Source organism: Podarcis erhardii (genome assembly GCF_964252035.2).
Source record: "Podarcis erhardii genome assembly, chromosome: 2".
Taxonomy (NCBI): Eukaryota; Metazoa; Chordata; class Lepidosauria; order Squamata; family Lacertidae; genus Podarcis; species Podarcis erhardii.
The window spans coordinates 12,790,245-13,043,222 of record NC_138498.1 but is presented as its reverse complement, the minus strand read 5'-3'; the positions used below and the strand labels follow the sequence as shown (position 1 = coordinate 13,043,222).

Below are 252,978 nucleotides of genomic sequence, written 5' to 3'. Positions count from 1 at the left end.
CTATGATGCAACCCCCAGTGGCATTTGGTCGTTCTGGTAACAGGTTCATTGTTGGCTCACACTTGGTTGGAAACAAAGGACAGGTCTGAGGAAGCAGCACAGCCTAGCAGCTGACGCACCAGCTATCTGGATCGTTGGCAGGAGAGGGCTTCCTCCATGGCTGGCCCTGGTACCTCTAGCCTCCACTGGCAAACCGAAGGAGAGCCCTGGTGGCTCAGACCACAGGCCTATCTCAGAGTGAGGGGAACTTCAGGCCCTTGGGGTAGAGCCTTCCAGGACCAGATGGAAGTCTGGAAGTCTTCCTAGGTCATACCCCCTCGGGCAGCCAAACCAATCACCAGCTCTGCTTTGCCCTTGCATTGAATGTTTTTAACGTACAGTGGTACCTCGGGCTAAGTACTTAATTCGTTCCGGAGGTCCGCACTTAACCTGAAACTGTTCTTAACCCGAAGCACCACTTTAGCTAATGGGGCCTCCCGCTGCCGCCGCACCGCCGGGGCATGATTTCTGTTCTCATCCTGAAGCAAAGTTCTTAACCTGAAGGACTATTTCTGGGTTAGTGGAGTCTGTAACCTGAAGCGTATGTAACCCGAGGTACCACTGTACTTGGCTGGAATGCATCCTCTGAAAATGCCCCTTTGTGTGTGTGTGTGTGTGTGTGTGTGTGTGTGTGTGTGTAGAAACTAGCCTACTGCACAAAGGTAACATTTACACCTGTTGTTCTGCCCACTTTTGCCAGTGGCATGTGGGTCCTGGAAGCCTGGGAATGATAGCGTTGGAAGGGGCCCCAACTCTAGGCCAACTCCCCGCGATGGAGGAATCTCAGCTAAAGCATCCCTGACAGATGACCATCCAAACTCTGCTTAAAAGCCTTCCAAAGGAGTCCATTCCACTGCTGAACAGCTCTTACATCCAGAAAGTTCCTCCTAACAAAATCTCCTTTCTTGTAACTTGAAGGCAGTGGTTCAAGTGCTACCCTCCAGAGCAGGAGAAAACAAGTTTGCTCCCTCTTCCATGTGACAGCCCTTGAGATACAGTGGTGCCTCGCAAGACGAAAAGAATCCGTTCCGCGAGTCTCTTCGTCTAGCGGTTTTTTCGTCTTGCGAAGCAAGCCCATTGACGGCTTAGTGGATTAGCGCTATTAGCGGCTTCTAGCAGCTTATTGGCTTAGTGGATAAGCAGATAAGCGGCTTAGAAAAAGGGGGGGGGGGAGGAAAAAAACTCGCAAGACATTTTCGTCTTGCAAAGCAAGCCCATAGGAAATTCGTTTTGCAAAGCGCCTCCAAAATGGAAAACCCTTTCGTCTAGCGGGTTTTCTGTCTTGCGAGGCATTCGTCTTGCGGGGCACCACTGTATTTGAAGATGGCTATCGTATCTCCTCTTTTCCAGGCTAATGAGATCCTTGAAAAAGGTTTCCCACTCCTTGCCGATCTAGTCCTGTATTCTGTTTGCACAGCAACCGACAGGGAGCTGAGGTGAAGGGTAAGATGGCGCCCACCCTCCCATTCATCGTACTGAAGGTCGTTGGACGGGCCGTTGGCTCTAACTTCAACACAAGGTAGCCCCCTCCATCTCACCTGGAGGCAGAGGGCTAGTTTAGGGGGTACATGGCAGACTGGGTGACACACAGTTCTGCCTTCCATCTGAGGGGATTGGCCAGGGAGCTCAGCTCAGGAGGAATAGTGGGGGTGGAGTACTGCCACCTCACAAATACTCCCCAGCACCTGGCCACTTGAGGTGGCTGCCTCACCATAGGGCCACGCCTGGTGGACAAACCAGAGGCCTATAGGCCAGGCATAGGCAAACTCGGCCCTCCAGATGTTTTGGGACTACAATTCCCATCATCTGTGCTGGTCCCGTGGGTTACCCGAGAGGCGAGGTCCAAATCCGGTCTGTGGTCAAAGGTGCAACATGGAGGCAGTCCGTAGTAGCTGAAGCTGGGTGCAGGGCGGGGAGCCAGGTGAAATCAGGAACAGGTTTGCAAGCAGGGAGCCAGGGCAGGTCATGAAAGCAGGACAGGATTCAGGCAGGAACTAGCAACCAACAATGTTGCTCCCACAACTTGGGACTGGGGCTGGCTGGCTTTTATCTGCCCCGATCCTCTGGTGATTTGCCTCTCCTGGCCTGGAGGCGAGCACTGCTCCTGTGGGAACTTAGTTCCCTCCGCCTCTCTGCCCTGAGCCTCTGCAGCTCAGGAGAGGCTGGAGGGTTACCGGACCCAGAGGCAACCTTAGCTTTCTCTGACGGGCTGAGAGTGGAGCACCTGCAGGCAATGGGTCCTCCATCACCTCAGGAGCCAGAGCAGACTCAGCTGGTGCCTGCACCTGAGGATCCAGCACAGGTGAGGACCCTTCAGGCTCATGCCCCAGCCCCAGCTCAGCTGGTTCTGGAGGCAGGGACTCCTGTGCAGGCTGGGATCCCTCAGGTTCAGCCTCCGAGTCAGAATCCCAGGACATCACATCATCCCTGACCACTGGTCCTGTTAGCTAGGGATCATGGCAGTTGTAGGACAAAAAGCAGATGACCACCTCAACAGCCTTCAGCTGGGGATCCCTGAAGATCTCGTTTGGGGTCAAACATTGCTCTTAACGTCTGAAAAAAGGCAGACCTCTATAGCCCCATGTCAGGCCTACAGTCTCTCCCCCCCCAAAGAATTAGACTTGAAAAAGACTCCCTATCTGCTCTAACAGGAAGGTTTTCCAAGAATGAGGGGCATTTCCAGGAGGCAGTGTTGGCAGAGATGCTTTTACAAGGGCCTAGGTTCAATCCCCAGCCACGACCGGACAAAAGCGCAGCAGACAGGACGACCTGTGGGTGGCTGCTTCTGGCGTGACTCGAAGAGGAATAGAAAGACGCACTTGAGAGAAAGCATCCGTTGAGAAAGCAGAATCCTGCCCCATCCTAGCCTTCGGAGGCAGAAGCACTTCGTGTTGCAGAGAGCGAAAGGGAATGCAAACAAACTTGTCCACGTTAATATTTTAATGTTACATTTGCAGCATAAATAAAAAGGCACATTATATGTTTGGTAAGAACAGTGGCTGAAAGAACAAGTTGGTAAGTGCCGGGGTTGGTGGTTTCTTTCGTGTGTGTGTGTTTTTTTTTAATGTACGTAGTTTATTTGTTTTAAAAATAGCAGGATACAAAGATGAAACGCCACAGCTCACCCAGGCCTGTGGTAGCAAAAAACACAGGGCCACGGGAACCACGAGACAGGCAAAAAATGCTAGCTTGTGAGGACCTGCTCACAGGAGCACTTCGGTGAATTATTGGTTGGCTTACCAGTTAAGTAGATGCATCTTTCCGCCTTTCTGCCCCCCCTCCAGCAGCCCCCTGCCCAGTCACGTAGCTATCAAAAGGCAGAAGAGTCTAAGCAAAAGTCTCCGTTGAGAGAGGGAGGGGTTGGGAACCTCAGACCTGCATACATTTCAAGAAGTGACATGTCAACAATGTCATTGCATAAGGAACGGCAGCCATCGAGGAGAAAAGAGCTAATATATGCCTATATATTTCTATATATATATATATTCATAGATACGTATTTCACTTTATGAGATACTAAACCCCCTTTCGTGGTTAAGCATTCAGGGATCTCTCTCCCCCACCCTCCTACCCTCAACTTATTGATCGTAAAAGCTCTCCATATAATATATCTATATTTGAAAACATAACAATTTTTTTTTAATAAAGGAAATAACTGGGCAGATACTTGTGGAAAAGGAAGGCGTCGCATGAACTCCCGCATAGCTTGAAGTTTTGCAACAATGATGGAAGGCTTTGTGAATATGGAGAGAGATGGAAGAGCTGGGATGGGGCTATTTGGAAAATGGAGCCTCTTTTTGGAAACCAGGAGCATTCATACTCTGTGCGTTACCAGTTTGGAAGATTTTAGGACCAAGATAAGGCTTGCAAGTATCTGGGGTGACTCTCATCCACAAAGGCAAGTGTGCTAAGATGTTTGTACATGGAGATCTCCGATAGCAAAGTTTATTTCTCTCTGTCCCAGAAATGTGAAGAAAATGCGAATTTTCTGAGGAGGACACAGAAGAAAGAGGGAGACGAGAACAGATGTGACAAGGTGGGTTCTGCTATAAGGTAGGCTTAAAATAAGGGAAGGGAGGAAAGAGACATGATTCTCCCCCCTTCAGACGCTGCAAGTGGGAGTACTGCTGGCTGGAGTCAAAATTTGAGCACTAGCTTAGCTCAGGTCAAAATATAAGAGAGAAGCAAACAGACTTCCCTCAGTGAGCCTGTGCACGACTGTTTTGTTCTTTACCTCCTTGCTACGCCACCCTGCAATGGGTTTCATTCCAGTATTTTTGTAGAAGCAAGTCTCTCTCCAAGGGAATCTAGCTCAGCTGTGTCACCTGAACATACAGACTCCTTGTCTACTTCAAGTATTGCCAAGTTTTCCTGAGCCATCCTATTGCACTGCAATTTTCCTTACCAACGTGCTTGTTCAGCTTAAGCTGCTGTTCCAAATACATTGGAAGGGCCATAGAATCTTTTATTGCTAAGTGAGGACAACCAGTATGATGCAACTGGTCTCCTCACCTAGGCTCCTTCTCCTCAAAACTCTGATACGGTCCGGACTTCCCAGGACAGTTGTGCAATTTCTGCAACACCACTATCAAACACAGCGCTACTGAGAACAGGGCCTAAGAGTCAGGAAAACCTGCGGCAAGAAGCTTCTTTTCTCCATCTTAAGAGCCCGTTCTGACACTGACACCCACCCACACCGGACGCATCCGTTAGAATGATTTCCCATCCCATTAGAATGGTTTGTCAGAACGGGGGCTCTTGCACCTTGCACAAATAGAATCTGTGATTAATCGTAAAATCAACCTCAAATCATGGACTCATTTCGAAAGGAAGTTGAGGCAACACATTCAGACAACCCCCTTTCTTATGCAGCCTTGGGAGCTATTTGAAAATGCTGTCCTGGTGGGTGAAATAAATGTGACATCATAAAACACTCTTTGGCTGTGCATGTATTTGCAAATATGTATAATATGCACGTACCGAGCTGGAAAATTAACCCAATATCAACAGACTGCAACATAAAAGGCATTCCATTTTGACATAATGCGCTAGGGATTATGCTTACTGCGCCTTCACCTGCTGCAACTTGCCTCCTTCAGAGCACAAATGATGCCTATGCTCTCCCAAGCATGCAGCAAGGACATACAACGTGAGCATGCTGTGAAAATCTGTCCCCCGGACGTCACTTTGCAGGCTGTTAGCAAATTATGAACATTTAAGGGGAAAAAACGAAGGGAGTGTTTGCTCGGCTCAACTTAGCCTTTGCTTTCAGCGTCTGGCTCTTAAGATTCAAAATAAAACAAAATAATAGGCCCAATAAATACGTTCACACTGCTCCCCGTAGCCACTTGAAATGCAAAGGGGTGGAGGTAGGCCCATATGCCACCACTGCTTCCCCAAAGGGCTCTGCACATACTTCTGGTATTTTCCACTATGCCAATGCGTATTTCCCTATGGGAGTTGCAATGACATGATGGAAACACCCTGTAACATAAAGAAGACAAGGTCTTCCACACAAACAGCTCAACATGGGGCCCCACTTCCATGCTGTCGTGCTTCAAGATGCAACCACACTGCTTTGCATGTCGGAGGTCTCGGGTTCAACCCCCAACACCCCTGGGTAGGGCTGCCAGTGTCCCGTCTGGAAATCCTGGACAGCCTCTGCCAATCAGTGTGGACAATACTACGCTAGATGGACCAACAGCCTGACTCAGACTACAGCAGCTTCCCATGCAGTTTTGTACTTGTGAATTAGGCCAGAGGCTCAACACGCAATCTGATGAACCAGCAAGATGCGACAGCTGCGCTAGAGCAGCGGCAAGAAACAAATCTTTAAAAACGAAAAGAAAAACCCATCGAGCTGCACATTCAAAGGCTGATGATGTCTGGCTTCTGCACTGTTGCTGAATGGAGGCCAAGTGGGACAAGGTATTTTACTGTAGAGCAGGGGAATTCTTTGGAAACAAATGCATGTAACAAGGAAGCAAGCGAATGTAGCCCTACTGTTCGCAATCTGCACAGGTTGTCTACATACACGGAAGATAGACCTGCATGTTTTGAAGATGCAGCCTGTTGAAATCAGGTGCAGAAATCCAATGCATTTTGGCTGCAAAACCCTTATTCTGGGTGCAAATGACTTTGTTCAGTCCTTACATAAAGTAGGGGCTGGGTCCCTCAACTTAAGGCAAGCCAATCAAGCCTAGAAAAAACACACACTGTTTTATATCAGCAAAGCATGTACGACGTGGCCTTCCTGAAATGTACCTGGGCTTCAATAGCTTATTCCCATAACCAGTTTGCAAATGTCAGCGTCATCTCTTCCCCAGTTTCTTCTGCCTACTGCTGTTGCATCCTCCATTTTTTTTTCTTCTAGAACAGACAAAGTTACTTTGCCTGCTTTCTGAACAGAGCTGGAAACAGGAGTTCTACCACTTGCTGAGTTCCAGTTCTATCCAAAAAAGGTCTTTCTTGCTTCCCACAGTGGCCAGACAGCATTTACCAGTTTGTATCTGCAGCACCCATTCACGCAGTCCTAATTAGATTCCCAGAAGGACAGTCACGTCAAATCTGTTGCGACAAAAATGAAGCATCCTGCAGCCCCTTAAAGACTAGCAAATTCATAACAGCGTAAGTTTTCGTGGACTAGGGACCAAATTTGTGTCTTTGTGGACTCTTTGTTGGTCTAGCCATGTTGAAAACCTCCGCTTCTCTTTGGTCTACGCATTTCGTACTGAGGGGAAGGGTGGGTTGGGTATAGAAAAACAAGAAAAACTGGAAAAATGCAAAAACGATTCCAGTGCAAACTTTAAAACAAAAACAAAAACACAAAACAGTGGCAGGAGCAGTATCATTCATAGTTTTAGTGGTAAAGTACTAGTGAATGCAACCTAGTATATGTAGCTAGGTATGTATGCAGGGTTTTTTTTGTCTAAAAAGCTTCATGTCAACTTACTGTATTTCTCACTCTATAGGACGCACCGGACCATAGGAAGGGGAGAACAGGGGGGAAAAATTCTCCCCTCTCTGCTCAGCGCCCCTTCACCAAAGCAGCAGGAGAAACGGAGCCCCTTCCATTTCTCCTCCCGCTTCGCTGAAGGGGTGCTGCGCAGAGAGGGAAAACTGTGCAGCGCCTCTCCAGCGAAGCGAAGCCTGGAGAGCAAGAGGGATCGGTGTGCACCGACCCCTCTCGCTCTCCAGGCTTCAGGCGGCTATCCGCAAGCCTTTGGAGCGCAGTGGGAACTCCTGCTGTGCTCGGAAGGCTTGCGGATAGCTGCCTGAAGCCCCCGGAGCGCAGCGGGAGTTCCAAGGAGCCTGCATTCGCGCCATAAGACGCACACACATTTCCCCTTAATTTTTGAAGGGGAGAAGGTGCGTCTTATAGAGCGAAAAATACGGTACATGTCAATCAAAAGATGAAACTTTGTGCTTTCTATCACTGCTGCTCCTCATCCAGCTTTCACCTTTATTAGGCCTCTATGCCTCCCCCTGCTAACGAACTTCCTGTTAACATGCAAAGAGCCCTGCTGGATCAGGCCAAGGGCCCTGTTCTCACGGTGGCCAACTAGATGCCCACAGAACTCCCAGCAACTGGAATTCAGAAAGGCATAATGCACCTGATAGCGGATGGAACATGTTACAAAGGAGCAGGTGAGGAAGAAAAGGCACAGTAAATCCATTCAATGAAGCCTGAGAAATGTGCTAGCCTTATGACAGCTCAGCTTCTGGGGCAGCTATGGAGTTTCCCAACTATTCCTGGCATGTGGATTGTAAGGGTGGGGTGGAACCTCAAGAGGGAAGAAGCACATGGGAAATAGCATTACCTACATTACCAAAAGGCAGAGCCAGGACGGGGCAAGACCCTCTGGTTGGGCACCCCTAAATGGTGAAGGGAAGGAGGATGTTCTTGTTTTGTAGTGGCCACCCCAGAAGGCTGAAGCAGCCGGGCGACTTTCTAGCCGCCTTAATGTTCTTTTCCATCTAAACTATGGAAAGGGCTGCCTGCGAATACCTGGATTCCATTTCTGCTCTTCTGAACATACACAAACACACCCTAGGCTCAGAAGGAACAGCATTCCAAGCCGTAATACATTATTTGCAAGATATAAGCCAGGAAAGCAGAGCCGTTCCCCCACCACTACCTCAATGAAATGCGGATCAAACGCAGGGGCCAAAAATCACACACACCAGCCAAAACATTCCGTATCCTATCAAAGGGCAGGATGGAAAGGGCAGGCACGCCTGTAAATTAGCAAACTGGATATGGCACTAAGAAGGGCCTGGAGTTTCCTCCAACACACTGCACGGTCTGCAATGTGAGAGGGCAACTCTTCCCTCCTGAGGGAAGGGATTCCAACAAGCTGCTCAGATGTGGGTAGTTGGTTAAACGGGATGGAGGTGTGATGGTGAGACAGAATGATTTATTGTTCGAATGGAACCAAAACCATCTGTGTGAATTAAGCAGAGAAAGGGAAGGGAGCAAAGACACTAAGTTGAGAAAAGTACTTTTCACTGAGAGAGAGATGGACAGGGGGTGAAGGAAATCTAAAGAAAAGGAAGACAAAGTCCAAAACTGAGGTAAACGATTGTCTTCAGCTAGAGATTTGGAAAGGAATATCCAGAAGGGTGTCAAACCTCATCCAAAGGCTGTTCTGGGAAGGCAAGCAAGGAGAAATATCTCCAGCTGTGTGCATAGCAGACGAGAACCGAGAAAAGAAAGCATTCTATTTGCAGTTGCCAGCCATTTTTTAAAACCTGTATTTAATAGCGAAATGTCTATAGGAAAGAAGGTCAAGAAAAGGGGCTGACCTCAAAGCTTGCTATGCACACTAGCAAATAAGGTTAATGATGGGGACTAATCCCTACCATGTTAAAGCTATGGTTTTCCCCAGTAGTGATGTATGGAAGTGAGAGCTGGACTATAAAGAAGGCTGATCGCCGAAGAATTGATGCTTTTGAATTATGGTGCTAGAGGAGACTCTTGAGAGTCCCATGGACTGCAAGAAGATCAAACGTATCCATTCTGAAGGAAATCAGCCCTGAGTGCTCACTGGAAGGACAGATCCTGAAGCTGAGGCTCCAATACTTTGGCCACCTCATGAGAAAAGAAGACTCCCTGGAAAAGACCCTGATGTTGAGGGCACAAGGAGTAGGGGACGACAGAGGCTGAGATGGTTGGACAGTGTTCTTGAAGCTACCAGCATGACTTTGACCAAACTGCAGGAGGCAGTGGAAGACAGGAGTGTCTGGCGTGCTCTGGTCCATGGGATCACTAAGAGTCGGACACAACTAAACGACTAAACAACAACAACCCCTACCATGCCAGTCTGTCACAAGCCTAACGGTTTTTACTACTTACTAGCACCACAGGGGTATTGGGAGCGGGCAACTGAGTGAAGGAACGACTAAGTCTGGGTTCTGAAATCTCTCTTCTGTTTTATATTATGCAACTGCAGAAATGGTAATTTCCCCAGTATGCATGAATTGCAAAAAACCAAAAAACTATATAGCAGGTTAGGCCCAGAGCCTAGTGACATAAAAGGCACTTCTTTCACCTTTCTGTTGGCAGGAGAGAAGAGGTAAGAGGAGGTTTCAGCATCAGGTCAGCAAGAAGCCAAAGCAGGCGTGTTGGGGGGGGGCAGGGGACCCACTGATCCATGTCACAGGCAGGGTTGTACCTAGGCATTTCTCCTATGGGACGGCAGGACCCAACTACCAGAAGAATTAGGAGTGTTCCTGATTTAGAAAAAATGGACAGCTCTTCCTACAGAGGAGAAAAATGCCTGTTATCTCTATCTTTTACCATGGAGGGCTGGCGAGGGGGGTTTACAAAGTCACGTCTTTGGGTCAGACAAATTTCCTATAAAGGCCAACTCTGGCAAGGCATTATTTCTGTAAACTTCTTCACACTGAACATCTGCCGGGGGTGTGTGTGTGTGTGTGTGGAGAGAAGAACAAGGCTCACTTTAAGCACTTGATCTTCTATGCTGAGAAAAACATGTCTAGTGGGTGTGTGTGGCTGATTTAAAGCACTAGACACGGAATGGTATATTAGTAGAGGGATGCGCACACATTAACTTTCCATCTTTTAAGACAGGAAGGTGCTCTAAGCATGATTCTTTAAGAAGCAGCCGGAGATATCCAAGATTTACTGGAGCCATCTATAGGGTGGTTGTTGTTTTTTTACTAACACTGTAGTATTTTAAAAGGAAATGTTGAGTAAGTCTTGGGCATGTTGAAAGGCAGGGGCAGCGTCTCTCTGTATGTTGGGACCACCAGCCCCAGTTATCATGTTCAATGCTATGGGATGAAAAGACTTGGGAGTCCAGATACCTCTATGAAAATTCCAGAAAATAGTTCGGTAGAAAATTAGGTTGCTTGAACCAGACTATGTAAATCAGCTGTTGGTTTCCAACATATAATGCACAGCTAATACAGCTCTCATTACTACCATGTTTGCCCTATGCTAGAGACGTTGGCGCAGTTATTTCATGGAATATCTGCTTAGCTCAAAGGAATTACTTTTTGGCGTATACCACCCTGGAGTAAGCGTTATCTGCTAACCTCTTGGTCTGGTAACCAAGGGTGCTGCAAGAGAAACCCTTTGCCACCCGATCCTTGCAAGATTGTCTGAGTTGTAGAAATGAACTTGGCACAAGCTACGCTAATTAGCAGCCGGGGTTAGAAGGGAAAGTATGGCACAGGAGTTCTCCCCTAGCTGCGAAGAATGTCGCTGATACAAGGTCTCCCTGCTCTGGCAAAACCCTTGGACTGGGATGTACCTTACAATGCTGCTTCAGAATTCAACATGGCCACACACCCCCCTGTACCTGCGTGGGTACTCCTTCCCCTTGGTGTTAGATCTCACGCTGCCATGTGGTGCACTCTCTCTCTCTGTGTGTGAGAACACTGTTACAGTGTTTGCAGAGCAAGTTGTGTACACCTTCAGTATTCTTGCCTCCTGGCAGGGTGACAACTGGTTGGCAGAGGCCCATGAAATAGACCCTGCCCTCACAATCAATTCACCCCCACATTCCCCAGAAGCACACGAACAGGAAAGAGGCAGCCACCTTGCGACAGGTGCATGGGAAAGGGAGAAGCCATTTTATAAAAGCAAATAATAAAACTGCCACTTCCCCTTTCTCAGCTCAGGAAATTTGAATTCTGTCTTATCTATGCGTTAAGCTATTAAATAACTGCATTAACGGAGCTAATTAATTAATTAAGCTAATTAAGCTGAGGCTCCAATACTTTGGCCACCTCACGAGAAGAGAAGACTCCCTGGAAAAGACTCTGATGTTGGGAAAGATGGAGGGCACAAGGAGAAGGGGACGGCAGAGGATGAGATGGTTGGACAGTGTTCTCGAAGCTACCAGCATGAGTTTGACCAAACTGTGGGAGGCAGTGGAAGGCAGGAGTGCCTGGCGTGCTCTGGTCCATGGGGTCACAAAGAGTCGGACATGACTAAACAACAAAAACTGAGCTAGGCTGAGTCCCTTCTGTTCAAGATGGGACTGGTGGGATAATATACTTGATACATAAGCGCTATCACAGGGAAACGGTTTGGGTTCATAACTTCTCCTTGCCTCGACATGCAGCTTGTGGACCATTCCAAGTCCATTTAAGGCACTGCAATGCCATCTACAAAGTCTCCCTTTCTCCCTGATGGCTGTTGTCTCTGCGCCTTTTCCTGCTCCTTATCGTGGCTCTCTTTACCTTATGATTCTGCACACATATGCGCACACTGCTAGACTGCCATAAGGAAACATGGCCCGTAGGAAGAAGAAGAAGAAGAAGAAGAAGAAGAAGAAGAAGAGGAGGAGGAGTAGGAGTAGGAGTTTGGATTTGATATCCCGCTTTATCACTACCCAAAGGAGTCTCAAAGCGGCTAATATTCTCCTTTCCCTTCCTCCCCCACAACAAACACTCTGTGAGGTGATTGGGGCTGAAAGACTTCAAAGAAATGTGACTGGCCCAAGGTCACCCAGCAGCTGAATGTGGAGGAGCAGAGACGTGAACCCAGTTCCCCAGATTATGAATCTACCGCTCTTAACCACTACACCACACTGGCTCTGTAGGAAGTAGGGTTGTGGCAGCCACTGGCAGCAGCAGGATGGAGCAGAGGCAAGGAAACCCCGAGAGGCAGGCAGCAAGGGGACAATCTCTTTCCCGTGGCTCCACAGCTGCCATCTCCAATCTTGAGTCCCCAGACATTTTTGGAATACAGGCAACTCTCAATCTGTGCGTGTTCGATGCATGTGCAACTGCGCATGCCATGTTTGGCACCGGAAGAGGGTGGAATGAGCTTATGTACATGATGACCTGGAACATAACCCCTGCATAAATGAGGGGGGGTGCCTATACAGCTACCACCATCCCTGGCCACTGGCCGTGCCGCTTGGGGATGATGGGATTTGTAGTCCAACATCAACTGGAGACCTAAAGTTGGGGAAAGGCTGCTCTAGAGCCAGGCTTAAGGTGACTTTCTATTGAACGCCCAATCAAAATCTGTTTAGCAGATTCTGATGAGGACAGAGGCCATAGTAAAAGGGGCACAGGGCGTGTGCTTTGTATGCATTTCCAGCTAAAGGGATCTCAGGAAGCAGCTCTGAAGAAGGCCTCTTTTGAGGAGCCATCAAGCACCTGAGTCAACAGTACTCAGAAGGACTGGTGGTATGACTAACACTAGAATCAGCTTCAGATATCATCTCCCACAAGAGCACGGCGTCTGTTAATGAGAGATGTGGTACCAATTCGTATTTTGGATTCAACTTTAACTCAATCCCCTTTCCCCTAGAAAGCAGGACCAAGCTGAAGACCTTACCTTCTTATCTTTTCTGGCACGCATTCAACCAGGAAAAGGATTCTGAGATTTTTTTTTTTTAAATGAAAACACAGCATTGTTGGGCTTTGAAAGGGGCCAAAAGAAAAAAAAGTTGCAATCTGTCCTCTAGCCAGCAAGCTCCTTTCCTGTTCTATTATCCTAGAGGATCCTGGCTGCTGCACCTGCTGGGTCTTGTTATCGGAGCTGTCACTAAGGAAACAGATACCCTGTTGGGACAAGTTATATTCAAAGTACTTGCCTCTGTGCATGTTCAACATATCAAATAAGGGGGAAGGCGGGGGGTGGGGGAGAGAAGACAAGTGACCGGATGTCTGAAATGCTTGCTAAAAGGAAGTCTGCAGGCATTGAGAGTAAATTTCTTGCTGATTTTAAACAAAGGGGGAAGGAAAAGGAACCCAAGAGGAGAAAGGAAAAATAAAAGGTCACGGAATAATAGACTAGAACCGAGATCAGGCTAAGGCAAGGAAATGGGTCAAAAAGCAAAGACGTCGAGGCCCTGAGAAGCTAAAAAGACAAGGGAGATCACCTACTGTGGAAAATCTGCACATTGCGCAATTGATACCGAGATTCTTGAATAGGCGAATGTATATTCTAATGGGAAAATTTGCCAAAACTGGGGTTAAAAAAAGTCATTAATGGTGAACCTTACACGGTTTGGCAGCATGGTGTACAAAGCCCATTAAAAAGAACAGAATGTTTTCAAATGAGTTTTTTTTTAAAAAAAACATATTTAAGGAAGACGAAATGAAGGAAATGTTGGCATTGATGGGCTTCTGTTCTAACAGCTGCAGCGTAATTGTCACAGGCTTGCTAGGGATGCAGGCTTGATATCTACAGCTACCCAGTTAGCAAAAGCTCAAGGCCGACTTGAGGAACAGACACACGCAACACACACAAATGCGCTTTGGCAACAAGCAAGAGGCAACAGGAAGAAAGCAACTCCAAGCGCCTTTTTAAAATGCCAAGATTTTCCGTTTCTCGTAATATACCCTTGTGACACCAGTGCTCTAGGAGTCCTGCATTTGAAAGGGGTGGTTGGGAGAAGGCGCGGCGGGAACATCATTACTCAAAGCAGGGGCAAGAAGGGAGAAAAAAAGAAAAGAATGCTCCTCCCAGCCTCTTGCCCTTGAAAGAGACACTCCATGATTTAAGGCCACAGTCTTAGCAAGTTCACAGGGTTAAATGCAACAGGCGATCCTTTGAAATGTGCAGGGGTTAAAGGGGTTTTGAAACCTTTCAAATGTGTGACCTATGGAGAGGCTTCCTGCCTCTCCTTCAAAAACAGGGCAACTCTGACTTCAGCTCAGCTCAACTTAGCTTTGCATGAGGCATCCGCTAGGCAGCAGGTGCCTAGTCAAGTCTGACAAACTTAGGGCGACCCTATCAGGGTGCATCTTCTGCATACATACAGATCCTAATTGTTTCAATTTTATTCAGATTCTGCTAGGTGCAGGAGAGGCGAGGGGGTGCATGGAGTGTCAGAGCTCTGCCTTCTGCCCAGTGGAAGCACTGCTTATTCTTCCTAACAACTGGAACACCAAGTACCGTAACTTGATGGTTACCTCCACAGCCAAACCGGGCTAGGAACTGTACCAGGTGAAAAGGTGACCGATTAATGCACTTGTCTCTGATCTGATGCACAGCTACAGACTCTGCAGTCTGAGATGCCTGCAACAGGTTTTCCATTTCCACTGCGGCGACTACCAACAGCCCTCAACCGCAGCAGCTACGAGTGAGGTTGCTTGCTCGCTTCACAAAACACTTGGGAATGGGGGAAATCAAACCTACAAGGTTATGGAGCTTACCACCTTCAGAGCCTTGAGCTGCAGTCCTGGTGTGAAAGTGCAGAATTGAAAGCCAGCTACAGCGGTGGCGATGGGTACACTGGAAATGTCAGAAAGCAGCGGGGGGTGCTAATTTTTTCATAAAAACGGGCAGCACCAGCAAAACGCCACAGCCTCTCCCAAGAGCTGCTTCCCTTTGCTAAAAAGCGGCCAACTCGAGAAAAGCACCATAAGTAACCAAGCTAAGGGAGGCTTAGTGTTAGTGGAAGTTATACCTGAACATTAACCATTTAAGACCACACTGAGCAAGGCTAAGTGTGCTGTTGACTCCATACGACGGCCGATCATCCCTAAGGGGTGGCGAAGCTGCTCATTTTGAAGCCATCGTTTAGAAACAGGATGGTCATCGTACTACTTTGGGCCAGGATGTGAAAGGGGATATACTTAGTTAGAAGCTCCGTAGCTGCCCTTAACTCACTTTAAGAAAAAAAAAACAAAAAACAAAAACAAAAATGTATCCACCCCATATCGATCGAGGGGCTTAGTTATGATCAGTCTCTCCAGCTGCAAGTTCTTATTGGTTAGTTCTATGTCACACATTTTGCGACATCATCTGCCAGCAGACTGGGAGTGGGGAGCCATGATGACGTGTGACTGTATGGGCATGTTCAGTTCTGTCCTTTGGCTTGCCATCTGAGTGAGGACTGATGTAGCGACAGCTTCGGCTGCAGAGCGGACAGCCAGCCCATTGGGAGAGGCCGTCACAGAACTGTGCTGGATGACAGGAGCCGGGGAACCTGTGGGCTCAGAACTCTCCTTGGGGCTTTCTGTATTTTTTCAAAAAGAGAAAGAGAGAGAGAGAGAGAGAGAGAAGAATTATGAAAAAGGTTGTCTCTTATCATGTGCTAAGTGTTTAAAGAAGCCCATAGGTCTGTAGATTACAACACAGCAGCCATTTTGTCCCTTCCCACCATATGCATTTCATCATGTCGTTTTAGGTCGCTTTCTTTTTCTCAAATATACCCTGTGGGTGGAAAGCAGTAAGACTAGCTACTGACTCAGCAAATGCCACCACCACATTTTAGTGTAGGATAAGTAATTCATCCAGGACTCCATAGCAAATTCAGGTGAGGAGACAGCACAATCCATACCACATGTCACCTGTCACTGTGACAAATCCATCTTCTGGAGATTTTTCCAGAGGAACGCTGACATGGTTTGCCTCCTTCAGGACATACAAGGTAGAGATGAAGGAGGAATCTGCCCTACTAGGATTCCAAAACAGATCATCAAGACGGATCATGACCCAGATTGGACTGGTGGCCGTCTTCAGAATCCACAATTGAGTGTATTCTGATACGAGGCAGCCTGGGGGTTATGCACTGTCTCTGCCCCACAATCAATTTGCTTTAAAAACATTTATAAAATAGGATATCCATTCGCCCATAGCCTGAACAGCATGCACTTGGGGCTTCTTGTGATGGAACATGGTGATATTCTGTCACTCTCAGGGGGAACTGTATAAAAAAAAACCCTGGCTGCCCCCCATATAAACACTGCAGGGACTGAATACTTTATAAGCTTAGAAGAAGGCTGGGAGAACGGAGGTGGCATGCCAACTTTGGGCCATCTTGTAAGTTGTTGTTTTTTACCTGTAAACAGAACGGGCTACGTCCCCTATGAGAACCTGGATGGACCAGACTTTAATCAGTCCTTCAATCACTAGTACAAGGTATGATGAATTTCCAGCAATGTGCCATCCTTAACATTGCCTGCCACCTTCTTTCAGCAGCAGCTAAACATGGCCACTTCACAGTTCCGGAAACTATTTCTCTATATCCGCCACAGGACTCTCCCAGTTTTTCAAGAAGCAGCAACAAAATTATCAGGGCATATATATGTGGCTAGAGGTTCAGCAGCATGATTTCAGCATTCATTATGAGAAGAAGAAGAAGAAACAACCAAGCCTGTGTTGCTTTCTAGAAGACCTATGGCTGAGAGAAGCTCCAGCTTACTCAAAACAGAGCTCACTCTGCCAGGGCAAGACCTCCTGTTTCAAGAAGCAGACACCCCAGTAGCTTTGAACAGAGCTCTTCTCCGTTGACAGCAGCACACCTGCCAACTCAAGAAGGCTCTATTTCAAGTGGGATGCGGGAACCCTTCCAGCTCAAAGATCCAATATTCTATGTGAAGTCTTAGACCATGATGTGGAACATCATGGGGATTCAAGCTTGTTCCTTCTTTAGAGAGAAACTTTTCCTGGAACGAAACCTGAAAATGGAGCCGTGATCAGTGCCTTCACTCGGAATCCACTGTGAATAGCACCATCTGTTCTTGGTATACATCCCAGAAAACAAGCTAGTACAAACACACTTATTGACTTGTGGTCAAGCTCAAAAGCAGCGAAAAACTGCCACGAGCTGCTACTTTTGTCCCAGGAGTGCACCTGTGTATCCAGAAACACAGGAGGAAAATCCAGCCTTACAATAGGTACATGACAGTGCTGTTTCAAACCACTATTCACATGCCATTCAGTATTATTTACTCAAATTTTAAACGAAGTATCCGGCTTTTACTTTCATGTCCTATTGAACAACAATAACAAACCTTTAGCATAGTGTGCTGCAAATCCTGTGTTGTTTTGCCTTGTTGTCTCCTTGCAGTTTATGGTATTTGGGCATTCCCGCCCTAACATAAAAATTACTTGCAAGGTATCACAAATAATATAACCCAACTGTGTATGAGGAAGCTGTAATTCTATCCATGCCCTCTGGCATTTTTGTTTAAGGAATTGCTTAGTCACAAATCTTAATAATAAAAAAAGACTGTGTGTCTGTGTGCATGTGCAAAAGAGAGATAATTTCATTTTTAATATGCAGATGCAAACTGAATTTCTATTCCTGCAGCAAGCAGACAACAAAGACTAATGATACGAATGATAAATTCTAAATGATAACAGGCGTGGTGGTGGAAGAATCATGCTGCCTTCTTGCATTGTACACAAAGGAACAGCCTTGGGAGGCAGAAGAGGGAGTCAGTTTGGTTTCACTGCCACATTTCTCAAACGGTGAGTCATTGCAGTGAATCAAAATAAACAGCATATGCCAAGAGCTCTGCAAGGCGCGAATGTGTGTTCACTGCAGGCAAGTGGCATTTCTCAATACTCACAGCAGTGATGCCTTCTGCAGCGCAAACAGTCTCTTGTCTCATGTATTATTGTTCCTTCCCTCCTACCCTCTTCCACATCTCCAGCAGCCAAGCTAAGCTGTTTTGCCAAAACGGCACTACAAATATTAAGGCAAGGAAGGATCTGGCCCAAAGTCTCTTCTGTCTCCAGCATCAAAGGGTTACACAGATCCCAGATCTTACTGACTGATCTGATGCAGGAGACTTCAAGAACCCAGGCTGTGGAAATGGGGTGGTCGAGTCAGGGGGTAGATAAATAGGTTAGGGGTAAAGAAGCAGTTCAAATGAAAGGAATGGACAGTGGGCAGTAGCAGGAGGAGGAACACCTCCCCTGCATTTTCCTTTAGCCCACAGATAGGATAACCTGCAGCCTGGGTTTTGCACGCCCCTGACATCTTCAGCAGCTGCCCTATTCTTTTACCCCATCAGAGTTCTTTCCTTCCTGATAGCTTCCTCTTTATTTTTCCTGGTTCTTTAAAGTAAAACTGTGGGGCTTTTTTGTAGTCTCAGAACAATTCAGGGGCCATTAAAAAAAATAATAATAACGATTTATTGATTTTTTTTTTAAAAAAGCATCTTTTTCCTGTTGTATGGCATGGGAAAAGATGGCCCCCCGCCCCCCCCCCACAAGCTCCCTTCTCTGTGTACGAGTGAACACACATACTATGGTCACAAAGGATTTGCCTTCACTTTCTTTCCAGAATAGCAGTTGTAATTGTTGTTCTAAATAAATTAAAATAGATAAAATCTGTATTATGTATCCCCAACAAACCCAGTGGGGTTTCTTTCGAGTGCACCTGCACTCAGGATTGGGAATCTTGGAAAATTGGAGCAAGGAAGTCTTCATTCCAGTTTAGCTAATCCAGGACACCTTTGTCTCGGTCTCCATCTGCTATTGCTTCTGACTCCCATCTCCAGCTCCAGCACACAGATACAGATACCAGACAGAGGGCCTTCTCGGTAGTGGCACCTACCCTGTGGAACGCCCTCCCTTCAGATGTGAAGGAAATAAGCAGCTATTTTCTCTTTAAAAGACATCTGAAGGCAGTCCTGTTTAGGGAAGTTTTTAATATTTAATGCTGTATTGCTTTTAACACTCGATTAGAAGCCGCCCAGAGTGGCTGGGGAAACTCAGCCAGATGGGCGGGGTATAAATAATAATTTATTATGATTCTGATTCTGATTCTGATTCTGATTCTGATTCTGATTCTGATTCCCAAGGAAATAGGGCCCTCAACTAAGAAAAAGGTTCCCTGTCCCTGATTTAGCCCCTGCTATTATAGCCCAGCCAAACTCTGAGATTCAGTCAGAGATTTGGGGAGCTAATGTTTGAGCAGCTAACATCTCCACCTCAGACCCCTTTTCTAACCCTATGGCTCTCATCTTCCTGCGTGGCAGATTGATCTAGTTAGTTCTTATGAAATAGTCCTTTAATCTACTCTGGCTTCCTAGTGATGAACCTTTACAGTTGTACCTTGGTTCTGGAACAACTTGCAACTCAATCGTTTTGGCTCCTGAACGCCACAAACCCGGAACTGAGTGTTCTGGTTTGTGAATGTTTTTTGGAACCCGAATGTCTGATGTGGCTTCCGACTGAGTGCAGGAAGCTCCTGCAGCCAATCGGAAGCTGCACACTGGTTTTTGAATGTTTTCGGAAGTCGAACAGACTTTCAGAACGGATTTCGTTCAAGAACCAAGGTACGACTGTATTTGTTTTGTTTCCTTTGCCCCGAGATTTGCCTTGGCTGCTGCTACCTCCTTGGACGTTTCTGTAAGCAGGTGTGAATAATTTGCATATGTGGCTCCTCCTGACATCACCTGGAACCCAAACGTCTGACGCACATTCTGCGGCTTCCGATTGGCTGCAGGAGCTTATTGCAGCCAATCTGAAGTCGCGCTTTGGTTTCTAAATGTTTTGGAAGTTGAACGGACTTCTGGAACGAATTCCGTTCGAATTCCAAGGTACAACTGTACTGAGATTGAAACATCTACACAGCCTACCCTCTTTGGCTCTGCAGGTATGTTCAGAGGCTCCCCACTTACCGAGATAACCTTGTGTTTTCTTCTGTAATGCAGTGACAGGGCAGTCTTTGTGAGCCAACAGAAGCTGTTTGAGTTGAGCAACTTCATTCCGTAATAATGTAACTTCATTCTGCAGGAAAGGAAACATTTATCTTCATTGCATGTGCTCTCATGTCCAGCCTTTCAAACTTTTGTCCTTAATTGTTCGGGATAGGTATTGTATAAAATGGGGGGTGTTGTGAGTCATCATGAATGAGTCTCTTGCTGGTTACCGGAGGCAGGAAATGCTCCATTTTTGGCATTTAAATAACTGATCTGATCTTAGGGTTTTAACTCTGTGCTTAAGCAGTGCTTTTTGCCTCTGAATCTGGGAGCGACAATCAATTGGGGGAGGGGGATCCCTCGAACAACAGTGCATATTTAAACAAAGTAAAATTGCAATATAAAATGCTCTAATTATTACAGAAATAGTTATCCACTTCAAGTTCATGGGATAGGGTGGGCTAAAATTCACACATAAATTCACATGCTAGAATGTTTAAAGGCACACGTTTTCATCACTGAAATACAAGGAAAGCCAAGCCTCCATGCAAGGAACTCGGCCAAAATGCTGTTTGGTCAAGAGGGCAGATTGCAGCTACTGACGAGCCACAGCACCAACTGGACAGGAACCCCTCAATACTTCCAACCTTTAGTAATACAGTTGCATGGAATGTGGCAGCTATTCTTAGGTTCTAGTATGCAGAAGTGGCCTCTGCAGGGGTTACAGGTCACAGCTTGCATTTAAAACATCTGAGCAGAAGCTGCTTGCATTTGTAACCCTGCCATAGCAGTCTTTTTGCGGCACTCCAAAGATAACATTGAAGGCACTTATGAATGGCTGGGGAGATTAATTCAATGAACACAGAGAGAACTCAGAGGAGTCCTTTTGGGTGAAAAGGAAGTCCTTGCTTCCGTTCTTTCACAGGGAGACAGGATGTCCACCGCTGGATTAGGTCCCCTTCCCAGGGACCAGCCTGGCACGGCTAAAAATCTTCTTCCTGGAAGTTGGGAACTTTCCAAAACAGCCAAGTAATATATGTAGTGGGAAGAAAATCCCACAGAAAAACTGCAAACCAAGTGGCCCCTAACGACCTCCAGCAGCAAATCAAATTAGGTCAAAATTCCATAAAATATGGGATAAAACGTGAGAAACTGGCCTTCCAAGGTTCGGTGTGGTGGGAAAAGTGAAAGCAAAAACACGCTGCATGCACTTAGGCAAGGATTCGAGTCACTGCTTACAAGAACAGAAGTCCACCAGGTAGGAGGACATTCGGTGATAAGATATTAAAAAGGAGAGCATCCCAGGGAGGGAACAAAACTCTCACACCTTTGCTGTAATTGAGCCCTAAGGCTTAAGAACTCTGCACCCAAAGGCTGTCTCTGTTGATGTGCAGATGGCACAGAAAGGTATCCTTTTGCGTGGGCTCTCTCCCAGAAGGCTGAAAAGGGAGCCATTCCTTAACCAAGAGAGCTGGAATTAGAGGTAGCATATTCAAAGATAATGCAAGGATAGAGTAGCTATAGGAACCCCTCTGCAGGTCAATAAAGCCTAAAGGAGAACAAGAAGGCTCCTACTGGTTGCATAAGGCGAATGTAAAGAATACTAAGGTTAAGGTCTTGCATGTCAGAACTCAGGACCTTCGAAGATGCTGCAGCTAAGGGCTCAAACTAACTATGGGGAAGTGCACCAATACCACATTCAGGCTCATGGCATGACCAGCGAGAGATTAAATCCATTAACAGCAGTAAAGAACTTCTTGATCTGGGGCAAGAGGCAACCGTCTGTCCCCCTAGGCTTCCAATGATACTGAAAACTGCTAAAACTTTCCTTGTCTATGTATTTGGTCCCATACAAGAAGCTAAACCATCTTGAAGGAAAAATAAAATGTCATTTCCTAAATGTGTTGCACCACGCATTACTGTAGGTGCATATAGTGGAAGAGTTACAGGACAGCAGACGAGTTGAGATGATCCTGGGTTGCCATTGTTCAACTTTCAAGCAGTCAGGTTGAAAAGCTGTGGTTGAGGATAAAGAAGGGCAGTCTTGATATTACCAGTACAGTAACTGCCATGGATCAATATTGGAGAGGACAACTGGATCAGAAATCCTGAGCCTCCTTGAAGGTGGTGGTGATGTCTGCCTTGTATTCTGTGAGCCTCCCAACTGTCTCAGAGATCAAGAGATGGCCAAGTAGTTTGCAGACTTGTAGCAGTCAGCCCAGCTTCTCTCCTTCCCTACTAAGTCTGCTTCTGAAGCAAGCCACCTGACTGTTTCTGTTAGTGGTATGAAGCTGAAGTTTTGGGAACTATCAATCTGGATGCTATCTGCTGAAATACCCTCCAGTATATGTATCCAGACTGATCTACAAATCTTCAATTTAACCAGTCTGAATGAGCATTCAAATTCCCCCAAGATAAGCATGACATTATGGGGAAAAGCTGCTTCTGCTCCCCCATTGAAGGCTGACTGCTTCCTTGAGATGATACAGGGAATGGGCATTGCCCTGTCTGTTCAGATATGCTTTTGCACTGGTGTTGTTGATATGGAAAAGTACATTTCACCTGCACAATCTGGAGATGAAAGCTAAGCAGATTGTATTTTTGTGTGTGATTGAAATGTGGATACCTCTGGTTACGTACTTAATTTGTTCCGGAGGTCCGTTCTTAACCTGAAACCATTCTTAACCTGAAGCACCACTTTAGCTAATGGGGCCTCCCGCTGCTGCCGCGCCGCCACAGTGCGATTTCTGTTTTCATCCTGAAGCAAAGTTCTTAACCTGAGGTATTATTTCTGGGTTAGTGGAGTCTGTAACCTGAAGCGCATGTAACCCGAGGTACCACTGTACAGTGCTACCTCAGGTTACAAATGCTTCAGGTTACAAACTCTGCTAATCTGGAAGAGTTACCTTGAGTTGAGAACTTTGCCCCAGGATAAGAATGGAAATCGTGCTGGCAGTGCAGCGACAGCAAGAGGCCCCATTAGTGAAAGCACGCCTCTAGTTAAGAACAGTTTCAAGTTAAAAACGGACCTCTGGAATGAATTAAGTTCGTAACTAGAGGTACCACTGTATGTGCAATATTGAAAGAAAAGTATTTAATATGTTCCAAGCACTTACACTTAGTTGGATGTTCTGTGTTGTGAGCTCCTCCGCCTTCTTCTCCAAGGATGACACCCAGAGCTTGCGCTTCTGGCGGCAGCGAGAGGCGGCAGCCCGGTTCCGTTCCAGGAAACGCTGCCTGCGTTCATCTGGATCTTCGTCCATTGTGCGTCTCCGTCTGCCTCCTGTACTAGGCGTGGGCTGAGCTGGGGAAACCTGGGGTTGAAGAATGAAAGAATTGCCGAAATTAACGAACAAGATTAATTGGGCAGTTTGTGCACTCTCAGGGCAGCCCATTAAACACTCAGCGGCCAATTAGTAACAACGCAGAACAATTTCCCCGATTCTTGATCTCATATCCTCACTAATTCTCACCAGGACATTTAGGCAAAATAGCAATGTAAGATTTGTGCAAGTGACTCAAATACTGATTGTGTTCATGCTTTCTTTCTTTTAACCCAGTAGGGACTGTGCCATATGGAGTAATAATCCTCTAACCCTTTAACCTATTTGCTTTGCAGTTCTTGTTCTGTGGGACCAACAGGGACACTGAAAACCTTTTCCATTATTTCAAGAGAACAAAGAAAACTAGCTGCCAAGAGCAAAACAGATCTGCAGGTTCCCACCTTAGCTCAGCCCCACCAAATGGGCTTTATAATTATGCAGACCAGTTTACACTTTGCTACTACTCACTGTCAGTCAGGCAGCATATGGATAGTAAACTTCTGGAAGCCTGTCTAGCTGACAGAGCAGGTGGTGATTTTGATGGAAGGCTGGCATTTGGTGAGCTGGCAGGAACAAATGGGGTGCATTTAAACCCAAGTCATTAAAACAGGAAGAGAGAGAGAGAGAAGATCTGAAAACATTGCTTCTATATTCCAGACTGTGTCCCAGTTGCCTGTGATGCCTAACTGGTAACTGTCTGGCAGCAGTGGTGACAGAAGCAACGGGGTGAAAGACGCAGCTTCTCTGAAAGGCAACAGGCTTCCTATACCCGTTCAGGGGATCTGGAACTCAGTGCCAAAACATCTCAGATTCTATAGTTAGAAAAGCCAAATCTGGCAACTGGGGGGAAAGAAACCCCATACAAATGAATTATATGCATATAACATTTCTATGCTTATTTTTACTTGCAGAATCAACAACCTTGGGTGAGTATATTTGGCAAAAGGAAAAAAGGAGGGTTGGGTCTCACTGGTGGTGGTGGTGGCAGAATGTAGAAATACAAGGCATCTACAGCGACATGGGCTATGAACTGGGAGCTGTGTGGAGTGATGTACCATCACTTTCTGGCTACTAAAAGACTGACAATACTTTTTTTTTTGAAGAACTGGTGGTAGAATGCAAGAAGAGGCAACATTGCCTATGGTTACATACACATCACACGACTGTCTGTAGCAGACAGATCAGTCAGGTTTTTACAGTGTTTCAAAAGCCTGCAAAGCACACCTGACTGTGTATGACAATGGGAACCAAAGGTGAGAGGGTAATTGTGCTTTTGTCTTATCAATTTTCAACTCCTTTAAGTTCTCATGTTTCGTTCCGAGCATCTATCTAAAAGCCACCCAAACAATTTCCCCTCATTCCTCCACAGTCATGAATACTCGAAACTTGTTCTTTTTACACAAAGCCTCTGAATTTGATAGCAGCCACTGGATTTCCCATCAGATGTCATACCACAAGCTGGGGGTGTGACTGCAGCCAAATCAAATTCAAATGTCCATGGTAAGCCCCCCTTCCCAGAATATTACAGCTCCCCGGTCCCAAGTTCTGCTTTGATGTGTTCCAGCTTCAAGCAGACCTGTGGTTGGGCTGGAGAAGGTGCATCGGGATGCTGGATGAGTATCTGACCCTGTTCAGGATGAGACGTCACCATTGTGCTTGCTGAACCCACCACCATGCCACTGCCATTTAGTGAGGAAGTAACTCCTTGCGTCAGGCTGGCTTTTAGCCTCTGTAAGGGGACAAAAACAAAACAAAATCAGGAGAGGCCCAACCATTTATTTCTCCTTTAAAATAATATTTATTAAAGTTTTAAAGGTTACAAAAAGAAAAAGAAAACACACCAAGTTAAACACAAACTTGTAAAAAACAGAAAAATAGAAACAATTTAAAAAAGAACAACAACAAAAACCCACAACAAACCTTCCCATAACTTATCTTTCATTTGCTTGTTTCCTTGACCTCCTCACGCCTCCCTTTTTTGTATTCTAGTTCGGTTAACTATTTCAACAAATCCTTTCCATCCTTCCCAATTTTTATCCTATAATTTATCTTAATAAAATGTAACTTTACCTTTCCGCCTTTCATCCATTAACAGTCTATTTTTACTTAGTCCTTTATAATATTTCTGCTAAAGCCACATAACTTCATTCCAGCCTCCTTCTAACATTCCTTAATTTTACAATGTTTCTGTAAGTAAACTTTAAATTTCTTCCAATCTTCTTCCACCGACTCTTCTCCCTGGTCTCGGATTCTGCCAGTCATTTCCGCCAGTTCCATGTAGTCCATCACCTTCATCTGCCATTCCATTTATTTCTCTTTTACCGATGCGCGCGCGCGCGCGCGCACACACACACACACACACACACACACAGACAGTCTCTCTTTACTACAAAGATACAGGCTGTTGAGAATGAAGCCTGGCCAGACTCTTTAGGAAATGCTGCTAATAGCCAGGTTTCTATTTCAAGGCAAGACATCATCATGATGTCAGGACACGAGATAGATGCAAGCAGAGGGAGGGACCATACATGTAGCTACCATTTTCAATGAAGATCACAGGCAACTTGCAACATCTAGTCCCAGCTAAAACTGACAACTGAGCTAATTGAAGACTAAACGTATATCAATGTATTTGCTCATGTTCATTGTCTGACTCTCCAAAATCATCCTTTGTTTTTGTGTGCAACCCGCACACCTCTCTTCGCACCTCTCCCCACCCTTCTGTCGTCTCCCACTCAGTTTCTAAATTTAGACTGCAAAGCTACTTGGAGAACCGATGTGTCTTTTTTCTTTACGATGACAGCATCATCTGAATCTTATAGATCAGTTGGCTCCCTTACTAAAGTACAAAGAGGCCCCTGAGGTTAGAATTCTATTTACTTAAAGCAGCTTTTTGCTTTATATTGAAAATGAAGGGCAGAGATTCATTCATTTTCATGTTTGTTCCCTCTTTTCCTACTCTCCTCCCCAAGGACTGTAGCACAGGGACACCGGTAGAAGCAGGGAAGAGCAGACTGAAAGACTAATCTGTGAATCTAGAAATCATAAGAAACCGCAGGTTACTTCTGTGGACAAGCATTCACCTTGCCAATATTCACAGCTATACTCTTCCCTAGTTTTCATAATGTATTTTGGGCACTGAACCTTCCTGACAGTGTCTAATATCCGCTAGGGAAAAAACTGAGGGAGCTTGATAAATGTACCTAGGTGTCACAAGAATGCCTGGGTTGCCTCCATCTGAATGTTGCTCTCTGTTCTGCCCTTTCCTTATCCTACCCTTTTCTACCCCACTCTACTTTCCCATGGGACACGGGTGGCGCTGTAGGTTAAACCACAGAGCCTAGGACTTGCTGATCAGAAGGTTGGCAGTTTGAATCCCCGCGACGGGGTGAGCTCCCATTGCTCGGTCCCTGCTCCTGCCAACCTAGCAGTTTGAAAGCACATCAAAGTGCAAGTAGATAAATAGGTACCGCTCCGGCAGGAAGGTAAACGGCGTTTCTGTGCATTGCTCTGGTTCGCCAGAAGCGGCTTAGTCATGCTGGCCACATGACCCGGAAGCTGTAAGCTGGCTCCCTTGGCCAATAAAGCGAGATGAGCGCCGCAACCCCAGAGTCGATCACGACTGGACCTAATGGTCAGGGGTCCCTTTACCTTTCCCTACAAGGATATACGCTATCCCATCCAGTTATGCAACTTGCACCGACAGACTACAAACTGCTGTCTTTTAGGCGAGAAGGTAAAGTATACGGCACTCTCTTTTAACTGCTAGTGGTTTCAGTGTTAACAGAAAGTGTTAACAGAAAAACAACAATCTGAATGTGACCACATGCATCGAGTGACCACATGCTTTGAGGTTATCCCCCATGAGAAAACTGTGTTAGGGGGCAATGTCGGGGGGCCAACCACGGCTGCATCTCATTTCCTAAAATCGTACTCTAGGCAAGCTTGCCGATTCTGTTGTTATCTAATGCAACTCACCATTTTAGCTTCTGAGTGCACTGGAAGGCCTGATGGTGAAATGGAGCCGCTGCTGATAATTGGAGGGCCGGGAATACCAGGAATGTTTGGCACCACAGATATAGGCCTTGCCAGCTATAAGTTGGAAGGGGAATGGAAAACACCTTGTATAAGTTAAGCAGTTTTGTTGATTAACTCCTACAGTGAAGGAGAAGGGGTGGGCGAGAAAGCTTGCTTGATAAGCTGTACATGTTAGAAATCTAATCACCAGTGTTTGAGAGATAAAAAGAAACAAACATTGGAGCAGCTTAATAGAGCAGAGGAGTACCAAAGTTAGACATTGCAGGAAAGAGAAAACAACAATGCTTTCTTTCGTTTCCTCTGAACCATTTCACGCATTATGCTGCAGCAAATCTCAGCACTGAGCTACGGCCAATCCTAGATCTAATATTCCCATTTATGCTTGAGATTTTTAGGTGTACAATATCTTAAATGTACACTGCAAAACGGTAATGTGCAATCCAGCCAACAGAAAGCTTTTACCATGAAATTAGGTACTTCTAGCAACAAAAGAGTAGAGTTCTGGATCCAAGCCAGCTTGACTAGTAACCCCACCATATCAATTCAGTAGTATTGTGCTTGGAGAGCAAATGTGGTTTAATGGCTTCAGGGGGGCTTTTTGACTGAAGATGCCCAGGCTTAAAGCCTCATTCAGCAACAAAACTCGCTGGATGATGTTGGGCTTATAATCCTCTCTCAGTCTAATCTATTTAACAGGGTTGCTATTATGGAAATACATAACAACAATATATAAACCTGCCTGAACTCCTCGTACTAAGGGCAAGATAAAAACTGCTACTAATCATTACAATGTGGAGAAAAGCTTCTGGGGACACCCTTGGGATTTATTTTCCTTTCTGCAATTCTTTGTGGGGTGCACCACTCTTTTTGCATTTTTACAATGGGCACACTTAACTTCCATATGAGTAGAAGAGAGAAAGTGACAGGTGGCCAGCTAGAATTCATGCAGTATTTCTGAGATAACCTGGAGAAAAGGCAGTTAAGTGCCCAAACTAGATTTTCAGATTTATAGAGCTTCCCCTCAAACAATTCTAATTTCCAACACATGGCAGAAACTTTCCGAACGCTTAAATAGATGAGAAGAAACAGAAAAGTGGATTTGTATAGCACAGTCAGCAGCAGAACCAGTGCAAACTGCACCAGAAGGTACTTGCATTTGTCAGTCACATACCCCAAGAAAATTCATTTGCAGAAATAAAAGCTAAATAACCATTTCATGCCCCGAAGAGGCCAGAGAGGGAGTTTTTCTGGCCTGGAAAGGCCAACATGTTCTCTGTAAGCTTGAATGATTTCAGCATAGAGCTAGCTAATCAGAGAGCCTGCAGTTCCCAGCGTTGGAACCAACAGTGTCTGCCATCTGCTCAGATGAAGATTCAGTTTTGAGCCCCCCCCCAAGCAATGTGATTGGCAGGTGCTGCTAACTTGCAGGCTGGTGGCTCCCTCAACCCCCACATCCTCCCCGCTAGCCCAGGCTTATCTCACATGGAGGGGCAGAGAGAGATGTCAATTTTGCAAATTAAAGTGATCGCATATGCTCTACAAAGGGGGGAAAACTGTCCCTTCCTTTATCAAAAGTAGCCAGGCTGGAAGCTTCTATTACCGATATGACAGAAGGCATCTGAACGGGAGGGCCTGGAAGGACGGGCATGGTCTGTCCATTCACAAGGTGCATGACAAGTGGTACAGAGCCGGTGGGAGATCTGCGAGAAAACAAAAGACAAACACAAAACATAATGCAGTCCAGTTTGTGAGTACTATCAGAAATCCCCTGCCCAACACATCTGAGACACAGGTGATCCCATGTGACACACAGAGCCCCCTTCCGCTTCCTAAACTCTTCACTGAAAAGCTGAGCATCTCTGCTCTGGCAATAGCAGAGTTAGCGAACGTAATATTTTTCAAACATTAATTTTTTTGAATTGATAATAATTGGCTTCCATGCCAGAATATACATGGGTTACAAAAGCACAGGTGCTCCCAGCTTACATAGATCTGCTCAGGTTTAGACAGAATGTGCAAAGATATTCAAATTTCCTGATATTTGGCTTGATAATTACAACTTTTGAACCAGCGTCCATCACCTAAGCCTATTATGGATTAGAGAGATGTGCAACACAGAGAGAGATGCTTTCCGGCAGAGAGCCCTCTCGTCAGGTGTAAAGTTCACTGGCCTTTCAACCCCAGTGCATGTGCAATTACAAGAGTAGATGGTCCAAGGGCCATGTAGGGTTGGCAGTAGTATTTTAAATAGGAGCCATACTTACTGAGGTCTCAAGCTGCAGAGAGATAGCTCTCCAGATGTACCTGAACTGCTAGCTGAAGGAGGCATTTTGAGATTGTAACATTGGGCCTACTGTGAAGGTCCATTTCGTGCAGGGAATGGAGGGGGATCCTTGGAGGGCCAACCCATCCAAATATCCCCTCCTCCTTGCAGGAAAAGAAGTCATTACCTAGAGAGAGGATCCATTTCAGGGCCAAACTAGTCTTCATATGGCAGAGACGTGAAGCAACCTCCTAATGGATCTCATATATGGAAGAAAAGCCATGGAAGGTCACACAGAAGTTGTGGAATAGCCAAGAGGGGGGCTGCTTGACGCTTCCAGCATAAAAAAATACAGTGGTACCTCTGGTTGCGAACGGGATCCATTACGGAGGCCCGTTCACAACATGAAAAGAGCGCAACCCGCAACGGTGCGTCTGTGCATGCGTGGGTTGCGATTCGCCGCTTCTGTGCATGCGCAAGAGGTGAAACCCAAAAATAACCCTTTCTGGTACTTCCGGGTTGCTGCAGGACGTAACCTGAAAGGACGTAACATGAGGTATGACTGTAGCTGAGAGGGGAATAATTAAGTAGCTACCATTTCTTCACTCAAAAGTCTTAAATCCTGTGGCTCTTTTTCATTTTTAAAAATACATCTATCGTGTATGTATTATATCTATTACATCTACATGTATTTGCTGTAGTTTGGCTCTTGGCCTCTGGGAAGGAGAGGTTTTAACTCCCTCATGACAAGAGCTGTTCCCTGGATCCCAGTCTTAGTCAGGAGATGGTTCTAGCTAGATCTGGAAACCTGAACAAGCCACAAATTCAAGTAAGAAGGTTTTCTAAAGTTAAAGAGAGGGAGCAATAACAGTTCAAGGGTCCAAGAAGCTGGAGCCTTTTACAGAAGAAGACTACTCAGCCTTCCTCTATTCAAGGGAAGGAAACTGCAGGAGTGACACTGGAGACTTTTTAAGTAGACAGATATGAGGCTGAAGCCTTAACTTGCGGCAAAAGTGTTATGCATGAGACATAGTTTAAGTTTGATGGTTCTCCCTGTCCCTTCTCAATCTTTAATTTGCTGTCTCTCTGTGTCAATTCTTCATGTACTAAATGATTTAACAGTTCCTAGGATCCTATTTCCCCCTTCGTGTCTGCTCTTGTGCAGGTTCATACACAACTGGCAAATTCTACAAAATCTAAAATCATGAGATTTGCAGGAGAAACTCCTGGCCATTCACTGTTTGCCCAATATGAGGCCTCTTAAGGTCCCTACACCTCCCCCCACTCCCGATCTCCTTACTTACCCAAGCTGTCTGTTGGAAGGTGGAGCTTGGGTGATGACAGAAGTTGGAGAAGGGAGAGTGGGATGCAGAGGATCATATCCTAAGTGCAGTGGAAGTGACCCAGGGCGTACAATGGTTGGAGTAGGCGTAGAAATGATAACAGGCTTTGAAGCACTCTCCTAAGAAACATGCACATACTCAATGAATGCCAGGCATTATCATTTTGTGGGACTAATAATGCATCCCTCCTACCAACCCTCATTAATCCTAGGACTACCACTCCAGGGAAATCTGAAGCACAGAAACTTAACTTCAGCTTTACCCACAGAAACCAAAAGTGCTAAATCCTGTGTCGAGCATGAGATAACAATCGCACACTCAATAGGCTGAAATCTGCAAGAAGCAAACAAGCTTCGTAAATATACATTAAATTCAACAGTAAAAAAAAGGGGGGAGACACACAAAGGAAGGAACCCAAACCATTCACATCCTTGCAACTAGATATAAATTATGCAAGTATTACTTAAGAACATCACTTGGCCTCAAAAAGCACACCCAGTTGTTTTAAAATCATGTGCCATCATACCAGATAATTTGTTCTAATTGCAAAATAATAGAGAAGTGCGGATGGATGAGATTTGCAGGACGTCGGCAGGATACATTCCAGGGGAGAAATGAAGGCCATTAAAAGTTACAAAGCTCTTCCATTTCACCAAACAACAACTCAACAACTCTCAGAACTTTGAGCAGAAACTCCCTTTATCTTTTTCAAGTGTCTAGGTTGGGACACTAAATCCTGATGAATGCACCAGGACTGTAAATCTTCAGCATGCTCCTAACGTAGGGAGTAATCTGGGGTGGCTTCAGATAACAGTCTGCACCATGGCATCTTCTTACCAGGCCTCGCCGAACTCACATTTTCTGTATGTTTGTTTCTGTCTACTCTGCTCACAGTAAAGCCAGAAGATGCAGATTGCCACCTCTCAGGTACTAAGTTTGCAGGGAGCCAGAATAGTGAAAATGGTTCTCTGAATCCAAGCCCAATGCCTCTATCAAGGGAGGCAAGAGCTTTAAAAATAGTTAACACCAATCAAGCTTCTACAAACTTCATTCTGTCAAAGCTTTTTCTTACTCTATGGGCCTGCTTCAGGTGCATCTTGCAGCCACCCCCAGCCCATGTTGCTTGTTGGAGCATGTGGGGGAGACACATAGCTGGCCATCATTTGCATGATCAACACACCTTTCATGTGTCCACTCACGAAATGGAGAAGCTGGTTCTTACAACTGGCACTCTCATGTCATTACAGAAGTCTAGCAGTGGCCCTTTGTGTGCAGGGGCCAAAGGGCACATTCTACTGAATCTCCTACAACTACGCCAGTATAACCATAAAAGATAATGAACACATATCTGCCATTTCTGATAGAAGCGGGTTTGTTTGTTTTAATATAAATTTTACAAGTGGGCGAATGCCATTAAAAACAGATGAAAAGACGACTCACGAAAGCTCACCTTCTCCTTGGCCTGCGGTGACTGTGGACTCGCTACCGGACTATCAGGAGGGGAAGAGTCCACTTCAACTGGTTCTTCCTCTTTTATTTTGATGTCTGGGGTAGAAGGTAGAGACATATCGAGGGGTCCAGAACACTATGGAAAAGCAGAATACATACTTTAGGGCTTTGCCATCAGGCTGCCTTGCTGATCTGTTCACCTTCCCCAGCTCCAGGCATTTGCACGCTAAGAGAGGCAGCACTCAGAATACTGAGTCTGCATGTCAATATGGAGAAGCAAAGATACCATGTATGCTGCAGGAGCAGCTCTGCCCTTCACTAAGGCGTATTCCTTTTCCTCCCAGGTGAAGGCCAGACTGCATGGCTTTTCTAGCAACTCATATCAAAGATGGATATTTTTTTAAAAGCAACACATTGTTTTTGAGATTCTGCAAGCTAATTCTCACCCAAGCAACTTCCCCTGACTTTTTTCTTCCGCCAAGCCTTGGCAATATGAAAAGAAAGCTAAAATGCCTGTCGGTCACAAAAGGCACTTTCATTCGCAGAAGCGCTGCAACCCACTATATAAGTCATTTTTGAATTATTGCTTGATTTATCAAAAGCCAACAAGAGAGCCATACGAGTTATTGCAAATCTATGACCAGCCCATTGTAATAAAACCTCACCATATGCCTGAACCTGGAACCATGCCACCACACCTATTTTCAACAGCGCTACATGGCCCTTTCCAATTTTATTAACAGCAGCTTGTTGCCTTCGTAGATCAATGGGTCAAAGCAATAGCAAAAGGAAATGGCAAAGCTAGGGACTTGGGAGTGTGCGGCAAAGCAGGAAAGAGTCTAAGCACATCAAGTAGTCCTCAAGAAATCAAAAACAGCACAATGCTTCCTCCGGTTCTTGGATGGAGCTCCTCTGGAACACGCCAAGAAGATAAAAACAAGGTATAATGAGCGCTGGGGAGAAACAGGCAAAAGAGCATGAGGAGCAAGCCATCATTTAGTGTATTCAAGTCAGGGAACTGCTTTTAGTGGCTACCTAGAAAAAACATGGATCTTTTCTTGTTGCTTCTCATTCCTTTGTCTGGCTGCTAATTTCTCCCCCCCCTCCCCCAAAAAAGCTAAATTCCTCTGCTTTCTACTGTGCTATACTTTGAGGGTGGGTTATCCTCCTTTAATCTCCTACCTCCATTGCTTACTATAAATTTCCCCTTAAGCCCCCACTTCTATTACCAGCTTCTTCCGAGCCAACATAATACCAACTATGAGCTGTGTGGCACTTCCTGGAACCATTGTTGCTCTTCCTTTATCCCTTTGCTTCTTTAGCACAGGCTCAGGGTTATCTATCCTGACTGGCAAAGGTTCTCCAAATCACAGGCAGGGAGTAACCTCAATGCTTTTATTTCTTTTGTTTAAACTATGGATGCCAGGGAATGAGCCTCTTGGGGCTTCCTCCTTGAAAAGCATGGAGATAAACCATAGTTTATCTTATGAATGCTACAATTCTGAATATATATATATATATATTTTGTAGAAATAAAATGCCACTGATTTTGGAGAGAGCAATTTCCAAGTGAGTATGCCGAGGAAAAGGTCCTGAAAGCCACTCCAGATTCTGGAGCAAATATATTTGCGTAGGGTTATAGGCTTGTTAATTTCTTGACAGTTTAACACCCGTACACTTGAGAGGAAAGTCATGAGAGTTGTGCACTGTAAATTTAGGGAGCCTGAAGGAGGCCTTTGCAACTGAAGCCCCCTTGGCTAAACATAGCCCACTGAGAAATGTTGCCTCTCCTCCCCCCCCCGCCCCCCGTTGCCAACCTAGAGCAGTATGGGAAAAGTGGCCTGTGTGGAAAATGAACTTGAAAGCAGACCATTTTATGAGAAGCTACTTAAAGTGTGGGCCGCAACCCTTCTCTTAGAGAACTGGTGTGCCTTAGATAATATGGACATGAGTTTTCAGGAAGTTCTGTGAAAATTAAGACTAGAAATATTGTTTAAAAAATAAGGTAGACTACGATGTGATAGTAGTGCAATATTAATTAGGGAATGTGTAAGAAGTGATTAAGACGGAGAATTAGCAGACGAGTTGATGGAAGTTGAAAAAAAGATGATGTTGGTGATAAACTGGAATGATATGTTTTGTAGAATGTTATATTGGAAAATTATATATATATATATATATATGATAATCTGGACATGGTCACATCATTTCTACAGTTCTGTACAATACACACTACAACAGATTCTTCTAGTCCCCGGTGGAGTACCAAGTGGATGGTCACTAGCCAGGAGACAACTCATTGGGAAAGTTGTGAACCACAGATCACTCCACTGATTCTGCTGTGACAGGCCAGCTCCATCAGGCCTCCTCTCCCCTCAATGGTCATTTGGGGGCAGCCATTCCAGCTGCCTCAGTGGGCGGGTTAAGAAACAGGTCTCATTTCATGAGCTTTGCTGAAGGCCCAGCTCCATCAGGTACCTCCTTCCCCCCAACTGTGCCAGCTGGCCATCATAGGAACGTCTGGTGTAGGAAACTGGTGCCCAAGCTTTGGTTTTGACTTTTTCCGTTTTTCTCACTGTCCTTGTCCCTTGCATGTCATGTTTTTGTTTTAGATCATATTGGATTGTATGTAAGCTGCTCTAAAGGCTTTTTTGGCTGAAGAGTAGGGTACAAATGCTCTAACTACATAAAGTAAATACAGTCGTACCTTGGATCCTGAATGCCTTGTGAGTCAAACGTTTTGGCTCCTGAACGCCGCAAACCTAGAAGTGTTCCGGTCTGCAAACGTTCTTTGGAACCCGAACATCTGACACAACTTCTGCAGCCAGGGCCCGATTTAGGTTTGATGAGGCCGTAAGCTACTAAAGGTAATGGGGCCCTTTATATGTCCAGCTGTCCTTTGTCACTGTTTTTTGTGTTGAATATATGCTATATGGTAATTTATGGACCTAATAGGAATCTAAAGCCATTTGCACATAACAAATAGGAGCCTACACAACACAAAACACTGTTGCTGTATGTAGGTTTCATTTTATTTGTTTTTTATCTTATATTTTTGGAAATATACATCCAGGTTTTTTTCCTTGAATTTTTTGGGGGGTCCCCAAGCGAGTGGGGCCCTAAGCTATAGCTTGTTTGGCTTATACATAAATTCGGCACTGTCCGCGGTTTCCGATTGGCTGCAGGAGCTTCCTTGGTTTCCGAACGTTTTGGAAGTCGAACGGATTTCCAGAACGGATTCCGTTCGATTTCCGAGGTACTGCTGTACGTTAAAATGCAGACAGGAGAGGAAGCATAAACTATGATGAGAGGAGCTGCTCCAACAAAGACTCATGTCTTCTCATGTCTTTGAATAACCTGCACTAACTACCACTACAGACATTTTAAAATTAAGGAAAAAGTTTAGAGCTCCCAGAGAGAACTAACATATGCCAGTTAGGAATGCTGGCCTAGGGATGGAGGGGGGGATTTCTGTTTCAATGCCTATTTCATCAAGGAGCTCAACGGCCAGTTATTTTTCAGATTAAACTACCTCACGGGCTTGTTATGAGGACAAAATTTAGGTGAAGGGGAGGAGACAGCAATATCACCAACCTGAGCAACTGGGAGGATGGAATAAACACAAACAGCTGCCTCCCTTGCTACATGTGCTTCCAGATGTCATGCCCATTTTGCTTCCTGCTGCGTGCAAAGGAAGTGCCTCAGAATCTAGGAGCGAAGGCACAACGGTTGGCATCCCAAATGCATGGATTACACATGACTAGCGCAGTGACTGGGAAGACCAATCACCCACAAAGCAGCGTGTCTGGAAATACCCTCTCTGCATTTAATTACCACAAAAAAACTCTGTGGCTGGAGCTATCCAGGACAAAAAATAAATAAAAATAAAATCCCACACGAACTAAAATGAGCTCCAGCAACTGGACTCAACTCAGCCAAATGTTCAAAGCATCTCATGAATGTGCCCAGCAGCCCCTGCCAAGTTTTCTGAATAGCAAACCAGCTGGATCTAACAATCCAAGTCAGTACTAGAAGGGGTAATTCCTTCGGCCTGCTGACACCGAGCCAAGCTGTGAACTGCGGCAGTCTCTTGTTGGAGGTCAGAAATATTAAGCCTGAGCCCTATTAAACAAGAAACAAACTTCCAGCAATCTAAGAATTCATAATGGTAGCTATTAAAAACAGTACAACACCAGGATTATGGGTGGTCTTAACATATAAAATATCTGGCTAGACTGTGGGTTGTCTACCATTTCATTAAAAAAACAACCCTCAAAATAAATGCTAAGATTAAGATTCGACGCTGATATAATAAAAAATGTAACAGGGAAGGACCACCTCGCTGTGAAATGACACTGCTCCGAAAGGTGAGACTATTGCAGCAATACATGGCTGAGAGATCCATGGTACTTCTTTGATTTACATAGAAAATATCTAAGTGAGAGGGATAAAAGCCCAGCTGGTCATAATTTCTTTAATTTTTGGCTGCTAAATGGATTTGTTTTGTTTTACTGTTTTGTTTTAATTTTTTGCCACGTAATTGTAACTATGTAAGCTGCTTTGGGGGCCTCTTCAAAAGAAAGAAAAGCAAGAGGTATTTTATATCTATATATCTGAATTCCCAAAGACACAGTCTTTGGAAAGACATTAATGTAATTTGATTTACACAGCTGAGAAACAAGATGATTGAATACAGAGGTCTACTCGTTTAGCAAGCAGAATTCAGTCTGGAGAAAAACAAAACAAAAGGAGTTGCACTAAAGATGTGTTACCCAAGTTTTCTTTTCAGAATGCTTTGAAACACAAAAGAAACCCTGAACAATTTTTAAATGTAGTTTCATGAAAACTGATATTCAAAGAATTCTGGGAATAAACTTGGATAGTGTATATATTTTGTTTTGGCTTTGCAATTTCATTCATTCCTTACATGGCTGCTCTGAAACCTAACTTCAGCAATGGCTGGGATGGGCTCCAAAGTTTGCAAATATAATAATAATAATAATAATCATCATCATCATCATCATCATCATCATCATCATCATCATCATCCCTCCTATAGGTTTCTTTTAAAGCCCTGTAAAGAATGCAAGAAAATCTCTCTACTTAGTCAACATGGTAAATATTCTGCTCTCTACTGGAAATCTAGTGGTAGGCAATTTAGTTCACAGATAAATTGGAAAAAGAGTTTTGCCTGAAGACTTAATTCAAGCTTCCAGATCACTATAGCCATTCAAACAGCTGTTGTTGTTGTTGTTGTTGTTGTTGTTGTTAATAATAATTAGATATAATTACATTTAATATAACAATTATGCAATTATATATACACATATATTTAATTATGCTGATAATAAGAATGGTAGCTTCTACATTCCAAAAGTGGTACCCTTTTCATTTCAAGTAGGACAAAGACATTTCAATGTACTCCGAATGCCATGCTTGTTCACCGGCAGACAGGTGGGCTGCTGTTCCTTACTCCAGGGTGAAAAATAGCCTATAGAAGTGATCCCTCTCCCTTCTTGCCTCAATGGTCGTAGCTGGAACCAGTGTTTGGATAAAGGTCAGATCTCAACACTGGGGGTAAGGAAGTTTCCCTGTGTTTCATCCTCTCACAGCAACCCACTAACTTCAGTTTAGTTACAATGCAATTACTCTGGGCAGAAAACATAGTATCTGTGGTACTTACCGTGCCTGTCATTATTGATGCCAATCAAGCATTTAAATGCTAGCTGGAATTCACAAAACAGAAAGGTGATGTGGCTGTTGTTGTTATTGTTTTTACTCAAAGTGCCCTTAACCATCTGACTGCTATAAGCAATGAATGAACCACTGTATGCAAAACACAAGCAAAAAGGACCAAAGGCATGGGGCTACAAATAAGAACTTTGCACACAGCTATTGTCCCCAGCTTGGGAAGCAAGATGAAGACAAAACTATGGCAGATCTGGGAAAGTAGCTGGAAGTGAGCGCAGATAGTACCAAACTAGATTGCCTATTGATGTGACTCAATATAATGCCATGATTTCAGGACTACCATGTGGCATCATATGATGCATTCAGTGCAGGCCACTGTTACAGCAAAATGCGACAGTAGATGAACCCTCTTGGCTCATAATGTTTGCTGATGCATGCATCTTAAAATCCCAAGATGAACATAATTTAAGGACACTATGGAACAACAAATTCCCTTACAGCTCTCAAAATTTTAGCTCAATGAAAACCCTTAGCCTCTTGCCTTTTTCTCATCATCTTCTGTGGCTTTCTTGAAGTCATGTTCAAATGAACTTGCCAACTCATTGAAGAGGCCAACTTCCTCACAGTTCTTCAAAAACCGAGTTGGTGTCGGCGTTTGATCTGTTTAGAGAGCAAGAGAAAAAGACAATGAAAAACAAGTTCAAATCAAAATATTCACTTCACAGAATGAGAAGCCTGGGATTATTTATTCATCATAGAATTTCATGAATGTTGTTTTCAGCCTGTATTTAGGTGGCTAAAATTATACATTTTACACACACATTTCAGGGATCATATATTTGAAATTTTTTATAATAAAAGAATAGGAACAGCCAGTTGCAGATCACTTCAATTCAGATAGTCGGCACATCTCTGATTTGTCAGTTATTGCCATCTAATCCAAGAACACGGGAAATAAGAGAAAGCTTCTGGGTGTATGGTTCTGATACCTTAACGCTACATGGGCTCAACCCAAATGATAACACCTGACACCACTCATCTACACAAATGCCACATTTCTGAATATTCGTGCTTCGGTATTCTGTAACTGTCACCTTGACTACAGTATTAATTCATATTAGAGCAGCTGAAGAAGAAAGAAGCTGTGATGGTTTGTTTTAAAACTTTAATATCTCTCTTAAATTACACACACAAATCTGATCATAAGAAATCCTTCTGCTGGTGCCATGGGCAGAATATGGAATTCACTATGGAAGAGGCAGGTGAACATTGTATTGTCACGGGGTTGGGGAGAATAAATGTCCACTTTGGTGGTTGACAGTTTGGGCTGGGCAAAAAGCTGGACGCAGGGGCAATTTTAGAAGATACAACTGTGAGAAGAACAGAGTCAAAGGGCATTGCCACATGACCTAAAAGATATGCTCCAGGATCCTTTAAGCATGGGGCATATCTCTTGGATAACAAGTACTGCTTGACAACCCTAAAAAGACTGTTCCTCTAAAACAGCAGTGGGAAAGTTCTGGCACAGGTCCCAATTTGACCTGCAAGGCTGTTTTCCCCAAACCAACCCACTATACTTTACCCACCCTGGAAGATTGGCAGATGCAAGTAATAGACTATATGGAATTGGCAGAAATGACCGGCCGAATCCGAGATCAAGGAGAAGAGCAGGTGGAAGAGGATTGGAAGAAGTTTAAAGTCTACCTACAAAAAACATTGTAAAATATATGAATGTTGAGGACATTGAAAATGAAACGAAGGGGTTCTAGTGATTAAGATAAATAAGAGTACAAAGGGAGGGATAAAGGATGAAAATGAATAACGAATGATCTTGCTGAAGTAATTTTTAAGTGGGATACAAGAAAGGGAGGCGGGTGGAAGTAAGGGAAATAAGGTCTTGAAGGTTACAAATTTGAAAGAGAGTTTTTTTTATGCTAAATTTGCTTTTTTATGTGTTTTTTCTTTTTTGTTTCTTTTGTGATATTTGTTGATTTTTGCTGGTTTGTTAACTTATTTTTCTTTAGTAAAACTTAATAAAATATTATATATATATATATATAAAAAAAACCAACCCACTATACAGCTAACATTGTATGCGATGTCAGATATGGGGCAGGCAGACATGGCTGGATCAGCTGAGCAACTAAATTCCCCATGGGGAACACCATTGGCCAACTGATCCCTGCACTGTAGGAATTAAATGCTGATCAGGTCACCTCAGTGTCTCTTAAAGGGCTCACAGCCTTGGTTAACTCATATAAAAGTATTCTGGCCCATTCCATCTGGCCCAGCCTAAATATCATTGAGAAAACATATCTGTCACTTGTGAAGGGTTTCACCCTTTTGTCAATGGTCTCACTAATATCTTTTGAGTGCAAATTTAAGGCAATCTACAATTTAAGAGGGACATGGGTGGTGCTGTGGTCTAAACCACAGAGCCTAAGGCTTGCTGATCGGAAGGTCGGCGGTTTGAATCCCCGCGACGGGGTGAGCTCCTGCTGCTCGGTCCTGCTCCTGCCAACCTAGCAGTTTGAAAGCATGTCAAGTGCAAGTAGATAAATAGGTACCGCTCTGATGGGAAGGTAAACAGCCTTTCTGTGCACTGCTCTGGTTCACCAGCAGTGGCTTAGTCATGCTGGCCACATGACCCGGAAGCTGTCTGCTGACGAACGCCAGCTCCCTCGGCCTATAGAACGAGATGAGCGTGCAACCCCAGAGTCGTCTGCGACTGGACCTAATGGTCAGGGGTAGCTTTACCTTTACAATTCTTTTTATACCTTTTTATTTTTACTTTTTTATTTTTACTATTAGCTCCTCCGTATCTAAGAACATTTATGGCACATCAGTGGCCTAAACCACCAATTCTCTTCCAATTTACAAAAATCTTAATGAATTGAAATTAATTGCTTTACCAACACCCCCGCCCCCTGAAAAACCCACCTATTCTTAATTGCCTAGAGATGAATCTTACTTGCCATAGAGAAACTGGAAGAGTGACTATTTAGAAAGCACCAGTTGCTTCACTTCTGCTCCTGAATGCCTACTTCCAACTACTACATGAACTTGTTTCTGCTTTGTACATTCTGCACTAAGATAAAATTGATTTATTTTTTTTTTACTATGTCTGCATCAAGTAAAACAGTGCTCTGAATTATGTATATTTGGATAGATGTGCTAATTATGCATAACTCGTTTTGCTGCTGTTAGCTATGGGAAAGGGAAGCAATTACATAGTTAGTTATACATAGTCACAATAAATTGCTCACAGCTTATTTTCAAATCCATGAAGGCTAAAGCCATACCCCACCCCATCCCACAAAGGAACCTGATGCAGTATAGCTGCAGAAAGATGGGATACAGACTGCCTTGGTGAAAATCTAGGTCCACATAACTCGGATTTTGCTGGACTTTTTACTAGGTTGGCAAGCTCAGAATCTCAAGGGAACCTTCTGTTTGCAAATTACATTATATGGTCTCACAGAGAGAAAAGTCTGATTTGTTCTTGCTGGGAGAGACAAGCTGTGTGGGCTGATATTTTCAGGATGTTTGCAAGGACTGGAGAGGAGTTCTGAGTGACTCATCTATTTTACTGCATAACTGCCGCAAGAGGAATAAATGACTTGCATCTCCTACCCTTGAAATGGTCGCTATCAGCACCACAATGCACAACTGGAGATGATGGCAGTTGTCAACACTGGAGCACCGTGGATAATTTTGTGCTTGACAAAAGGACTAAAAAAACAACGTGAAAAAGCGATTTGCTCTGTCCTAGCTCCAGCTGTTCATACCCACAATACTCCTACTATGCACAATTCTTCCAGCAGTTCCTTTGTGTCAGGAAGAAAAAGTTCCAAGAGGAAGAAGGATTCTGCTTGTAATACATTAGCACCTGGTGAGAAGAGAGTGGCTACACAGAACCAAATGGTGACTTCTGAACTTTTTATATAGCAAGAGTAAAAAAAAAGAAAAAAAGTACTGTATCAATAAGTGCACCTAAGAGGTATTTCCTGCTGAGGGAATGAAATAAACCACACCTGCCAAAATTCTACAAGTTTTATAACTGTCAGAAGGCTCAAAAGCTCTTTCCTACATCCATCCTGTGGAATACAGGCAACAATCGTTTTAAGCGCTTCCAGTTGATGAGTGATCATGCATATGGGCATTGGGCTGCCCCCTGGAAGTGTTCGGGAAAGGGGGCATAACGGGCATGGGCAGGTTTACATATGTTCCACCAATGAGCGGGGAGGGGTGGTCAGGAACGCAACCCCTGCACAAAACAGTCGTTGCCTGTATACGGCAAGCAAACGGAAACATGCATGTTAATTCACAAAGAATTTTTGGGCAGATGAAGATGTTGGGACTTTTTGGAGCTGGCCGACCTGACTGGAAAAATCCGCGACCAGAAAGAAGAGGAGACACAAGAGGATTGGAAGAAATTCAAAGAATATTTAGCTAAATACTGTAATATAAGATAAATAGAAAATCCTTGGAAGTAACAAATAGGCCTAGGGGTAGAATAAGGATATGTGGTAGTAAACATTAAGGATTAGAAGATTAGTAAATGAAGATATTAGTAAATGAAAGAATATTATTAGAAATATGAACTTGGAGAACTGTTATAAATGTGATATAATGAAATTCAGTTAGAGGGGATTTGAGGAAGTCAGCTATCAATGTTATGAGAATTATGTATTAGAAGGAATAATCTTTTTTGTGCTTTATTTTATTGTATTGTAGAGTATTTTTCTTTGTTGTGTGTTTTGTGTTTCTTTGTTATGTCATTCTGTGATAAATGTGGAAAATCAATAAAAAATGTTGTGGGAAAAAATTCACAAAGAATTTTTTTTATTCCACCTTTTGGGGTGTTCACCCTCCCAAGGTAGCTTACAGCACAATCAGTAAAAACAATAAAATTATAAAATATTAAAACAATAAAGCAACCAACAACACTCAAATAACAGTAATTGATAAATACATTATTAAAACACAGTGCCATGTGAATCAGGTGTTGCCAGCAGCATCTTTACATATCTGGTTGTTAAGACATGATGGTTAGAAGACTATATGTCCCCCTGCTTATCTGCTACACTCTCCCTTATGTTTGATTGGCCTCTAACCAAACATAATGGTATCAAACATACCAGCATTCACTGATGAACTGTTAACAGTGTGGGTGGGTCAGGTTGGGTAGGATATTTTTTACTTGACTTTTTTCACCTTTGTTTTCCATGTTGCATATCTAAATAAAAGCCTTATAAACAAACAAACAGCCACCATGCCATAAAAATCACCGAAAACAGGCTGGAATAAAAAGTTTTTAGGAGGTAGATATGTAGTTTCTTGGCAAGATATTCCTCAGACTGGATCAGCAGAAAAGGTCCTGTGCTAAGTAGGTCTGGGCAATATCTGGTTTTCAACATTATCATATATCACAATGTTTGAAAGAAGAAACTATGTAGTGGCTAACGGGGTATTGTCCAGGCAACTGCTACTTCTCAGAAGCCTGAAACTTACCATATTTTTCGCCCTATAGGGTGCACCAGCCCATAGGGCGCACTTATTTTTGGGGGGGAGGGGGGGAGGGAAAAAATTATATTCCTCCCCAAGCCCCAAAGAGCAAAGAAGCCATGACAGCGAGCGGGGTGGATCCTGCTAGCTGTCCTGGCTTCATTTTTAGCCTCGGGGCTGGGGGTCCGGAAGAGACGGCGAGGTTGCGTTCCACCTCGCCATCGCTCCCGGAGCTTGCCGGGCTGGGAGTGGGGGAAGCCCGAGCTGCCCCCAGAACGGGTCCGGGAGTGACGGCGAGGTTGCGTTCCACCTCGCCATTGATCCCGGAGCTTGCCGGGCTGGGGGTGGAGGAAGCCCGAGCTTCCCCCAACCCCAGCCCCCAGAACAGGTCCGGGAGCGGCGGCGAGGTTGCGCTCAACCTCGCCATCGCTCCCAGAGCTTGCGGAGCCTTGGGAGCCCGGTGGGAAGTCGCGCCGGGCTCCCAAGGCTTGCGGAGAGCTGCCCGAAGCCCGGGGTGCGCCCCGCTGCGCTCCCCGGGTTTCGGGCTGCAGGCTGCTGTCCACAAGCCTTGGGAGCCCGGCCGGAACTCCCGCCGGGCTCGCAAGGCTTGCGGATAGCTTCCTGAAGCCTGCATTCACCCCATAGCATGCACACACATTTCCCCTATAGGGCGAAAAATACGGGATACATTTTTAATTACCTTTTAATATTTTAGGTATTGTTACAGTGGTACCCGGGTTCTCAAATGCCTTGGTTCCCAAACGCCGAAAACCCGGAAGTAAGTGTTCCGGTTTTCGAACATTTTTCGGAAGCCAAACGTCTGATGCAGCTGTCTGCTATTGATTCCGGGGCACCTGCACCAATCAGAAGCTGCGCCTTGGTTTTCAAACATTTCAGAAGTCAAACAGACTTCTGGAATGGATTAAGTTTGGTGCTTTTGTTTTTGCTATTTATTTTGTGTTTTTGTTTTTGAGGCTTTTCGATTAATTTGTTTTTGTGACTGTATGGAACCCAGTTCAGCTACTGATTGATTGATTGATTGATTGATTGTATGAATGCGGAAATGGATAAAAAACCCCCATCCAAACAATGATTATCATCAGTGCAGGTAAGATTTTTTTTTTAATTTTAATTTTTATCATCTACATTGTTGTTGTTTAGTCGTTTAGTCGTGTCCGACTCTTCGTGACCCCATGGACCATGGACAATACTCTCTTATTTATTTTATAGTACAGTTGCTTACATTTTATGAATCAATGGTCTTGTTAGATAGTAAAATTCATGTCAAATTGCTGTTTCAGGGGTTGTTTGTAAAAGTCTGGAATGGATTAATTTTGCATTACTTTCTATGGGAAAGTGAACCTTGGTTTTGGAATGCTTTGGCTTTGGACCGGACCTCCGGAACGGATTAAGTTTGAGAACCAAGGTACTACTGTACCACTGTTATTTTATAGAACAGAGCAGCAAGGGGCGGCAGGAATCATGAGAGAAGTGATGACCACCTTCACAGTTTTCCGCACATCGTGATTTTTTACATAGCGCACACAAACATCGTGATTCACAGTATATTGCCAAGTCAATGGAAGTGGATATAGGCTGTAGGGTTAGAAGTAGACGATAGTGTATTTTAAAATAGTATTATTTGTAAGTGAAATGTGAAGATTTTTAAGTGTGATAAAAATATATTAAAAAATGGTTAGAAATTATGATATGTGTAAACTGCTAAAGATGAGGTAAAATGAAAATCAGATAGGGGGGACTTGGGGAAGCCCATCTAACAATGTTTAGAAAAAATAGGGATAAGACAAGAATCTGTTTGTATTGTTTGCTTTTCTGTCTGTGTTGTTTATTTGTGTTATAAAATGAATAAAAAAATTTTTTTGGGGGGAAAAAGGAGTATATTGCCAAGTCAGTATTATGAAACGGTTATCACGATGTTGACTACAAACCGGTTTCGGACGATATATCGACCAGCCCTAGTACCAAGCCCTGTCCCTGGTACTCGCTAACTTCAGTCCCTGGTACTCGCTAACTTCATAGCTCTCACCGCTGGACTAGAGAGCAGGGTCTCTGATGCTGATCTTAAGGCTCACACACACACACACACACACACACACACACACACACACACACGTGTACTTGGTGGTCCTTCAGACAGTGTGGTCCCAAACCATTTGTGGCTTTAAAAGTTAAAACCAGGCTCTTAAATTGGTTGCCTATCTGTTTCCAGGCACAGTGTAATAAACCATTCCAGGCATGGAACGGTGTATTATGTCTGGAGGACAAAACTCTTAAAAGTGTTCTCGCTGCTGCATTCTGCACCTACTGATGCTTCAGGGCTGCCCTTCAGGGCAGCCCCACATAGAGGACATTAACAGTAATCAAACACGGCACAGACTAATTCTCAAGTAGAAACTCCTGCATATAACAGAATATTTTTCTTCTTTCACTAATCAATAGAGAAAAAGCCATTTCATTCAATGATTGCAACCCTGTCACTTCCTTTTAAGGATTCACAAATGAAGGATAATTGACAGGGTGCGGGGACATTCCTGCAACAGCCTACAGTTTACGGCAATAGCCTACTGTTGAGACAGCCAGGTATATTTTCCTGAAATCTTGTATAAAGGGTTGCATTGACTGTGCCTGTTGAGAGAGACTCATCTGGACTCGGCAAATGCACTCCCAGCAACAGCCAATGCATGAGATGGAGTTTCAAATTTATTAAGTGACAGCCTAAAAGCTTCAGAAAATTGACACCTGGGAGGAGGGAAGGAAGCAGAGCTCGTCAGCTTTTGTTTATCACCCTGAAAAAAAGTATGAAGAAACGTGAAAAGCCTTTTGTCTGTACATTTTTCACTCTTAAACACAAAACCTGGTATTGCCACAATACATAAAGAAGCAGAGTTCTAGAAGCCTCTTGCTTTCTTTTTTTCTTCCTTCCTCCCACCTATTTCTAAATAAATGAAGGTCACAATTTGAGTAGAGACAATAATATTCAGTGCATCTGGTCTCTGGTATTGATCTTACAATTGGACTGTATTAAACGTGCCATTTTCCAAACTGACCTAGATTGTAACACATACCTGCTATGATGACTGAATCCGTTCTGGCAGGACCGAATTTCAGTGTCATTTCATGCTTGAGTTTATGAACAGCCAGGTGGTCCTCATTTGTAAACCTCTAAAATGAAAAATGGCAGGGAGGAGGGGAGAGGAAAGAGAGAACAATAAGTGCACAAACACACTTAATATTATAACTGTACATTCCACACCAGGATTTGGGGTGGGGTGGGACTGCCCCAGGACAGCGGCTATAATATAATCACTACAAAGTGTAAAGCAAAAACAGAACAGGCCAGATTGTGGGAGAAGTGCTGCATGAACACATTTTCTCTAAATGGAAGGGGGAAAGCCATTACACGTTGAGCTCCTGGCTAATAGAGAGAAATGGGTTTAATAATCAAAATTTAAAAAGGGAAGAAAAAAGGCAACAGCGTGTAGTTACTGCACTAGACTAGGAAACATGAAATATTCTCTCTGCAGTGCTCTGCAAAATGTGCCACTTTATTATTGACTAATGGAGAGGGAAATTATTTACTATTGGCAATGGAGGGGTAGGAGTAGGATGAGTTAATGGCCTGAATTGTGCCAAACAGAGCTGGCATATACAAGGCGATTTGGTCCTCAGTTTATGAAACATGACTGAGCTAGGCTGGCTCAAGATCAGTGGCCAATGGCTACAAATACAGAAATGCAAGAGCTCAATCATCACTCCCAATGAACAAGGGCCTTTACATCTCGTGTGCCAAAATACGCTATGTTCCACCTGCAATATTATTATAGGAAGGAACAAAGTACAGCTGGTCCTGGTCTCTAGGACTCTACTGGTAATACTGGATTTCCCACACGAGAGCTCAAGGTGAAGACAGCCAAGCATGATTAATCTCATAAAAGGCAGGTGATAAAATAAAATTGGGCAATATTTGCATGTCACCAAAACATCCATAAAGACCTTTTGCAATATTGATGGAAGTGAACAAATAAAAGCTACTACATTTTCAGAAAGAAATAGTTTTAAACATTTTTTTGTTTTTATTCCATAATATAGTAAACACAAATGAATCAAAATAGTTTTCTTCAAATGGGAAGTGTGCTCTTTACTCTAAATGTCATATTAAACTTAGACCAAACTCCGAACTGAACACCAAACTGAATATATCAAGGCTTCATTTATCAGAATTATTACTACTTCATTTCCCCCACTGAACAACAATTTGCTCCAGTGAATTGCCTGCCAATACTGACAGCCTCTTCAAAACAGAACCAAATCCTTTTAAAGCAGACAGGTGCTTTATACGATAGTGAAGACTATGTCCCATGACCATAATCTACAATCAGTTCCAGAAAAATGTTGCAAAAGATGCACATTCCTGAGCATTGTTATCCCCCCCCCCATTGACTGAGTGGGTCTTCTCAGTTGGATATCACCCATAGGCAGCTGAGACCACCTTAGCCTTCCAGCTTTAGAAGACTAATATTTTTTACTACTCTTTGGAACTGACCCTGCAGGTACGATCAGAACCACCATAAAACAGTGCCCCCAACACCCATCCAGCAGAGCCAGTCCAATCAAAAAGATTAACACCCCCCCCCCCACTATCAGACCACTTATTGTGCCATCAGGAGTAAAACTAAGTTGAAGGTATGTCCCACTCCATGTCCTGGACCAATGACAACTTGAGACAGCCCCATGGTTATCATGCAGGCCATGAAGTTCTGAGTCAGATCACAAGCAGCCATAGTGTGAATGTTGAGGTCACTAAACAAGATAGTCCTTGGCTCCTACAACATCACATTTGAGACCACCTTGGCCAGCAATCAGGGAGACTGCCTCTCTGGCCCAAAAGCAGATACGGGTCCTCCAATTCAGCTACTAAGAGATGTGGTTCCTTGGTGATGGTCACAGAAGTCTGATGGACCATGGCGACCTTCTCTACCCCTCTGGTCTGCCATAGTGTTGCACTGAGTACCTGGTTGGGCAGAGCTGGGTGAGATCAAGCCCACCTTCCTCAACCACCCAGGTCTTGGTGATACATGCCAGATTTTTTTCCCCACACTATGCATCTAATGAATGTTGTTGCAAACTATACTTTCCAGATCACTCCTTTGCCTTTTATGACTTCAACTCAATACTTCAAAAAGCACTAAGAATTTTGAAAGTAGTTAGGATGAGCAAAAGCAGCGTGAAAGCAATTTATTCTCTCTGGAAGGTATGGAATGAAGATAGCAAGTAAACCATTTACCAGCAAATCTGCCACTATTTCAAAAGCAGCTTAAAAAACAAAACATTCAAGGAAGAAAATAAAATTAAAACCCACATCTACAACTCCTATTTCTTTGACACCACAATCTGGTACGGAACTAGCGGATGGAGTTTTTACTTTGGCAGAATGGCAAGCAGTGGCAGCAGGACCATAAAACACTGTAATAGGGAGTCAAAACTCATTTATTTGCCACCATTGAAGGATTTGTGGCATCAAGTTTTTTCCCCCTTCAAGTGCTGTAACACTGTGCCATATTTCAGTAGGGATTGGTAATCAAAGCAGTGTCACTGCCATATAATCATGGCATTTGAAGAAATAATCCATGTTGCTCAGTAAAGCTCAGTCATGGAGACTGTGGCTTCTACTCTGATCTTCAGCTACATTTTGCTTAATCTTAGAAATTCTCTTTATGCCCTTATGTCCCAGAATACAGAAACCACATACTGTACAGAAGTTCTAATGCAGAGGAGATGTCTATGGAGATGTGTGTGCAGTAGGACTTTGGCTGAGTGATCCAACAAAGACCCACAAGCTGGTCTGAGGTCCACTCAGAGTAAAATGCTCTGCAAGCCACCCAGGGGAGAAGGTGCTCTTTTGAAGCCCAGTATTCAGATTCTTCAAAATGAGGATGAACCAGGATTTATAGGTCCATAAAGTTATGAAAAGTCATAAAAAAGCAGAGACATCACCTTGCCAACCAAGGTCCGTATAGTTAAAGCTATGGTTTTCCCAGTAGTGATGTATGGAAGTGAGAGCTGGACCATAAAGAAGGCTGATCGCCAAAGAATTGATGCTTTTGAATTATGGTGCTGGAGGAGACTCTTGAGAGTCCCATGGACTGCAAGAAAAACAAACCTATCCATTCTGAAGGAAATCAGCCCTGAATGCTCACTGGAAGGACAGATCCTGAAGCTGAGGCTCCAATACTTTGGCCACCTCATGAGAAGAGAAGACTCCCTGGAAAAGACCCTGATGTTGGGAAAGATGGAGGGCACAAGGAGAAGGGGACGACAGAGGATGAGATGGTTGGACAGTGTTCTCGAAGCTACCAGCATGAGTTTGACCAAACTGCGGGAGGCAGTGGAAGACAGGAGTGCCTGGCGTGCTCTGGTCCATGGGGTCACAAAGAGTCAGACAAGACTAAACGACTAAAGAACAACAACAACAAAAGTCACGAACTGCCTACAGCCCCATGGTCTACCCTAAGCTTCCAGCAGAGAAGGCAGAGGGATAGGTGGAGGCCATCTGGCCAAGTAGGAATGTCAGCCTCCAAGACAAGATGCTGCCCCTTAAATTATACCTAACTGAGAAGGGCATGCAGAATGACTGCTTCACTATTTTGGCATGCAGCTGAGCTCAGACTGTTGTTGAAACAGTTTCCATTGCTCCTGGGATTTACATTGGGAGCTGGCTCAGGTCTTGTCCTGTCTGACCCAGCCTTAGCTACCTGGAATTCGGATACCTGTTATCAGACTCATGGAACAGATCCAACTGCTACCAGCCTTGCCAGGACAAGATACATGCCTCTGTTCTAAGCCACATTTGTTTACAAGCCTACAAAGGATTTTAACTGCTCTGCAATGTTTATCGTGTGCAAACTGAAACAGATTCTGCTGCTTTCTAATGAATGCCAGAACCTGGAGACTAACCATGGCACTTCAGTCCTAAACCATGCCTCTCCACACAGAAGGGAAAGCGATGGAACGTGAGATGAAAGGATAACAGCCTGAACCACAGTACTAGCATTTTAATCTCTTCCCCCAACTGACAAGTTCAGACTCTGGAAGGACTCCCTTCAGACACTTAAAAAGTGGAGAATGGCTCTGGGAGCTGTAGGCATGTGGTCTTCTCTTCCACACCAGAAAGACCGATTTCAAATATTTAGAGAGAGAAAATGATAACATGCTAACTGCACCTGTTATAAGGATAATGGGGGATTCATTCAGTCCTGGGCTTTGTGAACACAGAGTCCATTTGAATCCTGTTTTAATAACCCCCCAAACCCATACATACTCCTTGAAAGAGAACATTTGATCAGAGGCACAGATGATGATGATTTACAGTATATATATACCCCATTCTTTTACAGAAAAGGTTCTCAGAGCACCATACAAAAACAAGTACTAAAACAAGTACTGTCCTCAGGCTCACAAGATATGACACACAAGGGAAAAGGAATGGGATGGAGTTGGGAAAAATACGCTCACGTTATTAAAAGTTAACAATTATTAAAGTTGCATATGCAAACCAGAATAACTGTTTTGGGTACCGCACACACAACAGAACACACAAGCACATTCCACAGCATATTCTACTGAATACACAGTATCACATAATTGGAAGGGATCATGAGGGTCATCTAGTCCAACCCCCTGCAATGCAGGAATCTTGCACCCAACATGGGGCTCGAACCCATAACCCTGAGATTAAGTGCCTCATGCTCTATCAGTTGAGCTATCCTTAATCTACAGAATGCTTCTTTCAAGCCTAATTTGTATGTTTATGTATACAGTGGTACCTTGGGTTACAGATGATTCATGTTACAGACGCTTCAGGTTACAGACTCTGCTAACCCAGAAATAGTACCTCGGGTTAAGAACTTTGCTTCAGGATGAGAACAGAAATCGTGCCGTGGAGGCATGAGGCCCCATTAGCTAAAGTGGTGCTTCAGCTTAAGACAGTTTCAGGTTAAGAATGGACCTCCGGAACGAATTAAGTTCTTAACCCGAGGTACCCCTGTACACTCTGTAGCTGCCAAGGAAAGCCTTTGCAAGCACATGTTTCCCTCTAGGTGCCTGTTGGGAGACTCTTAAGACAGTATAGATCCCAGGAACAGCACTCACATCCTGGGTCAGGAGCTAATAGGTTGACCTGAGGATCATTGTGAAAAGCTGGGGAAGGCAATGAGAGGAGAAAGAAGGAACAGAAGCAGGGTGGACCGAATTTTCAACTGCAAGTGTTTGGAATAATACAAGTGCCAAATATCATTTCTGCAACAACACGTTTTATAAATGTACCATATTTTGCACTCTATAAGATGCACCAGACCACAAGACGCACCTAGTTTTTGGAGGAGGAAAACAAGAAAAAAAATATTCTGAATCTCAGAAGCCAGAACAGCAAGAGGGATCGCCGCGCAGTGAAAGCAGCAATCCCTCTCGCTGTTCTGGCTTCTGGGATAGCTGCGCAGCCTGCATTCGCTCCATAAGACGCACATACATTTCCCCTTACTTTTTAGGAGGGAAAAAGTGAGTCTTATAGAGCAAAAAATACAGTACATTAATATGTTTTGCAACTAGTTTTTGTGTTCCTGCTCTTCAAAAAAAGAGAGGACTAATAATAGCTTTCTTGGGCATCAGGAAGAAAAGAGAGTATGGCCATATTCAGAAAGGGAAGATTTTATCTCAGCTTGTTTTATGTAATTGTCTTGTAAGTTGGGCTGTAATGTTTTTCTCAGCTAGTATTCACATTAAAACAGTAAAATCACTCATAAAGTCACTCAAATCAACATAATCATAACATTAAGCTAATTTCATATCAGCAGCAAGAACAAAACAGTTTCATCCACTTTACACCTCAGCTTAATTTCCTCCAGAAAAAATGGATGAAGAAATCAGTTTTAAGGTGGCACTGAAACTCCACCCCAGCCATTGGCCATGCTGCCTAGGCCTGATGGTGGTTGAACAACATTGTGGAGGGCCACAGTTTGCCCATTCTAGAGGGTCAATCTGCCCTGTCCGTTTGTTGGCTTACTGTTGCTGACTTGTTACAGATAGGTAGCCATGTTGGTCTGCCATAGTCAAAACAAAACAAATTCCTTCCAGTAGCACCTTAAAGACCAACTAAGTCAGTTCTTGGTATGAGCTTTCGTGTGCATGCACACTTCTTCAGATACACACTGACTTGCTGACTTGACTGATACACACTGACTTGACTGATACACACTGACTTGCTGACTTGACTGATACACACTGTTGCTGACTTGTATCTGTTGTCAGTGAGATCATGCTAAAAGCTGTAATGCAAAGGAACTTCAGCATAATGCCAGCACCGATCATAATCATGTTATCCTGCTTTTATAAAATCTCATAGAAAGCAACAGGTCATAAAATGACTGGCTTATCTGCCCTGCAAAGTACCTTCAGGGTATATTGCCAGGAAGCTTGCAGAACAAATCCTGGCAGGCTGCTACAAACCTGGAGGCGAGAACAAGAGTTGAAACAAAAACAAATTTGTGCTGTCTCAACCTTTGGGAAAGGGTTGACTGTCTTGGAATTCAACTGATGTTTTGCGTGTCATAGATTTTAACAACGTTACAAAGCTTTGTCCTTAATTATCCCAAAGCCCCTATTATGGCTCTTTCTTCTTTGGTCCATGGGTAATGTATAATAGCAGCACAAGACAACTGAAGCCCAGCCAATTTGCATTATGTGAACAGCGGGCTCATGAAATATTTCTACAATATTTTTAAAAGGATTTAGAACTCAGCCACAAATTAAACAAATCTACCTGAAACATAGGTGTGGCCAGGGCTCCAAAAAACCCAGTCCTCCAAGTTATCAAGCAGCTGACAAAAAGCTAAGAAAGGAGTCTCAACTTGCTGATCAGAAGAGACTCCTGCTGTGGCTTACCTTCTTCAAATCCCTGCACAAATGAGAAAATATTCTGCCTCTCTACCAAGCCATCTGATATGGCTATGACAGGGCTGCAGTTGGATAGGGTTCCAGTTTCTTATGAATTTGCAAAAAAAAGTTCAACAACTTTTATGTCTGGATTTTCACTGTTTGAAATATGGCAACCCTACGCTGTGAGGACTCTGTATGGAGGGAGAGGGCTGAAAGCAACCTAAAATAATGGGTAGAAAGTCAAGCAATGTTTGTGAACCTCTGGGCTAAGGACAGAAGGCTTCTTTTCTTGGCCTTATCTTTTATATATATATATATCTAAATATTTATTAAAGTTTTTGAATACAAATGCACAAATAATAAACAACCTTACTTATATCATAACGTGATTTCATCACTTCTTTGGACTCCCTCACGTCTCCCGCTCCCATTTACATCGTTAAAAGGTTTTTCCAAGCAAATTATCAACTTGTTTACGATCTTATATCCACTCATTTAAATATAATCTAGCAATTCTCCAAAAAATTTATGTTTTCTTTAATCTCACTTATCATCAAATTCAAATCTGATTTAGTGGTGGCCAATTTTTTATAATCTAGCATCCTTCTTAACATTCAACCAAATTACAATGTTTTTGTAAATACGTCTTAAATTTCTTCCAGTCTTCCTCAATCCTCTCTTCTCCCAGGTCTCGGATTCTGCCAGTCATCTCAGCCAGTTGCATATAGTCCATCAGCTGCATCTGCCACTCTTCCAGTGTGGGCTTTTCTTGGCCTTATCACTAACCTATTACAACGTGTTGTTTAAGTGGTTAATGCATTGTGCTTGAAAAATTACTGAGCAGCTGCCACAGCAGCAGGGGGCACCAAACCATAGTGGGCACATTTTAATTAAAGCACCTATTTCCATTTAACAAGCTTGCTAGATGGTGAGCACCCAAGAATACTTAATGAACAATCTTGGTTGGAAAAAGACTGGGCTGTGGCAATACACTGAAACAACTTTCTTTTGTTCCTTTGCAAACCCACCATTTCCATCTTGCAACAGGATGTCTGTATCAAAAAATAAATAAATAAAAATGAGGGTATAAAACACACAGTGCCTTTTAGAAATTTCAAATGAACATTACTGAAAAAAGTGAATTACTTTTCCTTCAATTTTACTGGCAGCTTGCTGAAATCAAGAAACCCACAACGAGACGTGTTCCTTTGGGAAACAGAGTGCTCAATGCATTTATGTGCACTACAGCCCCAGAAAGTTGCCTCATGCTTAAATTCTAAAATGTTATTTTTGGCTCTGACAGTTCCAGGGACCCATGTGGATATATGCCTTTTACTTGAAAAAATGTGCTTACATCCTGAAGTATGATTAATCCATGTTCTTTTGTTTTCATAAACTATATCAGAAATACAAGCTACATTCCTGGGCAACACTTATTTATATTACGAGCAAGCCAAGTCGTGCTTGCTTTGGCAGCACATATACATTATGAGCAAGCCTAATTTCACTATCTGAAAATGTATGCCCGTTGCTTAACCCTGAGCCAGGAATAACAAAATTAAAAATAGCGAGTTTTTGCTCCCCCCCCCTTTAAGCTGCAAGTTGGAAAAATACACTCAATGCATGCCTGCCATACGCCTCCTCGCTCACATGAGGTAGGTTTAAAATACTTGACTTAATGTTTAGGTTTCATTGTTTGAGCTACAGGAATCCTCTTTAAGTCACCCAGTAGAAAAGACCATCGTGTTTATCACATAGTAATGGCTTCACATGAAAAGCTTTAATAATAATGAAAAGCTTTAATAATAGGAGTGTTCCTGAACAAGCCAACTTTGGCTCGGTTATTCTGAGTCACTTGGATTTTCTTTTTCTGCACTTCTCTGTGAAAACCTATGTATAAAGCAGAAAGCAGCACTTCATTGTTGTGGAGTAGGACTGTCTTATTAAAGACCGGGAGCAAAGTGTATACAGCTAGAATAGGTTACGTTGGACAGATGCATCTTATTCTGCAATACTTCCTGGTAAGCAATTATGCACACAGTAGTCCCATGCCAAACAGAATCTGTGGACCTCATAAAAGGTAAAGGGGACGCCTGACCATTAGGTCCAGTCGTGACTGACTCTGGGGTTGCGGCGCTCATCTCGCTTTATTGGCCGATGGAGCTGGCGTGCAGCTTCCGGGTCATGTGGCCAGCATGACTAAGCCGCTTCTGGCGAGCCAGAGCAGCGCACGGAAACGCCGTTTACCTTCCCACTAGAGCGGTACCTATTTATCTACTTGCACTATGACGTGCTTTCGAACTGCTAGGTTGGAAGGAGAAGGGACCGAGCAACGGGAGCTCACCCCGTCGCAGGGATTCGAACCACCGACCTTCTGATTGGCAAGTCCTAGGCTCTGTGGTTTAACCCACAGCGCCACCCGCGTCTCGTGGACTTCATAGGCACACAAAAATAATGCATTGGAGCTTTCCTTCCATTTATGTGCTCCCACCCAACAGAAAATGAATGAGTTACATATAGCCTGTGCTCTAAAACCAAGCAGTTAGAGGATACTTCCTCTATCCTCCACACTCTCCTCTCCCTGCCACAAAGACACAGGCCATTCAGATTAACAGAAGTAGATTTGCTTGCTTGGAGGAGAGAGCAGCAAAACCTATATGAGCGCTGCTTCAGGATGGGTGCCTGAAACAAGAATCCTGACCCTTCTATTCAGTTGCCCACTTAATACTGAAGATGTAAAGCCATGACTTCATTTTCAACAGAAATACATCTGAAAATGCGGTGTTTTGAATGAGACAAAAACGTTACCCAGTGGAAGTGACTAATGGTGACTAACACTTTTGCAAACACAGCTGAGCCATAGAATTCTCACATAACCTCAAACAAGCCAACTGTATCAGAGCATTTATAAACCTGCTTGCATCCTATCATCTCAGTTCTGCACTCAGAAATAAAGATTCTGTCGGTCTATTACTAAAGCACATTGCAAACCTATTTGTTGTTGTTGTTTAGTCGTTTAGTCGTGTCCGACTCTTCGTGACCCCATGGACCAGAGCATGCCAGGCATTTCTGTCTTCCACTGCCCCCCTCAGTTTGGTCAAACTCATGCTGGTAGCTTCGAGAACACTATCCAACCATCTCGTCCTCTGTCGTCCCCTTCTCCTTGTGCCCTCCATCTTTCCCAACATCTGGGTCTATTCCAGGGAGTCTTCTCTTCTCATGAGGTGGCCAAAGTATTGGAGCCTCAGCTTCACGATCTGTCCTTCCAGTGAGCACTCGGGGCTGATTTCCTTCAGAATGGATAGGTTTGATCTTCTTGCAGTCCATGGGACTCTCAAGAGTCTCCTCCAGCACCATAATTCAAAAGCATGAATTCTTCTGCGATCAGCCTTCTTTATGGTCCAGCTCTTACTTCCATACATCACTACTGGGAAAACCATAGCTTTAACTATACGGACCTTTGTTGGCAAGGTGATGTCTCTACTTTTTAAAATGCAAACCTATTTAACAGATGCCAAATTGAGGTACGACAGAGGACAGCTTCACATCTTCACAATCATATCTACTACAAAATATTTGCCCCTCCCCAATATCCTTGAATGGATATAATCATTAGGTTTTAATATCCTGCCTACTCTTACATCATAGAAGCGCTTATGAAAGCAATAAGTAGCATATGTTTCATGACTATATATCAATGACGCCCCTTGCACAGACCAATGTAACCCACCCAATCTGCCATGTTAGACGACAGGTTGACATGCACAAGTATTTAGTTTCTGAAATTCATAAACTATGACGCCATACAAAATTGTCCTACATAGAAACTTAAAACCTGTTACATTAAAATATTAAACCCAAATACAATACAATACAAGCATGGAGTGACTACCAAACTATGGTTAGAGGTAATAAAACACAGAAATCAAGAACTAGGCAATCTTTCTGCTGCAACATTCCCTCTCTACATGTTTTCGGCACAAGTTAAGAAAATAAGCCTTTCTTTCTTTTTTTAAGGTAGTTATGAATTCAGCAGCTTTTATGACTCAGAACCTGGGAAGTGGAGTCATGGTCAGGAGGCCAAAAATAGCATTACTTCTTGAGCTTGAGAGTGGATTTTTATTTATTCATTTTTACAAGACACTGTGATTAGAATGCTGGTCTTTCATTTGAAAGATCTGAACTCACCATGTTGTCACCTTGTGTAAATCAGAAGTACCAGGGCCAAAATGATGTGGGAGCAGTCGTGTTTGTTAGTCACCCACTTTTCAGGGCTAAGGTGGACTGAGGAGTTTTATAACCCCTAAAGAAGAATGTGGATGAAATGGGTTGAATTATCCCACAGCTGTACCACCTTTTTTATATTTTATCATTTCTGCAAATTTATATTATTCACCATTTTGAACTACCATATTTTTTTACCAGTAGGAAAGCCCAAACAACACATGATGCTAACTGAACAAACTATTTACAGGATTAAAGGTAAGTGTGCATAGGATTATAGTCTTAAATTATATTTATTAGTGAAAATATGCCACTGACATCAGCACAATATTTTAAATTTGTAGCTTTTGTTAATCAGGTGTAGTACAGTGGTATCTCGCAAGACGAATGCCTCGTAAAACGAAAAACTCGCAAAACGAAAGAGTTTTTCGTTATTTGAGTTGCTTCACAAGATGGATTTCCCTATGGGCTTGCTTCGCAAGACGAAAACGTCTTGCAAGTTTGTTTCCTTTGTCTTGCAAGTTGGTTTTCTTTTTCTTAAAACCGTGCATTCACTTTGAGGAGCAACTCATAGCATGCGGTGTGGTCGCCTTTTTTGAGGTTTTTGAAGACTTTGGTGATTTTCGAAGCTTTTCCAAAGTCTTCCAAAGTCTTCACAAGACGAAAAAATCGCAAGACGAAAAAACTCGCGGAACGAATTAATTTCGTCTTGCGAGGCACCACTGTATCTGTACTTTTCCCGACAATGATAATTGTGGATAGTTCAATACTAATTGCAAATAAGCAGATAGAGGTACAGTCATCTGAAAGTCCCTCTTTGTAAAAGCTATGTTTTCTGATTTTTGACCACTAACTGGTGAAGTATTTATAAATCATATTAAAGCATTCCACCCAAATGGTAATTTTAAAGTTAAATGGTTGAAGATTTTTAAACTGATATAGTCCATATGACTTTATCAAAAGTCTCTTCCACAATATGATTCCCCCTTGTGATTATTATTATTATTATTATTATTATTATTCCGCCCTATACCTACAGGTCTCAGGGCGGTTCTCAGGATAAAAGCACAACAAAAAGCACAAAATACACAATCAAAATAAAAACAAAAACAACCCAATAACCCCCTCACCCATAATTAGCAATTATGTTCAATGTCCATCCAATGATTTATGATTTTTTTTAAAAAAGAAAACATTTCTCCAATCAAATCCAGATAGTCACCAAACAATTTCCTACCACTTTATCGATTCTGCCAAATGTGCTAAGATTTTTATAATAATCCTCACTCAGCAGAAAATTTGGCCTGTATCAATTGGTTAATCTCAGGCATTTCCTTTTTTTGAGGATTTATTCATATCATGAGTTGTTCCTAGCATTTTGTATGGAGTATGGTATTAACTACAAGTTTTAATTAATGAATACCTCATAATTTTTGGTTCAGAACCTATCTAATCATAGAATATTATTTGATTTTTTCTGCATCTGCTTTGTTTATTTTATCTCTTGAAAAATTATGAGACTTTAAAAAAATACGGTATGATTTTCAATTAAATTTAGGAATGTCTGTATTGGCAAAGAACTCATTGAAGCCTTTGTCCTGTGGATGCCTCAAACTACACATAAATTTATAAAATGCAATAAATTCTGCTAATCTCTCTTAACATTGTTGTTTGGTTATTGAGGGATAATTTTCTTCCTTTTATCTCCTTTTATCTCTCTCAAAACACTTTTAAGGCTTTTACAGCTTATTATCTACTACATTTTTTTTTTACTTCCTCCAGCTTCATTATCTCGATTATTTTTATTATGTTGTTCTAATCCTCTGATCTTTCAAATTAAACTCATCTTGTTTTTGTTTCTCAGTTTATTTACATAGGAAGACACGCTTATATAAAGCAACACCGCTTACATAAACCTTACTTGCATCCCTGGTCATTAAAGATGGTATACTAGTAGTGTTAATACTAAAATCCTGTAATAACTGCAGCAATCTACTAAATTGAAATTTATCGCCACATTTTTCTTCTTTGTAACTCTAAAATATAGGTCAACCACCTTTAAAATAAAAAGAGTCCATAGACCTTGCTAGTACAGAACATTTTTACTGATTTGTCTGCCTAAATATACTTACGTTAAGCATTTGGGACACATCTGTTGTTTGAAGAAAGAACAAACAAACCAAACATTTATTTACAAAAGCTGCATTGCTTGGTTTCTGCAGGCAATTTTATTTTTTTATTATTTTTTTAATTTCTCTTTATTAATTTTCATACACACATATACACACGTGTACAGAAAATAAATTCTTCACGGAAAAAAAACAATAATAAGAACAACATAACTTAATTATAAGGGAAAAAAAAGACAAATATGTAAGTTATTGACCTCCCTCCACCTCAGTTTTGGGTTATGTAATACATTTTTCCCCGCAGTTTTTATTTAAAACTTTTGTATGTCGAAGGGTTATATTAAGCCTACTGTGATCTTTGGATTTTTAAAATCTACTTCAATATAGGTTATGAATTTATTCCATTCTTTAATAAACTTTGTTTCTTTCTGGTCTCTAATTTTTTGTGTTAATTTTGCCAATTCTGAATATTCAAATAATTTACTTTGCCAATCTCTTACTATTGGGATATTGGTTGATTTCCAATTTTGGGCGATTAAAATTCTAGCAGCTGTTGTTGCGTACTGGAATAAGCTCTTTCTTAATTTCATTGCCAATCATTCCCAGAAGAAAATTTTCAGGTTCTTTAACAAAAGTATATTTAAACACTTTTTTAGTTCATTATAAATGAGCTCCCAGAAGTTCTTGATTTTTTCACAAGTCCACCACATGTGGTAAAAACTACCTTCCTTGTTTTTACACCTCCAGCACATTTTATCTCCATTCTTAATAGATTTTTAACTTGTCACTGGCAACCAGTGGAGTGGTTGTTTATAGACTGAAACAGCAGGTTACATCCAAAGAAGCCGTCCTTTTAGTGCAAAGATTTCCACCTCAACTATGGGACTTCCCCTCCCTCACCTTGCCCCAACCCATCTGCTCTGGAGGGATAAGCAGGAAGGGGAGAGAGGAGAGAGGAAGTCCTATGTATATGCAAAGTATACCTGTTATAAGGTGCCCACTGATCTCTCTTTTTTACCTTCAAATTATCTATGTACAGCTGGTATGATACTTGTTACGGAAAAATCTAGGTGTGAGGCTGCTCAGTCACCCAGCTCGTCGGGCAGAGCCCGCGGGTCCCTGCGGAATAAAGGAAGGAGTCCAGCCACCACCCGGAGCAAATAGTTGTAGATCAGTTTATTGCGCAACAGGTTCAAAGAGGAATTTTTGAACCCCAAGGATGGGGTGACAAAGACTTTTAAAACTTTCCCACCATATCCCAGAATACAGTTCGTACAGCACCATTGCTACATCACTGACATGTCACAAAAGGGGAGGGGTTAACCTTGGCAAACAGGTCCAGACAAGTCCTTGGCACAAGGTTAGCATAAGCAGACATGGCAGGGCAAGACTCAGGTATAAGATTAACATAGACAAATATGTCTCAAGTACCCACCACCCAAAAGTACAATAGAACTTCCTTTGCATGTCTGGAGCCTGAGGCAAGTCAGGTGATGAGATTTGGCTTCCCTTGGCTAACAATGAGCCCAGCAATTGTCACCTCTGGGCACTTCCTGGAGTCCTTTTTCAAGGGGAAAATAGCTTTGGAATGGAGGAAACTGGCAAAGGAGTTGATTTTATATATTATTTTTAAAGCTAGGTAACTTACCTGAGCTGTCAAGTTGAAAGGATACATTCAGGCATAATATTTGCAACATTTAACTTTAAAGATGTGCCCCCCGTAATTTCCGTAACAATACTGTAGGTAAGCAGGTTCAAGCAGCAAAGTGCAGCATGCAGTTTTTGTTGCAAAATTTTAAAGTTAAAGGGACCCCTAACCATTAGGTCCAGTCGTGACCGACTCTGGGGTTGCGGCACTCATCTCGCTTTATTGGCCGAGGGAGCCGGCGTACAGCTTCCGGGTCATGTGGCCAGCATGACTAAGCTGCTTTTGGTGAACCAGAGCAGTGCACGGAAACGCCGTTTACCTTCCCGCTGGAGCAGTACCTCTTTATCTACTTGCACTTTGACATGCTTTTGAACTGCTAGGTTGGCAAGAGCAGCGGGGATTCGAACCGCCGACTGTCTGATCAGCAAGTCCTAGGCTCTGTGGTTTAACCCACAGCGCCACCCACGTCCCCCTGTTGCAAAATTAGACATGCACTTTATACGCAGGGAAGACGTGTGAATATGCAAACATGCCTCCAGCCAAGTCACATCTAGTTTAGCCACAATGTGAAGCGACTCTTACAGCACATAAAGAGAAGGAACAGCACCAAGCTGACCAGCCATATGCAGACCCAGACTGCAATTCATGAGACTGCCTGCATTAAATTACAAGGGTGCCCTCCAGGTGCTGATGGGCTCTCATCACTCCTGACAATTGGCCATGGCGGGTGAATCTGATAGGAGTTGTAGACTGAAACATCTAGAGGACACCACTTTGACCACCCCTGGAACAGATTGTGTGTGTTGGGGGCAATGGGGGAAGAAGAGATGCAGAATGGTATTTTATATTCACGAAAAGAAAACAAGACTGGATTCTAGCCCTCTTGCAAAATCCTACTGTTTATTACATGAACCACAAATTGCAAAGGCTTCACAGTTCCTGAATCCCCGACTCCGTGATCCTTCTCAAGCAAGCTTCACGTTTATAGACAACTGGATGTTAAAGTGAAAAAAAGGATAAGTCAAAAGCAGCTCAGTCTTTTGCAAGATGCCCAGAATTATTAAAACATGGAAATCAATTAATTTGTCTACAGCTCTGAGCACGTGTGCAGTGCGAGGCTATATGGGTCTCTTAAAATATCTCTGGCATCCAGCCTGGCCTTGTCAATTAAACACAAGCAAGAAAAGTTTTGCCAGCAGGTGCTAACACGAGCAGTTAGGACTGGTGCAAACCATTCTGATATTCGGATTTCTCTGGCAAACACTGTACGTAATTCACACACACCTTCCTTATGCAAGACCTTGAACAATGGACAACAATGGAAGTGTGTGCGGTATCTGTATACAGACATTCATGGTAGAAGTGCACATATTACATTTGCAGAATATTACCTTTAGCTGCAAGATCATAGCAGGCTAGCCATAACTAGTGGTAGGCATCCTGTCACTGTATTTCAGGCAACACAGTAAGCTAAAAATCATACTGTGAACAAGTTTACAAGATTTGTCTCTCTCAACAAATTGTGAACAAAAGGCCAAGAACAAATCTTGGCTTCCTAACAAACCACAAGCACTGAGATTCTATGATAAGCCAAAGCTTGTGCCCGGGTAGGACTGCAACGGGGCTGATCTTAAAAAGCAGAGACATCACCTTGCCAACAAAGGTCCGTATAGTAAAAGCTATGGTTTCCCCAGTAGTGATGTATGGAAGTGAGAGCTGGACCATAAAGAAGGCTGATCGCCGAAGAATTGATGCTTTTGAATTATGGTGCTGGAGAAGACTCTTGAGAGTCCCATGGACTGCAAGAAAAACAAACCTATCCATTCTGAAGGAAATCAGCCCCGAGTGCTCACTGGAAGGCAAGATCGTGAAACTGAGGCTCCAATACTTTGGCCACCTCATGGAAAAGACCCTGATGTTGGGAAAGATGGAGGGCACAAGGAGAAGGGGACGACAGAGGACGAGATGGTTGGACAGTGTTCTTGAAGCTACCAGCATGAGTTTGATCAAACTGCGGGAGGCAGTGGAAGACAGGAGTGCCTGGCGTGCTCTGGTCCAGGGGGTCACGAAGAGGCGGACATGACTAAACGACTAAACAACAACAAGTGGTCTGCTGCTAGTTCACAGTAGATGGTTTATGGCTCACCATGTCTTCTGAATGGCAGTGTGGGGGCAGGTGTATGAGCCATAGTCAACTGCTGCACCTTCCAAGGCTGACAAACTCAATTGTTCCTGTAACCATGCAAGCTTAGTGCACACAATTTCTTGTGTGTGTGACCTGGCAAAGTCAAAATTTGATTACACTCCCCATCAGAAGCCCTGATAAGTAAGTAACTGCTTTTCAAAAATGTTATGTGGCAGGGAAAATTAAATAAATGAGGTCACAGATGATGAATCTGAACACTTTTCTCACCCGTAAGTAGTCAACTCTTTCACATCAAGGCTATGCAAGGGAGACGATAGCATGCCACGACAAGATTTATTTTCAGAGTTCTGGATCACTTGGTTAAGCTGCAAGTGCTCAGCCTGCTTGCATACGACTGACAAATCATTGTTAAAGTTACTTATACTTCATGGACTCTGGTTAACCGAAGAGCAGCTTATGGCTTCTACACACATCACAGCACTTGAACATTCCTCTACTAGGAGATAGTTTCTGCAATTATGTCTATGCTGCTTGTACATCTCCTTTGGATGTATTTTACTAGGGAGAAATGGCATAGATTAAAAAATAAACCCACTGCACCAACAATCCATCATTCTTCGATACAAATATCTCTACCCTGCGATTCACAAATGTAAATCCAATGTTGTCTGCAGAATATAAGGCATTTTAAATATTTGCATTCAATTAACATTCCACATTAAAGGTTAATCTAAAGCTATTTTTATACTGTCGGGAGTTAGGGAATACATAGTCAATTTAAGTATTTTACTTGCTTCATTTGTGAAAATTTTATTGAGTAGCCGTTTTACATTTGCAAACCTTGTTACCTTTAGCTTTTAGTTATTGCTAAAGGTTACCCTACAGGTAAGTGTGCACTGGATCGCAACCTTCATAGTCAACAATATCACTTAAAACTTCCCAAAGACAGTACTGTGGTAGCAAGGGTAAAATTAACAGAAGCAAAGAAAGGATATAAAATGGCAACCTTTTATGCAGAGAGGAACATTCAGCAACTTTGTTAGGTTAACTTGCAGTCCTTAATAACCTGAAAAAGTAAAACTTAATTCAACACTCCGCCCTATCCTCCCAAAGAAATGCACATTTCAAAACCCAAGGATTTCTGTACCCTGGATTGAATGAGAAACATGAGGTGACATACTTCAGTTTGCTTAGTTTCTCTGCAAACTCAGCATTTGCTTCTTATTCATAAAGTAAAGTAGCTTTTCAAAATAATTCCTTCTACACTAATTGAGGACAAGCTTATGTTGCAAAATTTTGGAAGTCCCACCACCCCATGAGCCAGGCCTTAGGTAGAAGACTTGCACTGTTATGTTCTTGAGCAAGAACAATTATTAACTTCTTTGGTTGGTATGGCGCCTACTGCACTTAATTTTTTAAGTAGCAGCAGCAAAGATGATGATGCCCACATTTAACAACCACTGTAGAATTCCTGGAAGTCAGGCAGTGATGAAATACTGGTATGTGGAAATGCGCCCAAAGCGTTCTTCAAGCTCACCATCTCTCCGCTTAACAAAGGTATCTACAGAAAACGTAAAAGTTACAACTCGCAGGACGACTTTCCATTTCAACCGCAATGACCACAACTTACTACTAACCATCTGCAAGTGTGTTATGCAACCCTGTCAACTTTTCACAACGAAAAGGTTAATGATTGCTTCACTACAAATCCAGACAAGACTAAGTGAGTGCTTAACTACTTCCTCGTTCTCCTCCTAAATTCTTGCATTTTGTAATGCTCATGATTCACAACAGGAGGAGGGGGAGCAGAGAGAGATTTCAGCTGGAAGAGAATTAAGTCTGGCAAGTCCATTAGCAAACTCCCAGTACACCCATACTAACTGCACACTGAGTGTGTTGATGAAGTCCACTCCAGAAAGTCTTCCCATGCTCATTGCTTCATAATTCCCAAATGCAATTCTGCGCCTGGTGCTTCTCTAATTTGCAGTTCTAATTGCTTTTTTAAACTAGTCCTGAGCAGTAGCCAAGGCTTTTAAGCATTTTACTTTCCAGATGCAGCCTCTTAATAAAAAGGCAGAGTAGCGACAAGATCAGTATTGATAGTCACAATGCGAATGAGCTTTGTGGAAGCTTTTCTCCATGTCATTTTGCCAATGCACCTATATTTTGATCTTGAAGTAACCTCTTTCCTTTCCACGCTTCTGTAGCTGTCCGAAGCTGAAACGTACCATCTGATGTGGCAAATGAATTATGGGAATAAAAAAAAAGTCAAGATGTAGAAAGGGCTCAGAACACAAACAGGCTATTCATCTGTTTCAAATGGGAATAATAAAATAGGTTAAAGACAAAAAAAATCTCTATTTGTAGAAAGAGATAAATTCCTTTAAGTTTTATGCTGCTTGAAGTTTTATGGACATTAAAATGGATGCCAATCCTTTAAAAATACAAAACTGGTGCAATAATCTTAGCTTGGTCTTTGTTTTTCTAAAATATTGACAAATGTGAAATAAGCAGCTCATTGTAGAGAGCTCATTGGTGACCAGGGAGATTTCCTCTGGGTTAAAAATGACCAATGCTCTGAAGCACTCATTTAAGGTAACAGAAACTTCCATAATTCAAAAGGTACCTCTGTATCTCCAAAACCATGAAATATCTAATGGATTGGCTAGTAATTGCCATTAAGGCTGCAATCCTATACACAATCACCTGGATTTAAGTCCCACTGAACTCGGTAGACCTTAATTCTGTACAGGCATGCATAAATAGTTGCCCTGTTAACCAATATCTAGGATGTGAGATGAAGAAGGGCCCATAGGCATGGGTCTATGGCAGCTTCACAGTGGTCTCATGAAGAAAGTCAGATACTTTAAGGAAAACTGTCTAGCTGTCATCAGGCTTAAGTAAACTACTTCAAGGTAGTTTAGCAGATGAACCATTGTGGTAACTAGTGACCCACTGTGGTCTCAATCTGTGATAAAGGGAACAAGTAAGTTTATGGGCAGGGCTTCTTTTCCTTTGTGCAATACCCTGAATCAGGCCTTGTTAGAAAAAGCAGATTTCTTTAAAAAGGCAATGCTTTGGTTACATTACTGAGAACAAAAGCAAGCAGAGAAATATATTTACTAGCAATGCAATGGCTATTAGTACAGTGGTACCTTGGTTTACTGTACAATACTGTTTACTGTTACCTCGGCCAATAAAGTGAGATGAGCGCCGCAACCCCAGAGTCGGCCATTACTGGACCTAATTGTTGGGGTCCCTTTATCTTAACTTTACCTTGGTTTACAACCATAATCCGTTCTGGAGGTCCATTTGTAAACCAAAACAGGTTGTAACCCAAGGTGCGCTTTTGCCAATGGGGCCTCCAAAAATATTTTGTTCGTAATCCAAAAAAATAAAAATAAAAATGGGTTGTAATCCCAAAAAAGGTTGCAAACCGGGACACGCACTTCCGGGTTTGACATGTTTGTAATCCAAAATGTATGCAAACCAAGACGTATGCTAACCAAGGTACCACTGTATTCCAAATTATTATGCCACAGAACTATTTCTAATACAAGTAGGACCTGCAGCCCTCTAGGAGTGCTTTTGTTCAGGGCTCCAATCAGGTTCTGATTCCTTTAAAGCAGGAATGGGGAACTTGTGGCCTTCCAGATGCTGGACTCCAAATGTCAGCCAGCATAGCCAACGGCCAATAGCCAAGGGTGATGGATATTATGGTCCCAGATGGAAGGTCACAGGAGTCTCAGCCCAGCATTAAACCTTTTTCAAGTGTGAAAACTCTGGGAGGTCCTTGTTAGGGTTGGAAGATACCTGGTTTCCAACATCACAATATATCACCAGCTAAACATCACAATATATTACAATGTCTGAAATAAGGATGGAACTATGTAGAGGTGAACGCTCCTTGTTAATCAATTCTGGGTGAAAATTACCTGCCTTTAATTCACAAATGTGTGTACTTCGGCATTCTCTTAGTATGCTTATCCTGGGGTGACTGTTTTGCTTCCAAATGAATAGGCACACAACCCAAGCTCAATTTTAGAGGGAATGACTTTTATTATGCAAGCACCACCTTGCTTGGATGAACGTCATCTACTGATGCTATCAGATCGGGAAGAAGGCTGAGAGGCATAGCTGTCAAGTGTCCCCTATTTGAAGGGACAGTCCCTTATTCCAGCGCCATGTCCCGCTGCTGTCCCTTATTGATGGATGTCCCTTAAATGTCCCTTAAATGATGTCCCTTAAATTTCAAAGGAAGCAGCTCCTCTCCCTCCCTGCCAGCCAGGGAGGAGGGAGGCTCCAACTGTGTTGCTCACCCAATAAGAAGTCTAAGAACGACTGGGGGGTGGAGCTTGCATGCCTTGTGTGTGGCTAGTTAATGCAAACTGAGGGGTTTTTTGAATGCTGGACGCCATTTTGTTGCACGTGCTGCTGCAAAGTGCAAAGCCAGGCCGGGGAGCCATCTTAAGTTGAGGCTGCATAGGCCTTGTGGTGCATGTGATTCAGATTCTATTTTGTTGAACCTCTGGTTACAAAGTTGGACAGTGTTCTCGAAGCTACCAGCATGAGTTTGACCAGACTGCAGGAGGACAGGAAGACTGGAGTGCCTGGAACAGGTGAGGCTGCAGGTCCCTTATTCTGGCTGCTGGTCCCTTATTTTCAAGGCTGCTGGTCCCTTATTTTCAAATCTGTAAGTTGACAGCTATGCTGAGAGGTAAAGACTAATCAAAAGCCTCTAGTCACTTCCCAACTGGGCAAGAATCTGAGGTCTTTGAGGTCAAAGTCCAGCACTGTCCATACACTTGCTCCATACCCAAGTCATCCGTATATCTGTTGGTGTACACAGTTCTCCTTGTTACTTCCTTCGCATTGGACAAAAAAAATCACAAAACAGCAGTGACCATTTTTAAGAATAAGATTGCAATTATGCTCATGCTGCTTCTTTAAACTTACCATTGCTGTACAGTTATTGTTCTTCCTTTCTAGTTGGGCTAAATCCTTAAAATTCTCACCTCCAAACATAAAGCCACCCCTTGCCAGGTGGCCTTGTTGGCACGGTTGAAGTCCCATGTTTCTTCTTAAGATCTGCGTCTCAAGATTTGTTGGGGAGGCTCTTCTGCACAACGTGACAGTGGCCAAGACATGCCCTGAGGCATGGGAGAAGGCTTCCCCAAGAGATCTTAAGAAGAAACGCCCAAGTGTTAGCAAGTGAACTAAGCATTTCTGAACAACCACAGACATCCAAGCCTTTGGAAATACAACCGTCTTAAAAAGCACCAACTTATTTACATGCTTTGCCCTAGCTCCACATCACACAGTGGTTTTATTTAACAAGGTTTTACTACAGCGGGTTAAATTATAGCTCTGTTTTGCTGGGCTTTCAGAGTCCCCTATACCCTATTCCTTTTGCACAAACAATTCTTAATTTGTAAATGTTTACTCTCAAGGGAATCTTAGAACCATGATTTTTTATAAAACACATGCTGCTTTTTTTTTTCTTTTTGCCAGACTATAAAAATTATTCCAGAGAAACAGCTGGGAGCTCTAAAACACAGTGGCTTGGTTTGTCAGCATGTATCATTAAGACTGTATTAGAGGCAAACAAGATGCCACATTTCTCAAGAGATTAACCTTCAAGCAGTCCTCGGGGGTTCCCTTCAGAACAGCAAGATCTATGAAATCCCACTTGCCCGATTTTCTACATGTCCCTGCCAGACTCCCAATATTTTGTTTACTGTTAGAAGGTGTGCCCTCACTTGCTTAGCCACCAGCTTCTAGAACAGGCAAGATAGTTGTTTCAAGTCAGTGACTCCCCTGTGGTTCTGGTCAGGGGTGCCAACTTGAATAAAATATTGAAGGGGGCGGGAGTAAGCCCTGCCCTGCACATTCGATCACATGACAAGGTGCACAGACACCATTTGAATGGCAATGCCCATCAATGGGGGGGGAGAGGACTCCTGAAATATTTTATTGTGGGGGCCGAATACCTCTCGGCCCCTAGGAGTTGCCTCCTGTGTTTCTGGTGCACATGTGGGGCTCACAGTGTGCAAACATGAGCGCTGCATTGGGGGCTTTGCACCTTTAACCATGCACAGCTTTTTGAACATTAACAGAGAGGCACAAGATTTCTCCCATGTTTTCACATGGGAGTGCTATGCACTGCCTCCACAGTTGGCGGCAGTAATGCTTATGAAAATCAGCTGCTGGAAGCCACCGGAGGGGGGGGGGGAGTGTTCTTGTGCCCAAATTCTGCTTGGCTACTGTGATAACAGGAAGCTGGGCTTGATGGGCAAAGGCCTGATCCAGGAGGCTCTCCCAGTGAGGTAGCGTGGGGGGTGCAGGGGGGGCCGGCCGCACCGGCTGCAACATCGGGGGGGGGGCGCTCGCCGCCTCCGGAGTCGCCGAAGAGCCTCGGGCGCAGGCTGTAGCAGAGCCCCATGTCTTGCGGAACCGACGAGCTGTGCGCGCGTCCGGGCTGAAGGCGTCCGGCAGGCAGCAGCTCTCAGCGGTCCCCGCGTGCCAGGCAGCCCCTCCTCACAGCCCCGCCACCGGCGCCGCTGCTGCTGCAGCAGCTGGGCCATGTTGCATTTTCCTCGCCTCTCTGCCCTCCTCCTCCTCCGGGCAAGCGGCGTCGTTTGGGCAGCAGCGCCAGCGGCAACTCGCCTCAGATCACCTGACACGGATCCGCTGCTGCCGCCGTGGCTACCTTACCATAAATACCCCAGCCCAGGCAGCAGCAAGAAGAACCTGGCAGCGGCGGCAGGTTAGGGGCGCAAATTACTTGCCTTGCCCCGGGTGCTGACAACCCACGCTATGCCGCTGGGCTCTCCTCATGTTCTTAAATACATTACAGATTGGTAAGCCTGTGGGCAATTAGAGAGAGAGAGAGAGAGAGAGAGAGATGTGTGTGTGTGTGTGTGTGTGTGCGCGCAACACCATTTTCTGCAGTCTGTGAATATGGCTGCAATCTGGTCAGTCCAAGTGTCAACTCCCCCCCCCCCCTTCTCAATGGTATTACCTTTGCCATTATCCCTTTTGTTCATAAACATAGGCTCTCAAACCCCACACTAGTCAGAAGTCATAAATCATGCTCCCAAAAGGCAGATCATAAGGCTTAAAGAGATTCCAACTATTCTTTTTCTCTTTCAGAAAAGCTCTTGTTCATGCTTTCTGAACATTTGCACGCTTTGATCAAGATCAAGAAGCAAAAAAGAACATGAATAAGCTCTTGAATATATGTTAGCTTTGCAAAGTCTCGTGACTGTAGACTAAATTGTAGGCTAAATCACAAGGTATGTCATGTTTGAATTCATGTAAAATTGAAAGAAAATCTAACCTTTCCATATTAACAAAGAATATCCTAATGTCTTCTTCCCATGGTCTGGAAGACACAAATGCAGGTGACCCACAATCTATGGACCCAGAGGGCAAATTCCTGTGGTCAAGGTCAGTTAATGGGCCAGCACTGTCCCAACTCCACTCCACAGAACACCTTATCCTGCTTCTTTTTTTGGGAGATTTTTCAGGGAAGGATACATCACATGCTTCACAAAACTGTCTGGTTACCCCAAAACCCACTCAGCTGTTAGGATCCCCTTAACAGCTCTTGCTTGAGAAAGTTGGTAACTGCCAACTCCAAAGCAAATAGGAATAGTTCCAAGTATTTTTTTTCCTTAAGCCAACAGCTGAGTTTAGCACTCTTTCCTATACAGAAGATGGAAAATGGAAATGAAGTCAGAATTCACAAGCAGACAATTAACACATTTCCTTTGCTCAGTGAGTTATGGAGAACAGGTTAAAAGCAACATGTACACACTTTTATTTGTAAATAAAATGGGAATCAAGAAGAAAACGCACCCAGAGACCATCTCCAGACTCCACACCCAGGTTGCAGGCATGCATGAGAAGAAAACTAAACACTACAACAGCATGTTAATGGCCACATCACACAAGAAACAAGATCCTCAAGATGTACAATATGCATAGAAGTTATGTGGGTTGGAAGTGGGAATACTTCTTGGCTGTGAGTCTTGGGGGACCTGCTCCCTGCCTTGCAGGCCTTTTCCCACCTGGGGCCTTGACTGACTCCATCTACAAAAAGCTGAAGCTGCTGAGGACAGAGACCATCTTGGCCATCTTAGTAGATAGCCAGGTCATCGAGCCTGAACTTCCACAACCACCGACTGATCGCCATGAACCGCCACTGGTAGAATTGGCAGCAGCAGCCATCTATGCTTTTTATAATATTTTATTCTCTTGTTAATTATGCTGTTTTAAATGTGCATTTTATATTTTGTTTTGAAATGTTTGAGTTTTTTGTTGTTGTTGTTGCAAACTTTGCTGCATTAAATGTGCATTCTGTAGTTGACCTCTTTTGCAATGTTTTATTTTGAAATCTTTAAGATAATATTTTAGTTTCCTGTCAATTTTGTTGCCTTGGACGTGTACTTTATATTTGAATTTCTTTTGTAATGCTTTATTCTGAGTTGTTTCATTTGATGTTTTCATGTTTCGTGTCTTTGACCTTTTTTTCTTAAAAGTATAAAGTGGTATAGAAAAGAAATTAACAACAACAACAAAAAACTGTGGAAAAGGAAAGCAGGCAGAAGGGCACAAAACAATTCCTTTCTGAAAATTCCTAGTGAAACCGTATAATAAAGAGTGCGCATAGAAAAATACACAGCTTTAAAATGAAATAAAGTCACAGGTTTGTGGGCGTGATGCACTCAGAGCAAGGTACTCTCTTGATTCATTTGATATGACAGTAAACGTAGTAGTTTAATTTTGAGATAATAATAAAAAAACTTGGCAAAAATCTGTGAGAAATCCAACCTTTCAATCTATTAGGCACTTTAGCCCTACAGAGAACCCTTATGTTGGGGAAACGTTAGTACAGTATATTCTTTAAAATGTTACATCCCAACTAAAGAACACCTAACCGATACAGCTTCAAAGAATGCATCCCAGTTTAGAAAAACCAGTTAGAGTTGGGGAAGAGCGATACAAAGCAGCCGATTCCTACAGCTAAAATTATTACTATATTTATCCACACTTCTTTCCCCAGTGAATGTTAATATGGAATTAGAAAGGTCTCACATATGAGCTCAGAGAGAAGCAGTTCTAGCCAGCACATACATTACAGAAGCATAACCCCAACAGCCTGAACATACAGGAACACATTTATTTGTATTAAAAATAAAGCAAATTACAGGAGGGGGCTGCACTCCAAAAATGGGAAAGGAATGTTTAAGCAGCTCATATTCAGATGCCTACAGGAAACAAAAGGCATTTCAGAACCCCCAATCTGCACTGACCTACGTACCAAATTCTCCCTCATCCCTGTACAAATAAAGATCTCATTGAACTTTTCACTCATGGGTTTTTTTGACTTGGTATGCATAGCCAAAAATATCTCAGAGGCCCTACCATGTTGTTACATGCTTTACAGCAGTTGGCTGCATTTCCGAGGTCTTGTGCAGATGGAGCTGGTGAAAGGTTTCTGAATCCTTTCATACACGAAGAGGGAATGAAAAGGTATACGAACTGCTGGTTATGCTCTGCTGCTCCCATATATGATGATATAACCCTCTCTCACAAGAAGAGCCAGATTCACAAACCTATTAAGCAGGAGTATTTTTATTTAAACTATTTTTCTCAAGTCAGAATGCATTCACTTTGAAAGAGCCCCACTGTTCGGAGTAAGCTCTTTCTAGACAGCTGCTTTCACCACTAGTAAATAGTAGTGCAGTAGGTATATTGCGATTCTGCTGTTCACACACAGATTTTGGTAACAGAATGCAGATTGCAGCATCCTAAAAAAAAATAAAAAAATGAGGCCCTAAGAAAAATGTTTTTTAGTGACTAGTCCTTAAGGCTGCCTAAACCAGTTTAAAAATATCTTTAGCTAGTACCCAGGGAAGTCTCAGAATCTCTTGAAGAGAGCAAAGAAGACAGAAAGCATAAAAGGATTTGCAGCAGTCAGAAATAAGACTTCTCCCCTAGTAGAGGGACTAGTAGAAGAGCAAAAGAAGCTATGCAAAGTGTGTATTTCATTTGCCTCAACTGCAATCTGTATCAGATCACAAATAATCTCTTCTTAGTGCTGCTGGCAGCTAGAGTTGGGCAACCAGAACAGAACCCATCCTCCTAAATTTAAGTACAGAATACATAGAGCAATGGCCAATGATGTATGGGGTAGAATACTGAATACAGTGGTACCTTGGTTTAGAACTTAATCCGTTCCGGAAGTCCGTTCTTAAACTGAAACCATTCTTAAACCGGGAAGTGCTTTCCCTAATGAGACCTCCCGCCGCCAGTGCCCTTCCACCGTTCGGCTTCCATTCTTAGACCGAGGTAAAGGTAGCAAACCAGGATACTACTTCTGGTTTTGTGGAGTTCATAAACCGAATAGTTCGTTAACAGGGCTGTTCTTAAACCGAGGTACCACTGTAGTAGAGGAATGAGACTGGAGACAATGAGACAGGGGAATTAAACTCTCTAACATTATTTTAATATCATACCTGAAAGGGATTCGGAAATGTTCATCAATTAATGGAGGCCAATGTGTTGATCCGGGGGCGTGGGGGGGGGGTAGATAAGTCACGTGCTCTTACGAGTGCTACTAAAAAAACATATGAACATGCATTCACACACAGAAGGATTGTCAACCACTTGACAGGCCACAGGGCGACCTTAATTGTCTTCAAAAAGCAAGTAGTCCCTATGAATGCAGAGATGCATTTATGAAAACCAGGAATGTCCGTGTAAACAAATCTAGCATTCAGGAGCTGACGCTTCTGTACACTGAATAATTCTGTTCCCCTTACTCACGGTCTCTAGTCACAAATAACTCAGCCGTTCACTAGTATGTTCCATCACTTCCAAATTTCCTCCTTCTTCTTGCCACTACACTGACACTTGAAAGCAAAATATAGATTCTTAAACCATGGTCTGTGTACCACTCAGGGGGTCTACAGAAAAGCTGCGGTCAATAATATCTGTATTTGGCTCAGCATTTGGTTTATTTTTCTGATTGTGATGATCCAAGACCATCTGCCAAGGCCAGATTATTACAGAAGCTTACAAGGCTCTGCCTCAAATCCAATAATGATCATAACATGTCACTTGTGCAGCCTACCAACTTTCCCCTAAAAACAAACAAGTTAAAATGGCCCTTTTTGGTGGCCTAGCCTAGGGCCTGTGATTTTCATAATATGGCACAGGATTGATGATAATGATGGTGCCAGTGCTGAAGAAAAGTAAGTTATTTTTCTTCATATTTAATCCACAAACACATCCATCACATTGAAAAGGCAATGTTATGGATATTAAAAACATGAGTTATGTGAGTTTTGAGTTGATTCATAGAACAAAAGAAGTTTATTATATGGTCCACCAAGATATCCTCCACCGATTTTCAAGTTCTCCACAGGGAGAAAATGCTTGAGACCTGCTAATAGGAAAGATTCCAAATTCTACCCCCCATAAACAAATTCAGGATAAAGCATGCAAATCATGTTCATATGCAAGATATGCAAAAAATTCTATGATTCTATTCATTTTTCAATAGCTTATTTGAAAGAAATCTGCTTTATTTAAACTTGAGTTTAATGTGTAATACAACTGAAAAATGTTGGTCACAACTGAAAAATGTTGCTACCACAGAATGCAACAAAGGAAAAAGATATAAATGGTTGCAGGAAGATTTTGCAGGAATAGGTTCAATAAAAACTAAGATTTGAAAACTTTTGTGAGCTAGAGGTTCTTAATCTGGATATTATTTATTCAGAGTCTGTTGGGGCGAAAGCTGCTTTTTTATAGGAGATAGACTGGCGAGGATTTCCTTTGGGAATGAAGGGAGGGAGAAAGGTTGTTTGAATGACTAATATATTAGCAAACATGGGTTGATAATTTAGTATTTTACAGTGTATTAGTATTTTAGTATTTTGGCATCCATAAAGAGGTGCAATGCATCTCATTAGGACTAGGACGTTAGCTGCCTCAGAAAAAGTCATCACTGTGACATTATACTTGTTTTAACAGGCAACAATCAGACTTTTATAAGCTAGTTATATCATTTTACATCCTTTCATTGGTTCAGTTTAAAGCCAGTATTTGCGGTTTCCAGTTTGGAAAATGGTAAGTGTACAAAACCAGCATGTTATTGACGGTACCAAGAATGGAGATCCCTGGAACTCTTCGAATACACAGACCTAATTACGCTGCTCTCAAAGCAGCTTGCATCAGTCAACAGAACTAGAGGTTCCCACTGTTCTGTTGTTAAATGGGATTGATTTAAAATGGCAGTTCACAAGAATGGATGGCTATTTCGTAAAATAAAAACTGCACTATTGTCGCAGTCGTCAGTCACCTTCACAGTCTTGCCTCTGCAGTGAAAAAACTGGTAATGAGATTACATCCCATTTAGACATTTCTGAGAATATTCTCTGCACCAATAACCTAGAGAGGAATCCAAAGTGCTTTTCTTAGCAACAACAAAATTAAATTCATGTGCTATTAATCATTCATACTGGCAGTAGAAGAGGTGGCTACAAAATTGACTTCTACTTCAAAATGGGGCTGCTTTGATTAACTGCATTTCCTTCCCTTTTTAAAATTGTGGTTCTAGAATGACTGAACTCTTTATCAGGAACTTGACTGAAGCAGGCAACAACAGCTCATGTTTGGAACCAGCAAGAATTAGGCACTGGGTATTCAAGAAATTAAAGGAAATTGGAATATATGATAATAATAATAATAATAATAATAATAATAATAATAATAATAATTTTTATTTATACCCCGCCCTCCCCAGCCAAGGCCGGGCTCAGAGCGGCTTACAAGCAATAATAAAAACAACATGAATGATTACAACTTAAAAACAAAATAAAATACAACATTAAAATAATGGAACATTAAAATATTAAAATGTAGCCTCATCGCAGGAGGAGAAGAAAAAAAAGAGAGGGAGGGAGGGAATCAAATACAGATTTTTTTGCAAAGCTATCCTCTTGAGGACGAGGATAACGTTATTTGCAAACAGAAGTTACAATTGAAACAGAATGACAACTTTTTAGTATCTGAGGATTCCTGACAATCTCCAAGCCTACAAGGTTTCAAACGTCATTTAAATAAGTGTTCCTCAGCACACAGCAGCAGAATTGTCAGACTCTTTCTGCACTATCCTTTGATAGTACCCAGCAGATGTACCTCTGCTGAGAAACTTCTGCATATCTAAGATGGAACCCCTGCAAGTTACATTTTGGTAGTTTCTATGGAACGAAGCCTGAAAAACAATCAAGGCAGGTCCAACCATTAAGCTTATGCTAGAGCTGGAAAACTGAGGTTCATGGCAAGTTTCCTGGGGCCAGTCTCCCAACCTCAGCTTTATTACTCTATTTGAGTTTGAATGCTGCCAGATCTGGTTGCTTATTGTTTCCCAAATAAGTTGTCTTTGATAGTGTTACCAAAACCAAAGCACCAAAATGCTATTAAAAAGAATGTGCACGTCCTGTTAATTGCTATCCACTACATGTTTTGGAAAACAGTTTTGTCTTTTTCTCTGTGCACTTGAACTCGTCTTAATATATCCTCATCAAATTTTGCATGATGGTTCCTGAGATCAAGGAGGATGATTCTGTCCATGTCTGCATAAAATCTGATGCTATTTTGAACAAAAGGGGCTGAACCTTTCAAAAATTTAACCACTTATTTCAAAACTCTGCTGGTTATTTCTTGTTTGTTTTAGAATTCCCTAGCATTGCTGGGCACTTTCCATTTGTCCTTGATAATCTTAATCTATAAATAGTATGACATCTGTTACTGTGATGTGCCACTTCATTGCCTGACTAATTCTGATGGCTTCAGGTTGGAGACTCAAGCATCACTATCCAGGGGAGATGAATTTAGTGTTCAAACTACATGTGTAAGTGTGCACACATGCAGAGGGTTCCCAGCCTCCCTGTATTTTGTTTTGGTCCTCTTACTCTACAAGGAGGGGGGTACACCGTATTTTTCGCTCTATAAGACACACTTTTTCCCTCCTAAAAAGTAAGGGGAAATGTGTGTGCGTCTTATGGAGCGAATGCAGACTGCGCAGCTTTCGCTGAAGCCAGAACAGCAAGAGGGATTGCTGCACAGCTGTTCAGCTCTTGCTGTTCTGGCTTAGGGATAGCCGTGCAAAGCAACATTTGATTCAGAATAATTTTTTTCTTGTTTTCCTCCGCTAAAAACAAGGTGCGTCTTATGGTCGGGTGCATCTTATAGAGCGAAAAATACGGTAATTTGAGTAAAACTGGAGCAGGGGATTAGAGGGTGGGGTTTGTTGATTTTAGGAATTCAAACATTGGACTAAATAATTCATATTACTGATGTGTGTGCATGTACATGTTCAGAAGAATGTGCATGAAGAAGAAAGTGATTTCTAGGTTTCACATTTTTGTTTGGGTTAAAAGGTGCATCCCAGAAGACTGATGACCCCTGCTTATAGTGCATCAGTTTCAATACCAAACTTAGAATTACAAATACAGTAAGCCTGCAACTTACGTTTCAGGGATCGCACCTAAAGCCAAAATCTCATATAATCAAAACACATTGGGTTCAATGGCAGGAAGGATTGCCAAAGTCCACCCCCCCCCCAGTGTGTCAAGTTGAATGAGCACAATTTAAATGTATGTAGGTTATGGGTTTACTGTATATATATTTAGAATGCAGAAAATTTAAGACATTCCAAAGTACTCTGAAATTGGGGGTGGAGACAGAAGTGCTAAATTTGGTGTTTTGATTAAACACACAGATGGCAGTGCCTTGCCTAAGGAGCAATGCAAATCAAACACTCACTGCTTGATCTCCTTCAACTGAATAGTTGCCCCAAGCCAGGGATAATCACTCATAAATACAAAACATTTGACTTCATGGCCTTTTTGTGGCTTCCAGCTTGATAAACAGCAGTCAGCTACAGAATTTGAAGACATGAAAATGATCATTGAGGTATCTCCCCGTCCCCCTACGCATTCTTGGTCTACTGTGCTTCAGAAAGCAAGTAGTATAGCCACCTCAAACTGATGAGTCAAGACACCCAGCTGTCAAGGTGAACACAGGCAGACACCCCCCCCCCCAAGATCTTCAATGCCTTGGTTCCCCAAATATTCCTGACTAAGCTGGCTGACCGCAACTTCCATTGGCAGAAGCTCGAAATTGTTACTGTTCCATCCAAACAACAGCACAGTGGTACCTCGGGTTACAGATGCTTCAGGTTACAGGCGCTTCAGGTTAAAGCCTCTGCTAACCCAGAAATAGTACCTTGGGTTAAGAACTTTGCTTCAGGATGAGAACAGAAATCATGTGGCGGCGGCGCAGCGGCAGTGGGAGGCCCCATTAGCTAAAGTGGTACCTCAGGTTAAGAACAGTTTCAGGTTAAGAATGCACCTCCAGAACGAATTAAGTTCTTAACCCGAGGTACCACTGTACCTCACTCTCCACCCCAGCTTTGTGACATTATTCTCAAAGTAGTCTGCATGAAAACTGATTCAAACTTAATACAGAGGAACAGTGTGATATGGGTTTAGAGATGAAGCTGGTTATCAGAAGATTGCACTCCCCTTGGGTTATCAGGCTCGCAGTTTGGAATATCGCTTGATCTAGTGCAGCTATTGGTTTGTTGTTGTTGTTGTTTTTGCAAAGCTGGCATTGATTTGGCATATTATGGTTCATAGAGGATTTATTTGATAAAGAAAAGCAGGGCATCCTTTATTTGATTAAATGCATTTGTAGGACTGAAGAGAAAGTGCATTGTGTAAGATTGTCAGTTACTCGCTAGCCTGTGGAGTACAGCAAAACTGTACCATTGCAGTAATCCTCAGAGCTAACCACAAACCACACAGCGCTCAAATCACTATTGCCAGGATACTCAAGAGTCTATAAAGAAAAGACATGCAAGCACACCTCCTTTTTTACTAAGGGAGGCAATTTTATTAAACCACCAGCCATTAATACATTTAGATGTGAACACAAGTTGCCCGTCAAGTTCTCACCAAGTCCTAGTAACTGAACTTAGTGATCCTGAATATCAGGTGCTGAAGATGCACCACTTGCCTATGGCACTTAAAATGTGTTATTTTAGGACCCAGCTTATTCCGATGATTGAAGTTGTTTTAAACTGTTTTTAATATTGTGTTTTAATTATTGTAACCTGTACCAGGACCTTGGGGGCGAAGGGCAATTAATTAATAATAATAATAACAACAATTATATTAATAAAAGGACCCTGATGACACAAGCCCAAGATACAGGCCCAAGATACAAAATTTAAAAGGTGTGCCATCCAGAACCTTTGTACCAGGAATCCTACATGGAAGTGCCTTCTGCGTAGAGCAGTGATTCACAGATTTAACTTATGCAAGTATTTTGCAAAGATCACAGCAGAATTTTCAGCCTCCTTGAGGAAAATGGAGGACTGAAGCTGATGGTTTAAGATTGTGTATCAAACCTATTGCTTGAGTACATCTCTCAACATGGAAAAGGTTTTCAACTGGGTGGCCATGTACCCTATGCTACAGAGGACAATCCTCTATTTGAAGGATGATTCAGTCAAAATGTAATCTAAATATAAAGAAGGGAGAATGGAAGGTGTTTTGAAGCTCCCCATTAACAGTAAACACCTGGACAGTAGACTGAACAGTAGACTGGTCACAGTTTGCTCACTCTGTTGAGAAGCACTGTATTTCTATTTAAAGTGTGAAAGTTATTTCTAAATCTGCATATTTTTCTCTGTATACCAGCATATGCAAATGTGTATCCTCTTTCCCCCCCCCCCCCATACGTTTCCTCTTTTTTTGGTGATGTGATAGTGGCCATCCAACTTTTTCAAAAGGCAACAATGGGCAATCTGTTTTTTTAACACTGCAGTGTGCAAGTTCCTCTCCACATCCCCAGATCATGGCCTAAAGGATTACATTTCATGACACCTCCAAAGCAGAATGTAATCAAATGGACTGGCTCTTATTTAGAAGAGGAAAGGATCTGGAGAGATGTCCAGAGTAATTTTCATTTGACAGACAAGTGCTTGCATGTGGGGCTCAACTGGTTCTTAGGTCTGCAATGAATCCTCACAGTAAGAATGATTAAGCTTTCAGGTTACTGGAAGTGCTGCTATTAAACAATATTTAAGCCTTTCATTATATTTTAGAGCACAGAACATGTTATAATGCTCTTGTAGTTAAAGGTCTGTCAACATTTCCATTTTAGCCCCTCATTTTTAAGAGGTTTATAATTTGGTAATAAAAATTCATTCTAGGCTGGAACTTGGCATACAGGAGCTCAGCCCAGGAGCTTTTTCTTTATTATCCAATTTGGTTTAAATTGGTTTGGCCATTTTTAAGTTATAGGCATGTTAAAAAATAAATGTTCACTGGCTTCAGATGACTTTTCAAACTTATTATTTAAAAATTAGCTCAGCACTCCCAGTTAGAAAGCGATCCCTTTTTGAGCAAAATACAAAAAGGGGGGGGAACCCCTCTTTGTTGCTAATATGGAGTAATAACCCTTACTAGCAAGATGCTTGAAGCCTTAGGCATTAAGCCAGCGAGTTTTGTTACTATGGTTCCAGATTAAGTGTATTGTGCAACAAAATCCACATTCTAAATAGGGCCTGCTGGATCAGACCAATGGCACCCCTGGTCCAGCATCCTGTTCTCAATGGCCAACCAGATGCGTATGGCACTCCAGCAAGAAGGACTTGTGTGAGAGAGCGCTCTGCCCTCCTGCACTTTCCAGCAGCTGATGTTCAGAAGCCTATCGCCTCTGACCATGGAGGAAGAGCAGAGCCATCGTGTCTTGTGGCCATTGATAGCCTTTACCTCCATAGGTAAAAGGTAAAGGGACCCCTGACCGTTAGGTCCAGTCGTGATCGACTCTGGGGCTGCGGCGCTCATCTCGCTTTACTGGCTGAGGGAGCCGGCGTACAGCTTCCGGGTCATGTGGCCAGCATGACTAAGCCGCTTCTGGCGAACCAGAGCAGCACACGGAAATGCCATTTACCTTCCCGCTGGGAAGCACTTTGACGTGCTTTCGAACTGCTAGGTTGGCAGGAGCTGGGACCGAGCAATCGGAGCTCACCCCATCGAGGGGATTCGAACCGCTGACCTTCTGATCAGCAAGTCCTAGGCTCTGTGGTTTAACCGACAGCGCCACCCGTGTCCCCTTTACCTCCATGGATTTGTCTAATTCTGTTTTAAAGACATCCAAAACGATGGCCGTCACCACCTTCTGTGGGAGCATTCCATAGCTTAACTATGCACTATGAAACATGAAAAGGTACTTTCTTTTGTCTGACCTGAATCTTCCCAATATTCAGATTCTTTGGGTGTCCATGAATTCTAGTGTTGTGAGAGAGGGAGAAAAACTTTTCTCTACCCATTTTCTCCACCCTATGTCTAATTTTATGTGTCTTTATTATATCTCCTTTTTTGATCTGGGGAATAATAGCACATCACCAACACTCAATCACTCTCGGGGCCCAGTATCACTATGAACAATTTAGCGGATGAGTCTGGCCCTTTTAAGGTTTCTAGCTTGCTGGAGCTGATGCCCTCTTTGACATACAGAGTGACACCACCTCCAGTATGTCCTTCCATGTCCTTTCTATAGGGTTAGGATATAGATAATCATGCCCAACTGGTACTCTCCATTCCACCAGGTTTCCATTATGACCACTCTATCAATGCTATCCTCTAAGGCCAAAGCACTCCAGGTCTCCCATCTTGGATCATAGGCTTCTAGCATTTGTACATTAACACGTACATTCAGTGTCTCTCTTTATGTTCCTTTGACATTTGTGCTTTGTCCTAGATTTGGCATGTAGGGGCCTTTTTGATGGGCCAAAGCAAATCTATTTAGACCACACTGATTATTCCGACATGACAAAGATACATGTCTTTGGCCACTTTTCTATCAACCCTGTATTGGAGCCATTAAAACGAGAGCAATGCAATTATCAGAACCGGCCCTTATGGTGTCTCTGCACAGCTGGTTCTCGGCTGCAGATTCTGGTTTTGCACCAGATGAGTCTTACTGAGAAAGGAATGCCCCAGATGGGATACTGAAAATATTCTCTTACCAGTTATTAGCTACCTCATCTCAGATGGCAGGGACAGCCTCTGGTCAATTATCTCAACATACAAGAAGGTTGACATGGGAATAGGCAGTTTTTCAAGTGCCTATGCCTCAAGCTATGGCCATTTTAAAGTGCCAGAACTTTGAATTGTGTGTGGAAACAGATTGGCAATCACTGCACTTCTCTACGTAGGATATTATGTGACCAGTACTTGATCCCAGCTAGTAGCCTGGAAGCTGTATTCTGATCAAACTGAAGCTTTCTGCCAGTCTTCAAAAAGGTAGCTTCATATATAAAACACACTGCAGTAGTCAATCCTGGATATTACCAGAACATGGATAATGCCCCCAACCGAGAAAAAGCACTCCATGCTGTAAATGCTACTTGAGGAACCCGCGGACTGTGAACCTAATGCTTTAGGGAAGGGATGAAGAGTTCCTTTTGGCTGGCGGGCCAAATTAAATTGTGGCCAATTCTTTCTAGGCCATATTAGACAGGTGGGCAGGTTTGCTCACCTGCCAATTATCTGACATCATATGACATTAGTTGGATCTAACTCCCTGCCTGTGCTGCTGATTGTTCCTTTGCAAGCATTGCTTGCATTTGGCACCATTTAAATGTGTCACGAATTTGGCCTGTGAGGTGGAGGTTTCCTATGCTTTCTTGACAGGGAGCGCAATCCTGTCTAAAAGAAGTGGAACACTATTTCCCAAAGGAGATAAATCGCCTGTTCACAGCACCTCCATATTTCCAGGATTATGTTTCTTTCTTTTTTTGGTCTCTCATCCGGGCCACTACCAACAGCAGTCACTGGCTCAGAACTTTCTCTCATTTTCACCTAAGCCAATTAAATAGAGCTGGGTGTTATAAAAGTACTGCCAACACTTCCCACTAAATCTCTGGATGATCTTTCCCTGAAGTTCCATGTAGATGCTAAGAAGTATGGGGGCAAGGTAGAATCCTGCAAAATCCTTAAGATCTCCTGAACCCAGCTGGAGAACTCCTCCTCCCAATGTTATTGGACATGAAGGGAAAGTATGTAGTTTGGCCTAACTGGTCCACATATCCTGCAGTTATTTCACAAGACCAGGCAATGCTGTTGTCTAAAAGCAGATCAAAAGGAATGGGGGAAATGTAGGGAAGTATGGACCTTTAGGAGAGGGATTCTGGCAAAGAGCTAACTAACACAAGAGTAAAATTCAGGGATTTAAAAGTTAAAGGGAGATGCTTCCCTTTCATATTTACTAGCAGAGATACACTCATCGCGCATTAGTTTGGATTTAGGCTATGTGATCAACTCTCAGTAACCAACTACCAACCCAGTTATCCAAGTAGAGGAAGGAAGAAACTACTCTCAAAATGGATGCAAGGTTTTGTGTTCAAAAGCATCAATGTACTTATATGAGATCTTTTCTACAATCACGTGATTCGCCACTAAAAAGTCAAAGAAAGCAAGGGCAGCCTGTCACTGGAAATCTTCTTGAAAGAAAAAGAGGGCACCTTCTCTCTTCCCCCCTCCTTCTTTCTAATACAAGAGCTTGTATAACAGGAATAATCTATATTGGTTTGTATTATACCAGCTATAAAACACACCTTGGCTTCAGTGCCATGTTTAACCAATCACAGAAGCCATTTGTTGGCTCGTATATTACAAAGCAATAGAGATTTAAGGGATAATGGTTATAGTGGCAGAGTATACAAAGCAATAAACTACTTTTGGAGGTTGGTTAAATGCCAAGTGGTGCTGAGGCTTCAGTGCCATAAACATTATTTCTATTATATGACAAGATAAGAGGATACAATAAAGCACAAAGAGGGGGAGTCATTTTCTGGCCTCATGCAGGTTCTGAGCTTTTGATTTCTTGGATGTTCTGCAGATGACACCCTTAGAAGCATAGGCTTAAGGGGAATAAATTCTCCGGGAGGTGGGTTTAAAAAGCAGACAATTGTTTGAGGAAATGGCTTGTATAAAAGTAGTGATGCGATCAGACTCTAAGTGGTGATTTGTGGTAAGTATTAAAAAGTGAAATGTTCCAATTTTTTTCCTTGGTAGCTGTCTAAATTCTCTGCCTTCCAGAATACAGCCAGTGTTACTGCACTACTCATAAAAAAAAAAAATCTATACTACAAGGCAGTTGTACTGGATAAAGCACACTAATGACAGCCTTCTATTTTAAATACTTTATAACACCATCTACAAATTTCATATGTTTGGGATTTTAAAAAGTGAGTGGAAAGGGAATTCATAGCAATAACATTGAGCTGCTATATTTTGTGACAGCCAGACGACGAGTGAATTGCACCTTTCAGTTGAGTTGTGGTTTTTTTTAAGCTAGAAAAGGGAGGGTTGATTTGTTTTTAGTTTTATGGTACTGCAACATGCTCAGTATGTCCTGTGGCAGATCTTGGGTATCTTGTCTATTCAAGGGATATGGGTTGTGTGTACCCTGCTTAGAGTTGTATTGATGGCACAGATGTTGCGGAAGCACCCTACTATGTGACCAGTTATATTTAATTTTGCCGGCCACTAAAATACACTAATCCAAAAAGCATCTACAAGCAGATGGTGGTGAGCTGAGCTGTGAATTTGAACATGGGGTGCTTCGCCGTGAGCAAAAAGCAAACTGATCCCACTCCATCTGCATCCCTGATGTGGCAATTTTATTGTGTGAAATGGCCATCAGCTCCTTTCTCTACTGACGGCAATTTTATGTCTCTAAGACAGTTAATACAAGAGTGTATTTCAGTAGGTCTAATGAGAAGGTTGCATCATTATACCTTTTTCAGTCAATACCTTTCTGCTTTAATGACATCGCTAAAGTTTATTGCTCACATTCAGCTCCACTGAGGATGTGTTTTATTATCTCAGAGTATTTTAAATAGCTTTAGAAGATTATTTTAAGTAGCCATTGGGGATGCCCAGTATCTCTGCCAACTATTTGGATCTATTTCACTTGACACTTTTGGCTAAAACACAGAGCTGCTTCTTACAACAAGTTTTCTTCTCTGCATAGATATCACAGTACTGTCAAAACGTCTATGTTAAACTGACACTTTCCCCTTCAAACATTATGTACAGGAAGCTCGCTATTACAGTCTGTACAGAGGGGCAATTTTATTAGTCTTGTGTGAAAAAGTAAAATTTATGTAAATAACGGAACTTTATCCATTAGGTTGGATTACTATATTACTGTGAATATACAGAAATAAATAGCCTGGGGGAAAGGCATTTAAGCCCTCAATATAGCTATTTGGGTACACTTTGATTGTATCTGTTTCTCTTGAATATCAGTATATCAATAAGCAGAAAACCTGATGTTCAGAAACTCATCCGAGTTTGTATATTATGGCAACTAAGAGCAGGAAAGGCCAACAGACCACCGATTTCCCCAAAACGAAAACACCTCCCTAACTCTCAAATAAGGTAAAGATAAAGGTAAAGGTACCCCTGCCCGTACGGGCCAGTCTTGATAGACTCTAGGATTGTGCGCTCATCTCACTTAATAGGCCGGGAGCCAGCGCTATCTGAAGACACTTCCGGGTCACGTGGCCAGCGTGACAAAGCTGCTCTGGCGAGCCAGCACCAGCGCAGCACACGGAAACGCCGTTTACCTTCCCGCTAGAAAGCGGTACCTATTTATCTACTTGCACTTAGGGGTGCTTTCGAACTGCTAGGTGGGCAGGAGCTGGGACCGAACAACGGGAGCTAACCCCGCCGCGGGGATTCGAACCGCTGACCATACGATCGGCAAGTCCTAGGCACTGAGGTTTTACCCACAGCGCCACCCGCGTCCCAACTCTCAAATACATGTATGTAAATATAAAGTATTCTACAATATTCTTACTCCATAAATTGCAACTCTGGGATTAAAATTATAGGGCAACAGGTTTAATTTAAACAATAGCTTTCAAACTACCAGTCCAAAACAGCCAAGAACCTTCCAGAGATAAGACTATGGAATAGCTTTCCTTGGAGGTTTCCAAGGCAAGGCTGGTCAAACATCTATCAAAGTGACTTTATGCTGTGGACATCTTATCTCAGGGCAGGAACTGCCAATGGGCACCTGGGTTCATTTAAATGTGATTATACTATCCTACACATGAAGTGCTTAGGTAGCGCCTGAAAAACAAACACACACCACAAACCAAAGGACAAAAGTCTTAGACTTGTTTCTCTTCAACTACATTTAAACAACTCAATTTGAGAGCATAGTCTGTGTGCCAATGTGATGTAGTGGTAAGTGTTGGAATTAAACAGAGGAGAACTGAGATTAAGCCACTGTTCAACCACAGAGCTTATTGGGTGATCTTGGGCTAATCGTTATCTCCCAGCCTAATTTACCTCAGAAGATTATTAAAAGCATAAAAGATATGGATCACAACCACAACCCCTGAAGCACTTTGGAGGAAGAATTAAAATAAAAAGAATCTGTCTCCACTCCAGCAGATATTAGACATTTGTTGTCAGTGACTAGGGGCAATCAACTAGTAACAGGATGGGTGCAGTATGTACTACCACAACCGCCATCGACACCCCATTTTCAAACTAGGTTTCCTGAAGACCTTATAAGGCCTGTTCATATACCCAACAGTAGGTGCTGGAAAAACTCTGGATCCAATCTGGATTTATGTAGGGTTTACTCCTTAGCCTTTTAGCAATGCAACAGAGGTTTAGGATCAAAGATTTCCTTCTCCTAGATAGGCTACTTTCCCAGGTTGATGACCCCCTCTGCCCCTCACTCCCCTCTACAGTATATGCAGAAACCTCCTTCTTGACCACTGGACCCAGTTTTGGTCTTGTCCACCTAATCTGCTAGAGCCTGTCTTTGAATGCAGGGGAAGTCCCTAACTCATCAAGGGTTTGAGATCCATCAGCTACCCTGACCTAGTTTAGACGGCCAGCCAAAGCCATTTCTGGGGTGTGGCCGCTGTTCCATACTGACAGCTTCTAGCAGCTACAGGTGAGAGCTGACTGCAGGGTGGGGACCAAATGTGGACAAACTATCCCAGGAGCACAAGCTGTCCCCCACCAGATTTACTACCCCGCCCCTAACCCCCCCATACACCCCAATATTTGACTAGATGGCCAAGTAGGAGGGCTTATGAGAGCTTCAAACTGGAATTGGAAGTCAGTTAAAAAAACCTTCTTTAAATTAAAATATATCTATCTACAAAGGATTTCAGATGGTACATTCTAGGTGAAAACTGAAAGGTTTCAAAACTGTTCAGAGGGCAGCACTTGATTTTTTCCCCCCTTTGCAACCATGAGGGCTAGACACATACCCTAAAAAAAATAAAGCTGATGTGACTTAGGACTGTATACAGTCTCAGGCACAGGAAGTTTTCGATCCCCCTGCCTCCACTCCCTCTAAGAGACACATTCTTGTAAAGCAACCACTTTAGGGCAGGGGCTGGAATGGAAAGATTGTCACCTGTCCTCTTAGAAAAGAAACTAGATAAACGACCTTCAGCTGAATCTTTTTAAAAGAAGTATATGCAGCACATTTAGAACTCAGCTGTGTCACATCAAGCTTACTGCTGGGAAGTGATCATGTACAGAATCCAAAAATAACAGCCATTAAAGACCTAGCAACCAAAAACATGTTTACAGGCCCATTAAAAGCCCAGTAGCTTGGATTATAGGGTGGAAGGGATAGCAAGCTCATCAAAATCAGTTTTAGGTCACCGTCCCTTCACCACAACAGCACTTTCCAAAAAACAATAGAATGGAAGAAATTGGGAATCAAGTTAATTGGTGCCACAAATGCTGCAATAATGAATGAACATTTCATATTGTTAACGTGCTTTCAAGACAGAAGCGGAAAGGCTTCACAGCAATACTTTTCAGCTTGTATTTCAAATTTATTTCACTTGCTCTTACTTGTTCCTGCTCTTCCCTGACCCCACCAAACACTCCAGTAAAGAGAAGGGATGGCAGAAAATTTTGTTTGGTTCACATTTTTTTAGCATACTGATCCAATATGTACCCCCAATAACATATTGGGCAGTATTCTACTAACAAGTCCTATCAATGTAAGGGTCTGCTCTTGAGTAATGGGTCTCCCCGCCCCCCTTGTGCCCTTCCCAAATCTGCACCAGAGGGTTAGGGGAACTCCTAGGACAGCTTGGGGCGTGGAGAGGTGAGGAAGATTCCAATGGACAAGCAGAAATCCTTGAACTGGTGGAATGACTACCTTGGTGCTATGCTGGAGTTGATCCAATTATTCTGTGGATTTAGCAGCTCTTCCAGTTTTGTGATACTTTTATCTACTTATACAAAAATGTGTAAAAACTGTATTTTTATCAAAGAATTGTTGTATTTTAGGGTAAAGTATATTTAGAAATGTGTACTTTGAGAGAAAATACGAATTTAGATATGGTCATAAATAGAAATTTTTCATACATGTGTTAAAAGAAATCAGATTAACATGGAAACAGGGATTTATGAAAATATGTAATAATAATAGTAATAATAGTACTACTACTACTACTACTACTACTACTACTACTAATAATAATAATAATTACTTATACCCCGTCAATCTGGCCGGGCCTCTCCAGCTACTCTGGGTGGCTCCCAACAGAATATTAAAAATATGATAAAACATCAAACTTTAAAAACTTCCCTAAACAGGGCTGTCTTCAGATGTCTTCTAAAAGTCAGATAGTTATTTATTTCCCTGACATCTTATGGGAGGGCATTCCACAGGGCGGGCGTCACTGCCGAGAAGGCCCTCTGCCTAGTTCCCTGTAACCTCACTTCTCGCAGTGAGGGAACCGCCAGAAGGCCCTCGGAGCTGGACCTCAGTGTCTGGGATGAATGTTGAGGGTGGAGACGCTCCTTCAGGTATACTGGGCTGAAGCCCACATAAATGACATTAGCACATGTAATTGATAAGCACTGGGAACAGACTGATCTACCCATCCCTACTAAGAGACAGACAGAGACAACTAAGAGTTGAAGGCAGTAATGCTTTTGAATGCCAGTTGCTGGAAACCATAAGAGGGCTCCTGTGCTCAAAATCCTTCTTGTGGGTTTCTCACAGGTATCTGCTTGGCCACGTAAGAACAGGCTGCTGGATTAGATGGGCCACTGGCCTGATCCAGCAGCCTGGTTTTACGTAAGAACCACTAAGTATATAGGAGGGTGTACTTTTTAGCATCTACAAACTACAAACCAAGATTTCATTTCATTATGACACATTATAAGCTGAAGTGGCAGAATAAGACATTCTGTTCCTCTCAGTCTACATAAAAAGCATATTGATGGATGTGATGAAACCATTCCATCTTTCAAAGTATTATGTACATTCCTGAGCCCCATCCCATATGCATCATATTATGCAAAATAAATTAGTTCCCAATTGGAGAAAATAAAAGGGTATGCATTAATTGTATGAGAACGATTTTCTCTCCCCCCCACCTTCTGAATGGAAGGCAGAAGGAAAAGAAAAGGGGCAAATTGAAGACAGTTTCTCTAAATGTAGGCAGATAAACCCACCTTCGAGCACACCATTCTGAAGGATGATAGAAAGCTCATTGAAGATCCCCACATCAGATTAGAAAGACTTTTTTTTTGTCGGCAAGTACAAGGAACATGCGGTGGACGACAGTAGTGAGCATTGACTGGTCACATCTCTCAGACATACAGACAACTGCATGGTCTTGACATGCGTATAATATTTCCCTCCTATGTATTTACAGATTGATATCTCCGCTACCGCTCACAGAATCACAGAGTTGGAAGGGACCACAAGGGTCATGAAATGCATGAATCTTGTGTCCATTGTGGGGCTCAAACCCACAATCCTGAGATTATGCTCTACTGAACATATACAATAGACTTGCTACAAATGAACCTGCAAAACCTTGCAAGAGAAAGAGGCTATGCAATCCTGGGCTGCATCAATAGGAGTATAGCATCTAGATCAAGGGAAGTAATAGTGTCACTGTATTCTGCTCTGGTCAGACCTCACCTGGAGTACTGTGTCCAGTTCTGGGCACCACAGTTCAAGAAGGACACTGACAAACTGGAACGTGTCCAGAGGAGGGCAACCAAAATGGCCAAAGGCCTGGAAACGATGCCTTATGAGGAACGGCTAAGGGAGCTGGGCATGTTTAGCCTGGCGAAGAGGAGGTTAAGGGGTGATATGATAGCCATGTTCAAATATATAAAAGGATGTCACATAGAGGAGGGAGAAAGGTTGTTTTCTGCTGCTCCAGAGAAGCGGACATGGAGCAATGGCTCCAAACTACAAGAAAGAAGATTCCACCTAAACATTAGGAAGAACTTCCTGACAGTAAGAGCTGTTCAACAGTGGAATTTGCTGCCAAGGAGTGTGGTGGAGTCTCCTTCTTTGGAGGTCTTTAAGCAGAGGCTTGACAACCATATGTCAGGAGTGCTCTGATGGTGTTTCCTGCTTGGCAGGGGGTTGGACTCGATGGCCCTTGTGGTCTCTTCCAACTCTATGATTCTATGATTCTACTCCATCAAGCCACAGTGCTAACTGTTTGCTGTATTAGTTAAGTCTTAGTACACTTCCAGTCACTGAGTTTCTTAGGCTGGAGTGTGTCCTTGAGCTGTAATAATGCTGCTTGCTTACCTGGATGGAGGACAGTTATGCATAAAAGCCTTCAGCGTTGGCATGGCTGGAATGTAACCTCCCTTTTAAAGACAAGTCACGCCCATTGCTCTGCCCCCCCCCTTGCCTCTCTAGCATGCGGCCCCCACTGAGTAGTTCTGCTCTCCTTGAATACATCAGAGAAATAACAACTTCAAAAGGCTCTCCTTAATAACCTATCGCACTCTCGCCACTAATGAGGTAGGGAGACTGTGTGCAGGACAGAGTGAGCGAGTTTGGGTTGCCAATGGCCATTTCAGCCATGCTTACTGCTGGCACGAGGCCTTTGCAGGTTTAGCCAACAGTGAATGTGCCCCTTGGACCAAAGAAAAGACTGACCCAACACTTCAAAGTGTAATATAGTGAATAGAGATTACAGGGTGACCAGTTCATGAAAATGCTGAAGTGTGCCACATTGGTGCAGCCTTCTCTGTGGCACCAGTGTGGAGAACAGAATCCTTCCAAACCTAATGCAACCCTGGGAGCCGGATGCTTTTGCAGAATGCTTCTGTACTCATGACTGGCTGGAATGTTTTGCAGAACGAGAGGAAAAGAAAAAGGGTGCATTGGGCATTTTTGCTTTGTTAAAAGGAAGAGAAAGTGTATTAATGCAGATTTGGAATGAGTGAGTCATTGGGGTGCTTCAATCTTCCATCAATTGCTTTCATCGGTCACAGGTAAAGTAAACCATGCTGCCTGTATGAATAAAATGTCAAAGCTGCTACACATTTTATTACATACATGTATACTGCATGAAGACTTCATTGTCTAATATGCATCAAACCAGCATAATCTGTTTTGCTACCATGCTAGTAGCCCAATCCAACACATACATTTAATAAACAGATACATTATAAGCTGCTTTTCAAAAATATCCTAAAGTAGCTAACAAATTAGATTGTGTGTTTTCTTTTTCAGGCTTATTTGACCAAAGAAGAGAACATTAACTGGAGATCAGAATAGGGTTTTCCTTTTCCAGGCTCCATGGATATTATTGGGCTATTGGTTGGTATACCAAAAGAACACCAATACGGCACAAAAGCCAGGCAAATTTCATTACTTTGGAGCCCTTGCACTTGGTCGTAACCTGGATTTACGCACTGCAAATCCTCCGATCTGATTACCTCCAGTGATCACGTAAAACACTGGCTTTAAACTCTTTGCCTTAGTGATAAAACAGCCACTTTGATTCACAACGATACACTCGTAATAAAGTATACTGTAAACGTACCTGTCCGCAGCCCGGGGCATTGCACACAAATGGCCTGTCGTCTCCCATATTTTTTCACAGCTGAGCTACACAAGACACACACAAAAAAGCAAGGGGCGGGAAAGAGGAGAGAGAAAAATAATTAAATAAAGTGAATACCTCCAATTGTGTCACAATTTTCAGGAATACAGTTCATCTGCAGTAATAATAAAGGGGGTGGGGGTGGTGGTAATACAAAATGGACCATTGCTTTAAGGAGCAGGGAACACCAAGAAAATTCCCAGGGCTACTGTCCATTCTATTGTCGGCAAGCAGGGGTGACTACAAAGAAACAGTTCCTAGATTGCACCCTGAGTTACAGTCCTACAAACAGGACCTGCTGCAAGCATAACTCCATTCTGCCAAGCAAAAAGGATGGGAGGTGGCAATGGGAGAGTAGAGTTTTTCTCCAAGTTTTTCCTGGAGAGATCTAGCTCAAATATATGCCAACACAGGATTCACACAAAATTACCACACCCTAAATGTTTTCTTAAAGGGACCCGGGTGGCGCTGTGGGTTAAATCACAGAGCCTAGGACTTGCCAATCAGAAGGTCAGTGGTTTGAATCCCCGCGACGGGGCGAACTCCCGTTGCTCGGTCCCTGCTCCTGCCAACCCAGCAGTTCGAAAGCACGTCAAAGTGCAAGTAGATCAATAGGTACCGCTCCGGTGGGAAGGTAAAACGGCGTTTCCATGCGCTGCTCTGGCTCGCCAGAAGCGGCTTAGTCATGCTGGAAGCTGTACGCCGGCTCCCTCGGCCAATAGAGCAAGATGAGTGCCGCAACCCCAGAGTTGGTCACGACTGGACCTAATGGTCAGGGGTCCCTTTACCTTTACCTTTAAATGTTTTCTTATGCCACTCTAGCACATGCACGGAAATGCACAAAGTAGCCTTTTCTCGTGAGATGCTTCGGGGCAAGTCATGAGGGTGATACAAGTCACAAGTGCAAGAGTTGCCTCCAGACACCACCTGAATGCCAATGGACCAGGCAAAAGTCCCACAACACACTTAGACCAGACCATTTGGATACATCTCATTAATGGACTTGATCCCTAAAATAAGCGCTATTCGTACACACACAGATATTCCATTAGCCAATTGATCAAAGAAATCCAGGCATCCATCCCATTTGGGAAGGGGGGATGTCATTTAGCAGTCACAGAAAGAGTCAATGGTCCAGGCAACAGAAAAGGTGTGGAAGCCAAGAACAGTCTAATCACTCTTCCATTTCATCCCCTCCATGTTTGTTTTGCAGTTCCCAGCCCCTAATTCTGATTTGCTGGATGAAGAGGGTTTTTTTAATGCCATATACTTTTTGATCATCCTTATTCTTGATTCCCCTATTCTTGATGTACCACAAAGAGAGGTGCACTTTTCTAAAGAGGCTCTACAAACAGACATGTGCAAATAAGTAGCAAGGAGATAAATCCAAGGCCTCTTGATGCACAAGCAATATATTCAGTGGGAGAGAGCAAGAAATTGTAATTAATTAAGGGATTTTAGGAACGGCACTCCATTTTACAAGGCTATAATCTGGCTCCCTGGTGGATAAACTACAAGACTGATGGCAAGAGTAGTTTGTCACCGACAATAGCGGAGGATAACAAAGCATCCGTCCTGTTATGCTGTAAGTGGAGCGATTCTTATTAATAAAAAAGAAAGAGTAAATAAAAAAAACCTTACCATGTAAATTCTAGAAATTATGGTTCCATCCCCCATTGTTTTTTAATAGCAGGATTTAAAAAGCCGTAATAAAGCAAACTTTATCCCTTCAGGGAATTTGCTACCCTGACATATTGCAGCTGTTTACATTTCTTCCAATCATCTCCAAACGCAAGTTGAGGAGCTAGCAGTCTGTCAGGAGCTGACAAATATTAGCCACTGAGGCATAATTGCAGCCATTGTGGAATAAAAATGTATTCAGAATCACAAGTTCTCCTAAGTCCGCTTCGCATATGCAAATTCCAAGGCTAGACTGCCAATGTGTATCCAGTTAGCTGCAAGGTGGATTAGATGCGCCTTTATAGACGACTTCCTGGTTTCCTCTAAATTACAGTTCCCTGCAACATCTGAACTGGTAAACGGTGGTTTGAGCAATCCCTTCAAATAAGGATCAAACCATGATTTACAATTCTGGTTTGGAGGATTATTCAAAACTACAGTTAACAAGTTTGAACATCACAGCAAACTGGGATTTGCAATGTAATGACTGAATAATAATAATAATAATAATAATAATAATAATAATAATTTATTATTTATACTCTGCCCATCTGGCTGGGTTTTGCCAGCCACTCTGGACGGCTCCCAACAGAATATTAAAAACACGACAAAACATCAAACATAAAAATCTTCCCTAAACAGCCTTCAGATGTCTTCTAAAAGTCAGATGGTTGTTTATATCCTTGACATCTGATGGGAGGACATTCCACAGGGTGGGTGCCACTGCTGAGAAGGCCCTCTGCCTGGTTCCCTGTAACCTCACTTCTCGCAGGGAGGGAACAACCAGAAGGCCCTTGGAGCTGGACCTCAGGCTGAATGATAGGAGTGGAGACGCTCCTTCAGGTATACTGGGCTGAGGCCATTTAGGGCTTTAAGATCAGCACAAACACTTTGAATTGTGCTCGGAAACATACTGGGAGCCAATGTAGGTATTTCAGGACCAGTGTTATATTGTCTCGGTGGCCACTCCCAGTCACCAGTCTAGCTGCCGCATTCTGGATTAATTGTAGTTTCCGGGTCACCTTCAAAGGTAGCCCCACATAGAGCACATTGCGGTAGTCCAAGCGGGAGATAACCAGAGCATGCACCACTCTGGCGAGACAGTCTGTGGGCTGGAAGGGTCTCAGCAGGCGTACCAGATGGGAGCTGGTAGACTGCTGCCTGGGAACTGAGCACAAATATACACCTCCCATGTTACAAATGGGTACCTGTTACATTTTCAATACGTACCTGCAGCAAGCATAATGTATTATTTGCTTGGCATTTCAGAAAATTATTTGTTCAAAAGCAGTGTCAATATCGGGGCAAGCTTTTATCTTGAGGGTGAGAAATGTACCGGTACTTTATAGCAGTAGCCTTCAACATTTTCAGACCCTGAACACAGCTTTAGTTCAAACAAGCATTTGGGAATGTTAAGCACATATTCGTATGGTGGTAATGCTGTTGCTGCAACCCACCTTAAGTCAGGCTGCAACCCTGTTATGGGTCCTGATCCACTAGTTGAGGACCAATGCTTTTCAGCAGGGATTAGGCCAGGGGTAGGCAACCTAAGGCCCGGGGGCCAGATGCGGCCCAATCTCCTTCTCAATCCGGCCAGCGGACAGTCCGGGAATCAGGGTGTTTTTACATGAGTAGAATGTGTCCTTTTATTTAAAATGCACCTCTGGGTTATTTGTGGGGCATAGGAATTTGTTCATTATTTTTTTTCAAAATATCGTCTGGCCCACCACATGGTCTGAGGGACGGTGGACCGGCCCATGGCTGAAAAAGGTTGCTGACCCCTGGATTAGGCAGTTTTGTGATTTACTAGGGGACCATTGATAAATTGTCAATGGATCAACAAGTGGTTTCTGGCTGCTGGAAGTAATGCAATAAGTAACGTATAAGCAAGAGTAGATCATCTCAAGAAATCCTAACTATGCATTCTTGCTTTGCCAATATAAAAGATATCACTGAGCTATATGGATACGAGTATTCTATTTTTTAAAAAAAGGCCATGAGGTCTGAGTTCAGTCTTCCCCATATCCTGGAAGTGTTGTATCTACAGAGGCAATGAGAAGTAAAGAAAGATCACTGTGGTACTTATTAGAATGGACTAGGGTATTAAAAATCTGTACACACACTGAAACTGAAGAAGAAAGTAAACCAAGAGAATGTTGAGAATCTCTCAAACTCTAGAGTGAAAACTACCAGGTAAGATCCCAGTCTTATGTTGCTGAAATTCAGGGAGCCCTCAATAGTTGGCTTCCTTGCCTTGGAGAGGCTGACTCAGATAGCAGTTTGAAAATCTGTTTTATATCACAATATAAATTAAGCAAGGGGTAGTTTATAAAATGTGTGGAAATAATAATAATTTCACATACATGCCCATGGGCTCTGAGCTGGCAACTGACAGGAGTGAGACCTTGGGGTTATAGTAGGGAGCTCAAGGAAGATATCAACCTAGTGTGCAGCAAATTCCATGCTACGGTTCATTAGGAAAAGATATGAAAATAAAACTGCTGACATGATAATGCTGTTACACAAATCTATGGTGTCACTGCATTTGGAATACTGTGTACAGTTCTGGTTGCCTCACCTCAAAAAGGATATTGTGTAGCTGGAACAGGTAACCAAAATGGGCAACCAAAATGTTCAAGGGGATGGATTGACCTTCCTATGAAGAAAGGTTGCAGCACTTTGGATTATTATTTTTTTAGTTTAGAGAAAAAGCGGGTAAGAAGGAACATGATAGAAGTTTATAAAATTATGTGTGGCATGGAGAAAGCGGATAGAGGAATTTTTTGTTCCTCTTACGTAACATTAGAACTCGTGGGCATCCAATTAAGTTGAAATGTTAAGGTTCAGGACAGAAAAAGGAAAGCACTTCTTCATGCAGCTCATAGTTGAACTATGGAACTCGCTCCCACAGGAGGCAGTGATGGCCACGAACCCAGATGGCTTTAAAAGAGGATGAGAAAAACTCATGGAGAAAAGGTCTATCGATGGCTACTAGCCATGATAGCTATTGCTCAGCCTCCACAGTTGAAGGCAGTCGTGTTTATGAATGCCAGTTGGTGGAAACCATATGAGGAGAGATTGCTCTTGTGCTCAAATCTTCCCTGCCTGTCTGTCACAGGCATCTGGTTGGCAAATGTGAGAACAGGATGCTGGACTAAATGGACAATTGGTCTGATTCAGCAGACCCTTTTAAAGTTCTTTTGTGAAGTATTTAAATTGTTAAATATGGAGAGGTGGCGAAGAGACCCCCTAGAAGGTAATGGTTTTAGTGTCTGTGCTATTTTATAAAGAGTTCTCCTACTCTGGCAAGCAAAGCACACTGTCTCATTAGCAGCATGCTTCTGCTACTGAAAGTGTAGAATGACCCTATTCCTTTAATTTTAAACCTAACCTTAACCTGAACTTAGTACGCACAGCAGTATGAAAGAAGTGGTTATCAAAGGTGTAACTCTTTAGGTATAACTCTTCGGAGGCCAGTGCAGAGCCAATGCTCATAAGTCATAGGGATTAAGAAGGGCTGTGGGATTGTTCAAGTTGCCCAATGTGTTTTTCAAGAAATGTGTATTATATTCCCCTTGTTTTGCAAGCCCTGAGGGCACCTGGATTTTCAAAGGTTTTACATGACAACACATGCCCCTGTGTAAGGCAGCCCTGTTCAGGGATGTTTTTAATATGTAATGCTGTATTGTTTTTAATACTGATTGGGAGCCGCCCAGAGTGGCTGGGGAAACTCAGCCAGATGGGCGGGGTATAAATAATAAATTATTATTATTATTATTATTATTATTATTATTATTATTATTATTATGTGTAAAAGGGAATAAACTCAAGAGTGGTTTCGAAACATCACACAGTATGTGTATCACATGCAGTCACTAGTGCATTTAGCTTACAGCATTTATGTATCTGGTAGTGGCTGAAAAGGGAGGCTTGTAGGAGCCTGAGTAGCAGTGATGCATGCATCTTGCAAACTTAAGATTGCTTCAAAAAGGGGTTTAGATACATTCCAGGCAGATGAGATGATCAGTGGCTTCTAGTCATGTAGTCCCTTTCAGTGCTAGAGGCAGGATGCCTAAATACAGTGGTACCTCTGGATGCGAACGGGATCCGTTCCGGAGCCCCGTTCGCACCCTGAAGCGAACGCAACCCGCGTCTGCGCGTGGCATCATTTGGAGCGTCTGCACATGCACGGTCAGCAAAACCCTGAAGTAACGTGTTCCGTTACTTCCAGGTCGTCGCAGAGCGCAACCCGAAAATGCTCAACCTGAAGCAACTTCAACCCGAGGTATGACTGTACCAGTTCCTGGGAATCAGAGGTGGGTAGAGTACTGTGGCACTCAGCTTTCCATAGGCATCTGGGTGGCCATTGTGAGAGCAGGATGCTGGACCGGATGGGCCCTTGACCCAATCCTTCAAGGCTCTCCTTACATTTTTGTGCACATCCCAATGTGGCAAAATTCCTGCAGGAGTTACCAAGCAGCATTTTGTTGAAGGTACTTTGTAACGCCCAAAGCTGCTTCCTCTTATGGAGGGAGGAAGCGAGCATCTGATTACATCCATACTCTATTTTAGGAGACCCAGTGTGGTGCAGTGGTTAAGAGCGGTAGACTTGTATTCTGCTGAACCAGGTTCGCGTCTCCGCTCCTCCACCTGCAGCTGCTGGGTGACCTTGGGCTAGTCACACTTCTCTGAAGACTCTCAGCCTCACTCACCTCACAGAGTGTTTGTTGTGCGGGAAGAAGGGAAAGGAGAATGTGAGCCACTTTGAGACTCCTTCGGGTAGTGATAAAGCGGGATATCAAATCCAAACTCTCCTTCTTCTCGCCTCCACCCCAAGACCATCACACATGGCTCTGGTATGAATGAAAGTACTGGAACCACATGACCCAACAATATTAAGGCTTGCATCCTTGAGGCAGAAGAAACTATCCACATTTCAGCCTGCTTCCTCAAAATAACTCTATTGGCTGTTGCATTTTTGGCAAAGCTGTCAACTTAAGTTCACACACACACACACACACACCACTCCTCTCTCACCATGTTAGAAGTTTCACATACTAAACTTATGAAACATGACCTGTATGCGCTCATTTGAGCATGCCGTCAGATTATATCAAATTTAATCTGATCAAATTGCTTCAATGAAGTCTAATTTTAGTAACAGACAAGACAAGACTATGACTAGATACTTGGGAATATAATGTCTTTACTCCTGCACCAAACAGGTTTGTTTGTCTTATTGCTTTCATGTTGAAACTGCAAGAACTAGACAAATGTTAAGATATTTCTGGTAGGTTTTGGAATATAGCCATCACCTTTACTAAGGTAAAGCTTCTACTTCCAAGCACATGCGACTTTTCCCATCTATTTTGTAATTTGTTGCTACTATTACATCAGCCCCTTTTGTGTCAACCGCTAAAATGTTAGAACCTGGGGTGCCAACTTGAATAAAATATTGTGGGGGCCCAGGTAAGCCGTGCCCTGCATAATTGATCACATGATGCAGTGCACACACACCATTTGAATGAGAAAGCCCATCAACTTCAGCACTCAAATATTTTATTGTGGGAGCCAAAGCCCCCGTAGCCCCTAGGAGTTGGCTCCTCTGGTTAGAACAAAACCAATCTCTTAATTGTATTATCAAGACAGCAGATTTAATATATATTGGCCAACCTGACCATCCACCCAAAAAGCCCTTCTTGAGTAAAGCTGGTCATCAAGTGAGCAATAGTAACAACAGCTTAACCCAATGGAGATATACAAATAGAGGGAGGGGAGACGAAATATTTAGCATACTCTTCCCATACCCATCAGTGCAACTCCCTAATAACTTACATAAACTGTAATGCTTTTCTTAGGCTTCCTAGGAACTCAGTGAGTTTTCTTTAAGTGCAGTATTGTAGAGTCCCACACAAGGCTGATCTACACTTGCACAGAGGTCAGAGAGGGTGCATGTGTCATGCAGGGACAGCCTCCTAGAACTGTATCACTTCAAATTTCAGCAGTGGTACCACATGCATGAAGGCGCCTTCATGCTGAAATAAAAATCTCTTTCTACATAGAAAGTAGCAAGTCAGGTACAATGGCTTTATTCTCACTTTCTATTTTTATATAACAAGGGAGGGTATCTTCCCAGTCTCTCCAAATCAAAGAGAGCATTTCAGAATACAGTACCTCACCTGCAATCTGAACTGGTACAGTCTCAGGAAGGCTATCTCCACAGAACTTCTCTGCATGTGCAGATCACCCCACAGAAAAACCCACATTACTATTTTTAGGGGCAGGATTCAACGAATGAGCCCCATCAGTGGAAGCCTTGCACAAGGACTTCTGTTTGCACAAGGGGGCTCTCCCCACCCTTGAAACTCGCTTGGAGGGAGTCTGGAGAACCCCCAGAACAATGCATGGGGAAAGGAAAGTGGGATTGTTCTTTCTAGCAAGCATAAATGTTTGACCTGTGGAACAGCCACTTTAGTGCAACACTGAACTACTCCACAATTCTTTTGTTTAAAGTCTTGTACTTGTGTGGCTCAGGGCCTTGGGAAACATTAATTTAATGTTAATTTAACAGAGAAATTCCCACTGAGCCTAGGAGATGGTCCATGAGGGTTTACTCTCAATGGGGATGGCGCCCCATCTTCAAACAGCTGCAGTAACTTTTTGTTAACCCTGGAAGCTAGGACCCAAACCAATGGATTTAAGGTATAAGAAAGGACTAAGTATCCGGAAGAACTTTCTGATTGTAAGAGCTGTTCCATAGAGGACTTATTTGTGTTTTTTTAAAAAATAATATTTATTAAAGTTTCAACAATTACAGAAAGAAAAAATAAACATACCACATTAAACAAAAACAAAACAACACAACACAATATAAAAAAGAGGGGGGAAAAAATAAAACCCATTAAACAAAAACAAAAACGCAAAAAAGAAAATGCATCAGATCTCCTCATTACCATTCTTTCATTAGCTTATTTCCTTGACCTCCTCACACCTCCTTTTTTTGTATTCTAGGTCTATTATCTATTTCAGCAAATCCTTTCCCTCTTTTAAAATTTTTGTCCTGTAAATTGTCTTAATTAATGTAGCTTTGCTTTTCCTCCTTTCACCAATTAACAGTCAGTTATTCCCAAATCCTTTATATCCTTCCTGCTAAAATCATATAATATTGTTCCAACATCCTTCTAACAGATATTAATTTTACAGTGTTTCTGTAAATAGTCTTTAAATTTCCTCCAATCTTCCTCCACCGACTCTTCTCCCGGGTCTCGGATTCTGCCAGTCATTTCCGCCAGTTCCATATAGTCCATCACATAGAGGACTTGGAAGGTGGTGGACTCTCCTTCCTTAGAGGTTTTTAAGCAGAGACTGGATGGCCACCTGCCATGTATGATCCAGTTGAGATTTCTACATTGCAGTGACTTGGACTAGATGACCCTCAGGGTCCCTTCCAACTTTACAATTCTATGAAAAGGGATGAGAAACTGTGCATGCAAAGTTTCAAGATACCTGGTGCTTATGAGCTTAATTTGGCTTTTATAGCTGTTATCTCACTTTTTGAATGGTGTATGCCTAAAACAGCTCATAACATTCATAAAGGGGGGGGGGGAGCCTTTAAAAGATTAACAGTTGAAGACAATAAACAATAAAAAATGGGCCTATAAGAAGAGGTGACTGGGGGGCGGGGAGATTTTAAGACAAACTAGAAAAAAACAACATGAAGAATTTATCAACTACAGTGGTCTAGACAAAAAGGTGAATCCTGCTGCTCTGTTGAGTCAGTACATTGGAAGAAGGTATGCAAACTCTTAGTTTCTCCAGCAGTGTCTATTAACTGGTTCACAAGGCTGCAACCAGAAACACTGTCACCTCATAAATCCACACTGAAATAGCCTTTTTCATTACGGCTTCTTAAAATATCCAGTTTTTCCAAGAATGTGAACTTTCAAGTAAATCTGTCTTCTATAAATTCTACAGCATATGAAACTGTACTTGCATTGTTTGGGATCATACCTACAGCATGCTATTTAACAGCAAGGTTAATCTATTGCCAGATGCCAACTTCTAAATATTACATTGTCAGCAAAGGAAGCTAAGAACAGGAACGGAAAATACTTTAGGTTCACAGCTAAGAATTCATTTTACCAAGGTCAACTTAATTATACCAGGAAACCTAGCCAGAGGGGGAAATGTCTCTTGCAGACTTTTAGAAGCTACCTGGAGGCAATTGAAACCCACCCAATTGAACCAGGGCAGGATCTTATTTCAAATTAGAAGACATATTTAGATTAACCAAAATGTAAAGTAGGAATGCGCTAGGTCTGCTAAACTAGAAGTGTCTTCAAGGAACATACTAGCTGATAAAATACAATAAGTTGGCTCAAGACAAGTGAGCTAGGACAGGTCAGATCAAGGGAAAACACCTCAAGTTTAAAAATCTTATTGTAGCCGTCTCTGATTCTTTACAGGAAGAAGATATTTGAAGGGAAAGAAACAAAGATCTGTTCTTACCATGTATAGTGGTGCCCCGCAAGACGAACGCCTCGCAAGACGGAAAACCCGCTAGACGAAAGGGTTTTCTGTTTTGGAGACGCTTCGCAAAACGAATTTCCCTATGGGCTTGCTTTGCAAGACGAAAATGTCTTGCGAGTTCCTGCGAGTTTCCCCCCCTTCCCCCCCTTTTTCTAAGCTGCTAAGCCGCTTATCAGCTGATCCACTAAGCGGATAAGCCGCTAAAAGCCGCTAAGAGCGCTAATCCGCTAAGCCGTCAATGGGCTTGCTTCGCAAGACGAAAAAACTGCTAGACGAAGAGACTCGCGGAACGGATTAATTTCATCTTGCGAGGCACCACTGTATAGGCAACTATGGAAATACCAGGCTAAGCAACAGTTTTAAAGATCCTGTACACTTCATAAGAAAGCATAGTTGATTTATCAGTACCAGAGTTCCAGAATCCACATGCTCAGTCAGCACTGACAATGTCATGGGGCAGTCTCATTCCAATTAGCATCTTGTGTTGCCCCTCCAATAACAATTAGATCCCTGGGTCAGAGGACAGCAATAACCAAAGGCACAGGCAGCAAGCAGGGAGTACACAGTACCGGACAAACATATTCTTTACCCGCTTCCTTTGAAAAGGCAACTTTCTTCCTGAAACAATGACCCCTGCCTAAAGGTAAAGGGGTAAAGGGGACCCCTGACCATTAGGTCCAGTCGTGACCGACTCTGGGGTTGCGGCGCTCATCTCACTTTATTGGCTGAGGGAGCCGGCGTACAGCTTCCGGGTCATGTGGCCAGCATGACTAAGCCGCTTCTGGTGAACCAGAACAGCGTACGGAAACGCCGTTTATCTTCCCGCCAGAGTGGTACCTATTTATCTACTGGCACTTTGACGTGCTTTTGAACTGCAGGGACTGAGCAATGGGAGTTCACCCCATCACAGGGATTTGAACTGCCAACCTTCTGATCGGCAAATCCTAGGCGCTGTGGTTTAACCCACAGCGCCACCCGTATCCCCGATCCCTGCCTAGGAATGCCTAAAAACAGAGAAGCTTCTGCAACAAACAAACATGACGCTGAGAGTAGTCAAATAGGGGTGCTCCTGCGACCATCTTTGTTACTCAAGGCCCAGGTGACTTTGGAAGCTAGGAGTGCCACTGCCTGGTTTCAGCTGGTGCAATCTCCAAGATAGAATACCACAATGAGCTCTGTATGTGGAGATCCTCTTTAAAACTGTCTAGAAATTGCAGCAAGCGTAATATGTTGTAGCAAGAATGCTGGTAGGGCCAGCAAGCCACAAACATATTACAAGTATTTTAAAACAGCTAAACTGGTTGCCAATTGCTTTCCAGGCCCAATGCAAGGTGCCTACTTTGCCATATACAGCCCTCAACTAATTGGGACTCAAGTACCTGTAAGCAGTGTTTGAAACTCCCATTGTTCTATGTGATTTTGAAACAGGGAATTTCATTAGCGCAAGCAGTTTCTGAGCTCTGGGCACAGTACTGCGCCAAAGATTTCAGATTAAAACAGCAGAGTGGAAGGAAAGGAGGACCTTTTTCTGCCTCCCCACTTCTAGCTACTCTAGATTGGAGAAGAGACCCTCTTAAGAATGTTAGGGGGGTGGGCAGAGGAAGGACTAGACCATGTGAAAAATGAATATAGTATTTTAGCTGCAGTTCATTCATTTTCTGCTTTGTATTCTTGTTATTTAAAAAGTGCACCATTGTTGCATTGTGTTGCTGTGCCCATAACCTAGGTTTAAAGTGCCATTTAGCTCCTAGCTTTCATATCTCAGTTTCTTACACTGCCTGTAAGCATGCCCTTTCCTATATTGACCTGCCCATGCTTTAACATCAGCCAATGAGGCTCTCCTGGTGGTCCCCTCCTTGGTATGAGGTAAGTGGTGGCAGCTCCTTGTATCTGGAACGCCCTCCCTACTGAGGTGTGTCTGGTATCCTCTCTCAATAGTTTCAGGTGGTTAATTAAGACACATCTTTTTCAGCAGGCATTTGGAGCAACAGAGACCAGATTGTTGTAGCTGCTGCTATTAGTAATTGCTCTTTAGTGAGCAGTTACCTGTTTTTAAAGAATTTCACTACTTTATCAATATTTCTGTTGTAACCTGCCTTGCGGCGTGTGCAAAGAGTGGTATAGGAGTCATATAAATAATTAAACTAGCTTAGGTTATGGGAGGGCCTTCTTGGTAGTGGTGCCCGCCCTGTGGAACACCCTCCCATCACATGTCAAGGAAATAAACAACTATCCGACTTTTAGAAGACATCTAAAGGCAGCCCTCTTTAAGGCAGCCCTTTTTAATGTTTGAAGTTTTATTGTGTTTTTAATGTTCTGTTGAAGGCTGTCCAGAGTGGCTGGGGAAACCCAGCCAGATGGGCAGGGTAGAAATGATAAATTACTACTACTACTACTACTACTACTTTGACAGATGGGCAAACAGCAGAACTCCTTCATGGCCCTCAAATCCCTACACAAAAGAGGAAGAACTGAATAATTTGGTTTCTGGGGTGTATGTTCCTGCAGGAATCACAATAATGTTTTATTCCAGAAGATAGTGCCAATAGCAGCCAGCCACCCATAGCAAAAGGGGCACAAATATCATATTGGATCAAAGACAAGAGCAACTGCAACATGACTGATATTCTGCAAGTGTAATTCATATAACCTTCCACAAGGGCATAGTCTGAAGGTATGTGACCACCTTGCTAAAGCTAAACAGCAAATGTGATGACAGAAGAGCAAAAGCAATGGCATGGAAAATCTAAAGGAGCGACCACAGAATAATTTATTTCTTTTGCCCTGCAAAGCCTCCCAGGTAATACCATTTTGGAGAAACAGATAAAGTCCAACAATGAATACCAAAAGTGCTTTTATTTAAGTACACTTTCAAATAGGATTTTCAAACTGACATCAAATCACATTTTGCAGTAAGAAAGGCCAGGTTTTCATTCCAACGAAAACAATTGTGAAAATAAGCAAAACTCCCTACTTCAAAGATTTGCACACAATGCTCTCCTCAGAAATTTCAACTGTTGTCTCTGATTGGGCCAAGACATGACCTAGGGATCCCTCACAAACCCCGTCCTTCGTAGAACTGCTTTTCAGCTAGCTAGGAGCAAATGGTGGACACAGCAGAAAATCCCACTACATGAGACATCAGAATGCACTCAAAAATTTATTGCCATTTACAACTTCAAAGCGAATGTGTTTTCTTTCATTTGATTCCTTCATTTAGCATAGGCTTTATAAACAGTTATTGGTAACTTTATAATGTTTCTTTCAAGTATCTTTCTTTCAAGCAATTTCAGATTCTGGTATATAGTCAAAACCTTGAGAAACCATACTAGCTATCACATTTGCTTTGCTCACCAAACACACGTAATATTATCTCACGAAGAAAGATACTAAAACACAAATCAAAGGAATGGGGGGGAGGCAGAGAAGCATAGAGCCACAGAATTGTAGTTTGTCCACTTTTGGCCCCCACCCTGCATTTAACTCTAGTCAAATATTGGGGTGTGTGGGGTGTTAGGGGAAGGGTAGGGCCTCTGGTGGGGGACACGTTGTGCTCCTGGGATAGTTTGCCACCTTTGGTCCCCAACCTGCAGTCAGCTCTCGCCTGTGGCTCCTAGAAGCTGTCAGCATGTGACAGCAGCCATACCCTGGAATGCCTCTGACTGGCTGGCTAAACCAGATGAGGGTAGCTGACGGGTCTCAAACCCTTGGTGAGTTAGGGACTTCCCCTGCATGTGAAGGCGGGCTCTGGCAGATTGAGAGGATGAGACCAATAGCAGGTCCAACAGTCAAGAAGGTGGTTTCTGCACATGCTGTAGAGGGCAGGCGGGGCTGGTCAACCTGGGAAGGTAGCCCATCTAGGAGATGGAAAACTCTCATCCTAAACCTCTGCTGCCTTGTGGGATATCTTCAGGAGAAGAAACCCTGCATAAATTCAGAGTGGAGTCCCTAAGATGATTGGATGGTGCTTTGAACTCCTCCTTCCAGCAACTCCTACAGCCAGGCTGGTGCCAAACGTATTGCTCCTGTTTCCTCTGAACATCAGCAAGGCCGAGAGTGGGGGCCTTGTCATCTCAGCAGCCAAGACCTACACACACGCTGCCCTGGCTTGCACCCCAGATGGATGCCAACAATAACAAGACACCACCTCAGTAAAAGCTTTGTTCGACATCCCTGGTACTTGAATCTCTAAAGTGGAAGGTACACCAACAGATTCTAGATCTCAGGAGAAAGCATTTAAGGCCTTTTTGGACATAAATCACAAGCACCTTGAATTGGGGCAAAAATAAACCCATGCAAACAAACAAGAACTGGAGTCTCTTTTTGTGAGCAAATCAAAACCAGAGTTACACAATGAGTGCTGCTGTTTATGTAAGGTCTTCAAGGAAGCTCCTCTTAGGGCACATTGCTGTAATGTAGTATGGAAGTTACAGGTGCTACTGGCCAGATTGGGAGGCAGAAACCATCCGTATAATCCAGTCAAAATGCAGGGCCCATTGATTTCAGTGCTTAAATACACAAGCGTACAATCTTCCCTGTTGAAAGCAATGCTATGTAAGAGCTCAGCTATGGCTGGCTGTCATCCCACTTTTTAAAAGAGATGAATATGAACCGACTCATTTGCCTCAAGTTTATGCACACTAGCTAATTTTATTGGCACTACTCCCTCACATTTATCTTTGCACACCACACCATTAGTACTCAGACCTATGATAATAAATAAACCTAGGTTAAACCTTTAAAAGACAAAACACAGATAAAGCCTGGTGAGGTTACTAGACCAGGTTTCCTCAACCTCAGCCCTCCAGATGTTTTTGGCCTACAACTCCCATGATCCCTAGGTAAGAGGACCAGTAGTCAGGGATGATGGGAATTGTAGTCTCAAAACATCTGGAGGGCTATGGTGAAAAGTTGAAACTACAGAGCTTTGAGAAATTGAAACCTAAAGTCCGAGACTGGTTACATTATTACCAGATTAATGAGACCTTTAAGCAGGACAGGAAACTAGGATTCCAGAAGGAGAGGTCAAAGTTAGAAACAGAATTGTTAGAACCCAATACTAAGAATTTGTCTAGAATGTATAATTTGCTGCTAAAATGGAACACACAGGATAAAACGGTTAAATCAGCCATGATTAAGTGGGCACAAGATATTGGTCATGATATTATGTTTGCTGACTGGGAGCAGTTATGGACCACAGGTATTAAATTTACGGCATGTAGTGCCCTAAAAGAGAATATAATGAAAATGATCTATAGGTGGTACATGACCCCAGTCAAGCTTGCAAAGATATATCATTTGCCCAATAACAACTGTTGGAAGTGTAATGAATGCGAAGGAACTTTTTATCATCTTTGGTGGACCTGCCCGAAGATTAAGGCCTACTGGGAAATGATCTACAATGAAATTAAGAAAATCCTTAAGTGGACATTTGTAAAGAAACCGGAGGCTTTTCTCTTGGGCATGGTAGGCCAAATGGTTCCAAAGAAAGATAGAACATTTTTTATGTACGCAACAACAGCAGCAAGAATTCTTTTGGCAAAGTATTGGAAGACTAAAGAATTACCTACTCTGGAAGAATGGCAGACCAAGGTGACTGAATTTATGGGACTGGCAGAGATGACCGGCAGAATCCGTGACCAGAGGAGAGAGACAGTGGAAGAAGACTGGAAAAAATTCAAAATCTATCTTAAAAATTGTTGTAAAATTTCGGAATGTTAAGATGTCAAGGGATTGGATATAAAGAATTACAGCTGTAAAAACTTAAGCTTAAGAAAATTTTAAAGAGAATTAAATATAACAATGGATGAAGGATTGCTAAAAAAAATTTAAAACAAGAATGCAGTGAAGGGGAGGTATGGGGAAGTCGTGTTATGTTTGTTTGTTTTTTGTTTATGTTGTAAAATTAATAAAAATTATTTTAAAAAAAAATCAAAACATCTGGAGGGCTGAGGTTGAGGAAGCCTGTACAGTGGTGCCCCGCAAGACGGAAAACCCGCTAGACGAAAGGGTTTTCCGTTTTGCAGGCACTTCGCTAAACGAATTTCTCTATGGGGTTGCTTCGCAAGACGAAAGAATCTTGCGAGTTCCCGCAGGTTTTTTTCGCTTTTCCCCCTGCTTTTCCTAAGCCGCTAAGCCGCTTAACAGCTGATCTGCTGATAAGCCGCTTCTCAGCTGATCGCTAAAAGCCGCTAGACCGCTAATAGCGCTAATCCGCTAAGCTGTCAATGGGCTTGCTTCGCAAGACGAAAAAACCGCTATACGAAGAGAATCGCGGAACGGATTAATTTCGTCTTGCGAGGCACCACTGTACTAGACTATGGATGGGATTCAACTAATGAGTTCCATCAGCTGAAACCCTTGTGCAGTGCCTTACAATGATGCTGAATTCCTCCCTTAAGTGGCAAACGTGTCGTTTCAGCAGACAACTTCTTACTTTTGACATGTGGTAAGAGAACATGTTCTTGCCAGAAAGAAAAATTGTGAGTTCGTAGTATAGGAAAAGTTACAGTTCCCTGTAAGCTAAGAACACTTTGATTACAGTAAGCCATAAAATGACTCCTTCCTACTTTGCTGTCAAAAGTGTAAGAACACGCAGGCGTAAGCTTGCCTTGCAAAAGCAGTAAAATCTCTCCCAGTAAAAATGCAAGGAAGGAAGTATGTGCTTTGAAATAGGCTCCAAAAAGAGTATCACTCCTTAACAATGTTTCAGAGGAAACACAATTCAGCAGAATGTTCACTGAACCTTCTGAAGTACATAGGGAAAAATATTGGCCAGAAGGAGCTGATCTATGGAAAGAGCCAAGTGCAAGTACTTGTAACTTTTGAAATCTACCTGCAGCTTTCCTACAGGAGAGTCCCCAAATTTGCATTTCTCCTTTGCCCCAAAGAACATACAAATCTTACACATTCAAAAGCTGTTGGTTGGCACCCTTGTCTGTCTCAAGAGACAATGGAGTACACCTCTGGGGTGCAGTCAAACCTCTGCATTAGCAGCACCAAAGTGACCTCCCCAGGGCACAAGCTCTGAGCAGTGTGTATGCATGTATCCTATCCTCTGCCATGCATCTTCTGTTTTATAATAAAGGAGAAGATTCCAAATTACCCCTCAAATCCCACACCCTGCAACTAGAAAATCTACTTAGCAAAATGAGGGCATTTTTGGAAGCCTGTGACACTGCATGCCCACTGTCCACCTTTTGTCTAAACTTTGAAAGCTATAAACTTTGCTTTTACAGCCAGAACACAATATTCTTAGAACTCAAAACACTGGTACCAGATTCTAAGTACAGTGGTACCTCGGGAAGTACTTAATTCGTTCCGGAGGTCTGTACTTAACCTGAAACTGTTCTTAACCTGAAGCACCACTTTAGCTAATGGGGCCTCCTGCTGCCGCCGCGCCGCCAAAACACAATTTCTGTTCTCATCGTGAAGCAAAGTTATTAACCTGAAGCACTATTTCTGGGTTAGCGGAGTCTGTAACCTGAAGCGTATGTGACCTGAAGCATATGTAACCCAAGGTACCACTGTACTACTTTTGGCACCATGTCATGCAACCAGATATATACTTTTCAGTTAAGGAAGAGGTCTGATAGTTTATTAAGTATTTCCAATTAGGAGACTTTTCATTATTCCATCTCAAAAAGCTGCTTACACCACTCAAACAGAAACGAACATGCAAACCACAGCAGCAGAACATGGCTTGGATGCCAGGAACCGTGAGTAGAAGGAAGTTTGCTTTATCCTCTCTGCCCTCAAAAAGCATCTTGAGTGGATCAAGGAATCCCTTCTTTGAACAGCATGAAATAGGGTGCTGTGGGAAGGGAGAATTGTCCAAAATTGAGCAGGCCTAAAACTGCATTAAAATTGTACTCCTAAAAGTTATTAAACTGATGGGCTCGTTTATAGAAGGCAATCCTTTTTGTACATGTAAGCATTTATTTATTCAAAATTTTTATATCCCACTCTTTAGCTGAGAAAGCTCCCACAGTAGCTTACAAAAGCAATGCAACACAGTCCCATCCCACAGGCTTACAAAAGACATGACAGAAAAAAGGAAAAAGGGGTGGAAAGTGAAGAGGAAACAAGCAAACTTGGGTACCTTCTTCATGTTCTTTTAATGACTGGCATAGATGGAAGGGAGCTGCTGCTCACAGTTCAAAAACAGGGCTTTGTAAGCAAAATCTTGCACCCCTCAGCAAAGGGAGACAAGACTGTTGGTCCATATTTATTTTTAAAATATTATTATTATTTATTAAATTCAGACCTATAGCAATATACGTATATGTGTAAAGGTAAAGGGGCCCCTGACTGTTAGGTCCAGTCGCGGACGACTCTGGGGATGCGGTGCTCATCTTGCTTTACTGGCTGAGGGAGCCGGCGTACAGCTTCCGGGTCATGTGGCCAGCATGACTAAGCCGCTTTTGGCGAACCAGAGCAGTGCACAGAAACGCCGTTTACCTTCCTGCCAGAGTGGTACCTATTTATCTACTTGCACTCTGATGTGCTTTCGAACTGCTAGGTTCGAACTGCTAAGAGCAGGGACCGAGCAACAGGAGCTCACCCCGTCGTGGGGAATCAAACCACCAACCTTCTGATTGGCAAGCCCTAGGCTCTGTGGTTTAGACCACAGTGCCACCTGCATCCTTCAGTGTATGTATACATACCAAAATAACCCACCCAACCCATAAGCTGGTGAAATAATAACAAAATACCATAAACTCTTATCCTAGACTACTATTTATATAGGTAATAAACAGTTTACATCAACTGAAAAGTTTTATAATGTGAGGAGTCCTCTATTTTCGTTTTTAGCCATATACGTAGCCCATATTTGATTATTATTTTTTACTGTGCATGCAGCATCTTGTTGTAAAGTCTTTGTGATACCATTTGTGTTCACACAAACAGGTTTTGAAAACATTCCATCTCAATATTGTTTCCTCAATATAAATATTTCCCCCTGTTATATTTAGCAAGTTCCTTTTCTGTTACAAAATGCTTGCTAACTTTCACTGCATGAAAGCACAACACTGGTAGGAAACCAATGCATTTTCCTAAAATCCCCATATGCCAAATTTGTCAATGGATTTCCCTGTACAATACATAATTATATTTCCCAGAAGCATTTTAATATACTTCATAAAGAAAATTAAAACAATTTTAAGGCAGGAGCTAATGACAAGCAACAGAAGTGCCCAGATACAGTAATAGGAATCAGAATCGTGGTTGGAGTTTCAAAGATCTTTAGTCAGAAGAAACTTTGTAACAGCTTATCCCAGACTGCAGACTTTGGGGGAAGACATCCTCAAGACTCCTTAAAGAATTTTTAATTGCAGATAATCTTCATTGTCAACTCAATTAGAGTAGCTATAGTGTAAGAGGCCTGACACTTTTCAGTGACTGCTTATAGGGAAAACAAGAACTATAATCACCTGTAGTTTACAGTATTATGGAACCCAGTAAATATTCTGGGTTAATGCAGATTTAATTCAGGCATCAAGCCAAACCATGGCTTGCCCCACCATGCTTTAGTATCTGAAGACAAACCACAGTTTAGAGCTCCTTGCCTGCTTTTCTATTTCATTTGTTCAACACTCCAGGTTCAGTGACCTCTGGAAGGGAGCAATGCCCATAGGTATCATGATGCCAAACCATAATTAACAGAAACCACAGTTTACAAACCCACTTCAAACATCATTTCAGATTCTTGTTTTGCCAGACAACTGCAACCATCTTTTGTCAATTCAGACATACTGTCAAAACATAGTTAAGCCTTCCTAACCATAGTTTGGCATGATGTCTGAACTGAGCCACATATTCCAAGCTTACATATCTAATGCCTGACTCACAATACTGTTTCTTTAGGACAATTTTGCTAGCCAAACAACTGTTCCCAAAAAACAACTTTTTGCAGCTACGTTCAAAGCGGTAAATCATCTTTGTTTCTTTCCCACTTAAAGATTTTAACATAAAACGGTGGAATGTTACATTTTGTTGAAAAGCAAAGTTTCAGATACAGTAGCAAAGTCTCATGTACTGTTTTAATTATCCTGCTGCTACAATGTCACAATGTCACAATGTACCCGAGGTACCACTGTACAGTAGTTGAGGTTTTGGATGACTGGGGGAAATTATGTTGTTACAAACATGCGAAGCACGTTACACAAATTGATTGCTTTTCTTATTTTTTTGTCAATTATTTAAAGTCTTTGAAAGGAAAGGTTTTTGTTGTTGTGTCATTTTTGTTTATGCTTTGTTGATGTGGAATGTTATCAGTAAGTAAGTACCGTATTTTTTGCTCCATAACACTCACTTTTTTCCTCCTAGAAAGTAAGGGGAAATGTCTGTGCGTGTTATGGAGTGAATGCCTACAGATGGCGGGGGGATCCCCTTCCTTCCCTCCTCCGTGGCTCGCTTTGAAACAGCAAAGCAGGAGAAGAGCCGCTGAGTGGGGAGAAGAGAGGAACAGAGAGCCTGGTTACAAAGCACGGATCCACATGGATCCTCAGGATTTTTGCACTGGGTCACCCCAAATTCACCATCAGATCACATAGCATGTCCATGGCTATAGCTTGCACCAAAAAAATCACGCACCCACTGTTGCCTGGGGCCGCAGTGGTGCAAAAACGTGGTTACAAAGCACAGATCCACATGGATCCTCAGGATTTTTGCATTGGCTACCCCAAACTCACTGTCAGATCACATGTCTGTGGCCACAGCATGAACCACAAAAATCATACATCCACTGTTTCGTTTAAAATATTTTTATTCTTGTTTTCCTCCTCTAAAAACTATGTGTGTGTTATGGTCGGGTGCGTGTTATAGAGCGAAAAATACAGTAAGTAAGTAAGTAAGTAAGTAAGTAAATAGCAAATTGACTAGTTCTGCTGCTCTGGATTATTTTTCCTATAAACAAAGACGAGATTCTCTGTCACCACATGCTGCCACAAGTCACACTCCAAGGCCATGCCACAATTTGTTAAACTGAGCTTCTGAAGGTTGCAACATGAAATATTATATTTCCCAAAGTCTCATATGCCTTGGAGGGCCAGAAACGAACTTTTAACATGAGAAAAGTTGCGGTCCCCAAGGTTCTAAGAGCTAATAGAACTGACCATGCCCTCCTTGATTCTCAATGGCACTTCTGAGCTAAATTTTATCCTGGTGCAACCCCACTAGAGTTTAAAAGAAGGAAGCCAATGTTTGATCAGATATAATTTAGTGCTTTCTCATACATTGCTTTCTCCAACTAGAATTTCATGGAGGATGGGACAAGGAAAACAGAAGTTACTGTGCTCTTTTCATATCACTTTGGGCTGACTATGCATTGGTTTAAAGCTACTAGATCAGACATCAGACTACTAAAGAAGATACAAGTAGAAAACAACAGACACTGAATCAGCAGGACCAAGGAGTTTCTCCCTCCAGGCTTTGGGTGATACCAGTGAGGCCATGCTCAGTAACTTAGTCATTGATTTCAGTAGCTCTGCTCCCAAAATGACCCTCTGATATCTCCCAACTGCCTTAATTAAATATAATCCACTTATATTACCCAACAGTTACCAATTGCTTTGCTTTAGCTTCGTAAGTAGGGAAAGTCACCAGGCGAAGAAACTGACAAGGCTTTAAGAAGTTGAGCTAGAGTCAGGAAAGTGCAGCACTCCCCAAATATGGGAACAGGTATCTTGTTAAGTGTCAAATACCACATTACAGAGATATAACAGGACATATGGGCGGCAGGTAACTTACATACCTTAGTTGCATGTCAAACTATTGCCATATTCTCACTACATGAAGGACTGCTGGGTTATTACACATAATCAAATGTTTCTCAAACCTTTTAAATTCCCTGTTAATGTATCTTCTGGGACTAACCCAGATAACCCCACACTTGCTGGTGATTTGATATGCAAGTGTACAGCCATTTTCCTTGCAATGTCTTTCCCGCATCCTACAGCTCTGTGCAAGAGTCATGGATGGGGCAAACTGATATCAAGGATGCCTTCAGAAAGCCCTGACTGTAGGGAGCTCCGAAAAATCAATAATTATAATTTGGATTATAATTTGGTCTTTTTATTTTAGTTTTTTTTATTTTAATTGGATTATTATGATTGGATATATTAATTGGATGTTTTTATTGGAAAATTAATAAAAATGATTTTAAAAAGAAAGACAGCCCTGAGTTAAAGGACAGATGCTGAGCAACTCCCTTCTCGAGCTAATGCTTGCACAATTTATGTTGAATGCCTGTCTGAAGAACTTCTCAGCCACTGAAAGTCTTCCAGCAGCTCCTGTTCATTCCCTCAAAGTTCCAGAATTCAGAGTCCTCTGCAGTTCTCTCCTAGTCCCCTGCCTTGCCGGAAAGTCCTAACTCCTAATTCACCACAAGACAACCTAGGATTTAAACTGAAATAGTTTACTCTTCAGACTGAGCATACTCACACATGGAAAAATCATGATATATTGATTTGGAACTCATGAGTTTTCAACAGTGAAAGCAGATGTCTTTCTTGCTTCTTGTTGATCCCTGAACATCCCACCACTGCATTTTGAAACATATTTGTACCTAAGAGGGCCAGCAAAACCTAAAGAAATTAAAGTAGGAATCCTGACCACAACATAAAGAAGATCCTGACCACAACATAAGCAAGCATCTTCAAGGCAAGCATGAAGGCCCCATATTCTTCCCCAAATGCCCTCCAATACAGATACACACACTCTTCTTAAAGTTGCCAAACACAAACTGCACACAACGCAATGGAAAACTAAACGGGGGGGGGGGGGAGAGGCAGGAACAGAATAATTCCATATAGATTTGATTACCCAAGGTCTTAGCAACACCTAAGAAATATTGAAACCTGAGGCTAGTAATTAATTCAAATGGGAAGGACAGACTTCAAATTCAGCTCTAATTGTTCCCTAAAGGCAGCTTCCTGAACAAATCCACCCTGAATAATTGCCGCTTTCAAATGGGAGACTAGTACCTTTGTTTACAACAGTGTTATCGTTCAATGTGTCAAAGTATCTCCAAATCCAAGGGGGTGGGGAATCAAATTGTTCCTAGACAAAACTCAACCGAAGCATAAACTAGGCCCACTAGGCAACAACACCAGGAGAGTTCAATGACTACCCACTGCAACTTTCAATAAGTGATCGTCTCTACTAGGAGTAGTTAACCTGTGGGCCAGATCCAGCTTGGGAAGGAAGACATGAAAAGTGGCCTACCAAGTCCCCACAGCTTTATCACCCAAATTCAGCACTCAGATTAGGCGATACAGCACTCTGCTGGGGTGAAGACTGGAACCACTGCATTTTGACCTTCAGTTTGTCTCACACAGACACAAACCACTCTCTCCAAGTTGGGGGCAGAGGGATAATGCCTTTTCCTCTTCACAAAGAGAATTCATTATTGTTGTTGTTGTTACTCGCCCTTCACCAGCAGGTCCCAGAGCAGGTTACCATAATTTAAAATTCAGAAATAAAAACAGCTATACAGTCACAGGTTGATTCCTGAAAACACACGTCTCAGGTGTCAGAGGCCAGGGTAAATAGGTCTTCAGCATTCATCAAAAGCTGGCTAATGAAGGAGCCAGATGTCTGTACTGTATGCACTGGCCATGCCCACCACTGGCATGTGGCCTTTAGGGGTGTTAATGTGGCAATCAAGCTGAAAATGGTTAGCCACCTTTAAGCTATGCAATCTATAGCCTCCTGGTTCCATTGTTTCTGCTGAGAAGCACCTAAGGACCTAAGAAGTCACGCCTAGAGAGGAACAGCTATCAGGAGTGAGGAATTTCTGGCCAGAAAGGAAAGTTAATTTTGCTGCTTGCAATCACTTCCTGGTTGGAGAAGTGAGGCATACTGCAGTGGTAAATAACCCCCACCAAGGAGGGGGGGACACTGCTTCACAGAGCAGTGATGGCCACCTCCATTTCAGCCTACTGTCTATCTGTTTTGAGAGAGGGCCAGCTTTGAGGATTCTGATGTTTTTTGCCTGCTTTCCTGAGGGCCAGGGAAGAGCCTACAGGGAGAAGACGGATCCTGCCTTGGAGGCAGCATATCTTCCGAATTACCCAGGACACTGAAATTTCTACAGGATGGATATGAGTATTGTCCGGGGTTCAGAAGGAGAGACACAGGAGGGGGAGCAAATGGAGAGTGAGGAGGAGGAGTCCGAGGGGGGCGCAGGCAGTGACAGTGGAAAGAGTTATTCCACAAGCCTCTCCAGCGAAATCGGAGGACTCACAGAAGGGAGCGCCGATGGCCAGAGCGAGGGGGGTTCCAGGGGGGAAGCCCCAGGAGGAAGGGGCCAGCGGGGAGTCCCTGAGCAGCAGTTGGAAATCAGGACCAGCTTCCCCACCAGAGCGCAGTGGGGAGGGGGAGTCCCAGGAATCGGGACCAGTGCTCTCACCACCAGCGGGAGGAGAGGAGTCAGGTTTGGTCACGCCCACATCAGGAAGCGGGGAAACGGTCAGGAGGAAGGTTACCGGCTGGGCGCGCGCGCCAAGTTCAAATGTACAGGCGAGCGGCACAGCAGGGAGCCTGGGTAGGGAGCCAGGTCCTAAAGCCCGCCGAAAGGAAGGGGAAGACCAAGGGGGGTCAGCGTCAGAGGAGTCCAGGAAGGAGGAAACCCCAGAGGGCAGAAGGACCCAGCGAAGGAAAGAACAGCGTAGGAGGTGGAGCCGGGCTAGGATCTTAAACTGGTGTGGGAGGAGCAGTGAGTCAGAGGGGACTTAGCCGGTCTAGCGTCGAGACGTGGGTCTGCGCGCCCAGAGCTTTGAAATGGAAACTAAACTTCAATAAAGACTTTTGTATATTATATCCACCGGGCGTTGGTCCTCTGTGAGCTGGGATCTAGAGGCAGACCTGACAAGTATGATCATGGATTTTTTACTTACAGTAAAATGCTATTTGTATTTTGTGTTTGCTCATCTATACTTACATGAATTGATCATATTATTATGGGCAGTTTTCTATATTATTACATTTTCTATATTATTCTCCCCCTGTTCTCTCTGCTTACATTGTTGTTATGCTGATTCTATTTTGACAGCAAACTGACAATTTTAGCTTGAGTTACTAATCACTTTGGATAAAAAACCCAGGCTACCAAGACAGTTCTAAATGATAACCATAATAAACAATACTGGAGGCATGACTGAAACAACCAGCTACGTTAGATGTACAATCAGTAAAAGTGCATCTGAGAAAATGCAGTTTTTTTCAGCCTAGCGGCTAGCCCATAACAACAATGATCATGCAACTTGTCAGTCAGTGCAATCCATTTTTTCCAGCTATATCCATACCAAGTAAAGATAAAACTTTTGATGACAGGGATCACCTACATTCCCCCTGCCTCCATTTCTTTGCTGTGGTAATCTAATATGTGTTTATAAATCCAAGATGTTTGTTGCAAAACCTATATTGATGACAGACCAAAAATGCAGCTAGTGTCTGTTGACCAACCACAGTGATTACTTTTGGTTGATCAGTATAATGGTTCACCAGTGGTTGCTATGATTATAGTGTTCATATGACTAAATAACAGAAGTTCAAATAAGGCTACAAAAGGGAGACATCATTCTAGTAGGTGAACAACCATGTTCAGGTGCCTAATTCAGCAGTCCATTGCTACAAAAAGCTCACCTTTGCTCAATAAGCTGGAAAACCCATAGCCCAATCCTAAATATGGTCCCCAGAGGTCCCACTACATTTAGTGGAAGTTACTCTATAATAAGCAGTCCAATTGCACCTTGTGGTTTGTGTGCAAATATGAGTGAGAACATAATGTAGAGATGGAGAATCTGCAGAGTCAGAAAGGCATTTTAAATAAAGATGGACCAATAGTAATATTTAGGGTGGTATTCAATTAAGTTTGGCTTAGAGTAGACCCACCAAAATTAATTGACACTAACATAATAATAGTTATTCATTTCAGTGGGTCTACTCCAAGCCAAATTTAGTTGAATACCACCCTTCACATTAGCATACATCATTGCAAGTGTTCCAGGGTACTTTATGTACACTTTCCTAGTCATTCCTATACTAATTATGTAAGATAAACTAGCATTACTATTCTCATATTACAAATGGGGAACCGTAGGCAAGAGAATAGCCGCCTGCCCAAATCCATGGGTAAGAAGAACTGGGGGACTTCCTGGTTCATAGCTCACTTTTGGCCACTATTCTTGAGTAGCTCTGAACTCTTACGTTCAGTCTTTTTGGCACCCAGCTTTTTAATTGCATTTTTACAGACACACCACAGACCACCCAAATGAAGCCACTTAGGGACCACAGCAACATAAAGACCCCCACCAGTTGCTAGAATGCCTCAGAACATCTGAGTAGTAGAACCACAGAGTAAACAGGAATTAAGAACATTTTGCCAATCCTGAGTAGATTGACAGAATCAAGGAATCAAAACTTCTTCAAACACTTAGGCACATAACGGACAAGGCAGCTGGGATTTTTCTAACTCCAATAAAATATAATAAGCAACAACTGTAGAGGCAAGTCCTTTCAGTCCCTCACAAATCACAATTTTCAAATTACAAGTAAAACTGAACAAGCAATTCCTGGGAAACAGATATGCTCTTTGCTGCCCCATGACTGCTCAGTTTGGATAGAGACAAAGGGACAGATAATCGAGTCACTACTGAACCTCATATTTTGAGTAGATCAGAGAAACCATGAAAATATTAGCCAGAGGGGTGGGGAACAATATTTCTAAAAGCTGGCTTGTTGCTTTAGCGTGGATGGCACTGCTCCATTTTTCATGGATCTGCCCTAGATCTGACAGAACCACTTTCTTTGAACCTCAGAGGCAATGTCTTTTTGACTTGGCAAAGTCTAAGAACCTGGGCAGTAGATCCATTTATAACACTGGTAGCCAACACAGTGCCCTCCAGATGTTGTTGATAATGGACTACAGCTCCCATCACTCCAGACCACTGTCCGTGCTGGCTGATAATGATGGGAACTATAGTCCAACATTATCTGAAGGGCACTTCTGGTTTATATTATATATGGACATGAAGCTCAAAATGCAGGCAGTAGCAGCTGGATGCCCCAAAATATAGCTACTTGGTAAGGGCTAGTCTAGTTTTTTTGCTAACCGAACATGCATGAAATAGCTTCACTACTTTGTTTTACAGAGGGTGGGGGGAGAAACAGGTTTCAGAACTCTACTCTTATTTAGCAGTGCACACAGTTTCATAGCTCATATCCATCACTGGTTATCAACTTACTTTTCCATATGGATAAGTAATTAGTAAATGCAGAGTGTAACATAACCAATAGCATAGAGGAAATATTTTTACTTTAACCCTTGAAGGTGATGTAGCAATTGTTTGCACACAATTCTAAGCCATAGTTTGGTTTGGCAAAGCAGCAATGCAACAGAGGAGAAGCAAAGTGGTGACAATCTCCTCTCCAGGTGCCACATGTCTTCTCATGCAAACTAAGTGATGGCTTGGCTAAACTTTACATGTGAATGAGGTCAATGACTAAGAGGGAACCTGCAAGTCCATAGCTTAAAGCTCATCTCAGTCGTGAGCCACTGTTCATCGACCCCATCTGCTACCTGTGATAGTTAAGACATTACAGAGCCGTTTTTACAAGAGATCATGCATGAAGTGTTTGGAATAATCAAAATGAACTGTATAAATGCTAAGTTATTAGAACACAGAGTGTAACTATGTAACTAACAGTACCGTCACTAAAATTAGAGCACTTCCAATCAAGTTGGTTGAGCCAGTGTGTGTACTGCAAGAGCCCATATCATTTTTATATAACTAACTCTCGTAACATTAGAGGAATCACAAAATGTTGCCAAGTAAATTATGCACATTAAACAGTTTGTCAGTAAAACAGAAGAGAACTTTTTCCATTCAATACTGAAACTTTATTTTATTTATTTGTTTGAGAGAGAATAGAGAGAACAGATAGGCTGTCTTAAGTTGGCAATTAAGTGCTGCCTGACCCTCAAAATATTGAGATAAACAAGCCAATCAAGATCCCACTTCAAAGCACTGTGAATATGAAAGAAACCAAGCAAATAAAATGTTAGCTGTGAACAGTTATCAGCAAAACCAGCCAGGCAAAATAATCTATTCCCTCCACTCCTGAAATGTAGTTGAAGACTGCTGCATTAACATTTACATCCAACTCACAGGGACTGCAAGGGTAGGATCAATATTCATGTTCCTTCCATTGACACCATGTTGTTCACTAAATTTGACAGTGGGGCAATTCATTCATTTTCCTTCCACACACTATATTCCTGTACTGAGACATTCTATATCAAAGTCATTCTGACAAACCCACTAGCCTCTACATGAAATTCCTCAAATCACCCCTCACTATATTCAGAAATCAAGAGCCTGACATCAGAGACCAGTACCATTGGGCAGTGCTGAGTCCACAGCAACTTGAGAGACCTCCCAAGCTTAACTAGCTGTCACTTTGGGCATTAACATCACACTGTTATCTATGCTCCAAGTAGGCATGGTTGTGGCATTTTAAATGAGCAGTCACCCTCCACTCACTCAGCTGAATCCTCCTTGTAAGCAACAGCAGGAGCTGAGGATAGCACCACCTCACAGCTGTAGTAGGCAAGCAACTGGAGGTAGCTGTTCCACGTGTGTGCAAACAATGGTGGCAAGAAACAAATGTCATCTCCATTTCAATGTATCTGAAGAAGTGTGCATGCACACGAAAGCTTATACCAAGAACAAACTTAGTTGGTCTCTAAGGTGCTACTGGACAATTTTTGTATCTCCATTCACTATTATCCTTTGGGTGTACGGCCTGGAGGACTGGGCCACCCAACTTCCATGCTGTACAGAGACAGAGATGGCAGCAAGGCGCAGCTTTAATATCTGATTGCCAACTGAAGCAAGCAAGCATAATGTCTCTGCACACATACACCATCCCCAACTGTTTGATGTGGTGGCTGCAACAACCATACTGCAGCCACTTTTAACTGCTCTGCCGCTCACTCGAGAAGCAGCAGAGGTAGAGACCAAGAACGGCAGCAGACCCACCCCCTTTCTCTCTCTCAAGGGGGGTAGCTTGGAGAACCAACTAACAAAGACCCCCAACTTGTTACCATCTCAGTAGCCAGCACTGCTGCTTGGAGGGCACCTTCTTCCGTGCTACGCAAAGCAGGTAAGCACATGGCATTCCCCCTATCTGTACACTCGCCTGCCCTCTTAACTCTGGGCAGCACTGAGAATTGGATCAATCACCACCCACCGGAGGGAGTGGACAAACCAGTGGAGAGAGACAAGCCAGTGCGAGAGCCAGTGTGGTGTAGTGGTTAAGAGCGGTAGTCTCGTAATCTGGGGAACCGGGTTCGCGTCTCCGCTCCTCCACATGCAGCTGCTGGGCGACCTTGGGCCAGTCACACTTCTCTGAAGTCTCTCAGCCCCACTCACCTCACAGAGTGTTTGTTGTGGGGGAGGAAGGGAAAGGAGAATGTGAGCCGCTTTGAGACTCCTGAAGGGGAGTGAAAGGCGGGATATCAAATCCAAACTCCTCTTCTTCTTCTGGAAGCAGCTGCTTCATCGGAGGCGTGACTGAGAGTGGCAAGGAGCTGTTGTTGCTAGTCACTCACCTGCTCACTCTTGGGTGGTGCAACGGGCTGCATCCTACCTACCATACCACCCAGAAAGAAACAGCAGAGCGGGGCAATGACTGCTTGTAGCTGACAAGAGGTGGTCCTGGGAGGCAACTGCAAAAGTAGCCCCTGCTTGCTCACCCTCGTACCCCTGGGCAGTACAAATGGGAGGCTTGCCACTGCAGTGGTGAGGAGCAGAAAAGAGGGTGCAAGGATGAGCAGCAGAGGTTGCCAAGCGCTCTCCAAATGGGAAAGCAATCTTGAGGAAGCCACACCACCTTTACCAAGTGGCTGGGAGCATATACTTATGTAACAGCTTCCACGAGTTACTCAGATTTTTTTCTTGCTGGGGCATCGCTTCGCTTATGTGTTCTCACCCACTTCTGCAAAGGCCACAACCGCCTAGTTCTCCCTTCCTATTGCTCTTATCCCCTGGAATTCCCCACCCAGCAGCCTCCTCCTCCCTTGGCATTTTTTTTTTTTTTTAAATCCTCACTCCTCTCGTGCAGGCACCAAAAACTCTACTCAGGACCCTTGGAGCATTTCGAGCCCAGCTTCTCCACACGTCACCGGGGCTTCTGGGCGCCCCCTCCCCCTCCCGGCCACCGCCCGGGCCCCCTTCTTAGAGCTTCCTCGCAGCCCCTTAAGTCCCTCCCACCCCCGGGAGACGGGGAGGGGTCTCGGTCCAACCCCGCGCCCGCACTGGCCGCGCCGCCCGCCACTCGCTTCCGAGAGCGGCGCCGATTGGCGCGGCCGCGCTGCCAATCACGACAAGGCGGAACCCACCCTCTCTCAAGCCTTGGAAAGAGTTGGGTTTTTCTTGAGGGGAGGAGAAGGGGGAGGTGCGGGGTGAGAGGAGCGGAGGCAACGGCCAAACTCACCTCGGGACCGGAGAAGGAAGGGAAGGAGGGGGTGGAATTGAGAGGACCGGGCGTTTTTGTCCCCTCCCTCCGCGCTTTAAGGTCCCGTGTCCCTCCGCCTGGCGCCGCCACTAACGGGGCTCTTCCCCACACAGCCCCGAGCTGCGGCCCCCAAGTCTTGCTGTGGTGAAGTGTGGGGGCCCCCCCGCCTCCTCGTTTTCTGCGCGCTCGAGATCCTCGCGAGACTTGGCGGAGAGGCGGGGGCGAGGAGCCGGGGAGCCAATGGGGGCAGGAGGGGCGGGGTTAGGGCAAGGAGCGGGGCGGGGCCGAGACTTCGAAGAGACGACGGAGCGGACGGTGTCCGGGTGTCCTGAGGGGGGAGAAGGGAGAGGAGCCGCCGCCCGAGGGCGACGGGTTCCCGACGGAGAGGGGCGGGAAGAAGCGGCACCACGGGTACCAGGCAGTGGGCGACCTCCTTGCCTCCTTGACGTCGTGTGTGGCCGAGTTAGGTCTTGGTGTGATTCGGGCAGGTTTCCACAGGGCCGACCCATGACATTTTGGCACCTGAGGCGCACCGCAAAATGGCGCCCCCTCCCGCCCCACCGGGGAAGAAGGGCTGTGCGAAGGTCTACATCAGGAACAAGGGCAGGGAGAAGATAAAGATCTGCCTCAGGATCTTCTGCTGCCCCTGTGGATCCTGCCGCCTCAGGCTGTCACCTCCCCTTACCTCATGGCTGGGCCGGTCCTGGGTTTCCAGTACAGTGGTACCTCGGGTTAAGTACTTAATTCGTTCCGGAGGTCCGTTCTTAACCTGAAACTGTTCTTAACCTGAAGCACCATTTTAACTAATGGGGCCTCCCACCGCCGCCGGAGCACGATTTCTGTTCTCATCCTGAAGCAAAGTTCTTAACCCGAGGTACTATTTCTGGGTTAGCGGAGTCTGTAACCTGAAGCGTATGTAACCGGAGGAGGTGCCACTGTATACGAATGTGCCCCCCCCCCCCGCCGCTCAACCCATGTGCATCTGGAGTCTCCGACACAGCACAGCTCAAAAGAGCCTTGTGCTGCTCCACTGTGCGGGTCACACCCCGGAAACCTCACTTTGGTGCCCTCAGGGAAATTGCTTTGGCGCAGAAGTCCAGGGTCCCCACCCAGCAGAATCATGAGTGGAAGGGCACCGAAACAAATGCAGTAGGGCTTCTGGCCTACCACATATTGAAGGAAGTGGGAAGGCATTTAGGTAAAGTAAAGGGACCCCTGACCGTTAGGTCCAATCATGAACGACTCTGGGGTTGCAGTGCTCATCTCGCTTTATTGGCCGAGGGAGCCGGCATACAGCTTCCGGGTCATGTGGCCAGCATGACTAAGCCGCTTCTGGTGAACCAGAGCAGCGCATGGAAACGCCGTTTACCTTCCTGCTGGAGTGGTACCTATTTATCTACTTGCACTTTGCCGTGCTTTCAAACTGCTAGGTTGGCACTTATTGCCATCTAAAGGAGTGGGTAAGGGGATACCTGATAACACTGTTGCTTCCAGAGGTTGAAATGAGCCAAATTGTACCGCTGTCTTGAGAACCCTTTGGGGTTTTGACGGTGCTGATTCAACAGGAAAAAAGCTAGATGGGGTAAAAATCTCTCATAAAGGTGAAGCCTCTGTCTATCATAGTCGGACCTTTGTTTATTTCCATCAGGGGTCAAGCAGGGCTCTCCTCGACTCCTGACATAGCCAAATTAGTGTAGCATTTGCCATCTGCCTCTGCCTGTTTGGCAGCAATATTCTAGAAGACTCTGCGTCAGCTCGAACTTCCCATCCCAGTAGTTTGGAGATGTTTCTGCTGCCTCATCTGTGCCCTAACCTCAGTCCCCACCCAGCTCACTGTAACCCATGTTAGCAAGATGCCAGCCGGCTGATAGAGGCAAGCATGGACCCACAGCCTAACCTGTGTGGATTCTTCCACAACAAGCACAGTGTTTTCATTTGTCCCAAACCTCTGAGAATATTATCCTGCTCCCCCTAGGAGTTCACCAGAACTCTTAAGTTGGATGCTAAGCAAAGGAGGTTGGGGGGGGGGGATGGCTTGTTTTTAAGACATGCCTGCATTGATCAAAAATTCATTTTTGTTCTTTAGTTTTCAGAGAATAATGACCATAGGGGTTGTCTTGAAAAGTGCCTGTACATCAAAATTTACAATAAGTAAAAGGTTCCAGATTCCTCAGAGTGTATTATAGCACTGCACCAAGTTTAAATGAGATTTGATTTTCATTGGGAGAGTTGCCATTTAGAGGCACAAAAGAATGCCTGCTTTTCACTGTTTTGCACATTTTTTCATGCCAGTTTGCAAACATTGTCCCTCTCCCACATATGAACCAGGCTAAGAGTGAGCCTTTAAATCAACAGAGCAAAGTGGTTCAGGAAGAGAAGGTACAGACAGGTAGATTGTGCCTTATTTCAGATACATGAGATATTAGAAGATTGGCTTAAATGACAAGTAATGGTAATTTAACCATAGATTACCAAAACAATGCCTTATTCGTTTTAACAGTCAGGTGGAATTTTGCTTCACGTTTACATAGTAGGAACTGGGCTCTTATTTGTGAGATTGGCTGGCTGGCAGTGCTTTAAATGCTTTATACTGATGTTTAATTTTTCATGTTAACTGAGTTATTGGAGAGTCATGGCTTGTTTTGTGCTAGATTGAAATGACTGGCATGATTCATACTGGCTTACTTCTCGTTAATTATTGTGCAATTTGCTATGCCCTCTGGCTTAAGCAATAAACTTGACCTGCTACTGCTTCATTGGTCATGGGGATACAGAACCCAAGGAACAGGCATCATTTATACTTACTCAGAGTAATGGCGATATAAATTTATTGTTACAACTTCCAACAGATTCACTGTTGGGGGTAAAAGAGAAATAACACATCTAAGTGTGTTATTTTCTCAAGCAAATACCCGTATCTTACTACATTTTTTGTATTATTTTACTATCCAGTTTCCTCTGTCATCCCTTTGTTTAAGCTAGACTGGTTTACCCATGAATGTCTCACTCAATGATTGCAAGTTGAAGCAATTATTGGATGGTACAAACAAAAAGCTTCTCCACCGTTTCAGTGTATGCTTTCAAGTACCTGTCATCCAGTATAGAGAAGTAAAAGGAGGTATGTGCATGTATGAAACAGAAAATTTTCATCCCTTTGGGACACACTTTCTTTTGAGGTTTGTTCATAGCACAGATAATCACTGGGACTTAATAAATGCAAGTAATATAATAAAAATGGGAGGTGAAAAATAAAATTTAGTGCTTTCTCTCTTCTACTCTGTTATCCCTTCTGCCCCAGCTTCCAACTGAGTTGATGCTTCTCCAATTTTAAGATCCAACTTGTGGCCAATGATTTGTTCTAGAATGCTCAACAGTGGAATAAGTTTGGGCGCGGGGGGGCGGGGGGCTAGGAACTGTCAGCGCTGCTGTGGCTGGCTGCTAGTACAATTCAGCCTGCCTGCATCACTGCTGACATTCACGCTACCATATTCAAAATTCTTGCTCAACCAAACGATTTCTCCTTCTGGTGGTTGTGATAGAGGAGATGGAAATCTCTAAAATGTGAGCCAAGGAAGAGGAACTGCAGAATGGAGAAGTGGCAAAGGAAGAGTTAAGTGAGGTAAAGAGATAAGAATGCAGAAAAAGGGGATCTTAGCAAGACAAGAGTTTCTATAAAAAGTAGAAATGTAAGTCTCCTCTTACTGTTTGCTCACCAAAAACCTTCCTAGTAATTCTCATCCATTTCAGTTGTGGTTAGTTTCTAATATGAGTGCTTAGGATCACAGTCTTCAGAGTAACACATTCTGTATTCTGATTCCAATTAAACACTCTTGGTGATGTTTGCAAACATCAAAAAATGGCAAACAACTGCATACAGGAAGAAAGTATCGGCAGACTAGGGGTAACTTTGAAGTTTGCAGAAGTACAAAAAAGATTTAGGCAGAAATCCTTTAATCTTGGAGAAACCTCAAGATTGTAATGTCGCTGGGATTAGAGAACCTTGTGTCTGTCCCAGCCCACTGAGGACTTTTACCTTTAAAAGGTGGGATTTAAATACAGCAAATATATGACGAAAAGGATTCAAATAATGTTGTACCCCGCAAACTAGCTGAGCTGATGGGCAGTGCAGCTTCTCTGAGGAAAGGTTAGTTTTGATAGAAAGCAGCTGTTACTGAGCTTGGGGAGAGTAGGAGCTGGGTGTAAAAGACACAGGAAGGCATGTCGCTGGATACATCGATCTTAGGCAAGTTGAAAGGGAGGCCAGAGAAAAAATGGCATGGACCAGAACTATAGATGGTCAAGAGAGAAGGGCTCAGTTATGGCGTAATGTATGTAATTGATGACGTTCACTTGCCCTCTTCGGGGAAGGGGGTGCTATTCTTACTCTTCTGTTAAATTCATATTGAAATTCAGTAAAATGAACTTTCCAAAAAGGAGAGATTAAAGGGAAATTGTGGTAGAGGTGTCCAGGAAACGATGGAACACTGAGAAGGGAGGGCATGGGGAAAATTTTCACACAGGGCAGGAGTGGGTGGGTGCTGTAGATAGCTGACAAGCAGAGGCACACTTGGTCAGGGAGTTGTGGGGGGAAATGAAAATACAAGTTGAAATCATTGTGATTGTAGCTGATTTATTAATTCTGTTTGACTCATGTTGTAACTGTCACCTTAGTCATCCAAGCGCTCTATTCACTTTTCTGCAACCAAGCTATGGCCCATCTCAAGAGGCTGGCAAGAAACTTTCCTACTCAAATTAGCACCCATCTCTCTATCCTTGCCAGATACTGCCACCCTCAAACCTTATGAGCCTAAAGCTCTCTTCAAGTGCTGAAAAGACTTAGTGGCAACAAAGGGAGAAAGGCATGAGAGGTTCCAGTTAACCAGGCACTCGATCTAAAAGAGCGCATTAACAGCCTTGTTAACAATAATGTGTCATTGGAAGTAATATACTTGAGATTAAGCAAATGATATGTAAGTGAGCAAGATACTATTTGATGCAATTTCCATTAATTAAATTTATGACCCTTACTGCAATTTAAACCATGGTAACGCTCCCTGCATGCTGGCGAATGAGCTGTCAAAATACCTCCGAGTCTAGCCAGCTTGAGAGAAATTGATTAAAAAATGAGGGGAGGGGCAGAATGGACCTTAAAATGGGCCTGGTCCTCTTGCTTAAAATGGAACAGATCCACTTTTGCTTGCCAGGATTAGATGTCATCTTTGTAGAACAAGTGTCCTCAAAGAACAAAACATAATTTCCCGTAAAAGCACAGATGGCAGCTAGAGGTGGCAAAAGCTTCTTCCTTCACTTCCTTTCACATCTCCAACCTCTAACTATCTCTAGCAATGGCACTGGGGAGCCTACAGCCCTCCAAATATTGGTGGACTGTAGCTCCCATCATCCCTGGCCATTGGCCATACTGCCTAGGGCTGATGGGAACTGGAGTCTAACAACATGTGGAGGGTCACAGCTTCCCCAACCCGGCTCAGAATCCAAAAATAAGTCTTGTCATGTGTACCCATCTCGCTACACACTGCATTCTACAGCTGCAATAGCCACTGATGCAAGGGAAGAAAGGCACTGATTGGAACCCCCCCCCCCCAAAGTGGGAACTAAAGTACTGTTTTCATTAGAGTAAATCCTCCTTTTCTGGAAATGCTTGTTCCTTTAACAGGCTGTGTGGCAACCTTTTGCAGGTCAGAGATGCACCTGTTGAAATTGCCCGTCACACAGCTATTAATGGCACAGGAGCTCTGCCAGGGAAAAAAACACACAGGCAAGAACTATAGTTTGTCATCATTGTAGGCAGATCATAAGGCTAATAGGACATGGCTGAACAATGCAGCATGGAATTTTGTTTTTGTGTGATGGGCCGCTGTTAAAGGCAAAGGAGACTGCATAGTTATCTTATCTATTGTGGTATCTGCCTTAAAGCCGTTCAGCTTTCACTTCTGATTTTGATTAGCTATGGTTTAGTGTGCCATCCCAACAGCAAACTGTAATTCTTCTATAATCTATGGTTTGTTTAAAGAAGCCAACTTTACATATACATTTAGTATATCTGAATCAGGCTAGAATGTCCATATTCCTTTTGAAAAGCTATTTTAAGACAGAGGTGAGGAACACCTTTCTGCCCTTGGCCCATGTGCCAAAAGTGGGCAGGGCCTAACCCAAAAAGGTGTTAAAAGTGAGTGACAAGTCCCACCTCCAGTTCTTAACTAATAGCAACTTTAAAATTGGCAACCCATGTTGTAGGCAGTAACTTCTTAAAACTCCCTTTAAACTGTTTAGTGCTGATGGCAAAATTTAGATATATACCATGGCATCAGAACAAGAAATCTCATAGCAGAAACCTATTCCAATCTTCAGTGCCACCCCTTATGAAGTTCTTAATCTGGCAGAGCAGGAATATTACGATCTAGCTGAAGATCTAAGCAAGGGCTTAACTTGAGGCATTTGCTTTTTCTGTGCTGGTTGGAGAGAGACCACCATGGATCTGTGCCCAAATTCTCTTTACTAGCTTGTGCTCGAAAGTGGGCCAGCTTGCAGCTTTGGCCAAGCAGAGAGGGAAGCTTTCTTTGTTCCCAGCTCTCCCTTCTAAAAAAAAGACACAAGTCTATTGAAAACTCAGCTCTAGGAGCTTGTAAGGTGCATTCCTGTCTTCAAAATTATTGGCTACCTCCTTACTTGTACTGGCCCTGAAAACGAAGATCTAGGGAGACTGCATCGCAAACATACCCTCCCACCACCAAAACTTTTCTCTAGAGCCTTAGCACAGCTCCACGAGTCTGGGCAGCAAAACTGCTTACATTACTCTCAGTTTATTTACACAGTCTTCAACACCACGGCACTTTCTTTACTGAAGTGGGTGGGGGAAACCAAGTGAGTTAAACGTAACATACCTGCTTCAATGCCAGGCTTATGGCACACCCATGACTATTGTTTACAAAGTCTAGCAGTGCTGGCGACCTGTGGCCTCCCAGACGTTGTTAGATCCCACCTCCCATCAGCTGTAGCCAGCATGGCCGATGGTCAGGGGTGGCAGAAGTGGGGTGTCTAACATCTGGAGGGTCACAGATTCCCCACCGCTGTGCTACATTTCAGAAGTAATTGCTTTACAATGATAGGTTAGGAGCAGGGGGCAGAAATCAACTTGAGAGTCCTGCTACTGTAACGGGGCTTCCACCCCCTTCCTCGTGCCCCCCAAAATTGGCCCAAGTGTGTCGCTGTCAGGAAAATTGCCAGAATGGGGTGGGGGGGGGATTGTTTCATCTGGCAAACTGCTGGAATGAATTTCTTAGCATCCACAACAGCCTCCAGTTCTGTTTCTCCTCCTTTGAATTCAGGATACTGATTTATGGTAGAAGTATTACGCTTTAAGTGATTTGTTGGCATGAACTATGCCTCCTCTGCAGCCCAAGACAGTCTCTCTTAGACGTGATGTTTGCATGATTCAAATATACAGACTTGTTAGCATTCCCTTGATCATTTAACACCGCTCACTTAGCTACTTTTTATCACTGGGCTAGCTAGCCTGGCATCATCAGCAGGTTTCCAAAACACAGGCACAACTGTAATGAACACCCAAGCTCAGCTGGTTGCCTAGCAACCCCAACAGCAGATTGCCAGGACCAGCTGTGGGTCTTTCAACAAGCAGCAGCTCTGACTGATACAGGTCAGGCTCCTTAGAACTTCTAAAATAGTTTCCAGCCATTTGCTCACCCAGCGCAGGCATATTTGGGTCATGCGTGTCAGATGGATGATTTTAGAATGCAGCCCTTGCTAATCATAGAACTGGAAAATGTACAGAAAGGGGCAACTAAAAATGATCAATGGGTTGGGGAAAGAAGGCATTTAGGGCTTTTTAATACAGGAAAGAGCAGCTTTTTGCAGGGAGGGAGGAAGAGAGAGGAGTTTTCTATATTATGAACGGTTTGAACAGGGGAAGTTCTTGCTTTTTTATAAATCTTTAAAACTTGGGCATATGAAAGTCTATTTGCAGCAGATTCACAGCCAATGGAAGGAAGCGCTTTTTACATGTGTATTAAGAAACTCACTACTGAAAAGGTGGCGGTGGACACCAGCTTATATGGCCTTTAAAAAAGGAATTAGCTCTGTAATTGTATTAGATCTGAATTTGTAAAATAGAACATTGTGTTAGTTTTATGTAGTTGGGTTTTATGCTTTTTTTTTTGAGGTTGTGGATGTTATTCAACTTGTTTTAGGAGGAGTGACCAACAGATTGGGAGCTGAATAGAAACTTCATGTTGAAAAAGAAACTGCCTGTGAGCTTCCAAAAGCATCTGGGCTGGCCTCTGTAGGAGCCGCTGAACCTTGGCCTGAGCCACCAACACACTTCAAATGTTCACTTTCTTGAAAACAGTTCTACTGAGCTGATACTGTATAGAAGGGCCACAATGCAGACTCCTAGAGGCACAATGGGAGCTAAGCACCATTTATGAAGATGAGAATGGTTCACCACATTGTAATACTGTGGAGTGGAAGCCTGTCTGTGCCTTCCTTAGGATCTACATTGGCTCCCAGTATGTTTCCAAGCACAATTCAAATGTTGGTGTTGACCTTTAAAGCCCTAAACTGCCTTGGCCCTGTATACCTGAAGGAGCATCTCCCCCACCCCCATCATCCAGCCCAGACACTGAGGCCCAGCTCTTTCTGGCAGTTCCCCCACTATGAGAAGTGAAGTTACAGGCAACCAGGCAGAGGGCCTTCTCAGAAGTGGCGCCTGCCCTGTGGAATGCCCTCCCATCAGATGTCAAACAGATAAATAACTATATGACTTTTAGAAGACGTCCAAAGGCAGCCCTTTTAATGGTTGGTGATTAACATTTTGTTGGGAGCCACCCAGAGTGGCTGGGGCAACTCAGTCATATGGGCGGCATACAAATATTAAATTATTCTTATTATTCTTTAATAAATGGGGAACCTGTGCCCTCCTTTTGTTGCTGGATTGCAGGCCCCACCATACTTGCTTCCAGGCCATGCTGGCTGGATCTGATAGGAGTTTGAGTCCAACAACATCTAGAGGGCCAGAGGTCCCCATCCCTGCTTTCGCCTTTCTGGGCTTCAGTTTCCTTGTATTTTAAAAACAGCTTAAAAAAAAGTTACAAGCACAGAAGCAACATAAGCACAGTGTTGCCTTAAATTACTAGGGAGCATAAAGGATGTGCTCTGTGACCTTAGCAGAACAGTGCTTTTAAAAGGGAGAGAAAAGATTCAAAGGTTGATTCTAGGTCATGTTTTAATTTACTAAAACACAAGGAGCCAAAAAGCTCACCAAAAGCTGAACAACACAAGCTGTATTTATGCAAAACTCTCTGTAATTTGCTAAGATAATGACCTCCTCCATTCAGCATCATCAGAAGCAGTAATAGGTATTCCAGGGCTGCATTTCTTCCCAAGAGGAAGCCTGATTAAATTCACTGAGATACTGTTAGGTAAACCATTCTAATTAGAAAATAGCAAAAAGAAAACCTCACCAACGCCAGATTTATGGTAGGACTTGGGTTTTTCAGGAATCAATTGGATGTGCTGAATACAAGTTAAATGCATTCCATGATACTGTTCGATTCACTGACTAATGATGCAGAAAGGATTGGGGGCCAGTTACCCATAAAACAAAAACAGAAAAAAATCAAGAAAATGTATACCAATACAGTATTTATTGACTTGCCCCCTCTGAGCTGGACAGATTTGGTTAACAGACGGGCTTCCCCTATCTGCCACAGAACAATCAGGTTGTCGTACACACTGGACTAAACACGGGGGAAAGAGAGGAGAGCACATGACAGGCAGCACATCCGGCTCCTTCACATTGCAAAGAGAATGAGGAATGCCACCATCAAGCAGAACAGCCCCATGGCCTCAGAGAGTGCAAAACCCAGGATGGCATAGGAGAAGAGCTGCTGCTTCAGGGAAGGGTTTCTGCAAGGGAAGGAGACAGACAGACAGACAGACAGGATAACCATCAATGGAAAAATGTGAAGAAGCCACACAAAAAAAGCTAATGTCATTCTAGCTTGCATCAACAAAAGTATAGTGTCCCGATCAAGGGAAGTAACAGGTCTGCTCTATTCTGTCTTGGAGAGGACACACCTAGATGATGGGAGTTGTAGTCCCAAAACGTCTGGAAGGCCGAGTTTACCTATGCCTGCAGTATAGTATCAGCTCAGCCAGTCAGCTAGCTTTATAATTTTGTCCTGTGCTTTTTTCCAGTGGGTATTCAAGGGTACACGGTACCAACACTTCTTTCAGTATTATTGAAAAGTGTGGCATTTACTATAATAACTTCATGGTGAGTACTGACACCTATTTTTCTAGGAAAAAAGCACTGATTAAGTCTACAAAATTTACTAGCCCACAAAATGTTTACTAGGGTTGCTGCCACACTAGTGCCCTTTAGCACTGTGAAGGCATTGTTCTTCTGGATTCAGCTGGAAATGGAATTAACAGTGATTCAGTACAGCATGTAATATAGTGCTGTATTAATCTGGCAATACCCACCCCAAAGGCCAAGATCCTTCAATTTACTTAACACAACTGAATTAAATTTCCATTCAGCACAGGGCCCCGCCATTCTCAATTCATAGCTTCCCCTTGTGGCTTTTGCCTATTAGTGTTTCCTTTTCAGAACATACATGGCATTACTGATAAATAGTCCTGTAAATCAGTTCCCTGTAGTGGGCTTAATTACGGGATTCCTCTCTTTTTTCTTTGTGAAATAGCACTATTTTGCATTTTTAGGGAAAAGGAAAGCAATGAAGAGGAAGTACTACTCCCCCTATTACTAGTCCCTACAAAAGGAACTGAATAATCACAAGCCAATTTATCAATAATGCCACAGCAACAGGAAAGCAATCAGAAGCAGAACCTACAAGGAGGAAGCTTCTAACTAAAGGCATAGCAACCCTGAAAAATCCCAACAGAACTTTGCCAGTTTATAATGCACTGCGAACATGTTTTACATAAGAGGCCCAAATCAGGTCTGAAGAAACAGGAAGACAACAATACTGAGTGCAAGCAGCTGGCAGCAGCATTGCCTGGCTTCTCTGTAAGCAGCAAGGGAATGAAGAACGTAACTCCAGACTTAAAAGCGTGGTGCTCAAAAATCCAAACATACCTGGCGTAGCCAATGATAAGACTGCCAAATACGGTCCCGATGCCAGCACCAGAGCCAGCTACGCCTACGGTGGCAGCGCCAGCACCAATAAACTTGGCGGCAGTATCAATGTCCCTGGAAACAGTGCTGGTTTGGAACTCCCGGCGCAACACTGGCAAGAGCTCATTGTGAGCACCTGAGAGACAACAAGGCTGAGAGGAGCAAAAAGAAGAAGAAATGGAGAATAAGATACTGTTTTGAAGCTGCTTGTAACCTAAAGGGCAGGATTCTAGTTCCAAGTAAATGAAACTTCTATTTTAACCCTGATTCTTTTCAAACACTGCCCCAGAAAACTGGGAGTGGGGATTCTGAATTGGATAAATAATGGCCAACAAGTCAGGGGCGGGGGCTGCTTATGGTGCAATACTTGTCTCAGTAGACACAAGTCCTACTGAGTTAAAAGTAGCTTACTCCAAGGCCGAAGCAGCCTATAGTTTTGGGAATCCAGGTCAGCAATGCGGCCACATCTGCACTGCTGATTCTAGGAAAGTGGTGCCTCGTTGTTGTCAATTAATCTACAGGGGACTTGTGTGTGCTATGGAGTCCCCACAGTTCATGCAGAGAATTACTGAAGTTCAGCACCCTGCATGAGAGGCTCCTCAAATCTGCAATTTTAGTTTATAATGTTGGGTTTATCTATTCTATGGTTTGTGTGTGCTTTAAATGTTTTTAACTTTTACTGACAATTTTAATATATACAGTGGTGCCTCGCAAGACGAAATTAATCCGTTCCGCGAGTCACTTCGTCTTGCGGTTTTTTCGTCTTGCGAAGCACGGTTATTAGCGGCTTAGCCGCTATTAGCGGCTTTAAGAAAAAGGAAAAAAACTCGCAAGAACTCGCAAGACGTTTCATCTTGCGAAGCAAGCCCATAGGGAAATTCGTCTTGCGGAACGACTCAAAAAACGGAAAACTCTTTCGTCTAGCGAGTTTTTCGTCTTGCGAGGCATTCGTCTTGCGGGGCACCACTGTATGTTATAGTCTTTGTAAATTTGCAGTTTAGTGGTATACAAATTCTGTTAAATAATAAAGTAAGTAAATAAAAGGCCATTGTCATGTAGTGGTTAGCTTGTCAGACTAGGATCAGAGAGACGTGGGTTTAAATCCCTGCTCGGCTATGAAGCTTAGTGGGTGAGCTTGGGCCAGCCATCATCTCTTAGCCAAATCTACCTTAGGAGGAGTAATGGGTGAGAGGGCACACAGCAGGATAAAAATGGAATAAATAAATGAGGAGTTGATCTGGAAAGTGTTCCTTGAAGCCAGAAAAAGGTGAGGCAGATCCCCACCAACTTAGAAATTTTGTAAACTGGTCATCTGTTCACTACAACCCCAAGAGCTTGGTTTAAGTTAGACTTATGGTTGTGAGGATACAATGGGATAGCCCAACACAAGCCACCCTGCACTCCCCAGAGGAAAGGTAGTCTAGAAGAATGATAAATACTAGAGTATCAAAAAGTGTCCCTTAGTTACCAGGCAGACACCTTAATTGTACAGCTTAAGAAAAAAACAGCCCTGTAGTATCATGCCTCCTAGTGACTGAGATCTAAAATAATAAATTGTAGGTCAGGTATACAGTTGAGCACTGCTGCTGCACACACAGTCCAAAAGGCCCAGCAGTTCTAGAAAGGATCTCCCTCTTATTTCCTTTTTCTACTCGGCCACTGAGTATTGCCCTAGACAACCTTTGCTGGTTACATCAGCATTATGTTTTTGAGATCCAAGGGTCTCTTTCCCCTTGGATGTAGCTGGAAGCCGTACCACACCAAATTTACCTCCTTCGTCCTGACCTCAGGCCTGTTCAGCACAGAGGCAGAGATGGGCCTACAGAGCAGCCGGGAACTGTTCTTTATCTGCAAGAAGGGAAATATACAAGCTGTGAATACATGCAATGAAGAAAAATTCTCAGTGACAACAAGGACTTTCTTGCAAACGCATTCTAGTCTGAGACAGTCTCTAACTAGAAGAAGTGATAGTGAAACTATAACTTGAGCACGCCTTCGTTGGTCAGCACAGCAACAATTCTCCCTGGTAAAGAACATATTCTGAAATGGGGCCTGTATCTCATGGATTTAAATTTCAGAACAAAATCAGGTAGCCAGTGGCAGCAGATAATTGATCGTGTGATTGACTGATTATTTATTTATTTTGTACACCATCCTTCACCCATAGATGTCAGGGTGGTTTATAACATAAAAATACAAGATAAAAAACACAAAATTCGTAATAAAAATAAGAACAAAAACACTCTCCACCCTCACACATTTAAAAGGATATCGGATGTTAATCAGCCTAAAGGAGTATAATGAAGGCGGGGTCAGCCACTGCAGAAAAGGCACTAGTCTAAGCCGTAGTCAACTGGTGGTCTATTAGCCACATGTGACTCCCACCCCAGTTCTACCTTGCCCTCCACCATGTAAAACATGTTGTTGCTTTCCACATGGCAGGTACCCTGTCCCGTTCCCATGCATCATCCATGAAGTGCATATTCTGCATGCTTTAAAAAAATTAAAAGTCTTGAGCCTGGCAAGCTGGATCACTTTTACATATACTAAGTAAGTTTTCTCAGATTGCCTTAATTTGTTCTGCTTTGGCTAGACACGAGAAGGGGAAGCAACATATGCAAGACAGTGGGGAGCATCAGGCCCAAGATACAAATGTGGCCCTCTGTCTGTCCCTTGGGAGTCTCTCTAAGGCCACACCTCTCCCCTAGGCCACTCCCCTTTACCAGCCCTGCTTCACACCCTTGAGTGTTTTTGCCTAGTTGAAATGTGTTCCTTGACCACTGATCATCCTTGCACAGGTGGAGAACAGAGGGGTGTGTGCGTGTGAGTGTGTGTAGAAACTAGCCTATTGTACAAATTGTTCCCCTGCTCCCTTTTACCTCTGACCGTGCCCACCATGAGCATGCGGCCCTCAAAAGGTTGCCCAGTGGCCCTTAGGCTGAAAAGCGTTCCTTAACCCTGCACTAAAACCTTGGCCACCAGAAATCCTTCTGAGCCCCTACTGGTTTTGGCAAACATTCCCCGGCACTGAACACTTTACTGAAATGCACATCAGCAATTAATGCTGGAATTCTGTTCTATTTGTAAATGAAAGCCAAGCTCCTGGCAGCCATTTCTATAAATGGCTGTACATCAAGCCTCTTACAGCTTCAGGAACCAGCAGAAGACAGAGGCTGGGCTGAAACTCAGCTCTTACAACTACTTGGGAGCCACTGTAGAGTGGAAGAGACAGCACCTGGGGATGGGACATATTCGCCCCCCCCCACCAAGTGTTAAGGTAAAGGTAAAGGGACCCCTGACCATTAGGTCCAGTCGTGGCCGACTCTGGGGTTGCAGTGCTCATCTTGCTTTATTGGCCGAGGGAGCTTCCGGGTCATGTGGCCAGCATGACTAAGCCACTTCTGGCGAACCAGAGCAGCGCACAGAAACGCCGTTTACCTTCCTGCCGGAGCGGTACCTATTTATCTACTTGCACTTTGACGTGCTTTCGAATTGCTAGGTTGGCAGGAGCAGGGACCGAGCAACGGGAGCTCACCCCATTGTGGGGATTCGAACCGCTGACCTTCTGATCAGCAAGTCCTAGGCTCTGTGGTTTAACCCACAGCACCACCCACATCCCTACTAAGTGTGAATCAGGTGGAATTTCCTGGTGGCCATTTGGAGGAAGCCAATGGAGTGGAATAGACACCATATTTCCCTGCTTGGGCACCCATTTTTGAAGGAGGTTTCAGTGTGGAGGAGGAAATGTCATCATCTTGAATGATTTCATGAAAACCACTCGACGTTTGCCTGAAGTAAGATTCTCAGAAAGTTGTATTCTTCAGCAAACACCTCAGATTCAAGGGTGGTTTCGACAGGACATTTGGCCTTGTGTTGCCCAGCATCTGGACAGGATGTTTGTACTCCAACGATATTTTTAACATGTTTGTATTTTTACTCTGCTTGAAAATTGCTTCAGGAATTTTTGTAATGGGAAGCGGTATATAATTATAAAGCACTGAGGTTTTTTCAGTGGGGAGACTCAGACAGATGGGTGGGATATAAATAATAAATTATTATTATTATATAATCAAGCATTATATAAATCTTATGAAATAGATCAATAAACTATGTTGTGTGGCCCAATAGCTTGGACTTTGTCCTCTGCCTGCCAATGCTGCAGTTAATAATATGAGAGGAAGGCACCTTACCCTTTCTCCACCCATTTCACACCTGGGATGTGATGCTACCTGGTCATTCTGTATTTGCCAAATGTGTAGGACTCAAAATATGATCTTCAGTAAAGTGATGAGGGAACAGCCCCCATGATTCAGACACCAACCAAGGGAGCAGATTAAGGCCTTTCAGCCTTAGCATGACCTCCAGCCACCAATTACTTTCTGGGTCAAGCCCCAAATAAAAGGATGCTTAAGAACTCCTGCAAGTAAGAAGCGGGTGGGGAGAATCTCTTGATCCCACTCCACTCTTGATAGCAACTCTCACAGACAGGGCTGGGGAAAAGTGAATGGAACACAGCAGTGCATCCCAATATCACAGAAGGAATGGTTGGAGTATTGCTTAAGGGATTTTGGTGTGTGTGTGTTATTGATATTACATTTTTGTATCTTTATTAGGATTCATGTGTAAGTTGTTCAATTTGGTTGTGTACGTTTTGGATGTTTTATTTATTGTTTGACATTTGTTGTGCTTGAATCATGTATTTTTCATGTCGTAAGCCACCTTGAGAATGGTTTTAACTGCGGAAAGGCGGCATACAACTAAAATGATGTTTGCATGGTATTGCTATTTTCAGTTTTGCCCACCTCTCGTTATGTGTAGCAACTTCCAGTGGTCTGCTAGGGAGGGAGGGGGGAAAGGACCCCTTACTTCTGCTGCATTCTGTCGCTTACAGTGGTGCTGGGAATGTGACATGACAATGGCAGTGAAAGCCATATTCTGAGCTGGGCTGCTGGGGGGCAGCAGGGGGCAGCAGGGGGAGAGAGAGACAGGAGCAGAGCAGAACAGACAGGAGTGGCGTGATTTCATTTTAGAATTGCAAGGTCCAGCATGCAACTTAAAAAATGAGTGCTGATGTGTGTTCATGCCGTGTTTTGCTTTTAATTCACAAAAGAACAAGGAAGGAGGGAAAACCAGCTGTCTTAAGAACAGAGGGACAGGAACTAAGAGCTCTGCCAAGCTCCATCCATCATTAAATGCCTCTCCAACACACTTGGATTTATAGTTCTACGGCAAAAGCTGTCATGATGTTTTCAGATGTTTTTCTTTGCAATCATGAGAACTAGTAATATGCTCCTCCTTTTTCAAATGAAAGATAAAATGGCAAAAGAAATTAAAAGAACCTGTGGGAGCTACTGCATTACAGATCTGTCTATTTTCCATACATGATGGCAAAGTTACAGTTATGCAGGTTATTAATCCTTTTTAACCTACTTGCCAACATAGGCAAATACTTGACTTGTGATTTGAAACAATGCATTATTGAAAAATACAAGACACATCTTAAGTTACTCACAAGGGCGGGAGCAGAGACGAACTTTGCACAGGTATACATATTCAGGGATGTTGGGGGTGGCCACACTCAACAGCTGGAAAAGAACCAAACAACATGGCATTAGTGTGCCTACAATTTCTATTACTTGCTACCAATAGAAGCCCAGAAGGCTTTTAAGATGTGTGGCAGTTAATTAGCGGAGGACTACAAAAACTGATGCACAGCCATATTAAGTGGAAGAGAGGCCATTAATTCAGGCAACCATGCAAAAACATATCGTGAGTAATATGGCCCCTACACAGCACAATAATTTAGTTCTTCAGCACAAGCATGGCTGGACAAAGAATTGTTTGGCTGACCAAACGTTTGGGGCACCCAAATTGGGAAGGAAAGACTGGCGGAAATGACTGGCAGAATCCGAGACCAGGGAGAAGAGTCGGTGGAGGAAGATTGGAAGAAATTTAAAGACTATTTACAGAAACATTGTAAAATTAATAACTGTTAGAAGGATGTTGGAATAATATTATATGGTTTTAGCAGGAATGATATAAAGGATTTGGGAATAACTGACAGTTAATTGGTGAAAGGAGGAAAAGTAAAGTTACATTATATTAAGATAAATTACAGGACTAAAATTTTAAAAGAGGGAAAGGATTTGCTGAAATGGATAATTGATCTAGAATACAAAAAAGGGAGGTGTGAGGTCAAGGAAATAAGCTAATGAAAGATAAGTAATGAGAAGATTTGCTGTATTTTTCTTTGCTTTTTCGTTTCTGTTTAATGGATTTTATTTCTCTGTTTTTTCATATTGTGATGTGTTGCTTTGTTTTTTTTTAATGTGGTATTTTTACTTTTTCTTTCTGTAACCTTTAAAACTTTAATAAATATTATTTTAAAAAAAACAAATTGGGAAGGAAAGATATGCTAAACATTTGGTGCTGGCTCTTCTAGATTTGATCCTGGTGCCCTAAACTCCCCATTTAACACACTTAAGAGGCCTATGTTTTATTTTGCATTTATATCATACCCTGTCCCCAAAGGGCTCAGAATAGACAGTACTGTGATATTTATAAAATAGGACCAGTGCAATTCTTAAAAAAGAAAGAAAATATACTACTAGAATAAACTTTGCATAAATATTATTTGCCTAAGCAAGGTGTGCTGTATATCACCTCTGGAAGATGCCAAAATATTTAGAGGCCCTTGAAGAGAGAACTACAAAAGAATTGCCATAAAAGGCTCTCTGTGTTCCTGTTAATCAAAGCTAGCACACAAATAGTATAGTTCAGGTGTTGTCTGATAAACCTGGACTGCATCCATCAGATCAGCTGCACATAAGCAATTGATCCATGCAATCTGCCTTGCATATGACTATCCTGGCATGATTTTCAGTATCTGTACCCTCAGGATCAACATTTGCACTGTGCAAGGCCTGACATCTTCCTTAAAGTATATGCAATCCCCCAGACTGCTCCAAGGGTGGATGCAACCTGAGGGCAAGGCCACACAACTGGAAGCACATTTGCTTCCCACAGTATTACCTGTAATGGGTTGTTGTTCAGCTTAAGGTGGTTTCAATCGCTCATCTATACACAAGCTACTATTATGAACCAGTACAATTAATAGCATGGGGCATTCACTAAAACAGCTACTGAACAAGGCAGCTTGTTTTTTTCTTTATTCAAAAGGGATTAGGCATCAATAGACATTAGCTAGCATAGCTAAAATGAGTCTGCATGGGGAACCTGTGGCCCTCCAATGTTGCTGGACCCCTCCAACTTCCATCAGACCAAGTCAGGATGGCCAATGCTCAGAAATTATGGGAGCTGTAGCCAAACAATCCCTATGTGGAGGGACAATATACTTCCCAGTAACACAAAACTGGGGTCAAACCAATAGCATGGTTATCTTCATAACCGGTTTATGAACTGGTCACCATCAGAAGCAATGCTGGGCTGGATCTGATTCACCACTGAAAAAAGGAATCAGAAACCTTTGCCAATTTACTGCAAATAACTACCTTCTGACCACCTCCAATCTTGTACTTAGAGACAGCTCAGGGGAGGATTTTTTCCTATTTGCACAGAGAAACAAAAGATAAGGACCAAAAAGAGTTTCTCTGTATCTTCTCCAAGCCACCGTACAAATGGGCTTCAAAACACATGTATGTGTTGTGAAGAGGCAGAGAGATCTGGCAGCAAGAACATATAGCTCTGGGTTAAACCACAGAGCCTAGGACATGGTGATCAGAAGGTCGGTGTTTTGAATCCCCGCGACGGGGTGAGCTCCCGTTGTTTGGTCCCTGCTCCTGCCCACCTAGCAATTCGAAAGCACGTCAACTGCAAGTAGATAAATAGGTACCGCTCCGGCGGGAAGGTAAACGCCGTTTCTGTGCGCTGCTCTGGTTCGCCAGAAGCGGCTTAGTCATGCTGGCCACATGACCCGGAAGCTGTACACCGGCTCCCTCGGCCAATAAAGCGAGATGAGCGCTGCAACCCCAGAGTCGGCCACAACTGGACCTAATGGTCAGGGGTCCCTTTACCTTTTACTAAGCCAAACGTATATCTGCGGCTGCCTAGTTAGCAAATTCTACAACTTGATACGTAGTGGTTAAGAGTGTTGGACCAGGGCCTGGGGGGCGAGGGTTCAAATTCCCACTCAGCCATGACGCTTACTGAGTGACTTTGGGCCAATCGCTGCCTCTCGGCCTATCCTACTCCACAGGGCTGTTGTGGGGATTAAATCAGGAGAGAGAGTGCTACGTCCACCACCTTGAGCTTTTTGAGGAATAAAGGCAGGATATAAATGCAACAAATTGATAAAAAGTTGTAAAATCTTGCGGGGGGTGGGGGGAAATGGTATGTTGTTGTTGTTTAGTCATTTAGTCGTGTCCGACTCTTCGTGACCCCCTGGACCAGAGCACGCCAGGCACTCCTGTTTTCCACTGCCTCCCGCAGTTTGGTCAAACTCATGTTAGTAGCTTTGAGAACACTGTCCAACCATCTCGTCCTCTGTTGTCCCCTTCTCCTTGTGCCCTCCATCTTTCCCAACATCAGGGTCATTTCCTGTGTCCCCTTCATGGATCACTGCCTTGCCGTGCAGGGCACCCAAGATGGACAGGTCATAGTGGAAAGTTTAGACCAAACGTGATCCACCTGGAGCAGGAACCGGCAAGCCACTGCAGTATCCCTGCCAAGAAAACTCCATGGACACAGAAAATGGTATATTTACATTAAATGCCTGCCCCACAACACTTGGATCAGCGACCACCACTTTGGCTAGTCAACAATTTCGACCCTCCTGTCTGTACAGTGGTACCTCGGGTTAAGTACTTAATTCGTTCCGGAGGTCCGTACTTAACCTGAAACTGTTCTTAACCTGAAGCACCACTTTAGCTAATGGGGCCTCCCGCTGCTGTCGTGCCACCGGAGCACGATTTCTGTTCTCACCCTGAAGCAAAGTTCTTAACCCGAAGCACTATTTCTGGGTTAGTGGAGTCTGAAACCTGAAGCTTATGTAACCCGAGGTACCGCTGTAAAGTGCATCGGATTTATTTCCATTCTCTTAATAGGGGCGGCAGCCTTAGAACCAGCACCTTGAGGACTAGCACCTTTCCTGGAGCTAAGCTTTTAGGCGGTCGAGGGTCTGCTTCCCCGGATGCACGACCTTTGCAATGCATCTACGGCTAGGGCACAGGCGGCCCCAGCTGCGGACCCTCCCCCGGCTGCCGTGGGAAGGAAGCTCCTGGAACTCCACGCCCCGCCCAAGAACGTTCCCAAGGGTGGCTCCGCCCCCCGCAGGCTCCTCCCCCTCGAACCCCGCCAATAGGGCGCACGTCCCGGTCAAACCCCCTTATAACTCCTCCGAAGGCCTCGAAGCATGAGGGGGGGAGGGAAAGGGAAAGGCCCGGGAAGGGGGAGGCCGAGGCCGGGCGAACCCGGCGAAGGGAGAACCTTCCTAGGCCGCCCCGGCCGGGACTCCGCGACCCTACCTGCTGCTCAGGGGAAGACCGCGAGAGAAGGGCCCCCTTTCGCGCATGCGCCAGAGGAAGGCGGAATGACGCCACATCCGCCCGGCAAAGATTGGTAGTTGAACGAGCGCGGCGGCTAGAGCGCCCAATAACGGGTTGTTTTTTTAAAAGGGGTGTGTTTCTCCCGTCGCGCCATCTGCTGGTCCGGGGTGGTACTGCATCGGCTTCCTCGCTGCTTTCTCCCTTTACTCGGGGGCGATGCTGTCGGGAGCGGGTTTGTGTGTATATGGAGCTCTTGGCCGGGACGCTGCCCAATTTTAAGCACGGTTACTTAAGCCCGACCGACGGCCACCTTGGGCGGTGCTTGCATGGAGAGACTGGGGGACGGATCATAGCTGTCAACGTTTCCCCCCTTTTAAGGGAAATTCATAGGATTCCTCGCAAGAAAAGGGAAACGTTGACAGCTATGGGACAGGTGTACCCTAGTTTGTTATTGCGGTGCAATGCTACCTGCAAACTTGGGCAGCTTTTAATCATAGCTGTCAACGTTTCCCCCTTTTTTAAGGGAAATTCCCTTATTCTGAATAGGATTCCTCGCAAGAAAAGGAAAAAGTTGACAGCTATGCTTTTAATACAGGCGCGGTGGCATCATCGTGGACGTCCCCCAGTCGTACTTTAATTTGAGACGCGCAGATGCTCAAAATGACGTTACACGCATGCGCGGAAGTGGCAAAACACGACCCGAGCATGTGCAGACGTGCCGTCGCGTCTTACGTTCTGTTCAGGATGCGAATGGGGCTCCGGAATGGATCCCGTTCGCATCCTGAGGTACTACTGTATTTCTCTTCTGCGTTTCCTTTAAGGCAGCACACACGGTTCTGCACCCCACCCCCTTTCTCCTCCCAACAGCCTTGCAAGGGAGGCCAGACTGAGCGAGACCAGCCCAGTGCTAGCCACCCCACGAACCTCGTGGCCGAGTGGAGATTTGAACAGGGGTCTCCCCAGTCCCAGCCTGACAGCTTCTACTGGTGCCGGAGCTCGTCATGAACTCCTCCCTTCTTCAATTATAATGGCACTGGCGCCCATCTGAGAAGTGCCAGAACTGGGGGAGAGAGAGCCCTGGGCACCCCTATTTTCATCGGAGGAATGTTGGAGAGTATGCCCTCTCCACTGCTCAGAGGGAGCAAAGACACCCAATGAAGGCTTTCTGATCTAGTGAAAGTGTGATGCCAACGCTCCCTGCCCTCCCCACCCCTGATGCTGTTTGCAAATCAGGAGCATCGGTGGGTCTCTCCAGTTGCCTGTGTTTTGCACCCCTCTGCCCTCCGCCTGCTGCCAGTCCTGACAAAACCCTGCCTGTAATCGGCTTGGGGAAGAAGGGGCGATTGTAAATCAAGCAGGCAGCTTTAGTGTCTCTCAGGAAGGAGCCAACTCCTCCGCAAGGCAGGCAGGCAGGCCCAGGTGGGCGATAAAACGCCGCGGTCGGCCCGGGGAGCAATTTGCTGGGCCCCGAGCCGAGGTGCACCATCCGCCGCACCGGCAAGCCCCTGCAAGGCCATAATTCAGCGCCTGGACCTGCACGCTTTAATTATCACTGCAGCGGAATTTCAATGGGGGCCGATCCATCTTGCAGCTTGCTGGAGAGCGATTTATACACCCGCGTGCTATTTCATCTGCGGAGCCCAAATCTGCATTTTTATGGGCCGGCTTGGAGCTTCTTCCCTCGCCAGTCTTGGCGGCGGAGGGGAGCATGTTTGTGTGCGTGTATAAAGCAGTGTCTGGGTTTTTTTGGCCGTGCAGTAAAGTTCAGGAGATATGCGCCTGTACTCTGAACCGAAGTGGAAATGCCTTGCCTTCCATTCCACATTAGGGCTGGTGCCATGGCGGCAGGAGGAGTGCGTTTTCATGTATAAGAGTGCCATACCCTCTAGCATTTCCCCGGTGAAAATAGGGACGTCCTATTCCATAATAATAATAATAATAATAATTTTATTATGTATGCCCACACAGCAGGCGGTGGCACTGTGGGTTAAACCACAGAGCCTACGACTTGCCGATCAGAAGGTAGGCGGTTCAAATCCCCATGACAGGGTGAGCTCTCTGCTCCTGCCAATCTAGCAGTTCGAAAGCGCATCAAAGTGCAAGTAGATAAATAGGTACCGCTCCGGCGGGAATGTAAACGGCGTTTCCGTGCGCTGCTCTGGTTCGCCAGAAGCGGCTTAGTCATGCTGGCCACATGACCCGGAAGCTGTACACCGGCTCCCTCAGCCAATAAAGCAAGATGAGCGCCGCAACTCCAGAGTCAGTCACGACTGGACCCTAATGGTCAGGGGTCCCTTTGCCTTTGCCTTATGTATGCCCCACTCATCTGACCGGGTTGCCCCAGCCACTTTGGGGGGTTTCCAACATATATAAAAACATAACAAAGCATTAAACATGGAAAAACTTCCCTATACAGGACTGCCTTCAGATATCTTCTAAAGGTTGTATAGTTCGTTATCTCCTTGGCTTGGGGGATGCTTAACTCTATACGCTCCAACATTTCTCTGATGAAAACAGGGATGTCCAGGATCAAATCAGAAACTGGGACAGCTTCTGTAGATCCGGGACTAACCCTGGAAAATATGGACATTTGGAGGGTATGGAGTGATGGGAGGAAATGCTTCACACACAGAGAGACATGGCAATCCATAATATTTTGTGCATGGGACAGGGGAAATCTATGGAATCCATGGCTCTATAAAAGCCGTTTGCTGAGCGCATGGGAAGGCAAACTAAGGCCCAGGGGCTGGATCCGGCCCAATCGCCTTCTAAATCCGGCCCGCGGACGGTCCGGGAATCAGTGTGTTTTTACATGAGTAGAATGTGTCCTTTTATTTAAAATGCATCTATGAGTTATTTGTGGGGCATAGGAATTCGTTCAGCCCCCTCCCAAATATAGTCTGGCCCCCCACAAGATCTGAGGGACAGTGGACCAGCCCCCTGCTGAAAAAGTTTGCTGACCCCTGCACTAGAGCATGACCAAGAAATGGAATCCAGGACTGAGATGTGGAAATGGGGTGCTGCGGAATTCGATTTCTGTGAATTCTGATGCGGACTGATCTGACCTGTGCTTCTCAGACCGGGAATGGGGAAGCTTTTGCAACCCAAGGGCTGCATTCCCTTCTGACTAACCTTCCAGGTGCAATATTCCAATAGAGGCAAAATGGGCAGAGCAACAAACACACATTTTGCCTTTCTACCATAGATAACAAATGCACCCGTCTCTTTATCCTTCATCCAAACAAGCAGGTGGCATTGTCAGAGTTCAAGGCCACAGACCAGACATGCAAAAATGCACAGGTGCAAAGCAAATTGAGGGGCGTGGCCTGTGGTGAGGGGTGTGTGGTTTGTTTGTATTTCAAATTTTTTTATTCATTTATAACACAAATAAATAGCACAAACAGGAAAACAAACAATAGAAACAGATTCTTGTCTTATCCTTATTTTTTTCTAAAAATTGTTAGGTGGGCTTCCCCAAATCCCCCCTATCTGATTTTCATTTTACTTCATCTTTAGCAGTATCATAATTTCTAACAATTTTTTGTCACACTTACTTTAACCATAAAAATATTCATATTTTATCACTTGCAAATAATACTATTTTAAAATACACTATCTTCTACTTCCAACCCTACAGCCTATATCCATTTCCAAAGCTATTCTAAGATTTAAATATTAACATATTTTTTCAAATATTGCTTAAACTTCTTCCAATCTTCTTCCGCCGTCTCTTCTCTCTGGTCTCAGAGTCTCCCAGTCAGTTCGGCAAGTTCCATATAATCAATCATCTTCATCTGCCATTCTTCTATAGTTGGTAAATCTTGTTTCTTCCAGTTCTTCGCTAGCAATATTCTTGCAGCTGTTGTGGCATACAGAAAAAAAGTAACATCCTTTTTGGGGATTTCACCCCCCACTATACCAAGTAAAAAGGCTTCTGGTTTTTTAATAAATGTGTTTTTCAACAGTTTTTTCAGTTCATTATAAATCCTTTCCCAGAAGTCTTTTACCTTGGGGCACGAGGGGGTGTGGTTTGCGGAGCTCTCCAAGGCCCAGACAAAGGCATGGAGGGCTGCATTTAACCCCCGGTCCTGAAGTTTCCCACCCCTGTCCTAGACTGATAAGTGGATTATAACATAGGTATCCTTCAAATTTCACACCTCTAAATTTTATAAAACAATTCAAACATGTATCAAAAATTGTTAAAACATGCATTTTAGGATAAAATCATATTTAGGAATGTATAGATTGGTATAGATTTTTTATTTAATTAATTAATTAATTATCTGCCCTTTACCCTAAAGTCCCAGGGCAGCTGACAGCATTAAAGCACAATATTAAAAGCTGTTTAACATGACTTATAATCACAAAATTAATACGTGATAAAAATATGAATTTAAATACAAATTTTATTGTGATTTTTTTTAAAAAAAAATAAAGTTGCCAATTAATGCAGAAATGGGATGCAACAGAGTTATGAATGTGCATGTGTGAAATAGACATGGACCAAAAATGGATTGATCCATCCATCTCTGGATATGAAGTTTTGAGTGTGGGACAAAGAAAACAGACCGGAGTTGAGCTTAGCACAAAGTAAACCTCTCTCTTGCCCAAGACTTTGGAGACACCGCTGCAATGTTACTTGGCCCGAGAATCTGCCCACTGGCCTGATCATGGAATGTTTTGAAGGTTTCAGCTCATCATTCATCCTGCAGAACAAGCAAACTGCTTTCCTCTCATAAGCCATCTTGCTGGTCCATCCAGCACAGGGCGACCGGTCCCAGCAAAAATCTTTAAAGTGCTTTCAGATGCCATTTATCTACATTCATTCAGTCGTGGTTTTTTTATATTGCCCTTCCTCCAAATGGAGCGCAGGGCGTCTGACAACAGAAATTGAAGGAAAGAAAACAATACAATGATATAACCACCGTTAAAACCCACAAGGTACCAATAAAAGTTTAACAGAGATCAGCGGCGACACCTTCTGTAGCGCCACCTGCTAAAAGCCAATTTCCTTATATGATCCGTAAACCTGGACAAGTAAAAATGGCTGTAGCCTTTGCTCCACTGTTTCTACCACAAGGGCTAACCTGGCTGTTCATCAACAGAACAAAACAGTCTTATTGTTGTTGTTTTGCAGTAGCATATACGTGGTCTTTAAAAAAGAATGAGAGGGCAGGTCCCCGCCCCAAAGAGCTTCCCATCGAGAGCAGGGGTGGGAATGCTTAGGAGGTGATGGTTGCTGAATTCCAACTCCTATCAGCCCCAGAAAACATGGCCAATGGTCCAGGGATGATGGGAGTTGTAGTTCAACAACACTGGTGGGTGGGTGTGCAAAGGCTCCCCATATCTAGACTAGAGATAGACAGAAGGGATACACCAGAGGAAATGGAGGGGAGTGGTGTAGCCATTTCAGTTATGCACTACAGCAGAATATGGGGAGTAATGGGTGTGGGTGCCATAGGCTTCACAGACAAATTGGGTTTTGAGGAGAGATCTGAAGTTAGTCACGAAATTAAAAGACGCCTTCTCCTTGGGAGAAAGGTGATGGCAAACCTAGACAGCATCTTAAAAAGCAGAGACATCACCATGCCAACAAAGGTCCATATAGTTAAAGCTATGGTTTTCCCAGTAGTGATGTATGGAAGTGAGAGCTGGACCATAAAGAAGGCTGATCGCCGAAGAATTGATGCTTTTGAATTCTGGTGCTGGAGGAGACTCTTGAGAGTCCCATGGACTGCAAGAAGATCAAACCTATCCATTCTGAAGGAAATCAGCCCTGAGTGCTCACTGGAAGGACAGATCGTGAAGCTGAGGCTCCAATACTCTGGCCACCTCATAAGAAGAGAGGACTTCCTGGAAAAGACCCTGATGTTGGGAAAGATGGAGGGCACAAGGAGAAGAGGACGACAGAGGACAAGATGGTTGGACAGTGTTCTCGAAGCTACCAGCATGAGTTTGACCAAACTGCGGGAGGCAGTGGAAGACAGGAGTGCCTGGCGTGCTCTGGTCCATGGGGGCACGAAGAGTCAGACACGACTAAACGACTAAACAACAACAACTGAAGTTAGTAAGAGAGATGGGTTCATATGGGTGTTCTGGGAGGAAGTTCTGAGCCAAAGAGGGAGCAAGCAGGTAAGGACAGAGTCGCTTGAGGGAGCAATAAGTGATAGCATATGGAGTTTTTATGCATCGGCAGAAGCCTGAACTGTGCACCAAAATACCTCAGAGGATCATGATTACCTTTGGAAGCAATCACACTGAGACTCTTAGTACGGAAAATGAGGAAGTTAAGTTTATTATAGGAAATACATGCCTGTTCGTGAAGGGTTCCTAGTTCTGCCTAAGCTGGAGTTGTGAGGCACCATATTTGGTCCTTGACCTCAGCAGAGACACACAATGTGTCTCCTCTTCTGTGTCCCAACACAAGAGAAGGAGCAGGAAATGAGGTCAGCAAGCTGAAGAGGCATCAGCTGAGGAATCTCAACTAAAGCATCCATGACCATCCAACCTCTGCTTAAAAACCTCAAATGAAGGAGAGTCTAAACTATGGGTAGGCAAACTAAGGTCCGGGGGCTGGATCCGGCCCAACCACCTTCTAAATCTGGCCTGTGGACAGTCCGGGAATCAGCAGGTTTTTACATGAGAAGAATGTGTGCTTTTATTTAAAATGCATCTCGGGATTATTTGTGGGGCATAGGAATTCATTCATTCAGCTCCCCAAAAATATATAGTCAGGCCCCCCACAAGGTCTGAGGGACAGTGGACCGGCCCCCTGCTGAAAAAGTTCCTCCAGCTGTTTCTCATAAGGCTTGGTTTCCAGACCCTGGATCATCTTGGTTGCCCTCCTCTGAAACATGATCTAGCTTGTTAATATCCTTCCAAGAACTGGACACAGTACTCCAGGTAAGGTCTGACCAAGGCAGAATAGAATGGTACTATTACTTCCCTTGATCTGGACGCTACTGAAGCAGCCTAGAATAGCATTAGTTGTTTGTTTGTTTGTTTGTTTGTTTGTTTGTTTGTTTGTTTGCTGGTGCATCACACCATTGGCTCATGTTAAGCTTGTGGTCCACTAAGACCCCTAGATCCTTTTCACTTGTACTACTTCCAAGCCATCTTATATTTATGCAGCTGGTTATTCCTGCCTAAGTGTAGAACCTTTGTTCCTGTTGAAATTCATTCTGTTAGTTTTGGTGCAGTTCTCCAATCTGCTAAGGTCATCCTGAATCCCGATTCTGTCTTCTGCAGCATTGGCTACCCCTTGCAGTTTGGTGTCATCTGAAAATTTGGTGAGCATTCCCTCAGTTCAGGGGTGTCTTACCCATAGAGGCTGGTGGCACGGGGCACCAGGGCGCCAAGTTCTGGAGGGCGCCAGGGAAGAGGTGGAGGCTGGACGCAGTGCCTTTCCACATCAGCTTGCCACCCTCGCCCGCCTCCGCCATGCCGCGCCGAAGCAGCACCGCGCCGCGTCTGGAGCCTCCGTCTGCCGTGGCCACCGTGACACAAAGCGGCCAGCTGAGCCGGGAGGTGCCGCGTCCAGTCTCTGCCTCTTCCCCACCAGAGGAGCTGCCCTCCAGCCGCTGCCTGCCTCCTCCAGCCCCGCCGGCAGCACTGTCCTCCCTAAGAAACTCTGGGAAACGGGGGAACGGGGGCACCGGAGGGAGCTTTGCACCATGGCACTGGATATGCTTAAGACGGCCCTGCCTCAATTCCTTCATCCAGGTTATTTACAAAAATATTGAACAATGATGGGCCCAAGACAGAACCCCGTGGCACTCCACTCATCACCTAGGATGATAAGGAACCATTACGAACCACTCTTTGGGTTTGGTCAGTCAATTAACTATTTATCCACCCCCATCGTTCTGCCCGGACGCTGAGGTCCAGCGCCGAGGGCCTTCTGGCGGTTCCCTCATTGTGAGAAGCAAAGCTACAGGGAACCAGGCAGAGGGCCTTCTCGGTAGTGGCGCCCACCCTGTGGAACGCCCTCCCATCAGATGTCAAAGCGATAAATAACTACCTGACATTCAGAAGACATCTTAAGGCAGCCCTGTTCAGGGAAGTTTTTAATCTGTGATATTTTAGTGTATTTCTGGTTTCTATGGAAGCTGCCCAGAGTGGCTGGGGAAACCCAGCCAGATGGGCGGGGTACAAATAATAAATTATTATTATTATTATCCAACCCACATTTTACCAGCTTCTCCACAAGAATATTATGGGGGACTTTGTCAAAATCAATGTACACTATGTCTATAGGTAAAAGGTAAAGGACTCCTGGACGGTTAAGTCCAGTCAAAGGCGACTATGGGGTTGCAGCGCTCATCTCGCTTTCAGGCCGAGAGAGCTGGCATTTGTTCACAGACAGCTTTCTGGGTCATGTGGCCAGCAGGACTAAAGCACTACTGGCGCAGCAAGGACCGTGAAGCACGGAAATGCTGTTTACCTTCCAGCCGCAGTGGTACCTATTTATCTACTTGCACTGGCACGCTTTCGAAGTGTTAGGTTGGCAGGAGCTGGGACATAGCAACAAGAGCTCACCCTGTTGCAGGGATTCGAACCACCGACCTTCCAATCAGCAAGCCCAAGAGGCTCATCTATAGCATTCCCCTGATCCACCAAGCTTGTAACTCTGATGAAAAAAAGAAATGAGCTTCATCGGGCATGACTGTTTTTGAGAAACCCATCCTGGGTATTAGCAATCACAGGATCCTTTTCTGACCAACTTTAATGGTCTGTTCTAGGACCTTCCCTGGTATGGATGTCAAGCTGATGGGTTGGTAGTTACCTGAGCGAGATGGGCCAATGCTTTGACTCAGTATAAGGTACTTTCCTATGTTCCTAAGCCTAGGACCAAAGGCAACATTTAATACAGACTCCCACTGCAATAAATGAGAAACCAGTGGGGTACACACCAGCGTAAACATGCATAAATTTATATGAAGAGCATACAATGGCACTTTTAAATGGGGGAAGGTTTCACAGCCTTTCTTGTGCTTGCCCCATCACCACCATCCTAAGCGGGTAGGTCAACCACCGTTCTACAGATGGGGAATTTGACACCAAGAAATGGTTCAAACTGATGCAATCAGCCGGTAGCATCAGGGGGCATTTGAACTCAGGCCTTCCAGAATCAGCAGAAGCTGGGCTTTTAAACCCCTGTGAGACCTCTGCGAAAGTACCCATCGCTGTTCACCTCCGGGAGTGCTATCCAAATCTGCAGAGGAATTCTTATTCAAATATACTCTCTTGGCACGTATGGACAGTAAATCCTCCCTAAATGCAGGCAGGCAGGCACGCTGTGCACACATGCCCACCCCCCGCAAGCACATATATTTCTAATAAACATTCATTCTTTCTCCAAGCACACCTCCCATTAACTTTTCAACACTCCCCCCCCCCGCCTTCCCCTTCCTCCTTGTAGTGGCCTGCTAGTCTCAACTCCCCAGGGAGAAACTGGGAGCCAGGCTCCATATCAAGTTGTCTTTGCTTAACCCAAGGTTTCGGCGGTTGTAATTTATACACCTGCTCTTTGGGCCAAGAAAAGCCGTTAACTCATCTTTATTGCTGAGGGGGAAAACCTAGGATGCAGCTTAAAGTATTTCATCCCTTGCGGGGTCAAGTTTCCTGGGATAATTGGTTTGCGATCAGGTGCAATGTGTGTGTGTGTGTGTCTCAGAGCAAGGGGTGGGCATGGCAGGTGGTGGCCCTGGTAGTGTGCTGTTGGCTGCTGTGCTCCTTCTGTGACATTGAGATGAGACAAATGACTCCCCCACAAGCGCTGTGTGGTTTAATCAGCATGCAGACCACCCCAATAGCCTCTCTCAGTGCTATTTTTATGGAAAAAGAGATGCCGGAACTCACCATGAACGGCTCCTCCTTTGTCTTAGAACAGCAATGGCACCCACCTCTGGGGGTGAAGACAAACTACTGCATTAGTAGCACCAAAGTGACCTCCCTGGGGTACAAGCCTGGACAGTGTGTATGGAGATCCTGGGCTGCCCAGATGACAAGACTGCCCAGATGACTGATGTGGTCCAAGGGAGAGCAGAGCAATGGCTTTGGCACTAACATGGCTGCAGGAGTTGCTGGAAGGAGGCGTAAAGCACTGCCCAATCATCCTAGAGACTCCATTCCTGATTTGTGTAGGGTTTACTCCTTAGCCTTTTCTTCTCCCGAATATATCCTGCAAGGCTGCGGGCTCACATGCTGAATAAGCAAACAGGAGAGCTCATAAGAGAGCCAGTGTGGTGTAGTGTTAAGAGCGATGGACTCGTAATCTGGTGAACCGGGTTCGATTCCCTGCTTCTCCATATGCAGCTGCTGGGTGACCTTCGGCTAGTCACACTTCTCTGAAGTCTCTCAGCCTCACTCACCTCACAGAGTGTTTGTTGTGGGGGAGGAAGGGAAAGGAGAATGTTAGCCGCTTTGAGACTCCTTCGGGTAGTGATAAAGCGGGATATCAAATCCAAACTCTTCTCTTCTTCTTCTTCATAAGAAGACCTCTGCTGGATCAAGCCAGTTGCCCATCTACTCCAGTATCCTAGAATCATAGAATCATAGAGTTGGAAGAGACCACAAGGGCCATCGAGTCCAACCCCCTGCCAAGCAGGAAACATCCTGTTCTCACAATGTCCAACCAGATGCCTATGGGAAGCCCACAACCAGCATCTGAGAGCAATGGCCTTCTCCTTCCTTGTGGTTTCTGGCAACTGGTATTAAGAGGCATACTGCCTCTGACAACACAGGCATAGCCATTGTGGCTAATAGCCACTGATAGCTTTATCCTCCATGCATTCCTCTAATCCTCTTTGAAAACCATCCATTTTAAAGAGAGGGGACTTAGCAGGAGAGGGAAGACTTTGAACTTGCTGGGTCAGTCTAGGGGGGTGACATGCTTTAAACACACATTATTATGCCCTTTTCACTGATGAGGCTAGGTGGAGTATCTATTTTGTGCACCAAACGTGACATGAGAGTGAGGGGAGCTCCCCTCTCTGCTGCCTTACCTCATTGTACTGTGGGCCTTGAAATATGTCTTTCAAGTGAGCTGCTTTGATGTTGTTTTTAAGTGCTGCATGTACGTTTGGCCACCCGTTTGTCACCTTTTTCACGTTTGAAAAAAGGAAACCAAAACTGCTCTGGAGATGGCAAGGAAATTTTCCTGCTGACATCCCAGGTGCTAGCCAATCATTGCTGTGCTTCCAGCAAGTTTCTGCATGAGACTTGCAGAACCAATTTGTTTTACCACCACCACCACAATATGAACACTTGAGAAGAAACATACACTAGAGAAGAAACATGCAGCGAGAGCCTGTTCCCAACGCAGCTTGGTCGCACTAAAATGTCAAGTCCGTCTTGCTCCCACCAATCTACTCACCTTTTGTTCTTGTTGCCAGCTCCCTCCTTCCAGCACATCTAGATATGTCTCCCAATTAAACAACAACAACAACAACACTCATAAGCAAACCAACCAACCACACAAAGGGAGAAGAAGAAAGCATTTTCCATCCAGCTTGAGGAATCACACCGATGATGGATCGGCTCCAGCAACAAGTACTAAGAACAAAATCATTTTTAATCATCTGGAAAAATCTCCCAGGCAAGCAGTCTGTCCACCTAAACAAGATAATGAACACCCATCAGACCATTCAAATGAAAGAGCCGCATTCCTGGAGACGATTAGAGAATGGTGATTTGTGTGCATGTGTGAGTTTCTGCCACACCAATAATATTTACATGCTTTAAAAAGAGAGAGTTGAAGACAAAAAGATGCTCTTAGTATCTCTTGTGAAACCACCCTTTCCCCATGCTTCTTCTTGAGCTGGCTGCCTACCTACCACTCCTAGTGCGCCCCCATATTTACCCATCCATCCATCCATCCATCCATCCATCCATCCATCCATCCTCCCCCAGGCAGATTTTATCACCTGCCACAAACCTCTCACTCTGAGAGGCTTCATCATGTACCGATTAGAGGGCACGGTGTCCCTTCTTCTTGGATGATTACAGATTTTGCCCATGTCTGCTTCCCAGAGCAAAACTGAAGTGGAGCTGTGATTACAGGGAGGGGAGGGGAGCGGAGCACCCAGCCACACAGAAATGCCCTCAGCGATCCATCTCGCCTCGTCGGCAGGGGAATGGCGTCTGATCGTTATGATGTGTTCAGCTCCCGGGGCCTGCTCTTCTTTGAGTTATGAGGATCATAGTAAAAATCAGTTTGAATTAGCCTCAGCTGATAAACAGCATCTCTTCTCTCAGAGGCAGAAAGACCTCGTTTGGAGAGGAGAATGGGGCTCAGTGGTTAGAGCTGCTGCCCCTTCTCAGAATTTACTTCTCCCCCTTATTCCTTCATATGACCTTGGGAGTCTGATTTTTAATCGCTCATTCTATTCAAGCAATGTTGGGTAAATTAGCTGCTGAGCTTAAAGGAAGGCAAGTTTAAGGCAGGGTTGGGGAATCTGTAACTGGACTACAACTCCCATCTTCCCCAGCCAGCATGGCCAGTGGTCAGAGATGGTGGGAGTTTTAGTCCTACAAGATGTGGACGGCTGCAGCTTTAAGCTCAGAGGCCACATTTAGGTGCCCCTCTGTTGCATAGGGAGGCAGGGGCTTGGACAAAGGGCTGTAGGATGGGAAAGTGGAGAGCCAGTGATAAAGATGCTCTCTCTTTCTTTTCCCCACTCCTCATCCAAGCTGTGGCAGATAGGGTCAGCTGTGGGGTGACAGATTTCAATCTGTCTCTGTGGCCAGCCCAAAGTGCACCGGAATGAAGGAGAGAGAGAGAGACGGAGAGAGGAAGCTGAGAGTGGAGAAGAGGGAACCATAGAAGATCAGGAGGAAGGGAGGAGCAAGGGAAATCTCCTTCCCAGACATGGGCTACTTGATATTTGAAGGCAACCAAGATGATGAAGGGCCTGGAAACAAAGCCTTATGAGGAACGGTTGAGAGAGCTATGTTAGCTTGGAAAAGAGGAGACTGATATGATAGCCATCTTCAAATATCTCAAGGGCTTTCACGTGGAAGATGGAGCAAGCTTATTTTCTCCTGGTCTGGAATGTAGGACTCAAATCAATGGATTCCAGTTACAAGGAAGGAGATTCCGACTATACATCAGGAAGAACTTTCTGACCCTAAGAGCTGTTTCACTGTGGAACGGTCTCCCTCGGGAGACTGGACTCTCCTTCCTTGGAAGCTTTTAAGCAGAGGTCGGAAGGCCACCTGCCGTGGGTGCTTTAGCTGAGATTCCTGCATTGCAAGGGGACTGGACTAGATGATCCTCATGGTTTCTTTTAACTCTACAATTCTATGATTCTATTCTGTGACCCCCAGATCCGTCCATTAAAATGGGCAGGCGCTTTGCTTTTAAACTGCACATCCTTCTTTTCCCAGTCTAGGTGTGTGAACATATTAAGGAATCATGGTTATGCAGCTGTTTTGAGAACAAAGCTGAGTCTCAGGCCAGAGTGAATCAGATTACAGCTGCTAATGCTTGGTCCAGAGTTACTTCAGCCCCTACAGCAGGGATGGGGGAACCTGTGGCCCTTCATATCTTGTTGGACTCCATTTCCCATCATCCTTGGCCATTGGCCATGTTGACTACAGCTGACGGGACCTGGAGTCCCAAAAACATCTGGCAGAGCTGCAGCTTCACCACCTCTGCCCTATGGCTTAAGGACTAGCTACCAAGCACCCTTCTGCCTTTTTAATTTTTATTTTTTACTACTTATATGCTGCTTTTCAACTGGATGCCCCTCAAGCAGCTGACAATGGTTAGAACAAAAGCAATCCTCAAGCACACTGCTTTGAAATCTGCAGCCATAAAAGCAACAGGCAAAAGACACACACATACACTAATGCAACAAACAGTAAAACAACAGGAGTTAAAACATAAAAACAGCAGCATCAAATTGAAAAGTCCCAGCATAATAAAAATGGTCTCTGCTGCTTTTCTAGAATGACCCATTCCATGAACCTGGCAAGCTTCCCTTGGGAAAAAATTCTATCCGAAAGGTGCCATTCATGAAAAAGTGGCCTTTCTGTCCTCCTCTACATCCCGTTCCATCCTCTGTTCTGATCCAGGCTCTCTCTTCCGGATGAGCGAATCTGACAATTTTGGTTTCTCTCAGTTTCTCATTTCCCCAGCCTTAAGTTCAGTTCTCCACATTCCCACTTCAGTTTGCATTGTTTTAAAAAGAAAGCACAACATAATGAAAATTCACCAACATTGTAGTGTTAATCTCTCCCAACAGACACATTTTTTGCACGCCATTTTGCCATCTACACTTGCTTGCAAAGCAACATATTTGCATATGCAACATATGCATTTTTTGTATGTTACTTTAAGTATGTCGAAAGCACGTCAAAGTGCAAGTAGATAAATAGGTACCACTCCGGCGGGAAGGTAAACGGCATTTCTGTGCACTGCTCTGGTTCGCCAGAAGCGGCTTAGTCATGCTGGCCACATGACCTGGAAGCTGTACGCCGGCTCCCCTGGCCAATAAAGCGAGATGAGTGCCGCAACCCCAGAGTCTTTCACGACTGGACCTAATGGTCAAGGGTCCTTTACCTGTAAGTATGTCAGCCTGGATAGCTCAGTTGGTTAGAGCACAGCGCTGATAACACCAAGGTTTCAGGTCCAGTCCTCAGACGGGACAGCATATTCCTGCATTGAAGGGGGTTGGGCTAGATGATCCTCAGGTTCCCTCCCAACTTTATGATTTCAGTACATTTTACCCTAGCATATGCTTTTTTTATTACAATACTTGGCTGGAGAACAGCCTTGCAAAAATATTAAGAACTGCAAATTTCAAAGGATGCTTCAGTTCCCATACCATTTTGGAAAGGGCAGGTTTTTTAGACCCGTCTTCAAATGCAAACTGAATCAAACTCCCGCACCCCTGCTCCCTCTTCCAGTCCATCCCAGAACTCTCACCACTCATGTTTTTGTCAGTATCCTTCTATTACAACAAGGCAGGTCTGGGGACCCTGCGGCCTTCCAGCTGTTGCTGAACTTCAGCAACTCACACCATCCCTTGACTGCTGGTCATACTGGTTGAGGCTGATAGTAACTGGAATATATATAACTGGAGGTCCACAGGTCTGACAAAAGGATAAGGCGGTCTGACAAAAGATTAAAAAGGTAAAGGGACCCCTGACCATTAAGTCCAGTCGTGGCTGACTCTGGGGTTGCAGCGCTCATCTTGCTTTATTGGCCGAGGCAGCCGGCGTACAGCTTCCGGGTCATGTGGCCAGCATGACCTAAGCCGCTTCTGCTGAACCAGAGCAGCACACGGAAACGCCGTTTATCTTCCCACCGGAGCAGTACCTATTTATCTACTTGCACTTTGACATGCTTTTGAACTGCTAGGTGGGCAGGAGCTGGGGCCGAACAATGGGAGCTCACCCCGTCGCGGGGATTCAAACCGCTGACCTTCTGATCGGCAAGTCCTAGGCTCTGTGGTTTAACCCACAGCGCCACCCGCGTCCCTGACAAAAGATTAGGGTCCTGGAATTACAGAAGCAATCCCTGCTTCTGAATGGATCCTGCGATGTTCTGTTTTGGTTCCCACGAGAGCGCAGCCCTGAAAGACATGTGTCTCAACTGTCCTCTGTGGCATGTTGGAGGGCATGACGGGTGTGTGTGTGTGTGTGTGCAGGGGGAATCTTGGGAAGCCCTGAAATCCCTGACTTAATAAATGGCAATGGGGTGGGGAATTGAGATATGGCGGTTCCATCTTTCGCCAGCTGTTCTGGCTGCCATTGCAGCTGTCGATTCCTTGTGTGTGGGGAAAACGCAGAAGAAACCTGGGAGGCTGGCCAGTGCTCTCAGAGGGTCCAGTGTCTCCCTGCTGCTTCCAGGTCTACACAGCCACCATCTGCCTTGAGAGAGCAGGGTGTGGGGAGGCAGCTGTAAATCCAGACAGCGCCTAATCGCTGTCATAAATAACCATCTGAAATAGCCATTAAGAGGGTCGGAGTTCAGGTTGGCATGACAACAGCCGGCTGGTGGTGACTCAGATGTTGCAGCAGCCAAGGGGGTGGGACTGGCAAAGATGGAGAAGGGGACAGTGTGGGCCAGGCAGGACTTGGGAGAGTCCTGGCACTGGGGTGTGTGTCAGCAGGAGGTCAACCACTCCCAGGCTGGCATCCAAGAAAGGAAGGCTTGAGTTCATGCTGGTGCTTCCCCTCCAGCATCAAATAGAGGAAGAGAGTTACTCGATTCATATTCAAGCACAGAGAAGGTTCTAGTACAGTAGCAAACTAGCCTAATGAGCGAAACTGTTATGTACTGAGTTGAATAGGATCCAAAAAGCAGCAGTCTGATTGGTCCTAGAACAATAGGGTTCAGAACGCAGCAGTCTGATTGGTCCTAGAACAATGCAGCAGTATGATTGGCCCGCAGGAGCCACCCAATCCAGCTCCAGGTGGAAGTGAATCCACAACCTGATTGGCCTACAGGAGAATCCCAGAATTAGCCAATCACGTGCGACCCATTGTGTAAATAATGTATATATAGCAGATATTTTGGGGAAACTTTCATTCCTCACTACTATGAGCTGAATAAAGAGCATGAAATCCACACTCGACTCCGAGTATATTTCAAAAATACTTCTACGAGGACAGCTAGCACCATCGGCCAAAGGATCTCAACAGGTCTCAACAGACATTTCCATTGCGAGGCAGAATACAGATTTAAATAGATCACTATTTAATTTTTATTTTGGTAGTGCCATCTCCTAACTATTAAATCATTCTCTGTGGGTGGAGATTGGAACTGAGTACCGGCACCCCTCAGGTGTGCACAATTGCCATTATAAGAGAAAAGGGGAGGCATTCATTGTGAGTTCTGGCACCTCTTTTTCTAGAAAAATACATATGCTCACACACTCATGCATACATACTGTTCAGCTCACACATCACACTTACTACCTGTATGTGGGACTGTTGTGCACAAGACTCGTGCCCTGCAGTGTATAGGAAATTGCTAGATCAGGGTGCAAGAAAATTAATTAAAAATTAACACAACATAGGGTGCAAAGAGCCATGAATAAGTATAAAACAGGGGAGGGGGACTGACTTGAGGCTCTCTGGATGACATTGGACTTTAACTCCCAGCAGCCCCAGTCAGCATGGCCAATGATTAGGGATGGTGGGAGCCACAGGTTTCCTACCCCTGGTAGATTCAGCAGCCTGTGATTTGACCAAGAGGCCCGGATCATGAAAAATAAGCATACAAACATGCCATTGTATGCGCACACACCTAGAATTGCATATTACGTTTTTGTGGGGAGATGGGTGGCAAAAGCAGCCCACTACCCCACCACTTGTATGGCATGTTATCCGTTCCATGTACCGGTACCGTATTTTTCGCTCTATAAGACGCACCAGACCACAAAACGCACCTAGTTTTTGGAGGAGGAAAACAAGAAAAAAATATCTGAATCTCAGAAGCCAGAACAGCAAGCGGGATCGCTGCGCAGTGAAAGCAGTGATCCCTCTTGCTGTTCTGGCTTCTGGGATAGCTGTGCAGCCTGCATTTGATCCATAAGATGCACACACATTTCCCCTTACTTTTTAGAAGGGAAAAAGTGAGTCTTATAAATCAAAAAATACGGTATGTCCCTCTCTTCTTCCAAGGAGTTTGGGGTAGCAGCAAGGTTTTCCCCCTGCTCCCATTCCCTCCCCTCGCAATAACCCTATGAGGTAGGTCAGACTGAGTGAGCAGTCCAAAGTCATTTTGCTTTGTGGCTGAGCGGGGATCTGAACCCACTCTAACAGCTGAATCCCATTGTGGCTCCCTATTTAGATGTATGAGGGACGCGGGTGGCGCTGTGGGTTAGACCACAGAGCCTAGGACTTGTCAATCAGAAGGTCGGCGGTTCGAATCCCCGTGATGGGGTGAGCTCCCGTTGCTGGGTCCCTGCTCCTGCCAACCTAGCAGTTTGAAAGCACGTCAAAGTGCAAGTAGATACAGTAAATAGGTACCGCTCCAGTGGGAAGGTAAAAGGCATCTCCGTGCACTGCTCTGGTTCGCCAGAAGCGGCTTGATAATGCTGGCTATATGACCCGGAAGCTGTACGCCGGCTCCCTCAGCCAATAAAGCAAGATGAGCGCCGCAACCCCCAGAGTCTGTCACGACTGGACCTAATGGTCAGGGGTCCCTTTACCCTTTACCTTTATTTATGTGTATGGCTGTCCGTGTACCAAGGCTGAGACATATATAAGCAGTACAAATGAAGGATTGTTCAGTGGGCAGAACCTTGCTCTTGGGTTCAAACGCCAGCTCAGCCACAGACTCCTTGAAGGCTTCGGAATCCAACCACTCCCAACCCAACCTTATCTGTAAAATCAGGAAAGCAAAAGTCTGCTTGACAGCAGTTACTGCTACAATGAGCCAGACAATGTAATGTTCTCGCTCCCCTCTAGCCTTAGGAATAAGGCTCAGAGAGGAGAGAGGGCAACTTCTCCTTTTAGATTTCATGACCAGCCTCTTGGGCACACTCAACCTGTTATGCTCTCGCTCCCCCTAGTGGGGGGCACCTTTTTGTATGTGTTGGTTGGCATTTGTGTTTCTTTCCAAAGGTCTCATATGCACACACCCCTGGGGGCCACTGACCTCCGACCGGGATCTATTTCTAAGCAACCAAGCTGAGCTGTCTCTTTTGGCTAGGAGATGCAATGGCTTCTCCTGCAGTTTTAATCGCAGCAGCCTGCGGTGCATTCTTCCAGCCTTCCGAGGCTCAGGGGGTTGCCTTTATGGTTCAGAACAAAGCATGTGTAAAGACTGTAATTGAATCAAAGATGGCAGGGGGCTCCGGCTAAGTTGCTGAAGAGGCAGCGGGAGCACTTGCTTCTGCCCGGTGAAGGGTGCCATCACATTTCGCCTCCCACAGAGCATAAATACAGCAAGTCATTTAGCGTGAGACGCCAGCCTCATCAGCTCTGGGGCAAAAGGTACTGCAGTGGTAACTATCACACTTAAGGCGCTATGTCAGAAAAGGTTGCTATATTTCAAAAAGTAAAAACCAGGACACCCTGAAAGCTTTTTTGGAAGACCCCAAAATTGTTGGGAATTCCCCCCGGACATCAATTCCGCCTTTGAAATCTGGAGGTATGCCAGCCGTACGGTAATATCTTTCCCAACACTGTGCACTTTTCCCCATCCACGGTTGGGTGCCAGCGATACCCTGCCAGTGTTTCTCAAATTTGGGTCCCCAGTTGTTGTTGGACTACAACTCCCATCATCCCTGACAGCTGGTCCTGCAAGCTAAGGATCATGGGAGTTGCAGTCCAACAACCCAAGTTTGAGAAACACTGCTAGTCACTACAATGCCTATGGCAGACTCTCAATTATAGCTTAGCATACCCTTCTCCCTTCCGATTCAGCATCACACCAAATAAAGATTATTCATTTGGGGAGATTATACAGTAGGCATGGGGAGCAAGTGTGCTGGCTTGCCCCTGCAGTTGAGGGGGCCAGCGCCATGCCAGCATCACTTGTGCATGCTGCTTGCTATGCCGATGTGTCATGCACACACTGTGCGACTTCTGCAAGTGGTATGACCACATCACACGGCGCGTGCACAGTCACTACAAAATATTGAGGGCCCCTGGTTCCCACAGGTGCTTGCTTCCAGGAAGTTGCATTGATTTTAATGGATTTTACTTCTGAAGTTGTTTGAATTTCATACGAGAACCCTTTAGGCATTGCAGTTCCAAAGTCGGCTGGAAGCTGAATCATAGCTGCAGTTTCACACAACACAATATAAGTGCGCTCAGAATTACATCCTTAGTGCACATTAAGCATTGCGTACAAGTAACAAAATGCTGCCTTTCTTTGCCCACAAGGAAGAACTTCTATAATTATTCCCACAGAGGTGTACATAGATGAAAATGTTACACTGGAGTTAGTCGTTCATGTATGTCTTGTTTTTTTTCCAAGTCCTGTTTGTGATTTCCCCCTGAAATATCTGCCATGTCAGTCTGTTGAAGCAGAGCTCTGTAGCACCTTGTATTCCATCAGATTTATTTTTCTTGAAATATACAAACCAGCGGACAGTCCTGATGCAACGTTTTCCAAAAGCACTCCTATATGTCATGTGAGAAACAGATGCACTGCTGTTATAGCCAATTCTTCATCAAGGTGTTCTGTCTCTTAAAAGAAAAAAGTGGGTGTAGGTTGTTTAGGGTGACATGAGCTACCCCATCAAAGAGCTGGAAGGGACCTTGATCTAGTCCAACTTACTGCAATGCAGTGCAGGAATATGCAGCTGTCCCATATGGGGACTGAACCTGCAATCCTGGTGTTATCAGCACCATGCTCTAACCAACTGAGCTATCCATTTAGGCACACCCTTCCTTCAAGTATCAGGGATGCTGATTCCTGGAGTCATTTAGAGGAGGGATGGGGAACCTGTAGCCCTGTAGATGTGCTCCCATCACCCCTGACCACTGACCATGCTGGCTGGGGCTGATGGGAATTGGAGTCCCAACGACACGTGGAGGACCACAGGTCTCCTGCCCTTTGATCTAGAGGGCCACAGGTTTCCCTGGTGTATTTTAACATCTAGCATGTGACTGCAAGAGCCTGGGAGGAACTCCTGCTTCCCACCAACCGGCTACCTCTTGCTATCTGTCTCCGATAATCGCTTGATGTCCTTTCAAATCCAATTACTAGATTAATTGATTCAGGGAAAAGATGTGGCTGAGGGCTGGAGCTGCCCAGATTTATTTTCTAATAGGCCGCAGCGGACATGGCTTGTGCCAGGGGAGATTTACCTTCCCCCTAATTCACCGACAGTTCAAATCTGTGATTAATAAGGTTTTTCTACCAGGCTCATAATTTACCTCCACTATTTTTTTTTAATCAGCGGAACAAGCAACCGGCCCCTCATCATCCTCAATTACAAAAATATTAAAGCTGCAGGTGTGGTTGCGTGGTCGCTGCCCAGCTGGGGAGTGTTTCCTTTAAATCACAGCCAAATTACCATAACAATAAGTGGTATTTGCATCTGAACGGCAGCAGCTGAGAGTTGTTTGGAGATTGTAATGCATCAAAGCCCTGGTTTGGGGCTTATTCCTACGGCTGCCTCCAGGGGCAGCAAGCCTCAATAGATGGATCCCCTCTGGAAGGTGCCTAAAGATCATCTTGCTTCTCTGAAGGAAGATCTGACCTTTGCTCTCCTACACTGACCTACTATACTGACGCTGATGACCGTCCTCTTCAACCTGGGAACCTGGACTCTCTGCAGTAACACTCACCAGCTATGATATCACTGCAGCTTCTGAGGTGTGCATTAGGGAGCATTTGAGATCTCAACCTGAAAGGTCAGGTCCACCTTCCAGAATGAAATTAGAAGAAAACATAATCTATGGGTCTTTTCTTTTTGCCTGCCAGATTGGAAGTGATGGGTAGGTCTGTCACTATGCCTTTCAACCGATGTGTAGTGTCTGGGCTCAATAACTGGTTCTGTCCTGACTGGGCTAGGTGATTGGAGCACTTTCAGAGATCTTCCAGTCCTGGAAAGCAGGTCCCAGTGCACTGGACCCACAGCTGTCCATTGTGAGCACCAGTGTGATGGCCTGGGAATCCGATTCAGAGGCTGAACCAGAGGAATCCCAGCCTGCACAGGAATCCCCGCCTCCAGGGCCGGCTGAACTGGGGCAGGGCCTTGATTCTGAAGTGCTTGCACCTGTGCCGGATCCTCAGGAGCAGGCACCAGGTGAATCCACTCTGGCTCCGGAGGTGGTTGAGGACTCAGTGCCTACAGGTGAATCTCCCCCTGGGTCCAGTAACCTTTCAGCCTCTCCTGAACTGCAGAGGCTCAGGGCAGAGAGGCAAAGGGAACTGGTTTCTCCCAGGAGGAGTGCTCGCCTTAAGGCCAGGAGAGGCAGGTCTCCTGGGGGCCGGGACCGCCCCTGGCCTCAGAGAAGATGAAGGCCAGTCAGCCCGGTCCCAGGTTGCGGGAGCAACATCGTTGAAGAGCTGTTTCGGCCAGCACCCAGTCCGGTTCCCCCAGAGTTCCTGTCCTTGCCCGGCTCCTCGCTGTGGACCTCACTTTGCCCGTGGAGGACTGTCTGCCGACCCTCGACTCAGGTCCTGGTCCTCGCCCCACGGTAACCTCCCCCCTGGACCAGCACAACCAGACTCAGCAGAGTATAAATAACGCGGGAGCTAGCTGTGAAGCATAACTTCTTTTATTTCTAGTAGCTACTACAAACTAAAGAACTACTGGCTTGCATGAGCGTTACAGCTCCCACTCAGCCATCTAGTCACTACATAGATAAGACTCTCTCCACACACAGAGTCAGGAGCGGAAGAGTAGAAGAGCAGTTTCAGCCCCCTCCTTTCTCAAAACATCAGATCAGGAGATTCTTGCAATGGGAGGGGGTGAAAAGATCAACAAGGTCTTCCGTGTACCACTTTTGTTCAGGTGAATTCAGTCCTCAAGCAAAATTGCTCAGAGTTACAGCTCCCATCAACCTCAGCCAGCATGGTCAATGATAAGGGACGATGGGAGTCAGGAGCCCAGGAACATCTGGAGGGCTTCAGTTTGGGGAAGACTGGTCTACAATGACTGGAAGCCCCTCTCAAGTCTTCCCCAACTTTGGAGACCCCTGGGTTCAGGCCTTTCCAGAGCAGCCCTGGCCATACCAAAAGCACTGTGGAGGAGACACATGCTTTGCTTCCAATCAGGAGCAAGTAGGGATAAAGGGCCAGAAATTTCAGGAGGACCTGATGTTGTGCCCCATACTTGGCAAGCTTCACAAACCGTTTCGCTAGAAAAACACATAAGCAGAAGTCGGGAATATCTTGGTTGACCTTGTTTATAATTCTAGTGCAGGGGTGTCAAACTCAAATTCATCGGGGGCTGCATCAGCAGTTTGGTCACCCTCAAAGGGCCGGTTGTATCTGTGTCCACTCTTTATTTAAGCAGAATAATAAGCAGACCCCCCCTAATAAGCAGACCCCCCTCCCCCCCCCCACATACATCATATGTACTTACAGTACAGGAGAGAAGGGTTCAGGCAGCTGTTGGATCTGTCACATCACAGGATGGCATGCGCTCAATATAAAAACAAGTGGAGGTTTCCTGAATGCATGTAAAGTGGAGGTTTCCTGTGTAGAATGGCCGGCGCCGCTAGAGGGCAGACGTTCTCTGGCTTGTAGGCTGCTGCGCATGCGCCGAAGAGGCGGCTTTCTTGTGTCAAAAAAAAAAAAAGCGAGAATAAAAGGTGAAGGCTGGCGGCCGGCGGCGGCTACACGGGCCACATTACGAGGTCTGGCGGGCTGGATTCGGCCCGCGGGCCTTGTGTTTGACACCCGTGTTCTAGTGTATGGGGCTTCTTGATATCGCTAGACTACAACTCCCATCATCCCTCACAATTGGATTATGCTGGCTGGGTCTGATGAACTGGAATGGTTGGACCTCATTGGGACTGGCAGAGGCAGTCTTTGCAAACACAACAGTACTTTATTGCTTCATCATACATTTGGAATGAAGTCTACCTATAAGCCCCTGGTACAAGAGGAACTAGAGGAGTTCGAGAGAGCCCCAAGGCACTAATATGAACTACAGCACTTCCTGCTGACATACGAAATTAACAACCACGAAAATGTCATTTGAAAGACCCATGGTTAATTTAAAAACCATTGCCCATGGAGCTTAGAACTAAACTTATCTTACTTAGGGCTGATTTATAAGTTTAGCAAGGCACATGGCAACACATACACAGAAAGCCCTCCTGGATGTAATCCAACAGAGTCGTTGTTTTGCTAGCCTGCTAATTTTCTACATGCTGGCTCACCTTTTGGTGACATGCCATTAACGTGACCCTTCCCTAACTGCTTGAAGTGTGAAGATTCAGAAGATTCTAACCTTGGGAGTCTGCTGAAAGTGTATTTATTCATTTACTGAGAGAGTTCTATTCTGCCTTGCACAGATTACAAAAAGAGGCTAATATAGAACATAATAAGCAAGAACATTAAATATTATCATAAATTAAGTAATTAATAGCATCATAAAAATGACTCAAAGCATCAGCCTCTAAAAGCCTAAAGAAGAAGAAGACATGACTTTATATTCACAAGAATATAAAGCTGGGGAGAGAAATGAGACATGACTTTATATTCACAAGAATATAAAGCTGGGGTGCCACCACACAAAAGGCTCTTCCTCAGACGAGCTCTCCTCTATGCACCTCATTTAATTCAGGACCCACTAGGAGACCCTATTCTGCAAATATTTCAGTATGTTATTTTGGGCCCAGATTTCATTCCTGGGTTTCAAGCCCACATGGAATTCAGTGGGAATTACTTCTGAGTAGGCATGTATAGACATGCACTGTAAATCTCCCTTAGCATATAACTGCTTTGCTCTCGACTGTCCAGGCTGCAATATGACGTCAGAGCAGAAAAGCCTGCTTCTTGGCCCTTCTGATTATTTGGTGGGGTCCTGCATTTGGGGAGCTGGTAGTACATAAGGCAGAACCTTTTTCAGACCCCCTTGGATGAAACCCTGCCAGATTTATGACACCATTTGTCTTCTGGTGACTAGTGAAAACATTTCTGTTTATCAAAACCTTGGGGGTGGTGGGGGAAACACGCAGCCCCAAAATCCATTCTGCCTGCTGCTGCTTTCTCAGTACGTTTTATTCCTTTGTCTTTTGTGGGTTTAATGGTTTTATGCTTTTTATGGTTATTTTACCTCCTTTGTATGCGGCCTTGAGCAATTTCAGTGGGAAAGGCAGGAGATAAATGCTGTAAATAAATAGATGTACAATAAAATAAGGAAATGAATAAATAGACATGAGTTTCTCGCTGACTCTGGTGTATGGGCTGGTGTATTTGTTTGCTGCTCCTTACTTCTGTTCCACACACCCATGCACACCCAAAGCCTTTTTATTCTCTGCCTTTTGCATAGAATAGATCAAGTGTAGGGCAACTCAGGCCTGGGAGCCTAGTCTGACTTTCTAGGCTTTTCATAGAATTGCAGAGTTGGAAGGGGCCACAAGGGCCATCTAGTCCACCCCCCCTGCAATGCCGAAATCCACATTTTGCCCAGTGTGGGGCTTGAACCCACAACCCTAAGATTAAGCCTCATGCTCTACAGACTGAGCTATCCCAGCTGATGAGTCCCCTTCACTGGTCCCATTCGGTGCCTTCCTGTTGCCTGGCTCCAAGCAGCAACAGAGGAAGGGGGTGAGGTGGGTGCGGTCCGCCCTGGGTGTCACCACTGAGGGGGGTGACAAAATGCCGGGTGGCACTCACCGCGGGGCCTGCAGTGTGCCCGAGCCACACATCTCTCCTGGGAGTGATGCAGCGGCTTGGACGCCCGCAGGCTCTGTGCTGCCCCAAACGGTCCGCCAGCCACCTCCCCCTCAGATATAGGATGGCTGAGTGGGAGGAGGCAGGCAGACTCCTCAGAGGCCCTGCGGAGCATCCTGTCCCAGCTCGGCCCACCCTGCGGGCGGCTGGCCCTGTCCTTGGGTGCAGGGCACACGTGCCAACCCAGGCACCCGATCAGTTTGCTCTGACGCTGGCTTCAAGGTGTCCTAGAACTGGGATCATGCCTCTTCCTTGCCTGGATGAAGATTGTGCATAGAAACCTCTGGCTATCGCATGGCTGGAATGTAGCCTACTGTGCAAAGGTCAAAGCCACATTTTATTGCTCCACCTATTTCTCACCTCTGGCCCCACCCACCACTGACACGAGTCCCCCACCCCCTGCCCACCGCTAGAAGGTTACCTTGCAGCCAGTGGGCTGTAGAAAGTTCCCCACTCCCAGAATAGATCATTCAGCAGTTTCTATTGCTTGTGGGCATCCTTTCCCAAACTGGTGTCTTCAAGATGCTTTGAATCACAGCTCCCAAACACCCCTGCTCTGGTTAGATGTGTTGTATTTCTCTTTACCTTTATGTCTAAATTTGTACCCATGCATATGCAAATGTGTCTTATTGGTGGGAGGATGCATTTCCTTTTTCTTGGCAACATGTTAAGCAGCCACCCTAGGGACTCTGCAGTAGGGATGAATGGATCAGTCCATTTCAGTTCTCTCAGTTTCTTATTTTATCCAATCTTACATTCAGTTCATTGCATTTCTGCAGCAACTTGCAATTTACTTATTTGTTTTTAAAATCCTCATGAAACTCCATCAGCATTTTAGCGCAAATTTCTCAACATAAACACCTTTTGGCATGCCGTTTTGTCTACACATTTTTGCAAGCAGTTTCCCCCGATATAATGCTCCGGTGCTTTCCCTTGCTCATAACAATATATACAACATATCCATCCCAGATGGCTGTCAACGTCTTATGTTCCCTTAGAGCACCACCATTGTCATCTTCAGGCCTGTTCCCCTGGCTTGCCTACAGGGGCAGCTGCAGCTCCCGCTCCCATCAGTACCAGCGTAAAAATTGGAGAAACTCCTACCACTTCCTACTGACACAGCTCTTTCCAGATTGGGAAAGGTGATGCTGTCAGATCAACCCACCATGTTTTGCAGAAGTGGAAGAAATTATGCAAAGCCATGTAAACTACATTAATTTGTGTACTATATAAAGGTCATTTGGCCACCTTGGCACATAACTGTGTAAGTTTGTTAAATTATTGAAAGCGCAGAGTGTGCCCAGTCCTCATCGTTAAGTCTGATGTGCTTCTTCTTCCCATGAAAACCGATCCTGAAATGCTCCTTCCCACATTTTTATTATTTTGGGGAGGAAGGGAAGAAGGGACCCATCAGCAGGAGGGACTTGAGCTAGTTAAGAGCAAAGCGCTGCCGTTCTACTCATGGGGAAACGGGATGCAAGAGTTCAGCAAGGCTCCCACACAGCTGGCGGATTAGAGTGTCCGTTGAGGGAGAGCAGCTCAGTACGGCTCAGTTCACTGCCTCCCCATTCAGCCCTTCATCGAAGAGCAGAGTTGGCATTTATAGACCAATAAAAATCCACTGGAATCTGGCCAGCTCCACTCACCCAGAAACATCGTCAGGAGAAATGGCTGGGAGCCAAACCCTGGACTGCCAGAGTCCTTCCCTACTGAAGCTGAGATGGACAACAGTCCTTCGCCACTGCTTTCTTGCACATGAAAAACAAAAACACACAAACACTTATTATTTGTAAAGCTGCCTTTATGCCATCAGCATGTGGGTGTGGCCATACTGCCTCAGCTGCCTTTATGACATCAGCATATGAAGGGGGTGATACCTCCCCAACTGTGTTTATGACATCAGCTTGTGGGTGTGGCCATGCCCTCCTAGTTACCTTTATGATATCAGCAGGTGGGCATGGCTACGTATTCAAGCCAGGAGTACCTAGCAGTAGAGCTGCTGCAAGTACAAGACTCAGACTTGCTATTTCAGTCCTGTGGAAGAGGCAGACCAGCTTCATGGGCCTTGATCCCGAGGTGATCAGGCTGGCCCAATATATTTTGACACCTGAGGCAAGCCACAAAATGTACCACCACCTCCTCCAAGGAAGAAGTAGCGAGTGGAGATCTACATTAGGTACAAGGGTGGGAGGAGACCACCAGTGCCCTCTATTTGAGAAGAGGTCTCTGTAGAGGCTGTACTGGGGGGAGGGCTGCTGAGAATGCAGCAAATTCGACATCTAAGGAGTGCGCCACAGCTGTAGCAGGCAATGTATTCATTCGAGGCTGGATCTGCTGCCCCTATGGATCCTGCTGCCAGAGACAGTCACTTCACCTTGTCTCATGGGTCGGCCGGCCCAGTACGTGACGGTAGGTTCATGCCCCCATTCAGAAAGGGGCAAATGGCTATGCATGCTTGTGAGAGGTCTTGCTCTCCCAGCCTCCTCATGAAGGTTCAGGACTTTCAAGGGAGAGATATGGAGGACCTGGATCTTCTCAAGGTTGGGCTTTTCCCAGCGGGATGATTGGGCCAGGACAAAACCACAGATTGGGGAGGTAAGATGAGATCAGTTCTGGAAGGGAGCTTGGGTAGATATAGAGAGAAAGAAGCAGGTTGGGCTGGGGGTTTTGTGGCACCAGAGTGCGCCTGGATCAGGAAGTGAGCAAAGAGCAGATTCTTGGAGGCCCATGGTTTCCAAGAAACAAGCAATGGATCAGGTAGCTGCTAGCTGAAAATATATGGCTTGAGTCAGCTGTCTGTGGCTGTCAGCCTTGACGCAGGTTTTCTTTCCCAGCCACGCCAACTGGCTCCAGTTTTTAACTTCATCCCCAGTGACAATATTTATATGCAGGGCCAATTGACTGTCATGAACTGATGCCGTAATCCCGGTAATTATAACTGTATTATTATTAATATTATAGCGGATAAAATGGGATGAGACCAATGCCGGAATGAATCATGCTTCCCCGATGCACAAATGAAATTCAAGAGATTTCTTTCCAAGAATAAATCTTCAGATCCAATTGAATACAAATGAAGAGCGCTTGTGTAGGCTGAACGCTGGTTCCCACCGGCGCGTCACATCCTAATGAACTTGGAGCTTGGTGAGTTTCGTAAAACCCAAATTGGCAATCCAGGTTTGTTTTACAATTAAATTGAAATGGGTTGGTTTCAAAGGGTGCTCCATGACGCAGACTTTAGATGGGTTAAGGAAGGTGCATTTAACGTTTGCTATGCAGTGCTGACTAAATGTGATCCACCTGGAGAAGGAACTGACAAACAACTCCAGTATTTTGCCAAGAAAACTCCATGGACATAAAAAAGGAAAAGCTTTGAGAAGAAAGTGAGAGTTTCCAAGGCATGCTCTGGTTCAAGGGGTCACAGAGAGTCAAACACGACGAAGACGACTAAACAACAATAACAATGCAGTGCTGCAGTTTGGTAATTTTATGAATTGGACTTAATGGTCTTATGCCCCTCCCCTCTTTAGATGCTAATATGTGTACTCTCTCTCTTTGGAGGCCCTTCTGTTCATTCCATTGAACAGGGTCCTGTATTTTTGCCCCCCTCCCCAATCCTGCCCTGATAGCTCCTCTGTTGCCAAAGGCCATTGTGGGTTGCATAGTCTGATTGCAGGTGTGTGCGTGCACACACAAAACACACTCTATATGAATAGTTCCGCCTTGCTGCAAGACATGAGAACATTTCATACAAATCGTCCATTATCTAGCCTTTTCTATTACTGTTTCCTCTTCCCTCCATGTCCCTTTCCCCTTTTGCACCATGTCTTTTTAAATTGTAAGCCTGAGGGCAGGGATTGTATTCTTTTTAATTGACTCTATGTAAACTTCTCTGCAAGCCTTTTTAGCTGAGGAGTGATGTGCAAATGCTGATAATGATAATCAGGGCCAGCCCAATACATTTTGGCATCTGAGGTGAACCACACAATGACATCCCTCTCCCCCCACTAGGGAAGAAGGGCTGAGTAAAGATCTACTGTATATCAGAACAAGGGGGTAATAAAGATCTACATTGGATCTACTGCCCCATAGATATGCAACCTGAGGTGGTAGACTCACCTTGCCTCATGGATGGGTTGGCCCTGATGATAATGAGGATAATGTCTAGGGACATCAATCATTTTCCGAAATGGAATGGGCTCCTGGAGTCAGCTGAGGACACATGTCATGCTTTACAGTCCTCTGTCTGAAGGGCTACCAAAGGACCATCCTATATTTGAAAGTGCTCTCTTTGGACAGCATGCTATGCCAAACCATGGCTTGGTTGGTGGTAGTGCAGCAGCAGGAGGGTGTTGGCATCATGAGATCTCTGGAGGAAGGGTGGGATTAAAATGCAAATAATAAAACCACATTGGCCAGGATGCCCATTGATACTACACAACTCTGTACTCTGCGTTAGGTTCTGCATTAGCAACAATCAGGGCTGTACACTCACAGCATGTGAGAGACTCAAAGCTGATCTAAACCTCACAGGTGAAAACACACACATTGTTGCTCATGTGGGAAAGGATGGGGGCGGGGAAACCACTTGTAACACCAATGACCATTATGGGCAATATTGTTGTGACATTCACACTGCAAACCTGATCGAAGGTCCGATTGCAGAACACGCTTCCAGTGTGGATGTGTTTTAGCTCATTCTGTGTGATGACAGATAACCGAAGCCCAGCGACATGATTATTGAGTTGGTGAGCTTGGAATATTGACTTGTGTGAGCATTGACTTGACGACTGTGGAATAGTTTATGGCTGTTAATATCCAACAGGCTCATGGGCGAAGAAGCAAGAAAGGGTTGTTCATCAGGGTCAGGATCTCACAGAGATACATGGACACCGTGGATTGTGGCAGGATGGGGCCCTGGGCTTCCTTTATTCTGCATTGAGAGAGATGGCAGAGACCTGAATGACTTCCCTCTGAGTTTCTGGCTGGGTGCATTGCCCAAGCAGAAGTTTATAATGGGGAGCAGGAAGGAGAGGTAGCAGATTGAGCTTGAGGGCCATATTCCCTTCTGGGCCACCTTCCAGGGGCCAGTGGTGGGCGGAGCTGGAGGCAAAAGTGGGTGGAGTAACAATGGGACATTTAACCTTTGTTCAGAAGGCTACTTTCTACACAGGTTTTCCCCACACCCCTTCCTATCCTCCGCTCTGGACCTGAGGTTTCTCAGCCCTGCCTGAAACTCTCCCATGGGCAGCAAACGGAAGCTCCTGGAAGCCCGGCTGGGCACGAATGCTCTCTTTGCCCCTCACCCCGCCAGCCCCCCACCTCCTGCAGCCAGACCTGCCTGTGAAAACTATCCAGACTTAAAGCCAATCAATTTCCAACGAGTAGCAGAGTTTGACGGGAAATTCATTCCAACTGGGGGCCTTGATTTATCTTTCAAATATACGGACAAGCGTGCGCATGATGGAGCCCATTAAAATGTTGGAAGATTGTTTTTATGATTGAAGTCTGTATTACACTCGCCATAAAGAAAGGCAGCGCGGAGTCATTAGCATTTCCATGATGTTATATTTCTGCCTGTCGCGGGCCGATAACTCATCTTTACGGCTTGTCCCACCGCTAGCTCTTTGCTACAATGAGTATAGAGTTAAGCAAAACTACAGCAGGGAAGGAGAATCCGGCGAGCCGCCTGCCCTTCACGCCGCGATCGCCTCCTCTGCTAGAGACATTTTTCAGCGCGCTGAAAGAGCACATATGCAGAGAGTCACTCTTCCCCCGCTGCTATTCTTCATCGGTCCCTCTCTCTGTCTCTCTCCTCTCTCTCTGTGCCCTCCTTTCTTCTGCTCACCCATCCGGCTAAATGAAACTTATCTTGCATTTCGCCACCTCCTCCTCCTCCTCCTCCTCCTCCCAGACTTCCTGGTTTGCTATCACCAAGTCAAAGAGACAGGGGGATTTTTTATATTATTATTAAGCAATGACCTTCTTTTCCCTTCCTCCCTCCCATTTTTAGCAGAAGACTGTGGCCTGGTCTGCCCTATGTTGGCTGCCCATCAGCTCTGGCCAGCAAGGGCAATGAGGAAGGGATAGAATCATAGAATCATAGAATCCTAGAGTTGGAAGAGACCACAAGGGCCATCGAGTCCAACCCCCTGCCAAGCAGGAAACACCATCAGAGCACTCCTGACATATGGTTGTCAAGCCTCTGCTTAAAGACCTCCAAAGAAGGAGACTCCACCACACTCCTTGGCAGCAAATTCCACTGTCGAACAGCTCTTACTGTCAGGAAGTTCTTCCTAATGTTTAGGTGGAATCTTCTTTCTTGTAGTTTGGAACCATTGCTCCGTGTCCGCTTCTCTGGAGCAGCAGAAAACAACCTTTCTCCTTCCTCTATGTGACATCCTTTTATATATTTGAACATGGCTATCATATCATGGATGATGGGAGTTGTAGCCCATCTTGTGGAGGGCCCAAGGTCCCCCAACCCTAGTATACACGTTATGATGCGACTATTTCTGTCCTTTGACTCCCCACCTACAAAATAATAGGCTTTATTTCCAATGTATAGTTACAATATCTAATTGAACCATTGAACTGTAGAGGTGAAAATGACCACAAGGGTCATCTAGTCCAACCCCCTCCAATGTGGAAATCTTTTGCCCAACATCAATCCTGAAATTAAGATGCTCTACCAACTTATGCTCTATCAACTGAGCCATGATCCAGGTTCCTTTCGTGACTCTGGGCACAGTGTTTAGGAATGGCTGATGGCTCGTGATACTCGCCATCACAAGCTTTTGTCTGCTGCTCTTGTTATATTTGGTTTTTAGTATATTGCAGATGATAATATTTAATTGTTGAGCAGTGCCTGGATGTGTTTTATGTGGCAGGTTGCATGTAAATATTGTTAAACAAATGAATAATGTACGGAGTGATTGTTTTTGTCTTTCCCCCCCCACCAAAAAACCCCCAGAGCTATGCAACATGCACTCGTTTTTGTTCTTTTTAGTGACCTAGAAACTCTTATAAACATGCTTTTGAAAATCCACTTTTAATTTCCAAAGCTAAGTTTCTGGTCCTCATGGCCCAGAGATACAGTTGATAATAAGATGGCTCCAAAATTTCATTTTTTAAAATTAACTGAAATAAGTGGGAGAAGTTATGTAACAAGGATGCATTCCTGCAGCCAATCCGAAGCCGTAGTAGCGTTGCAGAAGTCAGTCCCCTATTCCATTATTATTATTATTATTATTATTATTATTATTATTATTATTATTACCACCTGGTCATCTTATTGGGTTGCTGCATCCACTCTGGGCAACTTCCAACATATATAAAAACATAATAAAACCCCCTTGGCTCAGGGGTCACATAACTCCATGCCCTCCAACATTTCTCCGATGAAAATAGGGATGTCCTACCATCCCCTCCAACATGGGACACTTGGGGGGTCTGGAATGAGTGTACCTCTTTGCCTGGGCATGCGCTCTTCTTTGCAAAAGAAAACAGGATTGGCAGCAAGGTATGTTGGGCCCATGCAATGTTGCAAAAGCCATGGTGGTGTTGAAGTGCAGCAAAACACCCAGGAAGTTGCATGGGTGCAGCCCTGTTGTGCATTGCACCATGCAAAGCCTTGTGGGAATCAATGCAGATGGAGAGCAGATGCAACAGGGGCATTGAGGAAAATTTGTGAGCACAACCCCATCTCCATCAACTTGCCCAGTAATAATAATAATAATAATAATGGAAGCACACTGAACAAAGAGCCCAGATGCCAAATATTTGGCTGAGCTGATTGTCTGTTCCCATTGCAAAAACACATAGTAATAGTCTGACTATCTATAGGAAATATGTGTCAGGTGAGACACACACATTTTTGTACTTATCAGTGAGGGTGTGTGTAAGTAGTTCATGTTGCAGCGCAGGTGAGTACTGATGTCTAGGAATAAATCCTAAGAGAGTCAGAAAATTATGACAGTTACCACAAATGTCATTGCCAACTGAATGCCTTCAGGAAATATCAAACTTATCGCAGTCATTTTCATCATTTACTAAGAAAGGACATACTCCATATCAAGCCAGTGTAAAATATATCAACCTCATGACACAAAGTTTTGTGACATTTCCCACTGACCTCTGGAAAGTTACCTGTGAATGTTAATATTCACCAAGTTTGTGACATTACCTGGCACATGTTGCAGTGAATGTCCCAAATCTGGTGGATGTTGACAATCCTATATAAATGTTTTCGAATGTCTCCACTTGTCCAACATACAATGGCGAAAAATGATCATTCATAATAATAATAATAATAATAATAATAATAATAATAATAATAATTTATTTGTACCCCGCCTATCTGGCTGGGTTTCCCCAGCCACTCTGGGCGGCTTCCATAGAAACCAAAAATACACTAAAATATCACAGATTAAAAACTTCCCTGAACAGGGCTGCCTTAAGATGTCTTCTGAATGTCAGGTGGTTATTTATCGCTTTGACATCTGATGGGAGGGCGTTCCACAGGGAAGGTGCCACTACCGAGAAGGCCCTCTGCCTGGTTCCCTGTAGCTTTGCTTCTCTCAATGAGGGAACCGCCAGAAGACCCTCGGAGCTGGACCTCAGCGTCCGGGCAGAACAATGGGGGTGGAGAAGCTCCTTTAGGTACACTGGGCCGAGGCCGTTTAGGGCTTTAAAGGTCAACACCAGCACTTTGAATTGTGCTCGGAAACGTACTGGGAGCCAATGTAGGTCTTTCAAGACTGGTGTTATGTGGTCTCGGCGGCCGTCCCCAGTCACCAGTCTGGCTGCCGCATTCTGGATTAGTTGTAGTTTCCGAGTCACCTTCAAAGGTAGCCCCACGTAGAGCGCATTGCAGTAGTCCAAGTGGGAGATAACTAGAGCATGCACCACTCTGGCGAGACAGTCCGCAGGCAGATAGGGTCTCAGCCTGCGTACCAGGTAGAGCTGGCAAACAGCCGCCCTGGACACAGAATTAACCTGCACCTCCATGGACAGCTGTGAGTCCAAAATGACTCCCAGGCTGCACACCTGGTCCTTCAGGGGCACAGTTACCCCATTCAGGACCAGGGAGTCCTCCACACCCGCCCGCCCCCTGTCCCCCAAAAACAGTCCTTCTGTCTTGTCAGGATTCAACCTCAATCCATTAGCCGCCATCCATCCTCCAACCGCCTCCAGGCACTCACACAGGACCTTCACCGCCTTCACTGGTTCTGATTTGAAAGAGAGGTAGAGCTGGGTATCATCTGCATATTGATGGACACCCAGCCCAAACCCCCTGATGATCTCTCCCAGCGGTTGCATGTAAATGTTGAAAAGCATGGGGGAGAGGACGGAACCCTGAGGCACCCCACAAGTGAGCGGCCAGGGGTCTGAACACTCATCCCCCAACACCACTTTCTGAACATTCACCCTGAACATTCACTGATGCACCTCAGTTTTTTGACTTCTACAAAACTAATTTGTAGTACTTACTTCACATTCTATGCCCACACAAGGACTGTCTCCCAAGACTCAGTAAATTGAGGACGAATGTGAAATGGCCTCACCCCCAACATTGTTTCTCAAAATAAATTTCAACTTAACCTCTCTGATCCTTGCTTATTTCAGATTATTTTGCTGAACTCTGAGCACACACACTGCCTTCTCATACAAAATCAGGATCGTGGTGCAGCAATATAAAAGTATACCCCCTCCCTCTTAAAAGTAGTACAAAACAATCACTCAAATGACTCAAGAAAATTGTAAACAACTGCATAGGCACGAAAAAGTCTTCAAGAAGACAGCTGAAAGTCAAATGCGAGGATGCCTGAGGAGAGATTGTTCCACAAATGCCAGGCTTCTGGTTGAGCCCAACTAGGCCTCTGTAATATTAATATTATTTCTGATAACAAATGCCTAATCTCTGAGCCTCGCCCCCCCAACCCCACTCTGGTCTGGGGGCAACTTTAAACTTTTGCTTTTTAAACGACACATTTCTGAGGTGGATTTTGCTTCTTTGTTTCTTTTTCTGAAAGACATTCTCGTTCCATTTTATTTTTAAACATCTAAATGTAAAAATAAAATAAAAAATGTTTCCCTAGTACTTCAGGATTAAAAATAAGATGGTATGGAACACTCTTTTTTTAAAAACGAGACTGCTTCAACCACAGCTTTTTCTCTGGAGGAATACTTAATATTGCACCGCTCAAAGAAAGCAAGTGGCTGGAGGAACAATCCACCGATTTAGTAAAAGTGTGCGCTTTTTCTGTAGATAGCCAACCGTCTAGCAGTATGGTTGTGGCCCTCAGGGAGCAGCAAAAGAGGAAGCCATTTTTCAAAACGATGGCAGCCATTTTGTTTCCTCCAAAATTCCAAAACAAAATGGCGGCCACTCTTATTCTCTTTCCACCTCCACCCCTCAAATTTCACATCACGTCAGTATATAGGCGAAACTGTTGGAGAAAATAATAATTTCATGAAACTGTATTTGGATTATTCCATTTTCTTTTAAGCCTATGGGCCACCTTTCACGGTACAGAACTAGCCGCTTTTAGGTACTGTACGTGGTGAATGACCGTTCCAGAAAACCAAAAAGAATAAACTGTTAGAATCTATGGTGGCCACTGTATACCTGAAAAGAGAATCAGATGGGCATGGCTATTGTGATGAATCTTGAATTGTTTTGTAGATAGATGAAAGGGGATATTGGGAGATATTTAATGAATAGGAAAATTAGCCAACGTCTTAATAAAGAAAGATGCTGAAAAATGGTTATAATGGTAATTAATTACATGATATTATGATGAGGGCTGATCTGAAGAGCCAAATGATTTTGATTGGTTCAGAATGATGGCATTGGGTTACAACTATTAAGTTTGCTGTGATCCTTTGGTGAAATGAAATGACCTGTGTGATCCACAAGTGTGTAAAATTTTTTTCTTGCAGCCGCCTCCTTAATTTTAAGGCTGTCCCTATGCGCATTTGAGAATGACCTGTTTGCTGAGCTTTCATCCTCAGTTGTTTGCACAAAAGTTTTCAGGGTGGTTATATGACCTTGGTTGTTTGTTGAGCTTTCCTCCTGATTTGTTTGCAGGGAGGCTAGGCGACCTTGTGTCAGGCAAATGTTATCCAACACTTTCCAGTGCATTTTCTTGTCACTTTCCTGGTTTTTTTTTTACAAGGAAGTTGGTTTGCTGCTCTAGAGTGCCAGATTCACTTTAACTGTGTGCTCTGAATTTGTGGTACGTGGCTGGATCCCATCTGAAACTAGTGACAACCTGGAAGTGCCCTGTATCCTGATAGGTTCAGGAATGGCAATAAATTCTGAAAGCAGAGCAATAGCAACAGCAATATAGCTAAGAAATGAAACTGTATCAAACAGCAAAAATAACAAACAAAAATTCTAAAATATATTCAAAATTAGCCTGCCATTAAAATACATGTGTGCCATTTACGTGTCTTATCTGTGTCCCTATTTTCCAGGGACATCCCTGATTTAGAGACGGCATCCTGGTTTCTGATTTGATCCTGCAATGTCCCGCTTTTCCTTAGGCTGTCCCTATTTTCATTGGAGAAATGTTGGAGGGTATGGAGTTATCCACCCGCCGAGCCATTTGAAGGCAATCCTGAATAGGGAAGTTATTAAAAAAATAATAATGTTTTGTTACGTTTTTATATATGTTGGAAGCTGCCCAGAGTGGCTGGGGCAACCCAATAAGATGTGTGGGGTATAAATACAGTGCTACCTCAGGTTACATACGCTTCAGGTTACATACGCTTCAGGTTACAGACTCCGCTAACCCAGAAATAGTGCTTCAGGTTAAGAACTTTGCTTCAGGATGAGAGCAGAAATTGTGCTCCAGTGGCACGGCAGCAGCAGGAGGCCCCATTAGCTAAAGTGGTGCTTCAGGTTAAGAACAGTTTCAGGTTAAGAACGGACCTCCGGAACGAATTAAGTACTTAACCCGAGGTTCCACTGTAGTAAAATTTTCATTATGGAATGGGACACCCCTGTTTCCATTGGAGAAATGTTGGAGGGTATGCCATTGTGCACTTGTGTCAGACCCAGAGAAAGATAGGGAGCATGAGGGCTACATCAGCATGCTGCTGCATGCATCCATTCTGCTATCATATGTGCCTGGGCATGTATGGCTGTGCGCTCGATCACTCCATCACTGCCTCGTTCAGGCTTTGCCTTTGTAGGGCTTTAAACCTGCCAATGACATGCGGACGTGCTGTGAAATCTGAGTGGGCTTGGTCCGTTCCTTGCCGGTGGTGTGCGCAACCAGAATGCTAAACAGCCCTTGGGAGACAGGCCTCACTTAGTGTCCGCATTGGTTGCTTCTCTTAAGGGTGTGTGTGTGTGTGTGTGTGTGTGTGTGTGTGTGTGTGTGTAGAGCATGACAAGACCTTTCAGCAGTCAGCCCTAACTGGGATTTCTTCTTGACCGTGTGTGTGTGTGTGTGTGTGTGTGTGTGTGTGTGCTGCTTTCTCATAAATGCGATGCTCATTTCTCCTTCCCAGGCTGGGAGCAACAACCTGCTCGATTTATGGGCCCTGCACTATGCATTTGCCACCTTGCTTGGTACTGCTTTCCCTCCGAAGTGACAAGACGCAGGTTGTTTAGACAGACACACACAGATAAAAGAGCAATCTGCTGCTATCTCGTACTGGGGCAGGTGGGATCTGCTTTCTATCCATGGCAAAAGTCCTAATGTTCATGGAAGCCATAAACTGAGGAGAAAAGAGGGTAGGGTTTTGGGGTGTGTGTGTGTGTGTGTGTGAGAGAGAGAGAGAGAGAGAGAGCGCGCAGGCAGCGGAAGGCCTGAAGGTTTTATTATCTCTCCCCAGGGAAAGTTTAATGCAAGGTGCTAAAATAGATAAGTTGTTGTTTGCATGCATTTGTATTGGACATAAATTAGACATCCTGTTAGATAAACTGGCTGCAGCTGTGGGGAGAAGAAGGTCAGAGAGAGGAGTGTGGGGACAGGCATGGTTGGGCTGAACAATCAGCAACTCACTCTCAGCCTCTCTGAAGCCCAGGGAGCAACATTTATTGTGGAGGGAGAGGTCTGGGACACTGCCGGATGAGTCACTACTACGCTCCCCTCCCATACTTTTTACTGTGTGCTGATGATGAGTTGGGCTGATGATGGTACAGGGACAGTTTATACACTTTGTGCCTGCAGAAGTTTTGGGGCTGACATCCTGCTTTATCTCTGGTGAGCGCATGTCCCGTAGCTTCCTGCTGAAACCCTGTAACTTTTAAATGCCACACATATTCAGGTTTAATATTTGTCCCACTTTTGTTGCGCTACAGACGGCAAGATTGCTTTCACCCTCCAGATGGCAAGAATGCATTAGTGTTGGGGAAGCATTGGAAAACAACTAATAAAGTGACATGATGGGTGGATGGTCCAGTATAAATCCACTACTAAAGGTAAAACTAAAGGGACCCCTGACTGTTTGGTCCAGTGGCGAACGAATCTGGGGTTGCGGCTCTCATCTCGCTTTACTGGCAGAGGGAGCCGGCGTACAGCTTCCGGGTCATGTGGCCAGCATGACTAAGCCGCTTCTGGTGAACCAGAGCAGCGCACGGAAACACCGTTTACCTTCCCGCCAGAGTGGTACCTATTTATCTACTTGCACCTTGATATGCTTTCGAACTGCTAGGTTGGCAGGAGCTGGGACCGAGCAACGGGAGCTCACCCCGTCGTGGGGATTCGAACCGCGCCCTTCTGATCAGCAAGCCCTAGGCTCTGTGGTTTAACCCACAGCGCCACCCGCGTCCCATAAATCCACTACTAAGGCACTGTTATTGCTTCAATGACATACAGTCACACATTGGAAGTCGAACGGAATCCGTTCCGGATGTCCATTCGACTTCCAAAACATTTGGAAACCAAAGTGTGGCTTCTGATTGGCTGCAGGAAGGTCCTGCAGCCAATTGGAAGCCATGGAAGTGCCATCGGACATTTGGCTTCCAAAAATAGTTTGCAAATAGAAACAGTCACGTCTGGAGACTTCCGGGTTGGCGCCATCGCCGAATGGCGGACTCCCTCTGAGCTCCGGAGGGAGCCTGCTCGGCAGGGGCTGGGTTCTACCGCGTCGGCGTCGCGGGGACCCTCAAAAACCATGGGCGCTGAAACCCATGGGCATGGTGACTCGGCGGGCACCGTTTGCGCCCCCCCCGACCTGCGAAGGAGCCTTTTTAAAGGCTACGGAGCGGGTGCCGGGGGGGTGTGGTGCTATGAGTCCTCCGCTTCCCCTACCGAGTGAAGCTGCATGCCATTTGGCGGAGAGCGCTGACTTCTTCCATTGAAAATTCGGATTAAAAAGAACAACCCGTGAGTAATTGGAAACTGGACTTAAAAAGGGAAAAAAATTTAAATTCGGAGCGAGCGGGGGAGGTGCAAAAAGGAAGTCAGTCTCCCCCCTGTCGTACAGGATTTAAAGCAAAGGATTTAACAACTAAGATCGAGTGCTACCTTATTTTGATAAAGTCACTAATTTCACGATGGAAAATTATAAGACTGGGCTGGAGGAGAAAAGTAGAACGTGAGCTAAAATGCAACCCCCCCCCCGGGAATCGGGAGCGATCCACGAGAGCGCCGGGAGAGGAGAAACAGAGGCTTTGACAGCTGTCAAAGGAGCTGTCAAAGCTGAAGAATAAAAAGAGAACTTTGTTATGAGGACTTTGCCGGTTACATTTGTTACAAATTAGATATAAATTGTTTAAAACAAGGAATAACAAGTTACTTTGACTGTTGGGTGCGATCTGGAAGGAAACTGAGTTACTATAATCCCTCTTGAGGGGCTGTGGGACACTACAAGTATTGCTGGCATGGAATTTGAATTGGACTTTTTATCTCCTGGGAAACTGCAGAAATGGAACACTATTTTGTCTACAGAGATCTCTACACTAAAGGAGACAATAGATTTATCTATTGAAGAATGGAAGGGACTTGACGTAAAGTTTTGTTCCTGAATAACAAAGCCTCTGTAGGGGATTTAGAAGCTTTTGGAATTGGAACATTTTTGCAGGAGAGCAGGAAAAGAAACTAGAGGAAAGTGAGGAGAGAGAATAATAAGAACAACATGAACAACAAGAATTGGACAAAGCTGGAAGTGGGAACATTTGGGACATCCAGATTTGAAAGCTCTAAAGAAACAAAATTGGAGTTTTTACTCTTAAATACAGAGATCTGGATGGAAAAAATGGACCTTTTTGAGATAAAGCTTTTCCAAGATTGGACGCTTGAAACTAAAGATGATCAAAAAGACGGCAAAGACTATTAAAAAGACGGCAAAGTGGACTTGTGAAGGATTTCGGCCTAGATGTGGGATCTCCAGGATGACAACAGGCATTGATGGACATTGGGGAACGCAACCGGGAAAGGGGGGAGGGAAATTTGGAATCCAAAGGGTGTTAAATTATATTTTATTCTTTGTTTTATTTTCTTTTATTTTAATCTGTTCTGCATATTAAAGAGGGGAACTCGTGGAAGGGAGCGGGGTCGATTTTAGGGGATGGAAAAACAGTCTTAACATTGGGTTAACTATAATAAGTTTAAAATTTGGGGTAAGAACTTGCTAAATCTATTTGAAGGAATTGGAATACAAGAGGGGGTGGGGTGGGGAAGTCCTGGCAAGATGCTAATGAAAATAAGGTTATAAAATGGATGTTTTATTTCTTTTCTTTTTTCTGTTATATTTGAAAATGTTCAATAAATATTATTAAAAAAAGAAAGAAAAGAAACAGTCACGTCTGGGTTTGCGGCGTTCGGGAGCCAAAACCTTTGAGAATTAAGCGGTTCAAAACCCAGGTGCAACTGTATTACATAATACACCTGCAGAAAAAAATCCTACCCATCTGGAAAGGCCATAGGTTTTTTTGTCCTTTTGAACTGCTTTCCTGTTGTGGATGGCAGACATGCTGAGGCACATAGAATGTTTGTGTGTGCATGCACATGCTTACACGAAATTCACAATCTTTCACCTGGGTAAGAGCCTCTCAAATGACATCCCAATGCCTTTGTGACATCAGCAGCTTTTGAACCAATCACCATCCTCCTCTCAGACCAATCTGTATCCCTAGCAACCACCACATCTTTCCCACTAAGAAAAATGTTTAATAATCCTAGAAACACCCTCGTTCTCATCCTCCTAATGGGGAGCTGGGACTCTGCTCAGGCACCCATTACTCGAAATATCATCTCCATATAATCTGTTACTTCATAACTGATATCTGAGTGTGTGAAGTGTCGCCACTGAGGTGATAAAATGGTTTTGTTTGTGGGGCTTTACCTGTGATGGCTGCTCCAGAGCTTCTAAGAGGACCATAGCTTAGGGGCGCAGTCCAAGCTTTCCAGGCAGCAGTGGGTCCAGGCGCAGTCTCTGACATCTTCCTTGAGAACAGGAGCAGGCAAACCCTTTTTTACTCTGACGCTGTTTTCATTCATGGGACATTCATGCATGCACAGAGCAACATATATGATTTTGACCTTTGTACAATAGGGTACATTCCACCTATGCCAAAATCAAAGGTTTCTACACCCAGACCCCCACAGTGGCACTGGCAGGACACCTACTGCACATGCAGAAGAACCCAGGTTCACTCGCCAGCATCTCCAGGTACACCTGGGAAACAACCCTGTCTGAAACTATAGTATGTTTCCGAGCACAAATCAAAGTGTTGGTGCTGACCTTTAAAGCCCTAAACCGCCTCGGTCCAGTATACCTGAAGGAGCGTCTCCACCTCCATCATTTTGCCCGGACACTGAGGTCCAGCGCCGAGGGCCTTCTGGCGGTTCCCTCACTGTGAGAAGCGAAGTTACAGGGAACCAGGCAGAGGGCCTTCTTGGTAGTGGCGCCCACCCTGTGGAACACCCTCCCATCAGATATCAAAGAAATAAACAACGATTTGCCATTTAGAAGACATCTGTGAAGGTTTAGGGAAGTTTTTAATGTTTGATGTTTTAATGCAGGCACGTCCAACAGGTAGATTGTGACCTACCGGTAGATCACTAGACGTCTGTGGTAGATCACTGGTAGATCACTGGCTCCACCCAAAGAAGCTCAACAACTTTGACCTGAACCCCCCAAAAGGGGGTAGATCACCGCCAGTCTTTAACTCTGTGAGTAGATTGCAGTCTCTTGGGAGTTGGCCACCCCTGTTGTAATGTATTTAAAATCTTTTGTTGGAAGCCGCGCAGAGTGGCTGGGGAAACCCAGCCAGATGGGTGGGGTATAAATAATAATAATAATAATAATAATAATAATTTTATTTTATTTTATTGACAGTTAGTATAGACCACTGTTGGGGAAAACTACAACTCCTACCATCCCTGAACACTGGCTAACTTGGCTGGGGGCTGTTGGGACTCAAAGCCAAACAACCTCAGGAAGGCATCAGTTACCTACCTAACTGTGTAGATGGGACCAGAATGATCACCATTTCTCCACAGCAATGATGGTTGCCAGTGTTAGGGCTCCTCCCTGGGAAAACCGTCTCTCTGCCGCTGAATTGGAGCAAACTGCAATTTGGTTTTCCATGGACTGACATTTGCTCCAAATCAGCGGTAATAGCTTGTCTACAAATATTAGCCTCCTTCATTACAACCGAGCAGTAGATACATTCTTAAAATAAATAAATACTCAATAGATACTTTAAAGTCTGCATACATTTAATTTCATTCACAGCTGTAAAAGATTAATAGCTATTACTTTCTTTGATCGTTATAAGAACTTTGTAACTTTAATAATGTGTTTGGGATTACTTGTTGCTGCGCCTCCCTCCCTATTCCTTTTTCTTTTTTGTATCATAACTTCTAGATTGTAAACCTCAGGGCAGGGATTGCCTTCTTTTTTATGGCTCTGTAAATTGCTGTTGGCTAAAGAACACCCCCAATTCTTCACCCCCATTTCCATGCCTCCTCCTCCCTCCTTTTTTCAACTTCTTCCTACTTTCAACTCCTCCCTGCTCACAGACCACCCTGTTGGTAAGCTTGTTCAGTTAGAGAGCTCAGTAAGTAAGTTCAGTTGATGGACGGTGTACATATTTTGTTGTTAATGAAATATCTGTTTTAAATCACTACATTGAATTTGGAACTTGAAAGCAACACACGGTGCCAGGAATGAAATATACTGTGGGAAGGCACTATGGAATATTTGAGGGCTCTGCATCCTTTATCTCTCTCATATGAGGCGGCTGAGAAATGGGAAACAGAGATGTTTGAGTACAGCAAGATGGAAGGGACACTGAAGCATTCTCCTTCTTTCTCCCAGCCCCCCCTTGCTCTTCCACAGCACTGCAAATGCCCCTTTCAACCCCCATCCACTCCCATCTGCCCCTCCTGAATCATCCTCCTCTCCAGCTTGCTTCCATCATGTCACCAGAGCCCTTAACCTCCCCTCTCTCACACTTGTATCTAGCTTTCTCCCCTTCCTTCCTCCAAATGCCATTTTCATCCTCACCCAATTCCACCTGCCCCTTCACTAATTCCTCCTCTCGCTTTTCCCCTGCCAACAGAGGACTAAAACTGTCAAACACAAAAAGCCACTTCTTCCCTAAGCCCCCACTAGCCACTTACCATACACACATCCCCTTTATTTTTCTTCCTGCTCTCTCCTTCCCCCATCACTGCCTTTTGAACCTAAGGGGAAAACCAATGAAAACAGCATGATGACGGACTAGTGTGACTATAGTATAGAGATAAATAATATTTAATATTAATGGTTGTCAAGTGTGATGGCCTTTTCTTAAATATACAGTGGTACCTCGGGTTAAGAACTTAATTCGTTTTGGAGGTCCGTTCTTAACCTGAAACCATTCTTAACCTGAGGTACCACTTTAGCTAATGGGGCTTCCCGCTGCTGCCACGCCACCAGCACATGATTTCTGTTCTCATCCTGAAGCAAAGTTCTTTACCCGAGGTACTATTTCTGGGTTAGCAAAGTCTGTAACCTGAAGTGTCTGTAACCTGAAGTGTCTGTAACCCGAGGTACCACTGTATATATGAACAGCTATCGAAAACAATTGGAGAAATATCTTGTCATTCATGCCCATGTTTTTGATGGCTGTTCACTGCTGGCTATACCTTCTAGCCACAGTACCAAATGGTGGCTGAGAGACTAATGTGTCCTTGTGTTTGTGTGTGCCTAGAGAGAAAAACAGTGTGAGAACTGTCAAGTAGGCAGTGAAGAACATAAGAAAAGCCCTGAAAGGCCTCCCTGGTCCAGCATCCTACTCTCAGGATGGGCAACCAGGTCAAATCCTGCAAACTGTACCTGACTGTAACAGCGATATTCTCAGGCAACTGGTACTCAGAGGCATGCTGCCTCCTGCAGTGAAGCCGTTGACAGCTTTATCCTCCATGAATTAGTCTAATCTTCAAAAGCCATCAGAGTTGGTGGCCATCACCACCTCTTGTGGGAACAAATTCCATAGTTCACCTACATGCTGCGTGAATAATAACTTTATTTTGCCTGTTCTGAATCTGCCAACATTCCTCTTTATTAAATGTCCCTGGGTTCCAGCATTAGGAGTGGGAGGTGGGGATAAAGGAAAACAGGCTAAGATGAAAAAAATGTTGAAATATACTTTTATAAAGAAACCAGAAGCATTTCTCTTGGGTATATAAATAGAAAGGAAAGTAAGCTTTTTTCATATGCAGTAACAGCAGCAAGAATACTATTGGCCCAAAAATGGAAGCAAGAAGAATTACCAACGGTGGAAGAATGGAGGATGAAATTAATGGACTACGCAGAACTTGACAAACAAACAGGAAGGATCCAAAACCGGCGGGACCAGAAGTTCACTGAAGACTGGAGTAAATTTACGGACTATTTCAAGAGTATTTGTGATGACCAGATGACGTTTGTAGGTTGGAAGAAGTTCTGTGAGGAGTATTAATGGAAATATTGTTAAAACGGAAAAGGAGAGAAGATAGGATAAGAGATATAAAGACAGTATTAAGTTAGGAAATGCATAAGAAGTGATGTAAGACGGAGGATTATCAGAGGTACTGATGGAAGTCCAGTAAGATTGTATTTGTGATAATTTTGTGTGGTACGTTTTATAATTTTGTATGTTAAAATTAATAATTTTTTTTTTAAAAAAAGTTTTGCAGCTGGCTTGCTGGCTCCAAAGTCATAGCATTGGGAGGCAGAAGGGGGACTGATGACAATTTTGATGCTTGCCTGCTTTTCCCCTGCACAAACTGATATTCCAAAAACACAAGTCTTTAGAGATCTTTTCTCAGACTACCCTCCACAAGGCTGTCTCCCCGAAACTTCCTGCTATTCTGGCTAACAGAAAGCATTAATACTACCATTAATAAATAGCCACAACTGCCATGGACGTTGGCTGCAACTTAAAGAACTTGTGCTTGCTTCCCCCTCCTCCTTTCTGTTACTTCTTCCTCGCGTGTGATTGTGAGCCTGTCTTAGTGACTGTCTTAGAGCTGATTTTTGTAAGCTGCTCTGAGAGCCTTTTTTTTTTTGGCTACGAGGCGGGCTGTTGTTGTTTAGTTGTTTAGTCTTGTCTGACTCTTTGTGACCCCATGGACCAGAGCACACCAGGCACTCCTGTCTTCCACTGCCTCCCGCAGTTTGGTCAAACTCATGCTGGTAGCTTCGAGAACACTGTCCAACCATCTCATCCTCTGTCATCCCCTTCTCCTTGCACCCTCCATCTTTCCCAACATCAGGGTATTTTCCAGGGAGTCTTCTCTTCTCATGAGGTGGCCAAAGTATTGGAGCCTCAGCTTCACGATCTGTCCTTCCAGTGAGCACTCAGGGCTGATTTCCTTCAGAATGGAGAGGTTTGATCTTCCTGCAGTCCATGGGACTCTCAAGAGTCTCCTCCAGCACCGTAATTCAAAAGCATCAATTCTTCGGTGATCAGCCTTCTTTATGGTCCAGCTTTCACTTTCACAAGGGGGGCTATAAATGCAATAAACAAGTAACAAAGTAAACAAATAATGAAATGTATTAGTGTCCCACGGCATGCTCGAGAGGCCGATGCTGGGATTTAACACTGGGGCAAGGGTATGGGGAGAGTCTGAGTGCTGGAGGAAGGAGGAAGAGGAAGATGCTGCAGTGACTGCCAGTAGACAAGGCTTCTGCATTGCTGCTTTCCCAGTGAAAGTTGGATGGATGGTTGGCGTCAGTTTATGTTTATGACTCAGAGAAAGCAAAGCTGGGAGATAGGTCAACATTCTCTCCCTTCCCCATCCAATCCTGGCTGGTTCCCAAGCGAAATCACGGTGCTGGAGAGAACGTTGCTTGACTGGGCCTGGTCAAGATACATTCCCCAACTGCTGCCACAGGAATCCGTCTAATGACATTCCCGGCTGTTCTTTGAAGCCAAGAGCTCAGACTGCTTATGACGAGCCACAAAAAACAGCCCAAGTCTCCTTCTTTGCAATGTGATGGTGGGTAGACGCAAGAAAAGGTATTTACACAGCACAGACAGGATGTGCTAGATTATACGGCTTCAGTTCTGCTCCTATGTGCTGGGCGAGAGACATTTGAGAAAGCTACATTTGAGAAAGAAATATAGATTTGTGTGTCGTGGGAGGGAGCACAATTTGGGAATGAGCATGCCAAATCCTTTTTTCATAGGGTCCAGTTTTGTGATGTGCATTGCAAAATAGATTTCCCGGCAGTCCAGAAGGAAGGAAGGAAGGAAGGAAGGAAGGAAGGAAGGAAGGAGGGAAGGAAGGAGGGAAGAAGATGAGTTTTTGCCAGCAAGAAGCAGCCTTGGGAAGACTTCTGGGGGACGGATGCTATCTCAAGATTAGTACTGCTTTGTCTAGATGCTTTGTCTACTTCCTGCTCCTTAAAGTTGTATATTGGAACATATACACACTCATTCACACTTGAAACAAGACACGAACCAGAACATACCCATCTTTTAAAACTTGCACTTCTCTGAATTTTGCAATGCAATTTTCCAGCGAAGTGATATGTAAAGGTAAAGGTAAAGGTACCCCTGCCTGGACGGGCCAGTCGTGTCCGACTCTAGGGTTGCGCGCTCATCTTGCTCAAGAGGCCTGGAGCCAGCGCTGTCCGGAGACACTTCCGGGTCACGTGGCCAGCGTGACTAAGCGGCATCTGGCGAGCCAGCACCAGCGCCACACACGGAAACACCGTTTACCTTCCCACTATAAAGCGGTACCTATTTATCTACTTGCACTTAGGGGTGCTTTCGAACTGCGAGGTGGGCAGGAGCTGGGACCGAACTACAGGAGCTCACCCCGCCGCGGGGATTTGAACCGTCGACCTTGCGATCAGCAAGTCCTAGGCGCTGAGGTTTTACCCACAGCGCCACCTGCGTCCCTAAGTGATATGTACAAGGCTCCATATATTAGGACAAAGCCTTCATAAAAATACAAACATTGGTGGAAATGATGTACAAAAATGCATTATATTAGGCAAAATCACATACAAAAAGGTATATCAGGAGAAATTTGCACTAAAATGCTGATGAATTTTCATGAGGATTAGAATTTTTTCACAAACTGATGTGGAAATCTGGAGAGCTGAATTTATGATGGGAACAAATGAGAAAAAGACATTGACAAATTCGTCTCTCCCTAGTCAGGAGTCTTTGGAAGGAAAGGGCTAGTGTTCCAAGTGCTTCAAGGTCAGGCTAATGAACTGTATCTGGTTTGTTATCTCCGCATGGAGATGAATCTGGACATTGTCAAAATGAGGGCTGTGTACATTTACAAAGGCGTCTGTACAATGTCACCCAGAAAGCTGTTGGGGTCAAAGTGGATCAAAGCATTGGAGAAAGAAGTAGAAGGGAGCTGGATTCCCTCCTCCCTCTCAGCCATGAAGTTGGCCACCTTAATGATTTACGGGAAGAGCAGACCCTTCTGATAGGCTCCTCTTAGGAGCAAAGACATTTTATCAAAGTCCAATCTCCCTCTCCTCCCGATTTAAAAAAAGGGGCCAACCAGTCTTGGTTCAGGCATGGCTGATCTTTCCAGAGCCCCAGCAAATAGTAATGACGGATCCCTCAATAGATCATTTTCTTTGTGAATTAATGTAGTGACCAATGTAACATTGCTCTAGCACTGCGTCTCACTTCCTGCCCAGACTACTAGCCCCAGTCCAGCCCTGTTAACAGGATAAGTAGCTAAATGCAAATAAAGTAAGTTGGAGCCTTGGTTCAGGGGTCCGCCCACCATCTTCCATTTGCACATTACTCCCTCATCTCCAATTCCATAAACACGAGGATAGGAAGCAATGTCTTCCCCACCCTTGAGTGGGTTTTGTGATACCATGGAAAGTAGACAATTAGAATAATTACTGACAATTGCCTTTAAAGGTAAAGGGTAAAGGGACCCCTGACCATTAGGTCCAGTCGTGACCGACTCTGGGGTTGTGGCACTCATCTCACTTTATTGGCCCAGGGAGCCGGCGTACAGCTTCCAGGTCATGTGGCCAGAATGACTAAGCCGCTTCTGGTGAACCAGAGCAGCGCACAGAAACACCGTTTACCTTCCCACCGGCGTGGTACCTATTTATCTACTTGCACTTTGACGTGCTTTCAAACTGCTAGGTTGGGAGGAGCCAGGACCGAGCAACGGGAGCTCACCCCATTGCGGGGATTCGAACCACCGACCTTCTGATCGGCAAGTCCTAGGCTCTGTGGTTTAACCCACAGTGCCACCCGTGTCCCAACAGGATAAGTAGCTAAATACAAATACAAATAAAGTAAGTTGGAGCCTTGGTTCAGGGGTCCGTCCACCATCTTCCATTTGCACGTTAGTCCCTCATCTCCAATTCCATGAACACGAGGGTAGGAAGCAATGTCTTCCCCACCCTTGAGCGGGTTTTGTGATACCATGGAAAGTAGACAATTAGAATAATTACTGACAATTGCTTTTTCCTGGTTGTAAATGTCCTCTGTTCTTGCATTCACTATTATCCAGACCCCATCCTCTTCTGAAGCAAAGGCTCAGTGGGAGAGCATCTGCTTTGCATTCACAAGGTCCCAGGTTCCGTCCCCAGCATCTCCAGGTAGAACTGGGAATGTCTCCAATCTAAAACTCTGGAAGCTTACTGCAAGTCATGCTGTAGACAGACTGTACTGATCTAGACGGAGTTATGGTCTGACTTGATATGTCAGCTTCCTGTGTTCCTAAAGGGATTTGTGTCTTTGGCATACAGACCTAATGCATAGACATATTTATTTGTCACAAGCGACAGTCAATTAGGATATAGAAGTTATGAGATAGCCAAGAAGACAGAATAATGCAGTTTTGAAGGAAATGCCAAGCCGTCCTTCCTAAATGGCACTCCTACTAGGAAGATACAATGATTGCTGGTTCTCATCTACCTCAAAATCTCTCTCTCTCTCTCTCTCTCTCTCTCTCTCTCTCTGATTTATTGCAGGCTTGGTCCCTGGTGCTATAAAACGAAATGATTCTTCTCACCACTAATTTCTGTGTAATTAGATCACTGCTGGTGTGGAAAATGGGCAGCACTGGAACGACCCCACAGCCACACTCTGACATGTGTGATACGGAGTCAGAAAGATTCTGGCACCTGTACAGGCTGGGGAGCTGGTACCTGTGTGTAGATTTCACAAAATCTGTCTATCTCAGCTCTACACACACACACACACACACACACACACACACACACACACGACTGTATTTCCACTCCACCCCCCTTGAAGTTCCCAGTGGTCTCCCATCTAAGACACTCATCAAGTCCATACAAAATATGGCAGTTCTGCAGTTTCCCGTGTTCCTAAACCAACCAGCATGGTGAGATCTGATGGAAACTGTTGACAAGCAACATCTGGAGGTCCACAGGTCTCCCAAGCCTGTCCTAGACCAGTCACTGGGGCCCATAGAAGTGCTAATTTACACCTAGGTATAAAAAAGGTAAAGGACCCCTGACAGTTAAGTCCAGTCGCAGATGACTCTGGGGTTGTGGTGCTCATCTCACTTTACAGGTTGAGGGAGCTGGCAATTGTCCGCAGACAGTTTTTCCGGGTCATGTGGCCAGCATGACTAAGCGGCTTCTGGCAAAACCAGAGCAGTGCATGGAAACACCATTTACCTTCCTGCCGGAAGTATTTATCTACTTGCACCTTTTTTGGGTGTGCTTTTGAACGGCTAGGTTGGCAGGAGCTGGGACCGAGGAACGGGAGCTCACCCCATCATGGGGATTCGAACCGCCGACCTTCTGATCAGCAAGCCCAAGATGCTCAGTGGTTTAGGCCACAGCGCCACCCGTGTCCCTACACCTAGGTATAAACACATGAATATTCTTGTTTAGAGGCTTTTAAAAAAAGTTTTATTTTTATCAATAAATCAGTAAATTGCTTGTGTTTCAGAGGATCAGAAGATCCTGCATAAGGAACACTCCTGCAAGGTAGCACATAGTTCATTTCCGCCCAGTGCTTAGAGACATTCTCTCTCACACATTGAGAGTACTTGTTCTCAAGCACGCACTAACCAACCATGTTCTGGAGTGGCAGAAAACTCCAAAAGCAGCTTTCTTCCAAGGAAATTACAAAGTATAAGGTCAGTTGCCTTGTAAGGAAAAGTACCCAGGAGGAGATCTAAGGTGCCATTTGGAATTTATTTGCAAAGATAGAGGTTTCCACCGTTGCAAAAAGTTTAGGAATGACTCCTGCAGACAATATAAAATCCTTTAGCAGAGGAAACAGAGCCGATTCCCTCAAGGAGAAGAGCAGGTGGAAGAAGATTGGAAGAAGTTTAAAAACTACTTACAAAAACATTGTAAAATTTTTGAATGTTGAGGACACTGAAATGAAACAAAGAGGTTCAAGTGAATAAGATAAATAAGAGTATGAAAGAAGGGATAAATATTGGATGAAAATTTGAATAATATAATATTAGAAGGAATTTTTAAAGGATAAAATTAATAAAAATGAATTTGCTGAATTAAATTTGAAGTGGAATACAAGAAAGGAGGGCGGGTGGAAGTCAAGAAAACAACGTTATGAAGGATATGAATTTGAAAAAAAAAAAAATTTTCTTTGTCATCTCTTTTTTCTTTTTTTCTTTTTTGTATTTTTGTGGTTTTGTATTTTTCTTGTGTTTTTTCTATTTACTGTTTTATAATTTCTTTATTGTGAAAACTTAATAAAATATCATTTAAAAATAAATAATAATAATAAAAAGAAACAGAGCCGATTCCCCTGTTGATTGCAGCGCATGTTGAGCACAACTGCCAACCTGATTCTGGCTCTGCTTTGACTCCACTGAGTCACACAGCTGAAGGAGCGACTTTGGGCAGAGTTCACTGCTGATTTGTTTGTGGATTTAAAAATAAATAAAAATGTAAGGCCAAATACCAGTAGCTACGACTCATTTACAAAGGTATTTTCCAGATAATCAGTAGCTCAACATGTATTTCAGCAAATCTACTGAGATTTTATAATAATAATATAATAAATTTTTATTTATACCTCACCCTTCCCGGTTTAAAAACCGTCCTCAGTGTGGCTAACAGCAAATTTAAAACATTGATTAAATTGCGACTTGAAAACAGCACAACATAGAATACAACATAAAATGCAGCATCAATATCAATAAAATTCAAAAATTCAGGGTCATTTTTTGGGGGGGAAATCCCCAGTCAGTAGACATCGAATAATCGCCAGGCTAACTGGCCAAGTTGGTCCTACTAGGGCCAGCAAGGAGGTGTGTGAATAAGAATTAAAATATGGGGTCCCAGAAAGGGTTTCTTCATAGAAGAGGAAAGGGGAAAAGGCAATAGAGGATCAGGCTAAGTGAAACCGAAGGCCAGGCAGAATAGCTCTGTCTTATAGGCTCTGCAGAAGGAGATCAAGTCCTACAGGGCCCTAGCCGTTCCCTAGTGAGCATTCCACCAGGTTGGAGCCGTCACTGAAAAAGCCCTGGCCCTGGTGGAGGATAATCTGGCTTCCTTAGGGCCCGGGACCTTTAAGCTATTATTATTCATGGCTCTTAGGGTCCTTAGGTAGATGTGGCAATATTGGAATGGGTTCAGGGCGCAAACTTATATCTCACTAAGCTTCAGCTTGTTGAGATGCCTTGTGTTTAACATTGTTGTGCCCAGTGGCGTAGCATGAGTTGCCAGTGCCCGGGGCCATGCGGACAAAGGGGTTGGGAGGGAAACAGATGGAGTCCGTATGCACATTCATTTTTTTTTAATAATTTTTTATTGATTTTCCACTAAACAATACATACAACAACAGACACACCCACACCCACACACACACACACCCCATAAATCCTACTTTCTTAACCTCCTTTTCGTAAGCCTCTTTTCTCGGACTTCCCCATACCTTCCCCTTTTTGCATCCTAGTTTCACAATTTTTCAGCAACTCTTTTAGCCAATTAAAATTTAAACTTATTCTCCTTTTCAATATTACATTAAGTCAAAAAGAATAAATATAGCTGTAATTATACATCTTCCTTTCCCTTCACACTTTAACGCCCAGTGGCGTAGCATGAGTTGCCAGTGCCCGGGGCTATGCGGACAAAGGGGTTGGGAGGGAAACAGATGGAGTCCGCATGCACATTCAACTGCCTAACTGTGTCCGCGTCACCCAGGAGATTGCAGCTGCAGAGATAAGAAAAGAAGAGTCGTTCTGTTGTCTGGAGAGGTCACTTCCTGGTTCTCATGGCGAAGCCGTTTTCAATGGAGACCAGTGATGTGTGCAGCTGTATAGAGGTAGCACCAGGTGTTGAAATTTTGCGTTCCTAAAAGCTTTGCGCCTGGGGCAATCACCCATGTGGCCTCCCCCCACGCTATGCCACTGTTTGGGCCTACCTAGTAGGTAGCTTTCAGTCTGGGAGCCTCTCTGAGCTTGTGATGCTGATGCAACAAACTGAGAGAAGAAGGGTTGGAGAAGGAGGGATGAGGAACCCACAGGTCCTCAAGAAAGAGTTGGAGCCTAGGAACCCACAGAAAGAGTTGATTCCCACAGAAAGAGTTGATTCCTGTCCTGCACTATTTTTCCTGAACTAACAGTGAAGCATCTCTTATAAGAAAAAAAATGCTCCTTTCCCTTCATGGGGTATCTAAGAGTCCTTAAGTGGGTTCCCTATGGGTCAGAGAAAATAACAGGAGGCCAACCAGAGTATATTGAGAAGCAAAGCGGCTAGTAAGCCTGATCTTTATTAACTGTTGTAACAGGGTCCTCACTCACCACATGCAGGAGGGAGGAGAGAACCCAGACCAATGGTGCACAAGCCCTTATATAGACTTCTGAAATTGCCCACCCTGTAGCTCAAAACCACCCCCAACAACATCATATATACATCACAAAAGGAGGCGGGTCTACAGCAGAAATACATTACAGGAGGCTGTCTACAGCAGAAATCCTTTCTGCCAGGATACCTCACAATGGTCACTGATTGCTTTACCTGGGCAGCCTGGCCATTCTTTTGTGATGGTAAATACTTTAATTCCTGAATCCAGGTCACCCTATTCATACACAAACACGCTCTTAAGACAGGTAAGCAAAAGACAGTGAAGAGGCTTTCCCATTTCCTTCCTCCTTGCAGAGAAATATTTGAGGTCAGTTTGGGAGAGTCAGAATGGCTTCAGGACTGCTCTCCTGTACTATTTAAGACATGTGGTTTATATACTTACATATGTGTTTGCCTTGTACATTTATGAACGTTTATTTTATATTTGGGACCTTAGAATTCTTATAACACATCACTGTAAGAACTTAGCAGAACCAGGGCTAAGTTCTGCAGAAATGTGGAGACACTCAAGGGCAGAGGAGAACTGTAGATGCTGGAGATGGTTTTTGAGGTTCATTTTCTGGCTAGGATAAGCACAAGCCGTGGTCTGTGTCTGACACTGTACAGGGATGTTTTTAGTCAGGAACAGGGGAGGGGACTGGTTATATTGCATTCATTGTTTTTTACCCATTATTTTTACCTCATAGTCCACAAACACTCAAACAATATTAGCAAATGGTGTCAGGAGTTGTCCCATTTGCTCTGTGAGCTAAGAGTGGTTGGTACAGAAAGTCTGAGAAATATTTGCCTGGGGGAGCCAGTGCGAGCCCTACTAACGTACGTTTCCGAGCACAATTCAAAGTGTTGGTGCTGACCTTTAAAGCCCTAAAGGGCCTCAGTCCAGTATATCTGAAGGAGCGTCTCCACCCCCACCTGGACACTGAGGTCCAACGCCAAGGGCCTTCTGGTGGTTCCCTCACTGCGAGAAGCCAAGTTACAGGGAACCAGGCAGAGGGTCTTTTCGGTGGTGGCACCCGCCCTGTGGAACGCCCTCCCACCAGATGTCAAAGAGAACAACAACTACCAGACTTCTAGAAGACATCTGAAGGCAGCCCTGTTTAGGGAATCTTTTAATGTTTGATGTGTTACTGTATTTTAAAATTTTGTTGGAAGCCACCCAGAGTGGCTGGGGAAGCCCAGCCAGATGGGCGGGGTATAAATAATAAATTACTACTACTACTACTACTACTAATGCTTTCCCCTTTCTGTCCCCTACATCCACTACACACTCCCCACAACAATTGGCTATGAGGGGTTAGAGAACCCCCCAGAATAACGCATGGAGGGAGGAGTGGGGAGATCGTTCTACCACATAAGCAGAAATACTTGTTACGACAGAGCAATCTCTCTTGTGCTACTTTGAATTCCACCCATTGACTGCTATGTAAAACAGGCCAGTTTAAGCCAACAGCTTAACAGGTAATTTTGGTGAAAACCAGATGAAAGATTCCAGTATAAGTAGCACAAGTTTAATGAGGCAGCAGGAATAGACAGACAACTTTCGGGACAACAGATCTTTCAGGCCATTGGATTGTGCTGTTCGATACTATATTATAGATAAGAGCTATTGACTTCTATGGTGAGTATGGCCACTGAAATGGAATGTAAGCATGGAGCAAAGCATGCTTTGTGCTATTTGGATTTTCTTCTTTAAGTGTGGGATGTCTGATGGAGATTTTATACAGCTGCAAAATCTGCTTTAAAAAAACCACCGCATCCATTTTTTTAAAAACAAGAGTTAGTTCCATCTCCAGCCTTAATTTAGAACTCGCAGGTCCCTTAGGAGGCAGAGAGCAGAAATAAAGATAAGCACAGCAGCCTTTATATTGGCATAGCTGGATATTAACTTCAAAGTGGTACATGAGGGAGAGGGCAGGCTTTCACCAAAGCCTTTGCAGCCCATATTATTATCATCCCCATTTTACAGACAGTGGGTTATAGGGGTGGATTTTTGCTTAGAGAAAGCAGCCTTGAATCAGGCATCTCCCCAGACTCTTAGCTCACCCTTAATGTATCAGATCAAATGTAACCAGCCATTAATGTCCTTGTGCAGCTATTAACCCAAGCCACAATCCAGCGAAGAGTTTTGTGTAGTAGGTACGTTGTACTGAAATCAATGGAGCTTATCTGTTTTACTCAAGTATAAAGCAGCACATGAGTGGCTGCCTGTGGTCTGTTATTGCCAAAAGGTAGCAGGGGAAACCGAGGCAATTGTGTACATGTGTGCGTGTGTGCATACGTAACCCTGGTTAAAGGAGGCCAGCGCCTTTGTTCAGTCTTCTGGTCGTTTTCCTTCCCCTCCCTCCGACCTGGATTTGACAGGCTGTACTGCACAAGCTGTATAGAAGGACCCTCTAGTACTTTTACAACCTCGGTCATAAAAAAGGCCATCAACTCAAACTAAGTAAATATACATATACTGTACATATGCATTAAAAAAGTGGATAGGAATTATACAGCTGCCAAGGGTTTATGCTTGGAGGGGAGTGAAGCTCTCTGGGTAGGTAATTGGTTGGAGCAGAAGTAATGGCGGAGAATTCATCTCCATAAACTTTCCCCAGCTAATTTATCGGGAGAGGCCAAGCACATTTCTCGAACTACAGTGCATCAAGCTCGTCAGGCGCCCAAACCAAAGGGTGGCCAGGTTGACAAAACGCACAAGTGGCCGTTCTATTTATTTATTTAGGAAACACTATAAACCACTTGATCCAAAAGGGAGCTGGAAGGCAGGCAGAAATGTCAGCCCGTGCACCAGTCCATCTGGACGGTTGACTTGGGGGAGTGTCCCTTAGCAACATTGCCCAGAAGTATTCTGGCGTATGGTTTCGGCTTCTTGTTTTTAGGGTTGCAGGCAGGGAACTAGGAGTGCAGAGTTCAGTTCTTTGCTGAGTGCCCATCTGCCCTGGGCAGTCTGGAGCTGGTGAAAATGGGGTCGGGGGGCGGAGCATGGTAAGCACAAGAACGTCAAGAGTAAAGGATGCCTCTTCTTGAAAGTTCCCTCTTTGGTTCTTTTTAGTGTATAATTGTTTAATGTGTATTGCAGTGGGAAATCTATAATGTGTCTGTATTGTAATGCTGTTAACCATGGTTGGTAATTTCCATGAAGTTAGAGAAGAGCCTACCAGGTTCATTATTAATGGGGCTGTCTCATGGGACTGTATCTGTGTGGATCAGTCACAAGGTGATTAGCTCACAGTCACATGAAACATAGTATTTCAGGTCTATGTATGGTAAGCTGGTAGTCATCCATGTTGGGTGCAGTGTCTCTTTGTTCTAAGCCAGGCATCCCCAACCGTTGGCCCTCCAGATGTTTTGGACTACAATTCCCACCATCCCTGACCCACTGGTCCTGTTAGCTAGGGATCATGGGAGTTGTAGGCCAAAACATCTGGAGGGCCGCAGGTTGGGGATGCCTGTTCTAAGCTGTTGAAGAGAATGTATGTCATTCTCTGTCTCCAGAAAAAAAAAGCTGCAATGGAGAAGAGATGGAGTTTTGATTTTCACTCAGAATGCAAGATATTTATGATCTACATTATTATAACTTATGCTGGAACCAGTGTAAGAGATACACAACTAAGTGAATGTGTTTTTTTATTGTTTCAAGTTGTTTTGAAGTTATGTTCTCTGAGTATCTGAACCACATTTTTGGACTGGATAATTTTTATTTCAATACAAGGGCCAGTTTTTGTTTATCCAGCAGCTTCGACCTGTGGAATAGTAATGATCTCATTAAAGTCATAATAGAACCATTTGCACGTTCCACGTGCTGAAAACCTGGGTAAGCAGTTGGCCTTCAGAGAGGGGGTGTGTGGCTCAGTAGCAGTAGCACCTGCCTTTCATGGAAATGGTCCCTGCTTCAGTCCCCAGCAACTCTGCCCAGTGATGGGAAGCTTCCATGTCTGAAATCCCAGAGAGCCACTGCCAGTGAGTGTAGACCAACTTGTGTCTCTAGTTGTTTTGGACTACAGTTCCCATCATCCCTGACCACTGGTCCTGCTAGCTTGGGATGATGGGAGTTGTAGTCCAACAACAGCTGGAGACCCAAGATTGGGAAACGCTGCTGTAGACAGTACAGTGGTTCCCCGCAAGACGAATGCCTCGCAAGACAAAAAACCCGCTAGATGAAAGGGTTTTCTGTTTTTCGAGGCGCTTCGCAAGACGAATTTCCCTATGGGCTTGCTTCGCAAGACGAAAACGTCTTGCGAGTCTTGCGAGTTTTTTCCCTTCCCCCCCTTTTTCTAAGCCGCTAATAGCCGCTAATAGCCGCTTAGCCGCTAAGCCGCTAATAGGGATGCTTCGCAAGACGAAAAAACCGCAAGACGAAGAGACTCGCGGAACAGATTATTTTCGTCTTGCGAGGCACCACTGTACTGCCCTAAATGGTCCAGTGGTCAAACTCAATAATAAGGCAGCTTCCCATGTCCCCCCCCCCACTGTTGCTTTCTCCCCCTTTTTAGTGCCACATTTCATTTATACATACAGTGGTACCTCAGGTTAAGAACTTAATTCGTTCTGGAGGTCCGTTCTTAACCTGAAACTGTTCTTAACCTGAAGTACCACTTTAGCTAATGGTGCCTCCCACTGCCACCGCACCGCCAGAGCATGATTTCTGTTCTCATCCTGAAGCAAGGTTCTTAACCCGAGGTACTGTTTCTGGGTTAGCGGAGTCTGTAACCTGAAGCGTATGTAACCTGAAGTGTATGTAACCTGAGGTACCACTGTATCCATATCTACACCTCTGTCTATCTCCAGATAAATATCTAGATATGCACACGTATGCACACAATAAATTATTATTACAGAGAGGGGGCGGAGTGGGAGATACAGATACGGTTAGACACGCATATGGGAAGAGGGGAATATTTCTGGGTTAGTAGCATATGTAACCTGAAGCGTATGTAACCCAAGGTACCACTGTACTTACTTTCCTTTGTTTTGGGGGAAAAGGAGAAACACTTAAAAAATATAATTGGAAATACAGTGGTGCCTCAGGTTACAAATGCTTCAGGTTACAAACGCTTCAGGTTACAGACTCCGCTAACCCGGTAGTACCTCGGGTTAAGAACTTTACCTGAGGATGAGAACAGAAATCGCGCGGCGGCAGCAGAGAGAGGCCCCATTAGCTAAAGTGGTACCTCAGGTTAAGAATAGTTTCAGGTTAAGAACAGACCTCCAGAACAAATTAAGCTCTTAACCTGAGGTACCACTGTATTTCCTAGGATTGTGAATAATATAATTGGAAATATTTCCTAGGATTGGAGAGATGGGGAGAGATCTGTGTAGAAATGTTTACTCAATGGGAACAAAATGTCACCAAATGGTGCCAGCAAGATCATAGCTGGCTTTTGCTACAATTTCCCAGAACTGTTTTATTCAGAGCTCAGTCTTGGATGAAGACTTTTATAAGGAATGCAACAAAGGTGCTTTCCAAATTGGTCCTGCTGCTTTGCAAATGCTATTCTCCTTTACGGGGGGGGGGGGGAGAAACTTAGACCCGGGTGGCAAATGGGGTTCACCAGGCTTCACAATCTGGCCCTCATCATGACTCTCCCTAGGAAACACCCGTCCCCTCACAAGCCCTGCACCTCACTTTCTGACCATGCCTCTTGCTGCCCTGGATGTAGAACAGACACAGGTGTGGAAGTATGGATGCAAACTTGGCTGCTGTAGAAAGGCATCAGCCACCTTTGTTTAGGGGTGCCTGTCTGGTACAATATTGGATTATCCTGTATTTCAATGAAAAACGCCACTTCCTGTATTGATACAGTTTTGTCCTGTATTTCAGGTCTTCTCTCTCTCTCTCTCTCTCTCTCTCTCTCTCTCTCTCTGTGTGCCCTCTTCAAATGCATGTTTGAAAGGGTGTGTGAATGTGTTATGTACTGAAGTTCTCACCCTGGGCCAGCAGGGGGATACTGTAGATAGTTTTCACTCAGGTCCACGTCAGTTATTTTAGGCGGGAAACCCTGGGTAGTTGTTGCTATAATGTTGACAGCCAGCTGCCTATAAAAGCAGGCCAGCTGAGCTGTTTGCAGTCAGTTCTATTCCAGCTTACAAAATAAAGAGCTGCTTTGGAGAAATCGCTGTGTCGTCTGCTATGTCAACCCACAACTTAACAGAATGGTTCTGTATTTAAGCTCTGGGTAGCCAAGCACAGAGGGACGTGGGTGGCACTGTGGGTTAAACCACAGAGCTTAGGACTTGCCAATCAATAGGTTGGTGGTTCGAATCCTTGCGACGGGGTGAGCTCCCATTGCTTGGTCTCAGCTCCTGCCAACCTAGCAGTTTGAAAGCATGTCAAAGTGCGAGTAGATAAATAGGTACCGCTCCGGCAGGAAGGTAAACGGCATTTCCATTTGCTGCTCTGGTTCGCCAGAAGCGGCTTAGTCATGCTGGCCACATGACCCGGAAGCTGTACGCCGGCTCCCTCGGCCAGTAAAGCGAGATGAGCGCCGCAACCCCAGAGTCGGTCACGATTGGACCTAATGGTCAGGGGTCCCTTTACCTTTTTAGCCAAGCACAGACAGATTTACAAATTCATGTGTTTGTTTGTTTGTGTGTGTGCACATGTGTGTGTGACAAATTCCAAAGGGGCCATCCTGCTAGGCTGGAGTAGATTGCAATGGATTGCCTTGAAGTCACTGAAATTGAACTGAATTTGTTAAATTGTATGAAAACCAACAAAAAAACTGGAGGAAAAAGAAGTCACTTCAGCACCAAATGAAGAAAAAAATTGTCCCCAAACCACCCTGCCCCACCCTGTATTTTGCCAGAACAAATGTGGCAGGCCTACCCTGTTTTTCCATCCACTTTTGCCTCTGATCGCAGCCCCCCCTGGCAAGTGGCCTCCCTGAGGGCAGTCCAGAAAGGAATGCAGCCTTGCATCCTCTTGTTGGCATTAACACTCTCTGCACACTCATCCTTGAGTTGGCTTCTTGGAGGTCACAATGAGCCTGCCAGTTTGGGGCTGCGCTCTCTCATCCCCATAAATCAGTCTTGCTTCCTTTCTTTTTTTTTGTACTCTCATTTCACTGCCATCTCAAGCCACTGCTCCCTCATCAGTGACTCTGGGAACTAAACTCTGCAGATGTGGATTAAGCTGCTTCTCTGCAGGTGAGGTCCCCTTGGAGCTCTGATCCAGAGAGGCCCACTGTGGGAGTTCGCAGCCTCAAGAAACGTGAGGCTCAATACACCACCTGGAGGCAGCTCAGATGCCCCATAGCTGGGCAGAGCCCGGCACTGAGAAGCCTTAAAGGACAGAAGGTGAAAAGTAACCAGAGAAATGATGCACAACAGATGGGCCAGGCCCCTACTGGGCAGAAACCAGCTGGGAAGATTTCTGTGGCTCAGGAATATTAGTTCTAACATCTGCAGCCCATATTCTTGGAATGGAGACCTGGGCTAGAGGAATAAGCCCTAAGTGGGTTAAGACTTCCCTGCAGGGGCTGTTAAATTTAGTCACAGTGATTTACTTAGTTACCCTCAGAGGAATTATTTCACTGGGTTTGGGGGATCACTTCTTGAACTTGTGTAATTCTACGGTTGCTGCCCTTTCTTTCTTAAAGTGAATTGATCATGCCAGGGTGACGGAGCCCTTTAATCCACTTTAACTGCCCAAAGCTAAAGTTACAGTATGTGCTTTAATCCCATCTGCAAAACCTTGGCAGTCTGGATGCACCTTTAAAATATTCCCGTGTCCAGAAGCACTGGTGGGCATATAAGTGAACTTTCAAAGAGAAAGAAAAATAAATTGGCAGGCTGGTGATGCTGACAGGGCTTCTCCACTTTCCAAGCTGTTTCTTGCTCTCTTCTTTACCACCACCCTGAGATGAGAGCTGGGTTGCAGTGCAGCCCAATGGCAAATGTCCTGGCAACTGCAGCGGCATTAAAATGGTGAGAGGGGGTTTGACTATACTCTCTCGTTGCACACACCAAAAGGAGTAGGTCCTTTTGCTCTTCCCCTCAGCATCCTCCTCCTTCTCCCCACTTCTGCACCCTGTAGTCATGCCACTGTACTAGTTAGTCTCTCTGTTTCATTAACTCCCTGCGTTAAGAATTGCTTTTATCCTGGTGGTTTACTGCTCCTTTACGATGCTTTACAAGATGTTCTATTGAAGCTGCCCTCAATGTTTTTGTGGAAACACGCGAGCCTGTATGTGGATATTGATATACGAGCATTCATGCAAGTATGCCATAATTGCTGTGCTTTTGTTTGCCTGCAGTGGAAGGCGTCAGAGGGGGGTGACAATAGAAGCCAAGATGGGAAGACGAGGACTCCAGTATCTCCTGCAGCTTTGTCCAATTGCTTCTGTCGTCGGTCCCTGTTGGAGCACCAAGGAGTTCTCTGTGGCTGTCTTGCAGCTTAGGGAAATCATATAATGCTAACACTCAAAAGATGCTGTAAGCATCTCTTTTCTTTTAATGTACAAGGCATGGCTGTTCCAAAACATAGGCTAGTTTTGTGTGTTAGTCCTGCTTCAGGGGGTAGACTGATGATGCTCCAAGGCTGCTTTCAGACAGGTGGCTCCTAGCGCTATCCAATCATTGATCTTCCATTGTAGGCAGAATTGCAATTGACTTGCAACACCATCGGGAGCATTGTGATTTTCCTGTGTGTATATCCTGCTTTGTTCTGTCCAAAATGGTAGGCATGGCATAGCTGCTGTGGGTAGAGAATTTGAAACTCAGCACACATTCAGTAACCTTCGTGGTTTTATATTCCCAGTTTATTTTTTAAAAAATTATCTTTTAATTATCACCAAGACATATTCAATGAAGGAGCGGTATAGTGCTGTAACACTATTCTGATATAATGCTGATTTTTATTATGGTGCTATAATGCTTTAACACCATACTACAATAATGCTATAACGCTATACCAGCTTATCATAAAAAACCAAAATCAGAACCCAGAACTTCTTGACAATGAATAAACGAACTATCAAATACAAAAACAGGACTGCACAATATTGCCCAGCACATACAAATGTTATATCACATAAGCGCTGCATTGCAATAGGATTACTTTCGTGAAATGGCATTGCTCACATCAAAATCCTGCCATTTTGACTGGTCCTTTCTATATGTGCAATTTTTCACTTTTATTACAGTCTTTCTGCATGTGTCACTTTCTTGCAAACCTACTTTGTCATGAGTTCTGCAGCCCGAAGAATGCATACAGCCCATTTTTCCATGGAAGAACGAGAGGGAGAAAGAATGCCCATAGAAATCCTGCAAACAGGGAAGCAGTCACTGATGACGAATGGGATCTACTCACACAATTCTGCGGCTTGCAGTTAGTACAAAAGAAGAGCCTTTCTGGATCCCAGCAAGGGGTGATCTACTCCAGCACCCTCTTCTCACCGTTGGCCAAACAGATGGCAGGGGGAAACCTCTAAGCATGCAGGACACAACCACAACAGGACAACTTACAGTCTATATTTGGTAGCACAGTTTACCTTCTACATTTGGACCAGGCAGAGGGAAGACAGCACAGAGAGGAAAAGAAAGGGGAATATGAGCAACTACTGTTCTGTGTGCTTTGAGTTTCTTTCAACTGAGGATTAGCACTGAAAGGCTAAGGCAAAAGTTTCACAGAACAGGTGATGGTTGGAATCTGCTGGGGAAATGAAGATGTAAGACTGGCTTTGGCATTTGGGCAAACCCGGCTAAAGACAAAAATGAAAAGGAGACTCCCCAGGATTATGTTAAATAAAGAGATAGCCTTTAAGCATGCACAGAGTGTCTCTGCCTCACAACTGGATAAATACAGCCAGCTCCCATGGTTTCAAGGAAGAGTTCAAAGGTTAAAAAAAGATACAAATTGTTATGCATCAGGCTTGACCCCCCCAGCACCTCTCTTTCTGGAAACTGACCACTAACAGCAATTCTCTGGGTGCCTACTCAGAAGTAAGCCCCACTGAAAGCAAAAGGGCTTATTCTCAAGTATGAAAGGGGATGGGGGAGGAAATCGATTTCTTAAATGAGAAAGTGCCTAATGTACATTTCTTGGACCAATACGTGAACCAAAATTCAATTAGCCTTAGAAATGTACGCTTTTCTGAATTTTGCGATGCAGTTCTCCAACTAAACATCTGAGAATGGGGAGGGAAGCGTGTAGCATCTTCCCCATCTTTCACCAGAGCCAGGTGCTGTGAGAGTGGCCACCTAGTGAGGAAGTCCTGGCTTGTGTGGGACTAATATCTAGCTGCTTCAGCAGACACTCCTAGGCCAGGAGACCAAGGTGGAGAAACATATATACACTTTCGCCCCTCTGTGATGACTATTGACTCATTGTCTGTTCTATTGTGTTTTAAATATACTGTAAGCCACCTCGAGAACTTCCCTTAGTGATCAGGGTATATGCTCCTAAACAAACCATGTATACAAAAATGTGCAGTTTAGGTGAAACTATTTATAAAATGCACACATTTCGGCAAATAAGATGCAGAAATGCATTCTCTCGGGGGGAAATCTCTTTGCGAAAGTGTGTCTATTAGCCAAAACGGCATACAAAAACGCCCGTGTTAGGAGGAAGAATTCACACCAAAGTGCTGACCAATTTTCACGAGGATTTAAAACAAATAAATCGCAAATTGCCGTGAAAATGGGGAGAACGGAATGGGAGCAACGAGAACCCGAGAGAAGCAGAAATTGGCAGATTCTTCCATCCTTACTCCTACGTAAGTGAATGCAGGATTGCAGCCTATGGGTTAGTTATGTCCATTAATTTCCGTGGCTCTGCTCTGAGTCTAACTAACGTCGGATCCAACCCCTTGTTGCCAAACTCCTCCTGTATGTCATTCAAGTAAATAATTTGTTGACTTGTGTAGCCTGTTGGCTGGTTGTCAGCCAGCACCTCATGGCTGAATTTCCCAGCTGGCCTTGCTTTGGATTATCACCCACATGGTAGCAGAGCCACAAGCTGAACTAGATCACCCTTTCCGTTTTGATCCTGTCTTTGGAAAATGGGAGTGTGACTAACGAACCCCACCAGCAGCAGGAAGTCTCTCCCCCCCCCCCCAGGACAAACTCAGGACATATCCATGGAAAATGGTGGATTCTGCAGCCGTGAAAAGAGCAGGCTTTTTTCTTTTTTCAGCTTCTCCTGAATGCATTGTCTATGCTCCATTTAACTGACAGCACCTCTCTTTTTGTTGGACAACATAAATAAGGAGCTGCTGTAGCACTGCTTTCTATGAACCCTCCACACAAAACCCTCCAGGGCCTCCAGATTCCTCTCAGAGAGAAGGAGGATTTTGTTTGTCATTTATAGGGAATGCGAACCAGGGAGCCGGGTGGGGTGGGGAGTTTTTGCTCCTCGTGGCCAGCAGGGGTCTCTAGCACATCAAGAATTGCGGCAAAAAACAGCCGAGGGAGACAAGGTTGGAAAAATCCACTTATTTTTCTCTGCTTCTGCCACATACAACGGGTCGGCAGCAAATTGGAGGTGGAAGCTTCAAATCTCCTCCCTTCATGTGTGAAGGAGAGGGGAGCCTTGAGGTTTGCCATGACTTGTTCACAATCTACGGACGGCTAAAAGGACCCCCACGACCACCCCCAAAAACCTGCTGGTGTCTGAGCAACCTGACCTTGGCTGAGGGTGCTTCCTGACAGGGGTTTATTGTGGGATCCTGGCTTCTCATGCAGGCAAGTTCCCCCCGCCCCCAGTATCCACATGATGCCCTTGCCATCAAAATGCTAGCCTGTATCCCCACCCCTTTCTAATTTAATCTAGATTTTCCCTCTCCTTCCAGGGAAAATCTGATTGGTTAATGAAACAAACATCCAAACCTATTGCCAATGGCCCATTTGCAACACCTTAACAACCTGTGTTCAACTATTAACCCCCTGGTCTGGAAGCTGCCTAAATTAGCTGACGATTGTGCTGCACAGACCCATGATCCTAAGCCACCATCCCCAATGCCTTTTTAATGGTGCTGTAGTCTAAACCACTGAGCCTCTTGGGCTTGCCAATCAGAAGGTCGGCGGTTCGAATCCCCGTGACGGGGCGAGCTCCCGTTGCTTGGTCCCGGCTCCTGCCAACCTAGCAGTTCGAAGGCACATCAAAGTGCTAGTAGATAAATAGGTACCACTCCGGCGGGAAGGTAAACGGCGTCTCTGTGCACTGCTCTGGTTCCACCAGAAGCGGTTTAGTCATGCTGGCCACATGACCCGGAAAAACTGTCTGTGGACAAACGCTGGTACCCTCGGCCTGTAAAGCGAGATGAGCACCACAACCCCAGAGTCGTCTAAGACTGGACTTAACTGTCAGGGGTCCTTTACCTTGTACCTTTTTAACAAGGCACCTAGCTGACACGAGGCATTCTGCAAAAACAAACAAACATGATGATTTTTAGAACACCAAAAGAGTTGTCAACAGACTTATCAACCTAAAAAGGCAAATGTGAAAAGCAAATACAACACAGAGAGAAAAGAGGGACAGTGGAAGATGATCAAGGGTAGAAATTGATGTTGCAGAAGCCACGGAGAGCTCCTGCAGCTGCTCTGTGCCCCTTTCACACTGCTTTCTTATAGTGGCTCAGTCCAGACAATCCTGTAAATGATTGTTTGGAGCCATGGCAGGCCACACGTTTGCACATCCTTTCCTTTGCAATCGAGGGGACAAGTCGGAAGCTCCCACTTGAAATCTGTGGCAAACCATTGCTTGCTGCTTCGTCCAAATGCTGTGTCTTGTGCAGGATCATGGTTTGCGATGTGTTGCTTTCACAGTGCAATGTTTGCTGCCTTCGGTCAAGTTGGCCAAATGGAAATGGGAAGTGGAAGCTTCTAATCTCTTCCCCACACATTCATGGGGTGGGGGTGGAGAGGAGGGGTCCCGTGAGGCCCGTGATCTCTGTGGCCCATTCTCATGCCTAACATCAGCATACAGCATCCTTGGGCAGCTGATGGGGCTGTTACCGATACCTGCTTTGGCATTCCTTTAAAAAACAAGCAAACAGCTGATTCTGGGAACTGCAGTTGGAGAGGCTGTAGCTCAGGGATAACACACACGTTTTTCAGTCAGAATGTCCAGATTTCAATCCCTGGTATCTCTAGGCCAGGCTGGGAGAGAACTTCATCTGCAATTCTGGAGAACAGTCTGTGTTGACAATACTGTCAGGAGCTTGTCCTACACTCGAGTAGGACCCTGGCAGAGACACATGCCCGACTGGCATGTTCTCTCCCTCCTGGTCGCTCGTTCGGGAGCTTCAAAAGCTTTCTTCTGCCCGAACATCACAGCGACCAATGACAACAAACATTGGCACACTTAGGGATCCGCAGAGTCTTCGCAGCTTGCGTAACAGACCTCAGCAACTCAGCATTTTGGCTAATCTACTTTATTTACATATAAACACACACGGAGCACTGCAACATGGCTCCCTCTCTCTCTAGCATCAGACAGCAAAGAGAAAAAGATCAAAGGACAATAGTCCCACAATAGTCCCACTTCACGGAACACAGTAACACAAACATCCTGTCTCTGTCACTTCCCACTTTGTCGAGTCAAAACATACACCGTCATGTGATAGACAACAATCCCATGACTGCAATCACGGAGCAGGAATTCTAACAAATACTGACTACTGATATAATTTGTTATAAAGCAGTTTCCTATGCTCCTAAATGTTTGGCAATGCTCCAGAATTATGGGATATCATAGGGGTAATTGTGGAAAATTAACATGGTGGTTCTCCTCTGCCCGGTCCTGATTCAGAGCATTCCTACTCTGCTCAGGCCACACAAATGTAGGAGACAATCCACTAGAGATCCCTTTGCTGGGGCCACCTCAAAACTAAAGCTGGCCCTCCGCATTTCACACAACAGTAAACCATGGTTGGTCACAGTTAGGGATGGGAGGATCGATCAATTTTGGTTTTCTCAGTTTTGTCATTTTTTCTGACTCTTAAATTCAGTTCTCCATATTTCTGCAGCAATTTGGGATTTTCATTTTTAAAAGAACACCCTCATGGAAATCTTTCCTCATTTAAGTGCAGATTTCTCCTGAAGAACACATTTTTGTATGCAGTTTCATCTAATGTACACATTTTTGTAAACTATAATGTTTCCCCCCCTTGTCCTTTTCACTAGTGTGCTCATTTTTATTTCCCCCAGATATATGCATTTTTGTAAGCATAGGTTGGTTAGAGAAGTACATCACAAATTTCAGATACGTGTGAATTTTTAAGGATGGTTGAGTTTCAGTTTTCACATTGCTTCAGAAGGTGCAAATTTGATAAATTTGACTTTAAATGCAGACCGAATGGAACCTCTCCCCCACCTGTAGTTATGGGGGGCTGATCCATTAGGGCAAAATGGGGCACTGCCCCAGCAACCTCTGTCTACCCTCGACCAGTCACTACCAACCTGCCTTCTTAAACCAAATCAGAGGGGTGGCTCTGGCTGTCACCTTCCTCCTCCTCCTTAGTCTCACTGTTGCCTTTGTGCAACTCAGGAAGGAGGAAGCTGGGAACACAACTAGAAGGAATTAGTCCTCTTGTCACTGGCTCTGGCTACACCTACTGGTGGCCTCCTACCTTCCGCCCTGCCAGTTTCAACAGGCACCAGCCAACACTGTTTGTCATTATGTCCAAATGCAGCCAACACCTAGTGTGTGATGTCGTTTGTCACTGCACTGTGCATTTTTGAAACGGTGTCTTGCTGTTGATGTTAACTGCTGCTGCAGGGTCCTTGATGGATAGGAAGTTTTGCCGCAGATATTTTAAATACTGTATTTTTCGCTCCATAAGACGCACCAGTCCACAAGACGCACCTAGTTTTTGGAGGAGGAAAACAAGAGAAAAATATTCTGAATCTCAGAAGCCAGAACAGCAAGAGGGATCGCTGCGCAGCCTGCATTCGCTCCATAAGATGCACACACATTTCCTCTTACTTTTTAGGAGGGAAAAGGTGAGTCTTATAGAGCAAAAAATACGGTAAGTACACCCCATGCTAGATGTATGATAAAGAGACAAAGAACAGGATCATGCCACATTGACTGCCGCTGGTCTATAGAGCTATGGAAACAATCTCAGATCTGTAACTTTGATGCAGTACATATTACAGGGAAAAACCATGAATCTTCGTACTTACATAACAGATACAGTACAGCCACAGTGCTGTGGAAGAGGATTAGGAGGAACTGTCTTTTGTACAATATGCGAAATGGCCCTCTGGGGTAAATTGGATATGACAGCAGCCGACCCTGCTCCTGTGTGTGTGTGTGTGTGTGTGTGTGTGAAGTTCACTGCCAATTAATCCCAGCAAAGTGGAAGAAGGGGATGGAGTGAGATGGGAAACTTCAAGCACAACACGAAACATAGAAAACTGTCTTGTACAGAGCCAACTCATTGTTCTATCTACCTCAGCATTGTCTACACTGACTAGAAGTGGCTCTCCAGGGTTTCGTTTTTTAAAAATAATAATAATTTGTATTGAATTTTACAATTTTATATTCCACACAATCACCATTATCACAAAAAACATGTATAAGCCCCAGTCCCCTGACTGACTTCCCTCAACTTCCCCTTCTGGTTCATTAAATATTTATTTCTCCTGCCTGTTTTATTCTACTTTGATTTTATAATATTTTACCTGAATATTATTACATTCTTATCATTTTTGTACCATACTTCCCAAATCACATCTTACGTTTTATTGTTTCCCCAAATGTTGCATCTTAGCTTTTGTCTTGTTTTCTTGATTGTAAATGTTTATTCAAATCCTGCTAGTGAGTCCACTTCTTTACAATATTTCTGTAAATACAACATGTACAATTCCCAGTACAGTGGTGCCCCGCAAGATGAATGCCTCGCAAGACGGAAAACCCGCTAGACGAAAGGGTTTTCCGTTTTGGAGGTGCTTCGCAAAACAAATTTCCCTATGGGCTTGCTTCGCAAGACGAAATGTATTGCGAGTTTTTCTGACTTTTTTTTCCTCCTGCCCTTTTTCTAAGCCGCTAAGCCGCTTATCCGCTTATCCGCTAAGCCGCTAAAAGCCGCTAAGCCGCTAATAGCGCTAATCCGCTAAGCTGTCAATGGGCTTGTTTCTCAAAACGAAAAAACCGCTAGACGAAGAGAATCGCGGAACGGATTCTTTTCGTCTTGCGAGGCACCACTGTACTTTTAAAAGTCTCTGTTGTCCTAATCTCTTAGTTTTCCAGTTAGTTTCGCCATTTCGGCATATTCCGCCAGCTTTTCTTGCCATTCTTCTTTTGTTGGTGTCTTGTCATCTTTTCATCTTTGGGCCAGGGCTCTCCAGGATTTCAGAGCAAGTTCTATCCCAGCCCTGCCTGGAGTTGCCAGGGACTGAACCTGGGACCATGCAAAGCAGGTACTCTACCAATGAACTACAGCCCTTCTCAGATGGGCTGGCTTTTTATGGTTTTGGGTTTCTCCCCTAGTAGGGTTCATAGAATTGTAGAGTTGGAAGGGACCCTGAGGATCATCTAGTCCAGGGGTCAGCAACCCTTTTCAGCTGTGGGCTGGTCCACCGTCCCTCAGACCGTGTGGTGGGCCAGAAGCTTAACATGAGTCAATGGTGTGATTCACCAACAAAAAAAGAGAAGTTAATGCTATTCTAGGCTGCATCAGTAGCGTCCAGATCAAGGGAAGTAATAGTACCACTCTATTCTGCCTTGATCAGGCCTTACCTGGAATACTGTGTCCAGTTCTTGGAAGGATATTAACAACCTGGATCATGTTTCAGAGGAGGGCGAGCAAGTTGATCCAGGGTCTGGAAGCCAAGTCTTATGAGGAACAGTTGAAGGATTTTTTTCAGCAGGGGGCCGGCTGGTCCACTGTCCCTCAGACCTTGTGGGGGGTTGGACTATATCTTTTTTTTGGGGGGGGGCGCGATGAATGAATTCCTATGCTCCACAAATAACCCAGAGATGCATTTTAAATAAAAGCGCACATTCTACTCATGTATAAACACACTGATTTCCTGGACCGTCTGTGGGCCAGATTGAGAAGGCAATTGAGCCACATCCGGACCCTGGGCCTTAGGTTGCCTACCCCTGATCTAGTCCAGCCCCCTGCAATGCAGGAATATGCAGCTGTCCTATACAGGGATCGAACCTGCCAAGTTGGTGTTATCGGCACCACGCTCTAACCAACTGAGCTGTCCAGGCTCCTGCTACCTTTCTGTAATCAATCAATCAATCAATCAATCAATCAATCAGTGACTTTAAAATGGTTCTAGGGAAGGGCAGAAAGCATAGACATGAGGAAGGGTCCACCTGCCCCCTCCTACCCACCCATACTGTGCATTGTATCTCCCCTTCAACTCCCAGCTTTGCCGAGATTTGTTATGGCCCAGGTTGGATCAGGCTGTGTGGTGCCTAGTTGCTGCCTTGCGGTGAAGTCATATGCCTGTTTATTCAGATGTTACTCCCACTGTCTTCATTCTTGCTTTATCCTTAACTGAGTGTTTTCTGAGTGGCTGTGGTTCTCTGCCCATTCGACATAAGTCAGTAGACACTTCTCTGAGGAGGCATGTATCCTTATACTAGGCATTTAAAAACTAGGACAATTTAAATGGTGATAGGTGTGAAATTATTAAAATAGTTTAACAGTGCAGATTTTATAAAAATACATGATCCTTGTGGTGGATCCATCAGAAAGAACTGTGGTGGGTTTTGGAGTTACAGAACTAATCAGGAATTTAAGAAAAAACAATGGGCAGTAATCTTCTTCTTCTTTGGCGATCACGCGTAGCTGAGTAAGATTGACTTCCATAAACACAGTTTTAACAATGAGTCCGTAAGTGACTGTAGAGGCCAATTCTGGATCCACACGTCCTTCCACAGCGGGGACATCGGTTTCCGGGAAGGAGTTGAACATGGTGTGGATTTGCCAAGCATGCCTTCCTTGTAGCACATTTCTCCCTTGTGTCCTGAATTTGAGTGTCTTCAAAGCCCATGACACCTTTGGTAATGGCTGTTCTCCAACTGGAGCACTCGCAGGCCAGCGTTTCTCAGTTGTCAGTGTTTATACCACATTTTTAAAGATTTGCCCTGAGACAGTCTTTAAACCTCTTTTGTTGACCACCAGCATTACGCTTTCGGTTTTTAAGTTTGGAGTAGAGTGGTTGCTTTGGAGAAGGGATGCGGTTGGTGCTGTGGGTTAAACCACAGAGCCTAGGATTTGCTGATCAGAAGGTCAGCAGTTCGAATCCCTGTGACGGGGTGAGCTCCCGTTGCTTGGTCCCTGCTCCTGCCAACCTAGCAGTTTGAAAGCCCGTCAAAGTGCAAGTAGATAAATAGGTACCGCTCCAGCGGGAAGGTAAATGGCGTTTCCGTGTGCTGCTCTGGTTCACCAGAAGCGGCTTAGTCATGCTGGCCACATGACCCGAAGCTGTACGCCGGCTCCCTCGGCCAATAAAGCAAGATGAGCGCTGCAACCCCAGAGTCGGTCACGACTGGACCTAATGGTCAGGGGTCCCTTTACCTTTACTTTTTAGTTGCTTTGGAAGACGACCATCAGGCATCCGCACAATGGCATAACTGTGGGCTTGTTCAAATTTTTACTTGTCCCATTCCTAGAAAGCATGGGGTCAAATGGTTTTCCACTTGTCCTGTGCTTTCTAGACATGGGTCCAAGTCGTTTTGCCTTTGCCCCTCTGGGATTCCCTGGAAAACCCACACTTTAGTGCTAAATCGGAACAAATGGCAATCCTCAAAAAAACCCAATTGCTGTTCCTTCTGATTTCTTTTGATTCCGTTGGCTTCCCCAGAGGAAAGTGACAGGCCAAACAGAAGTGTGTGGGAGCTTAATATTTTATCTGAACTCTGAGAATTTTGATTACACCAGCACTATGGGGTGTGAGTGGCTCCACAGTTTAGAGGAGGACCTCAAGCATATGTTGCTTTTGGGTCAACAGTTCTAGTGGAGCCTTCACTCTAGTCAGCAGATTGGATGCTGCCAGGTCCAGGTCGTATTTAAGATCAAAAGGTTTAATCATGAGAAGAAAACAAAAGGATAGCAGGAAATGGAACAGTTAGATTCAGCCCTATTCCTTTCTTTCCCATCCCTGATTACTCATCACTGGATGAAGGTCAAGATAGTCCCAGTGGGTTGGTATTTAGGCCAGGGATGGGGAACCTGTGGCCCCCCAGATATTGCTGGACTACAACCCCCATCATCCCTCACCATTGGCTATTGGCCATGTTGGTTGGAGCTGATGAGGATTGGAGAACAACAATATATGGAGGCTTACAGGTTCCCCACTTTGACTTTGAACAGTTACCTGCTTCCCAGTAGTGATGTATGGAAGTGAGAGCTGGTCCATAAAGACGGCTGATCGCCGAAGAATTGATGCTTTTGAATTGTGGTGCTGGAGGAGACTCTTGAGAGTCCCATGGACTGCAAGAAGAACAAACCTCTCCATTCTGAAGGAAATCAGCCCTGAGTGCTCACTGGAAGGACAGATCCTGAAGCTGAGGCTCCAATACTTTGGCCACCTCATAAGAAGAGAAGACTCCCTGGAAAAGACCCTGATGTTGGGAAAGATGGAGGGCACAAGGAGAAGGGGACAACAGAGGACAAGATGGTTGGACACCAGCATGAGTTTGACCAAACTGTGGGAGGCAGTGGAAGACAGGAGTGCCTGGCGTGCTCTGGTCCATGGGGTCCATGGGGTCCATGGGGTCACGAAGAGTCAGACACGACTAAACAACTAAACAACAACAACATATACTGCCTTTTCTCCATGAAGATGAAGGTGGAAATTCAACAATTGCATCAGAAGATCTATAAGGGCAGGGAAATTTGTTTGTTATTACTGAACTACTTATTGTGGAATGCCTGATAAGTTTCTGAGAAGTCTCAGGGTTCATAAGAGCACAGTTTTGACAACCGCCACCCTAAGACCTATCCAGATGAGGGCATTTTCCAGGAAGAGGATTGTGATTCAATATGCCTGTTTTTCCTTCCTCAGAGCTACCACACAGGCATCTCCATTAGCTCACCCTGTTCTTGTTGAGAATCTCATCCAAATTCTCGAGTTACAGCAGGCGCGATCTTCCTGCCTTCTCCAGCATCGGTCTTCCTTCCCATGTAAATAAAAAAGTAATCTGAGAAGGAGCTTGTAGATGGAGGTTGCCTCTCTATGATAAACAAGCATGACCTTATGCACTTACCGTAAGTCAGTGCCAGGCTATTAGTTTGCCCTGAGCTCACCTTTAGGTTGTGAAAGGCCAGTGGGTAAGACCTAGCCTTTTCTTCCTTTACCTGCTAAAATCAGGGTTAAATTATATATGACATTAAATGTATTATTTGACATTTCATATAGCTTTTTTAGTAAAAAAAATAAAAAACCCTAAACACTGACATCTGCTGGGGGCAGGGGACAATAAGGACTAGCTATGCCACAGACCTGACAAAAGTCACATACAGTGGTACTTCAGGTTACAGACTCCGCTAACCCAGAAATAGTACCTCAGGTTAAGAACTTTGCTTCAGGATGAGAACAGAAATCACGCGGTGGCAGTGGGAGGCCCCATTAGCTAAAGTGGTGCTTCAGGTTAAGAACAGTTTCAGTTTAAGAACATACCTCCTGAACAAATTAAGTTCTTAACCTGAGGTACTTTGCTCTGTCCCGAGAGGGAAGCTCCAGTGGCCATGAATGGAATCTTCCCACACCCAGTAGTACTCTTATGAGTTTGGGGTGTTAACCTGGGTACCAGACACCTCTCATTCCTGGATCCAGTGAGTTTTAGAATTTAATTGGGGCATCTAATTCTTGCAATAGCCAGGCTAGCCTCCTGGTGAGGTGATAGCCTGGGTGATGAGCCATTAAGGGACATTAAGAGCCTTAGTACAAGACAACAGATGGGTGGGGTCCCCCTCCCTCAACAAATAAAGCCAGAGTTGTGAGTTTGCAGTGATGTGACCTAGGAAGGAAAGCAGTAAGCTGGAAAAAGAGGGGGAGAGCAACATTTGAGAGCAAAGTTTGATTTCTGTTGGAGGCTGCAGCTATGGGAGAAACCCCTTTGGGGGTCGATGTGAACCCCACCACTGTGGGCTCAGGTTGTATATAGAAACCATGCATCATAAAGACACCACAGTCTCTGCTGTGCCTCATTCTCAAAAGGAAACACGAACCCTGTGTACGTGCCTGGAACCCCAGGAAACTTGAACCATCTGCAGATTGGTGTGGCATGCTACAGTATGTTTGGACCAAGGTTGCTGGAAAACTCAGCTTGTAATGGACATGGAAGTAGAAATTGCTGCAGTATGCATTATCATTAGAAATGAAATTCCAAGGTTGTGTTTGTTTGTTTTTTAAAAAATGAACTCTCACAAACTATGTCTTTAATAACATTGTTTTTAGAATAGTTTTGATGTTTCCTTTACATTGCATTCACATGCAACCCACTATGTGGGATGAGCTGATGGGTGGGGAGTCCAGTCCTGATTTCTGCATTGTTGAGCTGCATCAGTGCCAAGAAACACAACAGAAATATGGCAGAAATGACAAAAAATGCTGCTACAGTAGACAGCGAGACATAAAAGGTGGTATTTAGTGGAAACAGCGAGACATAAAAGGTGGTATTTAGTGGAAACAGCGAGACATAAAAGGTGGTATTTGGTGGAAACGGAACTGCATCAGAATGGAAACAGCGCTGATTACACGGGTTGGAGTGGAAATTGCTGTCTACTTACATCCCTAGATAAGAGTGAGGGTTCATTTCTCGTGGACTCTTCAGTGCTGGAGGAAAGAGTTAACTCTACCATACTGTACACTGTGCTTCCAGTCCTACTGGAGGTCCTGGCAGCATGTGATATCAGATTGTGTCACACATAATCTGGGCCTTCATCCTGGAGGCAAATGGTGGCTCTTGTACTGTAATCATGTTATGCTGGGTCTACTGTGGGCTGAGTTCATGGTACATGGTGTTGCTGTTCTCCAGTAGGAACCCACTTGGTGAGAAGGAATCTACCCTGGAGGGGAGGCCTACCCAGTGGCAGCATGGGAAAATTAATTTGTGCAAAGCAAGATGGCAGGAAACTAGAAGGGCCCAGAGCAGCAACTACTGGGCTCAGGAAGGAACTGAAGGGGAGATTTTAGAAGGAGCCCCAGATTCAAGGCAAACTCTGGAAGAAGACGGAGTAGCAGTTAGTGGCTGGCTTGACAGGATACGTTTCCTGACCCAGCAGAAGCTGGCTGTTTGGAAGAGTTATCCTTCTAGTGGCAGCACTGTATCAGGATCGTATTACAATGCACTCAGTGTGTTACATGTGGGGAAATCGCTTTGCAAAAATGTTTATATTAGGCAAAACGGCATACAAAAATGTGTGTATCAGCAGAAATTCACACTGTGTACTGATGAATTTTCAGGAGGACTCTCAAAACAAAATCCACAAATTGATGCGGAAATGTAGAGAAGTGAATTTAGGACTAGAAAAATAAGACACTGAAGCCAACATGTTTGCGTATCCCTGGTGAGTGCTGAAGCACATCATTAGTAGCATATATATCTTTGGAACCTGTTAATTTATTTTAGAAATACTTTATTGATTTTATTTTAGGCATTTAACTATTGCCCTCCAAAATATCCCAAGGGCAGTTTACACTGTCAAAGGAATGAGCTAATCAAACAATGAAAAATACAAAATAGATAAACAGCAGACATAGAAAAACACTCTGTGCTGTAGATAGCCTCTAACACTCCAGAGCGAGTCCATGCTTTCTCTCTCTCTCTCTGTATATATATATAATTGATTGAAAAAAACTATCTTGACTAGAATGTGCTTTTCGATTTAAAAATGACTCTCCCACTTTTCTGTATTGCGACAACAACATTCACAAGTGACACACGGAAGAATAAAAGGTGCTCTCAGACAAGCAAACGAGGCTATTCGAGATACTTCATCATCTTCAAGGGTGCCAGCAGCTTCCATCCCATTTTCGATCCCAGAGGCGGGGGCTCGCCAAGTTCACAAGCTACACCAAGTTGCAACAGCCACGCTCCCAGCAGATCCAACCTCATCTTTCAAAGGGCACATGATTTGCAACTTTAAACTTGCAGGATGCGGATAGCTACAGGCTCAGTGCCTTGCTCACCACTTCCATTTGGCCAGCAAGAGTGGAGTTCTCAAATGGGCGCAGCACTTCTCAGCTTCCTCCTGTTTTTAAAAAGCCCTTCTATGGGCAGCCAAGGCAGAGAAGGTGGAATGGCATTGGCACTTTCCACCCCACCAATATCTTCCAAAAACCAAAATGTGGGGCAACTATCCTACCTCTCCTCTCCTCTCCTCTCCTCTCCATCTTTGTCCCACACCAGCCACCCAGGCAAATCCTTCCCTCCAGAAAGGAGCAGAGGAATTAACATCATAGCTAAATGAAGTTGCAAGTGGGTGAGCCCTTCCACCTCCAACAATGGCTCTGTGCTGCAGCACCCAAAAAACCACATTATACCCATCCCTCTGCCATAGCTGTCAACCTTCCCTTTTTTTTGGGGGGGGGAAATTCCCTTATTCCAGTGCCGTTTCCCGCTGCTATCCCAGATTGTTAGATATCCTGTAGACTATCCCCGGGACAGGTGAGGCTGCTGATCCCTTATTTTCGAGGCTGCTTATCCCTTATTTTCAAATCTGAAAGTTGACAGCTATGCCCTCTGCTTGCTTCGGGTTGGCGATCCCTGGCTTAGAAGATTGCCTGCATATTATGCAATCTTAATAGAAGATGTAGAGCAGTGTTTCCCAAACTGGGTGATACTGCCGTGGGTGGGGGGCTGGCTGGAATAATCTAGGGTGGTGGTAGTAGCCTTGGGTACAATTGGGGGGCATTGAATAAAAATAAGGGGGCAGTGGAAGCATAAAGAAAGAGAAGAAAAGAAGATATATTTTTTTGAAAAACCGTCCGTACATGTTCCATCTGTTGTGTAATGACCCTTATGCTGCCAGGCCGGGAGCAGTTGCAGGATGGTGACAATGCCTCCCTGGGATCCAGCGGTGGTCGTGCTGAAGGTGAGGAGTTTCCCCAGGCTTGGTGTGAACCCTTTCCAGCTTCAACCAGGCCTGGGAAGTGGATTGCAACTAGCCTGCCTATTTGGCCAATGACAGGCAGGCTGCAGCACTGGCACTACCCATGGGGTGGATCGGACTGAGCCGGCCGGCTTAAAGAAGATAGATTTCAGGGGAGCACTGAATAATTTTTTCCTGAAAAGGAGGCAGTAGGCCAAATAAGTTTGGGAACCTTTTGGAACCTAGAGATTTCCTTTTTTGAAAGGAAAGCTCAGAGTTTGGGGTCCCTGCTGGCGTGGGTCCTGGTGTAATCACTACATCATGAATCTGGCCCTGGTAGGACCGCAGGAATTCCTATTGCCTGGTGTCCGAACAACTCACTTATCAATCAAAGTTCTGATTTCACTCATTGGCTAAAACCACAGACAGGCGGGAGCAGCCAGGCAGACATTATGTGACAGAAATTATTTAGAAGGGCATCTTCACACTGTGCTTCATAACTTTCATTCTAGAAGGGCTACAGACTTACTCTTTATATTAAAAACATGAAATCTGGTGCCTCTGTTCAGGGGCATCAATGAAGGCCTTCACAGGCGCTGGATTGACAGTGCCTCCACTGACTTTAACTGGGGTATAGGAGAAATGAAGGGTGGAAACAGTGCAACAAACTAAAATACTAGAATTCAGCTGTGGCAATTCATTGTTTGTAGCCATGTTTCAAAAATATCTTCTGTGCTAACAATGTATATTAAAACCTCAGCTGCAGGGGCCTCTAATTCTGGGCATACTGTGGGTGGTTTTGCCACCAGGACCATTGCAGGCATGGGAGACCTCAGGTGCCAGCGCAGTGGCGTAGCATGGGCAGGATCACAGGGGTGGTTGTCCCGGGCATGAAATTCTTTGGGGTACAAAAATTCAAAACAAAAGAAGAAAGTAGTAGTAATAAATTTAAAAAATAGTGCGCCTTCCCCATCACATAGAAAATCTTGCAGTGTTCACATGGGCAGACTAAGGAGCTGATTTGGGCAATGGTTGGTTGCGAGGGCTTTAGAAAGATACCCACTCCTGATCAATCCACCATCCCACTCTCCACCATGCACAATGCTCATGGGGCACCACTGCTGCCACTCGCGTAGGACACTGAGTTATTGCTGCTTCATTCCAGCCTATTGGCGGGCAGTGCTGAGGATACTAGCTTTGCCCTGGGTGCTGGAAACCCACGCTACACCACTGCATCAGAATCATAGAATCATAGAATAATAGAATCATAGAATCATAGAGTTGGAAGAGACCACAAGGGCCATCGAGTCCAACCCCCTGCCAAGCAGGAAACACCATCAGAGCACTCCTGACATATGGTTGTCAAGCCTCTGCTTAAAGACCTCCAAAGAAGGAGACTCCACCACACTGCTTGGCAGCAAATTCCACTGTCGAACAGCTCTTACTGTCAGGAAGTTCTTCCTAATGTTTAGGTGGAATCTTCTTCCTTGTAGTTTGGAACCATTGCTCCGTGTCCGCTTCTCCGGAGCAGCAGAAAAAAACCTTTCTGGATGTGTCCCGCCAAGTCTCTGGATCTTGCCCTTGGGATTGTCCCCAGGCCACACCCCAGCCCAGCCCAACTTCATACCCACCTTGAGCGCTTCTGCTTTGCCAGGATGTATCCTTGAACTCTGAGAATGCCTCTTGGGGGGCTGGATAGATAGAAACAGGCGTGTGTGTGTGTCCGGCCCCATCCACCGCTGCCAGGTGGCCTCCAGAAGGTTGCCCAGATGGGAATGTGGCCCTCAGTCTGACAAAAATTCCCACTCAGCTAATGAACTGGGGGTGATATGGCACGGTTGTGCCTGGTTTGTGTTTAATGATCCAGTGGTGTGTGCATCCCTGTCATTGTGAGTTCATTTGCACCCTGGATGGCATGTGGGTGTCATCTCTGACACGGTCTCTGATTGGTGGGACCTGGAAGAGTTTCCATTGTGACACTGAGAGGGTGTCTGTCATTTTTCATCCTGTTCCCACCCCCTGTTTGTATGTTCTGCTCCTCCCAGCATGAGCAAGCACTCGATCCACCACCACATGCTGATGCAATGTGATTGTTTTGTCTTATATTATGGCATTTTTCTCCTTCTGTTTTTGAATGCTACTCTGCAGAAGAGCAAGATTCTCCCCCTCTTCATCATCACCTCCTTTGGTAGTAGCTTGCTGGTGGAGAACAGCTTAAATCCCCTGTGAAATCGAGAGGCTCAGGACTTCCTGTGGGTTTAATTCATGATGACAGACGGAGTAAAATTCTATGCACGTTTCTTCAGAAGTAAGTCCCAGTAAGTTCAATGGAGAGTACTCCCTGGAAAGGGTGTAGTATAAGAGATGTAATGAGCAAATCAATGCGACAGAGTGCAAATCCACTGCGGTCTCTCTATGTGACCATGGCAAAGACAGTGGCATCTTCAAGCCAGTTATTTACAACACTCATTTCTAAGGTGCTTAGCAATTATATATTATAAAAGAGTGGTTTGTAGAAGTGTTCACACACACACACACACACACACACACACACACACACACACACTCTTCAAATAGAAAACCAGGCTTTGATGGGAACTACCCAGAGGAGGTCTTAGCAAATGACAGATCCTTTTTGTGTTAACAGAGCAACCTTTTAATTCATGTCTATGATCTTTTCAATCAGGTGAGATTTCTTACACACACACACACACACACAAACTCTGGCCTCCCTGCCTGGCTATCCCAGATGCCATTAGACATAACTCAACAGACGATTTCATAAACCTACTTAAGAATGTAAAAGTTTGATAATAATTCCCGTATTATTAACCCTCCCACCCTTGTAAATTTTATGGGCTGGGAGCTACAGGGGGGGATGGAGGCACGGCCATCGGACGGGGCTCCACGGCTGTGATTCATTCTGCTGTCAGTCTGGGTCATATTTATTAATAGTCCTAATGCGGGAAGCAATAAAGGAAGAGAGAAATTCTATTAATTAAATCATTGTTATAATTAACTTTCATTAAAGGAAAATCAATAAAGAGGAGCCGCGATTGAAATAGTGCCCATCCATTATGGCTGATTTTACTGGAATGCATTCAGGGCCTGCTATATATTATAGCTCTGGCGGGGGCGGGGTGGTGGTGGGGAGAGGTAGCAGGCCTGCGAAGGGGGGGGGGCTGTGTCACAGCCGACTGATTTAAAGAGCCCTGCTCCATTTCTCCCTCTCTCTCCCTGCCCCCCTCTGTGCATGTTCATGTATAGATTCGAGGCAGGTATACGGAAGATCTATGTCCTTCTGTAATAGAGACTAGTGTGTAAATATAAGTGTGGGTATTTTGGGGAGGGATGGGTATGCCAGTGTGCACTGAAGCAGATTACTGGAGTGGACGCATTTATTGGAACTGGTTATGTGAAGAAGAAGGAGGAGGAGGAGGAGGAGAAGGAGAAGAAGAAGAAGACGCCTACCTGCACCACTGATATCAGGAGGGGATTAGGAAGCACATGTTTTATGTGCATTGCCTGAGAGAGTACACATTTGTGGAGTCCTGTCCCAGAGATGTCAACCTGTGACGTATAAATGCACGCTGCCCTGTTTTAGCCAAGCCCACAAGGTGCTGATCTAGAGATGAGGCTCTTCAGATACTTCTAGACTACCCATCCTACCTGGTATTATGGCTGTGCTGGCTGGGGCTGATGAGAGTTGAAGTCCAACAACATCTGGAGGGCCACAGGTTCTCCACAGAGATGGAAAGCCTAGAAGGGATGCAGAGTCAGTGGGAATCATTTAGCAATCAAAGGTAGCAATCAAAGGTAGATAGCAAGGCTCAGATCAGGGTTTCAGGACCTGGGAGAGCTCCTAGGGAAGGCAGGTGTTGACCTGAAAAAAAGTCCAAAGTACAGCAGGGTTCTTACATTCTCATGGAACTAATAGAATCATACTCCTCAGGCAAGTTGCTGGGGATGTAAAAGGGCAGCACTTTGGCCTGCAGCCACCCCCTGTGATGACACTAGATGGCCTTGGAGCATGCTCTCCACTCTCTCCAATGAGCCCCACAGGGGGAGCAAAAGTCTTGGGGTACTGCAGCAATTCCATTATTTGACCCTGTCCACCAAAAGCTCTTTGGGGATTTCATCCCCATGCTGCCCTTCAGATGTTCTATTGGACTCCAACTTCCATCAGCCCTAGCCAGCATGGCCACTGGCCAATGATGGACACTGTAGTCCAACAATATCTAGAGGATACAAAGTTGTCTACTCTTGCTCTGAACCCAGAAGCTTCTGGGGCTTTGAAGCTTCCTGGGCAGGAAATCCTGGGTTATCATATATGAAGCCACTGTCAAAAAGGTCTAGGGGCTGGAACAGGTATTCAAAGTGTTACAGCCACCACCAGATTGGACTGAGACTCAAATTAGTTAACCAGGGCAGGTTTAGGTTAGATTTTGATAAAAGGTAAATGTAAAGGACCCTTGACAGTTAAGTCCAGTCGCAGATGACTCTGGGTTTGTGGTGCTCATCTTGCTTTACAGGCTGAGGGAGCCGGTGTTTGTCCGCAGACAGTTTTTCCGGGTCATGTGGCCAGCATGACTAAGCCGCTTCTGGCACAATGGAACACTGAAACCAGAGCAGTGCACGGAAACGCCGTTTAGCTTCCTGCTGGAGTGGTACCTATTTATCTACTTGCACTTTTTTGGATGTGCTTTGAAACTGCTAGGTTGTCAGGAGCAGGGACCGACCAACGGGAGCTCACCCCGTCGCGGGGATTCAAACTGCCGACCTTCTGATCGGCAAGCCCAAGAGGCTCAGTGGTTTAGACCACAGCGCCACCCGTATCCTTTAGATTTTGATAAATGCATACTATTGCATGTCCAGAATATGTTAAACTATACCCTAGCAGTATAAGCCAGGACTGGACCAAGTTCCCAACATTGATATTTCATTGCTGTTTTCTCTCTGTGTGTGTTTTAATGTTGTTTATTGCAAAGAGAAGAGAAGACTGAGGTGGGACATGAATGGTAACACCTGGAAGGCTGCCACAGAAAACAGGGCAAAGACTTGTTCTCTCCTGCCCCAAATATAATGGGCCTCAGTCAGTGGCGTAGCGTGGGGGGTGCAGGGGGGGCCGGCCGCACCGGGCGCAACATCTGGGGTTAGGGCAAATCCACGGGTTAGGGGGCGCAAATTACTTGCCTTGCCCCGGGTGCTGACAACCCACGCTACGCCACTGGCCTCAGTCGGCAGATTTTGCCTGAACATCAGCATAAATGCTTTGACTGTTGGACAATGGAACCCATTGCTTAGGGCAGGGGTGGTTAAATTAGTGCCTTCTATATATTGTTTGACTCCAATCAGTCCCAGCCAGCAGGGCCAGTCAACAGGGATGATGGGAATTGTAGTCCCGCAAACATCTGGAACGTACCCCCTTGGCTACCCTTGACCTGGGGGGGGGTGATGAGTTCTCCTTCACTGGATGTCTTCCAGCAGAGGGTGGACACCTGAGACTCTGTTGCCAACATACTGGATTCCCTACACCCCACCAAGCTCTATGATTCCACATACATTGTAAGGTGAGATTATGACAACAAATTTTGGAGTACTTGTATTGCTTGGATGTTGTGCATAGGCACGGTCCCCACCACTGGGCTGACAATCTAAGAAACTGGACAGGCAAGGGGAAATTAATGGAGAGAAAAGGGCCGAGAAGGGAGATCTGTTCAAGAGTGCCAGAATGAAATGATGTGTTTGTAACCGGTGTTAAAAGCCATGATAGGCCACCCCTGATCTTCTATTGGTGGTACTCTTGCCAGGCAGGAAGGGTGCAACATCTCAGCCCCTTGACCAGTGATATGGGCCAGATTCTATATATAAAGCCCTTGTGTGTACTGCTTATTGTTCTGCAAGGTGCTGTACTGCAATGGGTTGTTAAGAAGAAATGGGGAACCTGTGTCTCTCCAGATGTTGTGGATTACAGCTCCCATCACCCCGACCACTGGCCATGCTGGTTGGGATTGAAAGGAACAGGAGTTGTTTTTTTTTAAATTAGGGCCACAGGCTCCCACGGAAGTAGGATGGTCTGACAAGAGATTAAGGTCCCGGTGTCATGAGCAACAGGAGAGCAGTGCAGTGCAACTAATTCTGGAGGGACACAGATTCCCCTACCCTTGTCTTTTTTTAAAAAATGGAGGTGGCAGTGAACACACACATAATCACACACGTGTGTGGATTTGAGAAGTCTTTGTCCTGAAGAGAAGGTTGTTCAATGTCCTAAAATCATAGCCTGGTCTTGGCAGTGTGGAGTCACCCCAGTTCCAGTTCAGACCCGGACAGGGCAATGTCTTCTTTGCAAAATGCGCTGTGCTGCTTCTGGATGGAATTTTTCGTTTCTTTTTTTTCTTGTTGCTACAATGATCCATTATTAATGTTGCTTGGTGGTTTCTCTCCAATACCCAGCATGCTCAGAAACCTTGGCACGTGGCTGAGATTGAATAGGCCCGGCGGGGCAGTTGGGAAGGGATTGGCACAGCCGTTAGAAATGGTCTCAGGTGCCAAATGTGTCTTGTACCCCTTGGCAAAATGGTGGCCGGGGGAATTGCTCGTGGTACCAGGACTGGAGGAAGGTGATTGTAAAGCTGCTGTAATTCATCGCAATGGCCCCCTGCTGCATGCAGATAAATTTGGAGGAATACAGTAGATCACCTGAGCCCTGTCAAACTCTGACAGCCTCCTTCTTCTCTCGCCCCCCCCCCCCATTTCTTCCTTTCAATGCTGACTTCCAAGGTGCTCTGCCCTGGTCAAAGTATTCAGCTAGCCCGTTTGCTATTGTGCCTCTCTATTGATCCAGAAAGTCCTGGATGCAACAGGGAGGGCTGAAATAATATTGGCTACCTTCACCTTAAGGGACGCGGGTGGCACTGTGGGTTAAACCACAGAGCCTAGGACTCGCTGATCAGAAAGTCGGCGGTTCAAATCCCCGTGACGGGGTGAGCTCCTGTTGCTCGGTCCCTGCTCCTGCCAACCTAGCAGTTTGAAAGCACATCAAAGTGCAAGTAGATAAATAGGTATCGCTCCGGCGGGAAGGTAAACGGCGTTTCCGTGCACTGCTCTGGTTCTCCAGAAGTGGCTTAGTCATGCTGGCCACATGACCCGGAAGCTGTATGCTGGCTCCCTTGGCCAATAAAGCGAGATGAGCGCCGCAACCCCAGAGTCGGCCACAACTGGACCTAATGGTCAGGGGTCTATTTACCTTTACCTTTACCTTTACCTTTACCTTTACCTTTACCTTTACCTGCATAAGCCATGCTTGTCATTACTGGGGCTGGGACCATTATTTAGCATCCATTTTGCCTCCAGCAATGTCTCATAAGGAAAATGGCAGGAGTCTGAGCTGAAATCTGCCAGTAAGACTGAAGATGGACCGCCACATGGAATACTGAAAGTGGCATGTGTGAGGCATCATTGCTTATGGTATTTACATTTGTCCCACCCCCTTGCTCCAATCCCACCACTGTTCTTGGTCAAACAGGTTGGGGAGGTTTTTGTAGAGCCTCGTAAACCTGCAAAACCTGTTTGACTAGAGATGATAGGATAAAAGAAAGAAATTATGAGCAGTGATGGCACTATCATACCGTTAATACTCTTAAAAATAGTTGTCTGGCTACTTCCTTACAGGCAGTTTTCAGCAGAGCCAAATGGATGTTCAGGAATAGAAGTGGCAACCCCAGCAGAGGTCTCAGCTGTCTGGAGGCTGGTTCTGATCACTTAGCAAATGAAGGGCATTTCAAACATGCTCAACTTTTTTTTATTGTTTACACCTGGGTATCCCAAACCAGCTGTTGTTAGACTACAATTCCCATCATCCCTTGTTAGCAGGACCAGTGGTCAGGGATGATGGGAATTGTAGTCCAAAACAGAGACCCGAGTTTGGGAAACCCTGGTTTGGATTCTGGCTTGAAAAGAGGTCCAGGGCTGGGCTCTGCTCTGTTGTACTCCTGCTGCTTTACTGGTCCAGTGACAGCCAGGGTGATATAGCAGTTAGGGTGTCAGACTAAGACCTGGGAGATGAGGGTTCAAATCCCCACTCAGTCATGAAGCTCACTGGGTCACTTCAGGCCAGTAGCTTCCTCTCAGACTGACCTACCTCACGGGGTTGTGGTGGGGATTAAATGAGGAGGGGGTAGAACAATGTATGCCACCTTGCGCTCCTTGGAGAAAAAGCTGGGACACAAATGTGATAAAGGAATAAATTAGGCTGGTCCATTAGGGGCAAATAGGGCACTGCCCCACCAAGCTTAGTTTGCCTTCAGCCAGCCAGCCTCCACCTGCCTGTCTTCTTCCTCATGTCCAGTCCAGGGCAGGGCCCCTCTGCTTATCAGCTTGCTTCTCCTGTAGACCTCAGGAGGGAACAGCAGGACGACCACACTAGAATACAGTGGTACCTTGGGTTAAGTACTTAATTCGTTCTGGAGGTCCGTTCTTAACCTGAAACTGTTCTTAACCTGAAGCACCACTTTAGCCAATGGGGCTTCCTGCTGCTGCCGTGCCGCTGGAGCACGATTTGTGTTCTCATCCTGAAGCAAAGTTCTTAACCCGAGGTACTATTTCTGGGTTAGCGGAGTCTGTAACCTGAAGCGTCTGTAACCTGAAGTGTCTGTAACCCGAGGTACCACTGTAAAATGGCTGCCCCTGTCACTACCTGTTGTTCCTCCTTCATCAACTCTGGCTCTGCCCACTTCTCAGCCTCTTCTGCCCTAACCACCATTGGAAGAGAGAAGGGGTATCAGAAAGAGAGAGAGGGAGAGAGAGAGAGAGAGAGAGAGAGAGAGAGAGAGAGAGAGGTGCCTCCATAGGCTGCAGTTCTTCCTTTCTTCAGCATGCAGTCCCAGATTGATGACTCCTAAGGGAAGGCAGCACTTGACAGAGAAAAGATTCCCCACCCCTGATTTAAACCCCGCAGAAATCTCTTTACATTCCAAGTGTGGCTTGCCATCGTGAGGCTTGGAGGTGTCCTTGACTCTATGAAACGGCCACTTCATTAACTTGAATTGTGCCTATAAATCACAGAGTCCCACCCTGAAGAGCAGAATCCCGGCAAGCAGACTGTGGCCCTGTGGAAGAACGGCCCTGGCCACAATCATATTTTATGAAACAAGAAAACCCTGGACGTTTGTCAGTCATCATTAAACCTAGGTTATACCTTGCCAAGGCATTGTAAGAGGAAGCCAATTCATTAAAATCAGGTGGAATCAAGCGGAAATCATCAGAGATACAAAAGAAAGGGGCTGGTGGTGAGAGAATAATATCGAAGCCATGCGCAGAGCAGGAGGCAAACAAGGGCTGTCTTAGAACAGGACTGTGTGCATTTCACCGCTGTATACAAGAGACAGCAAGTGATTTGGTAAGGAGTATGAAACTCAGCAAGTTGAGTACTTCAGCTTAGCAAGTGTCTAGTCCTTCTGACTGCAAAGTAGATTTGAAGGTGCCAGAGCATCCTTCAAATCTTTGTTGTTGTTTAGTCATTTAGTCATGTCCGACTCTTCGTGACCCCATGGACCAGAGCATTCCAGGCACTCCTGTCTTCCACTGCCTCCCGCAGTTTGGTCAAACTCATGTTAGTAGTTTCAAGAACACTGTCCAACCATCTCATCCTCTGTCGTCCCCTTCTCCTTGTGCCCTCCATCTTTCCCAACATCAGGGTCTTTTCCAGGGAGTCTTCTCTTCTCATGAGGTGGCCAAAGTATTGGAGCCTCAGCTTCAGGATCTGTCCTTCCAGTGAGCACTCAGGGCTGATTTCCTTCAGAATGGAGAGGTTTGATCTTCTTGCAGTCCATGGGGCTCTCAAGAGTCTCCTCCAGCACCATAATTCAAAAGCATCAATTCTTTGGCAATCAGCCTTCTTTATGGTCCAGCTCTCACTTCCATACATCACTACTGGGAAAACCATAGCTTTAACTATAGGGACCTTTGTGTAACCTTCCAACAGTTTGACTTCACCCCCAAAGGCGCACTGCTCCATTTTCTTCTGAGACAAACGGATGGCAACAACAGGTTGTTGACTGAGCTTTTATACAGTATAGCCCTTTAGCCTTAGGCACCACCCTGTTCCTGGAGAATGGAGATTCTTAAAGGAGCTGGTCTGAAGCCTCCATCGCCTCTCTGCTAATGAACATCAGGCAGGCTGCTTGTGATCGTGTATTGACTCTGTAGTACACAAGGTCCTTGAAGGCAAGGGCGCTAGTCTTTTGGTGTCTGGCTCAGGGACTGTTGTCATTTGGGGGTCTTGGGTTTGGAAGGTCCCTGGCTATAGGATTCAGCCTCAGTGTCATCAGTGCCTCTGTGGGTCATGGGTCTGGCCCCTCGGATGCTACTATTGCCTCCCCCTCCCACTGAGAATTCAGGTCATTGCTGGACTGGTGACAGTTCCATACACGAGAGATGTATGCAGTGACGACTGTACCATAGACTGTACCACAGTCTACACGTGTGGTTCAGATATATTCAAGGTTAACAGGAAGTCTGGTGAGAAGTAGGATTTGCTGTTAAACTGCAGTTTCCCCAGAAAGAGAACAGAAAGAGGTGAAGCCTGGGCAGCTTTAGTTACAAACCATCCCCGCAAACTAGAACGTTTGGAATACCTTTTCACTGTTGCTGCACCTCTTCCAAAGTACTAATGGAAATATACAGGCCATAGTGAACCCCAGATGTGTGATACAACCCCCCACACCAGTTTGCATATGGTTTGCCCTAGTAAACAGCAGCAGCTGCTTCTGTATCTCACACCTAATATATCTTTACTTAATTTGTGCCCCACTTCTGGTTTTTTTAAAGCATAAAATTGAAAAGGTAAAGGTACCCCTGACAGTTAAGTCCAGTCGCAAACAACTTAGGGGTTGTGCGCTCATCTCGCTCTAAAGGCCGAGGGAGCCAGCGTTTGTCCACAGACAGCTTCCAGGTCATGTGGCCAGGAGGACTAAGCCGCTTCTGGCAAACCAGAGCGGCGCATGGAAACGCCGTTTACCTTCCCGCTGGAGTGGTACCTATTTATCTACTTGCACTTTGACGTGCTTTCGAACTGCTAGGTGGGCAGGAACAGGGACCAAACAATGGGAGCTCATCCTGTCGCAGGGATTTGAACCGCCAACCTTCTGATCGGCAAGCCCTAGGCTCTGTGGTTTAGACCACAGCACCACCTGAAACAGCTATTAACCTTACCACGATGCCCTAGCAACTGATCTCTGGATAAAAGTCTTGCAGTATCTTTAATCTAGCATGCACTCTTATTTAATACTGTGTTGTTGTTGTTGTTGTTCCTAATCCAGTTTATTTTCACAGCAGACTGTTTTTTCCTTAAAGCTCCCAGTAGCCCCACATCCAAGGACAGATCTAGTTTTAGCAGTGCTACAGTATTAAGTGCTCCCAGAACATTCACTGGGCAGTGAACAAGACTGTGCAAATCTGACAATTTTGTCTGCTCTTAGTTTCTCACTTTTCCAATCTTAAATTCAGTTCTCCGCATTTTCACATAAGTTTGCATTTTTTTAAAAAAATGTCCTCATGGAAACTCACCAGCATTTTAGCATATAAATTTCTCACAATATAATATTTTTGCAAAGCAATTTGCCAAAGCTAGTCCCCATCTGTATTATCGTACCACTTTGAACAGTCACCGCATTCCTCAAAGAATCAGGGAATATGTCGTTTGTTACGGGTGCTGATACAAACGACAGTTCTCAGATTCTTTGGGGAATGCGGTGACTGTTTAAAGTGGCATGATCCTGCTTTAAATGGGGATGCAGATGAGGCCCTAGAGTGAGTCTACCCAATAGACAGGCTCACAACCATGTAACTCAGCCTTCACTTCATGGGGAAAGTGAATTGCCCAAGTTAAACTCTCACAAACTTTATGACGTTTGAAATTCACGTCAATCCTTCTCTTGTAACGACTGTGTTGTTCTGTGCATTTGGCCACCACAGGGTCAATTTTTGAGGTGCTGGTGGTCACTGATGTGGCAGTGAATTGCCCTAGATTTGTACCAGATGTGCAGCCACTACTGTGCCAGCTGAGGTTTATACAATCCAAAGGGAAGCGAGATGTCTAACAGGCTCATTGCAATGCAAAAGAGGTGGCCTGCTGCTTATTGATTATGTTATTAGGTTTTTATGGGGACTACAGTATTTTGTTTTAAAATGGATTTGGATTGTGCTTGTAATGCTATACATCACCCTGGGTGCCTCCAGGCAGAGGGACAAACCCTAAATGCAATCAGGGAAGGAAGGCAGGGAAAGAGAACTGGAAGGTGATCTCCAGACTGGAACATTAATGGGGGCATTAACTGCTAGGGCTGGGGAAGAAATTTGATTCAGTTTGCATTTAAAGGCGAACCTACCTATGCTGCACCTCCCGAAACAATACATGAACTGAAGCACAGCCATCTTGTGCAGTGCAGTTTTCCAGCCAGGTCATGTGTACAGAAAATGCACTTAGAGGGGTAAAGTCTACATAGAAAATGCATATATTCGTGAAAAGAGCATACAAAAATGCATTGCCTTCTGGGAACTGGTGCTGGAGAGGCCACATGAGAAATTAAAAACTCTCCAAACAGCTTTCCTCATGAACTGCTCCTGGCAATCGCCTCAAGGTGGGTGCAGTGTTTGCTCACCATCCCAGAAATAATCCAGTCTGAGTTTTGCTTCCTGGTTTTCTAAAGCAAAAGGGGTTGTTATAAGAATTTTAAGGTCATATATTAAAAAATTAAATGTTCCTAACTGTATATATAAGCCACACGTCTGAAACCCCACAGATTAGGTCCTGAACAAATTGACCTCAAATATTTCTCTGCAAGGTCAAAAGCAGGAAACCTCCCCATTGTCTCTTTCCTCACAAATTCTGTCTTAAGGGCACATTCAAGATATGAACAGGGTGTGAGCCTGTGACCTGTGACCTAGATTCAGGAATTAAGTAGTTATAATAACAAAAGAGTGGCCAAAACCCAGATAATGCAATCAGGTAACTTGCCAGACAGGAGATAAACAACGCACTCAGATTTCTGTTGTACACCGCTTTTTCTGTGATGTAGGTATGATGTATCTGGGGGGTGGTCTTGGGCTACACCCTTTCTGTGATGTATGTATGATGTTTCTGGGGGTGGTCTTGGACTCCAGGGCGGGCAATTTAAAATGTCTATATAAGGGCGGGCACACCTTTGTTCTGGGTCCTCCTCCTCTCTCCTGCGTGTGGGGGAGCACCCTGTTGAAAAAAGTTAATAAAGATCAGGCTTACTAGCTGCTTTGCTTCTCAATATTCTCTGGTTGGCCTCTTGCTATTTTCTCCTACCGACAGAGAACCTACAAAAGGACTCTATATGGGCTCTTGGATACCCCATAAGGGAAAAGGAGCAGTTTTTTTCTTATACTGTATCAGGGCCATTTCTGTTTTGTGTGCTTGGTGCATTCAATTAAACCTGCATCAGGACCTTTCCTTGTCACTGCAGCACATATACCAGCTTAAAAAGGTAAAGGGACCCCTGACCATTAGGTCCAGTCGTGAGCGACTCTGGGGTTGCGGCACTCACCCCATCGCGGGGATTCGAACAGCCGACCTTCTGATCAGCAAGTCCTAGGCTCTGTGGTTTAACCCACAGCACCACCCACATCCCTATACCAGCTTACCTTCCCATTATAATGAATGCTAGGGGGGAAATGCTTCAGAAACTATTGTGTTTGGGCCTGGAAAGGAACAAGGAAGATGAAGGGGTGAGAAAGTGAAATTAGGAGGTAATGACAGTACTGACAATATGCACATCTTTAAGTGTTTTGAGGCAAAGCATCAACATTCTCTCCATCACCTCTTGTTGGCACCTGTCTGTCTCAAGACAGAATGGAGGAGTGCGTCTTTGGGGTCTATTGGGTAGCCTCACTCTAGGGCCCCATCTGCATCCCCATTTAAAGCAGGATTATGCCACTTTTAAAAGCCACCGCATTCCCCAAAGAATATGAGAACTGTCGTTTGTATCAGCACTTGTAACAAACTACAGATCCCCATATTCTTTGAGGAATGCTGTGACTGTTTAAAGTGCTATGACAGTGCAGATGGCACAAGGAGAAGGGGACGACAGAGGACGAGATGGTTGGATAGTGTTCTCGAAGCTACCAGCATGAGTTTGACCAAACTGCGGGAGGCAGTGGAAGACAGGAGTGCCTGGCGTGCTCTGCTCCATCGGGTCATGAAGAGTCGGACATGACTAAACGACTAAACAACAACAAACTAATACAGGAGAGATATCAGACCCTCCAAGTGTCCCTACTTTCCAGGGATAGTCCCAGATTTACAGAAGCCGTCCAAGTTTCTGATTTGATTCCGGAATGTCCTGCTTTTCCTTTGTTGTTGTTGTTTAGTCATTTAGTCGTGTCCGACTAAATTGAAGCATCACTCCTGGTGGGTGTAAGTTGCCCATGACTCACTTCCATAAAGCAGCATGCTGAACACAAAAACCTGGTTGACCTTCATCTTGGTAGTACTGTTCACCACCTAATGAGCTTTCATTTCAGCCTGCTTCACACATTACTGCATGGGTAGGCAAACTAAGGCCCGGGGGCCGGATCCGGCCCAATCGCCTTTTCAATTCAGCCCCCCGGACAGTCCGGAAATCAGCGTGTTTTTACATGAGTAGAATGTGTCCTTTTATTTAAAATGCATCTCTGGGTTATTTGAGGGGCATAGGAATTCGTTCATTCCCCCCCCCCCAAAATATAGTTCAGCCCACCCCATGGTATGAGGGATGGTGGACCGGCCCACAGCTGAAAAAGGTTGCTAACCCCTGCTGTAACCCATGGGTAGACAAACTAAGGCCCAGGGGCTGGATCCGGCCCAATCGCCTTCTAAATCCGGCCTGCGGATGGTCCAGGAATCAGCATGTTTTTACATGAGTAGAATGGGTCCTTTTATTTAAAATGCATCTCTGGGTTATTTGTGGGGCATAGGAATTTGTTCATTCCCCCCCCCCAATAGTCCAGCCCCCCCCAAGGTCTGAGGGACAGTGGACCAGCCCCCTGCTGAAAAAGTTTGCTGACCCCTGCATTACTGCAACGACATGGGAGCTGCATCCCTGTGTCTTGATCCAAGCAAAGCCTGCCTGGGTTTTGCTGGCATAGGAAGACAATCACCTCATCATCCTAGCCCACATACTTATTCCATCTAGATAGCCAGGGTCAGCCCAATACATTTTGGCATCTGAGGCGGAAAATTCAAATGGTGCCCCCTGTTCACAGTAAAAAAGGCAGCGGTCAATTAAATAGCGGATAACTCGCTGCCCTCTAATGTCACTTGAAAACTGCTGTGTGAGGCATGTACTTCATTTTGCCTAAGTTTGCAGCATGCAGCCTCTCTGGGGCACTCTATTAATCGGACCTTCCTTGCCTTTGAGCCCATAGTATGCCATCACCGTACAAACCAAATCCTGGCAAATCTAACAAGCTCAGCCACCACCATGCTGCGATGGCTCTGCACCTTCTCTGATTCTTTGAGTTTGAGCCACTGATGACCACATGCTGGTCAACCTCTGCAGCAGTGGATGTTTCCTCCCATGGCCATCTCTGCTGTGTCACTGTTATCTGTTGGAGACTGGAAGCTCTCTAGGCAGAAATGATGGATATACTCTGCCTTATACAGCACCTAGCACAGAATCAGCATTCAATAAATGCTAGGTGGTGGCATTTCACTTGTGGCATTTTCGCTCAGCTGCTGAGTTTCAGTGGTTTCGGCAAAACATATACTTTAGCAATGCAATGCACAGTTGCCACAAAGACCTTTACTCTGGGCTTATCCCCGCTTCCTCTTGTCCTGCCACTTCCTCCCAGGGAATACTGTTCTTTAGCACTCATTCAGAGCAAACAGCAATAGGGTTTTTCACAGATAGCCATTTGTTCCGATTTAGAGCTAAAGAACAGGTTTTCCCTGGGAAAGAAACAGGGCAAGGGGAAAACCGCTTGTACCCATGACTCCTAGAAACTTGTTCCCTGCCTTGCAGGCCCTGAGTGACTCCAGCTGCAAAAAGCTGGAGCTGCTGAGCAAGCTAGAGACCACTTTGGCTGTCTCTTAGTGCAGACTCAGGTCACTGAGCCTGAGCTTCCATAGCTGCCACCTACCACGAACCTGAGGCATCTCTGGGGGTGTTCCATTGCTGTAACTGCCATGGCAGCTACTACTGGTATAGTGGAGCTTCTGTTGAATCCGATAACCCAGTCTTCCCCAACCTCTCCAGGTGTTTTTGGACTGCTGTGGGAGTTGTAGTCCAGCCTCTTCTAGAGAGGTCACCAGCCAGTAGGTCTTTACCCCCTAAAATGTTTGTAACTGCATGTATCTGTTATAAACATTTATACCCCGCCTTTCCAGAGTGCATGGACAAGGTGGCCAACAACCAATAATACAATAAACAGACACACACTAAGATCGTAAGAAGAGTCCTGATGGATCAGGTCAGCCAGATTCCTCTATGAGAAACCCTAAAGCAGAACCTGAGCAACAGTAAATCAGGGTCACAGCAAGTACAAAGGTGTGGATAGAAAACAGCACCCAGTTATAAGCTAAAAGCAGTGCCACTGAATAAATATAAGCCAACCCAGGTATAATGTTCACTTCCTGTTGGAACAGGAAGGTCTTTTGCTCACATCCGTCCTTTGCTTGTTTCTTGTACCATGTGTTTGGTTTTTTGACCCCTCCTTTCCCTTTTGTTGCCTGTCTCACTGTTGGAAGTTTAGATTGTATGCTCCTTGGGGCAGAGACTTGTCGTTTTTTGGTTTGCTTGTGTTACTCCGTAAAGTGCCTTGCACACGGATAATCCTGTTGTGTCGTATGAGCTGGGAAGTCCCAGATTCAAATATTACCCCGTCATGAGCGCAGCAAGTGGCTTTACGTAAACCTCTCCCTGTCTGCCAACCTTCTCTCTGCAGTACAGTGGTATCTCAGGTTACAGACACTTCAGATTACAGACACTTCAGGTTACAGACTCTGCTAACCCAGAAATAGTACTTCTGGTTAAGAACTTTGCTTCAGGATGAGAACAGAAATCGTGCTCTGGCGGTGCGGCGGCAGCAGGAGGCCCCATTAGCTAAAGCAGTGCTTCAGGTTAAGAACAGTTTCAGGTTAGGAATGGACCTCCAGAATGAATTAAGTTCTTAACCCGAGGTACCACTGTACGAGGATAAAAACACTGCACTACCTTACAGGTTTGTTGTATGGATTATTTAGATCATGGAGGGAACTAGTGTGATTTAGCAGGTGGTCGTGTTTATTTCCGAGCCGTGGAAAGCTGCTCTTGCTGATTTCTATAAAGTGAGATGCGAGTTAAAGCACAAGAGCAATCTTGGCCGTGTTACTCCCCCTGATCAGTTGGCAGCCCCCTCCAAAGCTCTATGCAGGTGCATTCATATGGATGATGCGTGCCAAGACACACATGATTTGTGTCAGATGCAACCCTGGGCAGCTTTCATCCTGCGGCTTCTGCCAGTGGTGTCCTGACTCAGCAAAATGGGGGCAGTGGTGCAACTGGGAGGGCCTGGGCTTGGCTGACAATTGCAGCAGCAAGACTGCAGCAGCTCCCTGCTGCTGCTGCTTCTTCCTTGCCTTTTCTCCTCGCACGTCGTGCCCCCCCCCCCGCCGCCGCTTTTCCTTGGCAGGCAGGAGCTGCAGTGCATTGCCACGCGGCCCATAACTCTTGGCAATATTGTGTGTCTTTTGTGGAGGGGGGCTGACAAATTGTGAAGAAATATTTAATTGATTTGTTTATAAATTTATTTTGTATCTTGTGAGAAATCCCAGGCTGTGAATAAAGGGTCAGGGAAGGAATAAACAAAATTTATAAGGTAATAGAAAAGCACCATCAAACAGTGAATCATGTAATTCAATCTAACAAGGAGGACTCCGCCAGGCCTGTAATAAAAAGGACTCACCACCAGCCTATAAGGCAGAAGACAAATGGGATCTGGAGAGACCAAAGAGAAGGAGAAGGGAGGGAGGGAACGGAGGGCATCTGCTTGGGCTCTTAAAATGAGAATGGCTGGCTGGTGTGTGTGTTTGTGTGTGTGTGTGTGTGTGTGTGTGTGTGTGTGTGTGTGTGTGGAGGGGCACCCAAGGTTCACGCTTTGCAAAAAAATACAGGGTTGGATGCTGCAGAAGATGCAATTTTGCAAAGCTGGGGAGGGCGGAGGTGGTGTACGTGTGTTTTAAACCAGTCGCATGCTTGATGAGTGGGTAGTGGGCAGTTCTGCTGGCTGGGAAATAAAACCTTTGCTTAGGAGTGGTGGGGGGGAAGCCTCGGGTTACCGCTGGCTCAAAAAATAATAATTTCTTTTATTAAAAAAAAAGGGGGGAGGGAGGGAGGGGGGAGTGCCATTGCCTTATTACTGCTGCTGAGTTTCTCATAAAAGTCACAGCCGTAACTACCGGATGTTCCATCTCGGGAACAAATAAAGTCTCCCTCATTAAAAGGGGCTCGTTTGTGCCGCACCTCCCCTGGTCTCTATATATTCCTGGTGTGATGAATGCGCTGAGGGGGGTGGCCTGGCCTGGAATTCCCCTCTTCCCATATGTGTGCCTAACCGTATCTGATTCTCCCACTCCGCCCCCTCTCTGTAATAATAATTTATTGTGTGTGTACACACACACACATCCAACATACATGTGCATATCTAGATATTTATCTGGAGATAGACAGAGTTGGCGCTGTGGGTTAAACCACAGAGCCTAGGACTTGCTGATCAGAAGGTTAGTGGTTCAAATCCCCACGGCGGGGTGAGCTCCCGTTGCTCTGTCCCTGCTCCTGCCAACCTAGCAGTTCGAAAGCACTTCAAAGTACAAGTAGATAAATAGGTACTGCTCCGGCGGGAAGGTAAATGGCGTTTCCGTGCGCTGCTCTGGTTCTCCAGAAGCGGCTTAGTCATGCTGGCCACATGACCCGGAAGCTGTACGCCGGCTCCCTCGGCCAATAAAGCGAGATGAGCGCCGCAACCCCAGAGTCGTTCATGACTGGACCTAATGGTCAGGGGTCCCTTTACCTTTAGACAGAGGTGTAGATATGGATATAGGGAGAGACAGTAGATAATGACATGCATGTAGATAAGACAGTAGATATTGTTAACGGAGAAATCCGAGGGCTCCCTTGGACAAAAAACAACAACAAGGACGCCAGCCAGGAATACCAGAGCAAAACAGCAGCCGGTAGTCTTAGTCTTTATTGAAGACTGTCGCGACAGGATTCCCACCTGCCACAAGGTGGAACAAGATGGAAGCCCTGAACAAAAGAAGACCCCAACTTTTATTAGCTACTAATCCCCCCATGCTACACCCCTAAGACTGCATCATAACTACATCATGACTACATCATTGACACATCACAAAGAGGAGGGGTTCAGGGAGGAGTTGTGGTGGTAACCTGAGTGTCTTGTCACCTGTCTGGTTCCTCCTTTCCCCCTCCCCATGATTACGTTCCTGAGGACAAAGAGGAGTTCACTGTTTCCTGCTCCCCAGAGGGAAGGGCTGGTCACTGTCCTTCGTTTCAGTCTGTACTGAATCCCCTTCCATATGCAGGTCCTTTGTGAGTGTAATGATCTTCTGTCTAGGACCACCAAGGTTGGCATGCCAACTGGGTAGGGCTCACTGTGGACGTGTTGGCTGCCTTGTGTCAAGTCTCCCCCCTTTGATAGTCCTCCCGTCATGGTGTAAAATAAAAGTGGAATGGTACAGATCCGATGTATGGCTGATTTGTGTGAGTGTGTGTGTCGTGTTTGTACAAACTGAATGATTGGGGGGTGGGTTCCTGCAACAATATCTATACAGGCATATATCTGTATATGCAATACATGCCCCTTTGCACTGAGATGCCTTTTTAGTTGTTGTGAGAGGAGAGATACTTCATTGTGTATAAGCCAGAAAAACTCACTGCAAGGTTCAGAGCCCTGCCCTTCAAGACAGTGTTTGAGCAAAGAGAGAAGAAATCAGAGGAGCCTCATGTAAGCCACCACCTCCCTGATACCTTCCAATCTTGAACCAAATTATATCCCTCTCTTTTGTGGCCTTCTAAAAACAATAGCAAAAGGGAGGAAGGATGGGTTTCCTCTCAGACCCTCCAAATGTCCCTATTTTCCAGGGACATTCCTGGAGTTACAGAAGCCAGTTTCTGATTTGATGCCAGCAGTGCCAGATTTACATATAAGCTAAACAAGCTATAGTTTAGGAATGGGGGCCCCCCAAAAAATTAAAGGAAAAAAACCTGGATGTACATTTCCAAAATATAAGATAAAAAACAAATAAAATGACTTTGGATACCTATTAGGTCCATAAATTACCATATAGCATATATTCAACACTAAAAACAGCGACAATTTGTTGTTGACAAAGGACAGCTGGACATATAAAGGGCCCCATTACCTTCAGTAGCTAAGGGCCTCATCAAACCTAAATCCAGCTGCCTTAATTCAAATCCGGCTTGATTTGAATTAATTTTATAATGAATGATTTTAGAGTGTTGTTTGTGTTGTACCTTTGTCCTGTTTTATTGTTGTTAGCCGCCCTGAGCCCGGCTTCGGCTGGGGAGGGCGGGATATAAATAAAATTTATTATTATTATTATTATTATTATTATTCAGATGTCTTCTAAAAGTCTATTAGTTGTTTTTCTCTTTGACATCTGGTGGGAGGGCGTTCCACAGGGTGGGTGCCACTACCAAGAAGGCCCTCTGCCTGGTTCCCTGTAACTTGACTTCTCGCAGTGAGGGAACTGCCAGAAGGCCCTCGGAGCTGGAACTCAGTGTCCGGGCAGAACGATGGGGGTTTTATTATGTTTTATATATGTTGGAAGCTGCCCAGAGTGGCTGGGGTAACCCAGTCAAATAGGCGGGGTATAAACAGTAAAAATGTTGTTGTTGTTAGTAGTTGTAGTATTGAATAGGACGTCCCTATTTTCATTGGAGAAATGTTGGCGGACATTCCTATGAGCTAGCTGCCTTCCCTTGCAATAATTTGTGCATTATTCCACGGTTAAGGCTCTCTTTCTTCGCATACACACCTGAGTGAAGTAAGTCCAAGCAGAACACCATGAGGCTTTCTTCTGAGTAAAATGCACATAGGCTCTGAATAGATGTAGCAAAAAAGGTAGTTTTCTGCCCAAATAGCCTTTTCCCCTTTTTAGACTTCACAATACCAGAGATAATAGGTGCTCCTGGTGAAAGCACCTCTGTCCTTTTCAATGGCGCCCCTGCCCATCTATCTGTCGCTCTGTCTCCCTTTTTCTCTCGGCACACACCTACACACATGAATGATTGGTTGTTACATTAAATTTTCGATCGATGCATCAAGCTACTGGGCACTGGACTCCCCGGAGAATCTATTCTCATAAAACACTGTATATCTTTTTCCCTTTACACCGTTAACCTGTTACAAATAAATAAAAAAGTGAATGGTTTTGATTTGTGGTATCTGTGTATGAGATATGTGTATACCTGCACACACGCTCTTCTACAACATTTGTTTTCTCTGCGAAAGTGCTAGGTGCTGTCCAGAACAGAAGACAGTAAGTGGAAGTAGTAGCAGAGAATATTGTTCTTGGTCCGAAGAGCTTAAGAGTAACACCCTGGGTGCCTAAACTCTTCAAACACCCACTCTGCCTCATTGGAAAAAGTTTCAGTGGTGGAACAACTGCTCTGTGTGAGGAAGACCCTCTAAAAAAGTCTGGTTGGATACAAGGGTGTTAAGGAGGAGTTTAAAGGGGGAACAAAATCAAGAAGGGGTGTATTCCAAAGTGCAAGTTCTGCTACACTAAAAGCTCTGCCCATGAGTACTCATTAAACAATATTTTGTGGGTATGTGGCACCCACGAAAGGATCCCACTCGAGGATCTAAGCATTTGAGCAGGAGAACGTGACCTCTCAGGTAAGAAGGTCCTAGACTGTTTAGGACTTTATACACTAACAGCAAAAACTAGTAGCCGTTTAGCAGTCATCACAGCCGTGTTACACGCTGGCAGAAGATCACTCCTAACAGCATTCTGCGCCAGTTGCAACTTCTGAACCAACCTCAAGATCAGCCCCACAAAGAGCAGGTTACAGTAATCCAACCCACGAGGCTGCTGGACCACCACAACCAGGAGTGGTCGCAGATGCTATACCGGCTGAAGCTAGCAGAAGATGCTCCAAGTCACTTGGGCCTCTCGTGACAAAGATGGTTCTAGGAGCACCTGCAAACCATTAGTCATGGGAGGTAAATGGAACTTCCATATGCAGTGGCAATGTACCTCTGAATACTAGATGCTGGGGAGAAACAGTAGGAACCCACCACTATGTCCTGTCTGGCTTCCAAGCAGCCAGAAACATCTGCTGGACCATGGGATGCAACAGAAGATGGGTTTTGGCCTGATGAAGCAAGACCTCTTTTGTACTGCCCTGCAATGAAATTGAGTTATAATCACATCCGGCTCAATGTGTGTTGCATACATTTTTGTTGTTGTTGTTTAGTCATTTCCGACTCTTCGTGACCCCATGGACCAGATCATGCCAGGCACTCCTGTCTTCCACTGCCTCCCACATTTTGGTCAAACTCATGTTGGTAGCTTCAAGAACACTGTCCAACCATCTCGTCCTGTCGTCCCCTTCTCCTTGTGCCCTCAATCTTTCTCAGCATCAGGGTCTTTTCCAAGGAGTCTTCTCTTCTCATGAGGTGGCCAAAGTATTGGAGCCTCAGCTTCACAATCTGTCCTTCCAGTGAGCACCCTGGGCTGATTTCCTTAAAAATGGATAGGTTTGATCTTCTTGCAGTCCATGGGACTCTCCTCCAGCACCACAATTCAATACACACCACCAATTTCTACATCACGTGGCTGCCCAACTCACCATCATTTCCTTCATCATTCCCCATCTCTGGCCTCTGGTCACAAGATCAGATCAAAAGCTTATCAGTCTCACATCTGCCCACCCTTGACCTCAGATCTAAGCTCTGCAAGTGTAGCTTTCTCCTGATTAAAGCACAGAGTGTTTGAGTGCTGGGACATTTGCAGGGAAACCAAACTACTTGTTTACTAACTATTGTACTACCAACTTTATTGTACACTTGTGAAACATGGACATCTTATAAACGTCATCTCCAGCTCCTTGAAAGATTGCATCAACGATGCCTCTGAAAAATTGTATATATCACTGGGGAAGACAAGCAAACTAATGTCAGTGTTTTGGAAGAAGCAAAGATCACCAGTATCAAAGAAATGATTCTTCAACATCAACTACGTTGGACTGGTCATGTGATTAGCATCTTCCAAAGCAACTACTCTATTCCCAACTTAAGAATGGAAATCGAAATACCAGTGGACAACAAAAGAGGTTTAAAGACGCTCTCAAGGCAAATCTAAGAAAATTCAGTATAAGCACTGATAATTGGGAAACACTAGCCAGCAAGCGCTCCAACTGGAGAAGAAGAAACAACATGACAGGGCTCTCAGCTCTGGTCAGTATCACCAGCGCTGGTTTCCTTAACCAATCACCCCATTTGATCCTGGTGAAATCCTTTTCTTCTCCCAAGGATATCCCACAAGGCAGTGGAGGTTTAGTATCAGAGTTTCCCTTCTCCTAGATGGGGTACCTTCGCAGGTTGACTTTCCTCACCTCCCTCTACAGCATGTGCAGAAACCGTCTTCTTGTCCTTTCTCTCTCAAACTGCATAGCGTTTTGGAAAATGTGGCGCCAGCCATTGCAGAAGAGAAAGATGTTGTGGGCATTGCAGATCCATTCCTGAAAATCCTTGCAAGTTGTGTGCTGGAATGCCCAGTTCTGGGTTTAGACGTTTTCCAGGTTCTACTCCTGAGGTCTGGAAAACAATATTGTTGTTGTTGTTTAGTCATTTAGTCGTGTCCGACTCTTTGTGACCCCATGGACCAGAGCACGTCAGGCACTCCTGTCTTCCACTGCCTCCCACAGTTTGGTCAAACTCATGCTGGTAGCTTCGAGAACACTGTCCAGCCATCTCATCCTCTATCGTCCCCTTCTCCTTGTGCCCTCAATCTTTCTCAACATCAGGGTCTTTTCCAGGGAGTCTTCTCTTCTCATGAGGTGGCCAAAGTATTGGAGCCTCAGCTTCACAATCTGTCCTTCCAGTGAGCGGAAAACAATATATAAATACCTTAAAAAATAAAGCAAGGTAATGCAAGGCAACTAATAATCATAATAACAACAATAATAATAATACTCTGGAGCCAAAAGGACTAGAAAGATGCTTAAAAACAACAGCCTAAAACAAAGCTGGGATTATCAGACTGTTGAATTCTGATTCCAGTGCTAAATCTTGAATTTTTATGGTGCCATAAAACACTCTGCCATATTCTCACAGCCCACTTCTGCTTTGGAGCTCAGTTTTGGTAGGAAAGCCAGATTCCAGGGAAGCCATGTTTGGAGTTGTCCTGGCTTTGCTGAGCTTCTCAAGGCTGCAGAGATGCCTTTCTTGGTCCTGATTTACAGTGCTGTTTGTTTAAGGCCAGGCACAGGCGCTCTGCCTATTGGAGGCAGCCCCAGCTGCGGCCCCATCAATCTCTCAGCACATCTCTCTCCACCCAAGAATCTGAATGGGGTTCTCGCCGCTGTTCAGGGGTGGCTTGCGGTGCCCGTACTTTCCCAGCCACCAGAGCTTTCCCCTTCCCCCATTCTCCCTCCCCCCGCAGTGCAGCCCCCAACACCAGGAGCGAGTCAGGAACGGACACGCCGGCTCCTAACAACCCCTGATGGATGGTGCAGTGGGAGCGATATTGATCAACCCTCATTAGAAAAGCTTTTTCATCACCCAGGCAAAGTGTTTCTCTGCTCCCCTGACAAATAGGGGTGTCACAGGGCACTGGCGACATCATATATCCTTTCCTTCTCACAGCCATTCCTTGCCACCTTAGACACCATGCTTGGCAAAGAAAATAACACACAGGGAAGAAAAGAAAATATGCGCACACTGGGGTCAGGTTCAATTGGGTCAGCAAGGGAAGGTGGAGGCTTAGAGTGGTGGGAACGAGGGACTATGGCAATGAGGGAGGGATCACACAGCACAAATCCACATGGGGTTGCTGATTGGTGCCAAGGAAGGCAAGGACGAGGAGGAGTTGATACCCCACTTTATTATTCCCCTTCAGGAGTCTCAAAGCGGCTAACATTCTCCTTTCCCTTCCCCACCACCACAACAAACACTCTGTGAGGTGAGTGAGGCTGAGAGACTTCAGAGAAGTGTGACTGGCCCAGGGTCACCCAGCAGCTAAATGTGGAGGAGCGGGGAATTGAACCCGGTTCACCAGATTACGAGTACTGGATTCACTTGAGAGAGTGTGCAGAACTTATTGGGTATTGGAGAAGGCAGCTGATCAGAGCGGCACCTGCTTATTAATAATAATAATTTATTATTTATACCCCTCCCATCTGGCTGAGTCTCCCCAGCCACTCTGGGCGGCTTCCAATCGAGTGTTAAAAACAATACAGCATTAAATATTAAAAACTTTCCTAAACAGGGCTGCCTTCAGATGTCTTTTAAAGAGAAGATAGCTGCTTATTTCCTTCACATCTGAAGGGTGGGCGCCACTACTGAGAAGGCCCTCTGTCTGGTTCCCTGTAACCTCGCAATGAGGGAACCGCCAGAAGGCCCTCGGTGCTGGATCTCGGTGCTGAACGATGGGGGTGGAGACGCTCCTTCAGGTATACAGGACCGAGGCCGTGGGCAAATCCGCTCCACTTTCCAGCGGGGAAGAGTTGCGGTGGACCGTGCAGCCACCCACTCCCCACTGGGGGCAGGGGACTTTGTCCCCCGTTGCCCAGGAATCCTGGCCACATCAGAGCCCAGCCAGCCAATCCGCTGGCTGGTGTGTGTGTGTGTGTGTGTGGCCGGGACAGTTTAAACCAAGGAACGAGCTGGAGGACTTCCTCTTGGCTCGCTTCCTCAACCACCCGCCCTCCTTCCCTATTTTGCAGGTTAGGCAATGACCTTGCTATGGACTATGGACTTCGGTTGGTCGCCTTGGTTGTCCGAGGGGCCTGGTAGGAATTTTTCCAGTTGGCAAATTGGCTCTGGCCACTTGGTTTTCGCCTACCTCGTAGCAATCGTCACAACTTTGTTAGGGTTGCGATTAGGCATTGTTTGACCTTGTATGGGGGAGGGGAGGTGTGGCCATCACCTGTCCCTCCATTCTTAAGGGTATTCCGTTAAAGGAATCCGGGGGTGTTGATCTTGTCCGAAGCCCGGTCGGGGGCTAGGGTCATGCCACAACCCTGACGGGAACACCAGGGGGAGCTTGAGTTGGTCTGCATCGACAGGGCTCCCCCTACCGGTGGTTTACCCTTACCGGACTTCCTGCGCAGCGGGCAGGAGTCAGATATAGTCGGATCCAATCAATGCCCAAGCCAGTACCACTCACATTCTGTAATTCAATAAAGTTGTGGCCAAATTTGCCCAATAACATAAACCTAATATCTGTGTCCTTGTGTGAGTTATTTTCCAACGAAGGGGTGGTTGCAGGGTCTCGACACGCAATAGACTCGAGATGTGAAACAGCCATAATGGAATTTAACCTTCCCCAAACTCTTTTTCTTTTCTTAAGGGGAAGAAAATATGCGCTAGGAATCAGAAGTGGGGAAAGACTACTCACATTCTGCTTTTGGGATTTTCGCATCCTGAGTGTGTGAGACGGAACCATATTGTTATGTACTGAGTTGAATAGGATCCAAAAGGCAGCAGTCTGATTGGTCCTAGAACAATAGGATTCAGAATGCAGCAGTCTGATTGGTCCTAGAACAATAGGGTCCAGAATGCAGCAGTCTGATTGGTCCTAGAACAATGCAGCAGTATGATTGGTCTGCAGGAGCCACCCAATCCAGCTCCAGGTGGAAGTGAATGTGCAACCTGATTGGCCTACAGGAGAATCCTGGAATTAGCCAATCACGTGCGGCCCATTGTGTAAATAATGTATATAAAGCAGATATTTTGGGGGAACTTGCATTCCTCACTACTATGAGCTGAATAAAGAGCATGAAATCCACTCTCGACTCCGAGTATATTTCACATGTGAATAAGTGCAAGCAAAGAAGAAGTGATTACAGGAGTAGGAAGCAAGAGCTGCATGCTCAGTTATCCTGAGAACTTTGAACAGGACCTGGAAATATTTAGGGAGCAGAGGTCAGCAGGAGCCAATGGGCAGAGAGGTGTGGGGCTCAGGGGAGGGAAAACCTTGCATTTGGCGTTCCCTGTGATGTAGCTGATTCAGTAGAGAGTGTATCCCTTTGTTATATCAAATCAAAACGTATCTGTCTGTCTGAAATTAAGTCTACAAGCTCTTGGCTTCCTGACCTTGTTTTTCACATGGGGGAATATGGGATTGGCCCCACATCTTCAAAATTACCACATCACATAGCAAGTGCTAGTCTTACTGATCCCTGCATCCTGTTATTATATGATGACTTTATAACATCAGTATAACTTTGTGAACTGACCTGCGGCACCACAGTTTAAAACAGCAGAGGCAACAACAACAACAACTACCTTGTTTGGTTTTGTTCCTGAATTTTTGTCTTGAAAGGAGTGAGGTTCTTTGCTTGCTGTCCAAGAGACTGCATTTTGAATTTCTAGCCTATCTTGGCTATCTGGCTAGTGACTAATTTCCCCTGCTCTCTCCCTTCCCTCATGCCCTCATACAGCTGTGTATGGCAGCTGAATCTCCCCTCTCAAGCTCTCTTTCCACACAGACTGAACAGTGCAAGGCTATATGTGCCTACTCAAAAATAAGTCCCATTGAGTTATATGCAGTTTACCCCCACATAAGTGGAGGGGCAGGAGGCCTGTCCTCTTGTCACTGCTGCCCACTCCCTGAGCAAATGTAAAAGTGCAGAAGAAGAACTAGCCATGAGGGGAAACCCCCTGTGTCACAGCAGCCACCCAGCTGCCCCAAAGGAGAAGCCCCATAGCAAGCAGGAGCTGCGCAGCAAGGCTCACCCCACTGGTTTTGCTGCTTGTGAGCCCTAGAGGTGGCTCTCTCTCTCTGGTGTCCAGAAACATGTTGACCTTGAAAGCCCTAAACGGCCTCGGCCCAGTATACCTGAAGGAGCGTCTCCATCCCCATCATTCTGCCTGGACACTGAGGTCCAGCGCCGAGGGCCTTCTGCGAGAAGTAAAGCTACAGGGAACCAGGCAGAGGGCCTTCTTGGTGGTGGCACCTGCCCTGTGGAACGCCCTCCCACCAGATGTCAAAGAGATAAACAACTACCTGACATTTAGAAGACATCTGAAGGCAGCCCTGTTTAGGGAAGTTTTTAGTGTGTGACATTTTAATGTATTTTTAATCTTTGTTGGAAGCCGCCCAGAGTGGCTGGGGAAACCCAGCCAGAGCCACTCCTCCACCCATGCAACCTCTCTGCTGCTGCCCTTTGCTCCGTGTGGTGTAGTGGTTAAGAGCGGTGGACTCGTAATCTGGTGAACCGGGTTCGCTTCCCCGCTCCTCCACATGCAGCTGCTGGGTGACCTTGGGCTAGTCACGTTTCTTTGAAGTCTCTCAGCCTCACTCACCTCACAGAGTGTTTGTTGTGGGGGAGGAAGGGAAAGGAGATTGTTAGCCGCTTTGAGACTCCTTCGGGTAGTGATAAAGCGGGATATCAAATCCAAACACTTCTTCTTCTCCTGAATCCACCCTTCTTGAATACAGCTGATAGAAATTGAACAAGGTGCTCCAGATCTGTCCTCAGCAATGCTATGTTCCACTGAAAAGAAACCCTCCAAGTGTCCTATTTTCCAGAGATAGTCCCAGATTTACAGAAGCTGTTCCAATTTCTGATTTGATCCCGAATATCCTGGTTTTCCTTAGGACGTCCCTATTTTCACTGGAGAATTGTTGTAGGGCATGGAATAGGACATTCCTATTTTCACGGGAGAAAATTTGGGGGAGATGGCTCTATTTTCACTGGAGAAATGTTGGCGGATATGTGAAAATGCCTGATAATTTAATGACAGAATCCATCTTCACTGTGGCTGAAATCATATGATTAATTCATGGCCATTTCATCCTACACTAGTCTCCCAAGACCTTTTTCCTCCATGCTTTTCAGCTGAGTCCCTGACACTATTACAAGTAGCATATCTATATTTTCCTTTTCCTGACCATTCAACATATGCCATGCACAGTGAAATATACTTGGAGTCTAGAGTGGATTTCCTGCTCTTTATTCAGCTCATAGTAGTGAAGAAGAATGGAAGTTTCCCAAGAATGTCTGCATTATATACATCATTTACACAATGGGCTGCACGTGATTGGCTAATTTTGGAATTCACCTGTAGGCCAATCAGGTTGCGGATTCACTTCCACCTGGAGCTGGATTGGGTGGCTCCTGTGGATCAGTCAGACTGCTGCATTCTGGCCCCCATTGTTCTAGGACCAATCAGACTGCTGCATTCTGAATCCTATTGTTTTAGGACCAATCGGACTGCTGCCTATTCAACTCAGTACATAGCACACATTATACCAGCAAACCTTAAAAATGCCTAACCAATATTATTTTCCCTACGTAGTAGATTGTGTCTGTGTGGGCAGCTGAGATAAACCATCCTGGACCCTGCGATCATCATCTGAGGCCTTTCTTCATATGCCTCTTCCATGACAGTTCCGGAGAGCGGCAACACAAGAGAGCCTTTTCTGTGATGGCTCCCTGATTGTTGAACGGTCTTCCCAGGGAGACTTGCCTTGTGCTTTCATTACATATCTTTAGGTGCCAGGCAAAAACATCCCTCTTCTCCCAGTCATTTGGCTAATTAAACAATCTACGGTCTGTTAAAATGTGTAGAAGGGTTATTGCTTCTGTTTGCTACTAGATAGATAGATAGATGATAGATCGATTGATTGATCGATTGATCAATATATGATAGATAGATATAGATGATGATAGATAGATAGATAGATAGATGATAAATATAGATAGTTAGCAGTTCACCTAAGACTGCAATCCTACTCCCACTTACTGGGAGCACCACTGAACGCAATAGGACTTGCTTGTGAGTAGAGATGTAAGATTGCACTTTAATGCTGTGATCCTGTGCCCATTTCCTTGGGAATGGGCCCCATCCATCTCAATGGGACTTATCCCAGAGTAGATGTGTATAGGATTGCACTATAAGGCTGTCCAGAGAGTTGAGGCAAGATGCTTCTTAACTCACAGCTCACATCCTCTGAGCTGCTACCCAGGCTCTCCGTCTGAGAGCAGACGATAAACAAACAGAGGACCTTACACTTTGTACTATTGAATTCCATTCCATTTCTATTACTCCGGTTCACAAGGTCTTTCAATTCATCTAGTTTGAGGCTGTGCAAAAGGTCATCAGCCATAAGCCTGGTGTTTTAACTCACGGACGTGGCGCTCTCCTTTTACTGAATGTGTATTTGAATGTGTGGCCACAATCTGACACCGAAGCGAAACACGCTCAAGCTCATTAGCCCACTGAAATCAATAGGCTTAAGTGCACACGACAGTTAAGTCCTGTTAAGCACAATTATTTCAACTGGGCTAATGGGCGTAGACTTAAATGCACTGAACAGTTAGGTGCTCTAAAGCCCATTTATTCCCCCCCCCATATAATCTTTATTATGTAATTTAAATTACACACATATACAAAGAATTTACAAAAAAAATACAATCTCATATTACAAAAAAGAAAATTCAAGAAAAAAAGCAATTAAGAAAGAAAAAAGAAGAAAATACAAAAGAAGAAAAAAGGAAAAAATGGATTTACATACATAGAGAAGCATAATCTTCCTTGTTAACGCTTAAATAAACACCTAAATAAAAAAGACTTCTGACAAAACAAGTCTTCTGATCGTTCTCACTGTACTATTTATACTGTCGTTATTTTTTCGCACAGTTTTATATTCTTTAATGTTATTCCTGTCTACTCCAAAAATGGTATTTGTTATAAATTTTTATTTACAGGTATCACTCAAGTTCTGCTAATATGGTATCATTGGTACAATATGATCTTATATAATCTCTAAAGCCCATTTATTTCAATGGGGCTAATGGGTTGAGCAGGTACTTGACTGGTCACCAGTTATGTCTGTGATATTTGCTTTATTGGGGGGTTTTTCGGGGGGGGGGAAGGGGGTGAATTCTATTTAAAAAGTAGCTTATGCATTTCTAAAATGCACCCTGGTCCTGCTAGACTGTAAGGACTTAGAACCAGGTCTGTATGTGTATCTTTTATACTATCTTTCACCAGACAGGATGTGCTGATGGGAATTTTAGTCCAAAATATCTGGAGGGCACATGGTTGGCAAAGGCTGTTTCATATCATCC

The 252,978-nt window shown here is 44.6% G+C and overlaps 2 protein-coding genes and 6 long non-coding RNA genes across 16 annotated transcripts; 4 read left to right on the top strand and 4 right to left on the bottom strand.

The window, feature by feature from the left end:
- Positions 1-42: 42 nt before the first annotated feature.
- LOC309334619 lies at positions 43-6,862 on the top strand. The gene is made up of 3 exons (XR_014153195.1): positions 43-237; positions 1,390-1,482; positions 3,688-6,862. It is a non-coding gene; the product is annotated as an uncharacterized lncRNA (long non-coding RNA).
- Positions 6,863-9,860: 2,998 nt separating this feature from the next.
- On the bottom strand, positions 9,861-123,585 carry LOC309334566 (cyclic AMP-dependent transcription factor ATF-7). Of its 4 annotated transcripts, none has more exons than XM_081848949.1 (12): positions 123,365-123,585; positions 92,594-92,653; positions 46,616-46,712; positions 38,563-38,681; positions 32,332-32,466; positions 30,843-31,000; positions 28,876-28,975; positions 27,216-27,329; positions 24,814-24,966; positions 23,031-23,228; positions 19,894-20,002; positions 9,861-15,491 (listed from the first exon to the last, which is right to left on the bottom strand). In XM_081848949.1, the coding sequence occupies exons 2-12, from the start codon at positions 92,639-92,641 to the stop codon at positions 15,274-15,276; spliced, it is 1,449 nt and encodes a 482-aa protein (XP_081705075.1). In that variant the 5' UTR covers positions 92,642-92,653; positions 123,365-123,585; the 3' UTR covers positions 9,861-15,273. The 4 variants fall into 4 exon arrangements, with proteins under 4 accessions (XP_081705075.1, XP_081705074.1, XP_081705076.1 ...); XM_081848948.1 differs by having other exon boundaries at positions 92,594-92,658; positions 123,365-123,584; XM_081848950.1 differs by lacking the exon at positions 123,365-123,585 and adding an exon at positions 122,481-122,911 and having other exon boundaries at positions 92,594-92,658.
- A 92-nt stretch (positions 123,586-123,677) lies between these two features.
- LOC309334622 lies at positions 123,678-134,608 on the top strand. 3 transcript variants are annotated; one of them, XR_014153198.1, is made up of 3 exons: positions 123,678-125,774; positions 126,368-126,503; positions 134,147-134,608. It is a non-coding gene; the product is annotated as an uncharacterized lncRNA (long non-coding RNA). The 3 variants fall into 3 exon arrangements; XR_014153199.1 differs by having other exon boundaries at positions 126,364-126,503; XR_014153200.1 differs by lacking the exon at positions 123,678-125,774 and having other exon boundaries at positions 125,781-126,503.
- Positions 127,999-144,129, bottom strand: ATP5MC2 (ATP synthase membrane subunit c locus 2). 4 transcript variants are annotated; one of them, XM_081849095.1, is made up of 5 exons: positions 144,044-144,129; positions 140,074-140,146; positions 136,332-136,409; positions 134,523-134,713; positions 127,999-128,277 (listed from the first exon to the last, which is right to left on the bottom strand). In XM_081849095.1, the coding sequence occupies exons 2-5, from the start codon at positions 140,110-140,112 to the stop codon at positions 128,205-128,207; spliced, it is 381 nt and encodes a 126-aa protein (XP_081705221.1). In that variant the 5' UTR covers positions 140,113-140,146; positions 144,044-144,129; the 3' UTR covers positions 127,999-128,204. The 4 variants fall into 4 exon arrangements, with proteins under 4 accessions (XP_081705221.1, XP_081705218.1, XP_081705220.1 ...); XM_081849092.1 differs by lacking the exon at positions 127,999-128,277 and adding an exon at positions 133,047-133,327; XM_081849094.1 differs by lacking the exons at positions 127,999-128,277; positions 144,044-144,129 and adding exons at positions 133,047-133,327; positions 143,648-143,671.
- Positions 144,130-163,843: 19,714 nt separating this feature from the next.
- On the bottom strand, positions 163,844-172,314 carry LOC309334627. The gene is made up of 3 exons (XR_014153205.1): positions 171,038-172,314; positions 168,772-168,824; positions 163,844-164,218 (listed from the first exon to the last, which is right to left on the bottom strand). It is a non-coding gene; the product is annotated as an uncharacterized lncRNA (long non-coding RNA).
- On the top strand, positions 171,709-172,454 carry LOC309334634. The gene is made up of 2 exons (XR_014153213.1): positions 171,709-171,800; positions 172,353-172,454. It is a non-coding gene; the product is annotated as an uncharacterized lncRNA (long non-coding RNA).
- A 6,470-nt stretch (positions 172,455-178,924) lies between these two features.
- Positions 178,925-179,540, top strand: LOC309334637. The gene is made up of 2 exons (XR_014153216.1): positions 178,925-179,253; positions 179,392-179,540. It is a non-coding gene; the product is annotated as an uncharacterized lncRNA (long non-coding RNA).
- A 25,720-nt stretch (positions 179,541-205,260) lies between these two features.
- On the bottom strand, positions 205,261-223,520 carry LOC309334629. The gene is made up of 2 exons (XR_014153207.1): positions 223,282-223,520; positions 205,261-206,343 (listed from the first exon to the last, which is right to left on the bottom strand). It is a non-coding gene; the product is annotated as an uncharacterized lncRNA (long non-coding RNA).
- Positions 223,521-252,978: the final 29,458 nt, after the last annotated feature.

Bases quoted from the DNA above. Each gene is read 5' to 3' on its own strand.
- ATP5MC2 (XM_081849092.1), bottom strand. From the start codon at position 140,112: ATGTATACCTGTGCAAAGTTCGTCTCTGCTCCCGCCCTT. The intron at 136,410-140,073 runs GTGAGTAACTTA...CCCTTCTTGCAG, and splicing joins TCGTCTCTGCTCCCGCCCTT to ATAAAGAACAGTTCCCGGCT. The intron at 133,328-134,522 runs GTATGTTTGGAT...CTTCCCTTGCAG, and splicing joins CTTATCATTGGCTACGCCAG to AAACCCTTCCCTGAAGCAGC.
- LOC309334566 (XM_081848949.1), bottom strand. From the start codon at position 92,641: ATGGGAGACGACAGGCCATTTGTGTGCAATGCCCCGGGCTGCGGACAG. The intron at 46,713-92,593 runs GTACGTTTACAG...TTTTCATTTTAG, and splicing joins ATGCCCCGGGCTGCGGACAG to AGGTTTACAAATGAGGACCA. The intron at 38,682-46,615 runs GTATGTGTTACA...CTCTCTAAACAG, and splicing joins GGATTCAGTCATCATAGCAG to ATCAAACGCCGACACCAACT.